Source organism: Mustela putorius, unplaced genomic scaffold (assembly GCF_011764305.1).
Source record: "Mustela putorius furo isolate JIRA1106 unplaced genomic scaffold, ASM1176430v1.1 tig00000196_pilon_pilon_pilon, whole genome shotgun sequence".
Lineage (NCBI taxonomy): Eukaryota > Metazoa > Chordata > Mammalia > Carnivora > Mustelidae > Mustela > Mustela putorius.
Window position 1 is genome coordinate 9,653,067 of NW_025421310.1, and position 270,454 is coordinate 9,923,520.

At 49.7% G+C, this 270,454-nt stretch overlaps 21 protein-coding genes, 2 long non-coding RNA genes and 3 other non-coding genes across 38 annotated transcripts; 20 read left to right on the forward strand and 6 right to left on the reverse strand.

Annotated features, from left to right (window-relative positions):
* Positions 1-540: 540 nt before the first annotated feature.
* Positions 541-11,679, reverse strand: LOC101686805 (sialic acid-binding Ig-like lectin 8). 5 transcript variants are annotated; one of them, XM_013064129.2, is made up of 7 exons: positions 11,187-11,679; positions 10,703-10,981; positions 10,428-10,475; positions 9,329-9,586; positions 8,596-8,692; positions 8,173-8,269; positions 541-2,085 (listed from the first exon to the last, which is right to left on the reverse strand). In XM_013064129.2, exons 1-7 carry the CDS (start codon positions 11,638-11,640, stop codon positions 1,909-1,911), a joined length of 1,410 nt encoding a protein of 469 aa, XP_012919583.1. In that variant the 5' UTR covers positions 11,641-11,679; the 3' UTR covers positions 541-1,908. The 5 variants fall into 5 exon arrangements, 4 of the variants coding, with proteins under 4 accessions (XP_012919583.1, XP_012919584.1, XP_012919586.1 ...); XM_013064132.2 differs by having other exon boundaries at positions 1,952-2,085; positions 8,186-8,269; XM_013064131.2 differs by lacking the exon at positions 541-2,085 and adding an exon at positions 6,559-7,906.
* An 8,538-nt stretch (positions 11,680-20,217) lies between these two features.
* On the forward strand, positions 20,218-26,321 carry CTU1 (cytosolic thiouridylase subunit 1). Its single transcript, XM_004767774.3, has 3 exons — positions 20,218-20,292; positions 23,447-23,996; positions 25,625-26,321. Exons 2-3 carry the CDS (start codon positions 23,489-23,491, stop codon positions 26,197-26,199), a joined length of 1,083 nt encoding a protein of 360 aa, XP_004767831.2. The 5' UTR covers positions 20,218-20,292; positions 23,447-23,488; the 3' UTR covers positions 26,200-26,321.
* An 11,070-nt stretch (positions 26,322-37,391) lies between these two features.
* On the forward strand, positions 37,392-42,332 carry KLK14 (kallikrein related peptidase 14). Its single transcript, XM_045077459.1, has 4 exons — positions 37,392-37,677; positions 38,538-38,709; positions 40,619-41,147; positions 41,737-42,332. The coding sequence occupies exons 1-4, from the start codon at positions 37,638-37,640 to the stop codon at positions 41,887-41,889; spliced, it is 894 nt and encodes a 297-aa protein (XP_044933394.1). The 5' UTR covers positions 37,392-37,637; the 3' UTR covers positions 41,890-42,332.
* An 8,318-nt stretch (positions 42,333-50,650) lies between these two features.
* KLK13 (kallikrein related peptidase 13) lies at positions 50,651-60,918 on the forward strand. 2 transcript variants are annotated; one of them, XM_045077435.1, is made up of 6 exons: positions 50,651-50,776; positions 51,246-51,332; positions 55,258-55,447; positions 55,649-55,917; positions 56,978-57,114; positions 58,594-60,918. In XM_045077435.1, exons 1-6 carry the CDS (start codon positions 50,734-50,736, stop codon positions 58,780-58,782), a joined length of 915 nt encoding a protein of 304 aa, XP_044933370.1. In that variant the 5' UTR covers positions 50,651-50,733; the 3' UTR covers positions 58,783-60,918. The 2 variants fall into 2 exon arrangements, with proteins under 2 accessions (XP_044933370.1, XP_004767210.1); XM_004767153.3 differs by lacking the exons at positions 50,651-50,776; positions 51,246-51,332 and having other exon boundaries at positions 53,926-55,447.
* A 10,476-nt stretch (positions 60,919-71,394) lies between these two features.
* On the forward strand, positions 71,395-75,940 carry KLK12 (kallikrein related peptidase 12). The gene is made up of 6 exons (XM_004767158.2): positions 71,395-71,565; positions 71,735-71,790; positions 72,241-72,400; positions 73,377-73,636; positions 74,543-74,676; positions 75,592-75,940. The coding sequence occupies exons 1-6, from the start codon at positions 71,537-71,539 to the stop codon at positions 75,745-75,747; spliced, it is 795 nt and encodes a 264-aa protein (XP_004767215.1). The 5' UTR covers positions 71,395-71,536; the 3' UTR covers positions 75,748-75,940.
* Positions 75,941-77,546: 1,606 nt separating this feature from the next.
* KLK11 (kallikrein related peptidase 11) lies at positions 77,547-81,597 on the forward strand. Its single transcript, XM_004767160.3, has 6 exons — positions 77,547-77,919; positions 78,725-78,799; positions 79,259-79,415; positions 79,785-80,050; positions 80,595-80,731; positions 81,145-81,597. The coding sequence occupies exons 2-6, from the start codon at positions 78,760-78,762 to the stop codon at positions 81,295-81,297; spliced, it is 753 nt and encodes a 250-aa protein (XP_004767217.1). The 5' UTR covers positions 77,547-77,919; positions 78,725-78,759; the 3' UTR covers positions 81,298-81,597.
* Positions 81,598-83,731: 2,134 nt separating this feature from the next.
* KLK10 (kallikrein related peptidase 10) lies at positions 83,732-87,634 on the forward strand. The gene is made up of 6 exons (XM_004767161.2): positions 83,732-83,799; positions 84,301-84,405; positions 85,102-85,285; positions 85,893-86,167; positions 86,321-86,454; positions 86,993-87,634. Exons 2-6 carry the CDS (start codon positions 84,315-84,317, stop codon positions 87,143-87,145), a joined length of 837 nt encoding a protein of 278 aa, XP_004767218.2. The 5' UTR covers positions 83,732-83,799; positions 84,301-84,314; the 3' UTR covers positions 87,146-87,634.
* Positions 87,635-92,106: 4,472 nt separating this feature from the next.
* KLK9 (kallikrein related peptidase 9) lies at positions 92,107-98,298 on the forward strand. Its single transcript, XM_004767163.3, has 5 exons — positions 92,107-92,213; positions 92,385-92,541; positions 95,406-95,671; positions 97,040-97,176; positions 97,611-98,298. The coding sequence occupies exons 1-5, from the start codon at positions 92,171-92,173 to the stop codon at positions 97,761-97,763; spliced, it is 756 nt and encodes a 251-aa protein (XP_004767220.1). The 5' UTR covers positions 92,107-92,170; the 3' UTR covers positions 97,764-98,298.
* A 954-nt stretch (positions 98,299-99,252) lies between these two features.
* Positions 99,253-105,192, forward strand: KLK8 (kallikrein related peptidase 8). 2 transcript variants are annotated; one of them, XM_004767165.3, is made up of 6 exons: positions 99,257-99,374; positions 99,802-99,879; positions 100,372-100,531; positions 100,688-100,947; positions 103,680-103,813; positions 104,989-105,192. In XM_004767165.3, the coding sequence occupies exons 2-6, from the start codon at positions 99,810-99,812 to the stop codon at positions 105,142-105,144; spliced, it is 780 nt and encodes a 259-aa protein (XP_004767222.1). In that variant the 5' UTR covers positions 99,257-99,374; positions 99,802-99,809; the 3' UTR covers positions 105,145-105,192. The 2 variants fall into 2 exon arrangements, with proteins under 2 accessions (XP_044933374.1, XP_004767222.1); XM_045077439.1 differs by lacking the exons at positions 100,372-100,531; positions 100,688-100,947 and having other exon boundaries at positions 99,253-99,374.
* An 8,310-nt stretch (positions 105,193-113,502) lies between these two features.
* KLK7 (kallikrein related peptidase 7) lies at positions 113,503-117,696 on the forward strand. The gene is made up of 6 exons (XM_004767166.3): positions 113,503-113,565; positions 113,923-114,056; positions 114,500-114,653; positions 114,769-115,016; positions 115,211-115,347; positions 116,908-117,696. The coding sequence occupies exons 2-6, from the start codon at positions 113,984-113,986 to the stop codon at positions 117,061-117,063; spliced, it is 768 nt and encodes a 255-aa protein (XP_004767223.1). The 5' UTR covers positions 113,503-113,565; positions 113,923-113,983; the 3' UTR covers positions 117,064-117,696.
* Positions 117,697-121,789: 4,093 nt separating this feature from the next.
* Positions 121,790-130,621, forward strand: KLK6 (kallikrein related peptidase 6). Of its 2 annotated transcripts, XM_004767168.2 has the most exons (7): positions 121,790-121,888; positions 122,650-122,700; positions 123,076-123,123; positions 123,445-123,601; positions 126,711-126,958; positions 128,104-128,240; positions 129,943-130,621. In XM_004767168.2, exons 3-7 carry the CDS (start codon positions 123,078-123,080, stop codon positions 130,093-130,095), a joined length of 741 nt encoding a protein of 246 aa, XP_004767225.1. In that variant the 5' UTR covers positions 121,790-121,888; positions 122,650-122,700; positions 123,076-123,077; the 3' UTR covers positions 130,096-130,621. The 2 variants fall into 2 exon arrangements, with proteins under 2 accessions (XP_004767225.1, XP_004767224.1); XM_004767167.2 differs by lacking the exon at positions 122,650-122,700 and having other exon boundaries at positions 121,800-121,888.
* A 4,978-nt stretch (positions 130,622-135,599) lies between these two features.
* Positions 135,600-142,909, forward strand: KLK5 (kallikrein related peptidase 5). The gene is made up of 6 exons (XM_004767169.3): positions 135,600-135,731; positions 135,985-136,068; positions 138,206-138,470; positions 139,269-139,525; positions 139,655-139,788; positions 142,305-142,909. The coding sequence occupies exons 2-6, from the start codon at positions 135,996-135,998 to the stop codon at positions 142,458-142,460; spliced, it is 885 nt and encodes a 294-aa protein (XP_004767226.1). The 5' UTR covers positions 135,600-135,731; positions 135,985-135,995; the 3' UTR covers positions 142,461-142,909.
* Positions 142,910-175,870: 32,961 nt separating this feature from the next.
* On the forward strand, positions 175,871-180,739 carry KLK4 (kallikrein related peptidase 4). The gene is made up of 6 exons (XM_045077283.1): positions 175,871-175,877; positions 175,992-176,042; positions 178,417-178,696; positions 179,312-179,562; positions 179,649-179,785; positions 180,309-180,739. Exons 1-6 carry the CDS (start codon positions 175,871-175,873, stop codon positions 180,459-180,461), a joined length of 879 nt encoding a protein of 292 aa, XP_044933218.1. The 3' UTR covers positions 180,462-180,739.
* Positions 180,740-185,167: 4,428 nt separating this feature from the next.
* On the reverse strand, positions 185,168-197,750 carry LOC101690899 (kallikrein-1-like). Of its 2 annotated transcripts, XM_004767174.3 has the most exons (6): positions 197,692-197,750; positions 190,342-190,456; positions 188,511-188,667; positions 186,717-186,997; positions 186,425-186,561; positions 185,168-185,371 (listed from the first exon to the last, which is right to left on the reverse strand). In XM_004767174.3, exons 3-6 carry the CDS (start codon positions 188,639-188,641, stop codon positions 185,216-185,218), a joined length of 705 nt encoding a protein of 234 aa, XP_004767231.1. In that variant the 5' UTR covers positions 188,642-188,667; positions 190,342-190,456; positions 197,692-197,750; the 3' UTR covers positions 185,168-185,215. The 2 variants fall into 2 exon arrangements, with proteins under 2 accessions (XP_004767231.1, XP_004767228.1); XM_004767171.3 differs by lacking the exons at positions 190,342-190,456; positions 197,692-197,750 and adding an exon at positions 190,113-190,174.
* A 5,805-nt stretch (positions 197,751-203,555) lies between these two features.
* KLK15 (kallikrein related peptidase 15) lies at positions 203,556-208,773 on the forward strand. Its single transcript, XM_004767175.2, is given in 7 exon segments — positions 203,556-203,618; positions 206,619-206,752; positions 207,065-207,248; positions 207,250-207,355; positions 207,451-207,581; positions 207,583-207,606; positions 208,621-208,773. Coding segments are annotated over 7 exon segments (795 nt in total).
* Positions 208,774-211,096: 2,323 nt separating this feature from the next.
* Positions 211,097-215,369, forward strand: KLK1 (kallikrein 1). Its single transcript, XM_004767177.3, has 5 exons — positions 211,097-211,202; positions 212,920-213,079; positions 214,254-214,540; positions 214,658-214,794; positions 215,167-215,369. The coding sequence occupies exons 1-5, from the start codon at positions 211,157-211,159 to the stop codon at positions 215,320-215,322; spliced, it is 786 nt and encodes a 261-aa protein (XP_004767234.1). The 5' UTR covers positions 211,097-211,156; the 3' UTR covers positions 215,323-215,369.
* Positions 215,370-215,489: 120 nt separating this feature from the next.
* LOC101692010 lies at positions 215,490-226,005 on the reverse strand. The gene is made up of 5 exons (XM_004767176.3): positions 225,970-226,005; positions 223,593-223,793; positions 217,105-217,251; positions 216,529-216,621; positions 215,490-216,311 (listed from the first exon to the last, which is right to left on the reverse strand). Exons 1-5 carry the CDS (start codon positions 225,989-225,991, stop codon positions 216,088-216,090), a joined length of 687 nt encoding a protein of 228 aa, XP_004767233.1. The 5' UTR covers positions 225,992-226,005; the 3' UTR covers positions 215,490-216,087.
* A 43-nt stretch (positions 226,006-226,048) lies between these two features.
* LOC101692581 (outer dense fiber protein 4-like) lies at positions 226,049-231,318 on the forward strand. 2 transcript variants are annotated; one of them, XM_004767178.3, is made up of 5 exons: positions 226,049-227,030; positions 227,485-227,762; positions 228,329-228,475; positions 230,225-230,356; positions 230,671-231,318. In XM_004767178.3, exons 1-5 carry the CDS (start codon positions 226,279-226,281, stop codon positions 230,736-230,738), a joined length of 1,377 nt encoding a protein of 458 aa, XP_004767235.2. In that variant the 5' UTR covers positions 226,049-226,278; the 3' UTR covers positions 230,739-231,318. The 2 variants fall into 2 exon arrangements, with proteins under 2 accessions (XP_004767235.2, XP_004767238.1); XM_004767181.2 differs by having other exon boundaries at positions 226,049-226,437.
* Positions 231,319-232,877: 1,559 nt separating this feature from the next.
* Positions 232,878-238,832, forward strand: LOC101693422 (Friend virus susceptibility protein 1). Of its 2 annotated transcripts, none has more exons than XM_004767183.3 (4): positions 232,878-233,266; positions 235,013-235,056; positions 236,689-236,732; positions 237,103-238,832. In XM_004767183.3, the coding sequence occupies exon 4, from the start codon at positions 237,162-237,164 to the stop codon at positions 238,035-238,037; it is 876 nt and encodes a 291-aa protein (XP_004767240.1). In that variant the 5' UTR covers positions 232,878-233,266; positions 235,013-235,056; positions 236,689-236,732; positions 237,103-237,161; the 3' UTR covers positions 238,038-238,832. The 2 variants fall into 2 exon arrangements, with proteins under 2 accessions (XP_004767240.1, XP_004767241.1); XM_004767184.3 differs by lacking the exon at positions 232,878-233,266 and adding an exon at positions 233,283-234,572.
* On the forward strand, positions 234,840-234,930 carry LOC123391305. Its single transcript, XR_006605928.1, has one exon. It is a non-coding gene; the product is annotated as a small nucleolar RNA SNORD88 (small nucleolar RNA).
* LOC123391304 lies at positions 236,507-236,600 on the forward strand. Its single transcript, XR_006605927.1, has one exon. It is a non-coding gene; the product is annotated as a small nucleolar RNA SNORD88 (small nucleolar RNA).
* LOC123391303 lies at positions 236,947-237,037 on the forward strand. Its single transcript, XR_006605926.1, has one exon. It is a non-coding gene; the product is annotated as a small nucleolar RNA SNORD88 (small nucleolar RNA).
* Positions 238,833-240,511: 1,679 nt separating the features above from the next.
* ACP4 (acid phosphatase 4) lies at positions 240,512-246,315 on the reverse strand. The gene is made up of 12 exons (XM_013064124.2): positions 246,258-246,315; positions 245,469-245,537; positions 244,547-244,651; positions 244,388-244,474; positions 243,399-243,545; positions 242,990-243,088; positions 242,800-242,895; positions 241,911-242,043; positions 241,749-241,831; positions 241,158-241,282; positions 240,773-240,951; positions 240,512-240,694 (listed from the first exon to the last, which is right to left on the reverse strand). The coding sequence occupies exons 2-12, from the start codon at positions 245,484-245,486 to the stop codon at positions 240,579-240,581; spliced, it is 1,188 nt and encodes a 395-aa protein (XP_012919578.1). The 5' UTR covers positions 245,487-245,537; positions 246,258-246,315; the 3' UTR covers positions 240,512-240,578.
* Positions 246,316-246,372: 57 nt separating this feature from the next.
* LOC101670392 lies at positions 246,373-246,878 on the forward strand. Its single transcript, XR_200571.3, has 3 exons — positions 246,373-246,484; positions 246,568-246,627; positions 246,781-246,878. It is a non-coding gene; the product is annotated as an uncharacterized LOC101670392 (long non-coding RNA).
* Positions 246,879-249,376: 2,498 nt separating this feature from the next.
* LOC106007324 lies at positions 249,377-264,762 on the reverse strand. Of its 3 annotated transcripts, none has more exons than XR_006605901.1 (4): positions 263,857-264,762; positions 263,198-263,298; positions 262,444-262,816; positions 249,377-252,184 (listed from the first exon to the last, which is right to left on the reverse strand). It is a non-coding gene; the product is annotated as an uncharacterized LOC106007324 (long non-coding RNA). The 3 variants fall into 3 exon arrangements; XR_006605899.1 differs by having other exon boundaries at positions 263,198-263,379; XR_006605900.1 differs by lacking the exon at positions 263,198-263,298.
* A 114-nt stretch (positions 264,763-264,876) lies between these two features.
* CLEC11A (C-type lectin domain containing 11A) lies at positions 264,877-267,293 on the reverse strand. Its single transcript, XM_004767195.3, has 4 exons — positions 266,896-267,293; positions 266,483-266,669; positions 265,994-266,185; positions 264,877-265,566 (listed from the first exon to the last, which is right to left on the reverse strand). The coding sequence occupies exons 1-4, from the start codon at positions 267,040-267,042 to the stop codon at positions 265,121-265,123; spliced, it is 972 nt and encodes a 323-aa protein (XP_004767252.1). The 5' UTR covers positions 267,043-267,293; the 3' UTR covers positions 264,877-265,120.
* Positions 267,294-270,454: the final 3,161 nt, after the last annotated feature.

A 270,454-nucleotide genomic window follows, 5' to 3' on the forward strand; every position in this document is an offset into this window, starting at 1 on the left:
AGAGTTTCAATTCCTCTACACCCTCTCCAACATTTGGTGTGCTCAGGCTTTTTGATTTCAGCCATTCTGACAGATGTGATAGGGCATCTCATTGTGGTGAATTTCATTTCCTTGATGTCCAGCAGTGTTGACCACCTTTCATTTACCTACTGGCCATTTGAATCTCTTCTTTTGTGAAATATATGATTAAGTCATTTTCCTCATTTAAAAAATTAGGTTATTGTGTTATTAACTGGTAATAATTCTTTTTATAGTCTAAGTTCAAGCCCCGTTTCAGGGATATATATATTTATATATATTTCTTCCAGTTTATGACTTGCCTGTTTATTTTCTTAATCATGTCTTTTGATGAACAAGAGTTTTTAATGAAAAAAAAACATATGATGCTTACTGTTGTGGATGTTCTGTGAGAAATCTTTGTATACCCACAGATATTCTCCTAAATTCTCTCCTAGAGCAATTCTGCCTGATAGAAAAATAATGCAAGCCAAATATGTAATTTCAAAAATCTAGGAGCTATAATAAAAAAAGTAAAAAGAATCTGGTGAAATTACTTTTAATAACAGTATAGTTAAACTAGTATATCTAAAATATTATCATTCCAGCAGGTAATCCATATTAAAAATTATTAATGACATCTTTTATCCCTTTTTTGTACTGTAAATGTAGCACATATTTTTTTAAAAAAGAATTACTTATCTATTTGAGAGAGAGAATGCAAGCAGGAGAGTGGGAAGGAATAGAGGAAAAGGAGCAAGCAGACTCCCCATGGAGCAAGCCAGATGCAGGGCTCTATCCTGGACCCTGAGATCACAGCACTAGCTGAAATCAAGAGTCAGATGTTCTAAATGACTGAGCCACCCAGGCGCCCCTAGTATAGCATGTTTTAAATGCCATGCGTGGCCAGTGGCTACCACTGGGCAGCACAATTATAAAACCTCTATAGTTTCACTTCTACGTTTATGATTCACCTCAGACTAATGTTTTGCATGTGACATGAGAAAGGGGTCAAGGTTCATTGTTCCCAAACCTTGATCCACTTGTTCTATGGCCATTTGTTAAAAAGTCCCTCCTTCCCCAACTGAATAGACTTGGACCTGTTCGATTAGCTATATATATACACACTCTAATTAGACTGTGTTCTCTTCCACACCACAGTGTCTTGGTTTCTCTAGCTCTGTAGTAGTCTTATTTCTCCAACTGTGTTCTTCTTTCACCAGACTGTTTTTGCTATTCTAGATCCTTCACATTTCTATGTAAATTTTGGAACCAATTTGCCAATTTATGCATGTATACATATGTATGTACTGACTCGTTTGGGAACCTTCCTCATAGGTTTGGTTTGTCTCCACAGGGAGATATCATGTCCCACTGCTTGACTCCCTTCTGAACCCAGAAGTCTACCTCTTGAGCTTGGCTTTCAAGGGCAGAGGAAGACCTAGTGGGAAGGATGTTCCAGGAGGAGGCATGTCAGCAGGCGAGAGTGAGGGCTGCTGCTGGAACCCTCCAGAGTCAGGAAAATTCTCAGGAAGACTTTTCTGCTCAGAGCACAGGGATCCAGCATGTGGTCAACATACACTTTGTGCCAGGAGCTCTGACTGGATTTTCCTACTGTAATTCCCACCAAGAACTTGCAGCTAGGAGTTCTCATCACTCTGTTTCACAGAGCGGGAAACTGAGACACTGAAAAGTAGGGATTGATCTGTCACTTGCTTAGTAAAGGGGTGGCGTGTGGTTTTGAACTTGAAACTGTTCCTAAAGCCTGTGTTCTTTTAGCCTGTGTTCTAAAGCTGTGTACTTACAGCTCATCGCCTGCAGGCCTTTTAATTCCACAGGAATCAGACTGACTTTTTCTTTGCCCCTCAGGGGCCAAGATCCCCCAAGCCAGGGCTGGGTCTCAGCAGGCTCTCATTTGTGAATCTTGATCTCGGAGTATTCAATACCAGTTGGCACCTGTTCCCGCCGGCCCCAAGTGTCTGTCCCATGAAAGCTGAGGGATGCATAATGGAGCTCTTCTTCCTCCCCCAAGGAGAGGGTAGCCGCATCTGGGGGAAGGCTGCCTACCCAGGATTCAATCAGGGGACCCTGAGTGGAGGGAGAGAAAAAGGAGTCAGAGCAGAATGATGGGGACAGGATAAGACAGAGAGTACCCAGGAGGGAGACCCATGAATTCTTTCATCCATTCATTCCATGTACATTCTCGCATTGGTGGTATAGTGGTGAGCATAGCTGCCTTTCATGTACATTCTCGTGGAATCTCCTCCAGGCATACTTTCCTCAAATATTTAATACATAGCACTTTATTTGGTGCTTGTGAATCTCATTAACTTCCCATAACAACCCCATATAGAAGGTATTATTGTCCTTATTTTATCACTATGAAAATAGAGGGTAAACCAAGGAAGTAGCTTGTTCAAAATCCCTGGTGAAGCCAGGATCCAGTCCAAGATCTTCCTGACCCCAAAGCCTGGTGTCCTACTGAGGCCCCCCTGTGCATGCAGCCCTGAGCTGGACACTTTAATGCATATACCAGACATAGGCCCTGACCTCTTGCAACTTACTCTTTTTTTCCCCTTGCAGCTTACTTTTTAACCTAGGGAGGAGGCAAGAAGCGAGATAAATAAATAAATATATAACTGTGAACAGGAACTGGGTAAGGGAGAGAGAGTTACAAAGCCTTGATTTGGGTATAGCACCTGTCCTTAGGAAGCTCACAGTTTGGTGGAATGTCAGTCAGTGAAAGAAATCATGTCCCTGTGAAATAGGCAGAAAAACAGCCCCTCCAAAATGCCCACATCTTAATCCCTTGGAATCTATGAATATGTTATCTTATATGGCAAAAGGGACTTTGGGGATGGAATTAAATTAAGCATATTGAGATGGAGAGATTGCCCTGGATTATCTGGATGTGGTCAGTGTAATCACAAGGGTCTTTCTCTTTACAAGTGAAAGAAGGCAGAGGCAGATTTGAAGATCCTTCTGGCCTTGAAGACGAGACCAGGGCCATCCAGTCGCCTCCAGAAGCTGGAAAAGGCAAGAAAATGCATTCTCCCCTGGAGCTTCCAGAAGGAACTCAGGCCTTCTTGCCAACACCTTGACTTTAACCCAGTGAAACCCATTTTGGACTTGGGACCTCTGGAATGGTAAGATGATAAAATTATGCTGTTGGAGGCCACTAAATGTATAGCCGTTCATTACTGCAGAGTGACAGGTGCTGACCGGGGTTGGGAGGCACCCATCTCTGCTGCCCCCTCTAGATGAGAACGCTTTAGGGGCACCTGAGTGGCTCAGTGGGTTAAAGCCTCTGCCTTCAGCTCAGGTCATGGTCCCAAGGTCCTGGGATGGAGCCCTGTGATCCCAGGATCCTGGGATCAAGCTCTGCAACAGGCTCTCTGGTCAGGAGGGAGCCTGCTTCCTCCCTCTCTCTCTGCCTGCCTCTCTGCCTGCTTGTGATCTCTGTCTGTCAAACAAATAGATAAAATCTTTTTTAAAAAATCTTTTTATTTAAATTAACACACACACACACTTCCTGACACTCCTGTTATCAAGACCTCTGCTTAGTGAAATCTAAATGTTCCCTTTTCAGTTCCTGCCTCTCTGGACTTTGCAACAGCAGGTGACCCCATTGCATGTCTTCCCTAAATAAAAGCCTTTCTTTTCTTAATCACAAGGTATTCATCAACTGACCTGCCAGACACTTTGCTGGTTGCCCTCCATTTCCCTGAACTCTAAGTAGGAGAGGGGCCCCAGACTCTTTCCTTCTTCAGCTTCACCTTGTGACCTCATCTACTCAGTTGTCTTCATGTAGTAGTCTTATTTCTTATAGGCTAATGGCTCCCAAAGCCTTACCACCAGTCCATTCCCTCTCTTGAACTGTGGCCTTTGATCTGATGGTGTAGTTAAAATCCCGTTTCCCTTGTCCAAAACACATATATTCCAACTGAACTCTTTCTCCCCCAAATCTCTTCCTCCTACAATTTTCTCAAGCACAATGATTGATGCCTCCACTCTTCTAGCTACTCAGTGAAAAAATCTAGGAGTCATCCTGGACCCCTTTCAGTCAGTCATATCCCACCCCTAATCCATTAGCAATTCCCATTGGTTTTAATTTCAGACTTCATCAGGATGCAATCATCCCATCTCTCGTGCCATCCTGGTTCTGGTCACCATAATCATCTCATACCTGAATGCTTCTCCAGCCTCCTTTCTAACTCCCCTGCTATGACAGTCTCTTACACATGGTAAGCAGGGGGATCTGTGAAAATGAAAGTCATGTCCTTCTTTTTTTTTTTTTTTTCAAACATCTCCAGATGCCCACAGCAGACTAGGTGTGCAGACATGATTTACACATACCCTGACTTCTCCAAATTCATTTCCTGCCTGTTGGTACTTGCCTCCCTCTGTCTAATTGCACAGACTTCCTGCTGGTCCTCCACTCACTGGTCTGTATCTTGTTTCTGAGCATTTGCACCTGCTATTTCTTCTGCCCAGAGTGCTCTTTGTGCACAATAGATTGCAAAGTCTTAAGGGTCCTTCATGTCTTTGCTTAATCATCACTAACGAAAACCACAAAACAACCTACATAATGGCACAGAATGTTTGCAAATCATGTATCTGAAAAGATGTTAATATCCAGAATACATGAAGAACTTCCATGACTCAACAACAACAACAAAAAAAACAACCCAGTTATTTAAATGGGTAAAAAAAAAAAACCTTGAATTAGACATTTTGCCAAAGAAGACATAGAAATGGCTAATAAGCCTACGCAAGACATTCACGAGTAATCATTAGAAAAATGCAAATCAAAACTACAAGAGATATCCTCTCACACCCATGAGGATGCCCACTATAAAAAGACAAAAATAGGGACACCTGGGTAGCTCAGTCAGTTAAGCATCTGTCTTTGGCTCAGGTCATGATCTCAGAGTCTTGGGATCAAGCCCCAAGTCAGGCTCAGCTCTCAACAAGGAGTCTACTTCTCTCTCTCTTTCCCTCTGCCCCTCCCCTTCCACTTGTGCTTTCTCTTACTCTCTTTCTCTAATAAATAAATAAAATATTTTTTAAGAGGCAAAAAATAAAAAACAATAAGTGTTGGTAAGGATGTGAAAAAAATGAACTCTGTGTACTGTTGGTGGGAAAGGAAAATGGTGCAGCCAAGAGGCAAGGGAGTATGGTGGTTTCTCAAAAAAGTTAAAATAAAAACTCCCATGATCCAGCAATTCCACTTATGAGTATTTATCCAAAAAAAAAATGGAAAGCAGAATCTCAAAAAGATATTTACATTGCCTTGTTCATTGCACATTATTTACAGTAGCTAGAGGTGGAATGATCCTAGTATCCATCAGCAGATGATGGATAAAGAAAATGATAAAGAAAAATGTGATATGTGATATGTGAAATGTGATAAAGAAAATGTGCTATATATATACAACAGGATATTATTCAGTCTTTAGAAAGAAGGACACCTTGCGGCACTTGGGTGGCTCAGTCGGTTGAGTGTCTGACTCTTGATTTCAGCTCAGGTCATGATTTCAGGGTTGTGGGGCTGAACCCCACATTGGGCTCCTTGCTCAGTGGGGAGTCTGCTTAAGATTCTCTTTCTTTCCCTCTCTGTCCCTCCCCCTCACCTCACACTTCTCTCACTCTCTCTCTCTCTCAAATAAAAAATAAATAAACCTTTAGAAAAAAGACATCTTGTCACAGGCTACAGCATGGGTAGACTTAGAGGATAATATGCTAAGTGAAATAAGCCAGTGGAAAAAGACAAAAGCTGCATGGTTCCACTTACGTGAGGTATGTAAAGTCATCAAACTTACAGAAACAGAAAATAGAATGGTGGTTTCAGGGCTGGAGCGGCAGGGGAAGTGGGTTGTTGTTGTTCAATGGGTACAACATTTTGTAAGTTTGTTTTGCAAGATGAAAATGTTCTGGAAATCGGTTGCACAACTGTACATTTAAAGATGGCTAGGTGGTAAGTTTATCAAAATAAAATAAAGAATAACAACAACAATAAAACATAAGCCATCTCCCCATCATTCCCAGTTTCTGTGCCCTGCATTGTCCCCAAAGTACAGGTCTGTCCTTTCCATTGTAGTCACTTATTTGTGGTTTGGTTGTTTGATTGATTGGTTATATCCCTATGTCTAGACTAAAACTTACTGAGCCTGAGATGGAATTTTTTTCTTTTCTTTTTAAAAAAAAAAATACTTTGGGGCGCCTGGGTGGCTCAGTGGGTTAAGCCGCTGCCTTCAGCTCAGGTCATGATCCCAGGGTCCTGGGATCGAGTCCCGCATCGGGCTCTCTGCTCAGCGGGGAGCCTGCTTCCTCCTCTGTCTCTCTCTGCCTGCCTCTCTGCCTACTTGTAATCTCTCTCTGTCAAATAAATAAATAAAATCTTTAAAAAAAAATACTTTATTTATTTGACAGAGAGATAGAGCCAGAGCACAAGTGGGGGGAATGGCAAAGGGAGAGGGAGAGGGAGAAGCAGGGAGCCTGATGTGGGACTCGATCCCTACCCTGGAATCATGACCTGAGCCAATACTTAACTGTCTGAGTCACCCAGGTGCCCCCCGCCCCAGATTTTTTTCATAGATGAATCTTTGGCAGATGAAATGCCTGTCAGTTGGCACATGCTCAGTAACATTTCCTGAATGAATTAATGAATGGATGCCTACATGGCACTTTGCTCAAAATCCTGCAAAGGCTTCCAGTCAGGCTCTGAATATAAATGGATGAAAAGTGTGATATTTACATTGGAGCCTGAAGGCTGAGCAGGAATGAAGAAGTGGAAATGAGAGGGTAAAGCATCTGAGGAGAAAGGAACAGCCCATGCAAAGATCCAGGGGCACAAATAAATCTTGTTCAGAGAAGTCGATGGAGTAGAAAGTAAGAGTGACTTTCTGAACCATTTGGAGCTTGAGACCAAAGAAGACATGTGTGCCCCTGAAAAATGTTTTTGTATATTTTTAATGGTTATTTTTTCACATTAAAATAATTGAAATATTATTGCAAACTTGAAGATTGTGTGTAATAAAACATTACTTTCGGTTTAAAGATTTTATTTATAACCAAATCAGCATTTTTGATAATTTTGCTTTTCTGGTTTTACTGAAAGCAAATGTAGAGAGGACATTTTTACAATCAACTTCTCCCTTCTCTAGTTTTCATTTGAGAATGCTGCCATGTTTGACAATTTCTCTAAACTCAATTATGATCTTATGTAATTTTTAACTAACTTTAGTCTACTGATCCTGTCATTCTTTAGAGTTTTTTGGTATTTTCCTTATCGTGGTTTTTTTGCCTTAATTTGGCTTTTTTAAAAAATAGTAAATTAAGACATTATTCTGGATTACTGATATTTTTCAGCACTACGTTAAGTTTTGCATCTGCAGCAAGTTCTTCCCTCACTTCACCCTAATCCTAGTCCTTCTGGAGACGTGTTTGAGAGGTCGGAATATCCCGGGCTGCAGGGTAAGGATTTTGGACTCTATTCTCTGGGTGAGGGGTCCACAAACTATAGCCAGCCCATAGATCAAATACAGCCCACTGCCTGTGTCTGTAAATAAAGTTTTATTGGAACACATCTGTGCTCATTCATTTACATATGGTCTATGGCTGCTTTTACTTGACAACAGCAGAGTTGAATGCTTACAATTGAAGGTAAAGTCTGCAAACCCCAAAATACCTATATGGCCCTAGATTAGGAAAAAGTTGCCAGCCTCTGGTCTAGACAGTGGAGACAAGCAGTTCAAACGCAGAGGAACTGAGTAGTGATGGTTTTTAGATGACTGCTTGGTGTAGAACAAGGATGGTGAGAGGCAAGGAGATGAGGGGGTCCAGGGAAAAGATTCTGAAGCCTTGGCAATGAAGGGAGTCAAGATAGGAGGTACTGATGTTAGCTGTCCTTAAGAGGAAAAATAGACAAGACATGGTGAATTTAGGGTTTTAGGAGAAGAAAGGGAGGACAAAGAGAAGGTGACTCCTCCATGCCTGGCCTGAAAGAAAGAGGAGGGGGTGGTTGTGCTGTCACAAAGAAGGGGAATCCTTAAGGAGAAAGAGGAGGAGATAAGGAGAGCAACTTTGGACCATGCTGCGCAACAATCCTGGGGGCCATCCTAGGGGGAGGTGTCCAGGATGGATGCTCAATGGCAAGTCGCCCAGGTCACTCACCTGAGAGACTGACCTTGTGACAGTGTTTACACCTTCCATGCCCATGTTCCTGATGCTCATTGCTGACCTTGTGGCTTTCTTCCTGCAGAACCTCACTCTGAGAGAAGAGACCGGAGAGCCTTTCAGTCTGGTCAGTTCAGCATGCTATAAGCAAACTGACTCCCTCCTCTGTTCTCTCTCAAGGGCTGGAGGGTAATGGAGGTAGGAGAGTGGTGGTCCCTTTCTGGAGACCCCAGTGTTGAGAATGTAGGCTTCCCCATCCGCGACAGTGGGGCCAGAGTTCTGTGACAGACTCACCCAGGTGCCATCGACCTCCTTCCTGCCCTTGCTTCAGGGTCTTGAGCCATCCAAGTCCCTCTATTCTGGGCCCACCTGCCCTTTCCACCCCGGGGCTATCCCTCCACCCCCAGGGTCAATGCTCACGCTATGACGATGATGCAGAGACACAGGAAGAATAAAGCCATAACACCTGCTCCCCCAGCAGCCCCCAGCAGCCTCTCAGAAAAAGGCCATGCTTTTCCTGCAGACAGATTGGATTATTGGTGATTCCTCTCCAAGAACTCGGTACAATCTCCCACTCCCTGTAGGACCCCAGATTCCCATTTTCTAGCCCCTCTGCCAGACTCCAAACAGGGGCACCCGGATCTTGGGGAGGGGATTAGGGCCAGGTGAGAGAAGCAAACAGATGCTGGAGTGCAGCCTGTCTGTATTTAAAATGTGGATATTGGGTTCATGGTAATATTTATTTTGCATTCATTTATATTTTTAAAAACACTGCAATGCAGTATCACTTCTCATTACTGAGGTTTCGGAGGCTTCTCCTTGAATTTTGTGCTCTGGTGAGTGCTTCACTTGCCTCACCTTCCTCCCTGTCCCACAAATCAAGGATCTGTGTCCCTGGACACACCTGTGCAGGCCCCAGCCCCTCTCTTTCAAGACCCACTTCCTTCCCCTCCCAGGCTTCACCCTACCCTACAGCCCTGGTCTGGCAGGAAGAGGACAATGAAACTATAGGTGGCAGGGAAAATCTTGGCCTCACAGGGGAGCACAGACCAGAGTTGAGCTTCCCTGTAAGGCTCAGAGGCTGCTGGAGGTCCTGGGGGCAGTGCGATTGTTCTCCCCCAGCACCCCCTTACACACACACAGGTGCACTCACTCTGCAGGGAGAGCCTCAGGAAGACATGCTGAGAGCCCAGCAGGTTTTGAGCTCGGCAGGTGAATTCCCCTTCATCTTTCTCCTGCACTCGAGGCAGCTCCAGCACCCCAGGGTTCAAGGGATTTGAAGAACACAGGGTCAGGCTCCCCCGGGCCCAGTACAGCCTGGCAGGGGGGTTGCTATTGACAACACAGACCAGGTGCAGGGACTGGCCCTCCAGGACTGAAAAAGACGAGCCGTTTTCCAGGGCTGTGGGTGCTGGAGAAAAAGAGACAGAGAGTCAGAGAGACAAAAAGAGAGAGCGAAAGCAGGATTTGAAAACAGACTGGATGAGGGGACAGAGAAACAGAAGTAGGTTGAGGTGCAGGAAAAGGCATGTTTTTTTCCCCTTGTTGGTGGGAATGCACCCTTGTCAATCCTCCATTCAGGACAACTGGCCACATACCTCAACGTGGAAAGAACATAAAAGCTACATTTTGCTTTTAGGGACTTATCCCCCAGACATACATATACAGAGTTGTGAAAGGAGATTACTCATTGCAGATTACTCATTGCAGCCTTTCAGCTAATAGAATAAAATGGATGCCATGATCTCCCATCGGAAGACTCAGACAGAATCAGAATCCATCCACGGGAAGGAATACCGCACAGTCTCGGAGGAGATCGAGGACAGTCTGTACTACTGATATCAGAGGACCCCTGAGATCGTCCAGGCAAACACAGCAAGACTCAGAGCAGCCTATGGACACTGGTCACTTCCCAGGAGGAGACTGGGCATCTGAGGACAGACTCTGTTGTGCATTTTGAATATTTGTCTGTGTGACTGCTTTACCTGTTCAGAAGTACTTAAATAAACAGTTGCTAGGGAGGATAAAAGATGAAGCAGGAGTCAGGAGATGCATGATAAAGGGCAGATGTGCTGTGTGCACGTTGCCCTGTTCTCCTCTTCTGATAACAGAGCTGGGGTGGGGGGCGGTGCAGAAGTGGGGGAGGAGGCAGCTGAAGGGGACAGTTGCTCACAGCAACACGGAGGCTAGGAAAGGGGATGACCCTGGCCCTGCCCTTGCTCCCCACACCCCAAGAGGAAGCTCTATCCTACCTGTGCCATTTCCCTGGGAGACAGTTACTGTCAAGTTCTGCGGGGAGTCTGGGACAGAAAGACATGGAGGATTCATGTCAATGGGGAGGACTGGTAGACATTGGCCCTCTGTCCCCAACAGCTGCATAAGTGGAGAAAGAATGGAGACAGGTGTCCTCCTGACCCTCTTCCAGTCCAGATTTTGGGAACAGCACCCAACGCCCCAGGCCCTGACCCCCCACCCGCTGCCCTCATGACCCCATCAGGGACCCAGGGATTCCTGGCCTGGCTCTCACAGGACACATTGAGGTGGATGGTCTTCACTGTGGTCACTCTGGCCCCAGGCAAGGTCACCTGACAGGTGAGGGGCATGCCATGGTCCTGGGGCCGTGGGGTGAGAGTGAGCACGGAGGAGAGGAGAGTCCTGGGGCCCAAGGAGGTGAGGGCAGCTGACGTCCAGGAGAAGATGGGCGGCGTGCTCCTCTCACGGGCCCAGGGCACAGAGCAGGTCAGGTTCCTGGGGTGTCCAGACTCCAGGGTCCCCGGGATGAGGATGTCAGGTGTGTGGCTCAGAGCTGTGAGGAGATGGGGAGACATGGGAATCAGGAGGAGGGTCCGAGGTGAGACCCTGAGAGAAGCCTCAGGCTTTGGTCCAGCTCCTGCTTCTGAACCTTGACATGTGTTACCTCTAACCCCTCCCAGGAAGGGGGAGTCCCATCCCAGCTCTGACCGAGGAACCCCGTCCTTCCCGGGTGGCCTTTCCTGGGGTCTCCTTCTTACCTGTCACTTGCACGGAAAGCACTTTCTGTTTATAACTGCAGCTCGCAGAAGACTGTCTCTCCACCCTGAAGAAGTATGTCCCCGAGTCCCTTCTCTGTGCATCTCTGATGTCCAGGGAGCAGTTGTAGGCCCGGGGGTCCCCAAGGAGGCGGAATCGGCCCTGGGTGTCCTCCCGCACTTTACGATCTGGGTTGTTTGTCGCCACTGGAGCATCGTGGTGTACAACAGCCCCTTCCTGGAACCAGTAGCCGAGAGCTGAGGTTAAGTCAGACCTGCAGTTCTCAGGGTTCCAGAAGTTGCAGGGCACAAACACACACAGGCCCTCTTGCACAGTCACCAAGCCATTCACTTGCAGACTGTAAATTTTCTGGACCCCCTTCTCAGGCCACCTCTGGCCATCAGCCCCCTCCCTCCTCCAGAGCAGGGCCAATAGCAGCAGAAGCATGTCCGGCATTGGCAGTGCCAGGGTCCCCAGAGTGTCTGTTTCTTGGGGTTGGTCTCTCAGGAACTAAAAGTTGCAAGAATCAGAGGAAGCCCCAGGAGGAAGATGCAGGTGATGTCAGAACAGTGACCCTCGTCAGAGGAGGAACTTCACACCTAGACACTGTCAGGTCCAGGACAACCGTTGGGAATCAGTCATCCGCCACCACATGTCCACTCCTGGGGACCCTGGGCCAGGAGGCCAAAGAGGGTGAGAGCCCTCAGGGAGCCAAATTCACCCCCTGTGCAGGGCTCAAACCCCATCTCCCGTCTCCCTGCTGATACCCTCTGGGGTTGTTTTCCACAAAGTGAAAATGGGTCCCTTCTGGCCAGATCCCCTGAATCTCAGGCTGTACATATCTGTGGAAGTCAGCCCTGCTGGGGGCAGGACACAGGGACTCAACAGGTGGGGGAGACCAGGCCTGGGGGCGTGAGGAAGCCAACTGTCCTCCCGCCCTTGGCATCCACGCAGGGGGCATCCCCTCCCAGCTCATGAAGTCAAAGACTAGCCCCAACCGCTGCTCTGAGAGTCACTGTCCAATGGGGAGATGATAAGTGTCCGGCACCTAGAGCCCCCTGTCACAGGGGCCAGAGGCAGAGTGAGAGGCTACTGTCCCCCCACATGGGAGGTTGTGTCACAGGAAGCTTGGGCAGAAGGGACACTCGGGCAGTGGAGGTGAAGACTCCAAGAATGTTGAGGGGCGCCTGACTCAAAGGAGGAAGGGGAACCTGAGGCTGTGGTTGTAAGCAGGGTTGCTGTGGGGAGAAGTGCAGAAGAGAAGGGGAGGATTTTGAAAGGGATAGAAAGTTCCCCTTTCCCCCTTCCTCGTGGCTGTCTGGTGCGAGGACAATTTCTTCACCACTGGTACTTCACGGGGCCATGCTCCTCTTCATTGCTCCACAGCCTACAGGTTCTTCTCCCAGGAGTCGGAAGTGCAAGGGACACGGGGGCGGGGAGGAGGCCAGCTAGGTGCCATCCACCCTCAAGATGGTGAGGACTGCGTGAGAGAAGAGATGTGCACTTGAATTCACAGACGGTTAGCTTTGTGTGGCTGGGGACTGGGAGAAGGTGCTGGTAGCCCTAGTAAGTGGCACTCCCTCCCACTGATGTTGGTTTTCTTGATACATTTGGTGGGGAGGGGGGGAATATAAGATACACACAAAGAAGGATGCCCACCGGGCACCTGGGTGGCTCAGTGGGTTAATGCCTCTGCCTTTGTCTCAGGTCATGATCCCAGGGTCCTGGGATCAAGCCCCACATCGGGCTCTCTGCTCAGCGGGGAGCCTGCTTCCCTTCCTCTCTCTCTGTCTACTTGTGATCTCTGTCTGTCAAATAAATAAATAAAATCTTTAAAAAAAAAAAAAAAGGAAGGATGCCCACAAAAACAACTCAGTGATTCATCACAAGATAGAAATAGAGCATTGCAGGCACCTTGGACCATCCCCTTGGGTGCCCATCCCTATCGCACACCCCACTCCCACTTTTTAAAAAAAAGATGTATTTATTTATTTGACTGACAGAGATCGCAAGTAGGCAGAGAGGCAGGTAGAGAAAGAGGAGGAAGCAGGCTCCCCGCTGAGTGGAGAGCCCAACGTGGGGCTCGATCCCAGGACCCCAGGACCATGACCCGAGCCGAAGGCAGAGGCTTTAACCCACTGAGCCACCCAGGCGCCCTGCTGAGAGTCACTTTAATGCTAATTGTTCCCTGGTTTTTCTTCACAGCTTTATCACCCAAGCATGCTGCCTTTAATACTATGGCCTTACACATGTTTTTCTTAAGACTTTGTATGCAAAGAAAAAATTACAGTCTCTTTTCTTCCATTTAACCTTATGAATCTGCCCATCCCATGTTACACCTTCCCAGAACCAATACCCATAACTAGGGGTATAGTCAGTGCTGGCGTCACTGAGAAGGGAAGGGGCAGGATTTGAGCATGCATATATACTCCCACACCACCAACAATTCCTGCATTTGTAGCTGTGTCTCCCACTGTTGCCCCATCCCTCCACCCTGGCTCCCTGCCCTGGACAACCCATTCTCTCCCAGCAGGACCAATTGGAGCATCTCTGGGGTCAGAAGGGCTGGGCCATCCCCAGTCTGTTTCCATGGTCCCCAGTTCGCAAAGAAAAACAGAAGGCTGAGGAGGAGAGATACAGGGGAACCACAGAGAATCTAGCTGTATTCAAAAGAGAAACTTAAAAGCCACAGGCCATCAGAGCTGGGAGGCCTTCAAGCCCCACTTCTCTGACTTTCAGAAGACACTGAGGTCCAGAGTGGGCAAATGAATTGCCCAGATCATACCAGTGCCCTGTCTTATGCACCACTGTCTACACAGGGACGCCCCCCCCCAACCCCGACTTCATCAATCATTGTCAGCCCAGGACCCAGTGAGCTGGGAGATGGTTAGCTTATGTTAATCTGATAGGGAAGAATGATCAACTCTTCCCATGAGATGAGAGAGGAAATTTCATTCATTCGTTCAACAACCATCTACATTGTGTCTTCGGGTTTCCAGTAAGCGGGTGAGTATGAGAGATCTAGCCCTTGTCTTTGAGAGGAGCAACATCCCACTGAGAGACCTGATCTGACAATTCCAGTGCCATAGGGTAGATGACTGGGAGGAGAGAGGCACAGACTGGGGATGCATGGGACTCCTGCTTTTCTGAATTCTGCAAGGTGAGTTCTCAGGGACAAGTAGACATGGTAGGAAGTTTGAGGCAATCTCAAGGGATTTGAATTCCACAGATAATCTTAGAACCCTGAGAATTTCTGGACTCCCAGGTATTGTGTTCTCAATCCACTCCAGTTTTTCACTGTGCTGGAAATCCTCCAGCTACCAAGTTTGTGCTGTTTGTGACCAACATCACCTCTGCTCCAATAGAGAGGTGGGGCCACCACTCATAGAGCACGCTTTCTCAGCACAGGACTCATCCGGTTCCCCGGGGGAGGGAGGGGCGGCGCTCTGAATTTGGGGGGTGGTGCTGTCCGTGGTGCTGATTTAGAGGGCTGTGCTGATGTCGGGCATATCCACAGCTCTGTGGAGGGGCCCGATCACACAGAACAGGGATCCTAGGTCTGGAGTCAAGACAGTTAGCATGTTTGATGTGCTGGAGAGGGCTCAGGTCCTCCTGGGAGGAAAAAGTCAAGGGAAGGGAAGACCTGAGTCTCTTCTATGTGTCCTCCTCCACCGGTTCAAGTGCAAGGAAAATGAAGGTTCTGTGTTGTCCTTTTACATACTTGGTTCCATTTCATCCCTGACAGACAGGGGTAATCCCCCTAGAGCAGACATCCAGCACTCAAGACAGATGAGTAGTTGTAGGAACTAGCATCCAAGAGCAGCTCCAAACAACCTCACCCCTCCTTTATACAAACATAGAGCTCCTCTCATTATGAGATAAAAATTGTTATTATCTCCTCTTCTTGAATCAAGGTTGGGCCCACAACCCAACAGATCGAAGGCTTTGATCGACAGAATGTGGAGGACAAGGTGCTCCAAGATTTGTACATTAAGAAAGCCTGGTAGTTTCCACTCCTGCCTTGCAGATTCCTGGACATCTGTGTAAGCAATCTGGGAACACTGATAGAGAGAGAGGCTACATAGAGGAACCTTGGGGGTCAGACACCCAGCCCCAAATCCCAGCCACCATCTCAACCTCAATATGACTGCCTAAAGAGCTAAAAGAAAGCTAGGAGTGCAACTGCCCAGGTGGGCTCTGGCCGATTTATAGCACTGGCACCATGAAACAGAAAGTTCAGGCTACCAGGTTGTAGAGTGGTTTGATATGCAGCAATAGATAACCAAAATAGTAGCCGGCACAACTCATTGCTAATAGGGAAAAGGTAACGGGCCTTATGAGTTTTTCTACATACTGCATTTCAAGGATGGCTCTTAAATGTTTATCTGAGGCCTTCATTTGATCTGAGGACACATTTCCAAGAAATCCCCTTCCCTGTTTAGTTCCAGGTTTTTTCTTTTTTCTTTTTCTTTTTTTTCTAGTTTGACAATGATTTTGTTGCTTGAGTACAGAGTCCAATTTCTGCAACCAGGCCAGGGGCTGTGGGTAATTCAGATTTCCAACTGGGAGGGGAGGACTTGTTTGGTCTCATAATATCAAGCCAACCAGTAAATACAGCTTTCAATCAGAATCATCTCTGATTCTGAAAGGATGATTCTCATCCTCTCTGTTCCTCTCAAGATGCTTTTGAACAGTAACAGCTTTCCTAATCAAATGGTAGAGATCCTTGAGAAGATCAGGAGCAAGTCCTATGGACTTGAGAATTCTCAAGATTGTATTGCCCATGGCAAAGCATACTTGTGCAAACCATGGGCATCACTCAGGATGACACTGATTCATAAGGGAGTCAGGCCCTTCTCAGCAAGTCTGTAGGCTTGCTCCTTCATGTCGTCAGACGTCAACTTCAGCCAGGCAAAGATGCTGCAGAGGGTGGCAAGACAGAGCCAACTGGGACAGGTCCTTCCTGGGAGCCTGCGTGTGACCCAGGATGGTGGTGGTCAGGCAATGAAAAACAGAGTGAGGGTAGTTACCTCCAGGTGAAATCTGGCCAGAAGAGAAGGGTAAAATGGAAGCAGCAGGCAGGAGGCTCCAGAGGTCAGTGGAGAGGCAGGTCTTGTTGCAGCTCTCACACCCTCTGGCTGCTCTGATGGCTCACCTTGTCAGCAAGACATAACAGTGCACAATTGCTAGGAGGCAAAGAGGATATTGGGGAAACCTGGCTGAATTTCTGGGGGCAAGGACCATTGAGCCCTGGTCCATGAATGAGTGACCCAGGTGGACACAGGTGGTCCAAAGAGAAGTTTACAGTGACATGCAAAGGATCCAGGAAAACAGTGTCTCTAGCATTTCTTGCCTACTAAGATGTTGTCCCAGGATCTCTTTGACCTGACAATTAGGGCCATTTGCCTATTTGCAGGACTCTGTCTTCCCTGAGCAAAGGAGAGGATGTGGCCCACCATCTCAGTTCTCAGAATGACCAATGCCCAGCTGTGTGTGTGTCTGTCTGTCATTCTGTCTGCATGTATATTCTAAACATTGGTTCCTAGGCCAGTGTGGTGATTAATTTTGTGTCATATTTACTGGGCCATGGGATGCCCAGATTAAACATTACCTCTGGGTGTGTCTGTGAGAGTATTTCCACTTGAGATTAGCATTTGGATCAGTGGACTCAGTAAAATAGATAACCCTCCCAAGGCAACGGGCATCGTCTAATCCATTGAAGGCCTGAAAAGAGCAAAAGGCAGAGGAAGAGCAAACTCATTCCCTTCCTGCCTGCCCGTGAGCTGCGACATTGGTCTCCTGCCCTTGGACTGGGAAATACAGCATCAGCTCCCCTGATTTTCAGGCCTTGGGACTCAGACTGGAGTCATACCCCTGGCTTTCCTAGTCCCCAGCTTTCAGGTGGCAGATTGTGGGACCTCTCAGCCTCCATAATTGAGCTAGTTCTTCATAGTAAATCTCTGTTTGGTTCTGTTTCTCTGGAGAACTCACCTAATACAGTCAAAAGGGGGACAGACAGACTACGTCAGATCTAATGGGCCATATTTCCTACTTTCTCATTACTTTCATGAGAAATCGAAGCCACTAACGGTGTAAAGCTAGAGTCAGGGAGTGAAATAGAGAGATTTGGGTTCCCAGATGTTCTCTCTGGCTACCCTGGGGAGGGTAGGTTGGAGGGGCAGCTGGAGTGGAGCTGACAGTTTGAGGCCACTGATCATCTACTCCCGCTGTTGATATGAATTCCTTTCACAAAATGCAGGCCCTCAATCACAGGAGCCTTTGCCTGTGGGTGGCTTTGCCCACAGTGGGTGATAAATAAATGCTTGTGGAATGCAGACCATTAAAAGTACAAATTTAGGGGGGGGGGGGAAGGCAACAAGTCTGGTATAATATAGGAACCATATTTTTAGTTTAAAACTGTATAGTGTATAGGGAACTCTTGAATGGTGGGAAGACAAGGCCCCAAAGGCTAGCCCCTCCATCAGAGGACTGACACTGGGACATGAAAAGGATAGTAATTGTATGCAATAGTGCAACTTCAGACCCACAGTTGCCAGAGATGGAGAGCTTCTTGGAGACCAGCCTACTTTCCTGCTCTGCAGGACTCGATGAAGCCTGGAGAAAGCAAAAGACTTCTAAAAGCCATACTGGCTGATGTGTCTTTCCTATTGGAAAGATTTATGAAAAACTGCTATTATTTCTGCCTTGCACATTCAGAACCTGCCAGTGAATTTCTCCCCCCTGGAAAAAGATGTTTCCTACTGAATCAATTCCTTTATGGATACATGGCTATTCGGGGTTTTCATTTCTTCTTGAGACCATTTCAGTAAATTATATTTTTCTTATAATTTTTATATGTCATCTGAATTTTTAAATTAATTTGCATATATTTGAGTGAAATATCCACTTACATTGTTACTAAAAATAACAAAAAATAAAAATTTTTATTAAAAAATATTGATTTATTTTTAGAGAGAGGATGAGAATCTTTCAAGAAGACTCCCTGCTGAGCACAGAGGCCAACATGGTGGGCCTCCATCCCACAGACCCATGGGATCATGACCTGAGCTGAAACCAAGAGTCCCATGCTTAACCCACTGAGCCGTCCAGGCACCCCTTCCCTTATGTTGTTCTTTTTTTTTTTTTAATATAAGGATTTTATTTATTTATTTGACATACAGAGATCACAAGTAGGCAGAGAGGCAGAGAAAGAGAGGGGGGAAGCAGGCTCCCTGCTGAGCAAAGAGCCCGATTCGGGGCTCGATCCCAGGACCCCGAGATCATGACCTGAGCCAAAGGCAGAGGCTTTAACCCACTGATCCACCCAGACACCCCTTCCCTTATGTTGTTCTTGAAGCAAAAGACATTGAAGAGAAACATACATAGAGAAAACCATTCAGATTATAAAGATAAGGTTGATCAATTTTCATATGATGATGACATTCTTGGAACAACCACCTAGATAAAGAAGCCCCACCAACACCCATTCCTAGACACTGCCCCCACCCTAGAAAAGTAACCACTATAATGACTATCATTACTGATTAGTTTTCTCTGTTTTTTATTTTTATGCAGTTGGGCTCTTCCAGTGTCTGGCTTCTTGTGCTTAGCATTTATTGTAAGAGTCACTCACACACACAACAGCAATTCATTTATTTTCACTGGTGAAAGAATTTCATTGTGTGCATATGCCATACACTACAGGAACCTCCTACATTAGACGGTATTTGGGTTATTTCCAGTCTGGAAATATTATAAAGAGTGCGGCTACAAACATGTCTTTGATATGAATATGCACTTTTGTTGGGTATAATCTTTAGTGGAATTTCTCAATAGTCACAGTCTAGAGGGTCTAGGTCTCCAGGCCCCTGCGTTAATAGAACTCTTGAGTCTCCATGACTGGCCCTAGGTACTACTGGGTTTCTGGGGTCTGAGCCTTTGAATCCCTCAGTCTCGGAAGTCAGAGTCTCTTGGGTCTCCTGGTCTGGCCAAGTTCTTTCTTATCTGCTCTCCACCCTCAGCTCCACCTCCTCGTGAAAAGAAGTGTGTACTACCCGGTCCACTGGGGGGAATCTGCTCTGTGGATCTCAATTTCACCCACTTTCCAAAGACAGGAACCAAGTCCAGAGACAACCCTCCCCGCCCCAGACACACACATGCACCACTACCACCACCAAATCACTAACACGTTAAGCATGCACACAGACCTCGGCTCACACACACTGCTCCCTCTCCCCATTCGACATGCTTATGCGCACCATTACCACCTGCACAGGGCAAGCAGAGACCCACTGCGAGCCCCCAACCTCGGACTCTGCTCTGCGCATGCGCTACCTCCTCCTTTCACTCTGGTGAGCAGCTACTGAGCTCCCACCTTCAATTCCCTCCTGCAATGCCACCTCAGAGGGTAGAAATCAATGCTCTACAATACCTTTTAAAGCCTATGATTGATTAAATAAATAAACCCCATAGTAAGGGGCGCCTGGGTGGTTCATGCGGTTAAACATCTGCCTTTGGCTCAAGTCATGATCCCCGGGGTCCTGCGATCCACTCGAGCTCTGACTCCTTGCTCAGCAGGGAGCCTGTTTCTCCCTCTCCCTCTTCCTCTCCCTGCCACTGCCCCTGCTTGTGGTCTCTCTCCCTGACAAATAAATCTTTCTAAAAATTTTAATAGAGCCTATAATAATCCCACAAAAGCAGGTAATCCGCAAACCGCTGCTTCGTATTGCGAGTGCCCTGCACGGTGTCAGTAACAGCGCGCTGCTACAGGAAAAAAAAAAAAAAAATCCCACAACCAACAGCAACCAGAAAAACCCAAAACCAAAAAACCTCGCAGCGTTGCGGAGTCCCAAGCCCTACGCACGAACATAAAGGAAACCGGGCGGTACTCGCTAGCAAGCGGTAGAAGAGGCCGCAAGAGTTGCTGGGAGTGGTAGGCCCAGCTAGCCCAGTAGCCTCAGGTACGTAGGAGTTGCCGCATGGGGTTCTGGGAGCAGTAGGCAAGACAGCCCCCAAAGCCTTCTGGGAGTCGTAGTCTCCGGAGCCACTTCCGTGAGAGACTTCCGCGTGTGGGGCCGTTTGGACGTCCTGGTACCGCGTTGAGTCCAGGTAAGTTGTTCCTCCTACAGCGGATGGGCCCATGGGCCCCTGCTCTAAACTGCGATGGCATGTGAAGTTGTGAGGCTCGGGGAGTGGTGACAGTAGCCCCCGTGATTCCCTAACTCCTGTGTCCGTCCCAGAGGCCTTCTGGCCAGGATCCCCATGTTGGACATGGTGGTCCATCCGGTCTCTTATCCACACATCCCTTCCCGCAGGTGGGGTTTCCACCATCTCCCTGCCCATCTCCACAGCATCGGGTACAACCAGGAGGCCCCTAGTGTGTCCTCGAACGTCTGTTCTGGTAGAAAGATGCCACACACTATGATCCGTCTGACAAAGCTGCAGTCCAGAAGCATCCCTGGGGTCCGCGTGTCTTCTTCTGGGGGCATTTATAATCCCATATTCTACATTTATTTATCGAGCGCGGCACTGTGCCAAGCCCAATGTGAGCGAGGGGTTGGGGGAGGACAGAGACGGTGGTGGATGAGGCAGACCTAATCCCTCCCTTCAGTGCCCCAAAGGGTCAGGTCTGCCACAGACAGGTAGAGTCGCGGTCGGGAGGGGATGGAGGCATACTACGGGCTCTCTGAGCCTGGAGGGGGCGCCTGACCCAGGCTGGATCCATAAAATCTTCCACAGGAAGATGCTTAATGGGCATTTCAAACCTGATACTGCCCGGTTGGAATTCCTGGTGGCCCTCCTGACAAAATGGCCCCATCATCCTCCTGAGGGTTCTGACCAAAACCTCCACATCGTCTCCATTCATCTTTTCTCATCAGCTGAGCCTCCACCATAATCCAGGTCTTGAGCAAGTCCTATGGACTCTACCTTCAAAACAGGTCTGGAGTCCCACCCTTCCTTCCCACTCCCACTGCCACCATGCCCACCGGGCCACCTGTGACTCGCATTGGCTATTACCATAGCCTCCTCCCTGGCCTCCCTGCCTCTGCTCTCGCCCCCTCAAGTATGTTCCCCACACAGCAGTCAATGGCATTCTTCAAAAACTTAGGTCAGATCATATCCCTTTTCTGCTCAAAACCCTCTGTGAATAAAATTCAGATTCCATATCATGGCCTATGAGGCTCTGACAAGCTCCACAGACTCAACACCTGCCATGAGACAGACTCCCAGAACTGGGTAACTGTAGATTTAGTGCAAGAGGAGGGATGAATCCAAGGTGATGTGATGTTCTGTCCTGTGGAGGAGCTGGGTGGGAGGTGATGGTGCTGTCAGGAGCCGGGCAACGGCTGGGCAAGAACAGATTTCTGCCTTGGGGTGGGGGGTATTGGAGTCTGGCCAATGTGGGTACTTGGGATCTGAGAGATAGCCTAACCGGGATCCTCAGTGGGGCATTTGGAGGACCAGACAGATGGACATCAGAAATCAGAGTCACCTACAGGGAGACTGGGCTGGGAAGGACCTGAGGACCGTGAAGGGGACTCTCCAAAAGAGACTGGAGACTCTGCAGAGAGCAGAGGGAGGATCCAGTCAAAAGTCAAAAGGGAAAAAAAATTGCAAGGGGCTGTTGCTCAGCTGGGACAGAGGCACCTGATGGGCACGGCTGGTGGCTCCTGAGGGCTACTTGCTGGCTCAGAGACAGGGAAAAGTACTCCGAGCAGAGGGAAGAGCCAGTGCGAAGACCTTGTGGGAGGTTGTGTCCTGGAGCATTTGAGAATACAGACCAGCGTGAGCGAGGAGGGGGAGATGAGGTCCGAGAAGAAGAGAGCCAGATCCCAGAGAGCCTCAGAGGCCACTGGCTTTTCCCAAAGTGAGAAGAGACAGTGGCTCAGGCTAGGGTGGCCGCCACACAGATGACAAGAAGTGTTGGCTTCTGGATCTGTGCGGAAGCTATAGTCAGACGGGATTTACTTGTCTTCCATGTGGGCATTTGGGGTTTGGGGTCTGAGGATGTCTCTGGGGCATCGGTGGGACGTGTGGAGGAACAGCTGTGACTCGACATTGCAATTTGGAGTCACCCACGGGGAAAGTGAGAAGAGTAGTGGAAGAAGAGCAGGCCGGGGTCCCGGATCCGGAGGCTTCTGGCCTGAGCAGGTGAAAGGCTCGGCTGCTCTTTACTGCAGGAGAAGCAAGTGTGGGAGGAAGAATCAGGAATCTGGGTTTTGAGATGCCTATTAGACATCTGAATGGCATGGGCCCTGCCTCAGGAAGTCACAGACAGTAAACAAAGTGTCACATAAGGTCACTCCACATATTGTGGCAAATCCTTGAAGCAGGGGGACCTGCTCGGAGGCTCCTGTACCAGGCCAGGCTGAAGGCAGTGGTGGCTTGGGGAGGGGGTACTGAGCCTGGTGGATATTTATGGGTTTACCAGGCATGTGGCACCAAGGAGGGTGTGGCTGGAGGATCGGAGTTTCTGCTGGGGAGGGATGAGGTAGGAGGAGGGGGACAGAAGGGGGCCAAGGATGGGCCAGTTCCTGTTTGTAAGTCCACAGAAACTTGTGGGAGATTCTGACACTGGAGCAAAATTGAGTCCAATCCTGGAGGCCCATTCACCCTGCCTAGGAAACAGAATCAGCCCCAGTTGGTGCCCGTGGAGATGTGATCGATGCTGCCTCTGTGTCTCCCTGGAGTTGGTGATCACCCTGCCCTGCATAGGATGCTATGGGGGCTCACTCCTGGAGACAGTATCCCCCCGCCCAAAGTGAAATCCAGTTGGTCTTTCCCATTTCTCCCTTGTCCCCCAAAACAGAGCTGCAATCCCCCAACCCTCCTGTATCCTCAGAGTTGCTAACCTCTTCCAGGCTCTCTAAAAAGACCTGGGGGTCCAGGTCAAAGGTCTCCACCCTGTCCCTCTGATTCCTGCTCTAACAGGGATGGCCTCCCTGGAGACTGACACTGCTGCTTAATATGCAGACCCCATCCGCCCCAACAGGTCACAACCTAATTCTGAGTGTAACTTGCTTGTCTTCCCCTATCCATCAACCCCCCCACCACCACCATTGCCGACCCCATACCAGCTCTTTAAGGCTCCTTCTCCACTTGGTGCACAATGGGGTGCATTAGAAGCCTCCTGAAGCCAGACCCGCACATACCTGGCCCTGGATCAATTTGGGCAGGAGAGCTAGCTGGCAGCCTCCCTGGAGGCAACGACCCTGCAAGCCAGCATCCACATGTAACCCACCTCCCCTGTCTCCCTGACCAGGAGAAGCCAGCTCCTCCCCGCCCACCCGGAACCCGCCCCGCGATGCCCGCCCCGCAGTGCTTCTCTTGCCACGCGGCCCGCGCAGCCCTCCGCCGCCCGCGCTCCGGCCAAGCGCTGTGCGGGCCCTGCTTCTGCACCGCCTTCGAGGCCGAGGTGCTGCACACGGTGCTGGCGGGCAGCCTGCTGCCACCTGGCGCCGTGGTGGCCGTGGGCGCCTCCGGCGGCAAGGACTCCACGGTGCTAGCGCACGTGCTGCGCGAACTAGCGCCGCGCCTGGGCGTCTCGCTGCGCCTGGTGGCGGTGGATGAGGGCATCGGCGGCTACCGGGACGCGGCGCTGGCTGCCGTGCGGCGCCAGGCCGCGCGCTGGGACCTCCCGCTCACCGTCGTGGCCTATGCAGACCTCTTCGAGGGCTGGACGATGGACGCTGTGGCCCGCAGCATGGCCGGCACCGGCCGCAGCCGCGCCTGCTGCACCTTCTGCGGGGTGCTGCGGCGCCGCGCGCTGGAGGAAGGGGCGCGCCTTGTGGGAGCCACACACATCGTCACAGGTGAGCGCAGGCACGGCAGCGGAGGGGCGAGGGCCGGCACCTAAAGGGGGCTGTGCACGGGCCCGAGATCTGGTGGGGAGATGCTGTGGGTGCCCCCCGGGTGGAGGATGTCCACAAGGAGAAGCGGATATGCGTGCTCGCTGAAGGCACACGGGCATAGCTCGCGGGCCGGGATATTGTCACGGCAAGCTTTTGAGTTACTGCCGTCACACTGGCAGCTAGAGGGGCGGAGGGGTACTCCCGTGGGCTGTGGTACCCTGCCTTTTAAAAAATGACACTCTTTGTGTCCGCTTTCACAAAAGGAGGCCAGTGAAGTGGTACCGCCCATCAGAAACCAACTGTATTCTGAAGCGCCCCAGTCCTTGAACTGCTTTTCTCTGTCGGCCTCTCCTCTTTGATAACCCTTACCCTCTCCCCGTCATTACTTCCACATGTGATTCTTGACCATTTATTGTGTACCAGGTACACAATAGGCTACAAAGCCAGGTAGCCCAGAGCAATACCTAGCCTCAGTTACCTCCTCTGTAAAATGGGGTTATTAATAATATCCAGGTCCCAGGGTTGTTGGGCATTAGATGACTTACGTGTGAGGCGCTTAGACCAGAGACTGGAAAATAGTAGACCTTACGCAAATGTCACACAAGACAGTCTCTGTGCCTGCTCTTCTCTCACATGCATATTTAAAACCTGAGAAGCTCTACTAAGGAAAATCGCACAGACTTTGCCAGTTTATAGCAGGAACACCCTGTGGAAGGAGAAAAGTAGGGGTTAGAAAGCATTTCCAGAGTGAGGCAAGACCTGAAGGCCATTCAAGTAAGCAGTGGAGGGTGGACAGAGGGGTTGGGTTCTGAGCAGAGGAAACAGCTTATGCAAAGGCCCTGAGGAGGGTTAGTATGGCCTATTGGAAAAGCCCTGAGAAGACCAGTGTTTTACTATCTGTGTTATACAGACTCACATTTAAGATAACAAGATGCAAATTAGTAGAGATTTAGCTTGTGTTTTTTATGGCGATTGTTGTGTAAATCTTCCCTTACCTCCTTCCTGGTCTTTCTAAATGCAGTAATCTGCATTCCCAGAGGCTCAAGACTCACTTGAGAATCTCTGCTGTTTAATGTCATTTTGACTTCTGTGCAATGGGAAACACACTTCTGAGACTGAAATAATATTTGTAGCACAAAGCACTTTTACTACCTTCGTGAAAAGGCAGCTAGCACAGGGCCTGGTTGGTAATAAGAGGGTGGCTAATGGCACCCCAAGTTGCCCCCTGGGAGCCCGTGTGTGTTCCCCTCTTGTTTCTCACAGTGACCACCTCCAGCCTCCACCTGGCTGGCCCATGGAGCCCAGGGGCCTCCGTGGCCCTGTCTGGCCCTTCCCTGCTGCTCCCCACACCCCTTCTGCATCTCTCTGGGTCCTGGCTGCCGCATAGTGTCTTGGGTGTGAGGTCTCCATGGCCCGGTCACCCACTCTGCCACTTTCCACATCACCGTCTCTCTCTGGGTCCTTGGGATGGGGTCTCCATGGCCCGATCGCACACGCCGCGCAGCTCTCCAGGCCCCTCCCCGTCTGGCTGGGTCACCGCTGCCCCACGGTGGCGCCTCCGCCTCACCTGCTCCCCCTCTCTCCCCCAGGCCACAACGCCGACGACATGGCCGAGACCGTGCTCATGAACTTCCTGCGGGGCGACGCGGGGCGGCTGGCCCGGGGCGGGGGCCTGGGCTCACGCGGCGAGGGGGGCGCCCTGCCGCGCTGCCGCCCCCTGCAGCTGGCCTCGCAGAAGGAGGTGGTGCTGTATGCGCACTTCCGCCGCCTCGACTACTTCTCCGAGGAGTGCGTCTACGCGCCCGAGGCCTTCCGCGGCCACGCGCGCGACCTGCTGAAGCTCCTGGAGGCGGCGCGGCCGTCGGTGGCGCTGGACCTGGTGCACTCGGCCGAGCGCCTGGCCCTGGCCCCGGCCGCGCGGCCCCCGCCGCCCGGCGCCTGCTCCCGCTGCGGGGCGCTGGCCAGCCGCTCGCTCTGCCAGGCCTGCGCCCTCCTGGACGGCCTGCAGCGCGGCCGGCCCCGCCTGGCCATCGGCAAGGGCCGCGGGGGGCGCGACGAGGAGGGACCGCCAGGGCCGCCGCCCCCGCCGCCCAGCGACCCCCGGTCTGCGCCGGGCCCCGCCGCCGGGGAGTGCGGGGCAGCCTGTAAGGAGCGCTGCGAATAAACCCTCTCCGCCTGGGCCCTGCCACCGGTGACCCTGCAGAAGGGAGGAGAGGCTAGAGGCCTGGACTCCTGGGTCTGAGGGAGGAGGGCCTGGGGGGCTGGGGGCCAGGACTCGGAGGTCTGAGGGAGGAGCGCTGGGGGGGGGGGGGGGGGCTGGAGAAGGTGGAACTGAGGCAAGAACTCTAGGGTCTGAGGGAGGAGGGGCTGGAGACCAGGAGAGAATTCAACAACTTTCCTTTCTGGAGCCAATAGGAATAGGGGGATTGCTTGCCTAGTACTCTGCCCGGTTCTGGGCATGCTCAGGAGAGTCCTAACCCTTCTTCAAAACCTACTATGTGACATATTTGCCGGTATCGGGATAAGCAAAACCGCTTCTCTCCATGGGCTCTCTCCTGCCTGGAAATCAGGATGCTTCTCTGAGCGCTCTACACACTGCGGGCGCTGCCCCGTCTGATTTCATCCGCACCACAGTCTCGGGGACTGCAGCCTGGGGCTGGGTGACTGGCCTGAGGTCGCCGCGCTGGAGTTTGTCCCTCCACACCAGGTGGTCGGTGGGTGTTTAGATTTTGCCTGTGGTTCAGCACTACGCTACAGAAATATAATGTGCGTCAAATGTTAACTTTAAGTTTTCTAAGAGCCATATTTTTTAAAGGGCAGGGGAACAGGTGATCTTTTAATAATATATTTTACTTGACCCAAATAAACATATTTGACCTAAATACCCCAGATATTACAGTTTTATCTTGTTATTTTAAAACTGTGATATTTTACAGTATTTTTTTTTTTGTACTAAGCCTTTGAAATACAGTGTGTGTGTTACACTTAAGCCGGTCTCCATTCAGATTCAACCACTGTTCAGACCTCACTTGAGACCTGGGGCCCCACATAGGAGCTGGGAAGATGCTATCCTAGGCTTTGGCCACAAGAGGTCACTGTACCCACACCTGTACATCAGGTGGCCATTGTTGGCAAAGGTCTCTCTCCGCTGTCCAGGTGGGAGCTCTGCTCTCCGCCGCCACCGACTCCCTGGTCTCCCTGGTCTGAACCAGGGGCCAAGGGCGAGAGGTACGATCTAGCAGAAATATTAAGGCCCCACTGGAAACCGTCCTTGACCTCAAGACCTATGCGTTCATGCATTTCTTCACTCCGGAAATATTTATTGAGCACTTTAGCCGTGACCGCAGTGAACAATCACCTGCCCAAATGGGAGAGGCCAAAAAAGCGAGGAGAAAAATAAGTTGAATACACAGTATGTCAGATGGTAATAAATCAGGGGATGGAAACAGGCCAACCTTTAAGTAGGTGTAGTGTAAGCCCTGACGGTTGGGTTTTCTCTTTTTTGTAATGCAAGTGCTTGACATAGGTTTTGCTTGCCAAGGCATCCACTTCAAAGATGGCTATCTCAGCAAACAGACTGCCAGCCACACGACTAGATAAAGAGCCAGGCCGCCTTCCCCGTCCCCCAGGCTTCTTTGTTTTAGAGATCTTAGTTGATTCCTATAAATCAAAATCACCCTGCAGCTTGTTTTTACTCTTCCCACGCTTTAAATTCCCCACTCATGTTTTAAATTCATGAAGAGTAATCCTGTGAAACCCTAGGTAACCCCCCAGACCCCAATAAAAGCAGAACCCCAGAGACTCGTGCACCCACCCTCCATTGTGACGTTGCTGTATGGCCTCCAGTTTAAAAAAAAAGAAAAAAACTTTTTTTTTTTTTCAACTTTCCTGATGGTTATTGTTGAGGGCATCTTGCAAACCTGAGAACTGCAAGGGCTGGTCCAGACACAGCATCGGTAATCGATAGGCTGAGAGGCACAAAGCTGAGGGCTGGATAGGAAGGCCTTGAGGAGAAGGTGATAACTGAGCAAAGACCTATTCAAGGTGAGGCAGCGAGCTCTGCAGATTTGTGGGAAGAGCCTTGCTCGCTGAGGAACGGGAGAGTGGTGGAGGGGGAATGGAGGAGAGAGCTAAAAGGGACCAGATGGTTTAGGCTCAGCTTCGGTTTTGAGACAGAAGCCAGAGTTTTGAGCAGAGGAGTGATAATGATCATCCCTTTATTCACACAGCAAACATTTTGCAGGTGCCTCCCAGAGGCCAGGCCCTGCGTGGAGCAGTGGGGAAACAGCTGAGTCAGCTCCAGTCCCTGCCCTCAATGGGCTCCCCATCTGGTGGGGAAGGCAAGCATGGACACAGAGGGATACATGCCACACTAGGGAGTTAGCAAGGACACAGGGAAGCCCAGAGGTGGGGTGCCCAGCTCAGCATGCGGCGTCATAGAATGCCTTCTGAAGGACATAGTGTTTCAACCGGGCCCCAGAAGGTGAGTAAGAATGAGCACAAGGTGGGGCACCTGGAGGGCTCAGTGGGTTAAGTGTCTGCCTTTGACTCAAGTCATGATCCCAGAGTCTCGGGATCAACTGAGGTCATGATCCCGGAGTCCTGGGATGGAGCCCCACACTGGGCTCCCTGCCTCAGCAGGGAGTCTGCTCCTCCCTCTGCTCTTTCTCTTTCTTACTCTCTCAAATAAATAAAATCTTAAGGGGGGAGGGGGGGGGAGAGCACCAGAAAGCAATGAGAGGGAGACAAGGCTGAGAGAACAGCAGGTACAGAGGTCTGCAGGTAAGGAAGCACCTAGAACCTGTGTGGAATGGCTGCTCCCAGGGTAAGATGGCTGGTGGGGAGCTAGCCCAGGAGTCTGGGCCCCTGAGAAGAGTGAAAAGCTGCTGCACACTGAGGGCTGTCTGCTGGGGCTAACACCAGCCCTAGGAAGGGTTCGGAGCAGACAGGACTAGCTCTGAGTACCAGAAAACTCCTTCTGGGGCCATGTCCAGGAAGACTGCAGGGAGAAGCCAAAACAGAGCAGCAGCAAGGGAGTGGGATGGTGGGAATGGATATGAGGGCTATTTAGGAAGCACTCACCAAGGGCTGGGAATCCTACTAAACTCTAGGCTGTGTTTTGTAAGCGTAAGAGCTCCCACATGAACCCCAGTACAAGAGAAGTCCGTCCTAAACAGACTGAACAGAAATAAAGATGTTTGCCACTCAGGCAGATGGCCATAGTAAACACGGGACAGTCTTTTGCTGAGGGAGAAAGCCATAGTAAGCACGGAGGGTGGAGTAGGGATGTTGCTGAGACGGGAGCCCTAGTCATCATCATGGAGTGGGACTTTCGCTGTGGTCTTCGGCCTTGCAAACTGCAGCCCCCACATAAACACAAGGGATCCTTCAGTCTTGTTGCATATGGCTGTGGATCTGGTGAAAGGATCAAGGCTGATGATGCGGAAACCTCATCCCCCAGAGTTGGAAGCTTTCTTTCCCTTAGGGATTCAAAGCCCAGTCTCAGAAAGATGGGCTTTCCCATTTCCCCCTGTGTGTGCTCTCCCAAGCCTGGGTAATTGGAGTCTAGGGTCAGGTCTGAAGAGGTAGAAGCATTGGGTACAGAGATTCTGGAAGGAAGCAGATATCTGGAGGGAGTCGGGAATTCTGGAGGCAAGTGGATTTTTTGGTAGAAGCAGAGATCCTGGAGAAGAGGAGGCTTTGAGATAATCTCACTCCTTGGGCCTGTTTATAGAGCACCTCACTGCATGTCAGGTAGCAGACTCGTCTCAGGGGATTCAGCAGTGAACCTGCAAGACAAGGTTCCAGCCCTCATGAAGCCTCAGTTTCAAGTGAGAGAGATGTTACTTCATTCCACAAATGTTTACTGTGTACCTGCTTTGTGCCAGGGCACAGATCAGATAAGGAAGCCAAAACCCCCTGCCCTGTCAGAGATGACACTCAAGTTATGGAAGACAGAATCCAAAAGAAAGCAAGTAAATAAGATGTGAGGGACATCTGATGGTAATAAATGCCATAGAGAGAGAAAACAAAAAAGACAATAAACAAGGAAGCAAACACATAAAGCAATTATAGATTGAAATAAAGCATACAAAGGAAACCAAGAAGGGGCTGAGGTAGAAACTAGAGGGTAATGTCTGTTCCAGACAAGGTGATCATAGGCACAGTGGCAGGAAGGGTGTCTCAGGCAAAGGAAACAGCAAAGACAAAGACCCTATTTTGGGAAAACGACTACCATGCGGAGAAAATCAAGGACGTCCAAGGGAGCTGAGGCATGGTGCATGATGGAGTGATGAGCTTGGAGAGATGGACAAGCCAGACAGAATGCCTTGGAGGCATTTGGGTTTTATTCCATTTGCAGTAGGGAATCATAGATGGGTTTTAAGCAGGTTGTAACATGATGCTGTTTTATACTTTAGGAACATGTTGGCTGCTTGGACTTGGACTTGGCAGGGTGGGGGGAAAGTGGGAACAGGGGTCAAATGTGGAAGCAGTGAGACTAGTTAGGCTGCTGTACTTGTCCGGGTGAGAGATAAATGTGGCTTGGTAAGACAGGAGGGAAGAGGGTGGATTCCACGACTATTTTGGCGCTAAGGTGACAGGAATTGCCAAAGTGGGAGGTGGGAGTGAGGGAGGGATCCAGGACCACTCCCGGCTTTTGACCTGAGCAAAGGGAAAAGGATAGTGTCATTTACCAACAAGGGGAAGACCAGGGGGATGGTGGGGGTGGACCCATCTTCTCCCACTTTTTAAACAGAAATAAGTGGGAGATAATAAAGATGGAGGGAGGTGGGGCAGAAATGTTTGCTGCCTGTTGACCTGGCATCAAGGGTGCCCAGGTGTGCATACAGAGGCTGCCTGGCACGTAGCAGATACAGGTGCTGAGTCAGAGACATCTGAGAGATTACCCAGAAAGTTTGGGTAATCAGACATGTGAGATCAGCAGCAGAGGGGCATCGAGTCAGACTGGCTGAGGTTTGAATCCCAGCTGCGCCCCTTGCTCACCATGCAAAGTTGGGCAACTAACCTCATTTCTCTGGGTTTTCTCCATCTATAGAATGGGAGCGATTATGTGTGCACTACACAAGGCCAATGGGGGGATGAAGAGAGATGTGGCACATGGAGGTACTAGAAAAATTGCCAAGAGCTGGTCAGGGGCCCAACAAGGCGGAGGTGAGGGTCTGTGTGCTCATTCCACAAGCATTCATTGTATGCTGGGCTGTCCCAGGGGCTGGGGATCCAGCAGAGGACTTCCTGCCCTCAATGGCACACAACCAGATCTGAAGGCAGAGCAGCATGGCGTTTAACAGTTGGATGAGCCAGGTCCCAAGCCTCGCTATGCCATTGCACGAGTGACTTTTGTCTGAGATCCCACTTCCTCCCCTGTAACACGGTGCTAGTAAGAGTATCTAAGCTTCATAAAGCTGCTGTGGGGATTAAACATGATGATGTTTACGTGGTCTTTGGCAACCTGCCTGATGTTTATTTTTAGTGAAGACGGAGACGGGCATTCCCTGACAACAAGGTCAGGAGTGTTGAAGAGAACCCCCTGGTTTTGCAGCAACCGCACCCCACCCCCAGCCTAAATGTGGTCTGGGACAACTTCCCCCATCACCCATTCCCAGGGCAGCACCCTGGCCCCTATCTCCATCCAGAAAGTCTCCACCTCTGAAGCCACAAAACCCACATCCCACTCCCTGACCACAGCCTCCCGTGCTCCCAGAGCTGTGGGTGGCTCTGCTGTACCTGTTCTTCCGGCTCAAAGGCACCCTGACCCCCTCATGCAGCCTCTGCCAAGCCCCTCTGTCTGCACTTCCTACACCCCACAGTCCACCCCTTCCCCAACCTAGAGTCCTCAACTCCCTTGTCTTAGCATTCCTCCCATCATCACTCAGTCCTACACGTGCCTCTTTGCTGGAGAAAAACAACAAAATCGTCCAACTGCTCAAATGATGCCCCTTTAAATTCTTGACTGCCAGCTTCACCCGGGCACCTTCTCCGCCGCCCTCACCACCCCAACCCCACCCGCCCAGATGCCCCTTGAGGTGAGCTGGCATCAATCTTCCCGGAGGAAACAGAAGCCAACCCAAGGGCCCTCCCTCCTCTTCCTGCCACAGGACCCACACCCCACCTGAAACCTCACCCGCCCTTTCCTCCTTCCTTCCTGGAACAATGGAAGAGGCGTCTTTCCTCCTGTCTGGAGCTAATCCCACCACTCTGGCAGTTGCACCATCTGCCCCTTTGTTCTTGGGCATCTCATTCCCTGTGGTTTTTAAGAGCTCTCCGCCTGGGTTCAAATCATAGAATCACAGGGCCACCACTCAGCGTTGTGTAAACTTGGGCGGGCAACTTCTCTTCCTCATCTGTACATTGATGATAATAAGAGCGTCCTTCTCACGAAACCATGGGAAGGGTTTGGTGAGTTAATTTATGAAAAATGTGCTAAAACTATGTTGGATACCCAAATCCGTGTATAAATGGAATTGACTCTCAAATCACCTTGGAAGACAATAGAAGATTCTGGTAGTGGATTGGAGATTCCTATAGTCCTGGAGTTTGCATACTTCCTCTTACACTGACCAGCTGGCTGACCCTGGACCAGCCACCTCCTCTCTGCCTCAGTTTCTCCATCTGTAAAATGGGGACAAGATAGCACCTATCCCATAGGGTCCACAATTTCCATGACACACTCTGCTCCAGCCATGCTGACCTCCTCACTGGTCCCCAGACACACCTCAGGACCTTTGCACTGTTGCTCCTTCTGTCTGGAATAGTCTTCCCCTGGAGATCCCCAAGTACCTTTTTATCTTTGCCCAAAGTGCACCTCAGTTGGGCCTTCCTTGACCCTACTCCACTCCCTACTTTCTTACTATTTTTCATAGCACTGATAAATTGAAATATTATGTGTCGTACTTATTTAACTTTCTCTTGGTTGCCCCCACTTCCAGGATGTAAGCTTCAGCAGGGCAGGGATTTCTGTCTGGTTCAAGGTTATATCCTCAGGGCTCGGAACTGTGACTCCTGCACAGTAGGTACTCTGTGTTGTTGAATGGAAGAAAGGAGAGTTAAGGAAGGCAGGAGGGAGAGGGAGACAGGGAGGGAGGAAGAAGGAAAGACGTGAACCCCCACGAGAGCATTCTTGGTAAAACAAAATGTTCAATGAAAGATGATTCCATCTTAGAAAGGAAGGAAATTCTAACACACGCGACAACATGAACTTTGAGGACGTTGTGCTCAGGGAAATAAACCAGTCACAGAGTGATTCCACTTCCGTAAGGGAATGCCAGTGGTCACATCCATGGAGGTGGAAAGCAGATGGAGGTGGGGGCGTGGAGGGCAGGGCTGGGTGAGGGGATGGGGCTGGGGTGAGGGGATGGGGAGGAAGTGCTGAACAGAGACAGAGCTCTGGCTGGGGAAGACAGAAGCTTTCAGAGATGGATGTGGTCTCAGGCCACTGAACTGTCCACTTAGAAATTATTTAAGTGGTGAATTTTATGTTATGTATATTTTACCACAATAAAAAAGAAAATCAAATTTTTTAAAATTTTTGTATTTCTTTTAAAAGTGTATTTATTTGAGAGAGAGAGCGAGCAGGGGAGGGACAGAGAGAGAGGGAGAGACAGAATCCTCAAGCAGACTCCCTGCTGAGCACAGAGCCGGGTCCGTGGGGCTCATCCCAGGACCCTGAGATCATGACCTGAGCTGAAATCAAGAGCCAGCTGCTTAACGGACTGAGCCACCCAGGCAGCCCTCAATTTTTTTTTTATTTTTAAAGATTTTATTTTTAATTTAATCTCTACACCCAACATGGGGCTCAAAACTCACTACCCAGAGATCAAGAGTCGCATACTCCACCAACTGAGCTAGACAGGCATCCCGCAAATCAATTTTTTAAAAGCTCTGAGCATTAAAGGACAAAAACAAAAGAACATAGCACAGCGCTTGGCTGTGCCAAGTCCTCAGTAAATGGGAGCTATTTATGTCCTTCCCCTCTCCTCACCAACCTGGGATGGTTACACACCTCTTGCACCTGCCCCATCTAAGGGCTGTCTTCACTCACCACCTCCTCCCCAACCCCCCAACCCCCCTTCCAGTCCCACCAGCCATGAAAACCTTCCAGTCTCCCCGATGACCAACTGGGTCCCACTCCCAAGTCTCTTCCTTCCTGGAAAACTATCTCAACGTTCCCAACACCACCCTTTCCTGGCCTTCTTTCTAGCTCTCCCCTTGCTCCTTCTCAGCACCCTGCCCCCTAAACCGGGGTCTTCCTTAGGGTCCTGGGCAGATGTCCCTGGTCCTCTCGCTCGATACAGTCTCCCTACATGGGCTGCAGGCACTCTGGCTTCCATTGCCACTTGAGCTAATAACGCCCCGCCGCTGTCTCTAACCAAACAGCCTTCCTGAGCTCCAGAAATAGGTCTCCACCAAGGATCCTAAGGGTTCTTCTCTCCCCTGCTCAGAATCGCCCTTGAGCTTCTGCTTCTCCTGGCCACTTTTCCCTCCAACCCTCTGAGCTCTGTCACCATCCTCCTGCCGGGAGGTCTTTACTCAAGCCCTTCCCCTCTCCCCCGCCCCACCACTACCCTACACTCCCTCCAACCCCCTGGCGAACTCCTACTCATCCACCACAGGCCCCAGCTGAGACAGCCCGCCCTTCGGGAACCCTTCCCCACTCCTGGGGTTTCATCAGGCCCTTCCATATTCCTTTTCACGGGCACATCACCCTGGACCAAGTTTCCTATTGCTCCATTGGCCTTTCCCACCAGACCATGAGCAACTTGAAGGCAAGGACTCCGGACATCTGTTTGTTCATTCGTTCATTCACTCATTGAATATCTTTTGCACACCCATGTCAGAGCCAACAACACTGCTAAGGTGGTGGGTGGAGTGGTGAGCAGGCGGCCCAGGTTTTGGATTCTGGCAGGAGGGTGCTGAGTAACCTGGTGGAGCATGCAAGGACGGGGGCTGGGCTGGGGAGTGAGAAGGAGGGGAGCATACTTGGGGTGCATGGGCCAGCCTTTCGCTAGGGCTCTCTTGGGTTCACTAAAGGCTTCTGCTTAAGCAGAGCCTTCTTTTTATTCTACTTAAAAATTTTTAAAGATTTTATTTATTATTTGAGAGAGAGAGAGAGAGAGAGAGAGATCCTGAACAGGCAGAGGGGCAAAGGGAGTGTCAAGAGACACCTGGGGTGTCAGTAGATGGAGAGCACAAACAGGAGAGGGTTTGCAAACTGCAGACCACACCGAGAACGGAGCCCGACCCAGGGCTCCATCCCAGGACCCCCAGGATCATGACCTGAGCTGAAGACAGGTGCGCAGCCGACCGAGCCACCCAGGTGCCCCTCAGAGCCTTCTTTTTAGGCAGAGGGAGACCTCATGCTTACCAGAGCCTCTCAATTCAGCAGAGGATCCCCCTGAGTCCATCAAATCAAAGTTTATGCTCAGATGGAGGGGGTGAGCTCCCTTTACCCGGAAATTCTGTTTTGTTGATGTTTATTTTGAAATAAATTATGGAGAGAAAAATAAAAAGAAATACTTACAGACTGTAAGAAATTGTTCAAATGATAGAATCCCATGGACTCCTCTCAGCTTCCCCCAGTGGCGATGTTGTCATAGATAAATTCCTGCAGGCTGTATCAGTCCCAGGAAATCCCCGAGGGCCAGTAGCCAGACTCTTAAGGTCTAGTTCCAGGTCTCTGTGCATAAGTTTGCCTATGTGCATGTGTGCATGGGTCTTTCTTTTTTTCTTTCTTTTTTTTTTTTTTTTTTAAGGATTTTTGTTTATTTATTTGATAGAGAGAGAGAGTACAAGCAGGGCAAGCAGCAGGCAGGGAGAGGGAGAAGCAGGCTCCCTGTGGTCCTGGGGTCATGATCTGAGCCCTGAGCCAAAGGCAGTTGAACCGAGCCACCCAGGTGCCCCTGCATGGTGTTTCCATGGAAGGTTATGTCATGCGTACATCCGTGTCACCATGAGGGTCCCCAGGTGCAGACAGCCCCTCCCAGGCCCCCTGTGCCCTAGGGGGTGTCTTCCCTTCTGTTCAGCATCCTACCCTTCTGGTTTGCCAGAGCCAGAACTGACAGCTTCAGTTCCTCAGAACCAGATCACAGGAAACAGAAATGCACACAGGGAGGTGGGCGTGTGGGTTCAAATGCTCGGAGTGAGTCCCCAGGGACAGAGACAGGGGCTAAGCAGCAGACCAGGCAGAGAGGGAGGAAAGTGGTTTGGGAGCCAGTCTGGGTGGGGGATGGGGGGGTGGTGCTGGGGTGTCAGGAGAGGGAGAGTGCAGAGGTTGCCTCCTGAGTCACCGTGCCCTGCTCAGGCCCAGGGACAAACTGCAGTCATTAAGGAATTTAAGAGGCTGGGAGGTGCTGAGGGGAGTGGGCCTTGCCCCAAGTTAGGAGGGGTCCCTGGAACTCAGAGCCCCTCCTTGGCCACCTGGAGCCCCTTCCACCTCACCATTGTCTCTCTTCCTCTCTCTGGGTCTCCTTCTCTGTCTCTGTCCCCCAATCTGCCCCTGCCCCTCTGCAGAGCTTCAGCTGGAGGACCCCAGTTCTGTACTGAACCCCTCCTCCCTGCTGGGTCCCCTGCTCCCCAAACTCCCAAGACTGTGAGAACCACAAAAGCCTAGGGGAACAAGGCAGTCCCAGGTGCCTCCTGCCCGTCCTGTCTCCTGCCAGTTCCCAGCCCCACCTCTCCCTCCCTCCTCATGGCAACTGTCACCTTCCATGTTTGCCTGTCTCCTCTGTCTGTGTCCCCATCACCTGTGTTACCTTTCATTCCCTGTCTCCCCCTCCTCTGCCTTGTCCTTCATCTTCCTCTTCCTCCTCTACAGTGTATCAGCACTTGTCTGCACCATTCCTGTCATCCTCCCGCCCCCCACCCCCCAGCCTCTTTCCTCTGTTCCCCCCCCCACCCCAACTACCCTCTGCTTTCCCACTCTGCCCTCTCCATGAACCTGTTTCTGGGCTTCCCCTGTTCCCTTGTCTTTCCCCGAATCTGCCTCCTCTGTCCCTGTTTCTACATTCATCTTCCTTCCCCTTCCCCATCTTTCCCTAGTCTCTCTCCCTCTGACTCCTCTCTCTGGCCTGTGTTTCTCTGACCCTATCTCTGGGTCATATGTGACTTCTCTTTCATTTCCCAGACTTCTCTGTGTCTCTGTCCCCCACCCCTCCCAGCACCTTCCCGTGAGACCCCCATCCTGTCCACCTTGCCCTGGGGTCCCCCCTCCTGAGGTTCCTCCCAGATTAAACACCATCACTGGGCGGGTTCTCATTAATGTTGTGGCTGCTTCTCTGGCCAGAGAGGGGAGGGAGGAGATAGGACAGGGAGCCCTGGAATAGGAACCGGGCTATAAAAAAAAATGTCAGGAGAAGGGCAGGAGGCAGGGCCAGTTGCCCAGACCAGGATAAAAGGCCTCCACGGAGTGACAGGGAGGCAAGACACCACCGCCACGTCCTCCACACACAGAGGTACATCCATGTCTCCAAAGGTCTTGGTCTCTTTGTAAGGTCCTCTCTGTCCCTCAAACTCTGGCTTTCTTGCAGCCTGCTTCTTTCTCACTTCTTCTCTGCATTTGCCAGAACCCAACCCCCAGCCCCCAGAATGTTCTTCCTGCTGACAGCATTCCAGATCGTGGCTCTAGGTAAGACAGCGGTGGGGTCTGAGGTAAGGACAGTCTCCTGGAGATGTTGAGAAGAGATGGGGAGGGTTCTCAGGGACCCAGTGTACTCAGGGGTGACCTGGTGAGAAGGTATGGGTGTGGTTTTGGGGGTCTTGACTGAGGAGCCTTTAGGAGGGGGTCTGGGTTCTGAGTTGTGGAGATATCAGGAGATATGAGGGTACCGGAGTTGAAGGAGATGGGAAGAAATAAATGAGGACTGCTGGAGAACTGTTCAGTCCTGTCTGGGTTTTATTTAAAAGGAGGCTGCAATAAATAAATAAATAAATAAATAAATATAAAAGGAGGCTGCAAAACTAACGGAAAGATGGCATGTTGTTGGTGGTGATGGGAGTAAGGGTGATGGTAGGGGGTTGGAGGGTGGGGCGGGGTGAGGATTGGCAGATGGAGTGGGTGTGGGGCAAGACAGTGGGAAGACGGTGGGTCCTGGGAGGGCCATATAGAGTGTGAAGGCTGGAAAAAGGACAGGGAGCTCCTTGAGTGTGTTCAAGAAAGGTTAATGGGGGGAACTGTGACACGTTATGAGAAGTGATGATATAAACTACTTATGGGAGAATAAAATCATAGTAGATATGTCAGAGCCCTGGATGAGGTGGCCATGGGATCAAGGGCTGTACTGTGGAGATGAAGGGGGGAGGTGTTGGCCGATAACGGCCGACATTTGGCATATCTCACAGATCTCATACTGCGTGGGCAGATAGAGATGGGTGGTTTAGGGTGTAGGTTGTAAAAAGGGATTTGTGGGTCCCAGACGTCCTAGAGAGTTGGGAGGTGAAGAGCATTTGGTCATCTGCTTTCCCCACCCCACCCCTGCCTGTTCCTAGCCATGGCACAGAGCCAAAGGGATGAGAACAAGATAATTGGTGGTTACACATGCGTCCAGAACTCCCAGCCATGGCAGGCAGCACTACTGGCAGGTCCCTTTCGTCGTTTCCTCTGTGGAGGGGCCCTCCTATCAGGCAAGTGGGCCATCACTGCTGCTCACTGTGCACGCCCGTGAGTAATCCCCTCTCCCACTCTTGTGCCAAGTGAATTCCAGAGTCTAGAGCCCCAGAGCTCAGCTAAGAAACCCAAGCATTGTGTTGCACCTAATGTAGTAGCTGGGGCCTGGTTTGGGTCTGGATAAGAGCCTAGAATTACCAACACAGCTCAGAATATGGAATCCAGCCATAAATCTTGAACTCGGTTTAGATTCTTTTTTTCTTTTTTAAGATTTTATTTGTTTATTTATTTATTTAGAGAGAGAGAGAGAGCAAGCAGGGGGAAAGGCAGAGGGAGAGACAGAATCTCTAGCAGACTCTAAACTGAGAGCAGGACTGAAGGCGGAGCTCAATCCCACCACCCTGAGGTCACAATCCCAGCCAAACCACAAGTCTGACACTCAACTGAATGAGACACCCAGGTGCCCCTCGGTTTAGATTCTGAAAGCAGATTGACAGTTTAGAACCCAAAGGCCAGTGTAGAGTCCCACACAGAAAGTAGTACTTAATATAATCTGGAGATCTATCTAGAGGCCAAGCTCTACGTAGAGACTAAGATTAGGAGCCCATTCCAGATTGGTGGTTCAGTCTAGGGCATGGTCTACATTTAGTAACTCAGGACACCTCTCAAAACTTAGAATTCAAAGTCTAGTCCAGACCTGCAGTCTAGCCATAAATCCAGAACCTTGTTTACAGCTAGAACATTAGCTCAGAATGTAGAACAGACAGACCCAGAACCTATTCTAGAGGCAATTTTTAATTCAGAATCTAGTCTACAGCTTCTTTTTTAGCAGCTGGAACCCAAACTTCAACCTAGTGTTCAACTGAAGACCATAATCTGAAGCCCCATACAGAACTCAGAGCCCTTCCAAGAGTCTAGACCTAAACATAGAACCCAGATCCAAGAAAGAGCCCACCCAGTGCCTATAAACCAGATCTAATGCCATAAACTAAAGTCTGATGTAGAACCCAGAGCCCCAAACCTAGTGCAGAATCTAGAATGCAAAGCTCAGAATGCAAGGCAACATCTAGAAACTTGGATCCAAAGTTTCTGGAGCTCCATCTAGAAGCCAGAGCTCAACCTGAGGTCAAGGGCTCGGACTAGAGTCTAGAAGCGAGAGTCCAGACCATAACTGTAATTCCATCTGAAACAAAGCCTAGCCAAGAATCAAGAACTCAGACTGATGTTTAGGACCCTAAGCTCAAACACAGAGCTCAAGCCATTGCCTAAAACCCAGGTCAAAAACCAAAACTTAAGCAGGAACCCAGAACTCAACCTAGCAACTTAGAAACTGAAGCTTGTATCCATGTCCAGAATCCATTGCTAAATCTAGAATTGAGACTACCTAAGACTAAGAGCTCAAATCAACATTCTAGAACCCAGACTCAAACCATAATGCAGAGCTCAAAATAGAACCCACAGCCTATCCTAACACCAGAAGCTCACACCCATATCTAGGAAGTATGCCATGATCCATTAGCAATCTAGAAAGCCCAGATCCTAGCTTAGACTCAAACGTTCAAAATACCTAGAACCCAGGGGCCAGGCTGGGACCAGGATGGAGCCTCCCTGGAGCCTAGTCCAGCATTTCAATCCTGATTTAGAGCCTAGAGCCATAGCCCAGACTCTCACTTGGAATTCAGAGCCTAGAACCCAACACTGAGCCAAGAACTCACAATTATCACCTTATACCCAAGCCAGAAAGCAGAGCATAGCTCAAAAGAGGAAAAGGTGTATGGTAGGATTGGCCCAAGAGAGAATGCACAGTTTGTGGGAAAGAAGAGCACAGCAGTCCATCAAATGCTCCATAAGCAGTTCAGACTTGTGGAAAATTCATCACCAGGGAAGAGTATGGGGCCAGAGGATGGGGAGGGGTCTCCAGGTCAGATCCTGAGCAGTGCAACTTTTGGGGTTTATGGACTAGGATCCTTCACGTAGCCCTGGGCAAGCATAACCTGAAGAACTGGGAGGCCACCCAGCAGGTGCTACGTGTGGTTCGTCAGGTGCCACACCCCCAATACAACTCCCGGACTCACAATAACGACCTGATGCTGCTGCAGCTGGAGCGGCCCGTTCGGCTGGGGAGGGCAGTGAGGCCCATCACCATAACCAGCTCCTGCGCAAGCCCAGGAACCCCCTGCCATGTGTCAGGCTGGGGCACCACATCTAGCCCCATTGGTGAGTACTCCCACATCCTGGGAAGGAAGGACTGGGGGGCCTGGACTCCTTGGTCTGAGGGAGGAGGAGGTCAGTCCCCAGACTCCTGGTCCTGCTGGAAGGTAGAACACTCACTTGTAACCTTTCTGTGCCCCCCAGTCAGTTACCCCAACTCCCTGCAGTGTGTGAACATCAACATCTCCTCGGATCAGGAGTGTCGGCGGGCTTATTCCCAAGCCATCACTGCTGGCATGGTCTGTGCAGGTGTCCCCCAAGGTGGGAAGGACTCCTGTCAGGTGAGGCCCAGGAGGAGAGCTGGGGGAGGGGGATTGTTTGGGGCTGGGACTTGGGTTTCAAAGGATCTCGGGAGCATGAAAATCAGCAGGGGCCTCCCATAGACTGAGAGAGATAGTAACAGCTGGGCTGCCTGATAGTTTTACACCCTTGGATAATAGACCTAATCCCCTGTGCCTGAGTTTACTAATCTGTCAGGTGGGGGTAGCACCTCTTAGGGGAGATGGTGGAATGAGGTGGTAGTGCATGGAAAGCAGTGGTGCTCTCATTGTTGTTATTTCATGTGGGCACTGGGAAATCTGTGCTCAGGGACTCTAGAGACCTTAGCCCATCCCTGAGAGGTGGCTCCAGAGACGGGGAGATAAAGAAGCATACAGTTTTCTAGAGCAGCATAGTGAGCCCCAAGAGGCAGAGACAGCAGGAACCAGGGAAGAGGGAAGGCAGTGACCCCAACGCTTCCGGCTGATATCTCCTGAGCCCTGCCAGGGCTCTCAGCCCACCTCCTTCCTCACCTTTGCCTCTTGGGTTTTCCACACCCATGCCTCTGACCATCTGTCCATGGGTGTCTCCATTTCGGCCTCTCCCCTTTAGGGTGATTCGGGGGGACCCCTGGTGTGCAAAGGACAGCTCCAGGGCCTTGTGTCCTGGGGGATGGAACGTTGCGCCCTTCCCGGCTATCCTGGAGTCTACACCAACCTGTGCAAGTACCAAACTTGGATCCGGAAAACCATACGGGGCAAATGATTGCTGGTGTAACTGAACACCAGCGCATCTGCTTCCCCAGATATTGCTCTCTCTACGCCAAGACCCCGGGGTCCCAGCCCCCAGCCCCCTCCTCCCTCAGACCCAGAGTCCCAGCCCCCTTCTCTCAGACCCAGGGTCCTAGTCCCCAGCCCCTCCTCCCTCAGACCCAAGAGTCCTGACCCCCAGTCCCCTCCTCCCTCAGACCCAGGAGTCCTGGCCTCCAGCCTCTTGATCTGGACTCCTGACCCAGAACTCTCCTTTCCAGAGACGTTCCTTCAGGATTTCTCTCCACACCCCCACAATATCATCATTCAAGGACCCTTAGGTACAGATATAGGAACATGAAAGCACAAAACTTGCACCATACCCCAAAGAACACACTTTTCAAAACTCTTAGTGTATCTAAAAACCAGATAAACAGGGGCGCCTGGGTGGCTCAGTTGGTTAGGCATCTGCCTTTGGCTCAGGTCACATCCCAGGGTCCTGGGACAGGGCCCCACATCAGGCTCCTCTGCCACTCCCCCTGCTTGTCCTCTCTCTCTCACTCTCTCTCTGTCAATAGATAAATAAAATCTATAAAAAGAAATAAATAAATTAAATAAAAATAAAACCAGATAACTAATAATAAAAACTGAAGAATCCTAAATTTCATTCATTGGTTCATTTACTTCATCCTATGAATATGCCTACAGTGGCTTCATGGTGCCCAGCCAGGAACTGTGTTCCTGACGAAGGCTGAGTGGGGTGCATGTTGCTCTCTGAGGGCATTCCCCAGCCACAGTGTCTGGTGTGGTAGAAGGAAACACCCAGTCTTGCAGCCTGACCCTGAGCAAGACTGCCCTCCCTGAGCCTCAGCTCTGGGTCCTGTGAGCAGGGACTGCTGATGTCCATGGTAGGGAGGGCAAAGATTCACTCCATTTCTTGGAAAACCCTATGCATATAAAAAGGTTCTCTTTTTTCCAATCAGATCTCAGGTGAAGAGAGTTGAGTTAATCACCCTCTGGAGTTCAAGTCCTGGCAGAGACCTGCTCTCATTTTATTTCTTTATTTCATCTGTCATCCCTGACTCCAGTACCCTCCCTCCCCACAGGCACCAACACAAATGGCCCTGAATACCATGCATCATTGCAAAACATGCCTCATCACAAGCTATTGCTTCTAATTTACATGAAGCCATTGTGTTAGGGATCTCATTCTCTTTCTTATATTCACCAAAGATGATTTTTTGGGCCCCTACAGTACACCAGCCATTGTTCTAAGTTCTGGAATTTGAGTTCTGAACAAGCCAGATGAATATAAATGCTTCCCCTCACTGAGCTTAGACTCCAGCAGGAGGTGACAGACAAGAAACAACAAACATAATTTAAGAGTAAAGTACAGGGGCACCTGGCTGGCTCAGTCTATGGAGCATACAACTCTTGATCTGGGGGTTGTAGGTTCAAGCCCCCATGCTGGGTGTAGAGATTACTTAAAAAAAATAAAACCTTTAAAAAATAAAATAAAAGTAAAGTAAAGAAGAGAGTGCCAGGACCAGCTCATACCAGCCCCCATAAGAGCCAATTGGCCAATCTTTAGGAATTTTGAGAGCCAGGTGGTAAACACAACCATTATTAAAAATTAAATTATATGAACTTACAGTTAAATATGAATATTAAAAAGAAGGTCCATAAATACTCAACATTCATCAATTCCTAATTATTTTCACTAATATTTATTCTTTGAAGTTATATTTGTCTATTGTATTACACCTGTAACAGTGAGCTCTTCACATCTCTTTCCAATGCTGTGCCTAGTGACATTGCACTGGTAGGTTGGTATCAGCCCAAGGATGAGTATTTACACCACATAAAATGGTAAAAACTTTTTTGGTTAAATCCTTACCAGCACAGCACAGGACAGGTCTGCCTAGGAATGACCCAATGATCCTAGCATCTGTTTCCTCATGGTTCTGCGCTGGGATACTGCAGAGCTCAGCTGGAGTAGAAGCCAGTGTGGTCTTACCAGTGTTCACTTGTTCTCTTGTGGGGGGCAGCACAGGACCCGAGAGTTCTCAGGTGATGGATCTGGGACCCACGTGGTTACAGCAGCTCCAACAATTGTTGGGACATGGAGGCTGTACCTTCTGTCCCAGGGATGCAGACACACCTTGGCTCTCATATGTAGCAGGCATACAAGCTCTGTGGTGGAAACGGGACAAGAGCAGCTGTGTCCTGGGATAGATGTGGGCCCTAGTGAGGTGAAGACACAGCCTATGCTGTGATTCTTAGCTTACATCCAAAAAGCTAAATAAGAATAGTTTCAATCAAAGATTACTTTAACCTGATTTCCCAACTGTCCCCCCCAATGTGATGGTTGAGTACCACACTTTATTGCTTCTCATATGCACGCTGCTTCACATTTTTCACAGTTCTGAAATCAGGAGGCATCTTAGTATCTTAGCTTTATATCATAATTTAATTGACAGCTTCTTTCTCTGTCTCAGAGGTATGCAAAATAATAGTGCAAATACAATCACCAATGTCTTAAGTTTGATTATATGGGGTACATGGAAGGCAGGTGTCAGTGAGGAGTCAGGTTGAGGTATTTCTTTTTAAGTTGTCTCTATGCCCAACATGGGGCTCAAACTCACAACCTTGAGATCAAGAGTCACATGCTCTACTGACTAAGCCAGCCAGGTGCCCCAAGGTTGAGGTATAAAATATAAGATCTTATTCCACCAAACACTGTGTTAACAACCTCTCCATGTTGCCATTTGCTCATTTAATTTATTGCTTTTCATTGCTAGAGTGTTCTCCATCTGCACTGCCCAATATGGTAGCCACTGGCCACACACGCTCCTTTAATTTTTAAATTAAAATTGGCTAAATTTAATATATGTTAAGATTCCATTCCTTAGCTGTTCTTGCCACATTCCCAGTGCTCAGTAACTGTATGTGGCTAGTGGCTGCCATTTTGGACAGTATCGATAAATGGAGCATTTCCACCATCACACAAACTTCCATTGGTGAGCACTACTCTAGTTTATACCATTGCTTTTCAAAGTAGGGTCTAGGGAACATCAGCACCAGAATTACCTGGAGCATGTAGAGGTCAGAGTCTTGGGCCCCACCCCAGTCCAAATGAACCAGAACCTGCATTTTAATAGGATCCTCAGGGACACAAAGCATATTAAAGTTTGAGAAGGACCAACTCACTATAGACGTCTACCACATTTAACTACCCAGTTCTTTAAGGATGGACACTTGGGTTCCCTTCACTACCCAAGCCATAGTGCAATGACTATTTGGGGATATGCCCCTTACGTCCCTATAGAAGACTTCTCTGGAATATACACAGAAGTGGGATCATTGGACCAGAAGGCCCACTCTTGATTAATTGCACCAAAAACTGGCAGGTTTTTGTCTAGATTAGAAGGATTCTTGTCTGCCCACACCCTCAGCAATGCTTTCAATTCATTCTGCAAATGTAAGTCACATCCGCATGTAACATACATGAATATTCATTGAATTTTATTGACTATTTGGCTTTGTTCAATATTTTTTGAATATTCACCCAGCAAATAGTCATTGCATTTTATGACAGATAAGCAAAACAGATAAGCACTTCTGCCCCAAGGAAACTCACTTTGAAAGGAGAGGCGCACAGGAAATACATAAATGAATAAGTAAAAAACGAAGTATTATAGATGGGAGTGCCTTGGATAAAAGTCAAGCAGAATAAGGGGGATAGAGAATGTCAAAGGAGGAATTTTAAGTAGGTGGTTGTGAGTTAACTCGGCAGGCCTGGGTTGTCCAAAAGCTGTACAGAAAGAAAGGTTTGGCCCTTGCCAGTTCTTCTGCCCGTAACAGTGTCTTTGTTGACCCGCCTTCCTCATGCCTGATTGTCTCTCCTAATAAAAATAACATGGTAGAAGCCTTGGGGCATGTTGTATCTGTTTGGCCTCTGGAGGCGCTAGAGAATAACGTCAGCCATGCAAGGGGACAGCCATGTGCCTGACCCCCAGTGAAAACCCCGAACACAAAGGCTCAGGGGATCTTCCCCCGTTGGCGGTACCCTGCATGTGTTAGCACACATCGCTGCTGGGAAAAGAAGCAATGCGGGAGTGAGTTATTCCGAATCTCATGGCTGGGCTCTCCCACACTCTGCCCTGTGCACCATTTTCCTCTGCTTCTTTGATGCTGTATTTGTACGTGTAATAAACTGAAACCACCAGTATAGCAGCTTCTCTGGGTTCTGTGAGTCCTTCTAGTGATCCGCTGAACCTGTCTAGGGAATTCCCAGCTACAGTGGTCATGAAACTCTTCAGAGAGAGGAGGACAAGAAGGGAAGAAACTATGCAGACATGTGGCTTGGACGAGGCTCTGAGAGGGTGCTTGGCATGAGAAGGGCTGGCAGGAAGAGACGGTGGATGATGTCTAGAGACTTGTAGCCACCATCAGGAAATGGGACATTCACTCCGAGCAATGTGGGAGGTAGGATTTTGAGAAGAGGACTGACCTGCCCTGACACACATTCTCTTAAAAGGTCACTCTGGCTGCTGTGTCAAAAATAGGGTGTAGGTGGACAGGCCAGAAACATGGAGCCCAGATAGGAAATTTGCAAAAATCCAGGGTGGGAGATGACGGTGGCTGGGAGGGCCCAGGTGGCAAAGGTGGAGGGTGAGTTGAAAAATGGTTTGATTTGGGATCTATTTTGAAGGCAGAGCTGACGAGGTTCAATAATAAGATGGATGTGTGAGAAAAGGAATCCAAAGGAGAGACGAAGGTTTTCACTTCTGAGGACTGGAACAATGGAGAGACCACCGATGGAGAAGATCAAGACTGCTAGAGGAGCCTGCTTGGGTTTGGACCTGCAGATGTGAAGCAGACAGTTGTATGTCAAGTTGAGAGTTCAGGAGCAAGGTCTGGCTGGAGACTTAAATTTGGGAGTCGTCAGCATGTAGATGGTATTTAAAACCACCAGGCCTGATGAGATCACCGAGGGAGTGAGTGTAGACAGAGGAGAGAAGAGGACCAAGTGCCGTGCCCTGCGATACTCCGCCATGTAGAGACAGGACAGGAGAAAGCAGCACCAGACGCGGGTGAAGAACAGCCACTGAGCTATGAGGAAGACCAGGAGGAGGGTGAAGTGTCCCAGAAGCCGAGAAAAAATCTCTCTGAAGGAACAGGGAGTGATCCACTTGTTAAACGCTGCTGATAACTCAAGTAAGATGGGTTCAGCAACACCAAAGTTACTGGCACCCTTGACATGGGTCTGGCTGGTGGAGTCGTGGGGGAGAAAGCCTGCATGGAGTGGGCTCAAGAGAGAGCAGGAGGACAGGAGTTGCAGACAGTGAGTGTAGCCAACTTTTTAGAAAAGAATTGTATTCATGGGGAAAACAAAATGCAGCCCAAAAAAAAAAAAAAAAAAATGCTGAAGGAGAGCCTGAAGGTTGAGAGGTTTCCTTTCTTGTTCTTAATTCCTTTCATGAAACATGGGAGCAATTGCAGCATGTTCCTATGTTAATGAGACTGCTGGCTGGGGAAGAACAAAAGGGATGCAGACAAGGGAGCTCAGAAGAGCTGGCTGGAACAGTGTTCCCAGGAAGGTGAGAGGGATGGGAGATCAGGCACAAGTGGACAAGTAGAGGGCTCTGTCTATAGGAGAGGAGGCAGAGGATGTGGGCACAGACACAGGTAGGTGGCAAGACTGACCTTTCTAGTTTTTGCTATTCTGATGGGTGAAAAGTGGTTTGCTGTTGCTACACAGGAAAGATGGTGACTAGGGTGACATCCTTCCCAGCATGAACCCAGCTCTAGAGAAGAATTCATAGGTTTCCACTCCGTGTGCACCTTTCGCTCCAAGAGCGCAACTCCAGTTTCTCGCTAGACTTCTCCATCTTCATGCCTCTCTCTCCCTCTGCATTCCCTCTGCCCTCTCCCACCCACCCTTTCTTTCTGTCTCTCTGTTTTTATCCCTTAGTGTCTTTCTCTGTCTCCCCCTCCCTTCAGGTTTGCATCGGGGCCTCTCCTCTGAGCCTGGGTGTGGGACCAACTTTCTCATCCCAGCCAGCACTTCCAACCAGAACTTCCAGTCCTTGCTTGACAAAGAACCCCATTTTGAAGCCAAGCAAGGGTGGGGCCTCCAGAAACCTCAGGCTACCTCCATTTCCAGCTTTACTTAACAAGCACATTTGTGGCCCTTGGTCTGTGTCAGGCTCTCATCTAAGCACCTTCAAATATTAACTCATTTAACCCTCCTCATGAGGCATGGAGATCCTATGCTGTTGATAGCGCCATTTTGCAAATGGGGACACTGAGGCACAGAGTGGCCATGTCACTTTAATTCATGCCACTTAAACAGTCTTGCTCCAGTCTCAGTTCTGAACCACTAGGGACATTGCCTCTTTTTCTAGTCCTTTCTCCAGCTCTGCCCTCTGTTGGGGGAAAGACCCTGATCTATGAGCCAGTACACCTGCATTTGGTCTAGTTGTGTGATTTGGGCAGCTCATTGCCCTCTGTGGACTCCAGCTGCCTTACTGATCCAGTGAGGGGGTGGAATGCAGCCAACTCTTGGTGGACCAATGACTTCACTTCAATGTGAGTCAGCCAACCTAAGTCCAGGCCTAATGTCATCACTGACCTCATACTCATCCCAAAGCAAACGCCAAAGCCAGCCACCCCCACTCCAGGTTTCCAGCCCTTCCCAGCACGGAAGGCTTTTCTGAAGTGTGGACACAGGCCACAAGAGGGCCTAAGTACCCTAACTTCCCACACAAGCTTGTCAGTCACCTCACTTAACCCACATCCTCTCCTCCTGCATCTTCCCTCCACCCAACCTGAACTCAACACTACTCAAAAAGAGTGAATTCAGTGCCCACTCTGGGGCCAACCTTGTGAGGTGGGGGGAATTTCAAGGTGGGGAAAGACAATGCTCTTTCTGTCACCTTGAAAGGAACTCATAGCTATGAACCAGCCCACTCCCACCAAAACCCACAGACACTCAACCTCACATCTAGTCCTCATTATTACCATCTCCCCCCTCCACAGTTCAGTCAAATTTCAACACTTCCCTTCCACATCCTCATTCTTGGCTCCATCTCTAACCCCAACCCAATAGGACTCCATCAACATTTTTATCCTCAGATCCTTCCCATCCAGAACTCCTATCCTCAAAACCAACTCCTTACCCCATCCTCTCCCTGTGCCTCTTCTCCCCAAGCCCACCTGCATTCCAAATGCTACCATCAGACCCATCCTAAACCTGTCCATAAACTTTTGTTCCTAATGTAGGGAAAAACATGAAAGACTTTGAGATGGACCCAACAGATGTCTCTGATGGAAAATTAAATGGGTTATCTGATTTTATGGGGTCTCTGCTTCTATTATTGTCTTTGAGTTACTTTACAACTCCATAAATCATAGACAGCTGATAGCAATGCAAATCATGCTTGTCCATACTGTGCAAATGAGTTTTGGCAGGTGGAAGTATAATCAATTTCCCTCCCCCCACCGATGTAGAATAAACGAGTTTTGTATCTATTTATAAATTCATTTCGGCATTCCTTATTGCCTCTACCTATGTGGTTCTTTGTAATATCTTAACAGCTCCATTGTTTATTAATAAATCAAAATATTTGATGTTTATCATATATATATATGCATATGAGAATCATGGTTAGATGCTTTTTAAAAGTTTATCTTAAAACAAAACAAAACAAAACAAAACAAAAACAAAAACTTACTTTTGACACTAGATTTGGTCCCTAAATCCAAACTTAAATTCCTCCAGTATGGACTATACCAATTTTGATATGAACCCTCTCTCTGCCCATCTTAATCCCTTATCCTTATGACACCACAGCTCTCTCTCCAAACTTCATCTGATCCCCATCCCTGGCTTTCTTCCAAATTCTGACCCCACCTCTGCCCTCCTTAATCTTTAATCCTGCCCCCTCCACCCCCTAGGATTAATTCATGGCCCCACCCAGTCACAGTTCCAGGAGGCACCTACTCATTCCCAAAGCGCCACCTCTTCCTCCTTCCTCTTTCCCATCATCCTGACCCCTACAGCTTTCCGATTCCTGCTTCCTGTCCACCTACATCCCCATGGACTCCCTCACCCCAACTGGCCTGTTCCTAAAAGACCATTCACCCAAAATATTGCTTTCCCCAGGCCCCATCTAGGTCCAAGTACAGTTGACGTTCTAACCACATATCTGAAAGATTCCCTTCTTGCCCCTGATGGTCCCTAGTAGGGGAAGGGGAATAGTGGGAGTAAATTGAGGCATCCCTGAGTTTTTTCAGAAGGGCTGCAACATGGCTTTGGTGCTGGAGATGAATCTGGGAACTGCAATTTGGATGTGTTGGATTTGATGTCTGGATAAACTTGAGATAAGTCTATTGATGGTCTTGAGTTTGGGGAACAGGTTGACCGCAGGGAGTATGGTTAAAATGAGGGAGATAGGAATAAGGTGGAAAACGGCCATCTGGGAGCTGATGGGTATAAGGACACGCACAGGGGTTGGATAGAAAGTGGGATGAAAAAACTGATGTTAGGGAGAGTCATGGGAATTTCGGGTGGGTTTGAAGAAGGAAATAGCTTTTCCCTTTCCTCTGGGTGGGTTCTACTGCCCCGAAGTTCACAGTGGGTTCAACTGGGGCCTGGGCGGGGCCAGATCTGGGTCCTAGCTCGTCCTGGAAGCTCCGCCCCAAGCGGAAGGGCCAAGCCCAGGCTTGGGGGGTGTCTGGCAGCAGCCTGCTGAGCCATTGGGGGTGGAGAGGGGGAGGCCAGCAACAGGGAAATGCTGAGGGCGCTGGGGGAGGGAATTCAGGGGTTAAAAGCCATGGGTCCGGGTGAAGTTGGATGCAGCTGGCGGCGAAGCTCCGCACCCGGGCCTCTTACCGAGGTAGGGTCCGCCTGGGGCAGGGGCGGGAGCGTCAAAGGGGAGGAGTGGGGAGAGGAAGGAGAGGTGAGGAGGGAAAGGAGAAGAGGGAGAACAGCTGAGTCAGAGATGGGGAGAGGGAAGCCAAAGGTTCAGTTACAGAAATCTGCAGAGCTGGCGAGGGTGAACAGCGCTGAAAGATAAGCTGTTTGAGGCCAGGTGCGCGGGACGACCCTAAGAGGGTAGCGAGGGGGCGGAAAGCTGCGGGAGAGGGTACTGAGGCACCCGCTCGCTGGAGGGCACCGGTGAACGCGGGCGCACGCTGCGCCAGCCCCTCCTACCTCCCTACTGGGGCTCCCCACGGAGGATGGAAATTAGAGAAGGGGTGCAGATTCCAGGGCCAAGGTTCTTAGTGAAGGAGAGATTACAGGAGCAGAGGTGGGGCAGAGATGGGGGTTCAGCCAGCCCTTAACCACCCCCCCCAACTTCTCAGGCCCCGCCCGCCCTGCTCCCCACCCCGGAGCTGCCATGTGGCCCCTGGCCGCGGTGATCGCCTTCTTGATGGTGGCCTTGTCAGGCGGTAAGAATGCGCGGGGGTGGAGGCGGGGTGGCCGCCGGAACAATGGTAGGAGGGGTCTGGCCAGATGGAGGGGGCGTGGGAGCCCGGAGCTCCGCCTACCGCCCACTCGGGGCCGGGTCCTGTGGGGACAGCCCCCGAGAGCTTCCTGCTTGTCCCTGCATGACCTGGTTTTCCCGCCGGGGTGAGCCCACCATCCCTGGCTCCTTCCTGGGGCGTCCCAGCTCTGCAGGGGGGGGGGGGGCTGCTCTATGTTTAAGTCTCCTGGATCTTCCCTACCAGCCCCTTTCCTGATTGCCCGCCTCTGCACTGGGAAGCCCACTCCCACCCGCATCCCTTGGTCCCTCAGCAGCCTCCCTCACATTCAAGGCCTTCCTGAGAGCATGAAAAGAGTGAGATTCAGGTACAAATTAGCAATGAGCAAGTAAGTTAGCTTCTCTGTTTATTTCATCTGTGAAATGAGAACATAGACGTCCCTACTACAAAAGGTTGTAGTGAATATGAAAATAAGCTAGTGCACAGCAGATAGAAGGGGCTGGCAAGTTAGCCTTGTTACTTTATTAGAAGTACTCACTCTTTCATTTTCAGCCCCTTCCAGAACCTTCCAGTTTGTCCTTCCTTTAAACATCCATGTGACCCCATACCTGATTCTACCCTAAGTCAGTCCCAAAGATTTCTCCTGCCTTTTTGCAGGTATATTCTCTGGAAACCCCATTCAGGCATCATCAACCGTCCATCCATCCAACCAACCAACCAGCCACTTAACCAACAGCTGTTGAACTAGGCACTGTGCTGGGTGTTATACAAGCACACACAGTTCCTGCTCTTAATACCCAGAGCCTAGCGGGGAAGGATGCACACATTATTCAAACAATTACCCAAATAATTAGTTAATAATTAGTTACAACTGTGACAGGAGGTGATGGCTTCAAGGAGCCAAGCCAGGAGCCTAGAGATACAATAAGCTCCTGGTCTGAAAGGCCCCAGCCCAAAGAACTAGACCCCTGAACTGAGACCTGAAGGAGGGAGGAGTCCCCGGGCATCTGGCACTGGGCACGGGGCACCACCCTTGGCCTGAAGGTGGGGTGGTTTCTCTCCTTTGGCACCACTCCCAGGACTTGTGCCCAGTGTCCCAAGCCCCTCCTGGGTACCACGCCCTGGGCTAGGAGCTCCACATGCATCTTCTGGAGCCCTCAACAGCCTTATGAGGTAGGAGTACTATAATTAACTTCAGTTTCACACCTAAAAACCTGGGACTCTGAGACACCAAGTCCTGCCCCAAAGACACTGGTGACGCCTGAGTCAGGATGGGCTCCATATTGCCTGCCCTGTCTCCAGCATCCTAGACCAGGTTCTGGCAACCGTCTTCATTATTTTAGATCTAATGGTCTGTTTAGAATCAACTTTTTTTTTTAACTTACAGTATATTTAAGATTTTATTTATTTATTTATTTATTTGAGAGAGCAAGAACAAGCAGTAGGGAGAGGCAGAGAGAAAGAGAGAGAGAGAGAGAAGCAGACTCCCTGCTGAGCAAAGAACCCTATGTGGGCTCAATCCTAGGACCTGGAGATCATGACCTGAGCTAAAGACAGATGCTTAACCGACTGAGCCACCTAGGTGCCCCACATAACTTACAGTATACTGTAAGTAAAAATTTTATCATGGAGAAGAACCTCCTTTGCTATAAGTAAAAGGTAAGAGGAAAAAATGCATGCTGCACAATTTAACAAAAACCATGTTTCTTGGGTTGGACCATCTGACATTTCCAGTCGTCAGTAGTGTCCCCTTTGGGACCTCCCCCAAAACAGTGACTATAGATGGTTCAACTTAATAAATTTTAGGTTGCTGGGTAAAGGCTTCTGCTTCCTGGTTTTAGAGAGTTCAGGGGACGCCTGGGTGGCTCAGTCAGTTAAGCCTCCGCCTTCAGCTCAACTTATGATCCAGGGTCCTGGGATTGAGTTCCACATTGGGCTCCTTGCTTGGCAGGGAACCTGCATCTCTCTCTGCCTCTGCCTGCCACTCTGCCTGCTTGGGCGCATACTCTCACTCTCTCTCTCTCCAACAAATAAATGAATGAATGAAATCTTAAAAAAAAAAAAAAAAAAAAAAAAAGAAAAGAAAAGAAAGAAGGAAAGAAAGTGAGCTCAGCAAGGATTAGAGAGGTGGTAAAAGCAGAGTAGCCCCATCATGAGACTTTCTCAACAGACTCATACTGGAGGAGAACTGGACAGTGACTCTTATTCCCAAGGCTGCAATTTGATGTCACTCAGCCTCATCTCTCTACCCCCTAAAATGACCTCGTGCCCACCAATGACTCTTGTCCCCAGTTGTGAGAACCACTGAGCTAATCCTTATGCAGGTGGGGCAGCTGGCCCAGAGAGGAGGAGAACCTGCTAGTCACTGAGCTGGGGACCTCCTGTTGTAGCTAATAATTAATAACAGTCCCTGCTTACTGAGTGTTTGCTTTATGCCAGGTACTGTGCCCAATAAGAGATGTTTTCTTTTCCTTTTTTTTTTTTTTTTTTAATTTTATTTATTTATTTATTTAAGAGAGATCACAAGCAGAGGGAAAGGGAGAAGTAGGCTCCCCGCTGAGCAGGAAGCCCAATGTAGGGCTCAATCCCAGGACCCTGGGATCATGACCTGAGCCCAAGGCAGACATTTAACCAACCGTGCCAACCAGGTGCTCTGAGAGATGTTTTCCTATTTTACAGCTGAGGAAGCTAAGGCTGGTGGTTTGTACAGGAGCACCCAGCCAGAAAATGGTACCTTTAGGATTGGGCTTTCTCTCTGGTTGTCAACTTCTGTGTCTCCTCCAATGCCAGACACTGTGCTTGGTCCTGGGGATATAGCTCTGAATAAAGCAGATAAGGTGCCTGTTGCTGATGGAGCTTACAGTCAAGCTGGGGAGATTTTTAAAAAAGTAAAGAGCCACATGAATTGTAAACAAATATAAAGAGAAATGAAATGGATAGTGACCATGGCTCTGATGAAAATCAGCTTGGGGGGATATAACAGGGAGTGACTAGTGGGCTGGGGAGGCCAATATTAGACCAGGTGGCCAGGAATCTGGGATGGCTTCTGTCTGAGCTGAGCTGAGCTCTCAGAGTCAAGAGGGACACAGACATGTAACCTGTCGATTCTGAGTGCCATCAAGTAGAATATTTCCTGTGTATGATGTCTTATGTCTACCCTGTCCAATATGGTAGCTTCTGGCCACATGGGACTCTGCTGAGCATGTCCAGTGTAACCGGTGTGGTTGAAGAACTGAATTTATTTCATTTGCATTAATTTAAATTTAAATATCCACATGGAGCTAGTGGCTGTCATATTGAGCAGCACAGAACTAGATGAAGAACTGTGTCTGGAGAATGGGTCCATGAATCTGGAACACGGTGTGTGAAGGGGAGAGGTTGGAGATGGGGGCAAGGGGGCTCTTAAGGGTCAGATGATAAGAGTCCTGCAAAGTTTGAATTTGAGCAGTTAGGTTATGGGTTGTGTTTAAAGCCATAGAGCTACCCAGTAAATACATACTGAAAGGATGGATGGATGGATGGAAGGATGGATACATACTTAGTGCCTACGTAGATGTGTAGGTCAGCCTCATTCTTATCTCCTGAAATCCATACCCATGGTGGGATGAAGAAATGCAGGTGAGGAGAAAGTCAGGCTTCTGCTTACCCATCAGAAGCTTCCTTGTTCAGGGAACTCTGAACCCCCAAAGGAGTTAGCACCTACCTGGAAAAGGAAATCATCACCTCTCTGCCCTGACTCATCTCCATTACATGGAAGACAGCAACTTCCAGAGGCCGACAAATGAATCATCAGTTCCTGGTCATCCAGAGCAAAATTCTGACCCTCTCCCCAAGCCCAGCTCCTCCTTTCCCTCTGGATCCCAATTCCCTAACATTTTCTCTTCTTTACTAGGCATCTCACAGGAATATCCCAAGATTCTCAACGGCTCCAATGGGACCAGCGGGTTTCTCCCGGGTGGCTACACCTGCCGTCCCCACTCTCAGCCCTGGCAGGCAGCCCTGCTAGTGCAGGGGCGCCTGTTCTGTGGGGGAGTCCTGGTCCACCCCAAATGGGTTCTCACTGCCGCACACTGTCTGAAGGAGTATGTGGGGGTCAAGGCAGCATGAGGGTTGGGGCGAGAACGGGACTGGGGTGGTGGGGGAGTGGATCTGGATAGAGGATGAGGTCAGAGTTAATGCTGGTTGGGAATGGGATTGGAGTTGAGGTGTGGAAGATGTCTGGAGAGGAGAAAGGTGGTGGAGATGGGCTTATCCTCTCTAATCACCCCTTCCTGCACCCACAGAGGGTACAGAGTTTACCTGGGCAAGCATGCCCTGGGGCGTGTGGAGGCCGGAGAGCAGGTGAGGGAGGTAGTCCGCTCTATCCCCCACCCTCAATACCAGATCAGCCCCACCCACCTGAACCATGACCACGACATCATGCTTCTGGAGCTGCAGTCCCCGGTCCAGCTCACGAGCCACATCCGTGTCCTGCCTCTCTCCCACAATGACTGTCTCCCCGCTGGTACCTGCTGTCGGGTGTCTGGCTGGGGCACCACCACCAGCCCCCAGGGTAGGCAGCCTTACAGGTGGCCTGAGGGGTCAGTGGGACAGAAATGGGAGGGAAGGCTGGAGGAGGATTCCTTTATAAATATAAATAACAACAGATAGTTATATGTTATATATCACATATATGTGTTATCTATCTCCATATAAATATAAATTTATAAATATAGTTATGTTACATATATCCTTTTAACAAATGTCTATAAAGTTATATGTATAGATTACATAGTTCTATATCCTTTGTAAATATGTATAAAGTTACATTATATATCCCTTATATAAATGTACATAGAGTTGTAAAGTCATAGATTATATATGTCATAGATCAACTATCATATAAACCTATATATCCTTTATCTAAATATATAAATTAATAAAAACAAATATGGCAATATATGCCATATTTTACATGTATATATAAATATATATCACTATGCATTTGTATATACAGATTATACAGATTTTCTAAATCATAAATTCTATTATTTGTGTATTTATTTAAATATGTTTGCATATAAATTTTGTATTATATAAATTATACATAAATATATTTAAATAAATATGTGACTTGCAAATTTGAAATCTCGGCAGGTATTGATCTGTTAAATGTAAGGAAATGTAGGTTTATCCTTTGTGTAAAAAGGACACATGCATGAATAGAAGGTTGATCCTTATAGCAACAAGGGCCCTTTGCATCTCCTTCTTTGTGCACAGGCTTCCTCCTGTCTCATTCCCTCTTCCTCCCTGACTTGTCATCTTTCTCCCCTGTTCTTCCCATCCCCGGCCCTCTGTCTCACCATCTCCCACCGTCCCTCTCCTCGGCTCCCGACTTTCTATGGCTTTTCCTTCCCAGTCTGCATGCATTCTTTCCATCTTCCCTTCCACTTCCCTCCTGTTTCTCTCCATACCTGCCTCCTCCATCACTTTACCCAGACACATGCTCCATCTCTCTACCTCTTCAACACCATCCCCTTTGCATCCGTTTTCTACAGACTCTCCTGTTTAACTCCCACCTCATAGTCTGTCCTAGACAGACACCCTTAGACCCTCCTCTCTCTCCTCCCCAGTGACTTACCCCCAAACCTTACAATGTGCCAACATCCAGCTACGCTCAGATGAGGAGTGTTGTCAAGTCTACCCAGGGAAGATCACACCCAACATGCTGTGTGCCGGCTCAAAGGAGGGCGGCAAGGACTCCTGCGAGGTGAGAACAAGGGGGTAGTGGGTTGCCGTGGGCCAGGAGGATGGAGGTGGGGACAGATGCTGAGGGGAAAGGACTTGCTTCTAGCCTTAGGGGAAGCAATCTTTTTATTATTTTAATTTTTTTAAGATTCTATTTATTTATTTGACAGAGAGACAGCAAGAGAGGGAACACAAGCAGGGAAAGTGGGAGAGGGAGAAGCAGGCTTCCCACTGAGCAGAGATCCCAGTGTGGGGCTCAGTCCTAGGACCCTGGGATCATGACCTGAGCCAAAGGCAGACACTTAATGACTGAGCCACCCAGATGCCCAGGCAGCAATCTTTTAAAATGGCATTTCCTCTAGTACTGAGGGTCAAGATAAAAAGAGAGTACCTGTGGCGGGAGAATATAATTCACTGTAAGCCTCAGCTTTTGGTGGACAGTGGCTGTCCAGATTCCTGTGTTGAGATTCATAAAGGTTGGCATTCTTTCAGTTACAAGTGACAGAAACCCATCCAACTAGCTTAAGCAAGACACGCTGGCTTTTGTAACGGAAAACTCCAGGTGTGTCTTGTTTCAGGTACAGATGGATCCAGGTGCACAAATAATGTGTTTAGGACTCTGTCTCTTTTCAACTCTGCTCTTCTCTCTTGTTTTTGTCTTCATTCTCAAATAAGCTTTTCCCATACAATAGCAAGATGGCCCCAGCAGCTTTGGGCTTACATCCCACCCTCCTACGCTACTTGACTAAAAAGAATTTTCCAATGGTTTACATGAGCATTTTGAGTATGAGTCTCACTAGTCTGACTCAGGTCATGTGTCCTGAACCGTCACTCTAACCAGGACTGTGCGATTCTCTGATGGACCAAGTCTGTCATGGGACTATGTGGGTCAGGAAGGGGCAGGGACAAACAAGTATTGAGGTAAAGGGAGGGGCCTTTCCCCAAAACAGAAAATCAGGAGGCAGTTCCCAAAATAAGGGGAAATGATACTATATGGCTGAAAACCTCCACAAACACAAGAAACAAAACCTATGTCCAATAGAGGAGGCTCCTGAGATTGATTTTTCGGTCAGTAGGAAAGAATGATGAATGAATTAATGATGTGTGCCTTGACTAATCGATGATGTCTGTCTTGGGTCCAGGGCAGAGAAGTGGAAGTACAGGAAGTACATATGTCACATACAGACCTGGATGAGTTTACTCAGTAGTAAGATGGCGCCAGGGAACCATAAAGCCACAGCAGGGTGGGGGTGGGGTGGGGTAGGAGTGCCAGAGAGCCAGGAGTGGGTATTAAAGTGACGTGTCACCACTCTAACAGACTGAGGAGCAGAGAAAAACATGGAGAGAGAAGCCTCTTAATCTTGGTCTCCATGCACATCCAGCTCCATTTTTCTTTGTTTCTCTTTCGGTGTTAATCCGTTCCTCCGTGTTTGTCGTCTTGTCTTCCCTGTTTCTCTCTCACTCCACCAAGGACCCCACCTCTCTCTCTTCCCCCACTCAGGGCGACTCCGGGGGCCCCCTGATCTGTAACGGAACACTCCATGGCATCATCTCCTGGGGAGACTTCCCATGCGGGCAGCCCAACCGGCCTGGTGTCTACACTCGAGTCTCTCAGTATGTTCTATGGATCCGAGACACAATTCGAAAACATAGAACTCAGGAGCAGAAATGGACGAAGAGCCCACAATAAAAGCCAGGTTGGCTCACCTGTCTCCTTCCTCCCTGCGTGCCTTCCTCACTCCTTTGCCCCATTAGCCCAGCCCTTCTCGGCCCCTCCCAAAGTTTCACTTAACCAGTGATCCGTGTTCTCAATGTGTCCGATCCCAGTGGATGTTTCGTGTTTCAGAAGCATCCAGTCACTCCTGGTATCATGGTGTCCCAGGTACTGCATCCGGAAACGCCTCGGTGTCCTCAACATTCCAACCTGGACAGTGTTCCACGACTCCTGCTGTCAGCATAACCCCAGATGGCCATCTGAATGTTCTGTCTGTGGGACACCCTTAATGCATGCATTGGCCCATTTCAACCATATTTCATGTCCTGTGAATGGAACGTCCTTGACAACATTCTACACCCCTTCAAATATTCATTTATTGCCAACATTCTAGACACTTCTCTGTTTGGTGCTCAAGAAGGTTCTAAACTTCCGTGATAGTTCATACTGAAAATATTCTCTTGTGTCCAGAATCTGCCCCAACAATATTCTAGGTGCATCTGAATGATTAATCACATCACAGCTAATATTAAATCCTCATAGAAGTTCATTCTCACATAGTTTGGGGTCTTCCACGTGTCCTATCCCCCACTTTGCCAGTATTCCCTGTCCCTGAATCCCTATGCCTACAAAAAATAGTACACAAGATTGGTGTTTTAGGGTTCAGTACCCAGGGGGCCTCCATGTCTAGACCCTATTAGCTGCCAAGTACCCTGTCCTTTTCTCTCCCCCACCAAGCACCTTTGTTCAGTGACCCCAAATGCAGTGACTAAATGCTCAAGTCACCAAGTCCCTGCTTTGAACAAAACAGAACTCAGCGCCCCTCTATATTTTTTCATCTGTAAAAGGAGCACATCATTTCTCCTCACAGCACTGTTATGATGAATGTCAAGCATTTCCACCCTTATTATTACTTGCATGGTTCTCTATAGAATATCACCTTAGGGTGTCAACAACAACCCCTCAAATTTTCAGTGTCTAAAAAAGTGTTACCTTTGGGGTGCCTGGGTGGCGCAGCTGGTAGAGCATATGACTCTTGATCTCAGGGTCCTGAGTTCAAACCCCATGCTGGGCACAGAACTTACTTAAAACAACAACAACAACAAAAGTTACTTTTTTCAGCATTTGTTCTGTGGTGACCATCTGTAGGCACCCTCCTGGGTGTTGGTAATACTTTATTTGTTGTATTGGTGCTGGTAAATACTTTATTTACCAAATACCAGCACTTATCACCAGGCACTGTTGCAGACACAGCTGCTAAACAGTTAATTAGATAAAACTTCTGCCTCATAGAGCTCATGTTCTTTGAAAGGAAACACAATTAAAACAAAAAACAAGGAGATAGACTGAAGTGGCAATGTAAACCATGGCAAAAAAAGCAGAGATAAAGGATAAGGAATGTTGGGTTGGGAGAGTGAGTGGAGTTATTTTATTTTTTATTTAAGTTCCATGCCCACATGATGCTTGCAATCACAAACCTGAGATCAAGTCACATGCTCTACCAACTGAGTCAGCCAGATGCCCCAGAATTGCTATTTTAAATAGGTTGGTCTGGGGAAGAGACCTTAGGTGGTAACATTAAAAAGCAAAAAATAAAACAAACAAAAACACGGAAGGATGAAGGGAGAGAGGCAAGTGCACATCTGGGAAGCAGTACCCCATGCAGAGAACACCCATGCAAAGGCCCTGAGGCAGGAGCCAGCCTGGCACATCTGATTTGGGAAAATGGTGAAAAGGTTGGTGTGGAGGTGACTGCGCTTCAGGAGCTCAGGCAGGAGGTGAAGTTTCTTGGACCAGGTGATGTTCTAAGAGAAGTTAAGGGGGGGGCAGATTCTGGATCTGCTTGAAGAGATTGTTGGACAGTGCTGACATCAGATGAGGAATGTGAGAGAAAAGACAGCCAAGGAAACCTCAATGCTTCAGCCTGAGCAACCGCATACTAAACGAAGCTGCTGTTTACTAAAACTGGGGAAATTTTGTTAGGAAGAGATGCAGAGAAATACTGGGAGTTTTTGTTTTGAACTGTTTATCAGTCAAGTGACAATAAACTCTGCCCTCGAGGCACCTGGGTGGCTCAGTCCTTAAACGGCTGCCATCGGTTCAGGTCATGATCCTGGGGTCCTGGGATGGAGCCCCACAAAGGGCTGCCTGCTCCCGGGAAGCCTGCTTCTCCCTCTCCCACTCCCCCTGCTTGTGTTCCCTCTCTTGCTGTGCCTGTCTCTGTCAAATAAATAAATAAAATCTTATAAATAAATAAATAAGCAAACAAACAAACTCTGCCCTCAGGGGATTTACAGAAAATCAACAACTAAACTAAATAACTGAATTGTGAGTATTTCTATGTGATAATAAATGTTATCCATGAAGGATCTAAAGGGGTTTCGAGTTAGACAATTAAGAGGGTAGGCTGTTTCCCACAGGCAGTCAGCAAGGGCTTCTCGGAGGAGGGGGCATTTGGCTGAAGACCTAAAAAGTCAGAGGGACCCACTTGTGCAAAGAACAAGTAATCTCTCCAAAGGAGGAAGCCATCATCCTTTGGTGTCCCAAGAGCAGAAGGTACACATTAATTAAGGGTATGTAACGAAGGATACAGTCCACAGACTGTAGTTTAGTGTTTAAAAGCACACACACAGGCTGGGGACTCCTGGCTGGCTCAGTTGGTTGAGCGTAAGATTCTTGATGTTGGGGTTGTGAGTTCAAGGCCCACACTGGATATAGAGATTACTTAAAAATAAATAAATAAAAGCACAGAGAGTGGAGTCTGAAGGATCTGGTTTTGGATGGGAAGAAACTAGCTTTTGGGGAGTCTCTGTTTCCTTCTCTGGTACTAACAGGACCTACTGCTCTGGGTTGTTAGGAGAATGATTGGCATTTAAAGCCTGCCCACATCAACTTCTCATTCTGTGGGAAAGCAGCATGAAGTAGCAGCTGAGAACAGAGTTTCTGAGGCCAGGCTGCCTGGATGTGAACTCCAGCTCTGCCACTTACTTAACCCTATAACTTACTTTCTCCGTGCCTCAGTTTTCCCATCACTCAAATGGGTATAACACTGGTACTTAACACCACATTGCATAAAGACCCAAAAGCTAAGGGTCAAACCATAAAGCTAATGGAAGATAATGGAAGAGAACATTTCTGTGCCTCAGGGGTGAATAAAGACTTTAAAACTTCAGATGGACTAATCATAAGGCAAAAATGGTTTAATTTGATGAAGGATTTTCTGTTCAACAAAAGACAACAAGGACAAAGTAAATCAATGGATGGAGATACTTGCAAAGTGTAATACTGACCTGGCATTGGCATCTAAAATGTGCAAGGACAGTGCCTGGGTAGCTCAGTTGGTTAAGCGACTGTCTTCAGCACAGGTCATAATACTGGAGTTCCAGGATCCAGTCCTGCATCAGGCTCCCTGCTCAGTGGGGAGTCTGATGCTCCCTCTGACCCTCCCTCCTATCATGCTCTTTCTATCTCTCTCATTCTCTCTCTCAAATAAATAAATAAAATCTTTAAATAAAATAAAAAGTACAAGGAAATCCTGCACATAAACAAGAAGGACACTCAAGGCTGTGAATAGATTTGCAGAGGAAACAAACAGGAAGGTAAGATGAAAGGTGTACGTACTCATTAGTCATCTAAGAAACACAAAAGCAAGTAACAATCCCTTTATGTTTATTAGATGGATTAGAAATCTTTAAAGTGAAGTAACTCATGTATTGGCAGGGATGCAGAAACAATACTTGAGCGCACAGCTGGTATGAACAGACACTGTCCAGTTATCTTGGAAGGTAATTTGGCACTCCTTGGCTGAATTAAGTCTATGTACACCCTCAGACCCAGAAGTGCCACTCCTGAGGTCTATCCTAGGACAATGATCATGCAGATCACAAAGAGGCAAACATGAAGTGTCTGTCACTCATCTCTTTGTTGTGCTGGGAATTAGAGGAAAACTAAGCACCCACTCATGGTGGGGCAGGGAGGGGGGTAGATGTCAGAAGGTGGAGAGCCCTATGGATGGCCACATGTGATCGTAATCTTAAAGGTACAGTGCTTGATACCAATCAATGGTGAAAATTAAAAAGACTGACAATATTAAGAGTTGACAAAGATATGCGGCACTGGAAGGCTTAAACACTGCTGGTGGCAATGCACAGTGGGTTAACCACTTCCGAAAACATTGGGCAATTTCTTATAGAGTTAAACATACACATCGTATGAATCCTGCAGTGCCACTCCTAGGTGTCTGGCTAAGAGAAATGAAAACATATGCCCACACAATGATGTGTGCATGCATGTTTACATCAACATTATTTGGAATAACCCGGAAACTGGAAGCAACCCAGATATCCAACAACTGGTGAATGGATGTGGGCTGTTGTACATCAGCACCGTGGGATACTGCACAGCAGTAAAAAGCAATGAACTCTTGTCAGGAAAATGCAAAAACACGGGTGATTCTGATATGCATTATATTAGTGAGAGAAGCCAAACATTTATGTGATGGTCTAAAAAAGGCAAAACCACAGTGGCAGAATGTAGATCAGTGGGAGCCTGGGGATAGAGGAGGGAGGGAGAGCTTTTGCAGAAGGAGTGCAGGGTAGCCTAAGGATGGGCAGGAAGGTGAGAGGTACTGTTCTATGTTTTGATTATAGTGGAGGTTGCTTGATAGTGTCCAGTTTTTGAAATTCATCAAATGGAATGCCTGATATGAATGGATTTTAATTTAGGTAAATAATGCCTTCTTTAAAAATGAAAACAAAAGCATAGTTCTGAACTTAAAAATGAAAACCTGTATACCACAATACTGCTGAAATAAATTCAAACTACACAGAACTCTACATAGCATTTTTCACATAAAATATACTTGGTAAGAATGCATGCTAATAGAAAAAATATACAACACCATGAATGTATTAAGTGCTACTAAACTATGCACCTTAAATTGTGAACTTTACTTGCGTGTATTTAACTTTACCTTTTTAATTTTTAAAAATGTAACATTTTATGTGACTCACATCATAGTGTTTAAAAAGTTGTGCAGTACGGGCGCCTGGGTGGCTCAGTGGGTTAAGGCCTCTGCTTTCGGCTCAGGTCATGGTCCCAGAGTCCTGGGATTGAGCCCCGCATAGGGCTCTCTGCTCAGCAGGGAGCCTGCTTCCCCCTATCTCTCTGCCTGCCTCTGTGCCTACTTGTGATCTCTGTGTGTCAGATAAATAAATAAAATCTTAAGAAAAATAAAAAAGCTGTGCAGTAAAAAACCCAAGAGCAGAAGGTACACATTAATTAAGGGTATGTAACGAAGGATACATAGTATGTATACTATATATACTATGTATCCTTAACAAAGGATATACACAAAGAATGTATACCATACATACTATGTATCCTTTGTTACATTACTATGTAATACACAGTATGTGTAGTATACATACTATGTATCAAAGGATACATAGCAACAATGATAAGAGCAAAGATACAGTAACAAGAAACAATAGCAAAGGATAGTAACAAAGACAACAGCAGTGATGTAGTTTTAGAATACAGGTGAGGTTCAGTGGCGTGGAGTCTGGAACCGAACACCAGGAAAGAATTCTTGAGACATCCTTGGTGCAAAATGGTGGTTTATTAAAGCATGGGACAGGACCCGTGGGCAAAGAGCTGCTGCGCTGGGGTTGTGAGGGGTGGCAGGTTATGTACAGTGGGGTTGGGGGAGGTAAGGAAAAAGGGAGGTTTCAAAAGAACTTTCATTGCTAAAGGGGACCTACAAGATACCGAGAGACCTTGAGTCCCTGTCATTGTCAAGGTCTTTCCCTCTAGCAAGGTATTAATTAACATTTAGTTGGAAGATTCCTAAAGAAGGTCACATATGTCCCACCCAGGAGTGGGGGTGGGGGAAGGTAGCCGGGTTTCAGTTTGTGCTTTGTCCTAAGACAGCCTCCTGTTCCCTCATTGGCAGGAACACACAGTACCAAAGAAACAGCAAAGACGCACAATGGTGAGGACAATAGCAGAAGGGGAAGGCGACAAAGGGAATAGGGGAATAAGGAAAACAAAGAAGGACTTGCACGTATCACTCACAGCGATGTGCCACCAGCGAATTCCTCTCTCCACACCCGAGGCTTTAGATCTAAATATATTCTTTTTTTAAATAGCACCTACACAGTGAGAGGGGTTTCGGGAGGACTAATTGCATTAATATGTGATAAGCACACAGAGCACCTGGCACTGAGCGAGTGATTACTGAGCGGTGCTCCCATTAGTGCAGTCATTGTTCTCACGGACAAAATAGTTATGATGATTTGTCTCCAAGGCCCCCGAGCCAGAGCTGCCAGCCTTGGATGACTTGGGAGCAGCCAGCTGGGGATTTGGGAAAATGGGAGGAGGCCGCCCAAATCTTTCCTGCGGAACAAAAAATAATGACATACCTGAGTTGGAGATTCTGCCTGCCAACAACACCTTCCTTAATCCAGGAAGGCTAGCCAGGTGGCCAGGCTTCTCACGCGCCCCTCCGCCTCCCTCCCTCTCCCGGGATTTTGCAGCCACTTGCCCTCCTCTTCCTGTTTTTGCTCAGGGGAATTTTAATAACAATGGGATCCCGCACGGGAGGGATTAGGAAAACCTGTGGTTGTTGAGGGAGGAGCTGGAAAAGTCTTTTGGAAAAGACTGGAGAAGGGACTGAAATCCCGGGGAGTGTGTCAGAGGCATAACCATGCTTACCAGCATTGGCCTGGCGGGCCAAGCCCCTGGTTTGGTTTTGTTTTGTTTTCCTCCCAAGGTGCCAGGTGGGGAAATGTCAGCTCCTAGACTAGACGTAGGCTAAGAAGTTCTTCCCCTCTTGTCTGAAGGGTCCAGGCCAAGCTCAGCCAGCCACTTTCCCTACTGGGATTCCTTTTATGAGGGGCTGGGCTGGACTTTTGAGCCTAATAGAGATATTGGTTTCATACCTAATCCCAGTGTGTGGGGGTGGGGTTCTCCAACACCATCAAGCAGTTGTCCCACAATTCATAGTAACTACACTATCTACCAGGAGGTAGTGTCAGATTGCACGTGTAGATGACGGGCTCAGTCAGGCAAGACTGCCCACACCCCTTGCCTTCAGATGCCAGTCTCAAATCCAAGTTCTTTACCTGTCCTGGCCAAGTGCTATACAGACTGGAGGGTTCCATGACCTCCTCCTTGAGTTTAATTAATTTGTCAGAGCACCTCACAGAACTCAGAGAAATATTTTACTGACTTGATTATTGGTTTCTGTAGAAGGATAAAACTCAGAGCAGCCAGGTGAAAAGAGATGCGTAGAGCAAGATCTGTCAAGGAGCTTCCTTGACCTGTCTGGTGTGCCATTCTCTCCGCACCTTCAACCACCTGAAAACTCTCTGCAGCCCCCTCCTTTTGGGTGTTTGTGGGGGCATCCCTGCATAGGCACAATTAATTAACTCATTGTCTATTGGTGATTGAGTCCACCTGCAGCCCCCATCTCCTCCCATTCTTAGGTGCATTCACATGACAAAAGACACTTTTTTTTTCTTTCTTAGGAAATTCCAAGAGCTTTAGACTTTGCCGGGAATGAGGACTTAGACCAAAAACAAACTTTAAAAAAAAAAAGATTTTATTTATCTATTTGACGCAGAGAGAGAGAGACCACAAGCAGGCAGAGAGGCAGACAGAGAGAGGGGGGAAGCAGGTTCCCCACTAAGCAGAGAGCTCAGTGCGGGACTCTCAGAGTCCTGGGAATCTCTGAGTCTCTCAATCCCAGGAACCTGAGATCATGACCTGAGCCACCCATGCGCCCCCAAAAACATACTTCTTATCCTGAATCACATTATCACGGGGGCAATGAGCATACAAACCCAAAGTCAATGACAAGACAAAAGAAGCAGACAGACTGTGGGTGGGTAGACAGGGAGGGAGGCCCAGATCAGGATTTTTGGAGAAGAGATAGTGAAGGATAATGTTGTTGTCCATCCACAGAAAGAGGATGGACTCCTCCATCTGAAGTTTGGCCCACATGTCAAGACTGACATGCTCCACACACACCACCAACCTGTTCTCAGACCCTACTCACTCCATCTTGTATCCTCACCACTCATCTGGTCCTCTGCTCTGGGTCCCTCCTGACTCTGTGAGGTGACCACAGTTGGCACTGTGAACAGGCATCGAGATGACCACCACAGGGTCTTTCTCATCATGCTGTCCTGCTCACTGGCCCTGTTGTCTGCTGGCAAACATGCATTTGGAGTCATGCTGCTTGGCACTATATTTGCTGAGATCTGCGTCTGCTGTAGACATAACTGACCCAAGTCAGAAGCTTCCATAGTTGGCCTTCAAGAACAGAGGTATGAGGCTGGGGGCTTCCATCAGGTGGCCCTGGGTAGCATGTCTACACCCAGACCCATCTGTGTGTCTCTTCCCAGCTCAGGAGTTCTGAGCTGAGGGTTGGGAGGTGCGGGGAGGGACCTGAAAATTACAACCGTCTAATCACACTGTTGGTTCTCTTGGCAACTAGACTGCTTTTTTCTCCACGAGTGACCAAAGCAGCATAAATTCTGGTAGGGTTAAAAGAGGATTTCGACTCAGGTCACGATCTCAGGGTCTTGAGATGGAGCCCTGGCAGGCTCTGGGCTCAGCGTGGAGTCTGCTAATGTCTTTCCCTCCCCTTGCCATGCAAGACACCAATGGCTGCAGAGGGCCAGACCTCTGGATGCAGATTTGGGGGCCAGGAGCCAGGGAGCAGTTAGTGGCGGTGGCAGTGTTGGGATGGGATGTCTCAGAAGAAGGAAGGGACACTGAATCCTAGGGAGAATCAGTATCCCAAGGATCCAGAGCAGAGGACCAGATGAGTGGTGAGGATACAAGATGGAGTGAGTAGGGTCTGAGAACAGGTTGGTGGGACAGTTGGGGAGCTGTTGGATGCACAGACCTGAAGCCGGGAGAGACTAAGAACCACCCCATCCCAGGTGACATGTGAAACTGTCCTATGTATGCAGTCAGTGCCAAGAAGAAGGCTTAGGACAGGCCCCGGGGAACGCCCTTGTTTGTAAAGTCACTAGGGGAGGAAAAAAGGCCTATTCATAACTGAGAGGCAAAAAGTGGGAGGGAAACCAGAAATGCATGAAGGAGGAAGGAGCAGGCCACGTGGAAGGCTGCCTGAAGGCTGAGTAAGGTGAAGACCAGGAGACCACGGGATTGCCCAACATGGAAGTCTCCAGAGACCCAAAAGACCACAAGCCATGGGGGCAAACGGTGAGTATATTTCCATGGATAAGTTTGGCTGGAAAGGATGGAAGAGAAAGGAGGGCAGGCTCTGAGAGGGGTGGGGGCCACTGGTTTTTATGTGACTCTGTGGTCCCAGTGTCACCCAGTAGAAAGGCACCCAGGGCATCTCGAAACGTTTGTTGAGTGAATGCATGAGTGAATGAATGGGACAGAGAAATAGGAGAGAGAGAGGTATAGAGATAGAGACAGAAGACAAAGTACAGCACCAAGCCATAACTGAGAAAAAAAGTTCTTCACAGCTGAGAACAAAAGATTTTGTCATCTAAGTCAGCTTTGAAAATTCCTTCTTCAGAAAGAAAATGGGAAAGGTAATTTTGAGACTATCTCCAGTTAATGTACCTGATATCCTCACCCATGTCTTGTTGCCTTGTTTGATAAGCCCAAGAGGAAGTGGTGTGTGGACAGGGAGCTTCCTCCCAGCCCCATCTTTCAGATGAACAAACTGACATCGAGCCAAAGCCTGATGGTCCCCCAGTGAACCATGGCATGAACTGAAGTTTCAGCCCAGTCTGTAGGATTCCAAAAGCTATCCTAATTTGGAAACTGTAGGAACATTCCTATATTCCTCTCTTCACCCCTGTACTTAGTCAGTTAGCCATTCATCTGTCCATCCACATCTTTGAACAATGATTAATGATATAGGCTCTGGAGACAGCCTGTTTGAGTTCAAACTCTGGCTCTAGCACTTACCCGCTGCGTAACTGTGGGCAAGTGATTTTAATCTAGTCCTGCCTCAGTTTCCACCTGGTGATGGTCTCCATGCTGTGGGCCCTTGCCCCAGGTGTCAGCATAGCTGAGTTCTCTCTTGGGAACAGGCTGCATGTCAAGCTTACAATGATGTCCAGGAGTCAAGTACAGAGCTCAGCACTTGAGAGCTCTGGGGGGGCTTCCCAGGGAAGGTGGCGAAGGTGCTCGGGGCTTGCCCTGAGTACGGGAGGTGTGAGCGTGAGGCTGTGAGCTAGTCCATGACCTCTTGAAGCCTCCAGCTACAAAAGAAGGGATTGGCTTTTTCCAGAAGCCACAAGCTGCAACTGTGTGTCAAAAGAGAACCACTAAGTAGCCACTCCCCACTCCCTAGAGCCCCGACACCACCAACCTGCCTTTTATACCATGAATGTGCCTGTTCTGGACATCTCACATCCAGGGGTTAATACGAGATGTGGCCTTTGTGACTGACCTCTTTCACTGGGTGCGCGGTTTTCAAAGTTCATCCACATTGTGGCAGCTACCAGTGCTTCACTCCTTTTTCCAGCTGAATAATATCCCATGGTCTGGAAAGACCACATTTTTTTTTAAGATTTTTTATTTGACAGACAGAGATCATAAGTGGCAGAGGCAGGCAGAGAGAGAGAGAGAGAGAGAAGCAGGTTCCCTGCTGAGCAGAGAGCCTGATGCGGGGCTCAATCCCAGGACCCTGGGATCATGACCTGAGCCAAAGGCAGAGGCTTTAACCCACTGAGCCACCCAAGCACCCCAGGAAAGAACACATTTTGTTTACCATTCATTATGGGATAGACATCAGCCTAATGGGTATGGAGTCTCTTCTCGGGGGTGGGGGAAGAAAATGTCCTGGAATTAGATTGTGGTGATGTTGGCACAGTGTGTCGAATGCACTGGAATTCACTGAGCTGTGAACTTGAAAATGGTTCAAGGGGCGCCTGGGTGGCTCAGTGGGTTAAAGCCTCTGCCTTCGGCTCATGTCATGATCCCAGGGTCCTGGGATCGAGCCCCACATCGGGCTCTCTGCTTGGCAAGAAGCCTGCTTCCCCCTCTCTCTCTGCCTACCTCTCTGCCTACTTGGGATCTCTGTGTGTGAAATAAATAAATTAAATCTTAAAAAAAAAAAAAGAAAGAAAGAAAAGAAAATGGTTCAAGTGCTAAGTCTTATGTTATGTGAGTTTTACTTTAAAAAAGTAGAGGCTCGGGGTGCCTGGGTGGCTCAGGGGGTTAAGCCTCTGTCTTCCACCCAGGTCATGATCTCAGGGTCCTGGGATCAAGCCCTGCAACGGGTTCCTTGCTCAGCGGGGAGCCTGCTTCTCCCTCTCCCACTCCCCCTACTTGTGTTCCCTCTCCCACTGAGTCTTTCAAATAAATAATCTAGTCAAATAAATAAAATCTTAAAAAAAAAAAAAAGTAGAGGCAGAAATAGTAGATGAGAAAGTGGGGGAGAGAGAGAATGAGAGGTAGAGATCTGTATGAGAGCCATAGGTTTGGGGTTTTTTGCCAATATTTTATTTTAGAGATTTCTTATTATTTGTAAGTAATTTCTATACCCAATGTGGGGTTTGCACTTCAAACCCTAAGATCAAGAGTTGGCATGCTCTACTGACTGAGCCAGTTAGGTGCCCCTGCCAGTATTTTAGAATCAGGAAATGTCTTACCATAAATTTGTATTTCCAGCTTCTCTTGAAACCTGGCAGTGCTGGTGTGTGTCCAGAGGGTAGCTCCGGACTGGAGCTGAGGGTGAATTTTATTACATGTAAATTGCTTCTTAGTAAACACACAGAGCTCCAGACATCCAGAAGTAGAGAGGGTTTGAGTTAGACGGTGTCTCAAAGCAAATCAAAAGCAGAAGACAGCACAGATTGTCTTGTCCCTGGTTCTCCCTTGGTCCCCTGTCCCTTTCTTTCTCAGTGGAAGCCTTTATGCAGGGAAAAAAACAAACAAACAAACAAACCAGAAACTTTCATGGAATGAGATAAATCGACCCCACACGGATAGTGGGATTCTCTGTAGGCAACAGGGTGGACGGACTGTGTGTTGAGAAAATTCAATTAGAATCAACCCCAGTTTGGAAACCTCTTCAGTCTCTTCCTGATCTCCGATTTCGAAATCTCTTCCTTCTCTTCCCTATCTGGGCTCTCTCTGTTCTTGCTCTCCCTGTCTCTCCCTTTCAGGGTTCTGAGCTCTTAGCCACTCACCCTCCTGCATATTCCCTGCACCAGGTGGGGAGGGGCCTGGGTGTTGGCACCCCACCCTCCCTGAGCCTTCCTCACCGGGAATGGGGATTTCTGAACCCAGCTTCCAGATCACCTTGAGTCATGGGTCTCTGGTGCTGGCTTGGACAGGAGGGTAGAAGAAGTGCGGTTGGGTCTCCCCCCTACACACACAACCATCCTGGGCCCTTACCCTGCTCTCCCCCATTTAGTTTTAAAGCTCAATTAGGTGCCATTAACTGAGAAGAGTTTCTATAGGATTAGAGGGTGCCCCACCCCATGTCTTCCTGGTCCCCTTCCCTCAACCCGGAAATTGCATGGGCTGGGACAAAGAGAGTTAAAAGCTGTGTCAGCTGCCGGTCTGGGACAGACAGAAGGAGGGGGACAGGTGGGGCAGCATGACAGCTGGCTGAGAAGCCAGGTAGACAGTGGGAGAGTTGACTGGCAGTGTGGCAGGTGGATGACAGGACAGGCAGGTAGTGGACAGACAGCAGAGACAGACAGGCTGAAACTGTGACAGCTACATGGAAGACTCAGCATGCAGAGGGACAAGGTGAGGAGGGGGCAGGTGGTCACCAACGGGGTGACACCCAAGACAGACAGAGAGGGAGACAGGCAGGCATCCTGTCCTCTTGGCAGTTTGCTGGTGGGAGGGGTGGGCAAAACATGGGGTGGGTTGACAGGGACAGGGCCATCTCTGAGTTTCCGCCCACATTTCCCAGGACCTGGAGGCAGGCCATCCTGGGTTCCAGCATCCTACTGCTCCTTTCTGTTACTGGTGAGTTCCCCAGTGGGACAGGGGCCCCAGCTCCCCTTCCAGGTCTGGTTCCCCCAACCCCCCCGCCTGGCACAGAGGAGGGCAGGGGGTTACCTCTGTGCCTCCTATCACCTCCAGTTTTCCAGGTCCTGTCACCACTATCTTTTGATCTGTCTCTCCTGTGTCTTCCTGTCACAATGCTTCTGTCCTTTTTCTGTGTATCTCTGTCTCTGTCTTCCTCTTAACTTTAAGTAACTCTCTTTTTCTCTTTCTCTTCCTTTCTGTGTGTCTGGGCATTGCTGGGTCTTTTCATATTTGTCACTGGGTCTGTGTCTCCCTGTTCCTAACTCCCTCAGGGGCTCTCTTTCTCTCGCCTCTCTGTGTCTTCATCTCTGCATCTCTCTTCTTATCTCTGATTCCCAGTCTCTAGATCTCTGACCCCATCTCTCTGGTCCACACCCCTGTCCTCAGGGCTCAGTCAACCAGCCAAAGAGAAGATTACCGAAGGCAAGGAGTGTGTCCGTCACTCGCAGCCTTGGCAGGTGGGGCTGTTTGAGGGCACCAACCTGCGCTGTGGGGGGGTCCTCATTGATCGCAGGTGGGTCCTCACAGCAGCTCACTGCAGTGGAAGGTAAGCCCCTGTCTGGGTGGTCCCTTCCAGGGGTAGGCAAAGGAAGGATGGTGGGAAGGGGAGCCCTCAAGGTTGGGATCAGGAGAAGGCAGAGCCAAGGAGTAAGGAGATGGTCCTGCAACAAGAAGGTCTGAGGTCAAAGAGTAGGACTTCCTCAACAATGGGCCTGGGGTAGGGCTAGGCAGGGAGGGTGGGTGGAGGGCAAGAAGTGTCCTGGAGCCTACCCACCCCACATGCTCCCATACCCTTGTGTTCCCTTTCCTTTCCAGATAACCTCTGTCACCATCTCAGCCATGCCCAGTCTGGGCAACCTCTCTGGGTCTCAGTGGTCCCATCTGTAAATGAGGGGATTGGGCTTTCTAGGTCCGAAACTCTGAGGTTTTTTCTTTTTTCTTTTTTTTTTTTTTTTTAAGAATTTATTTATTTGTTTGACAAAGAGAGAGATCACAAGTAAGCAGAGAGGCAGGCAGAGAGAGAGGAGGAAGCAGGCTCCCTGCTGAGCAGAGAGTCCAATGTGGGACTCGATCTCAGGACCCTGAGATCATGAGCCAAAGGCAGAGGCTTAACCCACTGAGCCACCCAGGTGCCCCTGAGGTTTTTTCAAAAAGGGAAGTCTCAGACATGAAGAGATGGATTGATTCGGGGACAGAACAGAGAGAGTCCCCTCGTTACGCATTCACTCCTTCCGCTGAAGTTGCTGACAGCCCAGGCAGCCTCTAGGTGGTGGGAACAGAGCAGTGAGCATGACAGTTGGATATCTCTGCCTCAGCTAAGAGAATCAAGAAGGGACAGAGAGGCATGGGCTCAGGGAGCACAAGTAGGCAAATGGGAAATGGAAAGATGGTGATAGAGGTGGGAGATAGAGCAAGCTTGTGAGAGAGTAAGGACAGATACTGAGGGGCAGAGCAGTGGAGAGAGGTTGGAGGGCCTGGGTGCCAAGGCCAGCCCACCCTCACTGAGCCATCTTGACCCCCAGCAGGTACTGGGTGCGCCTGGGGGAGCACAGCCTCAGCAGGCTGGACTGGACGGAGCAGATACGGCGAAGCGGCTTCTCTGTGACCCACCCTGGCTACCACAGAGCCCAGCATAACCATGACAATGACCTCCGGCTCCTGCGACTGGGCACCCCCGTCCGCTTGACTCGCAGTGTTCAGCCACTGCCCCTGCCCAACACCTGTGCAGCAGCTGGCACCAAGTGCCAGATCTCAGGCTGGGGCATCACCAATCAACCATGGAGTAAGGGGGCATCAGGGTCAGGGCTCAGGATGGGCAAAGTCTGGGGTGTAGGGCCTCATGCCATTTCAGCAGAAGGATGCATGAGAGTCAAACATGAGGACTGTGGTTTGGGATCAGAGATCATGGTGCACCAGGGATCCTGGGAGTCAAAATGGTTAAGGGGTTGGGTATAGAGTCAGAAGTCATGGGTCGGGATGTGGCTGGAGGCCAGAGTGATGGCAGGGGTCATCAGACTGGAGCAAAAGACATTTATAAATAAGATCTTGGGGTCATGGGTCATGGACTCTAGTGTTAGAGGTCACTGTAGAGTTGAGGACTTGGGATCCAGATGTTGCACAAGCTGGCCATAATCTGAGGGTGGAAACTGGGATTCAATTGGGGATCATTGGCCTGGGATTGGAAGCCCTAGAGGTTAGGGGTCATGAGGTGTAGGGTCAAATAAACAGGGATAATAAGTCACTTTGGAGTTGGGACCAATGGCTTACTGCTTGAGTCTGAAAGTTTAAGAGAAGACAAGGAATGTGGGGTCTGGACACAGAGAGGGAACATGAGGTTAAGTTCGGATCTAAGGATAACAAGATTGAAGGTAAAAGGTCACAGCATCTGTAATTTAAGGAGAAAAGTGGGTCTGGATTCGTTGCTTCTGAAGTTGGAGGGACAAAGGGTGTCTTGAGTTAAAGCACTCAGAGTCATAGGTTGGGAGACTGGGTCAATGAACTAGGGCAAGGGTCACTATTAAATGAAGTCATAAATCTGAAATTTAGACGTTTGCAGATTGTAGTGGGGGGGGCGGGTCACAGGAAAAGGGCAGGGTATAGACTCATATTTGGCTTCCTTGAGTAGAGGGAGGTGGCCCCCAAGTGGGGAACTTTGGGAAACCCTATGGGTTCTATCTTCCACTCCCAGACCCATTCCCGGACCTGCTCCAATGCCTCAATGTCTCCATCGTCTCCAGTGCGACCTGCCGGACTGTGTTCCCCGGGAGAATCACGGACAACATGGTGTGTGCCATAGGCACGGAAGGGGCGGACGCCTGCCAGGTGAGTGAATGTAGGCAATCCGTGGTCACTCGAGGGAGGACATTTGGGACAGCGCAGGGAGGATGGGGGGCAGACAGAGGTGGTCAGAAAGGGGAGGCGCAGGATAAGGCAGGGAGAGCAAGGAGATGGAGGTCAGAGAGGAGGGGTGGGTGGTGGAAAACGGAGGGAGGGAACAGAGAAGGAAAGATGGGAGGGGCACCAGGAGAGGGAGAGGAAGAGAAGACCCGGGAAGGCCGAGGGTGGCAGGGACTTGGAACTGAGGTGTGTAACCAGTTGTCTCTCCCCATACCGTCCTCTAACTAATGTCGGCCCAGGCGAAAGTGAGAGGATCTAGGATGGAGGCCGGAAAGGAGGCTGGTGGACTCTTCTGCGCTCGAGTTCTGCTACTTTTCTCCCTGGGGTCCTCCAGGCTGGAGGCTGGTTGGAGGCTGCCCCACCCCACTGGCTAAGGCTCCAGCCTTTGTGCCTGAGAGAACATTTATAGCTCCCGATTTGCTGGGATTGGTCACTGATGGCAGTACTCTTTCCCTCATTGGTCAGGACACCAGCCAGTCGTCTTCTACAGAACTCCTGTTCCTCACCTCCTTTGCTGGGATTGGTCACTGAAAATAGTGTCTTCACTCATTGGCCAGAGCTCTAGGCATTGTCCTTGAGAGACCCCCCACCCCCACCTTCCTTGGAGTCCTGCTTTCCCTGGGTTTGGCCGCCTGGGGATGGTGTGCAGTGCGTTCTTCCCTGTTGCTCAGTCATTGTTGTGGAGAAAAGACGGGGAGCACAGCAGTGCTCTTCTCTGCTAACCAGCCTTGGAACCTCTGTCTTCAAGGCCTGGGAATGGGTGTGGGGGTTGGGGAAAGGACAATGGGCACAGGATTTCTCCCTTACTCATTGGGTGTTTCTTCTCTTTCTGCATTCCAGGGCGACTCTGGGGGCCCCCTGGTGTGCGGGGGAGTCCTTCAGGGTCTGGTGTCCTGGGGGACTGTGGAGCCTTGTGGGCAAAAAGGCATCCCAGGGGTCTACACCAATATTTGCAAATATGTGGACTGGATCCGGATGGTCCTGAGGAACAACTAACCTCCCTCCATCTCCACCGCTCAGCTTGGGGGCCACACTAACTGATCCTCAGAGCACCAATGCCACCTCTGTTATCATGCCTGGCTCCCACTCTTCTTGGGCTGTGGATCTTCTTCCAAGAACTCCAACTCCAGCCAGCCCTTCTAAGTCCCATGGTTGGGGGAGGAAGGAATTAAATTCTTCCTGGAATAAATGTAACTATAGCTCTGTCTTGTCTCTTCGGTATCCCCCTGCTGGTGGACGCAGGAGGGAGGCTCATGGGTTCCCCTGCCCACAGGTGTAGGAATAGAGACCACAGGTCGAGAGTTTTCCCTTAGGGGTCACACAGGAAGTGAAGTAGAAAAAGTTACTTATAACAAAAATAGGTCCCATTTTTTTCTCCAACCAGCAGTTTGGGAACAGTGTCCATGAAGGTCCCAAGGGGGGAAATTATTGGCCCCAAAATACCAAATAAAAATTGCAAAATAAAAATTCACGACCATTTAATTAAATGTCTATAAAATGTAACATTCTGGGCGCCTGGGTGGCTCAGTGGGTTAAGCCGCTGCCTTCGGCTCAGGTCATGATCTCAGGGTCCTGGGATCGAGTCCCGCATCGGGCTCTCTGCTCAGCAGGGAGCCTGCTTCCTACTCTCTCTCTCTCTGCCTGCCTCTCTGCCTACTTGTGATCTCTCTGTCAAATAAATAAATAAAATCTTTAAATAAATAAATAAATAAATAAAATGTAACATTCTTCCACCTTCCCAATTTCAACTTGGCTTTGCTGGAGTTATTGAGCACACATTATATTTAATGTGGGATGTGGGTTTGTTTTAATATGTCTGTGATGATGGAAGGCGAGGTGTAGCCTTGGAAAGCAAGAGCACCCAGCCTAGGTCTTAAAATAGTCCTGCCCACCCCTTGGGTTCTCTGTCTTCACCGCCATCCAGAAGATGCCAAGGGAGCTTCTCCCCAGTGAATGGAAGGGAAATTTGGGATGGGAGAGTGATAGATGATGGTGACAGCGTGGGAATTCTTGGGTGCCTGCTGTGCTGGGCTCTCCTGGAGTCTTCATCCCAAACACCTGAAGGCAGGGCTGTCCCCCACCATCTCGCAGATGAAGAAACTGAGCCTCATGGGGTGGAGTTCCTCGGCTCACGTCACTGTGGTAGGAAGAGCCAGAGCCGGGGTTTGAGGCCAGGGTGGCTGCCTGAGGAACCCATACCTGGTCGTCTTGCCCCACTTCTGGTTAGGGGAGAGAGGAGGGCCAGACAGAGAGGCAGGAAATCTCTCTGATAACAAGCAGGCCTGGAGATAGAGGGATCGGCAGACAGGAAATTGAGGTGGCTCTCAGATTTGGAAGTCATCGGACCTGAGTCTCACAGCGAGTAAGTGCCACAGCTGGGTTTGGGGGGCCCCAGGGTTCCCCAGGGAGGCAGAGGCAGGAGAAGGGAGTGGAAGGAAGGGGGACAGAAGCGAAGCCCCAGAGGAGCACAAGGGGTTGGGGCCTTGCTGAGGGCTGACTCCCTTTCCCGGGCCTTGACTCCCACAGGCCCCGACCTGCCTCCCCCACCCTCTGGTCCTGCCCCTTCGGCTGGCAGCAGCCCCACCTCTGTGACGCCCCAGTTTCCCCCCTCCTTGGAATGGAGAAGGGAGGGCCCAGAGGAAGCCAGGGGCCCACCTGGGCTTGGGCTGTGAGGAGGGAGGAGGAGGGACAGGAGGAGAGACACAGAGCCTGGAGAACACGGCGGAGGGAGAGAGAGAGAGAAGGAGGTGGAGGGAGGCAGAGACAGAGACACAAAGATAAAGAATTAAAAGAGTCCTTCAGAGAGAGACGGAGAGAGACACAGATAGAAAGACAGAAAGGCATAAGCACAGAGAGGCAAGGAGAAATATGGCCACAGAGTTACAGAAAGGAAGCAACCGCCAAAGATGAAGAGAGACAGACCCAGAAGGATGCAGGCGAGAGGAGAAGCAGAGAGAAGAGGGGCTTGGAGAGGTGACAGAGGCAGGCGGGCAGGCGCACACACCCCACCCCCAGGGCAGTAAGGCAGGGCGAGGAGGCCCAGTCATCCGGGCCACCCGCACCTGCCTTCCGCCTGATGCTCTGACCCAATCTGCCTCTGACCCAAACCGCCGCAGCTGCCGCCGCCACCACCACCAGCCGGCACCCAGAGCCCCAGTCCCAGAGCCTGTGAGTCGGGGAGGGAAGGGAAGACCCTCCTGCAGGGGCCTGCGCTCCCAGAGCCGGCCAGGCCTCCTCTGCCTCTACGCCATTTCTTCCTCTGCGCTGTCCTTCCTGGCTTGGGCGGGTGCTCTCTGCTTCTCTGTCTCTCCTACTGGCTGCCCTGCCCCCAACTTCAGTGACCTCCGATCCCTGCTTTGATAGCTGACTCCAGCCCTCCACCCCACCCCCTGCAGGCCAGGGCAGCTGAGGGCACTGGCTCTTCCCTGGACCAGCCCCACCCAGTTCCATCTGTCTGTCCTTCATAGGGGCATAGGGTTTCAGAAGGACAGGGCCCGAGCACTGTCCTTAGTAGGCTGAGCCCCCTACTGCACACCCTGGCAGCTCTTAAAGGGCCTATAGCACCCTGGGGTGGATGCGGAATGGCGCTGGGGGGTGCTGGCTAGGTCTCAGGTGGGCAAGAAGGAAAACATTCTCCCAGATGCATCTCACAGGTACTATGACTGGCTTAAAACAGGGCCAGCCAAACCCTTGCCCCAGCTAAAGACCCTCCCAGCATCAGCCACATCCTCCCTGGCTATTGCTACAGAGAAGCTTTTAGCTGAGATCGGCCCCTCCAAGGCCACCTTGATACCAGATTTTTTTTTAAAGCTTTGGAGGCTGGGACGTGGTGAGACCTTGGGCGTTCCTCCAACCCTGTTTTTTCTCCCTGGGGAGAGCCAGAGTAGGCAGGGGAGGGAGGAGAGGGCATGAACCAGTCCCTCCCCAGTCTCCCCATAAAGTGATTGTGTCCCTTGTCCCTTCTTGTTCCCAGAAGAACCTGGGGCCTGCCCTTCCCCTCTCCAGGCCATGATGATTCTTCAGTTAATCATGCTTGCTCTGGTGACAGGTATGATGGGAGATGCGGGAGGGCAAAGGTCTCCCTCTCTGGTCTCTAGGGTCCCTCAACCCTCTATGTCTGGATGGTGACCGAGCCAATGCTGAAGATACAGAATAACCCACAGGGCATCCAAATGGATATAGGAGCCATGATAAGGTCCTGAATGCCCCTCGCTGGGCCAAGCATAATCCCTTTAGATGCTAGAATGGAGAGAGGTCAAGGAGGGTCCCAAGGGAGGGGCTGGGGCAACTGTTGTGCGGCAGAATACAGACAGCACTGAACGGTCGCTACTGACCAACCAGCAGCGAAGGATTTCAGTCATTTAATACCTGGTCCAGCCAGATGATGTATTTCAGCGGGACACCAGGCTGGGGCCCAGGCCACCCACCCCTTCTCTGTTCTCCCTACCCCCACTTCTGGGAGTTGTCTCATGCCTGAGCCCCCTCTTTTGCCCTCACTCCCCTCCAGGGCATGTAGGGGGAGAGACCAGGATCATCAAGGGGTACCAGTGCTCTCCTCATTCCCAGCCCTGGCAGGTGGCTCTGTTCCAGAAGACACGGCTGCTCTGTGGGGCAACCCTCATCGCTCCCAAATGGCTCCTGACAGCAGCTCACTGCCGCAAGCCGTGGGTGCGGGGGCTGGGGCGGGCCAGCAGGGGGCTGGAGATGGAGAGATGGATGGAGAGGGGTTTGGGGATGGGGAGGACGTGGTGGGGTCCAACATGGACATGGATGATGGACACTGAGCCGGGATGGAAGGATGGAAGGCGTCGGACCTGGGATGGCTCTGGGAAGGGGGTCGGGTGCTGGGATGGGGATACGGTTGGGAAGGAGGCTTCTGTGGGAAGTGGGAATGAGTGAGGTCAGAAGTGAAGCTATGTTGCTTTGTTCTCTTAGGTGCTCTCATCCCTTCCCCTGCCCCATGTCTCGCCCCTCCTCCCCTCTCCTGCCTCTCCCCTGCCTTCCATCTCTGACCGCCATCTCTCCCACCTCAGCCGATATGTAGTTCATCTGGGGGAACACAACCTCCAGCGGCGGGATGGCTGTGAGCAGACCAGAACGGCCACCGAGTCCTTCCCCCACCCAGACTTCAACAACAGCCTCCCCAACAAAGACCACCGCAATGACATCATGCTGGTGAAGATGGCAACCGCAGCCTTCATCACTAGGGCCGTGCGACCACTCACCCTGTCATCGCGCTGTGTCACTGCGGGCACCCGCTGCCTCATTTCTGGCTGGGGCACCACGTCCAGCCCCCAGTGTAGGGGCTCCAGATGGGGGACATGGAGGGCAGGGGTGGGTGATCCCGATTGTGGAAGGACAGAGGGAACCAGAGGAGACTTCAGAGGGGAGATTCCCAGAGTACAAGAGTACAAGAGGGGGTTCCCTGGGGGTGTCAGTGCTGGGATAAGTCAAAAAGAAGAGGGAAATCGTAAGAGCCATGTAGGGTAGAGACTAAAGTCTTAGCCTGGGGGTCAGACAGACATGATGTGCCAGGCATGTGCTCATTGCAGGACCTCAGGCACGTGGCTTTGCATCTCTGAACCCTGGTTTTTTTCTCTGTAAAATCAGGATGATCTCACCCACCTACCAGGGCTGGATCAGAGATAGTGTATATAGAATGACTGCCATAATACATTTACTCACTAGCATTACCCGTGCTGTTTCTAGGAGCACAGAGATGAGTTGGGTGCAAGCAAGACGGACGGGGACTGGCTGTAGTGTGTGGGCAGAGCAGGCACTGCAGCATGGGGAACGGGGCCAGGGTCCCTCGTTTTCCACATCCCTTCATGCCGTTTCCACAGTGCACCTGCCGCATACGTTAAGATGCGCCAACATCACCATCATTAAGCACGAGGAGTGTGAGAAGGCCTACCCCGGCAACATCACAGACACCATGGTGTGTGCCAGTGTTCGGGAAGAGGGCAAGGACTCCTGCCAGGTCAGGGGACAGGGCCTGGGTCTCCAGCCGCTTCCCCGTTCCCGTCTCCTACCTCAACCATCTCTTCATCTGCAGCCACAACCTCATTCCCAACCCTGACCCTGTCTCACCCTGCCACCCCAACTCCGTGTCCACCCCTAGTTCCCATTCCTAACCTCCATGGGATCCCCAGCTCCATCCCCATTCCCACCCCTATTTCCAGCCCCAACATCCCCTAATCAACCCTAACCCCATCTTTATTGCCACCATAGCTTCAGCCTCATCCCCTAGCATCTCGCAAACCCCATCCTCAATCTCCACCCCACTCCTAACACCACCCCAGCACCACCTCCTCCCTAACACAATGCCCAACCCTGACCCCCTCCCATGACCAAGCCACTTTTCTGACTGGTTTTCTCTCTCTCCATACCTAGGGTGACTCTGGGGGCCCTCTGGTGTGTGATGGGTCTCTTCAAGGCATTATCTCCTGGGGCCAGGATCCATGTGCTGTCACCAGAAAGCCTGGTGTCTATACAAAGGTCTGCAAATATGTAGACTGGATCCAGAAGACTATGGATAATAACTAGCCAGGACCAGCCCAACACCCCTGATCTCTACTTGGCGATGTGGTTCTTACTCATTCTGTTAATAGTCAAGCCTGAACGAGGACACTTTTATGTATTTTCTTTTCAGCTTCCTGAACTATGAGAGAGGCTGTGGCTTAATAATCTGCTTGGGGTTTGGAATCAGTGAGGCCCGGGTTCAAATCTTGTCTTGTATTAATTTGTGATCTGGAAGAGATAATAGTTGTTTCATTCACTGTTGTGTCCTTGAGCCCCAAAGACAACTTCTGGCATGCACTAAGGTTTCAATAAATACTTAGTCAACAAAGGAATCTTTGGAGTGCTTTATATGCCAGACCCTGATCTAAGGGCTTTTAAACATATCAACTAACTTAATCTTCACAAAGATTCAGTGCCATTATTATGCCCATTTTGCAGATGAGGAAACTGAGCACAGAGAAACTAGCTACTTGCTCATAGTCACACAGCCAGTAAGGAGAAAAGCAAGGAATCTAAAGCAACGTCTCCTCTTTTCATTCTTTTCTTTTCTTTCTTTCTTCCTTTTCTTTTTTCTTTTATTCTTTTTTTTTTTTTGAAGATTTTATTTGTTTATTTGACAGACAGAGATCACAAGTAGGCAGAGAGGCAGGCAGAAAGAGAGAGGGAAGCAGGCTCCCTGTTGTGCAGAGAGCCAGATGTGGGGCTCGACCCCAGGACCCTGGGATCATGACCTGAGCCAAAGGCAGAGACTTAACCCACTGAGCCACCCAGGTGCCTGGACTTTTTTCTTTTTTTAAAGCGAAGTGATTTCTTAACTACCAAGCGAAACTGCCTTGACTGAGGCTCAGTTTTCTTATTTGTAAAATTGTGCACTTAAAGGAATGATAGCACAGTAGGTAAGTCAGCCTGCCCATAATTAAGAAAAGAAGCTCCCAACTGTTTTTCTTTCCAACCTTCAGGCGAGGTAGTTTCCCCAGACTTGTGCTGGTCTGTAGGACAGCCACTGTTAACCACGTGGGGCCTTCTAAATTAAAATGACCTAAAATCAAAAAAAAAAAATCCCAAAAAACCTAAAATCAGAAAAGGAATTCTTTGGTCACGCTTGCCACATATCAGATGCTCTATAGCCATCTGGCTGCTGTACTGAATAGCACAAAGAGGGTACTTCCCCTGTCGTAGAGAGTTCACCTGGATAGCACAGAGCTGGACAACCTCTGCAGTGAACTCAGTTCCCACTGGAGAAGATGCCCCACTAGTCCAGAACTCAGGATCTTTTGTTGACGACCTGCGCGCCTTTCAGGGGAGGTTGCTGCCATGAGGAGTAGGAGCCTGAAGCTGGAACTGGGGCCTCCTGGTTGTTAGGTAGACTTGCTGTGTGACCTTCTGTGAGTCACTGCCTTCTCTGAGCCTCAATTCCTCACCTGAAAGGAGGGAGTTGGTCCAGGTGATACTGACGCTCCTCTATGGCCTTGGCCTCCTGTGATTCACGGCCCGTGTGTCATATGAAGGCACACCGATGGCAGGAAGGATCTGATGGGACCACATTTGGGTGTGATCCACTGCCCTCCCCCCCCCCAACCCGCCCCCTGCAGAAGGAAGAGGGGCGCTAGTCACTGGGACCCACAGTGAGCCCACTGCTCAGGGCTCAGCACAGAGCTCCACACTGGCTCTGGGGCTCCACCTCCCTCTCTGCTCCCCTTCCATCTCTGTGATTTCTTCCTCTCCTCCTCCTCCTCCTTCTTCTTCTTTTTAAAGATTTTATTTATTTATTTGACAGACAGAGATCACAAGTAGGCAGAGAGGCAGGCAGAGAGAGGGGAGGACGCAGGCTCCCCGCTGAGCAGAGAGCTTGATGTGGGGCTCCATCCCAGTGGGACTTGATCCCAGAACCCTGGGATCATGACCTGAGCCAAAGGCAGAGGTTTTAACCCACTGAGCTGCCCAGGTACCCCTCTGTGATTTCTTCTTTTCCTTGTCTCTGTGTGTCTCAGTCTTTAAGTCTTCTACCCTTTCCCTCCATCTCTCTTATCTCTGGGCTCCCTCTTTCCTGGCGGGCATTCTGCTTTTCTCAGTCATTAGGTAGGCATTTCCTTGTTTATTTTCCTCTCTCTTGGTGGTAATCACCTCTCTCCAATACTATCTCTGAGACTCTGAGGCTACCCAGGGACAAGGCATCCTCTCTCCCCACCTGAGAAGGCATTTTGGAACCGGAGACCTGGGGAATCCCCACGCAGTCTAGCTCCAAAAAGGGTGTTTGCGGCTCTAGAAGAAGCCTGTATTCCCGGGGCCCCTCCCAGAGCAGGAATCTGGGGCCCAGGTTGGGTGCCAGTCCCACCCACGGTATAATTAGGGAGAGGGAAAGGAGGGAGTGAATCCCTCGGGGGGAGGGTGGGGAAATTTCCGGGCTCTTTGAGGTTAAAAGGGAAGGCCAGGCCAGGGGTCCCAGGCCACAGGATTTCAGCAGCCCACTGGGCAGGGCAGAGCCACTTCTGGGTCTCCTCCTTTATTCCCAGCATCGACTCCCAGGTGAGGTGGGCTGGGTCTCCTCCTTTCTTCCCAGCATCGACTCCCAGGTGAGGTGGGATGCACCTCACCTTAGTAGGGGAGTGTTATGAGAGTATGGGTGGGGACCTTCGGGTCGCGGGCAGCCCTGGTTGAGCCTCAGTTTCCCTATCTATGGCATGCGCCTCTGAACCTCGTACCCCCGTCCACCTGTGAAGGAGGGCGGACCCCAAAGGCTGCTGGGCAGACAGTCCGGGAAAGCTCGACCTCGCTCCCCCTTCGGGCGTAGGGAGGTCAGGAGGACGCCACAAGAGGCGTCATTAGGGTAATTGTGCCTGTATTGGGTGTTCCGGGCCCCAATCGCCTGTCTGTCGGTCCGCCCCTGAGGTTGTGGGCCGAAGTTTTCAGCGGGTCCGCGAGGGCTGGCTTGGCCCAGGTCGGGCAGATGGGCGAGGTGGGGTGGGTGTGGGGGTGTCTCTGACGAGGCATCTGTTTTAATTCGTCCTACCCCCCCCCCACCCCCAGTCTCAGTCCTGGCCATGGGACTCCCGCACCGCCACCTGTGCACCGCCTCTAGCGCCCGGGCCCTGTCGAGGCTGCTGTTGCCGCTGCTCGTGACGCAACTGTGGGGTGAGGCGGGGAACAGGGCTTGGCGGGAGGTCCCCGGGAGAGTGCGCTCTCATCACCAGCCCTCGCGCACTGCGCCTCCTCTGGGGACCCCAGCGCCCACCAGCGGATCCAGAGGAGGCTCGGGCCTAATTCCGCCCTGCCCCTCTCCGAGCTCCTCGCCAGGGGATCCCGACCCCAGCCCTCAGCCTGGATCCCGACTCCTTTCTCCCCGCGGCTTACTTTCCCGGCCCCTTACTAACCCCGGCCCCTCTCTCAGTCCCATTCTGTCCCCACCCCTTCTTATTCCTCCCGTTTCTCCCCAGTCTTGCCCGACTGCTCTGCCCTCGCCCCTCTCTCCACCTGCTGCGCACCTCCCGCCCCTGCTCCGCAAGCTCCGTCGCGTTCTGTCGTCGCCCCCTGGTGGCCCCGTCGCGTTCCATTCCCGCTCTGCTCCGGGCGCTGCCCTCTGTCCCTTTCCCTGTCCCTCTCCCTCCAGACCCACCCAGTTCGCTCTCCTAACCCTAGTCCGCTCTGAAGGGGAAGGTCCTCTTTCCCCTTTCCCGCTGTTCTTCTCCTGCCACTTCCATTCGGCCCCTGCAGGACCCCCAATTTGCACGCCCCCAGCTTCCCTGGTTTTGGCTGCGGGCCCCCCAGCTCCGGCCCTAAACCCAGCCCTTGTCCTGCCTGCTCTGATCTCCACCCATTTTCTTTCTCCAGCCGCGGAGGCGGTGCTGCTCCCCAGAAACGACACTGGCGTGGACCTTGTGGCCTCCCGCGCTCCTTGCGCACGCGGTTCGCAGCCTTGGCAGGTCTCCCTCTTCAGTGGTCTCTCGTTCCACTGCGCGGGCGTCCTGGTGGACAAGAGTTGGGTGCTCACAGCCGCGCACTGCCGGAACAACAAGTAAGGGGAGATCCTCGGGGCAGCTACGGAAGGGCTGTGGAGGCAGGTCCCTGGGAGGGGGCGGGAAGGGCTGGGGCACTTGAGTCCCTGTGCGAGTCAGTGCTGGAGGACTTCCCGTAGGAGGAGAGGTGGGGTTGTGCTGTGGCCGCCAGGGGGCGGTGTGGTCCTTCTGAGCGCTTCTGGGCCTTCGGCCACCCCTGTCTTCCTGAAAACTCCTTGGGTTCTGTTGAAGTGTAGATAGTTGTACGCCACAGACAGAAGTCAGGATCTGGTGTGGTTAGTAATTTCTAACTAAGGAAATTGTTCACCTCATGAGCTGCCACTGAGGGAAGAAGGAAGAGAGGCTTACCCCAGCACTCAATTCTTGCAGCGTTCAGAGACCCAAATGCCTAATCATTCTTCTCTGTTTCCCGAGAACTCAAGCCTCCAGCTCCACCCCCACCCCCCTCCTCCCTCAGACCCAGAGTCCTCACCCTCAAACCCCTCCTCCCTCAGACCCCAGAGTCTAGACTCCTACCCTGCTACTAGTACCCTCCTTCCCAGGGACTCAGAGTCTGGTCCCAATTCCTAACAAGGCTTTGTCCCTATATATCTCTTCCCTCCCTAGTCCTCTATGGGCTCGCGTTGGGGACGACCACCTGCTCCTCCTCCAGGGCGAGCAGCTCCGCCGGACCACTCGCCATGTCATCCACCCCAAGTACCACCAGGGCTCAGGCCCCATCCTGCCAAGGCGGACAGATGAGCATGACCTCATGCTGCTGAAGCTGGCCAGGCCCGCTGTGCTGGGACCTCGCATCCAGACCCTGCGCCTGCCCTACCGCTGTGCTCAGCCCGGAGACGAGTGCCAGGTCGCTGGCTGGGGTACCACGGCTACCCGAAGAGGCAAGAGCGGGGTTCCCTGAGGCCTGTATCCCGGGGAATACCCTGAAGGCCAGTACGATGGGTCTGAGGGAGGAGGGGGTTGGGGGCGTGAACTCCTGGGTCCTGGAGGATTAAGGGCTGGCCGCTGGTTTACCTACTGTTTCCTCCCATCAGTGAAGTACAACAAGGGCCTGAGTTGCTCCAGGGTCACTGTCCTGAGCCCTAAAGAGTGCGAGGTCTTCTACCCTGGTGTCGTCACCAACAACATGATGTGTGCAGGACTGGACCAGGGTCAGGACCCCTGCCAGGTAGGGACTGGCTGGGGCGGGTCTCTGACACATGGGAGCTAGGATAGGGAAGTTATGAGAAATCAGAAGGCCCCATCGCTGTCCCCAACCCCAGCACAGAGTCATCCCCGTGTCCAACACTATCCCTTCCCACCCCAACTTCATTCCCGTCTCTGACTCTATCTGCTCTGCTCACCTGTTTGTGCCTGGCCCTACCTACTTCCCACCCCATCCTCAACTGCATTTCCACCTTCTGGCTATTCCTAAACCCCGACCCCATCCCTACCTCTCCATCTGTCTTCATCCCCTCACTTGTCACAAGCTGTAATCCCAGCGGCATCACACTTCCATTCTCATCCCCCATCCGATAGCCACAGCCACCAGTCCAGCCCCATTCCAACCCAGCTCATACTTAATTCCAACCCCACCCCAAGCTCATCTTTACCCAAACATAACTCCAACCCTGCTCAAACCCCTTCCTTCCCTATCACTATCCCAGACCCCCAAGTAACAGCCCTTGGATCCCTGTATTTAATGGATCTCTCCCCCCACCCCCCAGAGTGACTCCGGTGGCCCTCTGGTCTGTGACAAGACCCTGCAGGGCATCCTTTCATGGGGCGTTTACCCCTGCGGCTCAGCTCAGCATCCAGCTGTCTACACCCAGATCTGCAAATACAGCTCCTGGATAGAGAAAACCATACGCTCCAACTGACCCAGAGGCCCTGCCACTCCACCAGCTGCCGTCTTGCTCCTTCCTTCACAGTTGTGGGGGCTGAATTCTCCCCCTGTTCTGTTCGAACCTCTGCTGCCCAACACCTGCTAACATCTCTCCTCATCTCCCCCTGCCTACTGCTGCTCTTTCTGCACTTTGAAGCCAAAGTGTCAATAGAGGTGGTCAAGTTTAATTCAAGAAAAGCAAGGAAGCTGGTGGTCACCCAGCATCTGAGAGAAGTCGTCACTCACTCAGCCTTCCTCCCTCTGCTACTCCCTGCCGTGTGACCTTGGGCAAGCAGAGTAACCTGTCTGGGCCTCTGTTTCTTTGTCTGGAAGATGGGGACAATGGAGTGCCTGCCTCAGAGGCATTGTGAAGAGACGATCATACACACGATCATATAGCACGAGTGCATAGATTGCTATGGTAACTGTCAGTAAAGCATTAACATAGGGGGTGGCGAGCCCTGACTGAATATTCCCTGTTGTCATGATCTGTGAGCAGGTCCTGGTGAGGATGAACGTATGTAACTTCGTGTCCTGGGGAGAGAAGCACAGGAGTAGCACCCCCAGCCTAAGCCCCCGAGCCCCATCCTCTGCATCCCCATCCCTCAGGGCTGATGGAAAATCACACTCCCCACCCTCCCCTCAAGGTCCATGAAGCACCCCTTAACCACTTCCTTCCTCCCTCCCACTGTTACCCACGTCTGGTCCACCCAGCACCAGTTCCTCCTGTCCCAGCAGGAGCTGGGCCACTTCTGAGTCATCTGGTCCCTTCTCTGCCTTCCTGGGGCCACTAGAACCCAAGGGACCTCACCACAGATCCACCTCAGCCTCCAAGACCAGAGGAACCCTCCCTGCCTTAGTTGCTAAGTTCAAGGAAAAAAGTCCTCTGAGATTTAGGAGAATGGAGATCCCTCTCCATTCTCTCACCAACCACAAGCCCCAGTCCCAGCTCCACCATATCCCAAGTCTCCTCTGATCCAACACTCACAACCCCCAGTCCACTGCCATCCCCACCCTATCCCAAATTGGCTTGGAAATTTCGCCCTGGAAATATGGAAGGAGAAGGGTTCTTTACCTTTCTTGGAAAGTGTCGCCATGTAAATATTCCTACGCTGGGGTGTATTCTACACAGAATCCAGGCAGAGCTAACCGATGTTTGGGTACCTCCATTTAGCCTGGACTCTGGAGATGTAACATCAGCTGAACATATGCACAACAGAGATGTTCCACTTCCGAGCACCTGTTATACGGCAGGCAGGATGCTGGGCACTGAGAACATAGTGGTGACCACCACCACGAGGTCTTTGCCCCTACAGAGCCCATGGAAGACTGGGACATAGTCTCCAGCTCCCATCCTCTGCCCCCATTAGCACACCCAGGAAACGCCAATCAGACATATCAGCTAAGTTTGTCATGCAACACTCGAAGAGGTGGGAACTTGATTCGTTTTTAAAGGCACATCACCCGTCCTTTTAGTCATCATACTACAAGTGTTTACTGAGCTGTGTCCTACTCTAGGTCCTGGAGATGAATCAACTGGAGTTCTACCCTCAAGGAGCTGCTAGTCAGGTCAGGGAGACAGGCAAGACCTCCATTCTTGTCATTCAGGTTTCTATGCAAATGTCACCTCCTCAGGCCTTCCAGGATTGCCATGGCTAAAGGGGTCCCCTGTGTCACCAGGAAAACAGTCCACTGCTGGGCTTATTTCTTTTGCAGCACTTGTTAGAGCTGGAATGACCTCATTTGTTTGTTTACTGGATAATGGCCTGTCACCTGTCTCTCCCGACTCAGTCCATGAAAGCAGGGACTCTGATTTATTCACTAGTGATTTTTCTTTTTTAAAAAAAATTATTTAAATTATTTACTTGTCAGAGAGAGAGAGAGACAGCACAAGCAGGGGGAGCGGCAGATAGAGGAAGAAGCAGGCTCTGCCAAGCAAGGACCCGGACATGGGGCTCAATCCCAGGACCCTGAGATCACAACCCGAGCTGAAGGAAGAAGCTTAACTGACAGAGCCACCCAGGTGCCGCACTAGTGATTGTTCTTTAAATACCTGGTACAGAGCCTGGCACACAGAAGCCACTCAATGCATCAATGGATTAACAACACAAATTGATCAGTGCTGTACCAGGAGGAGGCATGGGGTGCCCTAAGGAGAGGCCATGGACTCTTTCTGAAGGACTCAGGGAAGGCTTCTCAGATCAGGAGACATTTGCATGGGGTTTAAAAGGATAAGTAGGAGTGTACTGGGTAGAGAAGGAAATGTATTTCTGTCACTTTGTGACTTTGAGAAAATTACTGGAATGTTCTCTTGATCTCAGTTTTCCCCTCTGTGGAGTAGGGTTGAAGAGTGAGAATTAAATGAGATAGTATATATGAAACCTGCCAGGCATAGAGTATGGTCAATAAATGTAGCTATCGGGGCACCTGGGTGGCTCAATGGGTTAAGCCTCTGCCTTCCGCCCAGGTCATGATCTCAGGGTCCTGGGATCAAGCCCTGCATCGGGATCTCTGCTCAGCAGGGAGCCTGCTTCCCCTCTCTCTCTGCCTGCCTCTCTGCCTACTTGTGATCTTTCTTTCTGTCAATTAAATAAACAAAATTTTTTTTAAAGATTTTATTCATCCATTTGACAGACAGAGATCACAAGTAGGCAGAGAGGCAGGCAGAGAGAGAGGAGGAAGCAGGCTCCCTGCTGAGCAGAGAGCCCAACGAGGGGCTCTATCCCAGGACCCTGAGATCACGACCCAAGCCAAAGGCAGAGACTTAACCCACTGAGCCACCCACTCAACTCAGGTCTTGCTCTCAGAGTCCTGAGTTTGAGCCTGGCATTGATATGGAGCCTACTTTAAAAAATAAATAATTTTTTAAAGAAAGGTAGCTATGGAGATGTCATCAGAAGCAGTTAGTATGACACATAGTGTCTCTTCAGTTTCAGTCTCTACTCTTTCATCCCTGTCCGGAGAGAGAACAAGACGCTGTATAACCACGAGTGATATATATTGTAATTGAGGCAGTGCAGGGCTCTAGAGGAGAGGGATAGACCTAACACATGTGTTGAATTCTGGCTATGTGCTGGACGCTGTTGTAAGTACTTCATGTGGGTTATTTAACTCAATCACCGCCCCCCCACCCCAGCCTGGATTACTATTACTTCTTTTTTTTTTTTTTTTTTTATTTATTTGACAGAGAGAGATCACAAGCAGGCAGAGAGGCAGAGAGAAGGAAGCGGGCTCCCCGCTGAGCACAGAGCCTGATGCGGGACTCTATCCCAGGACCCTGAGATCATGACCTGAGCCGAAGGCAGAGGCTTAACCCACTGAGCCACCCAGGCGCCCCTATTACTTCTTAATATATAGGTCAACTGAGAGAGGTCCAGTGACTTGCCCAAAGTCACACACTTCATAATTGCCAGCACTGAGATCTGGACCCACGTGGTCCAGTTTCAGAGTCCATGCTCTAAACCAAGTGACACATTCCAGGGGAGCCCAGACCCAGAGTGATAATCAGGTTTACATCAATAGAAAGTGGAGGATCCTGTGAGTGTCCAGGGCAGTAAAAGATGCATTCTTCCTCAAGAAATCAGAGGACACCTCCTGGAGGAGGGCGCATTTAGGTTGAATCTTGAAGGACGAGTAGGAGTGTACCAGGAAAAGAATATGGAGAAAGACATTCACTCATTTAATTAACATCTCCTGAGGCTTCCTGAGAGCTCAGCTCCAAATGGGTGATCTGGGGACATAGAGTTGAATCATATCTAGGCTTGGCCCTGCAGGGCTGCCTACCTGATGAGGAGGAGGGATGGGGAGAGAGGCAGGGGGGATGGACTGATGGAGAGGACCGTGGAGGCGAGGAGATGAAAAAACAGGGCAATATTCTCAGAACTTGGCCCAGATCTCGTGGTGTTAAGAAAAAAGGAAAGTGCTTAGTTCCACGCAGGCTGAGCAGTGGGTCTTGGGTGATACGGATATGAAGAAAGGCGTAGGGTGGTTCATGAGAAGAGTGAGTCAATCCGGTTTGAACCATATTTCCTCAACCTTCTAGGAGAGGCCTTTGTCCTTGCAGGAAGGGGCCCAAATGCCCAGAACAGGGAGGGCTCTGTAGGGGGTGCACACGTGCGTGGTTTCTTGTGGTCTCTGGCTTGCTCAGTCTGTGTCTCTCCCTCTTTCTCCTTCCCTCACCCTGAATCCTTCTGTACCTCTGTCCTTTTCTCTTTTCTTAATTTGCTCTCTTTCCTCTCTTTCCCTGTCTTGCCCAATCAGGCCTGCCTTCCTACTGAGTCTCTGTTCTTTCTCCCAATCCTCACCTGCTTTTGTGGGGGTGGGGGTGGGGGTGGGTCCTCCTACGTATCCCCAGGCACAGATCCTAGCTCACCACAGCTTCATTCAAGATAAATCTGCTTCCGTTTCAGGACCCAGCCTTAGGGATCACCTTTCTCTCCCTTTTCTTTCCTTCCTTCTTTTTTTTTTTTTTTTTTTAAGATTTCATTCATTTATTTGGCGGACAGAGATCACAAGTAGGCAGAGAGGTAGGCAGAGAGAGAGGGGGAAGCAAGCTCCCTGTTGAGCAGAGAGCCCGACGAGGACCCTGAGATCATGACCTGAGCCAAAGACAGAGGCTTAACCCACTGAGCCACCCAGGCACCCTCTCTCCCTCTTCCTCCTCCAGACCCCAGAATATCCTGCATCCAGGTCCTGCATCCTGACGTCATGGGAATGAGGTTTCCCCTCTCTGGAGATCTCAGGAAGACTCCACATCCCAGGACTCCTCCCTCATTCAGCTCATCCCTGGCCCAGCAGGCCACCAGCTCATCCAACTGGTGGGGAGGGTTCCCCTGCATTGCCTCCATTTCCAAGGCCCCCAGTCAAGGCCCCAGGGCTTCCCCCTCCCCCTGGGACGTTTCCCAACCCAGATTAATCACTGGGGCGGCCCCAGAGAGGAGGAAGGAGATGGCATGGCTTACCTTCAAGAAGCACGGCCAGCAGCCTGAACACATGCTCAAGACCCAGGCGCCCCAAGGTGATGAGGCTGGGATTCGTCTGTGCTCTGTTTTCTCTCCTGGCAGGTGAGGCTCCAGCCATCCATCCTGCTGCCTCTCCACGATCCCTGTGCCCCCGCCAGCCAGCTTGCCCTTGACCCGCCAGACTTCAGGTCCTTCCTGGTGGGCATCTAGCAGGTCTCCCCCAGCCCTCCTACCATGCTTTTCATTGACCCCTTTGCCTCCACCCCACCCCAGGGCATGGCTGGGCAGACACCCGAGCCATCGGGGCTGAGGAATGCCGCCCCAACTCGCAGCCCTGGCAGGCCGGGCTCTTCTACCTCACCCACCTCTTCTGCGGGGCTTCCCTCATCAGTGACCGCTGGCTGCTCACAGCTGCCCACTGCCACAAGCCGTGAGTGACCTGGGCACCACTGGGGTGAGGGAGAGGGACAGTGCTGAAGGTAAGGGAGGGGTGGGGGGGGCAAGGGGCCTTCAGTAGAGGAGGGAGGGAGCTGTGGTTGGGAAGGATTTGGCCTTCATTTCTGTTCCCAAAAGTTCAACTCTTAGAATTAGAGTTGACCCTCCAAATTCCAGAGTCCCAAATAATCTGATTATTAGAATCTAAAATTCAAAATTCTTAGAAACCTAGGCTCAGACCCAGAAAAATCCAGAGTCACAAACTCCTAAAATCTCAGATCTGTGAGATTTGACATCAGTTTCAGTGAATTCTAGAATTGAGACTCAAACTGGTAGAATCTTAGGAGTCTAGAGCAGGGCAGCTCCGTGGGTATATATCTCCAGCCACATAGTTAAGTTTAAATTTTCTTTTTTTTTTCTAAGATTTTATTTATTTATTTGAGGGAGCAGAGTAATGGGGAGAGAGAGAGTGTGTGTGTGTGCAAGAGTGGGGGAAGGGCAGAGGTAGAAGCAGACACCTAACCCAAGCAGAGAACCCTGGGCAATCCCAGGACCCTGGGATCATGACCTGAGCCAAAGGCAGACGCTTAACCCAGTGAGCCACCCAGACGCCCCAAGTTTAAATTTTCTAATAGACATACTACAATAGTTTAAAAAAAGAATTAACATTAATTTTAATAATAGATTTAATTTGACATGCTCAAACCATTATTTTACTTTATTTTAATTTTTTCAAATTTTAATTCAATTAGCCAACATATAGTACATCATTCGTTTTTGATGTAATGTTCAGTGATTCATTGGTTGCGTATAACACCCAGTGCTCATCAGCTCATGTGCCCTCCTCAATGCCCATCACCCAGTTACCCCATCCCCCAACTCCCTCCCTCGTTTCCATAACCCTCAGTCTGTTTCCCAGAGTCAAGAGTCTGTCATGGTCAAACCATTATTTTAGTATGCAATCCATTTTTAAATACTTATTAATGATATAGATCAGTCTTTTTGTTTAATACTACACTTCTGAAATCAGATGTGCATTTTACACATATTGCATGTCTCAATGTCAAATGCTCAATAGTTGTATGGGAGAGCACAATCCTAGAATCTTGAGCTCAGTATCCTAGCTAGGTCCGTTGAATATAGAAGCTCATGGTCCTAGAATTTTTGATTCACAGTATCCTAGAATACTGTCACTTGCAGAATTCTAGAATCTTGAATCAATAGAATTCTAGAAGTTTATATGCATAAATGTCTTGAATCTGGTGAATTAAACAAATCTTAGAATCTTAAATCTTAGAAAGCTATCATTTCAGATTCTTAAAATCCCTAAAATTTACATTGAGAGAATTCTAGAGTCTCAAACTATTTGAACCTAGATTCTTAAATTTCCAAAATCATAGAATTACAGAATTTTAGGGATAGTTGGGTGCCTCAGCTGATTGAGCATCTGCCTTTGGCTCAGGTCATGATTCTGGGGTCCCGGGATAGAGTCCCGTGTCAGGGTCCTTGCTAGGCAGGGAGCCTGCTTCTCCCTCTGCCTGTCACTCTCCCTCTCTCTCTCTCTGACAAATAAATGAGTAAATAAAATCTTTAATAAAAATTTTTTAAAAAGAACTATAGAATTCTAGATTGATGAAATACATTTTATAGTCTCAGATTACTAGAATTCCAGGCTCTTTAGGTCCTTGATTTCATTCAGATAATTTTAAAACTCTAGGCTTTTGACCTAGAGAAATCTAGAATGTTAGAATGTTGGATTTATACCTGCCTCCTTAGTGCAGTAGGCAGCGCATCAGTCTCATAGAATATTGGATTCATAACATTCTAGGACGTAGAATTCTAGAATCGTGGATTCCTAGGGTGTTAGAATCTTAGAATCTACCTGATGCAGAAATCCTGAATTTCTATATTACCTCTGGAAAGGGGTAGCCCATCTTGCTGTGATGTTTTTCCCTCCAGGAATGAAGCCCAGAATGCTGTGTGGGAATTTCCCATCATGCATTGCTCCATGACAGGACCTCTTTCAGCTCAGGTCTGTACAGAAGGCTAGAATACTCAGATTTCAGCTCCAAAGACTAAGGAGAGAAGCAGAGATATAGAGGTAGAAAAGATTCGGGCTTGAGAACAAGTTGGGGAAGACTGTTTTCCAGATATGGAGCCCAGGCAATGAGGAGACAGAGATAGAAATAATGTCTCATACTCTTCAAGTCCCGAATTCTTAGTCGTAAGTTGGGTTTCTAATGTCAGAGGTCAGAAGCTAAGGAATGGACATGCACATCCCCAGAGAGCCCCCAGCTGTCCAGGGCAGAGACCCAGAGCAGAACAAGTGGACTGAGAGCTTGAGTCGGAAGACATGCATTGAGGGTGAGGGATATGGCTGACAAGAAAAGCCTGAGGCCATGGATGACCCCAAACTTGGGGATTTTCCATTTCTCATCCCCCTCCATGCACACACAAACATGGACACACACACAGAGCCACTCCCCACAGAAGCCACCAGACCTGTAGGGGTGGGGGGGTGGGGCTGTTCTTGTGTGGTAGGTGGAGCCCCCATGTGCTTGCATCGTTCCAGGGGACCCAGGTCACCATCAAGGCTCCAGGTGGAGCAGGAAGGAAGGTGGTTTACTTAGTATGGGACTAGGAAGAGGTGTGAGCCTTTAGGGGAAAGCTACAAAGGTAGAGGCACACAAAGTGTTGGAGTGAGAAGCTGAAGCCCAGAGAGGGTGTGTGCCTTGCTTAAAATCACACAGCACTCTGGGTCATACAGAAATGACAGGGCCCCAGAGAGAACATGTGGCTTGTGGAGCACCTATCATCCTGGTGGACACCCAGCTTGACCTCTGAGGCCTGTCCCAACAGGTATCTGTGGGTCCGCCTTGGGGAGCACCACCTCTGGCAATGGGAGGGTCCAGAGCAACTGTTCCGGGCCACGGACTTCTTTCCCCACCCTGGGTTCAACAAGGACCTCAGGGCTCACGACCACAGTGATGACATCATGCTGATCCGTCTGCCCAGGAAGGCACACCTGGGACCTGCTGTGCAACCCCTCAACCTCAGCCAGACCTGCGTCTCCCCAGGCACCCAGTGCCTCATCTCAGGCTGGGGGGCTGTGTCCAGTCCTAAGGGTACAACCTTGCCCAGAACTCAATCCCTTGTGGCTCATGCTGAGGGTCTGAATCCCCCCTATTTCTCTGTCTCTGTCTTTTCATTAGATAGATAGATAGATAGATAGATAGATAGATAGATAGATAGATAAGGAAAAAATCCAAGATGCTGTAAGTTACAAGATGCATTATTTACAACCACTAAGAATAGGGGATACAGTTCCTGTGAATCCTTGTATGACACCTTTTGCTGGAAGACACGCCCTCATTTCAGAGATGTTTAAATATGAAAATATAGACTTCATAGAATTGAAATGAGGCCTGAGTCTCTCAGAGTCACAAATCAGCCACTCATTAGCCACACTGAGCCTCCCACATCAGTCCTGGCTTTCAAAATGCCTTGAAAAAATAGTTTGAGCTTGAGAGATTTTACATAAAAGCCAAATTTCTGCAGTTACTGAGAAAATCCAAAGAGCTGACAATGCAGGACCCACATTCCCCAAACACCGACCATCAGGCAGAATCAGTGGTGGTTGCCGCCTCCAGACCAGATGTGGGTTTTCTGGGCCGCTACAGTGCCCCCTACTGGCTGCTGTGTCTGTCTGGTCCCCTTCACCCACTTTTTTTTTTTTTTTTAAGATTTTATTTATTTATTTGACAGACTGAGAGATGGAGTGAGCTCAAGCATGGGGAGCAGCAGGCAGAGGCAAAGGGAGAAGCAGGCTCCCCGCAGAGCAGGGAGCCCGATGTGGGACTCCATCCTAGGACCCCGGGATCATGACCTGAGTCTAAGGGAGCATTTAACTGACTGAGCCACCTAGGTTCCCCCTCTCCACCCATTTCTATTTGCCGGTCAAGCCCACCTGAATCTGTGCCCCTGGATTATACACATGGGTCTATGCCTATCTATGTCCATATATATTTTCTACATGTTGCTTCTCCCTATCTGTTTCTCTTATCTCTTAAGTCTTTATCTTTATCTCTGTCAATGACCATGAATGTCTCCTGTCTTTCTCACTGCCTTCTCCCTTGGCATCTCGGGGCCTATTTCTTTCTCTTTTCTCTTTCTTCATGTTTCCTCTGAGAATCTCTTTCCCCTTAAGAGGTCTATCTGCTGCCATGGTCTCTATTTCTCTCTGTACGTCATGTATGTATCTCTTCTTGGCTCTTGGCTCTCTGCATCTGTTTCCCTGTTTCTCTCTTTGGCTCTCCCCATCTCCTCAACCATCTGTTTCTCTTTCACAGTATGATTCTCTCTGTCGCTGTGTCTTGTTTCTATCTTTGAGAGTCTTTTGCTGTGACTCTGTGGGTCCGAGGGTCTGGGTGGAGGGACTCTGAGTGTGATGGTCACAACTGTTGATACTATGGGTGGATCTCTTTTGCTAACAGTGCAGTACCCATTGACGCTACAGTGTGCCAACATCAGCATCCTGGATCACAACCTCTGCCGTTGGGCATATCCGGGCCACATCTCGGACAGTATGCTCTGTGCCGGCCTCTGGGAGGGGGGCCGGGGTTCCTGCCAGGTGAGAGCTACTCTTGGAAGGAGCAGAATGGATATCCTGCCGGATTCCTGGGTCCTAGGGAATTAGGGAGTTGGGGTCCCCTAGAATTCATGGATGAAAGCACGGAGGGACCCAGGACACCTGGGTTCTGGGAGAGGATGGGACTGGGGCCAGGATTCCTGGAGGCCCAGACTCCAGAATCTAAAGGAGAGGACTGGGAATACAGACTTTAAGTTCTTGGGGGAACAGAGGGGACTAGGATCCCAGAGTGCTAAGTGCAGGGGTGAGGTGAGGGCTATGAGCTCATACTCCTGGGTATGAGGGAGGAGGGACTAGCCCTAGATGTCTAGAGGCCAAGGTGTCAGGAGAGGAGGACACGGGGCCTCCTGAGAGGAAGTGGCCAGTGTAATATGAACACCTGCTTAACAGTTTCTTTCCTCTTCTGCCGCTCACAGGGTGACTCTGGGGGCCCCCTGGTTTGCGACGGGACCCTGGCGGGTGTGGTATCTGGGGGTGCCGAGCCCTGCTCCAGACCCTGGCGCCCCGCGGTGTACACCAGCGTGTGCCACTACGTGGACTGGATCCGCAAAACCATGGAGGACAACTGAGCCCTCATGCCTTGGGCGACCAAGAGAGGAGGGTGGGCTCAGGGTAGCGGGAAACAACCGGACTCCAGCCGCAGAAGTCTCAGCGGCCCCGAGACGCCTCGGATCTTGAGGCTCCGCGCCCTCAGGGCCCACCCCGTCGGAAAGCAGCGGGGAGACACTTCCGGCCCTGTAGCCCCGCCTCTGTGATGTCACCGGAGCGGGCAACAACCCGGCGGAGCAGCTTCACCTGTGGCTCCGCGCCAGGAGCACCTCCAGCAGACTGCTCCTCCCCTCGGAACTTTGCCCAATGAGACTTCCCCTCTGGGCCCCATCTCTTGTAACCCCGCCTCCTCCGTGGGAGAGCCCGCCCCCCTGACGTCAGGGGCGCTGTAGCGTCGGGTACAAGGCTCCGAGGCTTGGTCGGGCTCCGCCCCTTGTGCCCGCGCCCCTGGGCGTTTGAATCCTGGCGGGGACCCGACTGAGAGAAATTGAGGGAGGGTCTCAATTCATCCAGAGTCAATGGATGATTTTACAATAAACGCGCGGAGCCGCGCCTTCCGTCTGCCTATGTTGTGGGATGAAGGAAGAACGGGTGGGCGGCGGTGGTAGACAGGGAACCGCCACCGTACAGCAAATCCCCCTTTACCCCTTGTAGGTCCTGCCTAAAGTCTGTCTCCATCAGCTTCTATTGCAGCAAGGCCGCTGGGTTCTGCTTGGGCTGGTCCCGTCGCCCCCAGGGGAAGGGGAAACCAGGTCACGGTGCCTCCCAAACCTGCCTTCCCAGATCCCGAACCTCTCAGGGGGCAGCGGGCGGGGCCCGATCCTCCCTCAGAAGACTCACCTTGTTTCCACTTCCAGTTAGTGGCAGCAATCCCCTACTCCCACAAAAACCCAGGCTCCAAGTCACTCCTAAAAAGACTTAAGAATTTAGTCCCTAGCCTCCTTCTTCCTCAGACCAAAAATTCAGGCCTATTCTCTCTCCACCCCAGACGCAAATGTTCAGGTCCCAACCCCATCCACCGTCGGACTCAGGAGCCCAGAACCCCATTCCTTCCCGTCCCAGGTCCAGAAGTCCAGACTTAACCTCCCTTCCCTCAATTCAGGGCTCTGGGCCCCCAGTTTCTCTTCCCCCAGCCCCCTCCTCCAGACCCAGAGTGCAGGTCCCCAGCCCCCCTCCTCTCTCAGCCCCAGGATTCCGGGTTCCAGCTCCCTACTCCCTCAGACCCAGGAGTTCAGACCCCCCAACCCCTACCTCCCCTGGACCCTGAATTCAGGTCCCCAGGCCCCTCTTCCCTTGGATCCAGCTGTCCGGGTCCCTGGCCCTTTCTGTTTCAGGCCCAGAAGTCACAGCACTGATGTCCTTCTTTCCCAAGCCTGAGGAGTTCCAGATCCTAGCCACCACTCCCCACCTCAGTGTTTCCTTTTCAGCCCCTCAGCCCCTCCTCACTCTTACACAGGGTTCCAGTGCCCTGATGCTCTGTCGGCTCCAGAGCGGGAGGAGGCGGAGCAGGAGGCGGGGATTCCCAGTTAAAAGCCTCCAGAACCTAGTACCAGGCAGACAGAGCTGAAGTATTGGGGCCTCTTCCTTTGGGTCTGAATCAGTCGGTGACCCCGCCCCCTGGATTCTGCAAGGTGAGATGCCAAAGTTCCTAGACACAGGCATCAGGCCCCGGGACCCCTGCTCCTCCAGGGCTCAGGACCCCCAATCTCAGACCCCTTCCTTCCTCAAGGTTTAGGAATCTAGCCCCTGGCCCCCTCCTCCCCAAGGCTTAGGAATCTTAACTCCAAGTTCCTTCTTCCTTCAGATCCAGGGGTCTGGGACTCTTTACTCTCCCATTCCTGGGAATATAGGAATCCATCCCCCACCACCTTTCCTCAGATTCAGAAACCTGGGGTCTGTCCCTTTTCCCTCAGACCTAAGAAGCTGGGTCCTCAGTCCCCTCCACCTGCAGGACACAGAAGAACGGCTCCAGATGCTCTGCTCCCTTACTTCAAGTTTCTCCTAGGATTTAGGGCTCCTCCCTCCTCATTTCTCAGCCCTGACTTCTCCCTCTGCCAGATCCCACCATGGGACATCCCTCACCTGCTGCGGTCTGGACCTGGATGTTCCTGCTCTTGCTGTTGGAAGCCTGGGCAGGTGAGGGGGCCTGGCGGGAGCCTGTAGGAATGCCGTGGTAGGTGCTGGTGATGGCATGCGGGGAGATGTGAAACATGCTATCATATGTGGGAACTCCTTTGGGCTTTCCTGGGTGGATGGAGGCATGCACACATGGCAGTGGGCAGGAGTGTGTCAGGTTATGCTGCATATTGCAGGAGCACACCAAGCTGGCAGGGCTGCTTGCTGAGGGGTGCAGATATGCACAGTATTCAGGGCGTGCAGACGCATGTGGGAACATGTGGAAGCGTGCTCGGGTGTGTGACTCGGTGTGACTCATGGGCATCAATGAGTGGACATGTGCCTCTGTGTGTGACAGCCTGTGCAACCTGGGGGCCTCACAGTCCCGGTGTGGACATGTGAGGAGGCAGGTGGAGAACTTGCTCAATGTCCTTTGGAACCCACAGTGGGTTTTCCTGGCCTCTGCCCTGTCCCAGGGGGGTGACGATCCAAACCCTCTCCCTCCTGCTGCAGGACACTTGAGGGCACAGGAATCCAAGGTGCTGGGCGGCCAGGAGTGTAAGCCCCATTCGCAGCCTTGGCAGACAGCCTTGTTCCAGGGTATCCGGCTGCTATGCGGGGGTGTCCTCATCGATGACAACTGGGTCCTTACAGCAGCCCACTGTAAAAAACAGTGAGTGGATGCCTGGGGCAGAGGTGGGCTGGGACCTGGGGATAGGGGGAGAGAAAAGAGCTGGAGACTGCGCCTCTGAATGCAGAGGGCCAAGGGAGGAGGGGACTGGGGTCCCAGACTCCTGCCTGGGTCCCAAATTACTCTCCACCATTACAGGAAGTACACAGTACGCCTGGGGGATCACAGCCTGAAGAATAAGGACAGATCAGAGCAAGAAATGGCTGTGGCTCAGTCCATCCAACACCCCTGCTACAACGGCAGCAATGAGGACCACAGCCATGATCTCATGCTCATCCGACTACGTGGTCGGGCATCATTGGGGCCCACAGTGAAGCCCATCAGCCTGACGGATCACTGCCCTGAAGTTGGCCAGAAGTGCACCATCTCAGGCTGGGGCACTGTCACCAGCCCCCGAGGTAGTAGGAGGGAGCAGAGGAGCTGGCCGGCCCAGTGGACCTCAAGCCATTGGCAAAGCTTTGCCTCCAGAAGGAGATAGAGAAGGGACAGTGATTGTGTGGTTGAGATGCACAAGTGGCCTGTGTTGGAAACCTGGAAGGCCAGAATATTAACAGGAGTGGTGGGAGAAAGGAAGCAAAATAGCAGATCGTTAAACCAGGTTCCCCCCAAAATGGATGCGTGAATGAGTGGGTAAAGGATGCATGCCTCCTTGGGATGCCTGCATGGCTCCATTGGTTCAGTGTCTGACTCTTGATCTCAGTTCAGGTCGATCTCAACAGCCTGACTTCAGGCCTCAACTTGGGCTCCACACCCAGCTTAAAAAAGAAAAAAAAAAAAAAGAATGCATGCCTCCTTCATGGTGGAGACTACCATGTTCTTTTTCTTTCTTTCTTTCTTTTTTTTAAAGATTTTATTTATTTATTTGATATAGAGAGAGAGATCACAAGTAGGCAGAGAGGCAGGCAGAGAGAGGGGGAAGCAGGGTCACTGCTGAGCAGAGAGCCCGATGTGGGGCTTGATCCCAGAACCCTGAGATCATGACCTGAGCCGAAGGCAGAGCCTTAACCCACTGAGCCACCCAGGCACCCCCTTTTTCTTTTTTCTTTTTTTTTAAAGATTTTATTTATTTGAGAGACAACAAGAGAGAGAGTATGAGATCAGGGGGGAGAAGCAGAGGAAGAGAGAGAAGGAGACTCCTCACTGAGCAGGGATTCCCAACTCAGGGCTCAGTTCCAGAACCCTGGGATCATGGCCTGAGCCGAAAGAAGATGCTTAACCAATTGAGCCACCCAAGCATCCCATGGAGAGAACCATGTTATGAAATCTTTCCTTGCACAGGATTTTCTATAATCTTCTTAACAGACTTAGGATATGTGGGCTCCTCAGTGGCCCAAGAAAACAAGCTCCTAAGCATCTTCTCCCTTTTGAACCTATGATTCCTGGTGCCAGAGACTCTCTTCCTTCACAACCAAAAATTCAGTCCCTTCCCCTCCCAAGACCCAGAGTCTAGGTCTCCAGCCCCCTCCTCACTCTGGACCCAAAGTCTTGACCTCCGTTGAGGTCCTCCTTTTGGGGCTTCGGAGTCCAGAAAACCCTCACCCTCCTTCACAGCGAGAACTGAGGCTCAGCTCAGAGAGGCATGTGATTCACCAGGAAATCCAGGATTTTCCAAGCAAAGACAGGATTCAGATCCCTAGCTGTCAGAACATACTTCTAAGGGGACAATGGAATGCTGTGGAAACCCAGCTGCTCATAAATCAGTCAGGTCAGTTCAAACCCTTTCCTCTGGGCAAGCCCCTTCCCATCTCTTGTCCCATTTGCCTCATCTGCAAAATGATAGATTTTTAAGGTTAGATCATAGATTTTATGTAATAGATAGATCATAGATTTTTAAGCTCCAAAAGGGCTCTTAAATCTATTTTCTTCGTTGTATGTTCCTAGTGCTCAGGATGGTTCCTGGTACATAGTAGGTGCTTTATAAATATTTTTTGAATGAATGCATGGATGAATGAATGATGGAGCAAATGAACATACCCCTCTTTCTAAAAAAAAAAAAATTCTCAATTTATTTGAGAAAGAGAGCAGGGGGAGGGGCAGCAAGAGAGGGAGAAAGAGAATCTCAAGCAGGATCCCACTCAGCTCAGAGCCCAATGTGGGGTTCGATCCTATGACCCTGAGGCCATGACCTGAGCCAAAACCAACAGTCAGATGCTTAACCAACTGAGCCACCCAGGTGTCTCTGCATCCCTCTTTCAAAAAGCTATTGTGAGTTCAGTCTTCTCACAATCAATGAGATTGTGAGTATACAGCTTCTGGAACATAGATAGAAGTTTTCCCCCCTCAAGTCTATTGCTCAAAGTTTAATAAGAAAGATTAATTCCATTTTCTTTCTTTTTTTAATTGAAGTATAGTTGCCACAACATTCTATTAGTTTTGTGTGTAAATATAATCATTGGACATTTGTAGACACTGCAAACTAATCACCACAATAAGTCTAGTTCCCATCTGTCACCATACAAAGTTGTAACAATATTATTGATTATATTCCCTGTGGTGTATCTTACGTGATTAATTCCACGTTTAGTCATCAATTCAACATTTATTTGTGAGCATCTGGTATGCCCCAGCTGCTTTACAGTTTGAAGTCTCTATCTTATGGAGTTGCATGCTAGGTGGGAAAATAAACAATAAACAAACATGTATAAAATGAATTATTAGGTAGAGTTAAGTGCTATAATGAAATATCATGGAGAGTAAGAGGATAGGCAGTGATGGAGGGATGGTGTCTTCATTAGAGTGGTCATGGAAGGCTTCTATGATGAGGTGAATTTGGAAGAAGGCTTTAGCTGAAATTGGGGACCTGGTGGTCTGGGTTTGGGAAGATTGGAGAGACAAGGTCAGAACTGTCGTAAGGGGGCACCTCCATGTCTCCCAATCACCTGATACTTAATTTGAAAATGACAGGACAAGAAATAGAAGGTAGGGTCCAACAGCCTTTCTTTAGATGTTGGAAAGAAAACAGCAGGGTCCATGGCTTTGTTTAATGTGGTGAGAAGTGATGTGTCCTGTGAAATGTGTCAGAAAACTCTCCTGGGCAGCCATGGATATACAGAAGGGAGATTATATCCAGACAGGGATTGAGGGGGAAATGGTTGCCCTCTCTGGGAACTTACAACCTCTACCCCCTCAGAGAATTTTCCTGACACCCTCAACTGCGCAGAAGTAGAAATCTTTCCCCAGAAGAAGTGTAAGGATGTCTACCCCGGGGAAGTCACAGATGCTATGATTTGTGCAGGCGACAGCAATGGGGCCGACTCATGCCAGGTGAGTGACTTCTGAAACCCCCTTCTTCCCTTGTCCCTCACCCCCACAGTAGAAGCTCAAGGTTTGGCAGCAGGGTGACCTCAAATAGTTAGTACCCAGAGAGGTTACTCCTATTTCTAGAGTGGGGAGCAAGTTCAGAGAAGGCCACACTCTCTCTGCAGGGTGTGCAGCACAGGATTCAGGAACGTTGAATTGTTGCTATCATTTTCCTGGGAACCCTTGCCTTCAGGATTGGGGGAAGAAAGGGGAGGAAATAAGGGGGTAAGATGAGTTATCCATGAGGGAAAGACTCTGAGGCTAGAGGGTATGCAAGCTCCCCTGCTTCCTTCCTCAGCCCTTTGTACAAATTCTACCACTGACTAGGTAGTCCGCCACTTTTCTTTAGGACCTGACTGGGTTCCCTAGCATGGCTGCCTTGATTGGTCCCTTGGGGAGCAATGTTCTCTTGCCAGCTGGCTAGGGAATGGGGCCATTGACTTTAATGGTCCCTCGAAGAGCTCCCCATACCCAAGATAACAAATCTTGGGATTTGCCATAGATATAACACTCTTGTTCATATTGACTGCAGTTTGGGTCCACAGGGCTCCCCCAGGTTTGCCCTCTGCCCCATGGAAGCCCCACCCCTTTGCTAATGATTGGTTTCTGAAGACAATGCTTTGGTGCTTTCTTCCCATTGACCAGGAATGAAGTCATTTCCATCAGTGTCCTTCCATGAAATCTAATCTTTCAGGATGGTTTCGGTTCCATAGAGACAATGATCTCTTCTCAAAAGACTCCTGCTTTTGTCCCTTGCGTGCACATGCGTGCATCCACAAGAATTCTGCTCCTTCCTTCCTCCTATGTTTCCTAACTGGATGCAAAGATCTTTTCACCATTGACTAGCAATGGAGATATCAGCTCAGTTCCTTCCATGTAATCATCACTATCTTCTTTCTGGATTGGATCTTTGAAACACCATTCTGTTCCCTCCTTGGTCAGGATGTTCCCCATTGCCCTAGGACATCCGGTCCATGTCCCTGTACATGAAGCCCCACCCCTCTCTCTCACAACTAGGCCCAGGGCACAATGCTCTCATCCCTATTGGCTAGAGGGAACCAATCATGCTACAGAACTAGTACTAACTGCTGGGTTCAACAAGGCATCTTAGGTAAAAGTATTCTACTCTCCCCATCCAGGGAGATTCCGGGGGTCCGCTGGTGTGTGGTGGTGTTCTCCAGGGCATCACATCCTGGGGATCAGACCCCTGTGGGCGGCCCGAGAGACCTGGTGTCTACACCAACATTTGCCGCTACTTGGACTGGATCAAGAAGACTATAGGCAGAAGGGGTTGATTCTAGGACAAACTTTGGACCCTCTTCAATAAAACACAACCCACTCTGGCTCCTTGCCTGTCTGTGCTTTGGCCCTGCGGGGAGGAATGGGAGGACGGGGGTCTGCGCCTTGCTGGGAGGTCTATATAGACCAGAGCCCCTATGGCCACTCTGGCTATCACCACTGCCTGCAGTGATCCCCTTTTTCTAGAAGGGCTTGGAGGAATGGGAGGTTAATTTCAGGGGAGAAGACACAAAAGGATTTCCAAGTGTCCAAATGGGCTGGCCTGCAAAAGACAGATTTGAAAGAACTTCTGTTTCATTTTTCTGAGCAGCCGAAGTGCATCTGAGTCTTGAGGGGGAGTTCCCCTCCCCCGTTATGAAATATGCAGAGTGTAGGGGGGCAGGAAATACATGAGCAGCCTAAATATACACCCGTGGAACCACCACCCAGATGAAGAAATGGAACATTGGCTGCCCGCAAAACTCTTAGCGACAGAAATCTTTCTCACAGCTCAGAGCTTTTCTGGTCTAGTGGAAGGAAATGAGTCACTGTCCAAACTGAAGTGTGGAGAAAAAAAGGTTTGGGAGCATTTTCAACAGAACAGAGGCTTGAAGTCTGGGGGAAGATGCGTTTGGAGGGGGCAGTTATTGTAAGGATATTAATGAATCACAACAGGATGGATCCTGGCTCCCCTCTATCTGTCTCTTTTCTTTCCACCTATGTTTCAATCCTTTCTTGCTACCAAACTTCTAACTCATTTATTTGACCCTTTGACGCCCTTCTCTCCTCCATGCTTCTGCATTTTCGAGGTGTTGGCTCCCTCTTGCACTATTCCAGTCTCTCTCCTTACTTCACCACCTCCTAACTTCACCTTCAACTACCACCAACTACGTCACTGTCCCAGGATTTCCCAGATTATATTGTCATGCAAGAGAACCCAATTGGTCCAGGTCAATGCTTCTCCTTCAGCCGACCACACAATAGGTTATTGAATGGCCAGTGGTTTGACTGCATTCTGGTCAGGTGACCAGTCCCATCCAATCAGTAGGTAGTTAGAGTCACCTGACAGGAGACCTCTCTCAGTCCTGGGCTGTGGGCGGTGGCAGTTCTCCACCAGCTGTGTGGGTATGCAAGAGGCGTCTCATGCGTCAGTCTCTGTCCTCAGTGAAAGTCCCTGAATACTAGAAATCCTAAGGAAGTCTTTCATGTCTGAAAGTAAACTCCTGGAACTTTGGAAGCATTTCTGGAGATATACTCAAGGGTCATCTCACTCTAAAGAATTGTTCTAGAATTTTTACTACAAACAATTTCAACATAGGTTAAATAGTATGGGAACCCTCCTATACCACCATCCAACTCAATCAAAACCAATCCTTTCACCTATACTACACACTTCCCTAATGTCAGAATATTTTGAAAAAGATGTTGACCATTCTATTGTTCCTAAATATTTTGTTTTATGTGTCTAAAACAGGGTATGTCAAATTAAAGCCAAGGGGCCAACTCCCAAGAGCTAAAAATAGATTTTACTACTTGATTTGATGATAGGGAGCATAAATCTTGAACTCTAATTAAGCAAGATGTTATCCCTCAAAAATAATTCCATTCTGTCATTAATAGACCTGTAGGACAAAAATTGGTAACAAACAATTATTACTGTATTTTAGGTTTCATCAATTAAAATTGGAAATTTATTTTCCAGTTTTTCTCTGTGTTGTAAGTACATAATATCCTCAATTTTATCTCATGGGCTGCAAAGCCTAAAGTATATGCTACTTGGCTCTTTATTTCCTGATTTTTAAATTTTTTTCAATTATTTTATTTTTAAGTAATCTTTACATCCAACATGGGGCTTGAACCCACAACTCTGAGATCAAGAGTTCCTTGCTCCACCTATTGAGCCAACCAGGCACCCGTGAATTATTTGATTTTTCTTTTTCTTTTTTTCTTTTTTAAAATTTCTTTTCAGTGTTCCAGAATTCATTGTTTATGCACCACACCCAGTGCTCCATGCAATATGTGCCCTCCTATTTGGCTCTTCTTTGAGAAAATTTTGCCAACTCCAGTTCTAAAATATAGGTTATTTTAAGACATAAACACCTTACATTATCAACACCTTACAGAGTTAGCAATAATTCCTTAATATCATTCAATATCCAGGTGATATTTAAATGTCCCCAATTGGGAAAAAAAAAAACAAAACAGAGAACACTTGAAGATTGAGTTATAGTATTAAGGATGGATGTGGCTGAGGTCAAGGTGGGGGAAGAGACTGGTCCAAAGTCAACCAGAAATTCAGGGATAGGATTGTTGTCTGTGGAATCTGGGAGGAAATCACAACACCGGGCATGGACAAAAGCTGGAAGAATCTACTTAGGGAACTTTTGGATAGCAATGTCAGAGCCCCAGTTAGAGCTGGCTTATATGCAAGAGGGGATGGCTGGCTTAGGTGCCTAGGAAGGTTATGGGGATGGTTCCTGATGTCAGGATATGACACAGGTACCAGAGTCTCAAGTACTTGAAATGGTGACTTAAGCCAATCAGCTCTCACACATGCTCTTGCTCTCTCTCTGCTGACACTTTCTGTCACTCTGCCTACTTCTCTCTGCCTCTGTTTTTCTTTTTGATGTGTGTGAGTTGTTTCTCATTTTGCTTGTTTCTTTCCCTCTTCTATGGATCTCATTCTAGCCTCTGTAAACAGACTTTTTCAGATGGAAGGAACATAGCAGCTACTGACACACCCAATTAAACAAACACAGCAGAAACAAAGATCTCCATTCTCCTGGCATCTTGATATTACTCCCAGAGAAGAACTGTGATTGGTTCAGTGTGAACTGAGCCCCGCCCCCTGCTTGGTTCAATCTTTGTTGTCAAGGAGGAAGCAATGCTTTTGTTGGCTTGGCCTGGGTCAGTCCCAATGGTTGGGTGTCCAGGTGGGAGGGACTGGAGAAGTATGATTGACATTTTCACCAGAACTACGCAAAATGAAAGAGCAGCTTCCCAGAAGTGGAGAGCTGTTCTTGAAAGAAGAGGGAAGGGAATCCAGGAAGTTAGAAACAATGGGCCTTCAGAACCCAAGGGGCAGAGTCAGGAGGTTCCAGGGTCAGAGTGTCCAGGATCCCTCAGGGCAAGGCACAGCTGGCAGGATAAGCAGATGCCAGGTCTCAGGTGTGATCATGAGGTGGAGGATGAGTCATCAGGCAATGGTTCAGGACACAGGTTTGAGGGCGAGGGAGTTATGAGGCTGGGTATCTGTGTGGGACTTCAGAACAGGTGCTGGTGCTAAACTCAAAGGGCACAGGACGGCTGGTGTTTGGCAGTCTCACCAATAAGGGGGTATGCATCATTAATAGGCCCAGAGGGTTCCAAATCCATTCTGAGCCATATGAGACTTCAAGGATGTGTGGCAGTGTCCCTGGGAAATTTTCTTCTCAGGGTGTGAATCTGTAAAACCATGATAACAAGGGCAATCCTCAGCATTTGAATTCTGCCTCTTCTGATTCCTTAGCTATATGACTTTGCTCAAGTGATTGCACCTCTTTTAAAACTCCATTTTCTTATCTATATAATGGGGAAGACAGTCCTTACTTGGACCCATATGAGGAAAAGAGATGAGTTCTGAGAAGTGCCTTACACATCACACAGCAGCCATACAAGAAATGGAAGCTGCTTCATTCTGGATGATGGGGTAAGGGGAACTAATATTAATTCAGGGTATGCTATGTGTACATTCACTTTATTTTCATAATTTTATTTTATCTCCCATTTACCTTCAGGAGTAAATTTTTCTCTCCCCTACTTTATTTTTTTAAAGATTTTATTTATTAGAGGGAGAGAGAGAAAGAGAGCACGCACACAAGTTGGGGGAAGTGGCAGAGGGCGAGGAAGAAGCAGATTCCCCCCCAAGCAGGAATATCAATGTGGTGTCTGCTCCCAGAACCTCAAGATCATGACCTGAGCCAAAGGCAGACACCCAACCAACTGAGCCACCAAGATGCCCCATTACTCACTTTAAAGAGGGGCAAAATGAAGCTCAGAAAAATGAAGTCACTTAACCTGAAATCACAGGGTGAGCAATTAGGATTCACACTTGGGTTGGTCTGACTTGTGAGACCAAGTTCTTTTGCTCACACCCCATGGCTGATTGGTGCAGAGATCAAGGAAAGACCGAGTCTAAGGTTGCCAAATCTGTGGATGACAGTGGTTTGCAAACTAGTATTTATTTAAGTACCTCCTATGTTCCCTGGTCTGGGCTGGGTGTTAAAGAAAACACCAATGAACACCAGACTCGTTCCTTCTGCTCATAAAGAAGTGTTTAGCAACAAAATCAGATTAAATAATTAAGAACACAGAGAGATAGATATGCAGAACACAGCAGAGGAGAAGTTCTGGGTTTGTTAGAATGAACAACAAGGCTCCCGAGGAGTGTAGCTCCCTTCCTCTTTCTGATAGAAGGCTGATGAGGCAGGGGGCTGAAGAGGGAGTCCAGGGATAGAGATTCAGGCAGAAGATAACAAACTGGAAGTCTTGATAAAATTCCTCTCTTTAGGAAGCTGAGAGGGAAAGATACAGATTACTGACTTGTGGGGCTATGAAGTCAGGTAAACTGGGGTCTACCTCTACTTCATTTGGGAGCCCAAGTCAGGAAGATTGACACCCCTCAAGGCCAGGGACTTCCTGTGGAATTGGTGCAGTCAGGAGCCTGAGTTCTGGGGTCTCATTTTGGATTTAATGAGAGTAAATTTTGGAAACTTAGCTTGGATTTAGTCAGTATGCGGTCAATGTTAGTATGGTGTCATTTGGTAGAATTTATTTTAGAGTTTGTGTGAAGTGAAGGGTCAAGGTGGGGTGTGGAGTTGGGAAAATGAAGATGGGATGGGGAAAGAGTAGGACCTAGAAGTGAATATGAAATTTCAGGTAGAAATTGTGTTGGAGATGAGATAGAGCTGGAACTGGAGTCAGAATGTTAGGATTGGGGTGAGTTGTGGAGAACTCATAGGGAGGATGTCAGTGTGGGCTTCCTGGAATATTATTATAGTTTGTGATGGACATATGGTTTGAGTTGTGCATAGGTCAAGTTTGGGACTGAGGCTATGGTGACATTCACTTTTGGGTCAAGAATGAGTTTGATTTATATTTAGGGATTCAGAGTTTGGGTCAAGGTTTAATGTTGGTTGAGGTGTGAGTTATAGCTCGTGCTGACATTTGGAGTCAAAGACTTAGTCAAGAAATAGGTTCCAAGCTGAGGTATAAATTAGACTTGGGCAAGGATAAAGCAGAGTTAAGAGTTAGGTTTGGGTATGAATTGAGGTTTCAGGTTAAGACTTGGACTTGTGTCAAGACTGGTGTTGAGAACTGTGTCACAGTAAGGACTAGAGTTAGAATTATGCTTGAAGCCAGAGACTGAGGTCTTTCTCACCCCTCACAAGCACTTGATCATATCTGAACAGGTCTTCTCAATGAATGGCACCACCATGGCACCACCATCCTCAACAGACCTTGAAGTCTTTTAACATCTGACTCCCTTACCACATCCTACATTTAATCCATCCCAAGGCCTGTTGATTCTCTTTCCTAAGCACATACTGAATCCATCCACTTACTGCTATCTCCACATCCTAAATGGCCTTATCTAAGTGACCTAGCAATGGTCTCCTTATGGGTCCAAAACCCCTTAAAATCTACCCTTCATATAGCATGTAGTGTGACATTTTGCAGATACAAATCTTGTTATGTCACTCTTCTGACTAGAGTCCAAGTGGTTCACCATCATCCACAGGATAAAGTCAAACTCACATAGATCTTCATTGTCTGGTTCTAGTCAACCCTCAGTCTCTGAGCTCTATCCATAAGCCCCATTTCAGGACTTTTGTACATGCTATTTCTTCTAAAAGATATACTCTCCAGTCTCCTCCCATTTTATTCTAGTTAATATTTACTGCTCTTTCAACTCTTATCCTGTTGTCAACTCCTGGGTCCAACTCTCCGGGAAGTGCTTTCATAATACCCTGTGCCTATCCTTACAGCACACATTATATTGTAATTTTACATTTGCTTATGAATTATTTACCTATCTTTTGCCCTGCCCTGTCAGCGCCCTGAGAGAAGGGATTCTGTCCAGGTTTGTGTACCATTGTATCCTCAGCATCTAGCCCAGCCTGGAATATAGCTGGTGCTCAATATGTATTTCTTAAGTATATAAAGGATTGGATCTGAAAGACGGTGTGGGAGGGAGTCTGGGGAGAGTAGTTCTCTAGTTGGATTGGAGTGGTTTGTTGATTACTGTGGTTTCAAGATACAGATTCAAGTTAGAATTGGTTTGGATTCATGGTTTAGGATCAGATTTGAATTTAACTATTGAGGTCTTAGTAAGGAAGATTTTGGCTCTAGGAACCAAATACTCTGAATCAGATAGGAAACCCAAAGAAGTCTTGAGATGAATAGGCATCTATAGTTGGTTAATTCGCTAGCTCAGAGACCTCACCAAAGACCCCAATTACCTCCATGTCTCTGGCCACCTTCACTGTTTTGGCTTCGTCTGCCAGCCACTTTGCTCCATGGTTCCTGGAGGGTTGCCACAGCTCCATAATTTACATCGGGGACATCATCGGACAGAAGAAAAAAGAATTCTTCAGGTGTCTCCCCAGTGATCTTCCTCTCACTCCTTATTGTCCCTCATGTCCATTTCTAAACCAATCACTGGCAAGAAGAATATGGGTTTCCTGTTTGGGGCAATAAAATTTATCATCAAGATAAGGACAAAAGATCATCCAAGCAAAACCAGGGTGTTCATAGAAAGGCAGAAGGAGTGAATGCCTGGGCAAGCAACAATAATGCCTAGTATGGGTCAGATTATGGAACAAAGGTAGAACTGGGTTTGGGTCAGCCTTGAGATAAGATTTGGGCTGATAGCTGAGGAACCTATTACATTTTGGAGATCTGATTTAGAAGTGGGGGTCAATTCCACTTTTAGGAATTTGCCTCCAAATAATAATCAGACAATGTCCCATCTTACTAAAAGCTGAAGGCCTACATTGATCTTCAAGACTCTTTGTTCTTGGAGTCCTGTTATGTCTCTGATCTCATGGCCCGCCTTTGTTTCCCTTGCTCATTCATCTCCACTCAAATTTCCTCCCTGTTAGAACATTCTAGTCACACCCCTTGCCTAATTTACCTGCCGTTTGCTTTGCCTGGAACTCACGACCCAGATAATTACATGGATCCATTTGCCACCTCCTTCAAGATTTTGCTCAAATGTTACCTTCATGTGGAATCCTTCCAGTCATCATTCCAAATATTATAACCTCAGGGATCTCTGAGAGTCGAAGGACCCAATAACTCCCTATCTCTATTCCCGCTTTTATTTTTCTCCATAGCACTTCCCACCACCTAACAAACAATATATTTTATGTACTTATTTTTGTATTTCATGGCCTCCACCCAGTAGGAGAGCCTCTGTGAAGGAATTTTTGTCTGCTTTATTGACTGCTTGCTGTGTCCCCAGGAGTAGAACAGTTTCTGGCAGAGTAAATGCTCAGTGAATACTTGAAAAAAGCAGAGGAACAAAGAGGAATGTACAAAGACGTTCATTCCAGCTTTATTACAATGAAAACTATCCAAAATACACCAGTTTGAAACACAGTACACAAAGTATGGTTCAACCATAGAATGGAATACTATGTAATCCTTGGGAAGGAAGGGGAAATTTTCTAAAGATACTAGGAGGAAAATTTGTCAAAGGTATTTTACAGAGAAAAAAAGTTCTGTTACATAATGCTTAAGTAGAGAGTTCTTTGTTATAAACATAACATGGTAAAAATCTGTGTATAATATGAGAATGCAGACTAAATTGATAATAGTGAGCGTTTGGTACAGTGGGATTAGGGAAAGCGCTCTCTTTTTAATTCATATCCCTATATTAGGTCTGGGAGTGGGTTCAGGCCCAAAGACACTGTGGGGATCCAGCCTGGACAAATTCCCACAAGCCGGTCTGAATTAGGGTATAGGGTGTAGGCCACCCCTGAGAGGGAATGAGGACAAGAAAATGGCCCCAGACGAGGCCATTCCCTGAGCTCTGCAGTTCCTTGACTCTTGCTCCCACGGCCCCCCTAGGAGCCAACACCTGGTTTCATCTGCAGCAGCCACCAGACTTAGGGCCAGAATGGGCGGAGCGAACTAGCTGGGTACCGCCCGACCCCGGCCTAGAGAGGAAGGGTGGAGCAAGAATTGAGTGCGGCCAATTGCTTTCGCTGCCTCAGGGCTTCGAGATAACTGCGAGTGCAGGTTGGGGGCGTCTCAGAGCCGGCTCCTCCCGCACCCGAGGGCGCTGGGGGCGGGCGTGGGGGCGGGGGTTGTATAAGAGGGCCGCCCTCCACAGGGCTGGACACGCTTGGCTCCCAATTGAGAGTGGAGCCGAGATCACATCAGACCCTCCGGAGGTGAGAAGGGGCCTTATTCGGTGGGGGATGAAGCTTGCTCCTGCTTCTGAAAGGAGAGAGAGGCGTTGGAATCCTGGTTGTGAGAGATGAGGGACTGGAGGTCAGGAATTTGAGGTCTGTTAGGGAGAAAGGAACTGAGAATCTAGACTTGTGGATGAGGAGAGATGGGAACCCACATTTCTGAGTCCCAAGGGAAAAGGAGGTCTGGAGGCCTGGCCTCCTGGGTCTAAGTTGGGGAGGAACTGAGCATTTGGACTTTTAGGTCTGCTGGTCTGGGCTGGGGCCCAGACCCTTGGGTCTGGTGGAGGAGGGATGGGGGCTTGGACTCCTGCTTCCTGAACTCTTTGTCCTTACCAGCCCACGCAGGAGAGACCCTTGCTCTGCCTGGCAGCCCCAGGAGAGGCTCAGAGAGGTCACCATGGCAGGATCCCTTCTCTTGTCCCTGCAGTTCCTGCTACTAACCTTAGTCCTGCGATCTGCTGGCCAAGAAGGTGAGGGCTGGACTGGGAGGTTTGACTTCACCTCTGGGGCCTCCCACTGTCCACACTGACCCTTGCCAGGGCCCCCTCTCTCCAAGGACTTCCTGGGTCAGGACCCTCCTCCTGCAGCAGCTTCCTCCTGCCCCCTTTCTTCCTGCTTCCTTCTGACTCCCGGGGTCATCTGGCCTCCAGACTATCTCCTGCACTCATTGTCATTCCTATCAGCTTCTGGAGTTGCCTTCAAGCACGATATTCCTCCTGGTTTATGACCAGGCTCCCTCTGTCTCTCTCCATCTCCATGTCCCACTTTCTCTGCACTGTTCCTCGCTTCTGCCTCTGCATTTCTCATGCCTCTCTGTCTCTTTCCATCTTAGTCACCAAATCCATTGGCTGCTTCTTCAGCCCACTTGATGCTTGCTACCCATGTTTTCTTCCTTATCTCTATCCAACCCAAGGTGACAAGAGTGGGGAGAAGATTATTGATGGAGTCCCATGTACAAGAGGCTCTCACCCCTGGCAGGTGGCCCTGCTCAAGGGCGATCAGCTCCACTGTGGAGGTGTGCTGGTCAATGAACAGTGGGTGCTCACTGCCGCCCACTGCCTGATGAGGTATGTGGCAGGGACACTAGAGTCCTCTCTCTGGGTCTCTGTCCTCCTCCCTCGAGGTCCCTGTCCCTTCTCCCAATCATAGTGTTTCTCTCTAAATGTCACTCTGTTCTTCCAGTGAATACAACGTGCACATAGGCAGTGATCAGCTGGGTGACAATAGATCCCAGAAGATCCGTGCCACAAAGTCATTCCGCCACCCCGGCTACTCCACTCAGACTCATGTTAATGACCTCATGCTTGTGAAGCTAAGTAGACGAGCCAGGCTATCATCGAATGTGAGGAAAGTCAACCTGCCCTCTCGCTGTGAACCCCCTGGGACCACATGCACTGTTTCTGGCTGGGGCACCACCACCAGCCCTGATGGTGAGGCTGCCTCTGGGACCCTGGCTCCCAGCTCCCCCCCCTCAGACCCTGGAGACCAGGAGTCAGACCCCATATCATGACTTGAGTGTTGAGCCTCCAGTCCCCTCTCACTTTGGGGTCCAAGGCTCTTCCTCTGTCCATCAGCACTCAAGGGGCTGCTGGCCCAGGCCTCTGACTGACCTCCCCCCCCCCAGTGACCTTTCCATCAAAGCTCATGTGCACGGATGTCAAGCTCATCTCCTCCCAGGATTGCAAGAAGGTTTACAAGGACCTACTGGGAAAATCCATGCTGTGTGCTGGCATCCCCAACTCCAAGACCAACACCTGCAACGTGAGACTCCACCCATCCCTAGCCCCAGATCCCCTGCCTTTCCCTCCATCAACAATCTGGGCCCCTGACCTTGGTGCTGAGCAATTCTTTTGTACCCCCATTGCATCCCAAGGCCAGTTTTCCTAACTCTCTCTACTCTGCTCTCTTTCTGGGGCAGTAGTGGGAGCCCAGGAGGCTGGCATGACCCTGGGGATGGGGCAGAATGGTGGCAGAAAAGATGGGGTTAGGACAGGCAGAAGGTGAGTGAGGTACTGGCTTCAAGCCCAAACTTCAAGTAGATCCAAGATAAATCACATTCTACTAATGAAACATTAAAAAAAAATTAAATCCATGTGAAAAGTCCATGATGAACAAAATGCCAGAATTTTCGATGAAGAGCCATCAGTCTTACTGAATTGTTCATTTACCTCAGGCTACAGTAATGGTGCAGCACAGCACTGGCCTGACACTGTCTTTATCTGAAGTTGAGATACCGTGCTCATCATGGACTTTCTCATACTAAATCCGAGTTTTCTCAATCATTGCATTAAAATATTATTTACTGCAATTATTGAATCTTTGTGCCTGGAACTAATGTCTCCTCCACTTCATCCCAGTCCTGGTTTTAGGGAAGGAACTATCTCTCCCCCTTCTCTTTGTTCCCCCTTTCCTCATCTTTTTAACCTCCTCTCTGTATCTGAACGACATTGTCTTCCTCTCTTTGTGTGGGATCGATCTCTCTCTCTCTCTCTCTCTCTCTCTGCCCGGTCTCCGCCTGTGTCCAACTCTGCTCCTTCTTCGCCCCCTGCATTTCTGCTTCTCTCTCGCCCTCTTCCTTTTGCCTTCTCCTCTCCACCCTTCTTTCAGTATCCCACTCTCTTTGCTCACATGTACCCCTCCAGCCTTCAGGGGAGGTGGGACGGTGTGTGTGAGATATTGGGGCGGAATGGGACAGGGATGTCCTTTCTAGAGAATGGGCGGTGCGGCTCCCCTTTTTTCCCTGGTGAGGGCCTGCTTCATGAATATGCAAGCTGCGCAGTGGCATAGGACTTCACACTCCGGGAGTCCCACACAAAGGAGTTAGCGCACTTCTGTTGCTGTCTTGAATCTCTTAATAATTTTTTGAACACAGTGGCCGCATATTCATTTTGCATTGTGGTTTTTGAATTATATCACCTGTCCTGCCCTGCTTTCCAGGGCCAGTCTTTCCCCACCTTTCATGTGCAAAGGTCATGTACCCAGTCTCTGGAGATAACACTCCTTCTCCCTCTGGCTTGGCGCCAAGTCCTTAAAGGTGAAAAGTAAATGGGGCTCTGACCCCCCAGAAGCTCCACCTCCTTCCCAGTGATTGGTCCCATTGACCCAGGCTCAAGCCCAACTCTTCAGAGAGCAGGTTTGTTCTCTCCATGACAACACTAACTCCTGTTCTCCCATTGGCCCCCAGAGACCATGAATCTTTCCCATTGGCCAGGGTGGAAGTCCATGGTCTGCCCACAAAGACGTGATTAACTTCCGACAGTAGACAGGTCTGTCTGTGGTGTTTGCTCTGAAACTGAAACTAATTTGCTCTTTTTTCTCCAGGGTGACTCAGGAGGACCACTGATGTGCAAAGGTACCCTGCAAGGCTTGGTGTCCTGGGGAACTTTTCCTTGTGGCCAACCCAATGACCCAGGTGTCTATACCCAAGTCTGCAAGTATGTCAAATGGATAAAGGAGACCATGAGAAAGCATCGCTGATCTCTGCATGCCTCCCACCTCTCCATCCATACACCCTCAACCAGAAATTCACAGAAATAAGGACGTGATGAACTGTAGTCATATTTGACTTTACCTTTCCTCAAGGACAAATTTAAACCTCAGCAATACGACACGTGTGTAAACCAATCAAGTTAGCAAAGACTTAAAACCAGCATGAAACACAAAAACCTCAGTGCTGGTAGAGATGCAGTGAAACCAGCACTCTCAACTAATGGAACTGTAAATCGTGCCATTTTTGCGGAAGGCCGTTTTGCAAGGTGGATTGAGACACTTGTTGATCCTGTGACTCTAGTTGAGGAAGATACTACTCAAAAAAAGAGGGGAAAAAAAATCCAAAGTGTAGAGCAAGGTTTGAATTCATCACATTATTTATCATAGCAAAACAGTGGAAACACTCAACATGTCCCAGATTAGTGGATTGTTTATGTAAACAATAGGCCTGTTTGGGGCGGGATATTAGGAAGCTGTTAAGGATAATAACTTTGCAGAATTGTTAGTGCTATGCAAGAATGTTTGTTCTATCATGGAACATGAAAAAAGAAAGATACAAATGTGTGTGTAACTCTTGCTGTGCAAAATGAAATGTTTACAGAATAAAATCTGAAATACTAACACATATGAACTGCATTTGGTGGTAGTTGGGGGTGCCTCCTTCCTTTCATTTATGTTTCTGTAGATGTGTACTTTTGTAACTTGAAAACAAAAGTGGAAAATCTCTGAAGATCTAAGGCTGGGGAGGAGGAATCTCCTGCCTAGTGACCTGTTTCTATCCATTTCCCAGATTTCAGTTTTCTTCATCTGTAAAATGGGTTGGAGAGTGGAAGAGCAGGTCAAAAGGGAAGAAGGAAGAGTGAGGGAGGAGAAAATAAGTCTGTTTCATTGGGGTGGAAAGGGATACGAAAGTGTTCTGAGATTTTCACAGGTGGCAAACCAGGAGAGAGGGATATTTTAAGGAAGGATAGGACTGGCAGGTGGATGGGACACCAGGGTCCCACAGGAGCCCATCCAGAATGAGAAAACAGCATCCTGGGTGCTAGGGGAAGATGGGGGTGGAAATCTGGGTCGGTGGGCTCCTATTCTCAAAGAAGGCAGGGAAGGGGACTTCTGGAAGGGAGGAAGGAGGAGTCCCCTGTGACTCAGAGCCTGGCCATGTTCTTGGCTTCCTGCCATCAAAGGCTCCCTGGGCAGTCACACCTCAGACGCTGCTGACAGAGGGATCCTCTCCAGCCCAGGGATCACCCTCCTGCCTGTCTTTCCAGTTTCTCCCTCAGAATTCTCAGCCAGTGTCCTCCAGATCCTTCCACTCCTCATCTCATCTCCCTGAGAAGTCTCTCCTAGTTCTCCATTCCTCCATCCCTTCACATATTGCAGAAACCCTGCAGCCACGAACTCCCTGCACACAGGAGGCTAAGCCCCTTCCTGGCACAAAACATAGGAATCTACACCCTAGACCCTCCTCCGTCATACCTAACTTTCCTGCCTCCAGCACCTCCCCCCTCAGACTCATGGGTCCAGACCCTTGACTCTTCTTGCCTCTAGATCAGTGTCAAGGAATGTCAAGGGTTTTTAGTCATCTGTCCCCGTGAAGATCCATCAACTTCCCCTTCCCCCAGCAAACAACCTCAAATCAATATTCATCTAAAGTTCAAAAAAGTAATCAAATTACTTTTAGTACAATGCAATTGTACTAAATCAGCCTGGAGACACCTGGCCCTTCCTCTTGGCAGCTACTGCATACAAGTCTGGAGGTGGGTTGGTTTGCAATGACTTGGGATAGCACTTCTGTTGGATTTTTAAAAATAACTTCCTTTCTTTTGGGGCAGACAGTACAACATAGTAGTCAAAGACACTGACTACAGAACTAGGCTTCTTGGATTCCAGCACCACTTCGGGTACCTGTCAGCTACTTGCACATCACTTCCCCTTTCCCTTTCCTTCATCCTTGAAGTGAGAGAAGTAGCACCTATTTCCCAGGTCTGTTATGAAGGTTAAATAAATTTAATATTCAGAGAGTACTAGAACATTGCCTGACATAGAATAAGCTTTCAGTGAGTATTGGTTCTTTTCGTCTGTGATTTCCAGCACTATTTCCTGCTTACACTCTCATAAAGTTTTCTTATAACACATTTTTTTTTATTGAAGTCTTTTGTGGAGCATGTCAGTTTGGGGGAAAATCCCTGTAAATAATAATGTGTGGTACATGGCAGGAGCAAAACCTAAAAGGACACTGACAAAAGCCTGCAGTTGGGCACTTTATTCTCTCTTAAGAGGCTCTTAGAGGTGGAGTTCCTCGCCATCTATCACCTCCCTCCTTTCCCACGAGGCTCTCAACAACTCCTCCCAAACCCTCCCATCCTCTATTATGCTAAGGGACATCCAGCTGCAGTGCCAAAAGATGGGCCATGTCCATCTCCATGCTGGAAGCTGGGTTCCAATCCAAAAGATCCCACCATTTCCTGGTGTTGGACATTGAGCAATTAACTTCCTTCTCTGAATCTCAGTGTTCTTTTTTTGTAAAATGGGAGTGGGTGTAATGAAGACATTTTAGTCATTTGGCCAACATTTCCTAAGGCTTCCTCTGGGCCAGGTCCCGTGAGGGCACCTGGGACACAGGAGGGTGAGTCAGCTTCAGTGCCTATCCTCAAGGAGCTCACCACCCAGTGGGAGAGATAGATATGAATCCACATGCTCACGGTCCAGGGTGACTTGAGGGTTGCACCTGCTGTGGGAACTTGGGTGAGAGAGTGACTAACCCAACTGCAGGGGGTGGGAGTTGGGTGGTGTTCAAGGGAAGGTTTCCAGAAGGAGATGATGTCTAAGCAAAGACTTGAAGGACAAGTTGTGGTCAGGAGAAGGTGAGAAGTGCATTTGGAGAGGGGGAATAGCATGGATGAGGCCCAGAGGTGAGAAAGCAATCTTCGCAGCTGGAACACGAGACCCGTGGGCAGAGCTGGGCTGTGCACTGCGGCAGCTGCTCACCTTGGTGGCTCCTAACTTGTGGAATGTGGCAAGTTCCAACTGACACGTGCTGTGAGGGGAAGGCATATCAGATTCCAAACATTCACTGCACACAAAATAAGAAGACAAACTATCTTTAATATGTTCTTATTTTGGTTTCACATTGCAATTTTGGATGTATTGGACTAAATTAAATACTAAGATGAACTTCTGTCTCTGTTTTTACTATTTTCTTCTTATTTTTTAAGTAGGGTTAGGGTTAGCTCAACATGGGATTTGAACTCACGACCCTGAGATCAAGAGTCGTGAGATCAAGAGTTAGACGCTTAACCAACTGAGCCACCCAGGCATCCCATCCTTTTACTATTTAAAAAAATGGCTACTAGAAAATTTTTAAGTGCATTTGTATTTGGCAATATATTTCTATGTTGTGGATGCTGAAGGTCTTCCAACAGCCAGCTGAGGGGATGGGACTTTGTCGCAGGGGTAATGGGGGAGCCAGGGCAGTGTTACGAGCAGGAGAGGGGCACAGTCAGCTCTGGGTGCAGGAAGGGCCCTCTGGGGTCAGGTGAAGGATACAGAGAAAGGGGAAGAGCCCAAGGTGATGGTCCAGGTGGGAGAGGAGCAGGTCTGGGCTGGCGCTAGGGTCATGGCGATGGAGAGGAAGGGCTGGGCCAGGCTGTAAGGGATCCAGCTAGGTGTCCAGGAGGATGGTGGGCTCTGAGAAGATGCCCAGTTCAATGGGAACATGGGTATGAAGGACCTGGGGGAAGTTGGGGACAGAGGAACAACCGGAGAGTATGTCGAATGCCAAATATTGATTTTCATCCCCCAGTGCCAGGCCTGAGCTGGTGCTGAGATGGACATTACTGATATCAGTTGTCCTTATCTTCAGTGACTTCCTCACATTTTCCTCCTCATGCCCCATGCTCATCACATCCATCCTCCTCTCCCTCCCCACGGCTGCCACATGCCAGGCTTTCTTGCCCCACTTCTCCTCACCAACGCCCAACACTGGGCACAGCTTTCAAGGTCCAACTTCACAAGCACCTCCTCAAATCCTCCTGGGTCCCTCCACAGCTGCTGGGGCCGGGGCCCCCATCTCACACTCCCACATCACTCTCAAGTGTTCTTGTATTCCTGCTTATTTCCAAGCCTCTCCCTAGGTGTTGAATCTCATTGGAAACCCTCCTGTGTCCCACTGGCTTCCCCACTGCTATCTTGCTTCTGGGCAGAGGCACAGGCTTCTGATGGAAATGCAGGGGAAGCCAGGGGAGGATAAGCAAACCAAGATGTAGAGAATGTCAAGAGACTCAGAGAACTGGAAGAAAAGCAGAGAGAGATACAGAGAAAAAGCTGGGGAAAGAGGGACAGAGACACAAATAGAACCTGAGATGAACACAGGAAAACAGGAGGGGCCGTGGGAGGAGACATGGAGACAGCTCCACCACGGCCAGGGAGAGAGGTGGACAGTGAGATCTCACAGGTGGGCAGGCTAGGAGCAGGGGAACCAGGAGGGTCAAATGTCCTGATATCTGGCAGAAGTGGGTGGACAATGAAAGGACAGCAACAGGACTGTCAGACGGGGACAAAGGGAAGCTATTGACATAGCCGCCTGCCTGCCCGGAAGAGAAGTTGAGAAACGGAGCTGCTGGGAGCATGGCACTGGGTCCTGGGGGCGGACAAAGCCCGATTGTCTGAGGCCCCTTTCCCCATAGCGCTGGGCCTGCGCCCCAGCCCAGGGCAGGGGCGGGAGCCAGCTTGGTGACACATGCTTTCTCACTGGCTTGCTGTCTACAGTGGGGACACGGAGGTCGTCAGCAATCACAGAGGGACTTACGGGCAGGTGCGTGAATCACCCCAACCCCACTGACCCGTGCTGCCTGGTTTTCAGTGTCTGAAGGCAGCACATCCAGGAGTGAGAGTCTGCAGGCCTAAAGTGCTCACAGACAGAGGTGGGGGGGATTCCTGCATGCCAGAGGGCACTGGTCACTTGCCTGGGTATTGGTCTTCAGACACCTTGCTCAAGGACGTAGAAGTCTAGGGACTGAGAACAAGCCCCCATCTTTTCTTTAGACTCAAAAGTGCAGGTGCCCAGGTCCTTCTCCTGAAGATCTAGAATTCTAGACTCCTCCTTCAGACCCTGGATTCTGGACCCCTAGCCTCGCCTCTCTTCAGGCCCGGGAGTCCAGATCCCCAGTGCACTCAGGGACTAGTGCTCCCCTCCCTGGAAGCCCAGTCAGGGGTCACCAAGAGTAAAACCATGGGGAGATGGGGAAGTAAGGAATGTGTGTGGGAGGTCTGGGTGAGGAGGAAAGGGTGGGGCAGCCTCCTGCCTCAGGGACCTGGGGAGATAGGGGTTAAAAGGAAGAACCAGGAGTGTCTGTGGACGGAGAGCAGCCTCTTCCAGGGAGGCCAGGAAGCCCAGGTGTCTGCCTGGGCCCCACAGCCCATACATCTTCTGCTGTCTGTCTCTGTGGCTCTGGCTCCTGGGCATCCTCTCTGCTTTCAGTTTCTGGTCTCTCCCCACAACTCCCTGCCTTTCTGATTCTCTTTGCTCCTTTGTCTCTCTGCCTGTGACACGTGCTATCCCTATCCCAACCCAAGAGCCCCTCGGCCAGGAGTCCTCTGGACCCTCAGGCAGCTGGCCCCCAGCAGGTAAGATCATGCTGCACCCCAGAACCTCCAGATGTGGGGAAAGCAACACAGTGAGCACAGAAGAAAAATCCCATGGGGAGAGAAGAAGGTCAGGACTCTTCCTGGGCCATCCCCTCTTGTTGGCAGGCGGGCATGCTGGAGCCCAGAGAAATAAGAGACGCATAATGTGAGCCACAGAGCACCACGAGTGGTTCTGGGTTCTTACTTAACCTGCCTTCATGGGACCCCAGAATGGAAGATGTGGTTAGAGTGACAGGAGGCCAGGGGAAGGATGGAGGTCAAGGGTCAGGAAAGCATGCAGGTGGGGAGAGGGGGGAAATGAAGGAGGTGGGGACTTGAGAGGGGGACTGAGGAGCATTTGGTTTCCCTTCTCAGGAATGGGCATGAAGACGCTGATTGTGGCACTGGTCCTGATGGCTGCAGGTGGGAAGACAGGGGATGGGATGGAATGGGGTGGTTGGGTGGGGGGCGGGTAGGGGCTGCTGATGGGAAACTTTGGACCTTGGGGTAGGGATTCACACAGGTATGGAGGCAGGGTGGGCTTGGAGTGAGGGGGAAGCAGGAGGCTAGTTTAGGGATGGGGGTGCGGACAGAAAGGAGGTGTGAGGGAGTCTAGAAGGTGGGGAAAAAATTGAGGATGGGGTGGAGTGGAGATGACCTGGAACACTGGGATGGCATTGGGGTTCACCTTGGGGGATTCGCCTGGTGTCTCCTTCTCCCTGACTCAGACCCTTCCTCTCTCAGCCTGGGCCGAGGAGCAGAATAAGGTGTTGCATGGTGGACCCTGTGAGCAGACGTCTCACCCCTACCAAGCTGCCCTCTACATGTCAGGCCACTTGCTCTGCGGAGGGGTCCTCATTCACCCGCTATGGGTCCTCACCGCTGCCCACTGCAAAAAACCGTGAGTCTCCACTCCATGAATGAGGCCTGATTGCAATGAGACCCTGGGGGTGTCTTACAGATTTCAGGCACGAAGAGACACCTACATCCCTCTGTCCCAAACCAAGGCCATCTGATAACGAGGTTCACCTGGCCAGTACTTAACTGAGCATTACCTATCTGCCAGGCCCTGTTTGAGACCCTGCAGATACAGCAGTGAAGAAAACAAGCACAATTTCTGCTTTTATGGACTGACCTTGTAACTGGGGAATCAGATGGGGCAGGACCCTATAGACAGCAATGGAGTGATGGATTTCAATCTAAGTGAGGTAGGGAGCCAGTGGAAAATTTCAGTCAGGGAAGCAGCAGGATCTGACTTACATTTTTAAAAAGATTTTATTTATTTATTTATTTGTCAGAGAGAGAGAGAGAGGGAGAGAGAGATAAAGACAGAGACAGAGACAGAAACAGAACACAAGCAGGGGGAGTGGGAGGCAGAGAGAGAAGCAGGCTTCTCGTTGAGCATGGAACCTGATGTGGGACACGATCCCAAGACCCTGGGATCATGGCCTGAGCTGAAGGCAGATGCTTAATGACTGAGCCACCCAGTCTTTAAGAGCATCTTGACCACCACGTGGAAAGTGGGCTGGGCAAGGGGAGATGAAGGAAGGGATGCACGAAGAATGACCTAGGATGATGGTTTGGACCAGGAGATGGAGGATAGTTGAAAACCTTGGGAGATATTTTGAGACCAGCGGGATTCAGTGATGTGGGATGGAAGAAGCAGAGCTGACCAACCTCTGGGTATTTGACTCAAACAAATGGATGTTCTGTTGTGTCTTTCTGATCCAAAGGAAAGGGAAATAGAACCAGTATGGACATGGGCGGAGGAGGGTCAGACATTTTGTTCTAGCCAAGGTGAGTCTGAGATACCAGGGAGATGTCAATGAAGCATGAGAGTAAGCTCCTGGTGCTCAGAGGAGAAGTCAGACCTGGAGGGAAACATTAAGGGGTCATCCACAAATAAGTGGTATTTAAACACAGGACGGGATGAGATCATCTAAAAAGCAAGCATAGGTTGAAAAGCATAGAGGGACTAGGACTAATCCTCAGAGAACTAATGATCACTAGTTAGGTTAACAGTTTCTATTTTGTTCAGTGCTAACTACCAGCCAGGTGCTGAGTTAAGCAGTTAATATACATTTCCTGGAAACTTCACAACAAGGGAATCCTGGTCCCATTTTGCAGATGAGGATACTGAGGCTCAGGGAAGCAGTAAGTGGCAATTGAAGTGTTTGGAAACCAACAGGTGCCACTTCCTACTGTGGGAGGAGGGGTTAATCCTGCAAGGGTATGGACTCAAGGACCCCAGGATGGTCTCCCCCACACTTGACATCACTCCCGACATTCTCTCATTCGTCCATCTGGTGCACATTGATCAAAGCATCTGCTCAGTGCCAGATTTGAGGTGGGCAGTGGGGATTCTGTAGTAGGTGAGAGAAATACACAGAGCCTCTGACCTTAGGAGCACAGAAGCAAAAAGGCACAGAATGATAATTCTTTAACAAACAAGCCCTCGAAAAATCATATAATTACGAATTACCCCAAGTCCAGTGAAGGAAAAGAATAGGGATGGCTCCCTGAGAGAAAAGAACAGAGATACCTACTTTGAATGGAGGAGGGTGTCAGGAGGGACCTTCTGATGAGATGAAGTCCAAGCTGAAGCATGGAAAATGAGAAAGGGTAGACAAATGAAGAAGGGGGACAAACATTCACAGCAGAAGAAATGCAAAGACAAAGTCCCTGAGGATGAAACTGTCTGGAGTGTTCTAAGAAAGTTACCTGTTGACAATGAGACAGGGGATGGTGGAACGAGTTTTATTCCAAGGGCAACGGGGAGCCATGGGAGAATTTTGAGCAAGGGACTGACTCTTTGATCCATTTCACAAATATTTGTTGGACATTTATTGTAAATATGATAGACATAGATGAGACACTGAGGATGCTGTATCTGAACAAAACAAAAATCCCACCTTGATATTCTAGAGCTGTGCCACCTAATATGATAGACAAAAATGGCCAATTAAATTTACATTAAGGAAAATACAATGAGATGACAAATCCAGGAGCCAAAGGACAAGTGCTCAGTAGCAGTAGTGTCTAGTGTCCACTGTATCAAACAGCTGCATGACTGAGGAAGTTCTATTGGACAGTGTTGCTATGGTAGGAAGAGAGATAATAAAATCAGTAAATATTTAACAATACATAGATAGTATATCTGATGGTGATGGTAGATTCTTGGATGACAAAAAAAAAAAAAAACCAACAACAACAGGAAGAAAGGACTTGCCTGTTAGGGTAGGTATTTGCATTTTAATTTGATCATCAGAGAAGGCCTCACAGAGAAGGTGACATCTTGAAGGAGGTAGGGGAGGAAGTCATGCAGATATGTGGGAGAAAGAGTTGCTGGCAGAAGGAAGAGCCAGAGCAAAGGCCCTGAGATGAGAGGATGACTGTTGTTTCAAGGAAAGGCAGGGTAGCCAGTGTGCCTGGAGCAGAAGGAGAGAAGGAGAGAGTGGGAGAAGGTAATATTTGAGAGGTGATGGGGGTAGGATGTGCAGGACCTTGTGGGCCAGAGTGAAAACTTCAACTTTTACTCTGAGTAAGATGGGAGTCATTGGAGGGTTCTGAGCCGAGGAGAGACAGGAGGAGGTGGGATATTTTATGTTGTTAAAATTTCTCTGGTTGTTTTGTGGAGGGTAAATTGTGGAGGGGCAAACACAGAAAAAGGAGTCTGGTGGGGTGCCTACTGCCATAATCCCAGTAAGAGATGATGGCTCCAGACCAAAATGGTAGCAGTGAGGGAGGTGAGAAGTGATCACATCCTGGATATACCTTGGAGAGCCAAAAAAGACTTCTGCGCAGCTTGAAACAAAGAGAGTCAAGAATAGTCTCCAAAGTTATTCTGCAAGGATGGAGTTGTCCTTTCCTGAGCTGGGAAGACTGTGAGAGGAACAGACCAGATAGCTTGTGGTACCACCAGGCTACCCCCATCTCCCATCACAGTCCTTTCCCGAGTCTCAGTGGCAGCCCAAGGACTCCAGGTAAGACCCAGCTCTCTTCTTTCCCAGGAATCTTCAGGTTTACCTGGGAAAGCACAATCTTCAGCAAAGGGAGAGTTTCCAAGAGCAGAGCTCTGTTGTCCGGGCTGTGGTCCACCCTGGCTACAATGCTGCCACTCATGACCAGGACATCATGCTGTTGCGCCTGGCTAGACCCGCCAGATTCTCTGAACGCATCCAGCCCCTCCCCCTGGAGGAAGATTGCTGGGCCAACCATGCCAGCTGCCACATCCTAGGCTGGGGCAAGACAGCAGACGGTCAGTAGGGGGAGGGTGATGGGGAAGCAGGCCGAAGCTTAGCCCATTAGGTGGGCTAATGGTGAGGGCCAGTGGGGCAGTGTGTCAGTGGGGAGGGTTGGCAAATATGGGAGTTGAGTGAAGGAGTGAACAGCCAGTGGAGAAAGTAGCCCCACAGGTGAATGGTATGGAGAGATATGCCGTAAGATGAAGGATCAGTGAAGAGGGAGTGTCAGTGGGGAGATGCTAATCAAGAAGGAGGCCAAAAAAAGCGGGGGTGGGGGGAGGCCAGTGATGGAAGCGGACCAATCAGTATGCACAGACAACTAAAAAGCAATAATGGAGAAGGGACTAATGGAAGAAGAGAAATCAATAAAACAGGGCAGCCAGCTGAAAGATACAAATTGTGAGTACAAGTGGAGTGGAGTGAGATAATGGGGAGGAACCAATTGAGGAAAGATCAGTGATCAACAGGAGTCAGTAGAAGAAGGACTGGTGTAAGAACAAGTCTAGAAGGTCAGTAGGAACCCCGGAAGATAGGTCGGTGAGTGAAGGGCCAAAAAAGGAAGATGGACTATTGAATGAAGGGCCAATAGGAAGGGAGAATGTATAGTGGAGGGTGGGTTCATTTAGGATAGGACCAATGAGGGGAAGGTGGACCTTTGGATTAAGGACCAATAAGAAGGGAGGGCCAATGGGGGATAATGCCACCGGTTAGAAAAGAACCAATGGTCAAGTGTTGACCTATCAGGATGAACCAACAGAAAAGAAGGGTCCAATGCAGAATGAAAGGGTGGAGGAGGGACTAATTGAAGAGAGACTAGAGGTGAGCTGCGACTACTGAAGAAGGTGGGACTAGTGAAAAAGACAAGTAGAGGCAGGACCTAATAGAAAGGGCAAACCAATAAGAAACGAGGCCTAGTGGAGAAGGGACAATTAATGAGAAAGGCAGGCCAATGGGAGGAAAGGATAATGTAAAGAGGGACCAATCAGGAGCCAGGGCCAATGGAAATGGGTTTTTATGAATGAAAGACAAATAAGAAGAAGGAAACCAGTGGGGAATAGAGACCAGTAGGGGAGAGAGGACTTAACGAGATTGGAAGATCGCTGGGGAGGACCTGGGAAGGACAGACTGTGAAGTGAGCCTGGCCCTTCTCTCTCTGTAGGTGGTTTCCCTAACACCATCCAATGTGCATACATCCATCTGGTGTCCCGTGAGGAGTGTGAGCGTGCCTACCCCAACCAGATCACCCAGAACATGGTGTGTGCCGGGGATGAGAAGTACGGGAAGGATTCCTGCCAGGTGAGGCCACCAGGACCTTCGGGCTACATAGCTGAGGTCAGAGACGGGGAGAGAGAAACTCACAGACCAAAACAGAGCTTTGCAGAGACATGCTGGGAGAGAATCCCAGGGAGAGAGTCTCAGCTGGCCACTCGGAGACACAGCAAGGAACAGGCAGAGATATAAAGACAACCAGCAGAGACAGGACATGCAGAGACAAGGAGGGTGATACAGAGATCAAGAACCAGAGAGACACTGTAAGGAGGCAGACAGTGTGAGGGGACCATCCTTCCTCAAACAGGGGCTGTCCTGTTTAGACCTGACCAAGTTTTGGAGGTAGGGGGACCACAGCTGGGGAGAGACAGGGCTCCATCCCCACTCCCAAATGCCTCCTTTATCTTGGTTTTTTTTTGTTTTTGTTTTTGTTTTTTTGTTTCCACTTCATCCACTGGGTGTCTCCTATTTATGCCCAAATTTACTCCAGTCCACTGAGGGACATGAAGAGACCAGTCAAGAGGGAGAACAGAGCTCAAGACGGAGCCCAGAACAGTGTTACAGAGCAACTTGGACACAGAGAAAAGACTAGCAGACAAGTCCCATTTCTGAAGCTATCTTTTCTCTCCCCAGTTTTGTGGAGATACAGTCAGCACACATACATCAGTGTAGAAGTTTCAGGTATAGAGCAGGATGTAATTCCGTAGGTGTGGAATGATCACCATAGTCAGCCCAGTTAGCACCCAACATCACCTGTGGATTCAATAAGAAGGGGAAGCAAAGCAAAGAAACTGAAAAGAAAAATTTTGCTTCCTTGTGATGAGAGCTCTTAGGATGCACTATCTTAACAAGCTTCCTAGACATCACACAGCAGTGTCGACGATAGTCACTATGCTGTGCATTACACCCCTGGCACTTACCCATCTTGCAACTGGAGTGCCATTCTCTCTTTAGATGCCTTTCTCTCTACTCTTGCCTCTTTATATGTATATTTACATATATAAACATAACTATTATATGAATAGATTTATAGAAATAATGCATAAGTAATGAAATGTAAAACCATGCACACAATATATTTTATTGTATGTATGTATGTATGTATATATAGATATTATGTGTATAATATACATATATATTTCTCTCTGTCTCCTCTTCACTCTGCACTTCCACCTCTCTCCATAACTCTCAGTCTGCCTCCTCCTCTTCCTCCTCCTTCTTCTTCTTTTAAAGATTTTATCAATTTATTTGACAGAGAGAAAGCACAAGCAGTGGGAGCAGCAGAAGGAGAGGGAGAGGCAGGGTCCCCACCAAGCAGGGTGACCAAGACAGAGCTCTCAGTCTCTGTTCCTAATCTCTATTCTTTTTCTCTTCTTTTCTCCCCGCCTTTCTGGATCTTGATGTTCTCTCTATTTCTCCACATTTCTGAGTCTCCCTCACACTCTCCATTTCCGTCTGTGACTGTGTGTGTGTCTATCTGCCTCTTTGTCCCCAAGGCTATCCATCTCTGAGTTTCTCTCCCTCTCCTTCTCTACATGTCTCTGTGTGTCCTTCTGTTTCCCTGTGTTTCTTTCTTTCTCAAAGATTTTATTTTTAAGTAATCTCTACACCCTACAACCCCAAGATCAAGGTCACATGCTCTACAGAGTGAGCCGGCTAGGCGGCCCTGTCATTCTGTCTTTTTCTCTCTGTGTATTTCTGTATCTGATTCTCTCCCTGTTTCCCACAGGGTGATTCCGGGGGTCCGCTGGTGTGTGGAGACCGTCTCCGAGGCCTTGTGTCATGGGGTAATGTTCCTTGTGGATCCAAGGAGAAGCCAGGGGTCTACACCGACGTCTGCAGATATGGCCGCTGGATCCGAAAAACCATTCAGGGCAACTAATCCTGACATGTGACATCCAACTCTTGACCTGTGGCCCCCACTTGCTGGCTCCACAATATCCCTGACCAAGACTTTGCCTTCCCCCCACCTGCCTAGACCCAACCCTTAATGCTTAATAAAAGCAGTGACATGACAGTACAAATTCACCCTGGTTTTACCCCAGCCCCATCCTTGCATCACTGGGGACAAGTGAGGATGTGGGCTAAAGTCTTACCCCACCGGTAGGAGAATACAGGAATACCCCTTCCAAGCATCTCTCCCTCCTTGATTATTCAGTGGGTTCGACTTCTTCCTACAGAGGAGTGGTCACGAGTCAGGCAAAACCTGAGTTGGAATCCCAGCTCTGCCCTCTGCTAGTTGTGTACCCTTGGGAAGGGCCTCCCTTCACTGTGCAGATCTCATCTGTAAAGTAAGGATAATAAGAGTATATTCCTTACAGGGCAGTGGTTGTTTTGGGGAGGATTCAAGATTTCCGAAACGTGAAACACATACAACGGTGCCTGGCACACTTGCTTAAGCAATAAAGAGTGGATTTTATTCTTAGAAGTGCTTTTTTGCTTTTATCCCACTTCAGCCTCTCTCAAGTCTAGACGTTCTTTGTTCCCTTTTATAGCCCAATTTCATTTCTCCTCCCCTCCAGGAAGACATCTGTGAGTACTCCACCTTGGACTAGACTTCCTGGTGGCTCTTTCCCCCAAACTCCTTTTGTAGCAGTGAAAGAAGTGAGGGGAGAAGGCTGGGAGACCACTGTATGTGGGTAGGGGGTGGGAGAGAAGGTGGGAGAGCAGAGCTGGGGCCAGATCCCAAAGGACCACAGACCCCAGACTGAGAGAATAAAACTTTCTCCTGAGGTCAGTGGGGAGCCATGGAAGGCTTGTGAACAAGAGCAGCACTGAGACCTTGTAGGGGATGGACCAGAGGAGAGAGACCGGAGGCCAGAGAGGAGGTCAAAGTGATGGTGCAGGAAAAGAAGAGGGATGAGCTGGGGCCAGGCAGTCTGGAGAAGGAGGCTGCATTGGAGGTCACTGTATGGAGAGGGTTGGGTGGATGATGTTCATTGTCATAAAAGGGACAACCTATAGAAAGTCATGGGGGTGTGAGAACACCTGGTGTGCCCCAGAGATGGTGAATCATCCAGAATGGTGAAGCTGGAGTTTGAGGTGGGAGAAGTGGGTGGCATGGCTGGAAGCGTAGGTTACTGGAAGATCATGTTGACTTTGAGTGCCAGGAAGAAACATGTGGCCTAGAAAGAGCTACAGGCTCAGATCTGCACACTAGAAAGATCTTGCTGCAGCCCATTTGAGGGGGACAGCAATGGGTAGGAAAGAGGAGAGATGGGATGTCCCCAGAGAAATGTGGGTTAGGCTTCTGCATGCTCTCTGGGCTGCTTCCACAGATGAGCACCACGCATGATCCCTAACTGATGTACATGCCTCTATCTCAAGTCCCAGGACTGTCCCTGTCCTCAGAGAAGCCTTTTTCTCTACAACCTTTCCTGCATCTTCTGTGAGGAAGGCAAAATAACCTCTAAGCCAGGGGTCCTCCCAGCAAAGCAAGTGGGACAGTTAGGAGCTCCCAGAAAGAGAGAAAGAGAGAGAGAGAGAGAGGGAAAAGATGGCCCTACATGGAGGTTGGATTTAAGAACAGAGAAATATTCAGGAAAAGAGGGAGAATCAGAAACAACAATTCATTTGTTTTGATATTTATTGCAACCTTATTTTGCCCAGCACAGCTTAGAATGAAATCGGACTTCATTAAACAGAGAAACAGCTAGATGTTCAAAGTCAATGGTGTGTCATTCTGTGATGGGAGAGTTATGTGGTCTGAAGACAGAAGGAGCATTTTACTATTCTTTTTTATTTTTTAAAGATTTTATTTATTTATCGGGGGGGGGGGAGAGCGAGCACAGGCAGACAGAGTGGCAGGCAGAGGCAGAGGGAGAAGCAGGCTCCCTGCTGAGCAAGGAGCCCGATGTGGGACTCGATCCCAGGATGCTGGGATCATGACCTGAGCCGAAGGCAGCTGCTCAACCAACTGAGCCACCCAGGCGTCCCCAGAGGGAGCATTTTAAAAGAACAAAGTCCCTCGGTTGCAAAGATCTTCAGATTTGGAGAAAAAGCACATGTCTTAAGAACCAAAGCAAGGTGAAAGTTAATCAAGACACATGATGGGAGGGAGTGGCGGATCTTTATGTGTATGTGGAAATACTCAGTCATGTGAATGGCCCGCCTTGACCAATCCCTTCTAAAGATTTTGAATGATAAATAGGGCCATGAAATGCACCAGAGTCACCAGGAGGAACCAGTCAATGAATGTCCAGAGCAAAATCAACTTCAATTCATTAAGAGAGAATTATCTTCTTCAATGGATACAATGAGTAACACTTACTTAGTACATGACAGGCACTGGTCTAAGGGTTTTATCTATTAACTCATTTAATCTCATAGGTGCTAAGGGTTTTATCTATTAACTCATTTAATCTCATAGCACACCTGTGAACTAAGTACCATTATTGTTCTGATGTTAGGGATGGGGAAACCAAGACACAGAGAGGCTCCATGGTTTGCCCAAAGTTTCACAGAGATCAGATGGCCAAGCTGGAGGTTGAATGTTAGGGGATTGGTGCCAGAGTCTCAGTTCCTGACTGCTTGGCTATAGGGTAGCTTTAGTTCAATTCTGGTACCTTCCCAAGTTGAGCATAAACATGTTTAAAGGCTTAACATGAATCTTTCTTTTTTTTTACAGATTTTTTATTTTTTAAATTTTTTATTTTTTGAAGAATTATTTATTTATTCATTTGACAGACAGAGATCACAAGTAAGCAGAGAGGCAGGCAGAGAGAGGGGACGGGAAGCAGGCTCCCTGCTGAGCAGAGAGCCCGATGCGGGGCTCAATCCCAGGACTCTGGGATCATGACCTGAGCCAAAGGCAGACGCCTAAAGACTGAGCCACCCAGGTACCCCAAATCTTTTTTTTTTTTTTAAGCAGACTGTCTGCATGTTAAGGTGCTTGTATGTCTAAGAGAATTTTATGCATTACAGAAACCATCTCCTGACTTCAGCTTGAAATGCTGAAGGTTGTTTTTTTTTTTAAGATTTTATTTATTTATTTGACAGTCAGAGATCACAAGTAGGCAGAGAGGCAGGCAGAGAGAGAGGAGGAAGCAGGCTCCCTGCTGAGCAGAGAGCCCGATGCGGGGCTCGATCCCAGGACCCTGGGATCATGACCTGAGCCGAAGGCAGAGGCTTTAACCTGCTGAGCCACCCAGGCGCCCCTGCTGGAGGTTTTTAAGTTGACATCATACCAAATTTATAGTCCATGTTGAGGTACTTAAAAGAATATCATGTTGATCATATTTACAAATGTAGTATGTCTAGATGCATAAATTTACCTAAATGTTCTGGGAGGTCTGTCTAAAAACTGAAGGGCTTCCAGAAGAGAATGAATGTGTCAGGGGCAACTGGGTGGCTCAGCTGGTTAAGCATCTGCCTTTGACTCGGGTCATCTTCCCAGGGTTCTGAGGTTGAGCCCCATGTTGAGCTCCCTACTTAGCAGTGAATCTCCTTTTCCCTCTGCCCCTACTCCTCCTTGTGCGATCTCTTGCTCTCTCTCTCAAATAAATAAATAAAATCCTTTAAGAAATAGAAATGTAGATTGAAAATGTTTGAAGAGACTTAATTAATCTAGTTTGTAAAAGGGACCAAACACTACAGTAAAGACCTATCTGGAGTAAAGAGGCATATCTAGAATTAAAAGGGTTGTAAGCCAACCTTGAAAGATTGCAGAAGAAGTGCGTTGCCATATATATCACATCCATGTGTGCAATACAAAAAGCAAATAATCAAAATAAGCCTCAGAACGCTGTTTTCCCCCTGTACCCTGAAACCAGCCTAAGGGCTCCAAAACCTCTGGTTCGTTAGGTGCCAGGTTACAGAAGTGAGCAATTCAGCTCAGTTCTGCCCTCAAGGAATATGAGTTCTATGAGGACTGCAGCATTGCCAGGAGTCCTTGTCCGTTTTGTTCATGGGTGGACCTAAGTCTGGCATGCAGGGGCTGCTCAGGAGACAGGGGCTGAGTGAGTATTTGGCTCAATGTCCCAGAGGGTTAGAAACTTGAAGACACGGGTAGAAATGAACTCAGAGAGTCGAAGCCAGACAGAAAGAACTCAAATGGAGAAGAGGTTGGGAGAGGCAGCTCCAGATGGCCCAGGGCTGGTGAGACGGAAGCCCTTTTGGGATCCCCACCCAGTGCCCCATTTCCCAAAGGGCCAGGAGCCACCCACCCCCTATCCTGGCCTCTTGGCCTCTTTCCCCATCAACAGGTGGCCTGCCCAACCCTCTCACCCACGCCTGACTGCATCAGCCCAGCCAAGTCCTTGGCAGGGGGCCCCCAGACTGGATCCCTACCCCTTTATGCTCTGTGGCCCCAGTCCCAGGGTGAAGGGCAGGAGGGATGATGATGGGATCCCTTTGGCAAAGTGGCCTGAATCTCCTCTACCCGCAATGCAAGACAAGGGAGACAGAGAGACACAATGATGCAGAGATGCAGATACTTGGAGCCTGTGATGGGGGTGGGAGGAGGGACAGAGGGACAGAATGGTACAGATGCAGATACAGAAACAGAGGGAGACTGGGAAGGACAGAGTCACAGGGGAAAGAGAGGTAACAGAGGAGGAAAGATACAAGAGATTCTCTGAGGCATAGAGACAGAGATCGAGAATCACAGACACGTAAAGGGAGTGATGGGTATGCTTCCTATCGGTGGTGATGTGTGTCAGAACTCATCAAATCCTACACATTAAATGTGCACAGTTTATTGTACCCCAATTCCACCTCAAAGCTGTAAAAAAAAAAAAAAAGGCAGAGGAGAAGTAAAAGAAAATAAGACCAGAATCCTAAGGTATATTTGATATATGCACCATTCAGAACCATTAAAAAGAAAGAGAATCAGAAGACACAGATAAAGGGCAAGGGCTAGAGACACAGAAAAACAGAGAGGGAGGGGCAGAGAGACAGGCATTGAGACGCAGGGAGAGTGACATGACAAAGGTGGGGAGAGAGACCCAAAGCAAGATACTTGGTGGGCATGTCTCATGTTGAGAGAGACTTAGAAAGATTCCAAGGGAAGCAAACACAGAGAAAGAAGGCTGTAAGAGTTTGAGAAAACAGACAAAGATAGGAAGATGATAAAGTGGGACGGAGAGATGCAGAAGGAATGAAGAACACAGAAAATAAGGAAAAATCCAGGTATCAAGAAGACCGCCCAGAGCTGGTGAGAAGCATGAGCTCAACGCTGAGGGGAATGGGGTTCAGGGCTGGGTAGGCCAGCCCTGCAGAGACCCCTTCCTAACTCACCCCCCCCAGTCCCCCTCCCCGCCAGGGAAGTAGGGAGTGGCCTTCAGGACTGGGTGGGGGGTGCTCTGGGGGCGGAGGTCGGGGGAAGCAGGAGGAGTGATTGTTGAGGCCTGGCAGGGCGCCTCACTCCCTGGGAATGTGCCCCGGGGATCAGTGGGTGGTTATAACTCAGGCTGAGTGCCCAGAGCCGAGGAGGAGGTGGCTGCAGGACGGCACAGACCTGAGAAGTCTGTGGCTGAGCTGGGAGCCCGTTCCCCACCCCCTACCTGGGGGACTCGGCAGGTGAGGCCTGGGGAAGACCACAGGGACAGGGGTCTGCATCTTGGATGCACCCCTACTCTCTCTTTATCCTCCCTCATTGCGTGACTGGAGGGGGCTGGATGTCTGCTCCTCTGAAGTCTATAGTCTCTGGCTTGGGGGGCAATCCCCTTGTGGTTCCTTTCTGCCCTAGGAAATGGGGCAAGGAAGAAAAGGAGGTGGGGTAAGGGCTTCCCAGAATCATCCCGGCCTCCCTGCCCTCTGTCCTCCCCACAAGGTGCAGTGGCCATGGCTCCAGCAGGACACCCCTGGATGTGGATGGCCGGTGCCCTGATCACAGCCCTGATGATGGGAGTGACAGGTAACCAGAAGCCCTGTTGTGTGCCTGTAGACTAACTGGGTGGGCTATGGGTGACTCTCTGAGGGACACTGGAGTGTTAGTCCCAAGGGGACTCTGTGTGATGGGGTATGGCTCTAGGACTGGGTGACTTGTGAGTCGGTGTCCTTATTCATGTTCAGATGATTGTGTGTGGCTGTGTGCCTGTCACTGTGTGTGTGTGTGTGGGTGGGGTGCCTTTCCCCATATCAAGTGACTGCCTGCAACAGGTGCACTAGCTTGGAGGCTGTGTGTCTGATTGTGTGACTGGGCATGTGTGCTTTTAGGATCATGTGTGGCTCAATGTCTGTGCAGGTAATTGTATGAACATTATGTGTGTGGCTCTGTGTGGCTGAAGGTATCTGGAGTCCTTGTCCCTGTGTCACCGGATTGTGTGTCACAAAAGTGCTTTTTACGGTGAAAATGCATGGCCAGGTGCGTGCAGGTAACGGTTTGGGGCTGTGAGATTGCGGCTGAGTGTGGGATTATGTATGCCTCAACTCGGGCTGTGAGACCGCTTGAGGTTCTGTGTCCAGGTGTTGGTGACTGCGTGTTTATAGGGGACTGTCTGTGAGATGGGGCGGCTGCGTGGGTGGGGTTTTCATCCCTCCCCTAAGGGCTGAAGTGTCTATCACTTCGAGATGGTGACTGTGTGAGGTTGGATGATACCAGGTCACTTATTGCTGGGCTTTTGGAGTGTAGTGTTATCACCATGCCAACGTGTCTGTGTGCAGGAGAGTCTGTGCTGGTCTCTACAGGGATGCATACACGTGCCTGAGACACTGCATGGGTGCGCAAAACCTTGTAAGGCTGCCGCCCAGTGCAGGTGCTTGGGAAGTGTGTGCACCATAAGACCCAACCGTGCCTGTAGCTACTCCGGTGCAGATGATGTGCATCTCTCATGCAACTCTGTGCGTGCTTATCTGTAACAACAGTTGTGTGCGTGTTTCCTGGATGTGCACGCCAGGGCTTGGCATCTGTGGGTCATCAGCAAGAGTATGAGGTAGTGGACTGACTATGGGGGACTGGCGATGGAGTGGGGTATCTGTGTCTGTCTGAGGGTATTGCCAGGAGGATTCAGGAGGCAAGTCCTTGTTGGAGAATTCAAAATCGGTCCTACTTTCTGCCGCCACCAGGTCCCTCTAGCTGAGCACTTCCCTGGTTTTGTTCCCCCAAATCTCCCTCCGCCCAGGGGCTCTGACTCTGACCCCCTTTCGTCCTCCACATGCGAGTCCAGACTTTATCCAAAGACAGGGTCCCCTTGGGCATGCACCCCCCCACCCTGCAAGCCAGGCCCCACCTAGATGGCTCTTCAGGTTTGGGGCCACGGCCCCTTCCAATCCTGTCTGCAGCTCCTAAAACTGAGCCCCTACCTCCTTGCCCAAAGTCAGGGATCTTTCTAGACTCCATCTCTCCACATGACCCTGGCCTCTCAAACTGCCCCTTCCAGCCCTGACCTCATTCTCTGAGGACTGACCACACTTCTTGAACCAAGGGCCCACCACGAAAGCTCTGCTCACCGGTCCATTCTCAGGCTCCGCCCCCTGAACTTTGGCTTTGTCTCTGGGATTGTCCAACTTTACCTTCTTGGCCCCACCCACTGAGCTCTAGCCTCTCCCAGGAACCTTGAGGTACAGTCAGAGACCAGTAAACCACCTCATCCTGGACTCTGTCCTTGAGTTCGTTCTTTCTTTCTTTCTTTCTTTCTTTCTTTTTCTTTCTTTCTTTTTAATATTTTATTTATTTGACAGACAGAGATCACAAGTAGGCAGAGAGGCAGGCAGAGACAGAGGAGGAAGCAGGCTCCCCGCTGAGCAGAGAGCCTGATGTGGGGCTTGATCCCAGGACCCTGAGATCGCGGCCTGAGCTGAAGGCAGAGGCTTTAACCCACCGAGCCACCCAGTTGCCCTGTTCTTGAGTTCTAAGCCTTGCCCTTCTTCATAGGTTTCAACCTTAGATTCCAGACCCCGCCCCTAAAGTCCTGGGCTGACCCCCTCCTCAATATAAGAGTGTTTCAGGGGGTAAGACGAGCTCTGGCTGGTCCCACCTCTTGGATCTAAGACCCAACAGCTGAGCCCAAGCTCCGCCCTGAGCCCAAGCCCCGCGCGTTTTCTGCCCCCAGAACCTCTTCTTGCAAATGATGCTACCTCCTGCGACAACCCCTCTGACACCGGGCCCTCTGGAAGCACTCGGGACATTGGAGGTGGGGCCAAGGAGGACACCAGGGCAGACGAAGGCAGCAGCAGCCGCATCGTGAATGGGTCCGACTGCGAGATGCACGCCCAGCCGTGGCAGGGTGCGCTGTTGCTGCAGCCCAACCAGCTCTACTGTGGGGCCGTGCTGGTGAATCCGCAGTGGCTGCTCACAGCAGCCCACTGCCGGAAGCCGTGAGTGGGGCTCCAGGAACAGGGCTGGACAGGGCAGGGGCGGGGGGAGGGCCATGGAGGTGAGTGTCGGGCGCGGGTGAGAAAGGGGTACAGCTGAGACGGGATCAAAGATGGAGTTTGGGTGGAGAATGGGGTTAGGCTGGGGAGAGAATTGTGGTAGGGGGTGGGAGTTAGAGATGAGGTGGATTTGGGCGTGAGGAGTGCATATGTTGAGTGGTTTGGAATGGAGATGAGATTCAGAGTGACTTTAGAGTTTGGGATGGGGTAGGGTGGAGATGGAAATGGTATTGGGATTGGAAATAGCTCTGGGGTTGAAGATGGGGTTGGGGTTAGCTTTATGAATGGCACTGGAGATGGCTAGATTTGGAGTCGGGAATGCATGTATTGATGGTTTGAGTGTGGGTGAAGAATTAGGGCTAGGATCGGGGATGGGAATGGGTTGGATCTGGAGCTGGGCACGCGTCTGCCGACGGTCTGGAATGGAGATACCATTAGGAGAATTGGAGATGGGTGGAGATACATGGGGATGGGTTAGGGCTGAGGGCGGGGATGGATGTAGGATTGAGGATGGGGTTGAGATTAGAGTTATGGGAGGTTGGAGGGGGTTGGATTTGAGGTTGGGGTGGTTAGATCAAGGTTGGGAATGCAGCTGTGGTGGTTTCTATGTGGAGAAAGGATTTGGGGTGGGGATGGGATGGGATGGGGTGAAGTCACGGTTGGGACTGGATTGGGGTGTACTCGGCACTGAATATGGGCATAGGAATCGGGGTTGCTAATAATCTGCACTACCTTCTTTAGATTTTACAGAATTCGCCTTGGCCACCATTCCCTGTCACCCGTTTATGAAACTGGACAGCAGTTGTTCAAAGGGATCAAATCCATCCCCCATCCTGGCTATTCCCATCCTGGCCACTCCAATGACCTCATGCTCATCAAACTGAACAGAAAAATTCGTGAGACTCAGGCTGTTAAACCCATCAACATCTCCCCTCACTGTCCCACTGCTGGGACCAGCTGCTTGGTTTCTGGCTGGGGAACAACCAGCAGCCCCCACGGTGAGCGTCCAGGTCCCTCTTGATGCACACACCCTTGTCTGCCTTCTCCCCCTCTCTGCCTCTGAGCACTGCCCCTCCCCCATCTTTCTCCGTTGCTCACAGTGGCCTTGCTCTGTGTGTTTCTGACAGTTAAATTCCCCAAGGTCCTCCAGTGCTTGAACATCACTGTGCTAAGTGCTGACAGGTGCAGGAAGGCCTATCCAGGACAGATAGATTCCACGATGTTCTGCGCTGGCGATGAGGCGGGAAGAGACTCCTGCCAGGTAAGGCTCAAGACTCAGGCATTCATGCGGCAGATATACACCAGTGCCAGCTGTGTAACTTGAAACCTTGCTTAGTGCTGGGAACACAGCCCTGTCCAGTAGAAATATAATGTGAGTCATACATGTCATTTTAAATTTTCTAGGTGCTACATTTTATTTGATTATTTTAAAGATTTTATTTATTTACGAGAGAGAGCGCTTGTGCACAGGGCCCCTATAAGCCGGGAGAGGGGAGGAAGGAGAATCAGACTCCCTGCTGAGCAGAAAGCCCTATGCAGGGCTCAATCCCAGAACCCTGGCTAGGATCATGACCTGAGCGGAAGGCAGATGCTTAACCAACTGAGCCACCCAGGCGTCCCTAGTAGCTACATTTTAAAAAGTGAAAAAGAGGGACGTCTGGGTGGCTCAGTTAGAAGGACGTGTGATTCATGATCCCAGGGTTGTGAACTCAAGCCCCATGCTGGGTATAGAGATTATTTAAAATGAAATACAAACTAAAATTATTTTAAAAACCCCAATGGTCAAGAAAATGAATAAATAAGGCAATTTCAGAGAATGATTAAAAACTATGCAGAAAATAAAATATAGTTTTATGATAGGGAGTGATGAGGGACAATATTCAAAAAGGTGGTTGGAAGGGCCTCCTCCAAGAGGTGGGTAGACACTGAATGACATAAAGGAGCCAGCCTTGCAAAGGTTAAAGGAAAGAAAACACTTGCAAAGGTCCTGCAGCAGGGAGGAGTTTGGTGGCTCAAAGAAGAGAAAAAGCCAGAGTGTTTGGGAGACTGGGTAGGGGGAGTGGACGCAGCAAGAGTTGGGCCTGGGAAGATGGGTGGGGTCCATGTTCAACAAATATTCCTTGATCCCCAAGACAGAGCTTCTCTATGTCCTCATGGAATCTCTATCTGTTGAGGATGACAGAAGTTAAAATTAAACTCTTGCAGGGATCAGGACCCTCCCCTGTATTCAGGTCCTGAAGGGTTCTAGAAGGATGTAAATTAAGGTGTTCTCTGCTGGCAGGACAAACACTTCAGTAATATTGGCAGTTAAGAAGTAAGCTCTGGCCTCAGACAGCACTCCTATCCCACTCTGATGGCTGGGAAAGGGCCCATCCCCCCAAATTTTACAAACCTGAGGATTATAGCAACTTCCCAACGTCATTTCTGTCCCCACTCAATATGGAAACACACACATCTGGACAGAGGAGTGGGCGGAGGGATTTTTATCAGAAGAAAGCACACCTGACTCAAATGTCAGCACTTTTTAAAAAGATTTATGTTTAAGTGATTTCAACCCTCCACGTGGGGCTTGAACTCAACCTCAAGATCAAGAGGCAGGCGGTCCACTGACTGGGCCAGGCAGGTGCCCCTCAAATGTCAGCATTTAAAACCATTTCACTTTCCTGAAGCCAAGCTTTGCATCTTGTTTTTCAGTTTGCAGACCCCAGTTAGCTTTTCATACCAGCATGTGGCCAGGGTTTGGCCACTGAGAGCAAAAAGTAATAACAACACTAATACAATAATAGTAATAACACGGGACCCTGCTTTATGTGGTTCACATATATCAGCTCATTGACTCACCATTATTATTAGCTCTTTCTTGCCGACGAGGAGCCAAACTCAGGGCAGTTAATGAACTGCCTCTCAAAGGAAACTCTGCAGGGATATTAAACAAAATATAATGAGAAAAATTAAACTCCAAGAAAACTGAAATTCAGAGGTGCAGGCAGTCAGGCTCTTTTGCCTTGAAGTAGTGCCTGCTAACAGGGAAAGAAGTCAGGCTCTGGATTTCTTTATAACTGATACTAGTATCTTGCATAAACATACATAAGAAGTGACAGTAAAGAGTGGTGAGTGTTATTATAGGTAGCTGCAGGAGTTTGGGGAGCCATGGATGGGCAACCCAAAGAAGCAATCCTCAACTTGCCTCCTGCCACCCAGGGGAGATATGACAATGCCTGGTGAGCTGTGCCTGGAGGAGGAAGGCAGTGACTGGCATATAATGCATAGGGGTCAAGGATGCTGCTGAACATCTTCCGATGTGTACGACGGCCGCCACAGCAAAGAATGATCTGGCCCTCCCTGTGTCAGTGGTGCCCAGGATGAGAAAGCCCCATCTTTTAGGGGCCAAGAGCTGCCTCTCTGCAAAGGGGAGGTGTAAATCATGTGTGCTCAGTAGGAGAAATGCAGTGTTCAAAGGTTGGACTAGAGAAAGACAAATAGGGACAGGGAGACACAGTGAGGGAGACACACATAAGAGGTAACATTGGGTGGAGAGGGCAAACGGAACTTCTAAAGGTGAGACTTACATGGAAATGTTAACATTTCCTCTCTCTCTCACTCTCTCTTTCTCTGTCTTGCCTGCTTCTCCCTCTCTGTCTTTGTGTCTCTTCATCTCTCTACTTTTCCCATCTCTATGTCTCTATCTCTTGCCACCCTGGCCCTTCTTCACCTGTGTGTCTCCCTCCTTCCACCTCCCCACAACTCCGCCTCTCTGAACTCCTTTCTCCTCCACAGGGTGATTCCGGGGGACCTGTGGTCTGCAATGGCTCCCTACAGGGCCTTGTGTCCTGGGGAGACTTTCCCTGTGCCCAACCAAACAGACCTGGTGTCTACACCAACCTCTGCCAATTCACTAAGTGGATCAAGGACACCATTCAGTCGAACTCATGAGGCATCCCAGGACCCAGCATTCTGGTGTGCCCCACCCACTGCCGTCATCACTCCTGCAGGGACCATGACACTCCCTCCATACCCCTGTTCCTTCTTGAGGATGTTGGGGTTGTTAATCTCTCCAGTCCCTCCCCAAGTCTCCTGGAATCTGGGTCCCCCTTCCCTAGCCCTGGGCTGACCCTGTCTTTCCAGTCAGGTCCTAGAGAGAATTTCCCAGAAAGACCAAGGTGAGGGCTGCACCTCAGTCTCCCCCATGCTTCCTTCCTCAGGCCCAGGGGCTATCCTTGTTCATCAGCTATGACCAAAATTTGGTCCCAGAAATAAAGCATCTGAGGAGAAGTGAGCTCTGTATGTGGTGTCCCCACTCACTGAATGACCAGGCAGCGAGGAACAAGTCACTTCTTCCCTCTACAAAACTGTGTTTGCTCTTTGGGGGTATTTCACTTGCAAGAAACAGAGATCCACTCAAGCTGCTTTGCATTTTCTTCACAAATATATTTTTTAAAGATTTGATTTATTTATTTGACAGACAGAGATCACAAGTAGACAGAAAGGCAGGAGGGGGAGGGGGAAGCAGGGTCCCCACTGAGCGGAGAGCCCAATGCAGAGCTCCATCCCAGGACCCTAGGATCGTGACCTGAGCTGAAGACAGAAGTCTTAACCCACTGAGCCACCCAGGCACCCCATTTTCTTCACAAATTTGATTATTTTGTGCCAGGAAGTTTTTAGATGCTGGGACACTACAACAGGCAAAACAGAACAATTTCCTGCCTCACAGACCTCCTGTTATCCTAGGGGAAGGCAGACAGTAAAGAGGTGGATGAATACATTACATACAATATGTATAAAATGAGCACAGAGCAGGAGGAAAGAGGACTGTTGGCGGGGGAGGGGGGAACAGGCCTATTTATATAGGATGGTCAAGAAGGGTGTGGGAGGGCAGTATGACTCCTCACCTGTGCCCCCAAGATGTCCACAGCCTAATCCCTGGAACCTAGGAATATGTAGCTTTATACAGCAATGAGACTTCACAGGTGTGATTTTAGGATACTGAGATGGAGAGATGATCCTGGATTTTCTGGGTGAAACCATTATAACCCAAAGGGTCCTTATAAGAAGGAGTTGGGGTGGAGGGCACTTATGTGGCTCAGTTGGTTAAGCATCTGCCTTTGGCTCAGGTCATGATTCCAGAGTCCTGGGATTGAGCCCGGCATTGCACTCCCTGCTCAATGGGGAGTTTCCCTCCCCCTCTCCTTCCTGCTGTGCTCTCTGTTGCTATCCCCACCACTCAAATAAATGAATAAAATCTTTAAAAAAAAAAAAAAAAGAAAGAGTTGGGGGGTGGGTAGTGGAAATGAGATTGAGATCGGAAGATGCTGCTAAACTTGTTCTGAAGATGAAGGAAGGGGCCATGAACCCAGGAATGTAGGTGGTCTCCAGGAGCTAGAAAAGGCACAAGAATGGATTCTCCCTCTTAGCCTCCAGAATAATTCACCCCTGCCTGTGTATGTCTTTATTTTAGCCCAGTTTGGCAACACTTGGAACTTCCGTCCTCCAGAACAATAAGAGAGTAAATTAATGTTATTTTAAGACACCAAGTGTGATAATCTGTTTCAGCAGAAACTAACATCAAGGGCCTCTGGGAGGAGGTGACATTTGAGCTGAGTCCTACAGAATAACAAGTGGCTAGCCCAGTGAATTTCTGGGGTCTCAGTGTTCCAGACAGAAGGACAAAGCAAAGGCTCTGATATGGGACCAGCTGGGCATTTCCCAGGAATGGAAAGACCAATGTACCTCAAAACTCTTGGTTTTCCCTAAGAGACTGGGAATTTCTGTGTAAGAAGATCATTTGCCTGCTGGTGAAGGACACAGCAGAGCTGCTTTTTGGACAGAGGAGAAAAGGGAGGTCGGTTATCAACAGAATATCCAAAACTTGGGACAGGCAGATGTCAGCCCAGAAGCAGCTGGGCTGCCTGTGGGATCTCTCTTGCTCGCTTTCCTGCAGTGTTCTTTCTTTCACACCTCCCTCTTCTCATTTTCTCCAAGGGGCATCTTCTATTTCCTCCTCAGATTTGGGGGTATGTGGCCTACAATAGCGCTCCCCATAACTAGCTCCAATTACTGGCATTTCTTCAGTCCTGATTGGCTGCCTGTGAGTCAGGTGTGTTGACTCTGGGTCCAATCAGCTGTAGCCAAGGAGGGTGGGGCCACATTGTACACCCTGAATCCCTCTCACCTCCCTTTCACCAGCTGCAGTGGGCTGGCAGTGCCCCTAATAAGGCTGTGGGGATGGAAGTCAATGAAACAGGACTGAGTGACCTCTTAACCAGTCGTCCTCTTTCTGGACCTCAGTTTTTCCATCCATAAAATGAGAAGATTGCAATGTAAAGATCTTCACACGTGGACTCAGTCCCAGAGATACCTACTCCTGGTGGTCAGGAGTAGACACAGAAAAGTCACTCCAGGGAATATGTTGGAAATAGAGCATTTTATTAATTTTTTTTTTTTTAGGTAAGCTCTAGGAGCAACGTGGTGTTTGAAATAACAACTTTGAGATCAAGAGTCACATGGCTCTACTGACTGAGCCAGCCAGGTGCCCCAGAAATGGAACATTCTAGGAAAGGAATTACATTAGGGAATTTTATCAGTAACAAAACACCAAATTAAAAGTGACTTACATAATAAGGACCTTTAGTATTTCACATAACAAGAAACTCAAAGCAAGAACAGTTACACGGTCAGTGTGATGTCTTAAATGTCATGATGTCACTAGGAGTCTAGGCTCTTTCTATCTATCTTCTGTAATATTCTCTGCATTCTTTCATGCACTTAATAATATACTATGTCAGGTAATATTCTAGTCACTTGGTATAGAGTAATTAACAAAACAGATTTTTTAAAAATCTCTGCCTTCCTTCAGCTTACATTTTAGAAAGGGGAAGAAAATATGTCTTGTTTTTTTCTTCAGGCTTGTAACCTCTTGGGTATAAAAATGACTGCCACTGTTCCAGCCATCAAGTCTGTCACAACCATGACAAAAGGCAGGAAGGAGAGCTTTTCCTAGCAGAGCTGTCTTCATAAGGAAAGAAAGTCCTTCTCTAGAGTCCCTCTCTAACTTCCCCATCTCTCCCTCTCTCTCTCTCTTTCTCTCTCCCTCTCTCTCTCTCTCACATACACACACACACACCTGCTTCTGCAGACTTCTCTTTGGGTCTCAATGGAAGAGAGATGCCCACTGCTGCAAGAGAAACTGGAAAAATTGTTCTCTGGCATTTTCAGTCTCTATTGTGTCTATTGTCTTTGTCCAGAAAGAGGAGAGGGTGAGAACTGGCCTTTGGGTAGACAGTCAATGGTGTGAAGGAAGAAGATACTAATTATTGATATAATGATACTCATCATAATTATCTCTCTTTAGCTCAACTCCTCACAACAATTTGGGGGGCACATTCTACAAGGGTTGGGATGCTAGGGTTGGGGCCATTGACCTTGCCAAAGATTCATGTCTTCTTCTTGGTGGTCTAAGATAAATCTTAAGATTAATATCCAGTGTGCAGTGACCGATGTGCACTTAGCTCAGCTTCAACTGCTCTCTGTAAGCAAGCACAAGATGGGTGGTGGGACAAAGAATACTGACGTAATGGCAGGTGACACAGATAGTTCAAAGTTAGAATATTAAATAATTAAAAGAATATTAAAAGTCTAGACTATGGAAAGTCTAGAGTAGAGCAGAATGCTATCTGAGGGGCAATCTTGAGTACATTCTCCAAAATGATGCTGTTAGTCAATCTGCTTTTGGCAACAAGAGAAAATTCATACTGTCTTAAATGGGTTTTGACCTTGCGTGCCAAGAAATACAGGTAAGGACAATTCTAGGCAAGAGAATGTCGTGTCTCCAGTTCCAATTCCCTCTGCTTCTCTTGGTTCTCCTTCATGTGGGTTCATCATCCTCAAGATCAACGACTGTAGTGAACATGTCCTAGAGAAGGATGACACTTTCCCAGAAACGGCTCCAGCAGAATTCCCTTCTTTCTTATTAGTCAGAATTGGGTCACATGTTCTTTCCTAAACCAATTACAGGCCAGGAGAAATGGATTGACATGATTGATTTGCACCAGTCAGGGTTATTTTCTGAGACTGAGCTCAGAAAGTCTCCTGAGTACTGTAGGCATGAGGAAAGGGGCTGCTCCCTGAGTAAAAGGAAGATTCAAGAAGAAGAGAAAAATGGATGGTGGGTAAATAGCGAAGGGTGTCTGTGGGTAGGCATCCTCTTAGAAATATTTAAAATGAAATTTTCAGTGAAGTATAATGTACAAACAGAAATGTGCCCTTATCATAAATATTACAAACTCGATAAAGACACTCTTGTAACCAGCACCCAGATGTGGCCACACGATCTGACAAGCTCCCCAGAAGATCTTCTAGGGGGTCCCCCTGCAGTCACTACCCCCCGCCAAGTGTAGTGACTTTCCAGACTTTTATTACCATTCTTTGGTTTTGCCCATTTATTAACTTTGTATGAATAAATGTAAATTTATTTATATATATTTATGTAAACATGATAAATGTGTATAAATAAAATCACACAATCACCTTGTGTTTGGCTCGTTTTGCTCTGTATTGTATTTGTGTGCTTCATTCAGATTTTGTCTGTAGTTGTAAATGTCTCCTTCTCATTACAGCACCATATATTTTTCTGTGAAGGTACTCCAAGTTACTGACCCATTTTTACCATAAATGGGCATCTGGGAGTTTCTAGTTCCTTCAACAACTTTAAAGGCAGTATGCTGATCTAACAGCTCCCAAAGCTATGGCAAAAATTCAGGAGCATTGTGCTTGACACAGCCTTTCGAAACTGCCCCCTCCCCTTCTTCTTCCTCCTGTTGGCAGAACCTGGAAGAATCCTGGGTCAGGTTTTGGCTCAAGGGTGGACAGGAGATCAGAAGGTAGGTGTGTGGACCAGGGGCAGAGATAGATGTGTTGACATGTTGTGATCTTGTTTGACTCAGCACAGGGCATTTTGGGCAAAATTGAGATGTACCTGTTGATTACCTCACAAACCCAACTATTGCTCAGGGTGGCATGCAACCTGGATAAAGATGTTTATCCTCTTTGTGGGTGGCCATGGGATCCAGTTCTAACCATACATTATAAGCTGAAACCTAGTGGCTGGGTTTCCCTGAAAGTTTCAGTTTTGCTGATAAAAGGGTGGGCGTTATGTTTTACCTTACTCTCTTGTCTGGAAGTGGACCAGCCACTTTGCACTATAAGGATAGAAGCCACAGGATAAATATGGGACTGCAAGAAGCGAACGGAAGCCCACACTCTTCGTGACTTGCTGAAGCCCCTGCTCCAGGCACACACTATCAACATCGAGACATGAGAAAGAGAGAACAAAACCTCCAGTATCTGGGCCACTGTGGTTGGTTTTAAGTATGCTTATGAGGAGAAATGAAGTTTCTAGGAACAAAAACTGAGCTAAGATACTGTGCAGATTTTACTGGGCAGGTTCAGCTTTCTCTTCCTGGATGAGGATGTGCTTTTTCAGTATGAAGGCTTGCTCCAGAACCAGAAGGAAACATGTCAGCAAATGGTTCCTGTCAAGGGTGGAGAGGACCAGTGTACTTCCTGCATGGTGATGTAAGTGGTGAGGAGATGGTGCTGATGCAAGAAATAAGCTTCTTGCCCTACCAGATATTAAGAGAGGCTGCAACACAAAATAATGTATTTTTTAAAAGTGTGTTATTAGCACAAGAACAGAAGAATGGTTCAGCGAGACGGAAGAGAGAGTGCAGAACTCCATATGATATGCTATATGGGGAGTTATAAAATACAGTAAAATAAAAAACATGGTAAAATAGCAACCCAAATTAATGGGAGGAAGATGGGAAGCAGTAAACGGCTCCCTGTGTGGACAAAAATATACCTAGATTTCTATCTAACACCGCACACAAAGGTGGGCTCCAGATGTGAAAGATACTCTTATAAAGCAAACAGAAAGAAATCACAGAAATTATCTTCACATCTCTGTGACAGAGAACAGCTTCTTAAGACTTCAAAAGCACAGATCCTAGAACAGAACACTCATGAGTTTGGTTATGTCAAAATTGAAAGGAGAGTAAAATGGATCATTAAGACATTTATCAGAATGGGAGAAGTTATTTGTGATACTCATAATGTGGAGGGGACTAATACCTATAATATGCAAGAAACACCTGTAAATTAATAGGAAAAAAGATGGGCACCCTTAGAGGAGAATAGGGAAAGGGTAGGAACAGGTAATTTGCAGAAGCAGAATCCAAGAACTGACATGCATATGAGGGGATGTTCAAATTCATTCATTGTCAGAGAAATGTAAATTTCAACAACAATGAGATACCACTTTACACTAATTAGGCTGGAGAAAATGAGAAGGATGGGTAATGTCTAGTGTTGTCAGGGATGTACCAGCATCCCTGAATGTTCAAGTGCTGTTGGGGTTAGTGTGGGGCCTCCAGTTCTGAGGAAGGATCTGGCACTGTTTCATTAAATTAAATATATATACTCCCTAGGACCCAGCAATTTCTCTAGTGGCTATACATCCCAAAGAATTTCTTCCACACACACAGGGGGGGGAACATGCACATGGATGTGACTTGCAGTGTTCTCAGTGGTGTTCTCAGTTGGCAGCCACCATGTGTCCACCCCTAGGGGGATTGTTGACTAAATGTGTGGACGCCCATCGTGGAGTTTGATGCAATGGGGCCGTGTGACCACAGCAATGTGGTTGGGTCTTCAAAACAGTGCTGTTTGAAAAGCGAATTAGAATAGAATGAGATATATAATCCAACCCCAATTGCATAAATTAAAATTACAGGCCATAAGAACCACACTATGCATTTTGTAAGACTGAGGGAGGGTGGGAAGGGGGAAGAGAAGGAAGAAAGGAAGGGAGGGAGGAGAGAGAAAAGAAAGATTCTGTACAAACCTGTGATGATAATGATGCATTTAGCATTGAACCTCTGCACCTAAGGTCTGAAGGGAGTAAAAAATTAAGTTTGTTAAATTGCATGGACGGTGTCTAGAAGCTGAGCCCCTCTGTGGGGCTAGGAAAGCTGTGTGCATTTTGCATGTCTTGGCTCACCGTGGCCACCTTCTGATACTATTCTATATCCCTGAATTGTTAAATCGGACGCTTCATGTAACCCATTAAGTGGTGCCTACTTGATTCCACACTCCCCTGCAATGCGCAGAATTGGCTCAGGACCTCAGAGAGGGTACGACTCAGGTACAAAACTGTCATCAGGTGTGGCTTGGAAAGTTGGTGTGTCCTCCACCCGGTGCCCTCGCTCTTGGGGTGGTTGGTCCTGGCTAAAAACCGAGGTCAGGGAGTGGCCCCAATTTTGTCAGTGGGAGGATCTTCCCCATGCATTCCACACACCAGATAAGCATCTAATTGTTGGCTACAGAGAGGCTGGCTGTGGTTTACCTTTTATTAGTAATCATAATGATGATGATGATGATGACAACAGCAACCAGTTATTGAGTGCCTGACACCTCACTGCATTTACTGCATGCCTCGTCTCTCCCAGCTATGACAGCAACCTCAGGAGGGAGGCCCTCAACAAATCAGGAAGCTGAGGGGCAGCCAAGTTGGGTGAATTTGGCTCAATTTCTGTAGCTGTTACATGTGGGAGCCGGGATATGAATCAAGGGAGTAGGAGGCCTGAGCCTATGCCCGAAACCACACTGTGCTCAGCCAACAGAAGCAAACACAGGGGCACTGGGCCAAAGCCAGGGTGTCTTGAGTATGACAGTGGTAAGAGAGGGAGCGGCTGAGGAGACAAAAGAAAAGAGTGGGTGGGGAAGGGGAGGGGGAGAGACTGAGCTTTACAGAAAGAGAGCAAAAGAGATTTAAAGACAAGTTCAGATGTGAAGTGACTCAGAAACAAAGGGAGCTTTGGGGAGCTTTGGAAGGAGGGGCCCTGAAAGAGAGCCATAGAGAAAGGTTCTGAAGAAGGACCTAGGGGAGATGGAGAGAGGGACTCAGTAAGATAGATAGGAAGATGGGAACAGAGAGACAGAAAGAAAGGAAGGAAGGATCCCTGCACTGACAGTTTTAAGGGGATGGTTGGGAAATCCCAGGTTCCCTTATTGACCCTTAATTTCACTCTCCCCCAACTTTTAGACGCCTAAGTGCCCCCACCCCACCCATAGGCTTTGCAGCTAGACCTCGAGAACCCTCAGGCCCTTTCCCTCAGGCCTTGGTCTGAGCTTCCCCACAACCACCCCAACCTTCCCCAGAGAATGTCCCTCCTGTGCCAAAGAGCAGACAGGCTGGCTTCAAATCTGTGTCTGTTTCCAATTCTGAGCATTAAAGGAGTGAATGCACATAAAGGCCAGGGCACAGAGCCTGCCATTGAAAGGGCGTGTAAAATAGTAGTTTCTGTGATTATTATGACATTATTACTATTGTCCTGGAGTTCCTTGAGCAGCCCGCACAGGTGCAAAGAGAGCCGTTGTGCCACATCCGCAGCTTGTTTAGTGTAAATTCTTGTCCCCACCCCACCCCCAGACCAACCGAATCAACAGTTGCATCTTAACAAGATCTACTGGTGATTCGTATGCACTTTTGCGTTTGAGATGCGCCCCTAAGCACCTAGGAAGAAGGAATTTTAAACCCGTGGTGTGAGAATCCACCACCTGCTCTAGGGCGTCACCTTGAGGCCTGTTGAAGACACGACTCCGGAAAGTCGTGGACGTGGAATACCACAGCCCTGGGTGCCGGTTCCCAGGCTGCTTAACTTTGGAACTTTGGACAAGTTACTTGATCTCTCTGAGCCATGGCTAAGTGACACTTTTTACCTGTAATACTGAGATCCCAACAGCACGTCATGCACGGTGACTGCTGCAGAGTTGGTGCTGAAAAAAATGTCTTATCGCTTTCAGAATGCACCACGGTTTCTGAGAAGAAGCCTGGGCATCATTTAGAGGGCAGACCACTGAATCCATAGTGTTTTGGGCTAAATTGTATTCCCCAAAAAGGTATGCTGAGGTTCTCATCCCTGGGACTTCAGAGTGTAACCTTATTTGGAAATAAGGTCATTGCAGATATAATTAGTTAACATGAGGTCATACTGGCATAGGGTGAACTCTTAAAACAATATGACTGGTGTCTTTATAAGAAGAGGGAAGACATACACACAGGGGAGAAGGTCATGTGAAGACAGAGGCAGAGATCAGGGTGATGCTGCTGCAAGCCAAGAAATGCCAAGGATTGACAGCCATTGACAGAAGCTGGAAGAAGCAAGGAAAGATTCTACCCAGAGTCCCAGAAGGAGCACAGCTCTGCTGACACCTTGATCTTGGACTTCTGGCCTCCAGAACTGTAAGAGAATACATTTCTGTTGTTTTAAGCCCACAGTCTATGGAACATTGTTACAGCAGCCCTAGGAAACTACTACACATGGGAAAGTTGATCTTCTGTGTAAGTCAGATAAGGATATTAGAACATCTCAAGAACCCTTTCCATGAGAGGAAGAAATTAAACACAGATCTACTTTACAACCAAAGATATACAAATGGCCAACAAACACACAAAAAGATGCTCAGCGTCTTTGGTCACAAGAGAAATGCAACTTAAAACTGCAATGAGACAGGTGTACACACCCATCAGACTGGAAAAAAGAATTTTTTAAATCCTCCCCCCAAACTCCCAAATGTAGCAGATGATATGTAGAGCGACTCGAACTCCCACACATTGTTGCTGGTGGTGTAAATTGGTATAACCACTTTGGAAAAAGCTCCGGCAGCTTCTTACAATGCATTATCTACTCTACCAAGCAGTCCCCCAGTAGGTATTCCTCCAGGAGAAAAGAAAGCACATGTCCATACAAAGACTTTAACACAAATGTTCATAGAAGCTTTATGTGTAATAGCCCCAAACTGGAAGCAACCCAGGTGTCCATCAACAGGAGAAAGGGTAAACCAATCATAGTGTATGCAAACAATGGGATATGCCTCAGCAATCACTAGGGGGAAATTGCTGCTATTTGAGGGAACTCAAGATGAAAGGAGTCTTACACAAAGAGTACACACTTACTTCTCCATCTACAGGAAGTTCCAGAACAAGCAAAGCTCTCTCTATGATGGAGAGAAATCAGAATGCTGCTTGCCTCTTGGGGTGGAGGATGGACAGAACTGATGTGAAGAAACTTGCTTGGTAATGGTGGATGTTCTGTGCTCTGCAAGGGGTTTGGTGTGTGTGTGTTGGTCAAAACTCACTGAAAGGTAACTCTTATATTTTGCGCATTTCATTGTATGTGAATTTTACCTTAAAAAAGAAACATGAAGTTTGAGTTGTAGTACATGACACATGTGTTTGAGAGTTTAAGATGAGGCATACTGAAGTCTGTGACCTACTCTGAAATGCATCAGATGTAAAATGGATAGATGGATGGGCAGACGGATGGATGGTTGGATGGATGGATGGATAGATGGATGGACAGACGGACGGATGGACAAATGGATGGATGGATGGATGGATGGATGGATGGATGGATAAGTGGATGGACAGACAGATGGATGGATGGATGGATGGATAGATGGATGGACAGATGGACGGATGGATGGATGGATGGATGGATGGTTGGATGGAAGATCAACAGACATGTGATAAAGCAAGTATAGCAAATTGTGAGTGGTGGAATGTAGGTATCAGGTATATGGGTATGCTGCAAAGTCTTGTGATTTTGCTGTGTGTTTAAAAATGTTCCTAATATAAGTGTTGAGGGGGAAACCAGACATGTGTCTAGCTGAATTGCAGTAACTGATTTCTTCTCCATCTTAATTGTCATCACCTTAGCTGGAGCTGTTCTTCTTTCTCCCCTAGACATTCATTTATCCATTCAACAAACACTTACTGAGCACCTACTATTTTCAAGCACTATTCTAGGTTTCCAGATCATGGCACAGAATAAGCCAGAGAAAGTCTGTTTTTGTGTAGCTGATTTTTTTTTTTCCCTATAGGAGGAGAAGGACAAACATGAATAATTATGTAATATTGGGAACATTAGATACTATGAAGATGAATAAGGCAAGCTGGGTAAGAAGATAGAGGGTGCTGGCTGTAGGGGTGGGGGTGTTATTTCCCACTGGCTGGTCAGGAGAGGCTTCTTTAGGAAGTGACTAAGACCACAGACCAGAAGCAGCGAGGGAGGGAGTCATGGGGGTGATTGGGGATCCTCCAGGATGTGTGGCTGACACAGGTACACTGGACTGTTGCAAACAGTCTCTCCACTTCCCTGCACTGGTTTCTGCATTTATTTGCCCTGCTCTGCCCCTCGTCTGTTCTCCCACAGAAAACAGAGGAGGGTTAGATTGTTTACAGGGAAGGAGGCTCCTTCTGTTCTGTAGGTTGGGATGGGGACTGTGAGGCTGAGTAGGGCTTGTGGTGGAGTTTGATGGTGGATGGAAGATGGAAGATGGAAGAAGCTGGATCATTTATTTGGCTTCATAGTGAGAAGAACTGAGGGTCCCTGGGTGGGTGTCTAGCAGGTAAATGTGGAGGAGGAGAGTTGTGACAAGGAAGAGTAAAGAGGAGCGAGCAGTGCAGCTAGAAGAGGGATGGGAGATCTGGAGGGTCTTTCAGGAACCAGCATGCTGAAAGCTCAAGGCTGAAGTCCTCACTTGGAAGATGACCCTTTTTGGCAAACCCTACCACCTATAAGCTTCCTAAACTTGGGACTGCCTGGGCCAGGCTTCTGTGTGGAAATCCAAAATTGTGTCCCTTCTGGTGACAGCTGGATTCTGAGATACTGTAGATGATGGGGCTGAAACTACTCATGGGAACCAGGGGAGAACTTGGCTGAAGTCCCTTTTCCCCTCAAACACCAATGATGACTTCCCACTACTTTTAGGATATAGCCCAAACTTGTCACCAGAGCCTATGAAGGCTGACATGGTCTGGCCCTTGTTAGTGTCCCACTTTCCAATCTTGTCAGGCAGCACTCCTCTGCCCCATGCCCCAGCTGAGACCTGAGTTGGGAATCCCTTGGAGAACTGAAAATGAAGAGTGTTTGCTTTTAAAAAAAAAAATAAATTATTTATAATTGCTTTTGGTTTCACTTGCAAAGGATGAGGAGAAGAGGGGGGAGAAAGAAAAAATTTGCAAAAATGAAAAATCCTAATAAAGAACACTTCCTAGACACACACATTGAGTAAATCAAGTGGATCCATAAATTCCTGAGTCAGATTCTCTCGGATTCCAGAGCAAACTCCATATTCTCTATTAAGTATGGTTTATTATTTGCTTTTACTTTAGACCAAAGGTAAAAGAGGTTGTGTTCATCATATGGCACCTTTGCTGACACCTTATTATCAAGGCTTCTTTCTTGTTTTATTATATTATCTTATTTTATTATATAATTTCTCCAATCTATTCCCCCCCACACACATCCCCTGTTCTTATTCCCTTCCTCCTCTGGACCAAAACTAGAGGCAAATGAGGTATTTTGCCTCAGAAGCAACATTTAGGGAGTAGCCCAAAACCTCAGAAATCAAGACAAACAATATTTTTAAAAGTCAAAATGAACACAGACAAGTCCACACAGGGATCTGGCTCTGCAAGGCACGCCCTAATCCCAGGCCCGCTGGATGTGGTCTTTATTTTAAATCTTGGTGTTCAGTTCATCCTAGATTGTTGCATTAATTTTGAGTTTTTAAAACACTGCATTAGCATAGTACTTATCCTTGGTTACTGAGGCTTTTGGTGCATGCTTACGTTTATGCCCAAGACCCTCTTTCCCCCCAACTCCTGGTCTTGGGAGCTTTCCTGAAGGTAACCACCCTCTTACGCTTCATTCGTATCTTTGTGTTTTTCGTGTTTCTATTTCTGTGAGTGTGCCAAGCTACTGGATCTGCGGACAGTTCTTCACAAGACTGCCCTTGTCTCAGACACCAGCTGCAATTTGGGGTATCCACAGGGTCACCACCACCCCCCGCCGAGAGCCCAACTAGCTACAAACTTGGAGTCCCCACGGATGCCCTCAGGTTTCACAGATCACAGCCACAGGACTCAGGAAAGCACCATACTTACAAGTGCAGTTTTTTTAAAAAAAATTTATTTATTTTGACAGAGAGAGATCACACGTAGGCAGAGAGGCAGGCAGAGAGAGAGGAGAGGAAGCAGGATCCCTGCCGAGCAGAGAGCCCGATGTGGGGCTCGATCCCAGGACCCCAAGACCATGACCTGAGCCAAAGGCAGAGGCTTAATCCACTGAGTCACCCAGGCTCCCCAAGTGCAGTTTTATTACAGCGAAAAGACAGAAAGTAGAAGACACGCATAGAGGGAAGGAGGGGATTGTTCCAAGTGTGAGGCCTTCCTCAACCTCAGGGATGTGTTAGCTTCCCAGCATCAGAGAGGTGACAGTTTCCAAAGAGTATTGCCAACCAGGGACGCTCCCTCAAGCTCTGGAGTGCAGAGTTTTTACTGGGGTTTCATTACAGACATGTGGTTGATCGAATCATGGGCCATGCGATTGAATTCAGTCCAGCCTTCTTTCCTCCCTAGGCTGATACCAAGTGGCCCAAAGCCCCAGCCTTCTAAACACTTGGTTGGTCTTTGAAGTGAGGCCCTGGGGGCCTGCCATATGTAATAAAGACACTTCTATCACTCCAAAGGTTCAGAGCTTCCTTCCCAAGAACAGGAGACAGACGCCAGCCCAATGCTATTTATTACACATTTACAAAATGTGTAAGGATGTTGGAGTTGTGCATATGTTGTTTTTTTTTTTTTAAGATTTTATTTTTAAGTAATCTCTACACACAGTGTGGGGCTTGAACTCACAGCCCCAAGATCAGGAGTCAGATGCTCCATCAACTTGGGCATGTGTTTTGGTTTGTTTGTTTGTTTGTTTTTAAATTTTTATCATTGTCATCATTTTTTAAAAGATTTTATTTATTTATTTGACAGACAGAGATAACAAATGGGCAGAGAGGCAGGCAGAGAGAGAGGAAGGGAAGCAGGCTCCCTGCTGAGCAGAGAGCCCAGTGTAGGGCTCGGTCCCAGGATCCTGAGACCATGACCTGAGTGGAAGGCAGAGGCTTTAACCCACTGAGCCACTCAGGCGTCCCTGTTTGTTTGTTTTTTAAGATTTTATTTATTGGGGTGCCTGGGTGGCTCAGTGGGTTAAACCTCTGCCTTCCACTCAGGTCATGATCCCAGGGTCCTGGGACCAAGCCCCGCATCGGGCTCTCCGCTCAGCAGGGATCCTGCTTCCCCCTCTCTCTCTGCCTGCCTCTCTGCCTACTTGTGATCTCTCTCTCTCTCTGTCAAATAAATAAATGAACTATTTTTAAAAATCTTTTTAAAAAGAGATGTTATTTATTTATTTGACAGAGAGAGAGAAAGCACAAGCAGGGGGAGCTGCAGAAGGAGAGGGAGAAGCAGGCTCCCCACTGAGCAGGGATTTTGATCTGGGGCTTGATTCCTGGCCCCTGGGATCATGATAAGAGCCGAAGGCAGACACTTAACCGACTGAGCCATCCTGGTGTCCCTCCTGTGCATGTTTTTAATGCATATACATATTGGTTATAGGCCCCAAATCACACCTTAATTTTTTTTCCACTCAAGACGGAGCCCTTAAAATCTGTCCATGATTGATATGTATACACCTAATCTCGTGTTTTTAACCGGTGCTCAGTTCCCCATGGAATGGGGGGGGGCACCCATCACATCCTACCCTCCACTACCCCAGGGATGGATACAGAAGTTACCTCCTACTCCTCACTTCCATGAGCAGTGCTTTTTATGTCTCCTTAGAATCTGTGTGAGAATTTCTTTGGGATCTGTGGAGATTCAAAATATATCCACAACTTCTCGACACTCTTCTCTTCAAAAGTTGGAACTGAATTCCCCTTTCTTTGAGTGTAGGTTGGACTTACTGACTCACTTCTCATGAACAGAATGTGGCAGAAGTGATATTGTATGTTAGTAAAAGGCACTGCCTCTCTCCCTCCTCTTTCTCTCACCCTCTCCTCTCCTCCTGCCCTCCCGCCCTTTCTCTCTCTCACCCTCTCTTGCCCTCCTGCCCTCCCTCCTTCTCTCTGTCTCCCTTCCCCTCTCAGCTCACTTGCTCTGGGGGATGCTAACCGCCATGTTTTGAGGACACTCCTCAGCCCACATGGTGAAGAACCAAGGCCTCCAGCCAACAGCCCCTGGAGTGACCCATCCAGGAAGTAGACCATCCAGCACCAGTGGAACCTTCAGGTGACTACAGCCCTGGTTGACATCTTGACTAAAATCTAGTGGGAGACCCTAAGCTACAACCACCCAGGTAGCTGCTCCTAGATTCCTGATCCTCAGAAACCGTGTGAGATTTTTTTTTTCTTAAGTTTGTTGTATTAAGCTGATACATTTGGGATGAATTGCTACCTAGCAATGGGTGCTATCCAGCATCTAGACCCAGGAGTGGATCTACTGGGTGATAGCGTGGGCCTACAGTAATCTGAGCAAGAAGGGCCAGGTCACTCTCTTGAGTGGCTTTGTCCTCCGCATTCCATGGGCAGAACCCGAGGATCCCTGGAGTTCAGGTCACTGCTGCTTCTGGACATGACCCAGCTTCCCCAGCTTCCCCAGCAATCTAACCGGTGTGAAATAATACCCTGCGTTGCGTCTTAGACTTGCATGTCTCGAACTGTTGATGATTCTGAGCCTCTCTTCACTTGTCCGCTATCTGGAAACATAGCTCTTAACTTTCAGAAAACACGAAATATTCTAAAACAGTCACTCTAACAGCTACAACTTATCTAGAACAAACACGTCAACAAAGTTTGCATAACGTCGTCTTCTCTAATGGTTCCCATTTTGTAGATGATCATAAGAAACCTGTGGTCACCAGGGAAGTTCAAGCAAATAAACCATCCAGGGGTTAGCTCTACAAGGATGAGCTATTGCCCTCAATATACTCAGCTCAAGCCAGGAACACATCTCACTGCCCCACCAGGTAAAACTGTTATTATTCTGCTGCTGCTGCTGCTGCTGCTGCTGCTGCTATTTTTTCTCCAAACCTTCAGAGCTGACCAGAATATATATATATATTTTTTTTAATTTTTTCATTAAGTAAACTCCGCCCCGACTTGGGGCTCGAACTCACGACCTTGAGATCAAGAATAGCATGCTCCACGACTGAGCCAGCCAGGCACCCCAGACTATATTTTTCTACTGTTAACTTCATCTTTTCTACAAAGAAGAATGCCCACACCAGCGCTCTGTGTTCTCAAAGGCACTCGCGCACCTTTTTTCTCCTACATGTTCTCATTACGTGCACATCAGCACATGGCTTTAGGTTTTCTCTCTTTGCTGCTTAACCTGGATTAGATCCTTTGGAGCTTATCATGTTTTATTCTGTTGGGAGCAAAAGGAAAGAGAACATTCCGGGCAGGAGCCGTTCCAGACACATCTGGAAATGGTCCAGAAGGAAGGGGCAGGTTCCCTCCGACCTTGGCCCTGAGACCTGTGCATCTCCCTGTGCGGGGCTTATGCAAGTGCGAGAGACTGACCGGTTACCCTGAGGAACACTGAGGTGTACAAAGGAAGTGTATGAACTGTATGAAGGAAGGCTCATGAAGGAAACAAAACCATCCTGTGATCTCACCAGCCAGAGAAAACCAGTGTTGACAGTTTCCTCCATGAGGCAGGATAGCAGGATGGTAAACACAGATCCTTGCAGGAGCCAAATTGCTTGACCTAAACATAGCTCTACTGTGCACTGAATGTGTGTGAAATGGCAATAAAACAAATAACAAAAAACAACAACAACAAACCCCCCCCCCAAAAAAAACACCCACCACCACCACAACAAAAAAAAAAAACAAAACAAAACAAAAAAACCACCCATACACACACAAAAAAACAGTACAATATCAAGGGGTCATTTCAAGGATAACTGAACATAATACCCAACAAAGCTGTGAGTGTGGGCTTGGGTTTCAAAAAAAAAATTGTCGGGAAATCCCTCAACCCAACACTCCTCTGGGCCATAGACAAAGAAGAGTGAAACTGTTCATCTCCACAATTAGGAGTCTGTGGTGAGTTTTAATAGGTTTTTAAAACAATGTGCTTTAAGAAATAAGCCAGGGAGCTGCAGGGCTATATCATTTACCTCCGCTGATAACAATTAAGAGAGTCATTACTAATTTTCACACTTAGTCATTGTTTTATAACTTATGCAATTGACTAAATGGTGTGTCACAAACTTTATAACCAACTCATGCATTAGGGGAGTCTTTTGTTAAGATTTTATTTTTAACTGTGGTAGAGAACATGGAACATGAAATTTACCATCTTATCCATTTTCCCCCCATCTTATCCATTTTTAAAAAGATTTTATTTATTTATTTGACATAGAGAGAGAAAGGGAGAGAGAGCGAGAGAAGGAATAGAAGCAGGCAGAGGGAGAGGGAGAAGCAGGCTTCCTGCTGATCGGGGAGATCAATGGAAGGCTGGATCCCAGGATCCTGGGACCATGACCCAAACCAAAGGCAGACACTTAATAACTGAGCCCCTCAGGCTCCCTCATCTTATCCTTTTTTAAGAGTACAGTTCAGTAGTGTTAAGTCCATTCGTATTTTTGTACATTCACATTGTCTCCAGAAATTTTTCATCTTGCAAAACTGAAACTCTGTACCCATTGCACATTATAATTTCCCCATCCCCCCTCCTTGCTCCTCCCCAGAAGCCACTGTTCTATTTTGTCTGAATTTTAACTATTTTAGACACCTCCTCTTAAGAAGTGTCATGCAAGAACTTGTCTTTTTGTGACTGGCTTATCTCATTTCACATAATGTACTTTAAGGTTCATCCATACATAGCATGTGAGAGGATATCCTTTTTTAAGGCTGAATAATGTTCCATTTTATGCATACATCATATTTCGTTTATCCATTCATCCATCAATAGGTTATTTTCACCTTCTGGCTGTTGTCCATATGCTGCTATGAACAGGAAATGTGCAAATATATTTCTCAGATCCTGCTCTCAGTTCTTTCGAATATGTATAACCGTAAGTCCACAAGTGGGATTAGGGGGTCTTTGATTATATAAAAAAGGAAAAGGAGGTATCAAGTTTCATTAGTTCTAAGTGTGTGAGGGGTGTTTTGTTTTGTTTCTATGAGTGTCCCTGGAGTTAGGATGCCTGGGTTCAAATCTCAGCCCTACCTCTTACCTGCTATGTGCCCCTCGACAAGTTACTTCACTTCTCTGCCTTCAGTTTTTCCATCTGCGAATAGGAATATTGACTAGAAACTACAACCTTCAGGCTTTTGTGAAGGTAAGTGATTAGATATGCACAAAATATTTTTTAAATGCTTATAAAAGGAACAGATGATTGATACACGTAACAACCTGGATGGATCTCCAGGGCATTACGATGAGTAGGGAAAACCCCAATTTCAGAGTGGTACCTATTATATGATCCCATTTATATAACATTCTCAAAGTCACAGTGGTTGTCGGGGCCAGAGGGTGGGGGAAGGGTGTGGTCCCTAAGGGAGAGCACGTGACACTTTTCTTCCTGATGATGCAACAGCTGTGTATCCTGAGGGTGGTGGTGAGAGAGTCAGAGAGAGATGTTAAAAATGACGGAATTCAAGTAAGATCTGTCCCCCACTTTCTATTGTTGTAGCAAAGTCAGCATGCTGGCTCTGACAAAGGACTATGGTTGAGAGAGGTGTGATTGAGGGAAACTGGCTGCGGGTTCTGTGAGAATTCTCTGTACTTCTCCTGAACAACTTCAAAATAAAATGTTATACTAAAAACCGTGTCTGGCACACTGGAAGAGGTCAATGAGCGTTAGTCATTATGGTCCTAGATCTCCCTATGTACACCTTTCATCCGGTCTTATTTGCTTTCTTTTCTTTCTTTTCTGGCAACCTCTAAGCTGGACAAAATGAATAGCAAGTTCCCTTGGGGAGGGGAAAAAAATGTTGCCTCCCACTAAATTCTCCCAGACTGAAAGACTTCCCAACCTAAAGTTTTATAGTCACAGATATAATTATGATTCATCTGTAAATTTCACACCAGTCATTGTTTTACAACTTATGTAATTATCTAAACAGTATTTCACAAACCTTGAAACTACCCAGGCATGGCAGGTCTTCCATGCTTATAACAGGAAAAAGAATTAACCAAGTGTTCAGAACACCAGGAGACGCCTTACTTTGCTGGGAGCCCAGCCCAAAGGCTAAAGACAAGGGAAAAAGAAGAACCCAACTTTGCACTTGCCGGTTTATGTGCAACGAAACTTTTGAAAGTGACCCAAGTAATATATTCTAGCTGAAGAAGCGGTGAAGACAGAACAGAAGGGGGATATGGTCATGATTTATCACTCTATACTTTTTTTTAAAAAATATTTTATTTATTTATTTGATGGAGAGAGACAACCAGGGAGGGAACACAAACAGGGGAGTGGGAGAGGGAGAAGCAGGCTTCCTGCCAAGCAGAGACCCTGACATGGGACTCCATCCCAGGACTCCGGGATCATGACCTGAGCCAAAGGCAGAAGCTTAATGGTTGAGCCACCCAAGTGCCCCTATAGTTTTTAAATAAACATATTTCATTTTTGTAACATGTGAGAATAGTACCTATTCAAAAAATTAAGTAGAAATGATGTTTTGCATACACACACATAGATTCTCATCCAAGTCTCTCTGGTTTTAAAGCTGGCTATTTCTGGAGCACCTGGGTGGCTCAGTGGGTTAAAGCCTCTGCCTTCAGTTCGGGTCATGATCCCAGGGTCCTGGGATTGAACCCCACGTCGGGCTCTCTACTCCGCAGAGAGTCTGCTTCCTCCTCTCTCTCTCCCTGCCTGCCTCTCTGACTACCTGTGATCTCTGTCTGTCAAATAAATAAATAAAATCTTAAAAAAATAAAAACAACAACAAACACTGGCTATTTCTTTTTCTTTTCAGAGAAAGAGAGGGAGGGGAGAGACAAAGGGAGAGGGAGAGTCCTAATAAGCAGTCTCCATGGCCAGTGCAGAGGCTGATGGTGGTGTGTGTGGGGGGGGGGGTACTCAATCTCATGACCTTGAGATCATGACCTGAGCTGAAATCAAGAGTCTGACGCTTAATGCCTGAGCCACCCAGATGCCCCCAAACCCAGTTATTTCTTATTCTGTGACCTTGGAAAATAATTTTAATGTCACTTGGCCTCAGTTTTTCCTGCTTATAATGAGGATAGCAATAGCAGCAAGGTTTATGGGAATATAAAAAAGTTAATCTGGGGGTGCCTGAGTGGTTCAGTTGACTGAGTGCCCGACTCTTGATTTTGGCTCAGGTCATGATCTCAGGGTGGTGACATTGAGTCCCAGCCCAGGCTTCATGCTCAACGAAGGGTGTGCTTAAAATTCTTGTTCTCCCTCTCCCTCCCCCCCTCCCCACTCATGTGCGCCAGCGTTTGCTCTCTCTCTTTCTCTACCTCAAATAAATAAATCTTTTTAAAAAGTCTTAAGGGCACCTGGGTGGCTCAGTGGGTTAAAGCCTCTGCCTGCAGCTCAGGTCATGATCTCAGGGTCCTGGGATCGAGTCCCGCATCAGGCTCTCTACTTGGCAGGAAGTCTGCTTCCTCCTCTCTCTCTCTCTGCCTGTCTCTCTGCCTACTTGTGATCTCTGTCTGTCAAATAAATAAATAAAATCTTTAAAAAAAAAAAAGTCTTAAAAAATAAAAAATGCTAATCCATGCAAAGCCCTTAAAACAATTTTACAGAGCATTTGCTCAGCAGACGTTGGTCCATCGTCTTAACATTTCCCCCTGAATAAGTAAAAACAAAAAAGTACTTTCTTTTCACCTTCCACTGCCATCTTAACGAACCTGGCCAGTGAAGATTCTACTGAGAAAAAAAAATTATTACTATTTATAATGAGAAAGTCATATTTCTTCAACCCACTGAGCCACCCAGGCACCCCTCATATTTCTTTATCTCTCTGGGTTTTTTTTTTTTTTTAAAGACAGTTTCATGATTTAATCCCAGGAGATTAAGTACAACAACACAAGTAAAACAATGACTGTGATTGCTTGATGTATATGAGCTGTTTATTATATTATTACTATTATTCTTTTTTAAATTTTTTAAAATTTTTTAATTAACTTGTAATGTATGATTAGCCCCAAGGGTACAGGTCTGTGAATCGCCAGACTTATACATTTCACAGCACTCACCATACCACATACCTTCCCCAATGTCCATAACCCCACCACCCTCTCCATACCTCCCTCCCCATGGCAACCCTCAGTTTGTTTCATGAGATTAAGAGTCTCTTATGGTTTGTCTCCCTTCCAATCCCATCTTGTTTCATTTATTCTTTTCCTACCCCCCCCCCATATTGCATCTCCACTTCCTCATATCAGGGAGGTCTTATGATAGTTCTCTTTCTCCAATTGACTTACTTTGCTCAGCATACTACCTTCTAGTTCCATCCACGTGGTCGCAAATGGCAAGATTTCATTTCTTTTGATGGCTGCATAGTATTCCGTTGTAGATATATACCACATCTTCTTTATCCATTCATCTATTGATGGACATCTAGGTTCTTTCCATAGTTTGGCTATTGTGGACATTGCTGCTATAAACATTCCAGTGCACGTGCCCCTTTGGATCACTACATTTGTATCTTTAGGGTAAATACACAGTAGTGCCATTACTGGGTTGTAGGGTAGCTCTATTTTCAACTTTTTGAGGAACCTCCATGCTATTTTCCAGAGTGGTTGCACCAACTTGCATTCCACCAACAGTGTAGGAGGGTTCCCCTTTCTCCACATGCTCGCCAGCATCTGTCATTTCCTGACTTGTTAATTTTAGCCATTCTGACTGGTGTAAGGTCGTATATCATTGTGGTTTTGATTTGTATCTACATGATGCTGAGTGATGTGGAGCACTTTTTCATGTGTCTGTTGGCCATCTGGATGTCTTGTTTGCAGAAATGTCTATTCATGTCTTCTGCCCACTTCTTGATTGGATTATTTGTTCTTTGGGTGTTGAGTTTGATAAGCTCTTTATAGATTTTGGATACTAGCCCTTTATCTGATATGTCATTTGCAAATATCTTCTTCCATTCTGTCAGTTGTCTTTTGTTTTTGTTAACTGTTTCCTTTGCTGTGCAAAAGCCTTTTATTTTGATGAAGTCCCAATGGCTGCCCTTGCTTCCCCTGTCTTTGGCGATGTTCCTAGGAAGTTGCTGCGGCTGAGGTCAAAGAGGTTGTTGCATGTGTTTTCCTCAAGGATTTTGTTGGATTCCTTTCTCACACTGAGGTCCTTCATCCATTTTGAGTCTATTTTTGTGTGTGATGTAAGGAAATGGTCCAGTTTCATTTTTCTACATGTGGCTGTCCAATTTTCCCAACACCATTTGTTGAAGAGACTGTCTTTTTTTCCATTGGACATTCTTTCCTGCTGTGTCGAAGATTAGTTGATCATAGAGTTGAGGGTCTGTTTCTGGGATCTCTATTCTGTTCCATTGATCTATTTGTCTATTTTTGTGCCAGTACCATACTGTCTTGATGATAACAGCTTTGTAATAGAGCTTGAAGTCTGGAATTGTGATGCCACCAACTTTGGCTTTCTTTTTCAACGTTCCTCTGACTATTCGAGGTGTTTTTCTGGTTCCATATAAATTTTAGGATTATTTGTTCCATTTCTTTGAAAAAAATGGATGGGATTTTGATAGGGATTGCATTAAATGTATAGATTGCTTTAGGTAGCATAGACATTTTCACAATATTTGTTCTTCCAATTCATAAACATGGAACGTTTTTCCATTTCTTTGCGTCTTCCTCAATTTCTTTCATGAGTAATAGTTTTCTGAGTATAGATTTTGCCTCTTTGGTTAGGTTTATTCCTAGGTATTTTATGGTTTTGGGTACATTTGTAAATGGGATTGACTCCTTATTATTACTATTAGTCTTATCAAGATCATTATTTGGGTATCCGGGTGCACAGAGGAGATGGTTCTAGAAGACAACCAAGATCACCATGACCCAAGAATAAACAAATGATAGTGATGTCTCCAACTTATTTTTTTAAAGATTTATTTATTTATTTATTTATTTAAGAGAGAGAGAGAGGTCTCTCACACTGAGGTCCTTTAAGGGGAAGGACTGGGGGTAGGGAGGTATGGAGAGCGTGGAGCCCACCTCACAGCTCAAGCTCATAACCCTGAGGTCATGACTTGAGTGGAAATCAAGAGTCTGATGCTTAGCCAAGGGAGCCCGATTTCTCCAACTTATTAAATCATTACATTGTTGGCCATCCTTGGAGGTTCCAGTGGCTGAGCTCTGAGGCAGGAATACTCAGTCTCTCACCCAGGGTCTGACCCCAGAGGCCATACTCTTGGCTCTTCCCTTTAAAACCTTAGAGACTCAAGGTCAGGACAGGAGCTCACAAGGGGCAAAGCTCAGGTGGCCACCTCCTTCTGTCGCTACCTGGATTACACCTGCCACTCTGTCCCCTATCTAGCACCAGAACTGGGTGCTGAGGCCCACAGTGACCACTCCGGGGAGCTTGGGGCCCCTTCTCTGTTCCTTACTTCCACAACGGGACTGTCTCCCTGTGTGTGTCTTCGGCTCCACCAGGGGTCAGTGTTGCCCAGTGGTTGGGAGCACACAGTGGGGATGGTGTGGGGACCAGGGCTCAGATCCCAGCTCTGCCACTTACCAACTTGGTCCACAAATGCCTCTCAGCTTCTCTGTGCTTCGCTTTTTTCATCTGTAACAGTTCCTATTTCAGAGGATGTTGAGATTACGCCAGTTAACATTTGTGAGGAAGGAAGCAAGGTGAGAACTATCTGTACAACCTATAGGGAGGTTTATATGTAGGTTCTCCATAACCATAATGTCAGTGTATAACCATTACTGGTTTTTGTGGCTTGTTTTTCTCTGATCGCTTTGTGTCTTGAGTCTTTCTGCGTCCACGTGTCCTTTTTTCCTTCACTGGGGTCATGAACTCTGCTGCCTCCTAGGGCCAGGCGAGTAATGTAGATGCGGGAAGCTTCTGGGTGTGGGTCAGGAAACCCTGCAGCCTGCCCTCAGGGGGCTGGCCACTCAGAGCCGGCTGCTGATGGATAATGTCCATGGGAATGCAGACACAATGTTGATTTTCAGGAGAAGCTTGAAATCTCCTGGTCCATCAATGCTGGTGGCCAATTAAAAAAAAAAAAATGGGGATGCCTGGGTGGCTCAGTCAGTTAAGCCGCTGCCTTGGGCTCAGGTCATTATCCCAGGGTCCTGGGATCAAGTCCCGCATCAGGCTCCTTGCTCTGTGGGTAGCCTGCTTCTCTCTCTGTCTCTGACCTCTCTCTCCCTCTCTCTGATAAATAAATAAAATATTTTTTTAAAAAAATGCCCAGGGGTGATTGGGTGGTTCAGTGGGTTAAGTGTCTGCCTTTGGCTCAGGTCATGATCTCAGGGTCCTGGGATAGAGTCCTACATCGGGCTCCCTACCCACGCGGGAGCCTGCTTCCCCGTCTGGCTCTGCCCTTCACTCCCCTGCTCCAGCTATCTCTTTTATTTATTTATTTATTTATTTATTTGATAGAGAGAGATCACAAGTAGGCAGAGAGACAGGCAGAGAGAGAGAGAGGAGGAAGCAGACTTCCTGCCAAGTAGAGAGCCTGATGCGGGACTCGATCCCAGGACCCTGAGATCATGACCTGAGCCAAAGGCAGCGGCTTAACCCACTGAGCCACCCAGGCGCCCCCAGCTATCTCTTTCTCAAATAAGTAAATAAAATCTTTTTTTTAAAAAATGCCCAGAATCCAGAGCCCAGAATAAACTCACCCATATGTGGTCCACTAATCTTAGACACGGTGCCAAGAATAGACAAGGAGGAAAGGACAGCCTTTCTAACCAATGGTGTGGGGGAAATTGGATATCCACATGCAAAGGAATGAAACTGGATCCCTATCTTACATGCCACACAAAAATAAATTCAAAATGGATTAAAGAGAGCCAACTGGGTGGCTCAGGTGGTCAAGCGTCTGCCTTTGGCTCGGGTCATGATCTCAGGACACTGGGACCAAGTCTGGAGTTGAGCTCCCTGCTCAGAGGGGAGTCTGCTTCTCCCTCTCCCTCTGATCCTCCTCTCTGCTTGTCTCTCTCTCTCTCTGTCTCAAATAAATAAATAAAATCTTTTAAAAATGGGTTAAAGATTTAAACAGAAGACCTGAAACTGTCCAACTCCTGGAAGAAAAAAGGGTGGAAAGAATCTTCATGATATTGATCTTGGTAATGATTTCTTGAATATGATACCAAAACACAGGCAACACAAGCCAAAAATAGACAGGTGGAATCATATCAAACTGAAACATTTCTGCCCAGCAAAGGGAATATCCCCAGTGACAGGTAACCTATGGAGTTTGAGCAAACACTGGCAGACCATACAACTGATAAGGGGTTAATACCCAAACTATATGAGAAACTCCTACAATTCAATAACAAAAAAAAACATACAAAAAGCAAAAACAAAACAAGACAAAACAGAATAAAAACCCCAAATAACCTAATTTTTAAATGGGCAAAGGTAGGGGTACCTGGATGGCTCAGTTGGTTAAGGGTCTGCCTGCGGCTCCGGTCATGATCCTGGGGTCCTGGGATCTAGTCCTGCATCGGGTTCCCTGTTCAGCAAAGAGTCTTCTTCTCTCTCTCTCTACAGGTCTCCTTGCTTATGTTCTCTCTCTCTCTCTCTCTGTTAAATAAGTATATAAATAAAATATTTTTAAAAAGGACACGAGAACATTATACAAGATGATTATTGTAAAAATGCTCTGAAAAACAAAATGCCCTTAAAATTCTCCAGCAAAAATGGGCAAAGGACAGGAATAGACATTTCTCCAAAGGAGACATAGAAATGACAACCAGGTATATGAAACAATGATCAACATCACTAATCATCAGGGAAATGGAGATCAAAACCACAGGGAGGGGGCACCTGGATCGCTCAGAGGGTTAAGCCTCTGCCTTTGGCTCAGGTCATGATCCCAGCATCCTGGGATCAAGCCCTGCATGGGGCTCTCTGCTCTCTCTCTCTCTGCCCGCCTCTCTGTCTACTTGTGATCTCTTTCTCTGTCAGATAAATAAATAAAATCTTTAAAAACACACACACACAGGGAGATATCACTTCACAATTGTTAGGATGGAAGTTATTAAAGCAAAGACAACAAAAACAGAGATGAGAAGGGTTGGTGAGGATGTGGAGATATTGGAACACCTGTTCACTCTTGATGGGAACACGAATGGTGTTACTGCTGCGGGATACAGTGTGGTGGTTTCTCAAAAAATTAAAAATAGAATTGTACTGTATAGCCGTATGATCAGCAATCTCACTCTGGTTATTTATTCAAGGGAAGTGAAATCAGAGTCTCCAAGAGACATTTATTTGTGTGTGGAAACAACCCAAGTGTCCACCAACAGATGAATGGATTAGAAAAATAGAGCACATCCACACAACAGAATATTATTCTGCTTTAAAAAAGGAAATCCTGACATATGTCACAACATGGATGGACCTAAGGGATGTTGTACTAAGTGAAATAAGCCAGCCCCAGAAATACTGCACAATTGCACTTATATGGGATAGCTAACCACCAACACACACTTGAACAAGACTTTTTGTTTAAGAATGGATTTCGTATGTTTCTAATAGGAAATAAATTGGCAGCTGAGTTCCCTAAGCTAGGGTGTGAAGTCAAGATTCAGTTTTTGATTGAGTTCTATGTACTGTATTTTCTCACTTGGTGAGTTTCTGATGACCAAGATGAGTGCCATAAGGGTCCTCCAAGATGTTAGTGAGGTTTTTTTTTTTTTAAGACTTTATTTATTTGAGAGAAAGAGAGTGAGCAAGAGAGAGAGAGCTCTTGCAAGCATGGGGGGGGGGCAGAAGAAGTGGGAGAAGCAGTTTCCCTGCAGATCAGGGAGTCTTACACAGAACCCAGCATGCTGGGATCAGGACTTGAGCACAAGGCAGATGCTTAACCAACTGAGCCACCCAGGCACCCCCCGAAATTGTTTGTCTCCATTTTGATCTACACAGAAACCTCCTATCTTTGGGTTAGCATCACATTTTGTGAAACACTGTTTCAGATATTTGCAAAGTAATATTAATATTAACAAGAGTGAATACTTACGAAGTACTTCCCATGTGTGCCAGGCTCAGGACTATCTGCTTTATAGGTATGAACTGAATGAAGTTTCTCAGTATTCTGTGAGATAAGTAATATGTTTGTCCCCATTTCACAGATAAAAAAGAGAGGCTCAGAGAGACTTGGTAATGTCCCCAAGGCTATTCGGCTAGTGAATGCAGAGCCAGGATTTGAACCCTGACAGCCTGGGCTCCAGAGTCTGTCTCTTAATCAGTGTAAAATCAGTTTGGAAGTTGTTTCTGTTACTGTAAATCAGTTGTTAGTAAGGGCATTAATTCTTCCCTCCCAGAGGGCATTTGTTCACTCAGTGAATATTTATTGACTACCTACCATGTTCCAGGCATTCATTTCTCTTGGCCCTGGCCATACAATAGCAAACTTGGCTGGGAAGTTTTGTTCTCATGGAGGAGCTTATGTTCCAGTGGAGGAGACAGACACCAGGAACAAATGAATCACTAAAGCGTCATGTGATTTTATGGTGGATAAAATAATGCCCACCAGCAAAGATGTCTTGTGAATATATGAGCTTACTTGGGGACTTTGCAGATGTAATTAAAGATCTTGAGATGGGGTGATTAACCCAGATTACACAAAGGCTCTTCTTTTTTTTTTTTTTTTAAGATTTTATTTGTTTGACAGACAGAGGTCACCAGTAGGCAGAGAGGCAGGCAGAGAGAGAGGAGGAAGCAGGCTCCCTGCCGAGCAGAGAGCCCGATGCGGGGCTCAATCCCAGGACCCTGGGATCATGACCTGAGCCGAAGGCAGAGGCTTTAACCCACTGAGCCAACCAGGCACCGGGGCTCGATCCCAGGACCCTGGGATCATGACCTGAGCCGAAGGCAGAGGCTTTAACCCACTGAGCCAACCAGGCACCCCCACAAAGGCTCTTCTAAGAGACAGGCAAGGGCATCAGAGTTAGACAAGGCAATGTGACAGTGGAAGCAGAGGTCAGAGTGATGCATTGCTAGCTCTGAGTATGGAGGAAGGGACCACCAGCCAAGGAATGCAGGTGCCTCTAGAAGCTACAAAAAGCAAGGAAGTGGGTTCTCCCCTAGAGCCTCCAGAAGAAATCAGTCCAATGAGATTGCCTTATGACTTCTGGCCTTCTGAAATATAAGAGATTAAATCTGGATTGTGTTGAGCCACTAAATTTGTGATATTTTCTTACAGCAGCAATATGAAATTGATATAGATTTATAAAACCAAAAATAAGTTTTATACTGATAATTAGGGTATATATACTGATAGTAAGGGTAGAAGAATGGAGCCACTAGAGTGGAGCTAGACAGGGAGCCATCAGGGAAGGATCCTCTGGGGAGGGGACATTTAAGAAGAAACCTGAATAACGACAGAGACAAGTAGATATGTGGGCAAAGAGCATTCTGGGTAGAAACAGCAGCAAGTGCAAAGATCCTGAGGTGGGAACATGCTTTACATATTTAAGACACAGCAAGGAGGCAGGTACTGCTGGAGTGAGCAAGGTGGAGAAGGAGGAAGATGAAGTCAAAGCAGGAATAAGAAGGGAGAGATCATGAGTGGGCCTTTGGGTCAAGGTGAAAATTCTAGCTTCTACTTTGAGTGTGATCACAAGATTTTAGGACCATGTTAAATAATTTTCTCATATAGCTAAGGGTCATTGTAGATCAGCCCAGCCAAGGATCTGTTTCTAGAGCGCTTTTTTTTCTGCTCCCACTCCCCCATCTCCACAACCAGTTTACAAAGTGCTTTGACAAGGACTCCTGGGTGGCTCAGTCATTAAGCATCTGCCCTCCTCTCAGGTCATGAGCCCAGGGTCCTGGGATCGAGTCCCACATTGGGCTCCTCGCTTGGCGGGGAGCCTGCTTCCCCCCTCTCTCTGCCTGCACACTCCCCCTGCTTGTGCTCTCTCTGTCTCTGACAAATAAATAAAATCTTAAAAAAAAAAAAGTTCTCCTGGCAGTTTCCACTTAAGATCACTTGAGCACTTAAGCTTTGATCCCATTTGATTTGATTCCTATTTTCTCCAAATCAGCCCTAACCAGTGAAAATCTAACATGAGGCAAATACGTAATTTAAAATTTTCTAGTAGCCACACTAAAGAAGAGTGGGAAGCAAGTAAAAATTTAATTTTAGAGATATTTTATTTTATCCCAACATATCCAAATAATGATCACTCCAACATGTAATCAGTATACATTAATAATAAGATAGCTTACATTCCCTTTATACCAAGTCTTCAAAATCTAGCAAATATTTTACACCTACAGCGGTATCCCCACCCAAACACTAAATCTTCATCAGACATAACTGATCTCTATGCAGCCTATGAAACTTCAACTTGGAAAAGCAGATTCATGTACCCAGATTGTCCCAAATGTACTTAAAACCTTTCCAGTAACTGAAGGGAGATCCAGTATTTACATTTAAATTAGTTAAAATTGAATAGAAGTTAAAAGCTGGTTCCTCAACCACACTTGCCCTGTTTCAAGGGCTCGGGAACCACCCGTGGCTGGTGGCTGTTGTATTGGGTGAAGCAGATCTGAGTCCACCAGGCAGGAAATGTCTCAGTCACTTCTGGGGTTCCCTATCCTGCTCTGCAAAGTGGTGACAGAGAACTCAGCTTGGCTGGTGCTAGAAACATGGAGGAAAGTCCAGGCCTTTGGTCCAGGGGGGCGCCATCTTAATTTCTGCCCCTTGGATGTTTGCTGAGGTCCTTCCCAAACCCTGTTGCTGCAGAAGGGACAGGAGGGCCAGGAGGTGCCTCCCATGGTGGTCCCTGCCATCCTCCCATCGTACATATGGTCAGGATACATTTTCTGTCGCTCCCCAGGCTAGGGTAAGCTACAACTCTCTCTCTCTCCAGTAAAACCCTCTCCCTCCATTCTCCTCCGGTCCATGCAGACCCTAGGACTGGCCCGGTCAGTTCTGGCCTCTCCCTTGCCTGGGACAGGAACAGGCAAGGGAGATGCTCCCATGAGCCTTTGTGAGGTTTTCCCTACTAAATCCCCCATTGCTTCTCATTTTGGTTTTTGTTTTGTTTTGTTTTTAAGATTTTATTTATTTACTTGACAGAGAGAGAGAGTGGGAGAGCACAAGTTGGGGGAGCGGCAGGCAGAGAGAGAGAGAGAGGGAGAAGCAGACACACACACACATACACACACACCTCCCCCACTGAGCAAGGATGCATGGCTTTGGATCCTAGGATCAAGACCTGAGCCAAAGGCAGACACTTAACCAATGGAGCCACCCAGGTACTCCTCCCTGTGTGCTCTTTTTTTTTTTTAATTAATTTATCTGACAGACAGAGATCACAAGTAGGCAGAGAGGCAGGCAGAGAGAGAGGAGGAAGCAGGCTCCCCTCTGAGCAGAGAGCCCAATGTGGGGCTCAATCCCAGGACCCTGGGATTGATGACCTGAGCCGAAGGCAGAGGCTTTAACCCACTGAGCCACTCAGGTGCCCCTTCTTGTGCTCTTAATAAAGGAGGAAAACACTTCACTTCTCTTCAGGTAATATAATATGCCCCAATGTAGATTTAGTTATTAATTGAGACAGGGCTTGGGGCCACGTCCCTCTGGGAATAGACAGAAGCAGGCACGAGTAGGAGTGAAGAGGGTCTGGAGAGGGAGAGGGGAGGCGAAGCAGTTGACCTGCTAGACCTGAATTATGTTTCTGAGAAGGTGCTGCCTGGGGGGCCTGCAGGTGAGCAGAGAACCAGAGGGGACTCGTGAATGGGGTGCCGCTTATGCAGAATGGGTTCTGGGCCTAGGATGGATCACGCTGGGGGAAATTCACACTCCCTTTTGTCTACTTTTTTTTTTAAGGTTTAATTAATTAATTAATTAATTAGTCAGAGAGAGAGAGAGCATAAGCAGGTAGCGTGGCAGGCAGAGGCAGAGAGAGCAGCAGGCTCCCCGCTAAGCAGAGAGTCCCATGCAGAGCTCAATCCTAGGACCCTGGGATCATGACCTGAGCTGAAGGCAGACGCTTAACCGACTGAGTCACCCAGGTATCCCTTGTCTACATTTTTAAAATGACTTCCAGGGGTGCCTGGGTGGCTCAGTGGGTTAAACCTCTGCCTTCAGCTCCAGTCATGATCCCAGAGTCCTGGAATCGAGCCCCACATGGGGCTCTCTGCTCAGCAGGAAGCCTGCTTCCCCCCACCCTCTGCCTGCCTCTCTGCCTACTTGTGATCTCTGTCTGTCAAATAAATAAAATATTAAAAAAAAAAATGACTTCCAGAATGCGAGATAATTTCTCTGTGTCCCAATCTGTCTGTCTGTCTCATTTTCGGTCTCCGGCTCTCTTGTCTCTGTCCCTCTCTGCCTTTATCTCTTCGCCCTGATCTCTCTCCTTGTCTCTGTTCCTCTCTCTCTCATCAGCTCTGTGACCATTTCTCTCTCTGTTCATCTCTGTCTCCCCTTGTCTCTATGTCCACCCTCCCCCAACTCCAGCCTGAGTTCTGAGCCAGGGAGCCCGGTTCCCTGGCCCACACTCCAAACCATTCCCACCTGCCAGGCCAGAAGCATCTCCACGGCGTAACTCTCCCACAGCTCTGTCCTGGACCCATAACCTAATAAGAGGATCACTTCTGTTTTACCTCGGACAGTACAGGGCATAGGAGAGACAATGAAACAGGGACAGAGAGGCGTGACGTCTACTTTCTTCTCTTTTCTTTCAGCTGCCCAGCCCTGGGCCCCAGCACTGGCCCCAACCTGCCTCCTGCCGCTGTCCAGACTTAGTCACGTCTGGGCGGCTGGGAGACCTGAACCCACCCTGAACCCCCGCCCCTCCTCCATGCCTCATCTGTCCTTGTGATTAGAGCTGCTGGTCCCAGGACCAGGGCAGGGTTGGGGGGCGGGTGTCCATGTGTCACCAGGAGACTGAACGCAGGCAGATAAACGGAGACAGAGCTAGAGAACCAGACAGCCACTAAGAGCTACAAAGAGAGACAGGGTCAGAAAGAGACGAGGCCAGAGAGAGGCAGAGAGAAGCACAGACATTCATGCTTCATCATCACAGTCATCTGTCGCCCAACCCCTCATCAAGCCATCCACACCTGCTCCTTAGGTGATCTCACCCAACCCCATGGCTCTAAACACCACCTCTCCTCTATGACTCCCCACCACTTCTCAGCAGCACTGACCTCTGTCTGCACCTCTGCTTGCCCATGCGTCCAACCACTTGGCTCCCGACAGGCATCCCCAACTCAGCCCTTGCCCCCACATCTCCTTGCCTGCCTCCACAAAGGGTGCCACAAATGGTCAGGCCAAGCCTTGCCTCCCCCCCTCCCACTTGCCACCCCTTGGTGAGTATGTTGGCTCTTCTCCCTGGACCACAGCATCGTCTACCTGGGCTGCTCTCCCTCCCACCTCTGTGTTAGTCTCTGCTCCCTTCTCCCCCTCCAGTCATTCTCCACACAAGATTCTCTTCAAAGTAAATAAGATCATATTACTCCCTCTACCCCTATGCTTAAAATCTATTGCACTTAAATAAACCCAAACTTCTTCCCCAGCACAAAACCCTGCACAGTCTGTCTTGTTCCTTCTCCTTATTCTGCCTTGCACTCACCAAGTTCTCGCTTTTTCCTGCAAGGCTCATGGGGCATGGTGGCTGTCAGCCTAAATGTCTCCTCCTCTGATTCCCCAGCCACCACCTTGTCTGCAGAAACCCCACTGTTCCAGTCAATCTACCATCACCTGTGTTCTCTTCACACAGGTGACTATCAGATATTTCCTTTCAGTTTTTCTTTTTTTTAATATGTTATTTGACAGAGGCAGTGACATCACAAGTAGGCAGAGAGGCAGGCAGGGCGGGGTGGGGGGCAGGAAGCAGGCTCCCCGCTGAGCAGAGAGCCCCGTGCTATGAAGGGCTCCATCCCTGGACTCTGAGATCATGACCTGAGCACAAGGCAGAGGCTTAACCCTCTGAGCCACCCAGGCACCCCCTTTCAGTTTTTTTTTTTTTTTTTAAAGATTTTATTTATTTATTTGACAGAGAGAGATCACAAGTAGGCAGAGGCAGGCAGAGAGAGAGGAAGGGAAGCAGGCTCTCTGCAGAGGAGAGAGCCCGATGTGGGACTCGATCCCAGGACCCTGAGATCATGACCTGAGCCGAAGGCAGCGGCTTAACCCACTGAGCCACCCAGGCGCCCCCCCCTTTCAGTTTTTCTGTTTGTCTGTCTCCCCTACTGGGATGTGAGCTCCATGAGCCCTGGAATTTGCTGGTTTCTTCCTGCATCTCAAGTGCAGACAGCAGAGCTCGGAGCATGGCAGGTGCGTACTTGCTTTTTTCTGAGCAAGGGTTTCATCGTGCTCCCACTTACTGGGCTCCTACTACATGCCTGACACTGCGCCAAGGCTCTTTCCCTGCATTCTCTTTTTGGATAGGTATTTTTGGAGTGAGGAACAATAGTTCCCTGGTTTTACGGATGGGAAAAGGTAGGCTCAGAGAGAGGCAGTCACCCCAAGTTTCCAAAGGTAGGAAACTTGAGAGAGCAGGTACCCCAAAGGTACCCCACTAGGGTAGACCCCTAGTCTCTCTGTTTCTCTGAACGTCTCTGTCCATGACTCTGGCTTTCAGTTTGTCTCTGAACCCAGGAAGGTTTGCTGGGGAAGCATAGTAGGGAGACAGAGGGCAAGAGGGAGAATGAGAAAGATTTAATAGAGAGAAAATAAGAGAACACAAGAGAGAGAAAATGAAAGACAACAAGAGAGAATAAGAACACAAGATGATGAGAGAGGGAGAACCAAAAAACAAGGGGGACCCTGAGTCCAGGATGTCCCCGCTGGGTCACTGCTCCCAGCACCTCTGCGCGCACCACCCCCCCCCACCGCCAGCTAGTAGCCTGGCACTAGGGCTGAGCTGGAACTGTGCAGCACCTGACCCCAGGAATGTGTCCCCGGGGGTAGGCCGGCCCAGCTGCGAATGCTTATAAGTCCCACAGGGGCCCCTGCAGGAAGCATCCAGTAGGAGTGCAGCCCAGCGCAGGATCCCGGAGCCCAGAGGCAGCCAGGTGAGCATCCCTGTGGTCTCCGCACCCCTCCCACCCCCCCCCCTAAGAGCACAGTCTCCCCACAACTCCATACCACTGTGAATTTCAGCCTCAGGACCCTGTGCCTCCCAGTCTCCTCTCCAAGAGGTCTCTATTTAGTTAGGAGTTTCTACCTTTCTCTCTCTGGCTCCCCTGGTCTCTCTGTTTCTCTGAACGTCTCTGTCCATGACTCTGGCTCTCAGTCTGTCTCTGATTATCTCTTGAAAGTGCTGTCTCTGTCCTTTCCATGCTCCTAGAAACAGAAAGACACTTCCTCCTTCCCTTCCTCTCCACCTAATTCTCTCTCCTTCTACTTCTCTCTCCCTCTCCGTTTATCTCTCACTCTCTAAGTCTCTCTAGGTTCTGGGGCTCTGAGCCAAGATCTCAGACCTACCATGTGTGTGTTGGGAGGCAGGGGTGGTGTAGGGGTCCTAGTCTGACCATAATATTCTAGGGGGCAGAAAAAGAGGGAGACAGAGACAGAGGGAGAGATTTGAGCTGTAGGTCTCCCCAGACTCATCAGAAACTGACCGTCTTGTGCAGGTGCTGAGGTCATGACCACAGCAGGAAACCCCTGGGGCTGTTTCCTGGGGTACCTCATCCTTGGTGTCACAGGTATCTGAGTGTGTATGTGTGTGTCTGTCAGTGCCTAGGGGCACAGGGTTTGTCCCTGTGCAGGTATGACTCAGTGTCCTCCTCTGTGTGACTAAAGCTGCCTGTGTGACTGCCGCGTGACCATGCTCTCTGGTTAAACACGTGTGATTCCTTGTATCATAGGAAGTTTGTGTGTGTGCTGCTGGTGCACTGTGTGTGTGTGGCTTTGCACACCTCTTTGTGCGACACAGAGTGCTGAGCTCTGTGGTCGAACCAGTGAAAGGCGGTGCATTAGGGACGGAGGATTCGGAATGTCTGTGCCTGAGAAGATCCCGTGGAGTGACAAAGGCGGCAGACGATGCCGTGAGGACAGGGGAAGCCCAGGGGGCCGCGAACAGGGAGGTTGTGCTTCTGGATGTGTCACCCATTGCGGGGAATCCGTGCCTACTTTTTTGAGCCTCTGTTCCAGGGATCCCCGGGGACCCACGTCAAGGACGGCGTGATGGGGTTTCTTTGGGAACTGGCTTGTTGCTGGTGCGACTGCGGGGTGGGATTCAGGGTCACAGAGAGCGACACTGCTTGCTTGAGCGTCTGGCTGCGTCACCCTTGTCTCTGCACCCTGTTTGAGGGTTTGAGTCCCCTGTTCTGGGGGACCGTGGCCCGGGTAGTGCACGAGCCTGGCGTGTTTCGTTGGGGGGGGGGGGTGGCGCGCGCGCGGGAAGGGAGGGAGAGAAAGACGGACAAAGGTAGCAAATGGGTCTCGGAGGTGGGCGTGACTCGCTCAAAGCTGCAACACCCCTCTCGACGAGAGACCTCTCTCCTCTGCTCTGATGTCTTCCGGACTCCCAGCCCACCACAAGAAACGTCATCTGGTCCATAAAAGCCCTGCGCCAGGACCCCACCCCCAGGAGGCCTGGTCCCACCTCCTGCTCTTACCCTAGCATTCCTGACTCCGCCCCTAGGAGCCAGACTCTGCCCTCAGGGTCCCTGACTGCACTCAAGAGACCCTGATCACGCCTTGGCACCATAGCAGCCCCCGAAGTACCGGTCACGCCCCCTCACCGAGACCTCCCCCACCCCCGCCCTCAGGACCCTAGTCCTGTTTTTTGAGCCTGTCCCCCCCTCCCCAACCTGGCCCACGCCCCTGCAGCGATCCCTGCCCTTAGGAGCCCTGGTTCCATCCTGAGACCTTCCCCAGTCCTGCCCACACCCTGGAAGCCCTAACCACGTCCCTAGCCCATGGTCACGCCCCCAGGAGCCTTGGTCCCACCCTGAGCCCGCCCCTAGCCCTCGTCCGCCCTCAGGATCCTTGGCCTCGGGTGGCGGCGGCCACATCATCAACGGCGAAGACTGCAGCCCACACTCGCAGCCCTGGCAGGCGGCACTGTTCACGGAAGACGAATTCTTCTGCGGGGGTGTTCTGGTGCATCCGCAATGGGTGCTGTCGGCGGCACACTGTTTCCAGGAGTGAGTGCGGGGCGGGGTGGGGGTGAGGGGCGGACCGGACCGGGCAGTACTGTCGCTGAGGGGAGGGTCCTAATATCAGGCTCGGCCTCCGTGCTAAGAGCCGAAACGTCTGCGAAGCGAGGCTCTGCTCGGGAAGTGGGGGAAAGAGTCAACCCAGGGTCGAAATCCCATCTCAGCTGCTGAGTCACTAGTGAATTAAGACAAGTTCTTTTTTTTTTTTTTTTAAAGATTTTATTTATTTATTTGACAGAGAGAGATCACAAGTAGATGGAGAGAGAGGCAGGCAGAGAGAGAGAAAGAGAGAGGGAAGCAGGCTCCCTGCTGAGCAGAAAGCCTGATGTGGGACTCGATCCCAGGACCCTGAGATCATGACCTGAGCCGAAGGCAGCGGCTTAACCCACTGAGCCCCCCAGGCGCCCTAAGACAAGTTCTTATGGCTGGATTATTGATTGTATGAATGAAGGTTTGAGATCATGTCTGGCTATCTCTTAGCATCGTGCTTAACAAGGAAGATGAGGTTGGGGTCGGTGGGTGGAGATCGGGCTGTGCTTGAGCGTGGCCATGGAGATAACGGTGTAGTTGCCACAAAACTAACCGGTCGCCCGTGTCCCTCAGCTCCTACACAATCGGGCTGGGACTGCACAGTCTCGAGGCCAACGAAGAGCCAGGCAGCCGGATGGTGGAGGCCAACTTCTCCATACAGCACCCAGAGTACAACAAACCCTTTATCGCCAACGACCTCATGCTCATCAAGTTGAAAGAGTCGGTGTCCGGGTCTGACACCATCCAGAACATCAGCATCGCCTCCCAGTGCCCGACTGCTGGGGATTCTTGCCTCGTTTCTGGCTGGGGTCAGCTGGTGAATGGTGAGCTCCTGAGCGTGTGTTTGCCGCCCTCCCTGAAGGGTTCTTGTCCCAGCCAGAGGGGGCTAACCCAGAGCTCTGCATCGCAGGCAGGCAGCCCCAAGTGCTCCAGTGCGTGAATATCTCGGTGGTGCCCGAGGAGATCTGCAGTGCCTTCTACGCCCCCGTCTACCACCATAGCATGTTCTGCGCTGGCGGAGGACAGGACCGAAAGGACTCCTGCAACGTGAGAGATGGGGGAGGGGAGGAGAGGGAAGGGGGCAATGGAGAAGGGAGGGAGGGGCACGCAGGGAGAAACCCACCCCGGGAGACAGAGGGATGGAGAACAGAGTAATAGACATGAGCTCAGGCGCACACAGAGCTACACTTCAGGGAGAAACAGAGATAGACTCAGAAATGAAACGCAAAGAGAAGTAGGGGGAGGGAAACAGAGTATACCAGAGATGCAGAGAGGCACAGAGACTTTGGGAGTCAGAGACCGAGAAACAAGCCATAGGGGGAGATAAAACAAACAAACAAAAAAGAGTGAGAGACAGAATAACAACAAATGCAGGAGAATCAAGCAGCCGTTGAACCTCAGGGAGCAGAATTCCATGTAGTCAGGGCACTGGAAGGGGCCTTGAAGATGTACATCACTGTCTTTTATTTCCCTCTTTGTCTCTTGGTGTCTTTGGGTTCCTTTCTGGTTTCAATCTGTCTCCACGTCTCTGTGTTTTGGATTCTCTCTTTCTTCCTCTCTCCAAAACCAGGGTGACTCTGGGGGCCCCTTGGTCTGCAACGGGTCCCTGCAGGGCCTCGTGTCCTTTGGACAAGCCCAGTGTGGCCTACCCTACGTGCCAGGCGTCTACACCAACCTCTGCAAGTTCACTGACTGGATACAGAAAACCATCCAGGACAGTTAACTCCTGGGACTTGGACCCAAGAAACCGAGCCCCCAGTATATGTTGCAGAAGGGATTCAGAACCCTGGGTGTCCAGTGCTTTCCTGCCTGAGACCCAGGAGTCTACACTCCCAACTCCCTACTCCCTTAGCCCCAAGAATCCGGTCCCACCAAGAATCTTTTCCTGTACACAGTGCCCCCTAGTGGCACAATGTTGACCCAGCCTTACCAGTGGCAGAGGGGGTTGGTTTTTCATCTTTTTTGTCCTCTTCTCTTAAGCCCAGAAATAAAAATTTAAAAGAATCTCAGGCTCTGTTTGAACTGTACTCCTTGCTTCCAATCCTATTCAAAGGATTCCAACAAATAACTTTTCCTTCTTGGGAACCAGGAGAGCCACTGGATTCCCAAGGGAGGAGATATGCTTGAGAGGTTAAGAGATTCTGTGGATGTCCAATTTCAAAAAAGCCAAGTCAGCAAATGGCCAGTTAATGAGATTTTCTTGCTTAGTTGTTGTTGTTGTTTTTAACTTTGGTTAATCTGTTTTGTTTTTGTCTTCTTAAACGCATTCGAAGAACTTTTCATTTGAATCTGCCTCAGAATCCTCCTGCTGTAACTGGGGCATGATGGGAAGGATCACCGAGAGATATAGAAACTGAGGGCAGAGATGGTGGGAGACTGAGGGCCCAGGAATATTTGGAATTAAAAAAAAAAAAAGAATATTTGGAATTGTTATCATACTCTTCGTTGATATATTATATCCATAAGAATACACTGCTAAGAATGTCTATTAAAGAACGAGTTAATAAATATATTATTTGGGAATCTATTCATCTGGAGATATTCCTCAAAATACATAAAGTAAGGAGTGAAATAACTAAAAGTGAAGTAAACAAATTCCCACTCGTAAAAGAGGATTTAAAGATGGCTCTTAGAAAATAATAGAAGAGGAGCCCCTGGCTGGTGCAGTTGGTAGAACATGTGACTCTTGATCTCAGGGTTGTAAGTTCGAGCCCTGAGTTGGGCATGGAGCCTACAAGGAAGAAAGAAAGAAACAAAGAAACAAAGAAAGAAAGAAACAAAGAAAGAAAGAAAGAAAGAAAGGGAATGAAAAAGATAAAGATGTGTAAGGACATAGATGATCAATAGGATTAATAAACTCTATTTAGGGGCACCTGGGTGGCTCAGTGGGTTAAGCCTCTGCCTTCAGCTCAGGTCATGATCTCAGTGTCCTGGGATTGAGACCCATATCGGCTCCCTGCTTGTGGGGAGCCTGCTCCCCCAACCCTCTCTCTCTGCCTGCCTGCTTGTGATCTCTCTCTCTGTCAACTAAATAAATAAAATCTTTTTAAAAAACCCTCTATTTAATGGCTAAACAAGATGGAATCAGGAGGGAGACAATCCATAAGAGAATCTTAATCTCGGGATGACAGATGCTGGTGAAGATGCGGAGAAAGGGGAACCCTCCTACACTGTTGGTGGGAATGCAAGCTGGTGCAACCACTCTGGAAAACAGCATGGAGGTTCCTCAAAATGTTGAAAATAGAACTGCCCTATGACCCAGCAATTGCACTACTGGGTATTTGCCCTAAAGATAACAAATGTAGTGATTCAAAGGGGCACATGCACCTGAATGTTTATAGCAGCAATGTCCACAATAGCCAAACTATGGAAAGAACCTAGATGTCCATCAACAGATGAATGGATCAAGAAGATGTGGTATATAAACACAATGGAATACTATGCAGCCATCAAAAGAAATGAAATCTTGCCATTTGCGACAACATGGATGGAACTAGAGCGTATCATGCTTAGCGAAATAAGTCAAGCAGAGAAAGACAACTATCATATGATCTCCCTGATATGAGGAAGTGGTGATGCAACATGGGAGCTTAAGTGGGTAGAAGAATCAATGAAACAAGATGGGATTGGGAGGGAGACAAACTATAAGTGACTCTTAATCTCACAAAACAAATTGAGGGTTGCTGGGGGGAGGGGGGTTGGGAGAAGGGGGGTGGGGTTATGGGGAGGATATGTGCTTCAGTGAGTGCTGTGAAGTGTGTAAACCTGGCGATTCACAGACCTGTATCCCTGCGGATAAAAATATATGTTTATAAAAAATAAAAAATTTTTTTAAAAATCTGGGGAGAAAAAAAAAAGAGAATCTTAATCTCAGGAAACAAGCTGGGGGGGGAGGGGGGAGGGACAGGATGGCTGGGTTATGGACACTGGGGAGGGTATGGGCTATGGTGAGTGCTGTGAACTGTGTAAGACTGATGATTCACAGACCTGAGCCCCTGAAGCAAATAATATGTTATATGTTAATTTTAAAAACCTCTATTTAATGGTTATATATAGAACCTATACCCAGTATCTGAAGAATATACCATCCTTCCAAAAGATACATCTACCAGAATGTCTGGAATTAAAAAAGAATCACAACACCAAGTGTTGGTTAACATGTAGAGCGGCTGTAACTCTCATACTTCGCTGAGGGGGCATAAATGGTACAACTGCTTTGGAAAACTGTTTGGCCATGTCTGAAAAAGATGAGCATACCTATACCCCATGACCAGCAGGTTGGCTTCTAGGTATTTATGTAAGAGCAATGAAAAAATAAAACAATAGACTAGTCAAGAATGCTCAGAGAAACATCAAGTTCCTCATAGAAGAATAGAAGTTCCTCATAATAGCCAAATTGGAAACAACCCAAATGTCCATAAAAGGCTGAACGGACAAACTAGGACATAGTCATTCAATGGTATGCTACTCTGTAATGAAAAGAAATGAACTGTTGATAGACCCACCAATGGAGGTGCAGCTCAAAACTCATTATGCTGAGTGAAAGAAGCCAGACACAAAATATGACATCCTGTATGGTTCCTTTTATATATTAAATTCTAGAACAGACAAAACTAATCATGGGGTGGAAAGGAGTAGGTGTAGAAACAATGGGAAGTGATGCAAGAGAACTTTTCTGAAGTGACAGAAATTTTCTAGCCCAGAGATCTCCTGGAAAACAGTGAAAGAATGGGGGGGGGGTGGACAGGCCTGAGCTAAAGGCCCCGCACTCACCTGAAGACTCGGTGGAGCCTGAGACTCCCCCGTGACTCTTGTATGGTCAGAGAGGACCCGTGTTGCCGAGGGAAAGGGATTGAATGTGAGATGCCATGTGCACCCAGGCAGGTTTTGCAACTGTTGTGTCTGAGGGTGGGGATAGGCGAGGAGTGGGGGGAGAGAGGTGCAGAAGAGGTGTCCTAACGTATGGCTTTCTTGACTGGTGACTGTGTCCAGGCCTCACCTTCCTGAACCTTCCTTGGTCCTGACCCCGCCCGCTGAGCTCTGGCCCCGCCCTGAACCCTGACTCCCACACTTTGTGCTCTGACCCAGCCTCTAGGCGTCCAGGCCAGGGCCCGGCCAAAGCCCCATCACTAACAGCAGGGGCTGCAGACCACACCCAAACATGGCCATGTTGCAAGGAGAGGGACTCCACTGCCCGCCCCGTGTGCGCTCTTGAAGCGGAACGTAGACTTTGGGGGCGGGGCCTGAGTTGGGGGCGGGGCTTCATCTATGGGGTGGTGCCTGAGAAGGGGAGTGCCTTTCTCCGTAAAGGTTTCCGACGGAAGTTGAAGAGGGGGTGAGACTGGATGGATTTGCCGTGGAAATGAGATGCGGCTGACATTCGGGTGGGAGCTCAGATGAGGGGAGCCTTCCGCCGCATGGGCGTACTGAGGCAGGGAGAGATGTGCTCATCTGTGGCAACTCCAACATCCAGCTGGGGACCGAGATTCTCATAGCCAGGACCTCACGCTCACCAAACCGAACTCAGCAACCACGGAGCCGGACTGGGTCGGCACCAGCAGCATCACCACTGGTGTCTGGCTGGCACTTACATCCCACAGTGAGCTCTTCAGTCACTGTTGCTGCCCTTGCGCCCGTGGGGGTGGGGGTCTCTCCCTAACAGCTCTGTCCCTAGTCCACATCTCCGAGTGTGGATCCTGTCCCTAGGCGACGGCCCAAGCTTCCTGCAGTGGTGTCTGAGAAGGATGGCCATGGAGTTCCCTCTTGATTCACTCTCTTTTGAGGGCCTCATGGGCAGGAGGCGGAGGTAACTGTATTCCTTGGCTCATGCACCGTTGATCCAGCATCCATGACCCATCCTCCCACTGTGTTTATATTCAACTCATTGACTCAGACTCTCAACTATTAACTAATGATTCCTTCTCATCCCCATAACCCACTCCCCTTCCCACAGGCACCCCTTCTGGTGTCTTCCCCTGGCGTCATGACTTGACTGTGCTCTACAGAATGAGTACTGTGGGCGCATAGTGTAATTTACGTAAGGCTGTTAGGCTCCCTGACTTATTGTATGTTCACACGTTTTCACTCATGGCTGTGCTTTCATCCCTGGCATGCATGCATCAGCTTTGTACTTCGGACTCTGCTCAGTGCCGTGTGGCAAGCACCTACCACATGTCACTGTCCACCTGCCCAGGGTGGACACCCATCCCTCCTACAAGAGCCTGGCCACCCCCACCTTCAGTGTGTCTGTACAACCTGGGTGAGAAAGTGTTTCCAGACACTGCCTAATGTCTCCTGGAGGTTGGGGGGTCGCCCCCATTTGAAAGACACTGGTCTTCCCCGTCTCTACCCCTGACTCCACACTTTTTTAAGACACAGGCCAGGTGGGTCCCTGACTTCCACATCTAGAAAGGACAAACGATGCCAGAATTTGCTGCGTATTCTATTTGACTAAGGGGAGGGGAAGGTCAGAGGCATTCAGCTGTTGTCCAACATGGTCTCTTTGATCCATTGCAGATAGGGCATTACTTTGATATAGACGGAGGGCATACTGGGGCTGTCACATGGGACATGGCCCCCGGCTGGGATTCCCTGAAGCATACCATCGCAGATCAGGGGGCCCTCCAAGTCACCCTGCAGCACAAAGGGGAGAGGAAAAGGAACATTAACAAGGTCTTCAGTTCTGCATGCAGAGTACCAGCTCCTGGGCCCACAGAGCACAGACAGTGACACCCCAGCTCCGGGGGAAATCAGAGTTGTCTCCAGAGTCCACTGCCAGAGGGCTGGTGGGATTCCAACAGAGAGGACAATAGCTTGAGTCCTGGCCAATGGGGAGAAGACTTCAGGGTCTAGTTTCTGCACAGTGGGGAGGGTCCAGGAGAATAGTCCCAGCAGACAGATCAACGGCAAAAAGAAGTGGGATCCATCTACTGGGCCCTCCGACCTGAGGGCCCATCTCTGATGTCACCTCTCCCCTATAGCTTCCCCAGGTCCCTCAGAGGAGTGGCAGTCACCTCCCTGAGGCCCCAGGTGTGGTCCCACAGGAGGGACCCCTTCCCTCTGGTGTCACCTCCCACCCTCTCCCCTTGCTCACTGGGCTCCATCCACACTGGCCTCGCTGACACCCTCACATACACCAGGCCCACTTGCCCTAGGACCTCTGCACCTGCTCTACCCCCCCCCTGTTCCACTGGGCTCACCCTCACCTGCTACAGGTGTCCACTCAATCCCACCACCTCCTTGCCTTCCCTTCAGCTCACTGGCCATCTCCCCCGGCTCCATGATGTCTCCTTCTACCCCATGGCACCAGCATCTCCTGACATGAAAGCAGTGCCTCTCATGAAGCCCCCCACCACCACGTGAGGGACACAGACAGAAACAGTGAACGCGACATAGACAGCAGTGACTGCTGTCTTCCCATGGGCTAGGTTGGTGTCGGGCACGCAGTAGATGCTCAGTAAGTACGTGCTGCCTGGAGGAAGGGATGGACTGTGATGTAGAAGACTGAGGTGCGGGGGTGGTGCCTAGAAGGGGGTGTGGGATAGGGCAGGGGGCATGCAGGCACTGGGGGCGGGGCTACAGCTGGACAGCAGTGGGACCGATGCCTGATTAACCCTTGCACCCCGGTCCTGAATCTGGGCCTCGTGTCCGAGCCCAGGTGGTCGAGGGGGGGAGAGGCTGGCTCACCGGGCAGGTGTCACTGTTGCCCTCCAAAGGGCCAGCGCACAACATGTGATCTGTCACCTTCTGGATATGGGCCTTGGCACACACATCATTGGGCAGGAGTTTGAGGTCCATACACTGGAGATCGCCAGTGTCTGAGACTAGGACCAAGAGAAAAAAGAGCTGTGGCCAGACCCCAAGTGGCTCCTCAGTCCTCCTCCTCCCTCAGATCTTGAGTCCAGGCCCCAGAACCCTCCTCCCTACACCCAGGTGTCTGGGCTCCAGGCTGCATGGTCCGGCTCTGGTGTACACTTACCTGGTTCAATGCTGCCCCAGCCAGAGGTGTAGCAGGTGCTCCCCGGTTTGGGTTCCTGGGTGGGCAGGTCCAGGACCCTCACTGCATCTGTAATCTGGGCGGGCTCTGCCAGGCGGAGCAGCATGAGGTCATGGCTGTAGTCCTCTCCAGGGAGGCAGGTGTGTTTCTTCAAGAGACTCAGGTTGAATTTAGGGTGTGGGAAGTTTCTAATATCCTCGAATAATTGGGCTGTGTCTTCATGCTGGAACAGGCTGTGGCGACCCAGCCAGAGCTGGTAATTTCTGGGGAGAAAGGGAGCCCCAGGGAATGAGAAGAGAGAAGGGGGAGGGGAGGTGGGGCCAGGGAGGGTCCTGCAGACAGAGAGAAACAAGAGGCAACCATGGAGAAAGAGAGAGAGCCTGCGGTAAAGAATTAGTCACGGAAAAATAGAGACCTGAGGAAAACAAAAGAGGGTGACAGCATGAAAGGCAGATCCAGAGATAAAGAGAAGCAGTGAAAGAGAGAGCTTGAAACTGGAGAAGGAACGAGGCAGAGGGTAGAACAGGGAGCCCGTAGGAGCACAAAGGCAACAGGAGAGGAAGCAAAAAGGTGGCGACCCTGAGGAAGGGTCCCTGGAAAGAAGCAAGACTGAAAGAACAGACAGGAAGGGGCAGCAGGTCCAGTGCAACAGGGACAGGAGCAAGAGGAGAGAGGGAGGAACGCAAGCAGGTGGCGGGTACAACCTGAGAGAGAGCAGGGAGACAGGGAGGCAGAACAGGAGGGGCTGGAAGGGGGCCTGGGACTGGCTCAGCTGCAGCAGGGGCTGGGGGCTGGCTCCCCAGCAGCGGGTGGCCTGGCCCCCAGCCCAAGGTCGGCAGCCGCCTCCCTCCCAGGACCTCCTCCATCTTCTACCTCTACATCCCTCCATCACCCCCTCCCACCTGGGACTATCTCCGCTTCTCCTCCCCCCCAACCAGCTCCCCTCACTAACCTTCCTCCCCCTCTTCTTCTCCACCCTCTCCCCCTCTTTGGCCTCCTCTTTCTCCTCCTTCTCCTCCTTCTTCCAGGGCCCCCACCAGACTCCAGCTGAAACCAGCCCTTCCCTGTGTCCCCTGGAGTGCATCATTGTCCTGGAGGGAGGGGCTGGGCACATGAGAAGCCCCCCCAACACACACACACACACATCAGGAGAATCCCTTCCTTTTCTCTGGATGTCTCCCTCAGTCCCATCCTGGGGGTGCTCAGCAGCAATCGGGGGAAGGGAGTGAGGCAGAGACCCAGAGAGACAGATGGGGCAGAGGCATGGAGGGTGAGACCTATAGTGACAGGGATGTAGCTGAGGGACCCAGAGGTGGACAGACACAGGGGGACACACAGAGACCCTGAGACAGGAGAGAGAGGGAGACGGATAAATCATAGACAGACAGACACACGACAGAGCAAGTGACTGAGAGACAGAGACACAGGACAGGGAGACAGGAAGATAGTTACAGGGAGAGACAGAGAGACACGGGCTGCCATGGGAGGGCTTCCCTGGGGTGGTCCCTGCCACTCTCCATGAGCCCCAGACCAGTACCATCTTTGTTTCCCTCAGCCCCCCAGCCTCTCCCACCCCAAGAGAGATTTCACAACCAAAGCCCATTGGACCCTCAAATACGTGCACTATGTCCTTGAAGCTCTCTGATATCCCCCTGAGCTAAGATGCCTGTCCCCCAACTTCCCACATCCCTGTGGGGTGAACCCAAGGTCTGTGCCCCATTGCTTATTCCTGTGGGAGTACAGACACCCCCTCCCAGACCCCATGCTCAGACTCACTTGTACATGCACTGGGCAGCTGTGAGCACCCACTGTGGGTGCACCAGAACACCCCCGCACCTGACACTGCTGAAATTGTACACAAGCGACAGCCAGGGTTGGAAATTATTACACTCCGAGCCTCCGCTCATCTGGGACTGGATGGGAGCCACAGCACCTGCAGAAGGATGCTGAGTCAGGGCAGGTGGGAGGAGATGATGGGGCTGGGAGGGTCTAGGTTAGGAGAGGGACACAGCCACAGAAGAGCAGAGCTGAGGTTCTGGTAAGTGGTGCGGTAAGGGTCTGTGATTTTCCTGCAGTCCCTAAATTGGGTGGGTGACAGATCCTGCCTGAGAAGACATTCTGCTGAGACAGACTGCACCCCAGGAATCAGAAGAAAACAGGAAGCATCTGGAGCAACTTGTGGTGTGCAGGCCAGCTGTTTTGTAGTGATCTGGAGTTCCTGGACTGGGGGACAGCTGGCGTTGGTGGAGGTGTTGGCTCAGAGAAGAGGAAGGGGATTTAGAAGCCAGTGTTAAGCAGGCACCTGGGTGGCTCAGTGGGTTAAAGCCTCTGCCTTTGGCTCAGGTCATGATCCCAGGGTCCTGGGATGGAGGCCTGTGTGAGCTCTCTGCTCAGCAGGGAGCCTGCTACCCTTCCTCTCTCTCTGCCTGCCTCTCTGCCTTCTTGTGATCTCTGTCTGTCAAATAAATAAATAAATAAAATCTTTTAAAAAAAGAAAGAAAAAGAAAATCAGTGTTAAGGACTCCAAAGGAGAGGGTCATGGATCATGGACTGGGAGAGAAGAATTTGAGTGGTGCTGGGGCGCCTGGGTGGCTCAGTGGGTTAAGCCGCTGCCTTCGGCTCAGGTCATGATCTCAGGGTCCTGGGATCGAGTCCCGCATCGGGCTCTCTGCTCAGCAGGGAGCCTGCTTCCTCCTCTCTCTCTGCCTGCCTCTCTGCCTACTTGTGATCTCTCTCTGTCAAATAAATAAATAAATAAAATCTTAAAAAAAAAAAAAGAAGAAGAAGAAGATCGGGAGCCTAAGCCAGTCTGCTTCTATAAAAAAAAAAAAAAAAGAATTTGAGTGGTGCTAAGGGGTCTCAGTCTTAAATATCTTGTATGCCTGTGGTGGGAATTTTGGGTTCTGAGAAGGTTTCAATATTTAGGGGATGAGGACTGAGAGGAAAGGTCACCTGGGGGCTCAGGAGCCAGAGCACCGGACCTTGGAGAACTAGGAAGTAGGACAGGAGGATCAGGGTCCCTGGGTCCAATGAGGAGGAGGTGCTGCTTGGAAGAGTTGGGGAGCACTGAAGAGAAGAGACAGAGATGGCTCCAGACTGCACGTGTCCGGAAGCTGTCTGGGGGTCACTGGGAGGAAGCAGGCACCCAGTGTGGCAGTGAGGACTGTGAAGAAGATGGCTGGCAGGGTGGAGAGCTAAGGAAGGTTCTGGGGTGGGGGTGGGAGAGGCAGGAAGAGACTGGTACCCAGCCTGGGCTGGACTGTGGGTGGGAGAAACAGGCTGCGCGGATGGGGAGAGTGCTGGCCTTGTGGGGGTGGCAGGGTGAGAGCACCATGAGAGTCAGGGCCCCTCTCCCTCTTTCAGATCCATTCTACTCACCAGTCCACCCCAGGGACATTGCCAGGCACAGGACCAGGAGCCACATGGTGACAGAGTGTCCAGGAGCTGGCAGACGGTGAGCTAGGAGCTGGGGAGGCTTTAAAGTCTACAACCCCATGGCCACACCCCTGATCTGCTGCCACCAAGAAGCTGGCCAAAGCCTGGCCCTGCTTCTGGGTGTGGACAGCCCCCACCCCCAGGGCTATGGGAGGGATGAAAGAGCAAGCACCTGTTGTTCTTAGGTCCTTAATCACGCTGGATATATGCCGGGCTCTGAGTCCAAATGGGCCAGGGCCTACAGCCCTGTTGCCTTGCTCTTTTCGACACAGGCAGTGAGAGGAAGCCTGAGAAAACAGAATCAGCAGCACTGGAGAATCAGGATTTCTATTACAAAGCCTCCAATGGCTACACTCCAAGAGAGATTTCACAACCCAAAGCCCATTGGACCCTCAAATACATGCACTATGTCCCTGAAGCTCTCTGATATCCCCCTGAGCCAAGATGCCTGTCCCCCAACTTCCCACATTCCTGAAATACGAGCTCGGCTTTCAGAACCCCTGTACTTCCAGATGCAGGAATGAGTTGCCCGACTAAAATGTTCCCCACAAAATCAATTCTTGGAATGCCAGAGATCCACAATTCCAACACTACTGGACCCAGAAATATGAAATTCCAAAGGTATCCTGGAGCGAATCTCCTAGCATCCCAAAATCCAATGTTCCCGAACAATTCAGAGGTACCAACATAGACCCCCTCCCAACTCCTCATTCCTTAACCTGGACATCTGATGACCCAGGACACCCGGATGAGTTGCATATTCAGGTCAAGAGAACCCTCGAAGAATCCAGTGGCGCTGCTCCAGTGAACATTTAGATTAGAGGGGCCTCGTTAATGCACCTCAGGATGAAGTGGCATTGAACATCGCATTTTGGAGTCTCAGAAGAGACTCAAGAACTAGAGCCTTTCGGGCCTCCAGTGTTATCCTACGTGCTATGGACAGAATGTCTGCATTCCTCCCAAATTCTTACATTGAACTGCTACTCCCCAGTGTGATGGTTTGAGGATATGGGGCCTTTGGGAAGTGATTATGTCACAAAGGTGAAGTCCTCATGAATGGAATGAATACACTTAAAAGGGATCCCTTTCCCCTTCTGCCATGCCAAGACACAGAGAGAAGAAAGTCATCTGTGAGCCAGGAAGGGGGCTCTCACCTACGGAAGACAGGCGGATCCAGCCCCTCCCATGTCAAGCACTTGATCCAATCTTTCCCCCTCTGCTCTGAGCCGCATGAGAAGCTCCCAAGACAGGAAGTGAGAGAAGTGGTCAACGACAGTCACAAGTAAAGACCATAAAGACTGGGGTACAGGAACACATTCAGTCCATGATCTGACCTCCCCCACACACAGATCAGTGTCACCCTGTGGGAGAAATGGAGACAGTGCCCAATCCCCATCCTAATCCCCATACATGACCTCAACCAAAACCCAGTACAACCCAACGCAACCAACCCCAATCCCACATGTGTCCAACCCAAGGCAAATGAACCCACCCAACTCAACCCAACAGAACACAGCCACCACCTTCTCCACATTCAAAATCAAACCAAACCCATACCATCCTTCCATCCAACACAACCAATCTTAACCCCCAGGTCTTCTACATCCACAAATATATTGCCCACCATCCCCCTAGAGCCCCCACATCATTCCCATCCAAATCAAACCAAAACCATTCCAAATCCCAACTTTACCCATGCCTTCCTTTCAATTTCTCCAGGTGCTCCTGATGTGTTTTTTCAACATTGTCCCCCTTCTAGCTTTTCAAACTACGGTCTCTTTCCTCTGGAACTCCATTCCTTTTGTCCCCCCCCCCCTCTCATTTGCTAGTACCTGAAGGAGGGAGGAGAGGAAAAGGACAGGAGGGCAGGGGTTTCCATGGTTTAGGATGGAGGCAAAGCCAGTGGACACAGATTCAGACATGTGGTCACTTGGACTGAGTCACTCAATGTCACCCATGTACCATACCGCTTAAGTGGATGTAGCCACTGAGAATGGATGACAAAAAGATGTCTCTGTATCACAGATGACTCCAACATCTCAGCCAAACTCAGTGTCACACAAGGTTATGAATGTGGTCATCCTATTTCATGGATGTACACACATGCAAATCACACTTTCAAACTTGGGCACTAAGTGGACAGCACCTCATGCTGAAACTCACTTGACATATGCACATTATTCAAGAACCACAGTAGATGTTCATATGTGCATATGGATGTAGGCAGATGAGTCATGAGTGCCTGTACACACACACACACACACACACACACACTGACACCAAGCTTTGGATGTACCAACTCAGACCTAAATTCACAGTGTCCAATGGAGGTCTGAACACATCCAATATCAGAGATGCACACACTTGTACACGGGGTCTAGACATAGAAGCCAGGTCCTGAATAAGGATACACAGGGGAGACACGTCAGTATGGACTCAGGCCCCTGAAGACATGTTCAGAAACATAGCTCTATAAAATGGTATTATAGCCAGCATTTGACCTCTGTGTGTTTCCATTTCCTCATCTGTTAAATGGAGGTTGTTTTAAGGTTAAAGAGGGGTCTGTGTGTGAGAGAATGCCTCGGACAAGTTGCTGCTTAATAACAGTTATTTTCATCAAGGGCTAAATGTGGATATTAAATGTTGTGGACACAGATATGGTCATGCTCACAGATGCACATAGATGCATGCTCACATAGATGCAGACCCAGGTAAGATAGTCAAGGTCAAAACTGGATTATTCCACAAGCCACTTAGTGGCGGTGATTCAAAGTGGCAGGCACAAACCCAGAGGCTGAGCATTCAGGTGTGGACCCAGTGGATCCGACCCCAGTGCAACACCTAGACACAGGCTGGACATTGAAGATGACAGAGACAGCTGGAGATACAGGCTTCAGGACAGGACACATCGCTACATCAGCCCCCAAGTCAGATGCTTGATGTTCAAGATCTCTCACCGTGTTTCATGTATGATGACAAAGTTCACAAGAGGAAGCAAGTAGGAGACAGGTAAGGCCTTGCACACTTGTCCCCCCACACACACACAGCTGCGCTGTGCACAAGTACCAGACAGGCAGTTTACGAGCTCAAAGGACTATGAACCTCTATGAACTCCTTGTCTACGATAGAACTCTCTATCTAAGGGAAACATAGAGACATCCCCTCAAGATCAAAGCCACACACACACACACACACACAGGCACAGAAACAGAAGCCAACACTAGGGCAGGACTGGACATCAATCCCACAGATCAAATGACCACACTCTTCCCCCTGCTGTTGGAAACTAGGGCTGGAACTCTGGTGAGCAGAGGCCATGTAGATGTGGTGGAGAAAGAGCATGAGGAAAGCAGAGTGATACTACCTTCCCCTTCCTTGGAGGAAAGGGAAGGGGTGAGACTGGACTCATGTTCTCAGAAATTCTCCATGGACATGTCACATCTTCATAACAAAGGAATCAATATGTATTTTACTCTGGACTGTCTTCCAAGATTGTTTGTCTATCATGCAGCCTTTCAAGATGGTATCTCCCTCAGAGAAGGTTTGTTTACTGTCCACTATTTAATAAAAGATAATGTCTGTTTATGGCCAAGGACAATAAAAATTATATGTCCCTCCAGAGAAATTTTATTTGCAATCCAGAATTATAAAGATAATATCTCAACCACATTCTGACTTTGGAAAGTTTGCCAGCAGCCCCCTTATAAGATTAAGGATTCCCAAACTCAAATCCTCAGCTATGACACAAATCACTGTGTGCACAGAATCCACCTATGTTCCTTGATCACCCCCATGGGCGTTGGAGAGCCAGGTGAATGGGTGAAAATATAAAGCCCATGCTGCCTCCTGGGCCATGAGTCGTAAAATCCTGCCTCTGACCCAGGATCTGCTGTGTTCTGCCAGTACTCACAAAACTGGCCAGCTAACATTTGCTTGCAAGGCAGTAAAATCTTGGACTTTTCAGAATTCGTGACAAACAGCTAGGCCCTGAGGCAGCAACTGGCCAGATGGAGGTAGAGGTAGGCAGGGGACCTGCTGGGCAGCCACATGGTGGAGGACAGACCAGGACTGAGCTGAACTTTGGGGGAGAGGTGTAAGCAGTGGAGATGCTGGACTCGCCTGCCCCAAGGATGCATCCAAACACAAAGTCATCCCACCAGATTTTTCAGAAACTTCCTTTCATCACTAATGTCCCTCCCCCTGCCCAACACGCTCGTCCTCTTGGCTCTCCCTCTGGGGAAAGTACACTGTTCCCTCAGGCACCAGGACAGACCCCAGGTGCCTCACAGACCTTCAGACACGAACACTCGCTCCCTGGATCTTCTCTATCCCCTACACCCTGGCTGAAACACATCTCTATTTGGACCCTACCCACAGTGTCCTCCCTTTCATCAGGATCTTCCCATATATCTCCTTTTGAACTTCTGAATGTTCTTCTTTCCCATCATGCCTTCATTTGAACAGAAGATACCGGGATGGCTGGCAACTCATTTTACATTGTAATTCAGCCACTCAGAGGGTAAGACTCCAGGTTTGGATTTCAGAAACCTCAGCTCTGCAGCAATAAAAAAATAAATGGTTCTTTCCGGGCAGACATAGAATGGTGAAGACCACCAGAAGCAGTTTGCTTGCAGTTCCTAAAGCCTGAACTACACCATACACCAGAAATACATCTTATCTCAGGGATATATCAACTCTCCACTTAAAAAAAATTTTTTTTCTTAGAGAGAGAGAGAGTACACATAAGCAGCGGGGCTTAGAGGGCTTGGGCTAAGAGTTGGAACTGTGCTGTGGAGGTGGAGGGACATGGGGACAGGAACACTGCTCAGGGTCCGGATAGAGAGACAAGGGGAGTGGGAAGGGTGGGAAGGTTCTGAAATTCTGGAGCCATTCCTGGGGTTGTGGGTTGGTGGCAGGGCCTGGGTGGGGAGACTATAGTGAGTGTAGAGCCAACTACAAGAATCAAGCAGGAGACAGAGGGCAGCATCTAGAGTAGCATGTGGTGTGGGGGTCTGGTGATTTGAGGAATCACATGGCAGGGGGCGGGGGGAAATGGTTGTGTGGTCTGGGATATTAAGAGTTTCCAGAAACTCCACATAAGGGTCCCAGAGGGGCAGAGGCTGAGAGAGGAAAGTTTTAGTGAGTTCCATGCTGAAAAAACTTTTGAGGCCTGTGGTGAGCTTTTGAGGTTGTAAAACATCACTGATTTAGGTGTTAGTTCTGGTGGGTTGAGAAAAGCATCTTGGATGGATTTAGGGTGTTTGAGAATGGGGGTTCCCAGAACTGTGGCTGGAGGCTTTCAGCTGGGCTGAGAGTTGAGAGAATTGGGTATCTCCCTATCACAGGGTGACTGAAAGGGTGAGGGTCAATGCTAGGAGCTGTTGGCATTCTAAGAGGGAGTGGGAGGTTCAGGAACAATGCTGTGGTCATGGTGGGAATGCAGTCAGGAGGAGAGGGGTGAGTGATAGTCATCCTGGGAGGGGGTGAGAGGTGGCCCTTTCTGTCTGAAGGACATGGAAATCATGGTCTCAGGTACCAAAGGGACTTGGGTTTCTCCTAGCAGTGGTCTCAGAACCAGAATGGAAAAGTAGCAAAGCACTTGATAGCCTAGGGATCCTGGTTCATCTGACAACCCAAGTCAAGAGTATCCTCATGCAAAATCCAGTACTTTGTGCAATGGACTATGTAGTTCTCAGGAGCTAGATTCATGCACCTCAAGGTTCATCTTTGGGGGTCTCAAAGGAGAGACAGAATGGTTTACTAGGCTTCCACCATTTTGATTTCCAAGGCTCTTTGGAAAAATCAGAGCTACTCTTGATGGGTCAGCCTAAGGTATGTGTTTAAAACTTGATAGAAAATCCCCCTCCTCTCCTATTTAAGTACACAAATAAGCGCTTGGGGGCATTGAGGGGCACATGGCTGGGACAGTTGGTAGAGCACTGAACTCTTGATCTCAAGGAGATGGGGTAAGTGAGTTCAAGCCCCAAATTGGGGATAGAGTTTACTTTTTAAAAGTAATGAAATATCCTCCTTTCAAAAATAAAATAAATAAGTGGCCATTGTATAAACTGAAACTAAAATAACACAGCATGCTAACTATACTGGATTTTTTTTTTTTTTTAATGGGCAGACACAAACCCATTTTAAGATCATAAGAACTGGAGTAGAGGAATATAGTCAATTCAGGGGCCAGAGAACCCACATGCAGATCGGGGTCCCCCGAGTCACCCTGTGGAGAGACCTTATGGGTCCAGCACCCTATCTCCATCCTGACCCTCATCTACAACCCCAACCAAAATAGCACCTGACACACCTAACTGAATCCTGACCCAACCCCATACAACCCCAACTCACTCATTTCAAACCAAACCAATTTCTGGACAATGGCCATTCCACAATGCAGCCTTGGAGCCTATGATTCCTGGAGAGATGATGTCCAGCCTTGATCATCCATCTTCCCAACATGACTCCCTGTGTGGTCTTGGGCTCCTTGTCAGACACGAGGGCTCAGCCAGTTGCCATGCAGGCTCTGGACACAAGGGGGCAGGTGTGGGCAGCACTCTGGGCAGTGCAAGTGATAGGAGTCACACTGGTTGGGCTAGTTTCAACAACTTGACCTCATGGTGATGACCTTGTGTCTCACAGCACTGCTGGATGAAGCCTGAAACAGCCCACGGTTGCCCTTGAGCATTGCGTTTATGCAAACTGTACGCACCACGAACACCCACGTGCAACTGTGTAGGCAGATGGCTATGCACAGGTTGAGTGTGGGGCAGACAAAAGACCAAAGTGTAAGCAACCTGGGCTCTCTCAACCCTATGGGACATTGGAGTTCCACTCACCTGCTCTTAACATCTTAGAGCCACAGTCTTGCCCTGCCTCTCAGATTCCTTGCAGTCCGGAGGCACACGCACATGCACTCCAGCCCCATGACTCCAGTACCTCTTCCACATAGTATGCGAGCTGAGAAATGCCCCTTCGTGGGAGGCATATTTATTTTCTAAAGAGCAAATAAATCTTTATGAGAGCAGGATGTTGTCTTTATTCGCTAGGATAAGACACGGACTTTTTCTGGAGAGAAATCTCTGTTGTCCCGGACTGTAAACCAACTGCTCGGACCGGAATAACCGTCTTGCAAGACGGCTTGGTAGACCAAACTCCAAAAACACGCAGAAACATGGGAGTCCATGGAGAATTCTATCCCAACCACCTTTGTCTTTTGTCCTGCTCTGTCTCTCTCCTCCTCTTCTCCGAGTCACCCTCTCTTTCCTCACCCCACCGGCTTTGATGTTCTGCCTGACTTGGATCTTGCTCCCTTTCCCTCTGTCCCGGAAGCGCGGCGGGAGCCCTCTGGTCTGAGGTGGACGGATACTTGCAGACTTTGTGTCCACGGGAGCACAGGGCTGCGGAAAACCCCAACACCAACCTAATTCCTGCACAAACCTGTGCCCGTTCGCCGAATGGACCCAAGAATTCCTGCAGAACAGCTAAGAACAAATTCCAGGACGAGTCTCCAACCTACCCTCTCGGCCGCCGCCGAGATCCACCTCCTTCAGCGTTCCCGAATTCTGCGTGATTCCCCCAAACCCTCCTCCCTCAAACCCGGGAGCAAACCTCCGTGGACAAGCACACTTGGCGCCACCTAGCGGCGGGAGCCTGCCAGGCCAAGAAGAAAAGACGCCATGTTTTCAGTCTCGGTCCCCCACCCCCAGCCCCGCCCGCGGCTCCTCCCAGCACAGAAAGTGAGACAAAATCTCAGAGATAAACTAGAAATCCTAGTCCGTACCGGAGTACTTCTCCCTGCTGGAGAGAACACTCTCACGCTGGGGCCCCAAACATCTGTTTCTTACCCCCTTGGGACTCAGTGTTCCCGTGTGTAAAACGGGAGTCTCTATAAAGGAATTTCAGAGAAAGGTGCCATATCTGAGAGGTGGACAGTCGGATTTCGGATTCTTCAAGTCCTGGAACTGCCGCTGCCCAACTGTGTTATCTAAGACAGACCATACGACCACTCCTCCCCAGGATAAACAGGACTAATCATCATCTGGGATTACTAGGCCCTAAATGCCAGGCATGGCAGCATTTATGGCCCTAAATGCCAAGCAAGCACTCTTGCCTCAAAACATTCCTATGAGGCAGAAGCAATTATTTGCATCTTACAGATGCGGAAACTGAGGCATAGGGAGGCCAAGTGACTTGCCCAAGGTGCACAGTATTATGGGCTGCAGGCAAGATGCCAACCCAGGCCCCTGGCTCTAGAGTTCACATCTGAATCACATCCTGTGTTAACCGGTCTTTTAAGTGCGAACCTAATGTTATGATTTACACACCTGCTCCATGCATATTACCTCATCCAACCAGAGACCATCCCCACCCTTTTTCCACTCCTATCCCACAACGAGACCCTGATAACCAAAGAAGTGATGCTTTGCACCCAAGGATCCCTTGGATCATTCTCTTGCCTCCTCCCCTCTGCAGCCTAGATGACCTTGAACAACTGGGGCCTTCCCCTCCCCACTGTTTGTTAGTGTGTGAAATGGAGTGAAATTAATAGTGCCCTTAGCTCCTTATAGGTAGTGGCTCTTAGACACTCCTTGGTAAACTCTACAAGGAGACCCTCTGTTTATCTGATTCTAAAGATGAGAATCAGAAGCAGAGAAAGGAAGACACACCAGAATCTCCCAAACTAGCAAGCAGTGAGGTGGAGCTCTCTGACTCCAGAGCCCGTACTCTGAAACACCACCTTCCACTGTCCCACACTGAAGGTGGAGGGGAGGGGTGAAGGGAAGCCTCAGGCACCAGGAGTCCAGTCCCATTCCAGGGCGGGAGGGACACAATGATTGTCTCCATGGGGAAGGGGGTTCAAGATGAGACTCGTTCAGACAAGGGGATCCCAGCCTCAAATGACTCACTGAAGGCAAGTACCTTGTCCAGGGGTGATGCAGTCACCACTGAAGGGCTATGAGAAGGGGAGGAAAGGGGTCAACTCTGAGTGTAGAGAGACCTTCTGAGATCACCTGGTAATGGGTGGGAGGAGACAAAATAGAGGACGGGAGGCTGGAGGTGAGGGTCTAGGAGTAGAGGAGGATGCCTGACTTGCAGCCAGGCCAAGGGAATGGAGAGAAGGGATGGGGCTGGAGACCATTGAGCTGTAGGGGATAAGGAAAAGGAAGGTGTGGGGACAGTGCCTGCGGGACAGGCCGTAGGACAGGGTGAACAGTGGAGCTGTCCCTGAGATGGAAAACATGGGAAAACGAGTTTGGTGAGAGAGAGAAATGATTTAGGACACTGTGAGTGAGAAGGGCCTGAGGACATTGCGGGTGGGAGGATGCCCAGAAGCAGGTGGCTGCCAGAGGCTGGAGTTCGAGGTCAGATGAAGGAGACCTGTGTGGTTGGTGCTTGAACCACATGAGTTGAGACAAGAGAGGTTCAGGCTTCAGGGAGTGTTCTCAGGAGGAGGAGGAGGAGCAAGGCAGACGGCAGGACTCAGGCCGCCTGTGGAGGTGAAGGACAACTGGAAAGAGGCCCAGAAGGACATGGATCGATAGCCCAGGTCTGTCTAGGTCAAAGTGGGTGGGAGGAGGGGCGCTGACGTCACCGTGTCAGGGCGGGGCGGGATGCCCTCCCCATGAGCCTGTGAGCCTGGGTTGAGCTAGGTCTGAGATCTGTCCGTGTCCCCATCTGTGTCATGGGGATGCTTACAACACCTGCCTGAGTGAAAGGAACACATGCAATCATGATGGAAAGTGCTTAGCCTGACACCAGGGAAGTTCTCATGGTGATTACCCCAGGGGTTCACCTCATTCCCCTCTTCACCACCCAGATCCAACAGAGGGAGGTGGCTCCTGGGATTGAGGCAATGGGCCAACCAGGTGTTCGAAGAGTCAGAATGCTGGATTCCTCTGCATCCTCTGCATGACCATTGCCTATGACACCCCTCTCTGAGCTTCAGTTTTCTCCACATTAAGAAGGAAGCCATGATAACCACCCCCACAGGGCTGTCAGGAGGATAAATGAGATAAGGTACACAGGAACTGCCTAACGGAAGCTGTAGCCCACTGAGTCCTAGAGATCGTCAGCAAGAATTTTTTTGCCAGATGAAGGGACAAAGGAGTTCTAGAATAGCTTCTCAACTGGGAATCCAGAATGTCTAATGTCTGGGGGGATTCCAGAACATCTGAAGATCTAGGGTTCTAGAATATGTGGAGGTTTGTGGTTCTAGACTATTTTAACCTCAGGTTCTAAAGTGTTCGAGGTCCTAGACTTCTAGCTATCTTTAGTTCTAGATACTAGATTCTAGAATCTGGAGATGTAGTAGGCTAGAAATTTTGAGGGTCAATCATTCTAGAATAACTGAGACCCTAAGATTCTGGAATAACTGGGGGTCAGTGGTTCAGGAATATCCCAAAGACATCTGGTGGCTTAGATGCCATCATTCTCACATATTATCTGTAGGAAAATCAAGGGCCAAGGACCCGGAGGCATTGGCCACTGATCCCCTAAACAGTCAGCCCTGTTCATACAGCCTCTTCCCATATAGGTAATGGCTTTCCAGACACTAAGAGGGACCATGTTTGTAGTAGGTCCCATCCTTCACTGGGTGATCTGTGGTCAGACCCTCCTGCTCTCCGTGCCTTCTCATTAGTTATACAAGCCAGCACAGACTCTAGAAAATTGCTAAGGGCCCTCCTATGGTCCTGAGACATTAGAAGACAACTTGGAATTCCCAAAGCTTTGAGTCATTTTAATAATGATCGCCAGAAAGCAGAATCCAGATTTCAAAATGCAGAATCTCTTGATCCAAATTAAAGGATCCAAATTAAAGACTCCAATCTACCAGTGTCTAAATTCATATTACAGAGAAGATTCTAGGAACTCAGGCCCATATCTCCCAGTTCAGCCCTTTAAATGAACGGTGTAGATTTGAAACTCCAGAATTTACATTCCAAAACTAATCCATGAAATCTTAAAGGTCTAGATCCAGACTCTAGAATCCAGGCCTTAAAACTCAAAATTTAAAATCTACCATTCATGCCCCAGGCTTCACACAGCAGATGTGAGGGATCCTAGGACCTCAAGTCCTAGGTGCTAAACACCAAATTCCAGACTCCTAGTCTGGATTCTAGATTCAAAGGCCCTGGATCTAGAATCCAAGACTAAGACCTATCACTCAAAGACCAGACTGTAGGATCCAGATTCCAGACCCAAACTCCAGAATACAGACTCCAAAATCCATACTCTATACTTCAGATCATAAATGCCTGACTCTAGACCACCAAATTCGGAGTCCAGAGTTGGAGATCCACAACAAAACGTACAAAACCCAAGATCCAGAATACAATGCCCAGGATCCAGAGTTAGGAACCAAAGGCACCCAGATCCAGAATCAGAGATCTGAATCCAAAACCCCAAATCAGGAAGTGGGGATCCAGATCCAAACTCCACTGTTCAAAATCAGAGATCCAAGGTTCAGAATCCCAGAATTGAGGGGTCCAGATCCAGGTCCAGAATCTGAGATTCAGAACCTTACCCCAGGCATAAGAAACATGGCGCTAGAATACAGTTTCTATACTCCAGACCTCAATTCCAGGTTCCAGGTTCCAGATTGCTGGTCCTATCTGTTGATTTCTTCTGATTTGGGGCTCTTGCCCTCCTGCCTCCTCTCCCTTTAGGAACTGTCCCTGGCAGGGAATTCTTCCTTATAGACTCAGACAAAAGCTTCAACCTAATAAATGCTCATTAAGCCTTGTCCCCCACCCCACTAGCCACCTAGGTGTCCCCACCTGTAAACCTGACTCTCAGCCACCTTCCACCCCACCCCACCCCACCCCCTAGAGACTCTAGGTGGGGCCAGAGCCTACAAATTCAGGTATTCAGGTGCCTGCTCCCCTTCTTCTGGCATCCAAGCTGCCCCAGATGAAGCTGGAGGATCTTTGGGGTGAGATCTTTGAGACAAGAGCTAGGGATGGGGGGAATGGGAGATAGCCAGGAAGACACAGGTCTGCCCTGGTCTAGGGGAGACACTGGATGCCCTGGTCCCAGGAAGCAGACATACACTGCCCTGAGGGACTTGAATTTCAAGGGTACCTGTTTAGGTCCATGTGCCCTTTACTGAAGCCTCAAGTTGGACCTGAACAAAGAAACTGTCCTGGAGATGCAAGAAGGAGCTGCAGAGGGGCCAGGGAGGAGGGGGATAGAGTGAATCAGGAGGATGTCCCCCAAAGCTCTTGTATCAGAGCTAAGAAAAGGTCAGGAGTTATCAAGGGTTCAGGTCAGCTCAGCTCAATCTCCCCAGGTGCCAGGCCCCAGGCTGGGGACACTGAGATGACCTTATATGAGCATTCCTGGGGATTTGTGGTGTGATAGAGGTACACCAGGGGCTGTAAGGCCCAGAAAAGACATCTGCTAGGTCTCAGGGCTTCCTGGAAGAGGTGGGAGCTGAGCCTTGGAGGGAAAATATGAAGTTGGAAGATAAGGGGAAGGCTTTAATTCATTCCCAAAGCTTGTTAGGGCCTCCCATGGACTGGACCCTTCACCAGGAATCCAGTGTTCAGTCAGGTCAGGCCTGCCTACAGCAAGTTCTCAGTCTGATGGAGGAGGCAGACACCACTCATTAGAGATGGTCAGAAAATCCCTCAAAGTCAAGTGGATCCTGAAAGGAATGGCATACCTGGGAGGAAGAGGCATGGAGGCATGACATCAAGGAAGGAAAATGGGAGAATCAGCTGCATCTAGAAGGGCAAGCTTATGAGAGACCCCCTCAGAGGGCCTGGTAGAAAGAGAGAAACCACTCATATCCTCGAAAGTAAGGCTGGGGAGCTAGGACTTTTTACTGGGTGTGCTGACAATATCCTGAGGGCTATCAGCAGGAGTGCAACATGGTCAGCTCTGGGTCTAGAAAGACCCTGCAAGGCCATGTAGGCTGGGGAGTGTGAACTTGATTGGAGAGACAGACAGGAGGGGTGGGGGGCAATGGGCACCCAGGAGGCCAGGTAGGAGGCTGGGTTAGGGTCTGGGAGGAGAACGTATTCTGAACCAGAGCCTTAAGCATGGAGAGAGATCCAGGAGCAAGTGGGATGGTGCTGGGGCCTGATAGGCTCTGGGGGCACCTGAGAGTCTGTTTTGGTGCCTGGAGGAACAACACAACCCTCAGAGATGGAGAACCGGGCTAGGCTGGGGTGGGTAGGAACCTGGGAAGGCCGGGGCGGGGGGGAGAGCAGTCTGGGGTGAGGGGGTGGGCAAAGATGGTAGAAGAAGTTTATCAAGCAGCAGGTGGGATGAGTTTGTGTCTGGAGGGATCCAGGTGAGGGCCCAAGTGTCCAGCCTCAACCGGGTTTACTCTCTCCTCTCCGCAGACTTCAACAGAACCCTTGTCCCTGCTCCACAATGTGGCTTCTCCTCACCTTCTCCTTCCTGCTGATATCTGCAGATGAGGTGGGCCCAGGTCAGGTCTGGGTCTATGGGAATGTCGTCCCCCTCCCCAACATCAAGAACAAATCCAGGCCCTACAGTCGTCTACTTTCCCCCTCCCCCCCTCCCAGAGTCCTCACCCTACCTTAAGACTGTCAGAGGCCTGGGGCTGCCCTGGAGTCCCCATGTCAACTGAGGCCTCTTGGGCTTCTGACAACAAGAACAGTCCTTGGGGTGACACAGACCTGAATTCAAGTTCTGGGGCTGCCCTTTCCTTGCTGTGTCACCTTGAGGAAATTACCTCTCTCTACCTAGAGTGCCTTCTCTAGAAGACAGCAGCTACCTATGACAGTAATGGTGAGGTTTCAGTAGCATAATGTAGATAAAGCTCACCATAAGCCAAAAAAAAAAAAAAAAAAGCTCACCATAAGACTTAAACAAGTGTTAAGAGGCCACGAACACAGACTTCTGGGCTGGAATTTCAACTCACTGTGTTCTGGTAACTTAACATCTCTGTGATATGGAGATAACAGCAGACGCCCCCAGAGTTGTAAGGGTTAAATCTGGTCCTGTGGGTGAGGCATGAGAAGATACTTAGTCCAGGGTAGTGTCCTGTAAGTGGGCTGAGTGCTGGGTAGATGCCAGGCAGCCACAAGGATAATATGCCAGAGCTCCCCTAATTCTCAAAACATCTCTGTGGGGTGGTCTCTACTAGCCTCATTTGACAGGGAAAGGGGCTGAGGCTGGGGAGGGGTGACCACTATGTCAAGGTGACCCTGGGTGGCAGGAAAACTCCAGCCCATGTTCAACTACCACCCATGGAGAATTTAACTGTAACCTGATGCCTTTACTCTGGAGAAGTGGAGGGTGGACTTTCACATGACCCTCGCCTCTGGGCTCCCCTTGAAGCTCCCCCCTGCTGCCAGCCTCCCCTCAGGCTTTCTCTGTGCTTTCTCCTCCCTGCCTCCTGCCTGCCTGCTGCACCCAGCTGGGGCCTGCACCCCCCTCCGGCTTGTACTGGCCAGGAGCAGCCTTGACACCCGGCGGTTCAGCCTGCACCCTCTGTCCTTCCTCACAGGACAACAACCCCGCCCTTCCCTTGTTAAGCCCCCTGTCCACCACATCCGCATTCCCCCAACCTTGCCAGGGCCCTTGGCCCAGTTCCTGACCCTGGCAGGCAGAGGATGGGTTTTTGGTCTGGCTCTGCAAATTCCTGCCCCAGGATGGGTGTCTGCGTGAACTTCAGAGGTCATATCCCCATTGCCCAGCAGCAGATTATAATCTTGTAACCTTGATATATCCCTGTTTATGTCCTTGTGCATGGTGTAGTGTGTGTGTGGGGGGGGGGGGTTCAAAGCTCTGTGTTTCCACACCCTACCCACATGTGTGAACCAGTTTCCCTATGTAAAAACCAGTGACCTTGAACACCAGTGACTGAGTGGGGGGCTCATCTGGAGATGGTAAATTATGTCCTGCCCTGTGTCTCCGGCTACGTCTTTGACCTTAGATATCTAGCCCTGTGTGCACTGTTTCCCTGGGGTCTGATCTAATGGGTCCACATCTGAGTATTGGCCCTCTGGATTCATGTCTCTTACTCTGAATCCCCACACTTGAAGAAGAATCACAATTTTGACCTGACTTTTCATCTGAGCCTGGTCATATGTCTGACTTACTTTGGCTAAATTTCTGTCCAGAACCTAATTATCCACATGTACACCTACATAAGTAAATCTATGTCATTTATTTAAAATAACTAGTCTTTATTAAGCAACTATAATAAGCCAGACATCATAGACACACACATATTTAATCCTTACAATAATCCCATTTTACAGAGGAGGAAACATAGGCCCAGAGAGGTCAAATAATTTGCTCAGAGGCTCACAGATAACACGTTTGGATCTAGGGCTTTTATTCTAACATTCTAGATTTAACCCCTATACGTAGACTCATGTCTGTGAACAAGTCTTTGAGGGTCTGAGTTCATATGTATGTCTCTCCCCATGTACCCTTATTAAGAACCCCACCGTGTTGTCCAGTCCCTGTGCACTAGTGTGCAAGTCTGTGACTGGTATATTCAGATCCACACTGGAAACGGTAAATTTATTTTTTTAAAGATTTCATTTATTTATTTGTCAGAGAGAGAGAGAATGCCCAAGCCCAGGGGGAGCAGCAAGTAGAGGGAGAGGAAGAAGCAGGTTCCTCGCTGACCAATGAGCCCGATGCCGGGCTTGATCCCAGGACCCTGGGATCACAACCCACACTGAAGGCAGACGCTTAACCAATGAGCCACCCAGCCACCCCTAGAGACTGTAAATTTAGGTGTGAACTTCTACGTGCAAATCAGGGTCTGTGGTGTGTGGGTGTGTGTGCCCACACACGCACATGCACACACGCCACTGCTGTAGCTGTTCATATTCAGCTATGTCTATTAATATGCTGTGATTCTTAAAACTTCAACCCATGTATATGCAAGTGAATTTAAGCTTAAAATGCTCTCTTCCTCAGTTCCTAAGTTTGGGAGACTGGTTGTTCCCAAGTTTGCCCATGACCTTGTGTGGCCATATCTGCATTTGGCTGAGATGTTCAGACTCTGAAGCCAAGACTGCGTGTCATACGTATTGAGTGGCCACATCCATTTGATGTCTGTGACAGCTTGGTGACCTTGAGTGGCTGGTTCCAAGTGGTCATCTTTTGGAACCTGTATCCAATGTTGCTGTCTCTACTAATCTCAGAGGACTTCTTGACTTTTAGTCCTTTCCCACCTCCCTGCTCTCCCAGAATCCTGTAGTAAACAGGTGAGGGCCAAGGGCAGGGGGACAGTTCTGGAGAAAACAAGCAGCAGTGGTAAAAGCCAGAGAGAAGGCAGTGCTGAAAATTCAAGGACAGGGACACCTTAAGAGATTGGGGGAAAGCACAAATGAAAAATGCATGGTATGAATAGGGTCCAGGCAAGGTGTAGGACCCAAAGAAAAGGACTCTGTCCTCAGGGACCCTCCTCTGCCCCCTCTCCCAGCAGCCCAGGATGACACTGACTAGATACTGGGAAGTGAGGAGTGTGAGCCCCACTCCCAGCCATGCCAAGTGGCCCTCTCTGAGCGTGGGCATTTCAGCTGTGGCGCTTCCCTCGTTTCCGCACTCTGGGCGTGGTCTACAAACCACTACCAAACCTGGTACGAAGGCAGAGCTCCAAGTCCTGAGGGGCATGCAGCAAGGGTCTAGGGATCTGAGCATCTTGGATTCTGCGGAGGAAGGAGCTGAAACCTGGGTTGAGTTCCGGGGCGGGAGCAGGGGAGGGGGGGGGGTGCATCTCCTTGGTCTCTGAGTGGCGGGGCCTAAAACTATTGGCTGCAGTGCCTTGGACAGTGTATGGCGTCTCCAGATTCTCGGAAGGTGGGGGGACCCCAGCTCGCTCGCTCTTTGATCTTTCTGTGCACTCCTCACTCCTCTTGCGGGTAATCACCTGCCCTCACCCGCCCTCACAGCCTCATGAGAGTGCACTTGGGCAAACACAATCTGCGCAAGCGCGGTGGTCCCAAGCGGCTGTGCACTGTGGCCTGAGTCATCCCACACCCACACTACGAAGCCCGCAGCCATCGCTGTGACATGTTGCTGTTGCTATGTCTGACACGGCCCGCGTCCCTCTCCCTGCACGTATGCCCCGTGGCGCTCGCTGCCCACACGTTGCCCCCAACGGGGTGAGGCCTGCCTGGTGTCCGGCAAGGGCCTGTTGTCTGATGACAAGCCTGGGACCAAAGGGAGCACAGAGTCACAAGGTGAGTGAAAGGATGGCCTGAGCCTCCAGGGATCCTATTCTCCAGGGCTCTTGGGTGAAGGAGACTAGGGCCTGAAAATACGGATTCACTCCAAGTCCACTGTCTCCCCCATGACGGATACCCAGATACCCTGCATTGTGCCAACATCAGTGTTACTCCAGCCACATCTTGTAACAAGGACTACCCAGGGCGCCTGATGGCCTCTATGGTGTGGGGGGGGGGGAGTAGGCGGAGGCCCGGACTCTTGTGAGGTCAGAGCCATGGGGTAGAGGGACAGGTTTGGGAGTTGGGATGGGGTCAGGTTGTGCTTGCTTTGGGCCAGAGAAGATGCCAGGGAGAGGTTTGGGGATGGAGAAGGAAGAGCAGAATGGGGGTGAGGTTGGAGATGGATTAGGTTGTGTTTGGGGTGGATGATGTGGTGATTGGTTTGGAGTGGCCTGGGTTTGAGTTAAGAATAGGAATGGGTTTGGGACACCTGGGTGGCTCAGCCGGTTAAGCGTGGCTCAGGTCATGATCTCAGGGTCCTGGGATGGAGCCCCGCATCCAGCTCCCTTTTCAGCGGGAAGTCTGCTTCTCCTCCCTCTGCCCCTCTGCTCATGCTCTGTCTAAAAGACAAATAAAATCTTTAAAAAAGGAATATGAATGGGCTTGATTTTATTTTTTTTTTTCAGAAATATTTATTTATTTTAGGGAGTGAGAGAGAGCACAAGGTAGGGAGGGGCCAGAGGGACAATCTCAAGCAGAATCCCTACTGAGCATGGAGACTGCAGCCTGGAGCCCTATGCTGGGCTCCATCTCAGGACCCTGAGCTGAAAGCAAGAGTAAGATGCTTAACCGACCAAGCCACCCCAGTGCCCCTGGTTTGATTTAGATGGAAAATATTTAAGGTTGAACTGGGGGATAGGGAAAACTTTGTCTAGGATGTGAAAGACATGATGATGACTAGGATTGGTTGTGTTGGCAAAGAGGATGGGCGTAGGTCTGGTTTGATTCTGAATGGGGAAGATGTAGGGGTTTAATTGGGTTGGGTGGGGTTACATGAAAAGGATAGAACATGGGTTGGCTGAGTTGTATTGACTTGTGTTAGGCTGCAGTTGGGTTGGACTGGTTTGGGCTAAATTGGGTTATATTGAGTTGAGGTGGGGTGGGATTGCATGGGGTGGGGTTGGATTAGATTTTGATTGAGATTGTGAAGGGTGATTGGGATAGGAATGGGGGCCCTGGATCCAGAAGTTTCCCATTCACACTTTCCCTTATCCCCACAGGGTGACTCTGGGGGACCCCTGGTCTGTGGCAGAGTCTTGCAGGGCATTGTGTCCTGGGGTGATGTCCCCTGTGACACTACTACCAAGCCTGGTGTCTATTCCAAAGTCTGTAGCTACTTGGAGTGGATTAAGGAAAACATGAAGAGGAACTGACAGTTTTGGTCTCCTATCTCGTGTCTCTGAGAAGAAGCTCCCAGAGCTGACCAGCAGCCCCATCCTGACTGGGGACAGAACTGAGCCAACCCTCAAGACCTCATTTGTCCAAGGGACAGATGTTATCCAAGGACTTGTCCCTTGCCAGGGCCGGTGCTCAAGTTTACCCATTTTTTTTTAAGATTTTATTTATTTATTTGACAGAGAGAGATCACAAATAGGCAGAGAGGCAGGCAGAGAGAGAGAGAGGAGGAAGCAGGCTCCCTGCTGAGCAGAGAGCCCGACGCGGGACTCGATCCCAGGACCCTGAGATCATGACCTGAGCCGAAGGCAGCGGCTTAACCCACTGAGCCACCCAGGCGTCCAAGTTCACCCATTTTAAACACTGAGATAACAAGAGTGCTGATGCAAGTTTCTGTGACTTTTTCCTGGGGATGAAAGGAAGTGGGAGCCAGAGACTGTAAGGAGACCCAGAGCCCTGTGCACTGTTCCTTTTCACCCACACCCCAATGCCTAGGTGAAGAGAAACTGCATGAGGTAGGGCTCTCTTCATTTCCATACACATAGGATCACCTGTGTATTCTTTTTTTTTTTAAGATTTTATTTATTTACTTGACAGCCAGAGATCACAAGTAGGTAGAGAGGCAGGCAAAGAGAGAGAGGAAGAGAAGCAGGCTTCCCTGCTGAGCAGAGAGCCCAATGAAGGACTCGATCCCAGGACCCTGGGATCGTGACCTGAGCCGAAGGCAGAGGCTTTAACCCACTGAGCCACCCAGGCACCCCCACCTGTGTAATCTTGAGGTAAAGACCCAGTGCCCCTCAGCTTCGGTTTTCCCATCTGTAAAACAGAACTTACTGTATTGCTTCCCTCACAGGGCTGTAAGGATTAGATGAGGAAGCTCATATGAACTGATTCAAATAGTGCCTGGCACTGGGCAAATATATCTCCGGACCCCAGTGAGAGGACCCAGCACACTAGATGATCAAGAATGACCTCATTTTCTTCGAGACTTCATTGTGGACTTCTTGGTAGCCAGGCAAAATGGCAAACGCTCTCCTTTCCTTGGGCGGGCTTCCTGACACATAGTGGAGACTGGGTTACCCTGCGATGTACTTTGATTTTACTGAAGAGCCAAGGGAAGGTGTCAGGGGCCTATGAATTTAACACTGAGGCTGCAGGAATCTGGTTCCCAGTTCTCAACAGAGATCCCCCCGAAGTGTGATCTTCAAGGTCACCCAATGTTGAACTACATGAACCTGGCTCCTGAGACCTAAATATTTTACTGGGGGAAGGGGGGTTAGAATTTGTGAAGATGCACTTGACTGTGGAAGGCAGAGAGTTTGGAATTTGCGGGACTTTGGGGGACATAACCTTGAGCATCCAGGGGAACAAGGAGTAGGGGTGAGGTGTAATGGGATCCCAACATTGTTGAAGGGCAGGGGGACACTGGGTTTTGAAATGCTAGGGAACATAATCGGGGAGACCACTGAAACTTCATACTTCTCGATCTGGGGGTACTAGGGTGATGGTGGTAGATACCACCTTGGTGGTAGATCCAAGACTTTATTTGGAGAGAAACAGTAGGGTAGGGCCTAGATCCTGAGTCGGGGAGTGTAAGAATCAGGGTGTTCTTTTTTTTTTTTTAAGATTTTATTTATTTATTTGACAGATAGAGCTCACAAGTAGGCAGAGGGGCACGCAGAGAGAGAGGGGGAAGCAGGCTCCCCGCTGAGCAGAGAGCCCCATGCGGGGCTCCATCCCAGAACCCTGGGATCATGACCTGGGCCAAAGGCGGAGGCTTAACCCACTGAGCCACCCAGGCGCCCCAGAATCAGGGTGTTCTGAAAGCCAAAGCTTACGTTTCAGAGACAGCTGAAGCTGAGAAACTGGCATCTTGGCTTCAGGTGGTGCAGGAAGAAGGGAATCAGAGCCCCACCGCTGGTGTTTGAGGTTACACTGGTTCTTCAGGTGTGTGACTTTCCTTGGGGTTCCAATGTATGGGGCTTTGTATTGGTGGTCACTGATTCCTCCACTCTCCTCTTTCTTGTCCCAGTCACCCCCCACACCTCTCCTCACCGGCTCTTGTCTCCAAAAGCAGGGGCCCAGGAGCTCCAAGCCCTGCCCTCTCTGACCTCAGGCCCCAGGAACCGTTCTAGCACAATCAGAGCCAGCGTGTAACAGGTGCTCGGTCTCCCGCCCCTTCCACAGCTCTGGGGTGGAAGGAGGTGTCCAGCCCCCAGGCAGCAGGGGCAGGGCCTTGGCCAGTATCTGTTGCCAGCAGGGCAGGGGTGGGGCTAGGGTGGGAGGGGGGACGAGGGCTTTAAAACACTCCTGGGGAGGCTTCCAAGCTCCAAGCTCACCACCAGCCTGCCCGTGGTCACCATGTGGTTCCTGGTTCTCTGCCTTGCCCTGTCCATGGTGGGGACTGGTGAGACAGCGGGGAAGATGTGGGGTGGGGGAGTGGGTCCGACTTTCATGCTGCCCTCACCCCCCATAACTTCTTTCTCTCCCACACTCCACCCCAGACCCAGGCCCCTAAAGTTCCAGCCCCTCTTCCTGGTTGCAGTCCTCATTCTTGCAATAGGTCCCTGCCCCCTCCCAGGACCCCCAGAACTTTCTCCTCTTCCCGCTTAGACTCCTGCCCCTTACCAAAGGGGCAGAGCCTGGGCCATCTCTGTCTCTTTCTTTGGGGGACTCCAACTCTTCCAAGGAGGGCCCCCAATCCCAGCAGGCCCTGGGATCCTAATCACCCCCACCCACCCCCTAGTTCTCTATGGCTTTGGCTCCTGAGTCCCCAAATTCTTCTATACGCTGGTGATTTTTCCCATCTGGCTGTCCGCTCTCAACTACGTCCTCCTGTCCCTGGCATCTGGCTCCCTTTAAATCTTCCCAGGACCCTCAAATTCCATCAGACACCTATATTTCTCCCCAAACAGACTTTCTGGCTCGTGACTCTGGGGGGGGCCCATCATGGTATAAGAATTCTACAAATATCTCCTCCTTCCCCAACTCCTTGTCTGTGAACCCTGCTCCAGCACCACCCCCTCTTCTCCCTGAGGAAGAACACCCAGAACCCCCAGCTACAGGCTCCTTCCTTTCTGGAATGTCCTTCCTCCCCATGCTCCAGCCCTCCCCAAGTGAATCCCTCCTGTATGGCTCTGGTTTTCCCGACTTCCCTCCAGGATCCCCAAATACCTTCACAGGCCAGCTATCCTGCCCTACCACCCACCAAGTACTCCAGCTTATATTTCTAAAACGCCACATCGAGTGGGTCCTCCCTGCATTCCCATAGCTGTTTGGCCCTAGTAAGTCTCCATCTTCATTCCTATCTGGTACCACCCCCGAGAGACCCCCAGATCCCTCCTGTACCTGCAGACGATGAACCCCATCTCCATGAGAATCACCCAATCCCAGAGGAAATCTCATGGAGCTCTGTATCCCCTAAGCCCCCTCCCAGTCCTGACCCCAACCCCAGTTCCACGGCTTCACCCCTTTTACAAAACCATTTACAAAAACATTAGACGCCCAGGGGACCCTCTCCCAGGCCCAATCAAGGGACCTCAAATCACACCAAGACTCCTCAGCCCAGGTGCTATATACTTGGCCTCTCAGACCTAGTTTCCCTGAAAGTTCCCCTGAATCTTTCCAGACCCCCAAAAGCCCAACCTGGGCCCTAACCAATTGCTCAGCCTGGGATCTCTGTAACCCCCCAAATCCTTCCTCCCCAGCTTTTGAACCACACTCTTGGGGCATATATCCTCTATTTCTAGAATCTTTTTTTTTTTCCCCTCTCGGAACTTACAATTTTCTGTTCCCCAGGCCAAGATCCCAAATCACCCACATATCACCCGGTCCCCACACATGCTACTCTACACACTGCCTTCTTATCTCCTGCCTGATCCCTGTGGTTGGCTCTGTTCTCAGCATAGTCTCTCCACACAGGACCCGTCACCAATCCATAATCCCAGGGATGGCTCTAGAATTCCAGAAATCCCCCACACCCCTTGCTCATCTCCCCAGGCCTCCAGCCCTGCTCCTCTGCCTTCATGTCCCTCCAACCCCACATCACAGCTCCCTCTCCTAGCCCAGTATCCCCAGCCCGAGGGCCACCTCCCACCTGCCCTGACCCAGCACCCCTTCCACAGGTGCCGCGCCCCCAGTCCAGTCCCGGATCATAGGAGGCTGGGACTGTGAGCTGAACTCCCAACCCTGGCAGGCAGCTCTGTACCATTTCAGCAAGTTCCAGTGCGGGGGTGTCCTGGTGCACCCACAGTGGGTGCTCACAGCTGCCCACTGCATAAACGAGTGAGTGGAGACAGGGCATGTGGGGAGGGTGGATGTCTGTGCTCCCACAGGAATAAGCAACTGGGCACAGACCCCGGGTTCACCTAAGGGGAAGCTGGGGGGCTAAGGGAAACAAAGATGGTACTGGTCTGGGGCCCATGGAGAGTGGCAGGGACCACCCAGGAAGCCCTCCCATGGCAGCCTATGTCTCTGTGCTCTCCCTATAACTGTCTTCCTGTGTTTCCCTGCCCTGTGTCTTTGTGTCTCTTAGTAACTGGCTTTGTCCTGTGTCTGTCTGTCTGTGTCTCCCTGCATCTGTCCACCTCTGGGTCCCTCTGCTGCAGACCTCACTCCCTCTCCTGCATCGCTGCTGAGCACCCCCAGAATGGGAATGAGGGGGATCCCCAGAGAAAAGGAAGGGATTCTCTTGACGTGTGCATGGGGTTGGGGGTGGGGGGGAGCGCTTCTCATGTACCCAGACCCTCCCTCCAGGACAGTGATGTCCTCCAGGGGACACAGGGAAGGGCTGGTTTCAGCTGGAGCCCGGTGGGGGCCCTGTAAGGTTGGAGGAGGAGAAAAAAAGAGGAGGAGAAAGGGGGAGAAAGTCTGGGGAGGGAGGTGGAGCAGACCTTGGGCTGGCGGCCAGCCCACCCGCTGCTGGGGAGCCAGCCCCACAGTCCCTGCTGCAGCTGAGCCTGTCCCAGGCCCCCTCCCTGCCCCTCCTGTTCTGCCTCCCTGACCTCCCTCCCTGTCTCTCTCAGCCTGCCCTCCACCCCCACCACCTGTGTTCCTCACTCTCTCCCTTTGCTTCCTGTCCCTGTGGCACTGAGCCTGCTGCTCCTTCTCCTCCCTGTGTGGTCCTTCACCCCTGCTCCTTCCCTCCTGCTCCTTCCCTCCTTCTACTGTCTCTGCCTCCTTTGTGCTCTGTCTCTCACTGTTCCCCCTCTGCCTCTCATCCCCTCTCTCCCTTTGTGCTCTCTCTTTTTCTCTCTTCCTGTCTTTGTCTCTGGCTTTGACCTTGTCACATCCTTCTGTCTCTCACTCACTGTCTTTTCTTCATAGCCCTTTATCTTCCCAACTGTCTCTCTCTCTCTCCAAGGTTACTCCTTGTTTCTCTGTCTTCAGGACCTTCCCTGGCCCCATCTCCCTCTCTCCCTCCTCTCTCCTCATTCCCTGGGGCCCCCTCTCTCCCCAGCAATTACCAGCTCTGGCTGGGTCGCCACAATCTGTTTGAGCATGAAGACACAGCCCAGTTTGTCCAGGTCAGTGAGAGCTTTCCACACCCTGAATTCAACCTGAGTCTCCTCAAGAACCACACCCGCCTCCCGGGAGAGGACTACAGCCATGACCTCATGCTGCTCCGCCTGGCAGCGCCTGTCCAGATTACAGACGCCGTGAGGGTCCTGGACCTGCCCACTCAGGAACCCAAACTGGGGAGCACCTGCTATGCCTCTGGCTGGGGTAGCACTGAACCAGATGAGTGTACGCTAGAGCCGGGCCAGGCACTTGGGTGTAGGGAGGAGGGAGCTGGGGACTAGACTCAGGGTCTGAGGAGCCACCTGGGGTCTGGTCACAGCCCTTTTTCTGTCTGGTCTGTAGTCACATACCCAGACTATCTCCAGTGTGTGGACCTCAAACTCCTGTCCAATGATGTATGTGCCAAGGCCCACACCCAGAAGGTGACAGAGTTCATGCTGTGCGCTGGACAGCTGGAGGGCGGCAAGGACACCTGTGCGGTGAGTCAGCCTGCCCCACCCCCTGCCCCCAGGCCTCTTGGTGCTGGGGGAGGGGACTCAGGTTCTGGACTTGAGAGCTAATCAGGCATCAACTCCAGCTTCCCCAACCAGCCTCTGTGCCCTCCCCACTGCCCCCCTTCCTTCCCACACCCTCATCCTGGTGTCCCATGGATCTCCCTCCTCCATATCAGAGTTCACCTCTGTTAGCATCCCACCGGCCCTCTGGCAGTGGACTCTGGAGAGAACTGGGTCTTTCCCGGAGCTGGGGAGTCGCTGTCTGCACTCTGTGAGCCCGGGTGTTAGAACTGGTGGTTCACACACAGACCCCGGGGCCTTGCTGACCTTCCTCTTCCTCTCCGCCTTGTGCTGCAGGGTGACTCAGGGGGCCCACTGATCTGCGATGGTGTGCTTCAAGGTATCACATCCTGGGGCCACGTTCCATGTGGCAGCCCCAGTATGCCCGCCATCTACACCAAAGTGATCTCGTACCTGGACTGGATCAAGGAGACCATGACAGCCAATTCCTGAATGCCCCCATATGTTCTCTACCCCAGTAAAATCGCATAAGCATCAAATTCGCATCACGTTTGCTGTCCTCTGGCCTCCCAGACGCTGGGAACCTGGAAATTGGGGATCCCAGCAGCCCAGTCTCAAGCCCTCCCAGGCTCTCGGCAGGAGGTGTGCACGAATGAGCCAAGACAGGTGTAGACAAACCCGCAGAGAGAGGCTCAGACCCCAAAGGGCAAGCAAGGGCAAGGGACTCGATACAGGTTCACACACGTTGAACCCTGGACCCTGCCCTGGGGGAGAGAACGCAATAGAGGGTCGGACTTAAAGGTTATGAGGCTCCCACGTTTTATCGTGTCGGAAAAGTCAGTAAGGGGGGGGGGGGCGGTGTAGGAAGTGTTATCACAAGCCATGCCGTTCTGGGGGAGAAGCTGGTTCCCCAGAAGGGTGCAGCTACATCAAATGGGGGGCAGTGTAGTGTTCCCACTGGGAACGTGACTCGCCCTGGAAGGGGAGGAGTTCCCACGTTGTAGTGCAGCTTCGGGGCGTGGCCTGAGGGGGCTTGTCACCCAGGGGCCGGCCCTAGCTAGATTGGGGGTGGGGGGCACACCTGGAAGTTGCGCAGAAGACAATTTAGGAATCGAAGGGGGCCGTGTCGCATTGTAGGGGTAGGAGCAGAGATTCAGTGGGCGGGAAAAGAGCTGGAAAGGGTAGCTCAAGGAATGGGGGCACATTCTTCGGGCACGTGGCCACGATTAAGGGGATGGGCCCGGTATCTGACCGTGGTCATCGGTCAGTATCCTGAGAAGCTCCGTGCGACTGATTTGGGAGGCTTGAGGGGGTGAGTGCCTCGGGCAGGTCCACGGTGTGCTTGTGGTCCGAGTCAGGCTGCTGTTGGGACACGCTTCTCAGGGTGTTCTTCAAAGCCCACCGACGATAACTCACCTGCGGCTCCTTAGAGGACGTCCTTTTGCTCCACATGCCCACATGGTTTAAGTAGCTCAGAGTTCCTGCGGGCCGGGGAAGGGGGTGGGGGAGGAGCGGTGCGGGGAGGCCGAGTGAGCGGTTGCACTCCGCGTCCCGCCCTAGGGCCTGTCCAATGCCTCATGGCCGTCTCCCCTCGGGTCCACCCCTATCCAGCCCCGGGCCCTGCCTCCAGTTCTCCCCCGGGCTCCGGCCCCTGCCCTCCCGAGGCACCGCCCCTTCCTCCCGAGGCACCGCCCTCACCGGCCCACAGCATCAAGGCGCCTGCAGTCCAGCACAGGTAAGTGGTTACCAGGTAGGAAATCTGTGGCCTCGGGTGCAACGTCTCGCAGCTGACTACAAAGAGTGTCAGACTGAGAACAATCAGGAACCCTGCACTGGGGTGAGGCCAGAGATGGACACATAGCTGGGCAGGGACCCCAGGACCCCCCCCAGAAAGAGAAAAGAGACAGCCTCTCCTCTCCCCCGCCACTTTGTGACCAGCCATTGTGCGTACACGCGCACGCACGCGCGCACACATATGCACACACACTCCCGCGACAGACAGAAAGATACCCAGACAGAAGTGGAAAGAAAGAGGGGAAATAGGAAGGGGAGAGAGACATAACCCCCAACACTCACCCCAACTGCAAAAGGTAAAGTGGAACTGAGATGCACACAGAAAGAGTGTGGCAGAGAACCCTAAATGACATTCAAAGACAGACCCAGAAGGTAGCAGGACAGAACTTTAGAGGTACACCTTCCCAAAGCCAAAAAGAGAGTTGTGGGGAGAAATACTGGTGGTGGGAAAGGCACCTCTTTCCCCAAGCCGACACTTACCAATGCTGAAGCTGAGAAAACTGAAGACAAGGTCGACCTTAGTAAGGCGTCGGAACACTGGCCGGAAGGAGAGGCCCATGGTGGGGAGGAGGATGAGGCACAGGGTCAGGGCCAGCATCATGAAGCCCATGCTCATATGGATGAGAACTAGAGAGAGAAGAGGAAATGCTCCAGAGTCATCCCCAGACACTCTTCAAGGTCACCTTCCAATCTCATCCCACTGCCATCCCCAGCAGCGGCCCAATGAACACCCCCAAAATTTGGCAACAGACCTCCTCAGCTTTACCCACAATCCCATCACCTATGTACCTTCCTAGAAACCCCAAAATGACTCTCATAAAGTCACCCTAGGCACCTGTGTAGTCAAAATCAGCCCCAATTACACCCTCAAAATTGTCACAAATCACCCCCCACCAACCCCAAAGTCAACCCCAGAACCTTCATAATCAACTCCACCAATACTTCCAAGGTGACCCCACAGATGACTCCTAAGTCACTCCCACTCACAGCCTCAAAGTCACCCCACAGAATCATCTCAGTCATTTCTAGAGTCATCCCCACAGACACCCCCAAAGGCATCCCACAGCAACTCACATTAATACCCTCAGTATTGTACCCTGACATCCCCAGTAGCACCCTCAAAATTATTCAAAACACTTTAGTCATCCCTAGTCTCCAAAGTCCCCCTACTACTGCTATAGTCTCTCCCACTTACATCCCCTAGGGATCCTACTACTGCTATAGTCTCTCCCACTTACATCCCCTAGGGATCCCATTTACACTCCCAGAACCTCCCAAATATTATCCCCATTCACATCCCAGAGTCCCCCACAGATATTCTCCAAATCACCTACCTTGACCATTAGAGCATACACAGATATGTACACACAAGAAAAACTTCCAAATACCCTAAAACATAATCTCACTCAGTTTAAGTTGCTATTTATCCAATATACGTTTCAGAACAAAAATTTTGCCCCTTCTGAGAATTGCATCTCCTTTTCACTCTTCCCTACTTTGCCTACTTATGAACAGTGCAAGACTCTTACAGCCAAATAAGCTAAGACTCCATCTGCTTTGCTTCTGGCAAACTGAATATCACATAACCAGAAACCTAACCAGAAAGTAAAAGCTTGGTCATATATACAGAATAGCAAGAGTGCTCTGGGGGTCAATCACAAAATCCTGGTTGAGGACTTCTCATGACATACCTTGCCTTCCCCAGGCCACAGAGATACTCATGACCCTGGCCGAGCCAATCACAGTGCCCTATACCTCAGGCCATGGTGATTGGCCTAAAGATGGGCACATGACCAAAGCCAACCAACCAAGCTCTGCTCTGGGTTTTTTTTTTCTTTGTTTTTTTTAAAGATCTTGTTTATTTATTTGAGAAAGAGAGAGAGAAAGAGCACAACCAGGGGGAATGGCAGGCAGAGGGAGAAGCAGACTCCCCACTGAGCAAGGAGCTCAATGCTGGGCTTGATCCCAGGACCTTAGGATCATGACCTGAGCCAAAGGCAGACCCTTAACCGACTGAGCCACACAGTTATCCCCTGGCACTTTTTCTAATTGAAGCTGTCAAAAACTCTTTCTTTTAGTCAAGAGGATTATAAGCCTGGGGCTGCCTGAGCCTTAGACCCAGTCTCCTGGGTGCTTGAGATATGATAGAGTAAAACTAAGAAAGGGAACCAGACAGGAGGACAGGAGAAAGAGAGTTGAGATGACATTCAAGTCCCTGGCTCTTGTCATCCCAGAGAATGGAGCACCTGTGTTTTGGTCAGAAGTAGACGTTTGTGGTGTAAGCTTCAAGGTCCATTCACCACTGTCAGCCCCACTTATAAGCTGATCAATGCATTGCATTGCTCTGGCTGCTGTATTTGATTTGGGGTGCTCATGTGACCCATCACACAAGACTTTTGCAGAAACTTTTTGTGGTTTTTTTTTTTTTTCCTGCCAGACTTGAGGCCACATTGTTAGTAGTTCTGCCAGTTTGTCTGTCTGCTCTCAGATCCGCTCCCCACCCTTCCCTGTTCTTTACTGCAAGGAGTGCATTTCTGAGCTTCCTTTGCTCACTGGCTTAGTAGGTTTGGCTAATGCGCAGCACAGTGGAAGACTGGCTCTGGAAGAAGAGGACAGGCCAGTGTATTTATTTCCCTCTCCCCACCCCACCCCCTCAGCTGGTGTCTTTAGCAGTAACTGCATTTTCCCCCCTATGATTCTAGTCACCTCTAAGCAAATCCTACCATGAGTCTATGCCTTCCATATGGCTCCAGCTTCCAGGCTCTGGTAATACTACCACCTCCCTTTCTTCTGTCTCTATATTAACTACCCTCTGAAGCATCTAGAATTATCTATTTTTCTAACTAGATCCTGACTTACCACCATGTGGAGCCTTGAGAGTGAAGCCAATTCAAGTAGCCAAGGAACAGACAGGTAGTAATGTCTAATGCTATCACTTGGACACTTGAATTCAGCCATGCCCAAAAGCATTCCTACTCCCACTCTTTTTCATTTAAATGAGACCATAAATTCCTTCACTCAAGCTATTTCAAGTTAGAGTTTCTGTTACTTATGATCTCAAAGACTCCTGACTAATTCAGATTATTTCCATAGGATGGCAAGGAGCACAGGATTCAATTCTCTCTGCAAACCCCATATTAAAATCACAGACACACACACACACACACACAACCACTATTGAATTTTCGCCAAAAATCTAGAGGGAGAAGAACTCCCCAAAGCTGAGAAGTAATTGGTAAAATCTCAGAGGCAAAGGTAGGGAAATTAAAACATAAAAATTCTGAGTTTCTGGAGTGCCTGGGTGGCTCAGTGGGTTAAAGCCTCTGCCTTTGGGTCATGCAACTGCCCCTCAGAACAATGTATTACTTAAAATATAACCCATGGGAAATTTTACTAGTTACCAAGCACATTTAGATATAGCCTTAAGAAAAACACATACTGGCAACAGGCCTCTGGGGGAGAGGACGATATACGGCCTTGAAGCTGAGCGGCTGGGGATGCCCTGGCTCGCTCAGGGTGGAACGCCACCTGCTTCATTTTTCCGTTATCTCCCCTTTCCTCCCGGAGAGCACCTGTGGCTACTTAGATAAGTCCTTTGAATGTGCTTGTTCAACTATAAACTTTATACTGCTTGTACAAACCTATTTTGCCCTCCTTCTTGTTTATCTACAAGGCATATGACTAACGTTTGGCCTTCTTCGGCCCTTCTGTTGGTTACTGTTTCTATCTAATAAAAGCGAGACTGAGGAATTGTTCGGGGCAACAGTCTTTTCTACTGTTGCCCCCTGCTCCCTTTCTCTTGCAGCTGACTTGTTTGTGCCTCATTCTTCCATTCGCCAACAGGAAGCGACAGGGTCAGGTCATGATCCAAGCGTTCTGGAATCAAGCCCCACATCAGGTTCTCTGCTCAGCAGGGAGCCTGCTTCCTCCTCTCTCTCTCTGCCTGCCTGTCTACCTACTTGTGATCTCTCTCTCTCTGTCAAATAAATAAATAATCTTTTAAAAAATTCCAAGTTTCTATACCTTTAAAAAGGCCCTCAGGGCGCCTAGGTGGCTCAGTGGGTTAAGCCGCTGCCTTCAGCTCAGGTCATGATCTCAGGGTCCTGGGATCAAGCCCTGCATCAGGCTCTCCGCTCTATGGAGAGCCTGCTTCCTCCTCTCTCTGCCTGCTTCCCTGCCTGCTTGTGATTTCTCTCTCTGTCAAATAAACAATAAAATCTTAAAAAAAAAAAAGGCCCTCATAACCTATATGTTATGTCTTTATACCAACCATAAAGGATTATACATTCTTAGCATTCAATAAATGATGATTTACTTTTAAAAAGAGATCTGTAGAGGCACCTGGTTGGCTCAGTGGGGTAAAGCTTCTGCCTTAGGCTCAGGTCATGATCCCAGGGTCCTGGGATTGAGCCCCACATTGGGCTCTGTGCTCAGCAGGGAGCTCGCTTCCCCCTGCACCCGCCTCCTCTGCCTGCCTCTCTGCCTACTTGTGATCTCTATCTGATAAATAAATAAAATCTTTTTAAATTTTTTTTAAAAAATAAAAAGAGATCTGTAATACCACCTTGTGTGTTTTTAAGTGATAAATATATGCAATATATAGAGAGACATAGGTGTGGGTGTTTATGTGTGTACATGTAGATGTTTGTTTATACATACTGTATATAAACATAACTATATTCTCATGTGTGCAGAAAACAAGACTAGAAGAACACACAGGATCTTAAAAATGGCTTAGTAGCACAGGTTGCCCCCAGGAAGGGGAATGGGTGGAATGGGGGACAGAAATGTGAGGGAGACTCTTGAACTTGTTAAAATGTTAATCTATGTAAATATATTGCCTGTTCAAATAAAAGTAACTTAAATTTTAGGGAATGTGTATCAAAGTCTTACAAAGTCTTCTCAGCCCTTCTGAAGGACTGCTATTCCGCTCTTGGGAATTTACCCCCAAGGTAATTAAGTTCCAATAAAGTATTATTAATATGGGAGAAATTTGTGAACCTTTTTTTTTTTTTTTTTTTTTTTTTTTTTTTTGCTTGACCAGCATCCATTCCTATTCTTCTGGCAACAGCAACTTGACTTTGTTTTAAGGAACTCTCTGTCCACCTTTGGCCCTTGTGCCTCTGACAGAAATGGCCCCTCTATTGACTCATAAGAAAAGCATCTGATCTAGACCCAGCCATTCACAGCATGACTTCTTCCTGACCACAGCAACTGGTGCAGAGAGGAGTGAGAAATCCCAGAGAAGTAAATATGATCCCCTCAGTGCTAATCCTGAGATCTTTGCTTGAGGGATATGGAAGATAACTTATTCTCTTTCCCCCATGGTTGTTCACAGAAAGGAGAGAATCTGGGTGCTATTCATGGTCCCCACTGCCACTGTCCAGGCAGTGCTTGCCTGAGGCCCAACACAGAGGAAGCCTTCACAGAGGGGTGGCAAGAGACGGATTCCCTAATGACACCCGTTAAGCGCCTGGATCCAGCAGTACCTGAACCTGGGATAGATCTAGGCCTCTGTACTTTTCTATAACTTGAAACCATGTTTGTCTTACTTACACCAACTTGAGTTTGGGAGGTATACAAAAAAATAGATATCCAAAATAAATAAGATTAATATCGCACAATGTTCTGGAAGTTTCATAAACTTATTTGAGACCTGAAATGAAGGTAGGTGCATTGGCTGAAAAAAAAATCCCTTATAATAAAAATAGCTAATGCTGGTGTAGCACTTAATAAGTACCAGGCACTGTTTTAACTTCCTAATTCTTCTAACAATGCATTAATAGGGACTACTACCACTACCATTTTAGAAATGAGGAAACTGAGCCACAGAGAGGCCAAAGAAGTTGCCGAAGATCACCCAGCCAACAAATGGTTGAGCCAGGATCCAAACCCAGGCACTCTGGCTCCAGGTTCTGGGCTGCCTCCTGTTGCAGTGCTCATAAGTGCCGGAAACACACAGAGACCTACAAGGAAGCAAGATGTTTCTGAAGGAGCTGGAAATCATCTTTCTTTAACCATATTTTTTTTTAAGATTTTATTTATTTATTTGACAGACAGAGATCACAAGCAGGCAGAGAGAGAGGAAGGGAAGTAGGCTCCCTACTGAGCAGAGAGCCTGATGTGGGGCTCGATCCCAGGTTCCCGGGATCACGACCTGAGCCAAAGGCAGAGGCTTTAACCCACTGAGTCACCCAGGCACCCCTCTTTAACCATCTTTTTAAAAAAACACTATTTTAGGGGCACCTGGGGGGCTCAGTGGGTTAAGCCGCTGCCTTCGGCTCAGGTCATGATCTCAGGGTCCTGGGATCGAGTCCCGCATTGGTCTCTCTGCTCTGCAGGGAGCCTGCTTCCTCCTCTCCCTCTCTCTGCCTGCCTGTCTGCCTGCTTGTGATCTCTGTCTGTCAAATAAATAAATAAAATCTTTTTAAAAAATAATAAATAAATAAATAAAAATTAAAAAACACTATTTTAAAAAATGAGGGAAGGGGGTAGCTATTGAACATCTGACTCTCGGTTTTGGCTCAGGTCAGTATCTCCAGGTCCTGAGATCAAGCCCTACCACAGGCTCAATGCAGAGTCTGCTTGGGACTCTCTCTCCTTCCCCATCTCCCTCTGCCCCTACCCCCTGCACTCTCTCTCTCTCAAATAAATAATTTTTTTTTTAAGTGAGGGAGAAAATGATGGTGTCTTTAGCCATCTAATCATGAGACAGATTGATTTTCTGTCAATTGTGATGCTCTTCCTATCCACTAGGACAGTCTTGTTTCCCTGTTTCCTCAAAAGTCATATACAACTCCAGAAGACTCCTTCACAATGCCTTTAGGGAATCTCCGGAGACCCTCCCAAGAATTCTAAACATTCCCAAGAACATCCAAAGAGATTCCTCAGAGATTCCTGCCCCAAAATAACGTCCTGATACACCCCCTCCCTCAAATATCCCATAGCCTGCCCAGGCGCCTACTGACCGGTGACTTGGCCCAGGTTGGCACACTTGTACCTCCTGCAGTCTGTCCAGATGCCCAGGTAGCCTGTAAAAGAGCCCTGCAAGTAGACCAGACGTCCATCCGCCACACTGAGCACCATCAGGGTTGCAAGGACACTGAAGACAAGAGACCAGCCCCGCAGGATGAATTTGCGGTCCTTGTCCCAGGAAGAGACCACGTCGGCTGGGAAAGAAGAGAGTTCTGGGGGCTAGGATCCACCTGCAAACCACTGCTGCATGCTAGTCTCCATTTCTGACCATGGCCACATCTCCACCCCCACCCAGACCTTGCCTTTTACCTCATTATCAATCCCCTTCCTCCCACAGCCATCTCCCCACCCCCACCCAAACCCCAATTCCCACCTCAGCCCGGTCTCTGATTCTAAATGCATCCTCATTCTCATCTCTAACCCTAATACCCAACTTGGCCCCCATCCACAACCCTGTTTGAAGCCCAAACATACTTGTTTTGTCTCTAACCCCCTCCTCCAGTTCCTGTTCCCCAAACCCCAGCTCCATCTCTGCTCTCAACCTCATCCCCTTATCTAGACCCTGTCACAGATCTCAATCCAGGACACACACAGCTACAACACAGGCTCCAAAGCATGTTCACAAGGCCGAGATCCATGGTGTCATCTATACCCTACATCCACCAAGCCCCTGTGATCCTGTCAACCTTCCCGACTGGCAGGGACTCCTGCCCCACCTCTCTTGCTCACTTATGTCCAGCCACACTAGATTTCACAGGGTCCCTTTCACACTGAGAGCTTCCCTACCTCAGCACCTCCACACACAGTTCAGGCTGCTCCTTCTGCCTGTTGTACTCTACTTCCACCTGTGCCCAAAATGCCCTAACCATGCCACTCCTTCCGCATCTCCTTTCCTGAGCTGTCCAGCCTAGCCAAGCCTCAATTCTTGGACAAAGCCACACACCAAATGCTCCCACCGTGCAACATGCAACTTTTCTTCACTGCTGTCACAGACTTGTGATTCCCCTTATCCCACTACTTTTTTTCCCTACCAGTCTTCTCCAGTGGACCTCATTGAGGGTCAACAACAAAGATCTTCTGTTTCCCACTGACCCCTCATCAGCTGGTATAGACCCTTTGCTATTTGTTTAATGAAAAAGGTAATGATGGAATGTGAGAATAAATGAGCTCGTGGGGACATTCATGGTATCTAGTTCTAGTAATTCCTTCCTGTCCTTCTGTGGCACCTCTCAGTGTGGATTTCAGAGGAAGTTGGGTATACGGGTCTAGGACTTGGGAAGGAGCTTGGGGAATGGAGAACATAACTTGGTGAGTCGAAATCAGTATTTGCGAAGTGTAAAAAATCCAACAGGTTTTTATTATGATTGGTTCTAGGCACTTTTACATGTTCTTAATCCACTTCATCCTTTTCTTTTTAAAAATATTTTATTTATTTATGACAGAGAGATAGTGAGAGAGGGAACACAAGCATGGGGAAGCTGGAGAAGGAGAAGCAGGCTCCCTGGGGAGCCTAATATGGGGTTCAATCATCAGGACCTCAGTAGAAGGCAGACGCTTAACGACTGAGCCACCCAGGCGCCCCAACCCATTTTATCCTTAAGACAACTCTCTGAAATACCATTATCTCCTTGGACAAATGAGGAAAACAAGACACAGAGGAGTTTGATATTCATGTAATTAAAGACATAAAAGTCTGTGCATTTTTTTTTCCTTCCTTCCTTCCTCTTTCTTTTTTCCAAAAGGCTACCACAAAAGCCTAAAGGAAGGATAAGGGAAACGGAAGTTTGCAATATCACCACTCCTGACTGGAAAGGTTGCACATACTTGGAGTTCCTACATTTCCACTGTCCACTTTTGAGCCCTTCTCAAGCTGTGGCTGTTCTGCCTCCCCTCCCAAGCCTGGGCTGCAGGTCTCTGAGGGCAGGGAATGGGTCCAACCTTCTCTTGGTCCCCAAGGCCTCAGGAAAAGATGAAGAGAGACAGAGACAGAAGAGAAAGAGAGCTAGGAGGGACACTGAACTGGAAAAGGGAATACAAGGAGGAAATTGGTTCAGACCCCCTGGGAGTGGGGTGGAGTAGGGGCAGATAGGAAGGGGCTTACAAATTCAGATCTCACACCCTCCAGAAACTTAAGAACTGACCTCAGGGGCACCAGGGCTGGCTCAGCCCTGCCCAGCCCTAACCCTACTCTGGCCCCTCTCTGATTCTGCTCTGACTGGTCGCTCCCTCCCCACTGCCACTCCACCCCTGCCCAGTCCTGACATCTCTCAAACTCAGGCATGACCTCTTCTCGACCCAACCCTGACTCTGCCCATACCCCACATGGACCCCACCCTGACCCAGCCCCAGTCCAGTCCCCCTGTCACTCACACAGGTTAGAGTGTGAATCCATGGCCAACGTCCTAACTTCCTGGAATCTCTCCAACTGTCATGGAACCTCCCCCTCCCCCCAGCTGTAGGCCAGACTGAAGGCCTGAGGCCTAACCCCTAAATAGCAGGAGAGACCAGAGAACACAGAAGGAGGGTCAGAGAGATCCAAACCACAAAGGACAGAGCCTGAATCTAGAAAAGAGACCAAGAGACTCCTAGGTGGACATGAAGGTGCCTGGAAGGAGGGGCTGAAGCAGTTGGCAGGCTGTTTAATTCACCTGGGGGACTGGCTTTGCCTTCCATTTCCACATGTCCCAGAGGCCCCAACCTCACGACAAGAGCACGCATCCAGATGTCCTTCCAGCAGCTCCCAGCAATACCCAAAAGGAGACCCCAACCTCTCCATCCATTCTCCACAGTCGCCAGGCCAACACACAAGACTCTCGGCCCATTCCCTACAGGCATCAGGTCAGCATCCAAGAACCCTTGCCCATTATCCACAATCGCCGGGTCAGCACCCAAGAACCTCCATTAGTCAACAGTCTCTGGGCCGGTACCCAAGACACACCATCTGTCACCCACAGTCATCGTGTCAGTACTGAGGACACACCAGCCACTCTTAGCAGTCACCGGGTCAGTGTCCAAGATGCACCATCAGTTAGCTACAGTCATCACTTCAGCACCCAAGATGTTCCACCCAATTTCCAAACTCACTACTTCAATGTTCAAAATTCTCTGTTAATGACTAACAACTCCCTGACTAATATAGAGTCAGATACCCACAGCAGAAGTCAAGCTAGTAGCAATAGCCACTGGCCAAGACACTGGAGTTCTCACTCAAGTATTCAAGGCCTCACACCGCCAGTTAGGGCTAAAGTCGATGTCCCCCCTTCAATTACTCACAGCCCCACAGTCAGTATCAAAAGCATTGAATCAGTCATCTGGCCCTCCCAGGAGAGTTTCAAAGGCTCTGTGGACAATACCCAATCCAACCAGAGTACTCTAGAAAATAATATCCAGAGCACACAGGCAAGCAGATCCAAAGAGATCAATGCTGACAGGTGAGAGGCAGTGGTCCAGGCAGGGGGCCAGGTTCTGGACTAGAATTCTGGGGAAGGGACAGCATGCAAAGGAGAGGAAGCAGAACTAAAACTAGTATACTGGAGGCTGGAGCATGGACCCAGGTGTGGCAGGAGGCTGAATCAGAAGGTTGGCTGTGGGTGGGGCTTGGCATAAAGGCTGGACCTGTGATTGATTCAACCTAGGAATGGAGTGTGGGGGTGGCACGGTTTGGAAGCTAGATCTGGAGGTAAGGAAGCCCAGAGGCTGAACGTGGGTGAGCAGGTTCTAAAGGCAGGACCTGGGGGATACAGGGCATGGAGGATGGACATAGAGAAAAGAAAGTCTGAAGGGTAGACTGGTTGGGACGGGGTCTGGCAGCTGGACCTGGGGTGGCTGGGCTGGGCTGGGTGGCTGGACTCAGTGCTGACACTGGTGGTGGGCAATCTGCTACAGGTTTCAGAACAGGGGTAGACACAGCCATTCACAGCTGCCCATGGGCTGGCGGCTGCTGCACGGAGCCAAGAAGATCAGCCGTCAACTGAGTCTGGCACTAAGCCTGGTTGGCATGATGATCATCGGTCTCATCTCTCTGGGCCAGCCCTGGATCCACTTCCAGGTGCCACTCAGACCTCCTGAGCACCCTGATGGCTTCTTGACCATCCCCATCAACACTGTCCTCTTTGTGCAGTGCCCTGACATCTCCTGCCTACATGAGTACGACCAGAATGCTTGTAAGGCCTGTTCTATACTCACCATTCTTGGGACTTATCTCTCCTCTTTGTCCCAGGGATCCTTCTCTGCCTTCCCTGGGATGGTCCTCACTGCCCTGGGTTAGTCTTCCCTTCTCTTAATAGTTCTCATTACCCCTTGGATAGTCATCCCTTCTCCTCCCCCAATGGTCCCCACTGCCTCAGGACCATCCCCATTGCCCTGTGCTCATCTTCACCTCCATGATGCCCAACCTCACAGTCCTTATAACCCTAGGATCTTACACATTATCCTGAGGCTTTGCACCCCATGGAATCTGCCCTCATCACAGAGCTGGTTCCTCAATGTTCATCTCCCCTCTCCCTGCCCAAGAACCTATTCTCATTGACCCAGAGGTGTGCCCTCTGTGCTACAGGCATCTGCCTTAGTATCTTTTCTCTAGAGACCAATTTCAATTTTGTTAAAATGAAGATGAAGAATCTGCAAGGGAGAGGGTTCATGAATATTCCCAACTTCACTGGGGACCCTCTGCACCATGCTCAGGGACCGAGTGCCTCTTTCAGTGTTCCTGGTTTTCTTCCTTCCCCAGATTTGCTGGACTTTGCCTGGGCCTTTCTCCTCCTCGCCAGCATCGCCAGCTTCTGCCTCTGCATTTTACTCATAAACATCATCTTCTTCACCAGCTCCAACTTGCCCGTGCTGGACTTCTCCAACGTCATCATCAGCCTCCTGGCAGGCATGGCACTAAGATTTTTCCCTCAGGAACCAAGGCGAGAAGTACCTTGTCTGGTGCCCATCATGATATCCAATCCCCTCCCCACCACATTTCAATCCCATCCCCATCTTCCCTTTCATCACCAATCCCAGTCCTATGTGCCTCCAAATCTCCAATCCATGCCCATAAAAAAATATGAACTTCCAATACAACCCCATCTCTAGCCCCAATACCAGCTTCCACTTTGCCTCCCATCTCTATCACCAACAAATCTCAAACTCACCCATTTCCCCCTTGGGGGTACCGATCCCCATCCCAAACTGCATTCCAATCCTATCTACTTTTCAATCTCTAAACCATCCCCATTCCCATCCCCAATCCCTTTCCAAATCTCAACACCCAACTCAACCCCATACCTAACCCTCCTCGACACTCATTCCAAATTCAACCCAACCCTATCACCTGTGACCCTCACTTTCAAACTCAACCACAACCCATCCCCAACCTCATCCTCCATCCTTATCACGCAAACGTCAACCTCTACCCAATTAGCCATTTATAGTTCCAACTCGCATCCCAAATCCTATCTCCCCACCACCGCCTGCTCTGTAATTGTGTTCAAGCTACTTAATCTTTCTGAGCCACAATTTTCTCATCTGTAGGATGGGGATAAAATTTCCCACCACATGGAGGTATACTGAGGACTGAATTAGAATATGTTGCTACTTGATGGTAGATATTTAACTTTGCCCAAGTCCTTAACCATGACAATCCTCCCACCTGACACAAATAACTCAAAATTGATACTCTGATTAGAATAGTCTAGTTTAAAAAGAAGATAAAAGGAGGAGAAGGGTCTAGTTTCCCACTTGCATGCCAAATACACTTTTTAAAAGGAGGTGGGGCGGCACTTCAATTTGGAAATGAAGGATATTACGTTCCTGTTATTTGTAGTAATTGACCACAACTTTTATTTGTATCAGGAAAACATTCTTGGAGAGTGATAGCAAAGTCAAGAATAAGCAACACTCGAACTTCCTGTTGCCTTGTGTGCAAGAAGTATTTATCCAATTTGTTCAGCAGCTCTTCCCAATTGTTGAAATATAAGGTACAAAGGGTATAAAACACCTTAGTTTTGTGTCATTTATAGAAGACATTTTTCTACAAAAAAAATTCTGCCCATTCCTTTTAATTAAATGGAAAACACCTCCTATATTATCTTTCAATAACATAAAGGAAAAAATTACCCAAGCCTTCACTACCCAAATTTTAAAAGTTGAAATATTCAGAATGAATGGGTTTCTTGTCCCCTCCTTCAGAAGCCCAAAATTAAAGACACAATACAATGATAATAATTGAGCTCAATTCTGGGCTCACTGTGTATCAGGAAATGTGCCAATCTCAACAACTCATGATAGTCCAAGGAGATGAGTCCTATGATTATGCCTGCTTTACAGAGGAGGGAAATGAGGCTCAGAGAGATGAAGTGTTGGGAGAGATGAGGTGGGAGGGAGACGCAGGGCAAGAGCTCTGGTCTGTTGGCTCCAAAGTCTGTGGTTTTAGACACCACCATGGCCTGGTTGAAGACTTGCGCTTCCAATGTTCTCTACCATGACAAGGTCAGGAGCCTGGTTTCCCACCTGTGCACAGAGGTACAGGGAGGCAGCAGAAAGTGGGACAATACTGATCAAGTGCTAGGCAGCTGCACAACTATGGGCAGGGTTCTGCACACACCTGATGCCCAGCTTCCTAACACCTCTACTCATGCAGGGACCAGCATCATCTTGGGTGTCCTGTTCTACCTGCTGCAGGCCAGGGAATACTTGCAGGAAGGCATGACTTACAAGCTGGGGCTCAGCTTCTACCTGGCATGGATCGGCGTCTTTGTCTTCCTGATGACTGGTCTGGGTTCCAGTGGGGTTGGGTTTGGGCATGGGTTTTCAGGAAGACAGACAGGGGCTGAGTGGGATAGAGCTTGGGGTGAGGATGGATTGTGGATAGGGCTAGATAAGATGGGACTGTGGTGGGAGACAGGATTGGAGATATGAGGGTGGGAATGTGTGGGCATAGGGCTGGATGTGGGGATGGGGTTGGGTTTGGATTTGGGAATGGATTTGGGACAGGGTAGGGGTATGACTGGGCTTGGGGAGGGAGTTGGGGTCAGGGGTGGGCTGTGAACTCTGCTTCTCACCCTCTCTGCTCTCTTCCTTCTCCAGGCTTCTTTTCCTATCTCAACTACATGAATTTCTGGTCCATCCTGGCGCTCCAGGCCATCTGGACTTAGGACGTGGGAATGACTCCACCTCTCCAGGCCTGTCTCCATGGCTCTCTGCCAAGTACCTGACAACCGGCTCTCAAGCCCTCCACCCCTCTGAGAGTTTTTGCCCTTTTCAGTCCTCTCTGAATCCCCCCACTCAGATTAATAATTAGTATATCTAAATAATCTGTATTCTTGCCCAGAATATTCTCCTAGCTCAGGAGAATATTGTTAAGTGTCCTGTAGAAATGCCCCTCTCCTTGGGCCCTCTGGGGTAGAGGGACAGGTAAGGGAAGGAACTCAGGAGAAAGAGATGCAAGGCACAAGGTCAACAAAGAGACTGAGCCAACAGTTCCTGGCATACATACAGATGATGCCGATCAATATTTGTTGGATAGCTGAGTCTCTACAGGCTCTCAAGGCTTTATCTTTTACTTTCATGAACGCCAGTAATGTGCCCCTTCTGAAGCCAATTCTCTCTGCACCCACACTTTGTCTCCTGCTTTTCCCAGCATCCCCCATTGCGACCTCCTCTTCTTCCTTAATCGTCCCCCAACACAGAGCTGTTTTTAAAAAAAAAAAATTGTCTATTTACCTGTATACCTATCTTTAAGGTTGTTCGATGCGACATATTTTTGCTCTCAGAGTCATTTGCTGAGCAGGGGCAGGGTTGAAACTCAAGTACAGATTTTATTTCATTGCCTGGGTCCCTCTGCAGGGTCTCAACCAGGGGGACCCCTCTACTTCCCTTTCACACAGTGGTTAAGCTAGAAGGGTTGAGGGTAGGCTCTGCCACTTATTAGCTCTGTGACCTGTGCCCAGGTATTGAACCATCTGGGTCTGTTTCCTCATCTGTAAAATGGGGGTAATGATAGTACTTCAACTTAGATAGAATTTAACATAACACCTAGTCCATAGTTTGTGTTCTTTAAGGGTTACTAAAATAATCCTGCCACTTCTCTCCCACAAAAGGTTCTCAAATTATCTTCATCTTTAATGTAAATTGAGCTTCAACTATGTGGCAGACACTGGATCGATAGCAGTGATCAAACTAGCCACAAATCCTTATTTTTATGGCTTGACATTTTGGCAGAGAGGCAAAAATATATGCCCACAAAGAGATATGTTAGGGATAAGTGTTATGAGGAAAAATAAAAGAGGGGAAGAGAGACAGGTCTGGGAAGGGGTGGGGTCTCCTTGCCAAGGTGACATCTGAACAGACACATGACTGAAGAGAGGGGAGCCATAGGGATAGACTGAGGGAAATGATTCCCGACAGAGGGAACAACAAGTGCAAAGGTCCTGAGGTACAAATGTCCATCCTTGGCAGGCTCCAAGAAGACTAGGGAAGCCCTGAGCAAGGTAGGGGGGGGGGCAGGGACAGAGGGGGAACAGGAGACAGTTCACTCTGGCCTTTGTGAGCCACAGTGAGGGCTTTGCTCTATTCTGAGTGAAGCAAAATCCAGTGAAGGGAATGTCTCATTTTCTTAACAGGAGGGTGTAAGTCTCTTTTACTTCAGACCATAAACTTCATGGGAAAAAAACAATCCAAATGACAAGGGAGACAATGTGTGTTCCACTCCAGAAGGGAATACTTTGCCTCTGTTTAAGGAATGAGGTCACTCTATATGTACTGATGGGCAGGAGGACTATTTATGGGACAGAGTGGAGGAGGGGCGGGAAACATCATTACCCCACAATACTTGTATGCGTGTGTACAGCCATAATGTTAAAAGTCTACACCACATCGACAGTGGCGACTCTAGTGAGTGGGTTGGGTTTGAAGCGGAAAGTTTCATTTTTTATCTTTGAAAAGAAAATGTTTACAATCATTGTCAGTTGAAAGACACTCCCTAGAGCTCCAACCCTACGAAGAATCCAAGCCCCCAGGTCTTAGATCATCTAGACTGGGGGTGGGGGGTTGAGGGCAGGGAATCCGGACCTCAGCCCAGGATTCCAGGCCCCCAGCATCCTCCTCCCTTTGATCCAGACGTCCAGGCTTCCAGCCGGGCGTCCAGAGACCAACCCCTCCTTTCGCAGCTCAGGACCAGCCTCTCATTCTGCGCCACGCGAGCACCGCCCCAGAACGTCCTTGTCAATCTCCGCGCTGGCCCCGCCCCGGCCCTGCGCACGGACTTCGTCGGGGTAGGCCCCGCCCCTTGCGCCCAGGGCTGGCGCCGGTGCCCCGCTGGCAATTCCAGTTGCCTCGCGGTCCTTCTCCGGCCGCATTCGGGGTCCTGCCCCTTTTCAGCCCGCCTTTGTTACTGTCTTCAGAATTGCCTGACTCTCCTGACAGGATAACGGGGCCCGATATCCCACTGCTCCTTTTCTCCGACTCCAGGGACAACATTCTGTTGTCTGTTCAGGAAGATTTTGCGAGAATAGGCATTATTCGCTTTCCCAAGCGCCAAAGTTGGTTTTCCGACACCGGTGCATGTGCTGGACGCCTCGGGGCGGAGCCCGGGCTGGCGCGCGCGGTGGACCCGGCGAGCGGCGCGCACTATAAAGCGGGACGCGAGGCCACCGGCGCACGTTTTGGAGAGGCTGAGGGACGGGTAAGATGTTCTTGTTCTTATGGCTTCATTCCGTTCGCGCGTTTGGGCTTTGGGATCTGGGTAGCTTCTGTCAGGAGGTGCCCCAGGGCTGCGGCGAGGCGGCCAGGTCGTCGCGTGAAAGGGGTCTGGGCCCTTGTGAGACCCCGGCGCGCATTCCGAGGCGAGCCTAGGGTTCTTTGCGGGGGGTGCACCTTTGCCAAGGGCGGTCAGGGTGGGGAGGACTCTTGCCGCCGGAGCGAATGAAGACTCCCGGAGCTAGCGTGCCTTTGTACCGCAGTCTGGCTGCGCCATCTCTGTTTCCCACGTTGCAGGGCTCCGCCATCTTAACCACTAATCTTGGGAGGGCTGGGGAGCGCGTGTGACTCTAGAGTTTCTCTTAGGTTTTCCACCCCTGTGTTAGCTACATTTGTTTTCCTTAGGCAGTCGCTGTTTTTTCGACTGCACATGGCTGGCATTTTGTACAGCCTACCACAAAGTTTATTGGGGGAGGATTTCTAAGGAATGAGGCGGAGCAGAGTCTCGAAATGAATTACTGGGTTGTTTCTGAGAACCATGTAGGTGTGGTTTTAGGAGTAAGCAAGTGGGGCCTTTGTTTACCCTCACGAATCATTCTGACACGGCCCGTCCAGGTATCAGGAGTTTTGTGTTCACTCCAAGCATCATTCTCGTGAGACGTAACTTTTAGGCTCATTGGTCCTTGGGGTCTTGGACATCCATTGGTTTCCTGATTCCGGAGAAGACCCAGCCCCGTGGCAGGTGGCTGATCATCTGTCTCCCCACCAGGACCCACCAAAAATCCTCTGAGTTTTTTCTCCCTTTGGGCAACCACCTGGAAAATCATTGACTTGATCCTAACAGTGGCCGCCCCACAAGTGAAAGGATTTTTCTCCTCACTCACTGGTGCGCCCTCTGTCGCTGTTGTCCGATGTATTTCTGCTTCACTTTTTATCATTAAAATCCTCAGGCTGGTGGGAATGCCACCAAAGTTTAAGTTGTAACGTTTTGCCATGTTTGCTTTCCTTGGGTTTTGAAGGCACGTTTTTAATTTTATCGAAAATAGTTAACACTTTATATTGTATTTGTGGTTTCAAAGTCGTCTCCAAAATGTCTTCCTCAGCGGATTTATTCCAGAATGGTTGCAGTAAAGGGTCTCTGGTTATTGCATATGCTGCTTATATCTTAGGGGTTTTTGGGTTTTTTTGTTTTTTGTTTTTTGTGTTTTTTTCCTAGAATAGCTCCCTCCTTTATCTCCCAATAGGTTCTTCCAAGGGATGGATGTGTACCCTAGCAGCTTTCATTGCTTCAGGTACTAGCAAGTAGAGCCAATGCTGAAAATCTGTAGAATGGGGCAAGGGCTGATAGACACTGGGGTTTCTCCATGTAGTGGGTTTGAGAACAGTCCCCTGTGGACCTATGACACTGGGGAAGTGGGGTATGGCGTGTCTCCATAGGGAGAGTTGAGGGCTTTCAAACCTTCCTGATGGGTTTTGTGTTTCCAGTCTCTTGAGTGCAATTAATCTGGCCTCTGTTCCTGAAGGTGAGTGGCCTTGGGATGTGGTTGCCTTGGGGACCAGGGCTCCCATGATGTCCAGCACTGGGCTCCTATCACCCGTGAGGATGCAGTGCCCCCCAGGACCTTTGACACCTGGGGATCTGAGAGGCCCTGGTTCGGATGTCTCTGGACCACCACCCCTGCCCCAAGACTGTTTCTTCCTCCACCCTCCCTATGTCCTTTCTGTGTTACAGGTGTATCTTCAAGCTGAAGGACCACCCACTACGACCTCATCTTGGTGAGAACCTTTGCTTCCACTCCCTGGCCCTCCTGCTCCCCCCCAACCCCAAATCTAAAATACCTTCATTTGGAGTGACTTCACTTCACATCTCTCTGGTGTGTGGACATGTATTTATGGGCCAGCGTTTGTGCTGGGGATGCAAATCCCTGTTCATTTATAGCCGTGGAAGTGTAGCCAGAATGGGCCTGGGTTCAAATCCCAGCTCTGCTGTTCATGAGCTTGGAGAGCTAGACAAGTGATTGGTCTCCTGAGCCTCAGTTTCTAAGTCTGTCAAGTAGGCACCACACTTGAGGAATATATGGGCTTGAGTCCTCTGTGCAGTTGGGGAGAGGGCAGGGGGAGAGGGTAGCAGTGATGTTTCCCATCTTCAAAGGTAGGGGTTGAATTAGATGGAGAATACATGGATTATGGAAGAAAACATAAACCTATATATGGGTTTCAAAGAAAGGGGCTAACCAGAAATCTAATTTGCAAAGTCAGCAGAAAAAAAGAAACAAGCTGGCAACATTTATCACTGTTAATACTGAGGGTTTTGTAGATTGAATACCTGGTACTTTGAAGCAGAGCTTAGCTTCCCCAGAATCCTTTACCTATAAGCTGCTACAGTTATTAAAGTTACCCTTGATTTACACAGTAACCATTGTCTAAAGGGACCCTTTATCTGGAGAATGTTGCTCAAGTGTTTCAAGAAGCTAAATCCTAAAATGGGTGTAGAGACCTGTTATCAGAAAAGAAACAAGTGTTCTTGGCTCTAGGACGCTCTTTTCTGTTGGGAACAGAACTGCAAGTATGTTCTGGTGTCCTTGGAGGTTTCCACTCTTCTGACAGCACTTCAGGGAGAAGAAGCTACTTTTTGTGATAAGTGAGCTCAGATTTCAGATCACGAGTATCTGAGGACCAGGGCTCTTCGCCTAGGGTGTCCTTCTGCAGAGCATTCATTGCCGCGGAGAGGGAATTTCTGAGAAAGTGGAGTAGGGAGTTTCCATTTGTTCAGCAAGGACAGGTGAGGGGAGATGAGAGCAGAACTGGAGGCTTTGGAAGAGGTGCAGGGCAGGGTGGGAGGAACGTGAGGTACAGACAGAGCAGACATGGGGTGTTTCCAGTAGGGGCTCCTTGGAGTTGAACACAGGAGGGAGGCCCCCATCCCCCCATGGGTCTGTCAGGCAAATCTCTGTTTTCCAGGAGGAGAAGCATCCCTGGGTGGGGTGGGGTGGGGTGGGGCGGGGGTGGGGGCATGCTGTAGTCAGTTGCATTGGTGATTGGTGTGGGGGGAAATATGGCATCAAAAGGCATGTGATGGGGGCTTGCTCCTTGGTGCCTCAATGGCCACGTATCAGTCATTTGTCCCACCTGGATGAGCTCTTGTCTGTCATCCCCCCTCCCCCCAACCTTAGGACTGGAGGGAGGTGGCTCTGCGACCTGAGTGAGGAGGTGACAAAGGGTACCAGGGCCCCCATGATGCCCAGCACTGGGCTCTGACCTCCCCTGAGGACAAGGTGCCCCCCTGGGACCTTTGACACCCGGCGGGATCTGAGGGGCCCCCACTCTGGAGAGGGAGGGATGGAGGCCCATGGCTGTCCTGTGCCCCAGTGACCCGCTCTTCCTTCCCTGACCCCTTCCCGTCTGCAGGTGGTTCCTCCAGGAATCAAACAGCCACACCATCCCTGTGCTTGGTAAGAACAGAAGAGGGTCTCTCTTATTATTAATACCAGGATAACTTATTGTTGTAAGATCTGTAGATGATGCTCATCCTGCAAAAGCAAATGCTGAGTTCTGGAGTCACTTGATCCTCACAGTGTGCCGATGGGGGGAGGTGGCAGGAGGAGGTGGGTACAGGAGAGGTTGCAGTGATGCTGACTGCCAGGGCTTTTTGCAGGGACTGTGCTTGGACCCCCATGATGTTCAGCACTGGGCTCTGACCTCCCCTGAGGACACAGTGCCCCCCGGGACCTTTGACACCTGGGGATCTGAGGGGTCCCACTCCAGGGAGGTGCTGGAGGGTGTGACTAATTTCCCATTGATGACCTCTGTCCTTCCATAAAGGTCCTGCGGCGGCACCCCTCCGGGCTTCCTGCTGTTACCTGCAGGGGACAGCTGTGACCATGGCTGAGAGAGCACTGGCACTCACCCAGATAAGGCGGGGGGACCGTTACTACACGTACACCGAGCTCCTGGCCATCTCACGGCGCTTCAAGCAGAACCCTAATGAGCTCATGATCACCTGGATCCTGCGTGTGTATGACCAGGGGGGCCCAGCCCTGTCCCTGAATTCTGGAGAGCTGGCCCTGCTGGGCGACCTGACCAGCGATGCCATCTTCAACTATCGCTGTAAGACCCTGCGGGGTGGCTGCAAGTCACTGCTCACCTGGCTGCTGCTGGCCTGGCGCCAGCGCTGGGAATCCTTCTTGCACTTCGAGGCTACCGAGCTGCCCTTTCGACCCTGGACCACCATGGAGGAGGGCATCCAGCTGGTACGTGAGCTGGGCATGCTGGACTGGATCTACCGCGAGCCATCCTCGCCTCCCGCAGGCGAGCAGGGGCTAAGGCCCGCACCTGAGGACGTGCCCTTCACGCAGGGCCTCCAGCGGCGCCTGCTAACGGCCGCACCGTCGGAGCTGCGGCTCTCGCTCGTCAGCCTGCTGGTCAAGGGCATGACGGTGCTGGAAGCGGTGATGGAGATCCAGACCATCGCCGACGTGGGCCTGCTCTGGCGTCAGAGCCAGCCAGGCCGTGCCAAGCTCATGTTGGGGCCCAACCCGACACGCAAAGACCTCATGGGCTGGCTGCTGAGCCATGGCGTGCCCAAGGAGAGGGTGGACAAGCAGCCCACCAAGGTGCTCCTGGAGCTGTACATCAAAGAGGCCAAGCGTAGCCGCAGCCACCCAGCCTATATGCTGGGGGACGAGCAGCCCCCACCTCCCCCCTACTCAGACCAGGCCTGTGGGGAGGAGCCGCCTGTGCCTGTGCACCATGACTAGGCCTCCCGGCCAGGTTTTCAATGGGACTCCGTGGCAGAGGGAGGCTGGATTCCAGGGGAAACACACTCTGGCTCCACCTACCCACCACAAGCCCCCCCCCCCCCGCCCCCAACGTCATAGACTGAGGGATGGCCCGTCTGCCTGTTCTCCAGCTTCCCCACAGCAGGCCGCACTGTTACTGTATTTGAGGTTCCCAGAAGAGGGGACTGTCCTTGCCCCCAGCCACCCCACAGGTGTCACCAGCCAGAGCAGTGGAGGCAGGTGAGCCAGCCAGTGGCCCTAGGTGCCTCGTTCCCCTGGGGCATGACCTGTTCCTTTTTATCCGTTACATTTCAGCCCGATTGGCACAGTGGGTGGGCAGGCACCCACCCCTTGGCCACATGGGCCCCCTAAGCACTACAGGCCAAGTGGGGAGACCCCACGGCCCATTGATGTGAAAGCACCTTGAAGTTTGTACCTTTTTTAAGGTATTTTTAAATGCAGTGTTTTTACCTAATGATTTAAAGCATGTACATTTTGATTTTAGGGATGCTCCTTTCTCTTGGAATGTTTTTTCCCCTTAAGACTTTTTTATTACTGTTTTGCAATTCCTTTCCCATTTAAAGTGGACCTCTGCTGTTTGCTCACCTGGAGAAGCAGCTGCCAGTCCCATTAGGCAGATGTATGACCTCTGGCCAGTGTTGGTCACATCTGGATTAAAGATGTTGGGGCCAAGAATCACAGCTTTGTGACGACAGCCAGCCACCCTGGCAGGCCACACTGGGCACATGGGACTCATTAAATAGCGTGAGCATTGCTGTGTGTGGACCTTGGTGTCTGAGCAGGGTTGTGGCATGGTCCTGGTGGGAATCTAGAACTCTCCTGGGGGAGGGTAAGGTCTTGCACTGTGGCCCTAGGAAAGCCCCCCCCCCATCTCCTTGGGCCATCCCAGTATGCTGAGAAGTCTGGGCCCCTACTGGAGTCACTTAGAACAGGGTAGGGGAACCTGCTAGAACTTTGGGTCCAAATCTCTAAGCAAGAAGATGCTTCTCGCCGCCATCACCACCAGCTCTCCCCACAGAAGCTCATGAAGACACTCTGCAGCCCTGTGATGGCTCCATACCTCCAGGGCCAGTGATGGGCAGGGAGGTATGGACATCAGTAGAGCTGAGCCCACACCCAGGGATGGGTGTGAAAGAAGATCCCAAGCTTTCCTAAATTGTACAGACTCCAGGGCTGCTGGCCCCAGTCTGAGGGCCCTGGGCCTTATTCCCCCCCAGGTAGAAGTTTGGGGTCCTCATGGCTAGAAGTAGCTTCTGTCTGTAGGCACCCCATCTCTGACCACCTCTAGCTACCCTAACCGATGGGCACCTGTGCACTGGGCTCTCCACGGACAACTCAGGCGTGACCATTGGTGCCACATGCTAGGGGTATGGCTGGGGGGACTGGTGCTGCACATTTGGGGCACTTGGCACGTGGTGGGAGTGTGCACCTCCCCTTGCAGGTTGAGCGGTTAGGTGTGGGAACACGTGAACGAGCCTGCTGTTCACTAGCAGGTGTGCAGGGCAGCTTGAGTCTTAATGCCGTCACAAGCTGTGCTTACAATGAGGGGAGCCCTACCTACTCTGACCAGCCAGGCCTGGCCAGAGACCCCAAGCTGCAGCCAATGCAGCCGGGGCTGGAACGTTACACTTTATTTCATTTAGCCACGTGGCAGCCAATGGATACTGCTGCAGACCCCCACTCCACACCCCCTGCCCCCCACCATTGCGCAGCAGCCCTGAGTGATGTTCCCAGCCCCACCTGCTGTGCTGGTTCCCAGGAGGTTAATGGCCAGGGTTGTGGGGTCTGATGAATTGGGGTTCTGGGCTCTGCCAAGTGAGGAGGGAGCAGAGGCTGGTCACTCAGCTTGCCTCAAGCTTGCCCACGGCTCTGGACCTGGCACTGCCAGAAGGCTCTCCTGCTACACTGCAGGCCTGACCCACCCCGCCCAGAAGTTGGGGGAAAAGGTGACACCAGTCCCTACTGCCCCAAGAGCCTGCAAGGGTCACCAGAGCCAGATTGGGTCCCAGGAGCCCTATCTCCACAAGGTGTGTGACCTGTGCAGGGGTGCCCAGAGCAGGTGCACACCTACAAACCTGTAGCCCCACGTGTACTGATGTAGCATATACTCCCCAGCTTGTATGGAGACAACAGGAACACACCCATACACAGCAGCCCCACATGCACCAGCACACACGTGTATGCATAGAAATGTGTCACAGGGACACATGCACATAGGCACCAATGTGAGTCTCTGCTCCTGTGTAGAAGTGCAGAAGCACACGTGAATGTGTAGACACAGGAGCCAAACACGTACACAAACCACCCCGGGCACACATCCATGACACATGCAGGATCACACGCACAACTGCCTGCAGCTTCCTGGCCAGAGAGCCCCGCCGCCCCCATCTCCTGCAGGAACAGGTGCGCACAGTAAGTCACGGAAGCCAAAGCAGTGGGTGAGCAGACATGTTGGGGTGCAATGCCAGCTGTGGAGGAGGGGGTGCCCGGGTTCCCAGCTCACACAGGGCGCCCCCAGGCCCGCAGGCAGCTGGGTCTCCAGGCCAGCAGGCCCAGCCCCACGCTGAGCGCCGCCAGCACTGCCACAGCCCCGGCCAGCAGGGGCACCACAGTGGCTGTGGGGAGAACATGGGAGTGTGAGTCTCGGGACCTGGGCCCCCCCACACTCCCGCCCCAACGCCAGTGGCCATCACCTGCAGGGGTGGCAGGCTCATGGGAGCCGTGACAGGGGACCCCGTGAGCTGGAGGCCGGGCCGGAGCAGTGAGCTGACGGAAGCGGGCTAGCGGGCAGGCGCCAGGGCACCCGGGGAGGCTAAGGGTCAGGGGCAGTCCAGTGGAGTCGTTGCGGTAGAAGAGGGAGATGGTGACATTCCTGGAGGAAGACAGGAGGTGATAGCACCCAGATCCCTCCTTACTTCCCCCGTCACTGACTTAAATCTGGAGTGGAGACACTGGACTCCTGATTCCTACGTATCAACCTCCTTGAGCCATCCCACACAAATCCCCCTCTGCCTGGGACCCCATCTCTTCTTGAGACAGTCCTGTCCCGCCCATTCCCGGGCACTGCCCTCTCCTTACCCTGCATCTTCATCCGGGTCCCCGAGGCGCCTCCGGAATTCAAAGCCGAGGCAGGCAGCATACGGTGGGGTGTGCCCATCATAGAGACCCAGGGCTCCCTGGAGGGCCAGCAGGGTGCTGTCGTGCTGCAGGTGGATCCCAGGGCTGAGACACGCTCCTCTTTTGATGTCTCCCCTCTCCTGAACTCTAGACTTATGCATCCGGCTTCCTCCCAGATGCCCCCCAGATCTCTTGGAACCAACCCTGCCCCCCCAAATCAGCTCACCCTGGAGGCAGTCCCACCAGATACAGGAAATCATTTAATGAAAATTGGTCAAAAAGATGCAAAAATATGATTGGGCAGCTCAGTTAAACAGCTTGTCTTTGCAGAAGAGCCAGATTCTCTTATAACACCAACACCTCCCTCCTTCTAGACTGTATACCTCTAGTGATACAGTCTGAGAATACGGTTTGAAGATATGAGTTACCCAAGGCAGTGGGCTGAAGTTCCATTGAGACCACCCCACCAGCTCTTCCTGACCATCCACATTGCCATCTGACATCCCCCATCCCTGTGCCCACGTGGCACTGCCTCCCTCCCCAAAGACTCACAGCTGAGTACATAACCATCTTGAGGGGCAGCCCGAGGTGCTGGGCCCGAGAGAAGTTGGCAAGGATGGCATCCAGCAGGATCCCTGTGAGGACAAGAACAGTGCTAAGAATCCCCCAAAGGAAGGCGCTTAGGCCTCCCAGCCTCCCAGCCCCACACCTCACCCCCTGTCAGCTGGGCCTTCTCCGCTGCCCGGGGTGGACCCACATGGGCCCCAATATCCAAAGCCGAGATCTGGGCTAGGGTCCGTAGGACTTTCGGGGAGGCCCAGGATGGGAGGGGAAGACCATGGGCTTGCTGGAGAGAGACATGGAGAGAAGACAAAGTGACTGGGACATTCTGAGCTTGTTATGCTCTCCTCAGGCCCTTCGAGTACTTGTGCTGTCCCCCTGAGCTGCAGTCCTCTCTCCCACCCCTCCGCCAAACCCCTCATGGGCTGGCTGGTCAGGAAATCATGGCCAATAGCCATCATTAATTAACAATAATAATGACCATCACCCCACAGCCCAGGAGCCCCCACGCAAGGAGCCAGGGGTGTTTCAAACATCAGACGTTTTGGAATCTAGAAGGTTCCCATGGTGGCAATACCATCTCCCTCAGAATACATCCAGTGGGGGCTAGGCAGCCCTCTTAATCACACACGTTGTTACTCCCACTGTGCAACTAGGGTAATTCTTACGGAATGGGCTAAGCAAAGACTATCTATCTAAAGAGCATCACACCGGTGCCAGTCGATCCCTGCTGCCCAAGTTCTGGGTTTGGGAGCCTTTCCCACAAGAGATCTAACAGAGGAGGAACAGCAAACATGTAGCCTCAACCATTCCTGCAGGCCTGCATGCCAGGCATTGTTCTAAGCATATTGCGTGGATTAACCCGTTTTGATCTTCCCAGAAACCCCAAGTGCTGTTGGTATCCCCACTGTGCAGAAGGGCAAACTGAGGCACCAAGAATTAAGTGACTTGCCTGAGGGAACGCAGATAGTGAGCAGCAAAACTGGGATTTGAATCCAGGTGCCCTTAATCACTCAGCTGGTTGGGTGGGGCAGGGGCTCACCTGGCATATCAGTGTGTCTAGAACCTTCCATGCCCTGCGGAGCGGCTCTCCAACCAACAACAGCCCGGTGACGTTCTCCAGGTGAGTCAGGAAGTCCTGGGTGCACGGAACCTGGGTGAGTCCAACCGGCCGCTCCCGGCCCCGCCCCCGCCCCACACCCTTCCCAGCGCGCCCCGCCAGCCCAGCTCACTGTCCAGCCCTCCAGGGCAGTCTGGTACTCCGCCGCCTCTGTGGCCTCTCTTAGCAGCTCATGGTATCGGGGACAGCTGCGCATGGGGAACCTCAGCAGCTGGGGGAAACTGAGGCTCAGAGAGGACAGCGTGACTGGGACCCCACAGTCGCAGTGCGGGATCTGGGGCTGTGGAGCCCTCGTCCAAATCTCTCTTTTCAAAATATGCGGTCTCTCCCAAATCTGGTCGCACATCATGGGGATGGCGGCTCACGACATCCATGAGCCACCTAGACAGCTCTGTCGCAGGGCGGGTCTCACTGCTCCCAGCCAGCACAGGCTGCCTCTCCCAATCACTGGCTCCCCCCACCTAGGGGTCGAGGTCTCACTCCATCCCTCCCACCCCCCTGCACCTGTCCAGCCCCCTGACCTTGTCCTCGGTGATGGGCACTGTGTGCACCGGGATGGGCCTCCAGGCAGCCTCTGGGCGACCTGGGGCAGCCTCAGGGAACAGCCCTGCGAGGTTGGCCTGAGCACTCTCCAGTGTGCGGTCAAAGTCAGTGCTGCGGACATACACCTGCGGTGGCGGGGAGAAGGCAGGCAAGGGGCTCAATGTCGGGTCAGAGGTTGGCTGCAGCATCAAACTAAAAGCTTCAGATTAAGTTCAGGGTCGAAGGTCAGGTGTTGGAAGTCAAAGCTGAGGGTGAGCGGGAGTGTCTGGTCTTCCATGTTGGAAGATGGGACCAACAGTCAGAGGTCAAGGTCAGGAGCAGTGGGGTTGGAGGTCAGAAGTTGGGCGAACATGTGGGATTAAAGGAGTCAGTTGCATCAGTGAAAGAAAGGAAGATCACAATTGCTGATGGCTGGAAGTTGGAGTTCAAGGTTTAAAGGGGAGGTGGAAGGACATGGGACCAGAATTCAGGACATGTCTCTCAGGGATCAGAGGTCAGAGGTCAGAAGGAATGATCCTAATTGAGAGATATCAAAAGACAGAGGAGGACATAGGAAAGACAAATCAGATTTGACGAAGGGCAAAGATCAAACACTGAACTCTTGAGGGCACATTGAACCACTGAGGGTCAAAGTCAGAATCAGTCAAGTTTTGGAATCAGAAACCAGAGGTCAGAAGGTCTGGTTAGAGTTGGTGGGTGTCTGAAGACAGAGGGGAAGGCCAGGAAATAAAGTCAGTTGATGGAGCCCAGAGATCAGAGGTGAAGCATGGGACACGTGTCGAGATGGGGTCAGAGGTCAGAGGTCAATGCAAGTTAGCTGATGGATTGGAGGTCAGGGATCAGATATGGGGTGCAGGTCAGGTTATTGGGGGTCAAAGGCCAGAGGTGGAGGCCCAACTTTTGGAGTCAGTGGAGGTCAGAGGTGAGAGATCAGAAGGCCAAGCAAGGGTCATCTCATTGGCAGTACCTCCTCCCGCCGGTACTCCGGGCTCAGAAAGGCCTCATAGCGGCTCCTCAGGAACCGTCCCAACTCCAGCTGCTGGCGGACCCCCTCCTGAGGACAGAGGAAGCCTCAGCAGACCCCTCCCTACCCCACCCACTCCTCCCCCGCACCCCGGCTTCTCACCCCTGTCAGCTGTCCCAGGCCTCTTGGCCACACAGCTGCAATTGCCTCCTTGTGTGGGTCCGTGGGGTAGGAGGCCAGCGGGGCCCGGTCACCATGGCGGAACACCTGGGGACGGGACCAGGTCAGGGCTGGCTGAGGAGAGGGGAGAGGTCAGGCCAGGGCAGGGGACAACCTCACCACAGCCACAAACACCAGGGGTCCTTCGGTCAGGGGCTGGGGCTGCAGCAGCGGCAGGAGCAGGAGAAGTCCAGCGGGGAGGCCCCAAAACCCTGTCCCAGCCATCTCCGCACAGCCCAGACGCTGAGCTCAGCCCACCGTCTGCGCCGCAGCCCCACCTGCTCATTACCCCTGCCTCAGCACCCCCCCGAAAGCAGGTCCTGGCATGCCTCCCCCAGGAGCCGAGGTGGCCTCCTGGGATCTGGCTCCCCTGGGGCCTTTGCCAGCCTTGGATTTGCCAGTGGATCAACCTGTTTAATCTTCACTGCAGCTCTGGCAGGGGCTGATTCTGTTCTCACCATCCCCATTGTGCAGGTGGGGAAACCGAGGCACAGCAGGGTCAGTAATTTGCCTGAGGAACACAGGCAGTGTGTGGCAAAACTGGGATTTGAACCAGAGACCCTAAACCTGGGTGCGAAAGGAGACAGAGAGACCCCCCCCCCAACCCAGCTCCGCATTCTAGACACATTCTCTGCCTTCTCCTCCCTCCTCACAACCTCAGTCTGTCTTTTCCTATTCTCACCCCTTCAATGTTGGCACCCTTTGAAGCTCTCTTGGGCTTCTTGGAGATGTTACCTTCTTCCGGTGCCACCCACAGCTGGCCACAGCCAGCACAGCCCAGTGGTTGAACACCCAGACCCCAGCTTTGGCTTGGCTGCATTCAAACCCCCTTTACAAGCTGTGCAACTGTGGGCAAGTTACGTACCTCTCTGTGCCTCCTCATTCATCAAATCCATACAATGGGAATGAGTGCCATCTGTGCCTCACAGGGCTGCTTTGAGGATGAATGAATTCAAAGGGCAGAGTGTCACCTCGTTGGGACCATGTGTGTACCTGGGACCATATATGTATCCAGCAACTCAAAATTTTGGCCGTTCTGCCCATGTCCACTAATGACCACGAGAAGGCAAAGGGCATGGCATTTTGGGATTACAGAGAATTTAGCGAGGAGAATTCACAGAGATGGGACCTGTGGGTGATGACCTTTGACTGTACTTTTTTCTTTAGCCTCCATATTTCTGGTAACGGGGAAGTTAGTTCTAAGGTGTAACAAACAAAAAGAGTTGGACACCTATAATGCCAGCGGGAAGGTTGGTGGGGTGAAAGTCAGGGAACCCGGGGTTGGGGGGGACACAGTTGGAGTCTCTGGCGCTGTCCCTGTGCCTGTGGTCCACAGGTGGGCAAGTTGCCACCCTGTACCCCCCAGCACTAGTGACAAGACTCATGGGAATGCTCAGTTCAGCTGCTGCTCCTCACAACCTCGGGTCTGGCAGACTGCGGGAGAAAATTTTCCCAGGGGCCACCTCCCAGCTTCCAGCCTCTTCCTTGTTCCTAAGACACTGACAGTCAGAGCTGACTCAGTGCCTCCCCTGTTCACAGCCTCCCATGGCTCCCAGCACTCTAGGGTTGGGGGGCGAGGGGGACAGATTTCTCAGTGTAGTGTTGAAGATCTGGATTCTCTGATTTCAAACGTCCCCATCCCAAATTCACATACTGCATGTAACATTCTGCCTCCAAGTCCCCTCTCCCTCCAGTATCTGTCCCATGTCCCCTCTACCCAGAATGCCCTTCTCTCGTCACCACGGCCACCATTCTGGTCTCCCAGGCAACCCCTCTTACGTTCTAGTGGCTGATCTGTCCTCTCTGCCTCAGAGTCCAGGAAAGGAAGAGGAAGGTCAAGCAAGCACGGAGTTCAAGACCATGGCCATGAACTTTCAGGAAGTGAGGAGGGGTCTCGCAGGGGGAGGGAGGTCAGAGGGAGGGAAGGAAGGGAATAAGCCCTGACCTCTGACTGCTCCCCCCAGAACGTAACCCTGGCTATGGCTGTATTCACCATCCTTGCCTCCATCTACTTCTTCAACAAGGTGAGTGGGAAGAGGGTAAGGGTGGTGAGCTGAATCTCTGTCTCTTTGGCCCCAATTTTTTTTTTAATTTTTTTTTCTTTGGCCCCAATTTTAACCACTTAGCCTCTTCTCCTCTCCCATGCCTCTGTGATTTTCTGTGTCTTCCTCCCTTAGGCTCAGCAATGAGAAGACACAGGATGCCTAATCCAAGAGCATTCGGCCCTGGATCATGACTCTGGCCTCTGAGACCAAATAAATGGACTGAATCAGCACAACCTGTTTCATCCTGGCTGGTCACAGCCTCCCCGGCTCTGTTGGAGGGGCAGGAGGAGGGGGGCCAGGAGGGGGGCCAGTCTCCTGGGCCTGATAAAGGAGGGGCTAGAGGCCCGGAGTCTCTGGTTTGAGACAGGGAACCCAAAATTTGAGCTGAGTTTTGAGAGATGAGTAGGAGTCTTTCGGGAGCAGTTAGGAGGAAGGACATTTGTACTCTGGGTGCAAAGGCACAGAGGGAAGGGGCACCTGGGTGGCTCAGTTAAGTGTCTGCCTTTGGCTCAGGTCATGATCCCAAGGTATTGGGATCAAATCCCACAATGGGCTGCCTGCTCAGCAGGGGAGTCTGCTTCTCCCTCTCCCTGTCCCCCTCCCCTCTGCTCATGCTCTCTCTCTCTCTCAAATAAAATCTTAAAAAAAAAAATAGAAGGCACAGAGAGGAGAGAGAGCAGGACTGACTCACCTGGCATCAACACGAACTGCTGCGTACTTCAGCTACATTCCTTCTCTCTGAACCCTGGTTTTCTTCTCAGTCAGACAAAGGTGAAAATTTTTGTTCAGTGGGCTCTGAAGGCCACAGCCAGAAAAACTTGAGACCAAAGACACAAACTGAGTTTGTCAGGTATCATCTTCATTGTTATATTTTGCAACACATCTTTCTCTTTTCTTAGAAAACTTCTACTCAACCTTCAATACCCACTATTAATGCCCCTTCCTATAGAAGTGTCTAGACCTCCAGACAGTCTGTTACTAGCTCCCTCACTAACCACCTCCTCCCCACTGCCTGCCTTCATCCCCAGCAGATGGAATGCCCTGGGGGACACCCCAGCCTTTGGCTGAGCTTCCTCCACTTTCTTATATGATGAACAATTTTATTTTGACTCAATATCTAAAAGGGCAGCTCCTGAAGAGGGTGACCAAACATCCCGACTTTCGCAGGAAAGGCCTAGCAAATTTCGATTAGGAATGGACTTATAGCCTCACTACAATTTTGCCTCGCGGATTGCAGACACCTTGGGCCAGTTGTTGCAACGTCATTGGTTAATAGCGTCCTCTTTATTTCTTTTTTTTTTTTAAGATTTTATTTCTTTTTTTTAAAGATTTTATTTATTTATTTGACAGAGAGAGATCACAAGTAGGCAGAGAGGCAGGCAGAGAGAAAGAGGAGGAAGCAGGCTCCTGCCGAGCAGAGAGCCTGATACGGGACTTGAACCCAGGACCCTGAGATCATGACCTGAGCTGAAGGCAGCGGCTTAACCCACCGAGCCACCCAGGTGCCCCCGTCCTCCTTATTTTTCAAAAACGTCCTCCTTATTTTTCAAAAACGTCCTCCTTATTTTTCAAAAACGTTCCCGTAAGTTTTACTTACGGGAAACCCTGGCTGCAAAACTAGGAGCCACCACACGAGGGAGGTGTTGGACCATTTTCCCAGCCAGAAGGTAGTCCGCCCGGCTCCGGGAGGGAACTTGGCTTGGGCAAACCGGAATTCAGAGACCTTCCTGGCGGGCTCCCACCAGGGTTTCTCTCTCCCCGGACCTTCGCCTTACTTCCTGTCTCTAACCTCTAGCTTTCACAGAGGTCCTTTACATCCAGAGCTGACTCTGTCCCTCCCTGCTAGCAGCCTTCCCATGTCCCCCACCTCAGATGGCCCCCCTCCCCCAAGAGTCCCAGCCCTTCAGCTTGGCCTTGGAGTTGTGTAGGACCTGACGTCCCTCTAGTCTTTTTTCTTTTCTTTTCCTTTCCATCTCACCTACACCCTTCGCACAGCTCCCCTGCACCCCGCCCCAGTATATCCTTAACCACATATAACAGAGATAGTAAAAAATGTTATTCCCTTGTGTCTTTGCACATACAAGCTGTGCTTCCCGCCTGGAGTGCCCCTTCCCACCTCTGCTCTGCATCTGCTTCCTCTAGAAGGCTTCCTAAAACCCCTCCTGCTCCCAGTGTGGCTGCTTGCTCTCCCCTCCCATCCTTGGTGGCCGTGACCAGGGAGCTTGAAAGTGGGGTGCACAGAATAGGATCTGACTCCTAAGGGACCCCCAGCTTGGGTCTTGGCTGTTAATGCTTGTAGAACAACCAAATACAGACAGAGCAGTTGATCTGTGCATGCCCCCCCTCCCCGCCCCTAGGGTTTTCAACCACTTAGTGCTGGGGTTCTGGGTCCCCTGGGAGCTATTAAGGTTGCATTTCTACAACCACAAGCACTTCAGAGGGATGGGGCTCAGCCCACTGCCCGTGGGGAGCTTTTGAAAGTCCCAGAGACCAGCTCTACCCTGGACCACTTAAACCACAACGCCTGGGGATGGGGCCTGGACATCGATTGGATTTTAAAAGCTCCCCCTGGAGATTGTGATGTGCAGCCAGGGTCAGAGGCGTCTCTGTAATGCATTTTCCCAAGACAAGAAGAGAGGAATTTCCCCGCCCGCCTTAGAGCTCAGTCCACGGCAGCTCCGTGGATACATCAAAAGACTCAGAACGTGAAGCAAAATTTAACCTTTAGTTTAGCAACATTTGGGAGTTTGAAAACAAGAGAAAGACAAAGTAGTTTGTTCCCAGAGCAGGGCACCGGAAGGGCGATGGGGAGGCCCATTTCCCAGGGCAGTGGGAGAAGACAGGGATGATGATAACCAACGCAGTGCTGAGCCAGAGAAGCCGGTGGCCCAGGGCTGTCCCAGTGTTGCTCTGTTCCATCTGGGGGACCAAGGCGTCCTGGGCTGCATCGAACTTTCCAGTTTGAGCTCCCAGAGCCCTGGATCACAGGAAGCGCTCAGTCCTGGGATAATCAGGCTTGTGGGGGGTCACACTCATTCTAAATTCCTCAGCCATGTCCACAGTCCTGCCTTTACATGCAAGCCCACAGCCCGTGGTCTGTCTCCCTGTCCGTCTGTCTCCCCCGAGCGCTCTTCTTCAGGTTGAGGCTGGTGCTATTTCAGTCTTTCGCTGGAGCTCTTCGTGTTCCTGTCTCTCACTGGGTCTTTGTCTCCATATCTTTTTCTGTCTCCTCTTCCACTTGATCCCTCCTGGCAGCCTGACCTGCCTCTCACCTCCCCTCCCTACTTTGGCTGCCATCTGACGCCCATGTCTACGCAGTCTCATCACGTTTGCACCTGCACGCATCCCCTCCCCTCCACCTCTTCCATTTCACCTCATTTCTCAGGGCTTCTGCATCATCTCCGCCCCCCACCAGCGTCTCTATCCCTCTCTCAGGGTCTCTGTCCCACTTTCTCAGGGTCTTCTGTGTCTCCCTCCACCCCGTCTCTGTCTCCCTCCTCCCTGTCCTCTCTGCATCTCTGTCCCTCTCTCTCCTCCTCTCTCTCTGCCTCCCCATTCTCCTATATCCATCTCTTGCTGAACCTGCACACCCCATATTTTCCAGGCTTGGAGGAGATAGGACCTCCCCCACCCTCTGCCTTCCCCCATACTGTCTCCAACCCCCAGGAATTTCCCTTCAAGTCCTCCCAGGATGACTGGACCTCTCACCCATGTCCTCCTCAGACACTCTCCCTCCGTTCTGCCAAGGGTCTGGCATAGCCTGGAGGCCTGGTCCCCAGGTGTGTAACGCATAGGGTTGAAGCACCCACTACTCACCCTCCCCTCCCCCACCCAGGGTGAGCTCCAGTGGTCTGAGCAGCACCCACACTTCCACCATGTCTGGCCTGGGATCCCCTATCCCCACCAACCCCAGCAGAAGCAGCAGGGTAGTAAAGACACAGATGAAATTAAGCCTATTTGTCAAAATGGGGAGAGGATCCTGGATTATCTTGGGGGGGCATATAGTCACTAGGAAGTAGGAGAGGGAGGCAGAAGAGCGAGGGACCCAGAGACCAATCCTGCTGGTTCTGAAGATGGACCAAGGTCCACGAGCCACAAAACAGGGCAATTTCAGAAACTAGAGAAGGAAAGGAAATGGACTCTCCTCTTGAACCCAGTGACCCACCCCAATTTAGGGCCCCCAGAACTGCAGGATAGATTCATGTGGTTTTAAGCCTTTAAGTTTATAGATATTGGTTACAGCAGCCATTAGAAATGAATACACCCATTTCATAGACCAGCAAATGGAGGTGCTCTGAAGGTCACACAGTTTGAAAGTCAGTAAGTTTGCCTCTGAGGACAGGAGTACGGAGTTGAGGGCAGGCTGCCAGAAGAGGGGGTCTGGACCCAGGATGGTGGCAGGGGAGGCCTGGAGGGTGTGGCAGGCTGTGGGAAATGGAGAGGTTAGTCTCCCATGCTCTGCCAGACCGGAAGGAGATGAGGCGAGGGAGGGTGTCCTGGATTAGAGCCCACTACTAGCCCCTCCCTCCTTCATACTCTCTTCTCCATCTCTATGGCCTGGCCCCCACTCAGGCCTTCTCCTCTTCCCCAGGACCCTCATGCTCACTTTCTCCTGGCCTCTTTCTGTCCCCCAGGAGACCCCAGAGGGACTCCTCTACATTCAGGGTTGACTCTAACCCTTCTCTGCTCACACACCTCCCATGGCTCCCCGGTGCCCCTCAGCCTGGCCTTCCAACAGACCCCATCAAAGCCTTCAACTCCATCTCTCAAGCCCACCCCCTCCACCCCTTACACCTGGTCCCTGCTTTGTCACAGCCATAACCAATTTGATAGCTCACTGACCATATCCATCTCTGTGGCCAGCCTGCAGCCTCTTTCAGATCAGAGTCCTGGGATGACTCCTCTGGGGTCCCCAGCATCACCCACCACTGGAGGAGGCACATGGGAAGTCCCCATTTTTCAAAGAAATGAATAATTCATTACACTGGGCAAGGTCTGGGTCAGCACAAGACCCAGAGGGTGGGGCGGCGCATCATTCATGATAGACCGCATCTCAGGAGCGAGGGACACAGAAGCGAATGAAACAGACAAAGGGGTAAGGCTGTCATCTTGCCCCCCTTCTTCATTTGATTCTGCAGGGACAAGAATGGGAACCAGGAGACCCATAGCACAGCTGGTCGTGTGTGTTGGGAAGGGCATGGCCTCTGGACTCCCGCCACAGTGCTGAGTTTGAACCCGGACCCTGACATCCTGACTCTGACTGGGACCCTGAGCAGTTCAGTCTCTCTACCCCAGCAGGGGTGTGTGAGGATTAGGAAGCATTCTGTGCTCAGTCAACAGGAACAGAAACTACGGCTTTGTTGCCGCCGAGGAAGGAGGGCTTCAGGTGCTGGGAAGGGAAAGGTGTCAAGTGTCAGGGGGTGAGGAGTCTCATGACAGCTATTTTCCGACGTTTGATGACAGTCTGTCTGTCTCCCACGGCTAGGAACATCTCAAACCAGGCCAGATTGGGGGCGCCGCCTTCCCTCTCTCCCTGCTGAGAGAAACAGAGGTAGTGATTAAGAGCGAGTAATTGCTTCCCTCCTGCCGGGGAGGTAAATATCTTTCTGCAGGATTTTGCTGTTCAGAACTTTCTTCCCTAGGCTGTGAGCTCTGTGAGGGCAGAGGCCCTGTTCTGGTCAGGGATTCAGAGGATAGCAGAGATTTGTGCCGTGGGCTCCGTCAATACTTGAAGGGACAGACTATTGTGAGGAGGAGGCTGTAGGCTCTGAAAGATAGGGGTTGTTGGCCCCTCCCCTTGGGACATAAGCTCCTCCCCCAGAATGTCAGCCCCTCCCCTTGGGGTATCAGTCCCTCCCCTGAGATGTCAACCCCTCCCCTGGGATGTTAGCTCTTCACCCAGAATTTCACCTCTTCCCCAGGACTGTTGACCCCTTTCCCAGAATATCAACCCCTCCTCCTGGGGTGTCAGCCCCTCCCTGTACTATGTAAACCCTCCCTCAAAATGTCAGCCCCTGGGTCGCCTGGGTGGCTCAGCGGGTTGGGCCTCTGCCTTGGGCTTGGGTCATGATCTCAGGGTCCTGGGATCCAGCCCCACATCAGGGTCTCTGCTCCGCGGGGAGCTTGCTTCCCCCTCCCTCTCTGCCTGCCTCTCTGCCTACTTGTGATCTCTCTCTGTGTCAAATAAATAAATAAAATCTTAAAAAAAAAAAAATGTCAGCCCCTCCCCCTGGGATGTTAGCTCCTTCCCCAGAATGTTAACCCCTCCCACTGGCATGTCAGCTCCTCCTGTTGGAATGTTAGCTCCTCCCCCTCAAATGTCAAGCCCTCTCCCTTGAATGTCCCTCTCCAAAGTAGGGATCCTTGTCTCCTTCACCTCTCTGTCTCTAGAGCCTAGAACCATAACGTTCAGCTCACCGGTTCTCAACAATCATGACTGAATGGATTAGTAGGGTCAGTCTTTTCAAGGCCCAACTACCACTTACTCGCTCTGTGACCATTGGTAAGTGGCTTTACCACTCTGACCCTCCAGCTTCCTCATCTGTAGACTAGTCATAATTGCATTATCACTCTGGTAGGGTTGAGATGCCAATTTTGGGTGTCTGTATGTTTATAGAGCGCTAGACAGGGCCTGGAGCACTGGTCACCATCAGTGCCGATGAACTGCCTTTATCTGGGTGAATGAAGCTGTGATCACCTTCTTGGATTCTCATAGAAATTTTATTAAAGAGAGATTTTCAGTCCCCAAAATCCAAGGCTTAGGGCATCCTCCACAAGCCTCTCCCATGGAGGCTGCCCAAGGAAATGCTATTTCCTTCCCTTGGCCATGCCAAGAAGCAGTGCTCCCTCTGGGTCTCAATCCCACCTTACCAACCATGCGGGGCTCTTCCCAACCAAAGACCACCATCTCCCGGAGGAGGATCCTCAAATGCCTCTAAAACCAGAGTCTCCTGAAAGACTACTTAACCGCATTCATTAGAAAATCAATACAAATTTAAAACTTCACAGGGATCTCACTAGTCTCCTGGGGTGTGTGGGAGGGGAAGGTGGAAGATGGTGACATCCTGGTCATTCTGCTTCCCCCCCACCCACCTGCCTCTGCCTACTTGTGATCTCTCTCTCTCTTTGTCAAATAAATAAATAAAATCTTTTAAAACAAACAAACAAACAAAACAAATAGATTAAGAACTCTTCCAAGTCAGTATCAAAAATACAAATCACACAATTTTTGAATGGGCTAGAGATCTGAATAGACATTTCCCAAAGGAGATACACAAATGGCCAAAAAGCACATGAAAATATCTGCATCATTAGTCATCAGAGAAATGCAAATAAAAATCACAAGGAGGTAGGTACCACTTCGCATCCATGAGGATGGCTAAAATTAAAAAGTCAGATAATAGCAAGTTTGGGCAAGGATGAGGAGAAACTGAAACCCTCACACACTGCTGGTGGGAGCATAAAATGGGGCAGACTGTGGGAAACAGGCTGGTAGTTCAAAAAAGTCAAACATAGAGTTACCCTGAGATCCAACAATTCCCCCTCCTAGACAGATTTCCAGGAGAAATAAAAACATACAACCACACAGAAACTGGAACATGAATATTTATAGCAGCATTAAAGGTGTTAACAGTCGCCATCAACTGACAATGACAAACAAAATGCAAGATATCCATACAATGAAATGTTATTCAGCCATAAGAAGGAATGAGGGGCTACTCCATGCCACAAACCACACTAAGCTAAAGAAGCCAATCAAAAAGACGACACATTTACACGATTCCGTTCATCTGAAATATCCATAAAGGGAAAATCTGTAAGATCAGAAAACAGATTCTTGGTTTCTTGGGACTGGGAATGGATGGAGAGATAAGATAATTGCTAAAGCTACAGGTTTGGGGCACCTGGGTGTCTCAGTGGGTTAAGCCTCTGCCTTCGGCTCAGGTCATTCTCAGGGTCCTGGGATCGAGCCCCGCATCGGGCTCTCTGCTCAGCAGGGAGCCTGCTTCTCCCTCTCTCTCTGTCTGCCTCTCTACCTACTTGTGATCTCTGTCTATCAAATAAATAAATAAATTCTTTATTTAAAAAAAAAAGCTACAGGTTTGGTGTTTGTTTGTCTGTTTGTGATGGTGAAATGCTCTCAAGTTGACCATGATGATGGTTGCTCATATCTGTATGTACCAAGAGCCGATGAATTGTCCACTTTAGTTGTATGGATTATATGGTATGTGAATCTCAATAAAAGTTTAAAATAATCCAAGTAGAAATTTGCTTACAACTATGTTAGATCTATGACTTTTTGGTGAGGTATTAACATCTGTATAATATTTAATCACACAACCAAGAGCATAGAGTGTCTTTATTTATAAAAGATTTTATTTATTTATTTGACAGAGATCACAAGTAGGCAGAGAGGCAGGCAGAGAGAGAGGAGGACGCAGGTTCCCTGCGGAGCAGAGAGCCTGATGTGGGGCTCCATCCCAGGACCCTGGGATCATGACCTGAGCCGAAAGCAGAGGCTTTAACCTGCTGAGCCACCCAGGCGCCCCTAGAGTGTCTTTATTTTTATTCCAATCATCTTTGTGTCCTTAATTAGAGTTTGTGGCACCTGAGTGGCTCAGTCAGTTAAGCATCTGCCTTCCGCTGGGGCAGGGTCCTGGGATGGAGCCCTGCTTTGGACTCCTTGCTCAGTGGGGACTCTGAACTGCCTCTCCCCCAGTTCATACTCTCTCTCACTCTCTCTCTCTTAAATAAATAAAATCTTTTAAAAAAATTAAGTTTTCTCTCCCCAAATCTTAATTTTTTTAATGTGTTATTTCCAAGATGATTTCAAGGTATTTCAGAGGGATGGTGATTTTTTTTTTTTTTAAGATTTTATTTATTTATTTGACAGAGATCACAAGCAGGCAGAGAAGCAGGCAGAGAGAGGGGGAAGCAGGCTCCCTGCTGAGCAGAAAGCCCGATGTGGGGCTTGATTCCAGGACCCTGGGATCATGACCTGAGCCAAAGGCAGACGCTTTAACCCACTAAGCCACCCAGGCGCCCCGATGAATGGTATTTTTAATTACATTTCATGGTTGTCTATTGTCGGTGTAAAGAAATGGAACTGATTTTTGTAGGTTAATCTTGGGGGGTTTTTTGTTTGACTTTTTAAAGGTTTTTTATTTTTTTTAAGTAATCTCTATACCCAATGTGAGGCTCAAACTCACAGTTCTGAGAGATCAAGAGTTTCACAATCCACAACTAAGCCAGCCAGACACCTCTCTAGGTTAATCTTGTAATTCAGGACCTTGCTGATATCTCTTAGTTGTTCCTACAGCTTTTTAAATAAACCATTAATCAGGATTTATATACAGTACTGTGTTAAGCAACAGCCATGATGAGAATATCCTAATATCATTCTTGCTCTTGGAAGGAAGCCATCCAAAATTTTTATGGTGTTTGCTGGAAGCTTTAAAAGGTTAAGAAAATATCCTTTCCCCCCCTAGTTACTGTTTTAATTTTCACTCATAAATAGATATAAAACCTTACGAAATTATTTCTCCATGTTGACTGAAATCATTACATTTTCCTCCTTGGTCTATTAGTGAATTACACTAAAAGAATTTTTTTTTAAATTTTGAACGACCCTTGCTAACTAGCGATAAAGCCTACCCCATCGTGATGAATTACGATACAGTGTTGGATTTCGTAGGCTGTTATGAGATATGTAGGATTTTTGCACCAACATTCACAAATTAAATGGACCTATAATTTTCTTTTCTTGTACATGTTCCTTATCTGGTTTTAGAATCAGCGTTGCATTAGCTTCCAAAAATGAACTAGACAGATTCTACATTTCTATTTTCTGGAATAATGTGTATAACATAAAAATTAGCCATTTCTTGAATATTTGATATCAGTCACCTAGAAGACCATCTGTGCCCCTGGAGATTTTTTGAGAGAGAGAGAGAGAGAGAATGGAAATCTTTGACTCTAACTTTGTATATTTTAGTAGTTACTGGTTTACTCAAGTTTTTGATTTTTGCATAATTTGGGGCATTTTATATTTTTCTAATGATTTAACCATTTTATCTACATTTTTAAATGCTGGCCCATAGTTGGTTATAGTACTATCTAATTACATTTTTATTTTTTATTTTTTAAAGATTTTATTTATTTATTTGACAGACAGAGATCACAAGTAGGCAGGGAGGCAGGCAGAGAGAGAGGAGGAAGCAGGTTCCCTACTGAGCAGAGAGCCCGATGCAGGGCTCAATCCCAGGACCCTGAGATCATGACCTGAGCCGAAGGCAGAGTTGAGCCACCCAGGCACCCCTCTAATTACAATTTTTAAAGTTTATTAATTTATTTTTAAGTAAACTCTACACCCACCAAGGGGCTCAAACTGATGACCCCAATACTAAGAGTTGCATGTTCCATGACTGAGCCAGCCAGGTGCCCCTAATTACTTTTTATATCTCAGTCCTAGCTATAATTATCCACTTTTATGGTTTGTATTTTATTTGGAGCCCCTCTCTCTTTTTCTTATTCAGTTTTGCCAAAAGTCAATCGATGTCAGTAACTTTTTCTAAAATCAACATCTTGTTTTGTTAGACTTTTCTCCCCTCTTTCATTCCACTGATTTCTGAGCCCCTTTTTTTGGTCACTTGTTTTGCTCTTGTTCCTGTGGATTTGCTTTATTGCTGATTTTCCCACTGTTTGCTTTAGAGTGTTTGTTCATTATAGAAAAAACTATTTATTGGATCAAGTTTTTATCAAATGCTTTTTTTCCCATCTGTGGTGATAGTCATCTGGTTTTCCTCTGTTAACCCATGAATGTGGAGAATCAATCAATTGATTAAAGCAGATAGTAGTATTTTATTTAGGACTTTTTTGATTCACAAGAGAAATAGACTGTGGTTTTCCTTGTTTATGCTGTGCTTGACCATTTTTTCAGATTCTATTTTTTTAAATAATCTCTACACTCAGCATGGGACTTGAATCCAAAACCCTGAGATCAAGAGTTGCCCACTCCGCGGACTGAGCCAGCTGGGTGCCCCGTCTTTGACTGTGTGTGTGTGTGTGTGTTAATATTGTAGTAACCTCATAAAATGAGTTGGGGAGTGTTACTTCTTTTCCTAATTGCTGGGTGGGTTTATGCAAAGTTGTAATGACTTGTTCCATGAAACATCATATGAAGCAATGGTTACTGAGACAGGATGGTCTTGGTGCTGGCTTAAACAGGTGAATCGATGTGCAGAACAGAGAGCCCCATAAAAGACCCACAAGTACTTAAATATAATGAGGCAGGAACCACAGAGAATCGGAAAAGGTTAACTATTTAACAAAGGCTGTTGAAATCATTGTTTATCCTTAGGGGGAAAGTGAAATTGGATTTCTACATCACACCTCACAAAAATCAGCTTCAGGTGGACTGAAGACTTTCGTGTGGAAGGGAAAACTTTAAGAATGCAAGAGAAAGGGCGCCTGGGTGGGTTAAAGTCTCTGCCTTCAGCTCAAGTCATGATCCCAGGGTCCTGGGATGGAGCCCCGCATCGGGCTCTATGCTCAGCAGGGAGCCTGCTTCCCTTCCTCTCTCTCTGCCTGTCTCTCTGCCTACTTGTGATCTCTGTCTGTCAAATAAATAATAAATAAAATCTTAAAAAAAAAAAAAAGAATGCAAGAGAATCTGGTTCGCCCCTCAGGGCAGGGAAGGCTTTCTTAAGGGACTGCATGATACTATAATGACGGACACATGCCATTATACGTTTGTCCACACTCACTGGAGGCACACCACTGAGAGTGACTCCTTCAGTTAAACCTCGAGGGGTACTGATGTGTAGGTTCAACCATTGTGGCAAATGTACCCATTCTAGTGGAGGATGTTGATGGGAGGAGGTTATGCATGTGTGGGGGTGGGGTATGTGGGAAATCTCCCTACCTTCCTCTCAACCTTTTAAAAAAATATTTATTTATTTATTTATTTATTTGAGAGAGAGCAAGAGAGATCACAGAGGGAGGAGAGTAGACTCCTCACCCGGGCAGGGCTCGATCCCAGGACGCTGAGATCATGACCTGAGCCCAAGGCAGAAGCTTAACCGCTTGAGCCAGCCAGGTGCACACCCCCACCCCGCCCTCACCTTCCTCTCAATTTTGTTGTCAACCTAAAACTGCTCTGAAGGAAAGTAAGACTCTTAGTTAGGGGCGCCTGGGTGGCTCAGTGGGTTAAAGCCTCTGCTTTTGGCTCAGGTCATGATCTCAGGGTCTTGGGATCAAACCCCTGCAGTCCTGGGATGGAGCCCAGCATCGAGCCCGAGCCCTGCATCGCATCTGGGTTCTCTGCTCAGGAGGGAGCCTGCTTCCCTTCCTCTCTCTGTCTGCCTCTCTGCCTACCTGTGATCTCTGTCAAATAAATAAATAAAATCTTAAAAAAAAAAAGAAAAGACTCTTATTTAAAAACAAAAACAAAAACCTTGGGGTGCCTGGCTGGCTCAGTCATGGAACATTCTACTCCTGATCTAGGGGACTGTAAGTATGAACCCCATGCTGAGCCTAGAGATTACTTAAAGAATAAAATCTTAAAGAAAAAAAAAAAGCTAGCTGCATCTATAGCTGCATATAGTAAAATATGGTAATGGGCTAGATTTTTGCCCCTCACCACAGATTCCTATGTTGAAGCCCAGCACCTTAGAATGTGACTGTATTTTGAAATAAGGTCATTAGAAAGAGAGAGCACAAGCAAGGGGAGTGGGAGAGGGAGAAGCAGGCTTCCGGCTGAGTAGGAAGCCTGATGCCAGGCTCCATCCCAGGACCCTGGGATCATGACCTGAGCCAAAGGCAGACACTTAACCCACTGAGCCAGGTCCCCCAAATTAAGGGCTTTAAAACGAAGCCCTTAGAGTCGGCCCTAATCCAAGCTAATTGGTACCCTTCATAAGAGGACATCTGGACACAGAGAGAGACACCAGAATGCACAGACAGAAGACCGAGTGAGGACACAAAGAAAAGGCAGCCACCTGCCTGCTGACACCTGCATCTTCAACTTCCAGCTTCCAGGATGGTGAGAAATACCATTGCTGTTGTTTGAGCTACCCTGTCTTTGGTACTTCGTTACAGCAGCTCTAGAACACTAATGCAGGGGCGCCTGGGTGGCTCAGTGGGTTAAGCCGCTGCCTTCGGCTCAGGTCATGATCTCAGGGTCCTGGGATCGAGTCCCACATCGGGCTCTCTGCTCAGCAGGGAGCCTGCTTCCTCCTCTCTCTCTGCCTGCCTCTCTGCCTACTTGTGATCTCTGTCTGTCAAATAAATAAATAAAATCTTAAAAAAAAAAAAAAAATTTAAAAAAAAAAAAAAAAGAACACTAATGCAGATATTGTTGCTACAAAGCTCAAAAACAGGCAAAAAGAAATCATATGCTGTTTGGGGACGCGTATATACGCGCCAAAGTAATCATGGAAATTGAGTGAAGTTTAGACGTGATTCAGGATCGTGGTTACAGGTGGGCATGAAGGAAAGAGGAGTAAATAATAATGTCCTAGTATTAAATCGAATGATAAATTAATGGGTGGTCTCCCTGTACCTCAGTCCTTACACACAGATTATTTTGCATGTACCCACCATTGCCCAAAAGATTGTTTTGAAGGCAGAGCTGGTGTTCTACTTCCCGCCACCTCTGTCCTCCAAATCCACCCCAGCTCTGGCTTCCTGCCCGGAAGGCTGCCAGGAGCTGTCACGGCTCAGGGTTAGAACCCGAAGTCCAGTTGCGTTTGGAGTAGGTGGAAATAGACTGAGAAGGGAAGGTTACTTGCCTCCTGCAAGAATTTCCAAAACCAGGCTCATGCTGCCATCTGGCCTGGCTCACACAACCACCTGTGCTTTGGAAAAAAAGCGACTTGCTGCTGGAATGACAGAGGCTGGCATTTTAAGAGGCGGTGGTAGCTTGGGGCTGGAGCAGACAAGAGGTTGTTCAAATGAATGAATAAAGAACATGGGGCTGGCATGGAAAAGCCTGTAGAAGCCAGGAGGGGGCCATGTTCAAAGTGAACCACTGAGGACAGAAACAGGACCTAAAACAAAAGCAATCATTCCATGCTCGTCATACTTCCCTCAACTGACCATAAGGAGGAAGGACATACTTCACCTCATATATTGTGGCAGAGAATGAGTACCCTGAGTCGGATCACCATGAGGAAACGTTAGGCAAACTCAAGGGAGGAACTCCTATTTAAAAAAGAAAAAAAAAAAAAAAAAGGTTGGGTTGTTCTTCCAAAATGTCGATATCATAAATATGGAAATGTTCCAGATTCAAGGAGATGTGGCAACAAAATGCAATCCCTGAGCCCAGACTAGATCCTGAACTGGAAGGGGAAAGTGCTGTGAGAGAGCATTTGAGTCAACTGATGAAACTGATAGCTCAAGACATTAGATAAAAAGAATCAGTAAATGTTATGTTTATTGAGGTTGAGGACTGTGGATAAATAAGAGAGTATCTCTGTTTTTAGGAAATACACACAGAAGTATTCGGGGGTAAAGGGCGACAGTGTATGTAACTAAAACATGCTTCAGAAAATAGATGCACATACTGAGAAACTAAAACCAGCTCGGACTGTAAACCTCTGCCTACCATTTATCTACACACACAGATAAGGTTCGGGGCAGAGTTAATGGGCAACATTTTTCCCAGGGATACGCGGCACCTGTGAAGGGTCCTACCACCTGCTTTGTGAGCAAGGACTGCTCTCTTACTCACTGAGGAAGTTTGTTCTCTAAAATCACAGGCTTTTCAAAACTTTGTTGTTTGAAAGTCTATCTGTAGGAATGGAACTTAGCCCACTTTTCCCGGAAGATCTACGTCACTTTGACACAGACAAGAAGCCTCAATTTCCAGCCCCGATGAAGAGCTTTATATAGAGTTTCTGGGCATAGCATGCCACGTTTATCTTAACTTTGTAGTTTCCAAGGAAACAGGATCCTGAGTCCACTTTGCAGTCCATAACTGTTGACTCATTTATACACATCCCTGCTTTGCTCTGAAGCTACCAAACCACAGTTTCACTCAAATTTCACCAAATTCTTCTCTTCCCCCGAATGCCGTAAGTTGATCACAGCTTCTCTTTTGGGATGTGGTCTCCTTCCCTGCAACTGGTCAGTAAACCTGATTTTAATTTGTTCCTGCTAATTGGTTTAGGACGGATGGGTGGGTGTTGGATGGATGGATGGATGGATGGATGAATAAGTAATGATAAATCAGCAATGGGGTAAGCTGTTAACAATAGATAAATCTGGGTAGAAACTATTTGTGTTTGGGCAGGTTATCTGTAAGCTTGAGATTATTTCCAAACAAAAAGTGTGTGTATGTGTGTGTGTGGTTTTTTGTTTTTTTTTTTTTTTTTTTAAGAGAAACTAAGTTTAGTTTGGACCAGTATTTAGCCATTTTTTTCGAGGCCAAGGAAGAATTTTTGTGTCGTATTTTATGTTGTAATTTAGTACATATTCAAGATACTCACATTTTGAGAAATTTTCTTCCCATTTTCTACGCATTTTCATATTTTCTATGCACTTCTGTTTTAAAAGACGCTTATTACCAATTTACAATTATCCGTGGAAATTCACCTGTATTTTTAAAAACTCTTGGAAAGGTCTGAGCACTGGTTACAATCTAAGCCTAAATGAATGTCAAGGCTTTGACTTTGGGTTTTTCCTCCCCGTTGACGCGTAACGGGACTACATTTCCCAAAATACCTTTGGGGCGAGGCCCGGCGAGGTTGGCGGGGGAAGGGTGTGAGCTGTGATTGGAGACGGTCAAGTTCCTACCTGTCACTTGGGAGGAGGGGGCGGGATTTTTCGAGAGGACTTCCATGAGGCTCCCGATGGCTGCTGGGAAACGTGGTTCTGGGAAGAATGTAAAGGCCTGCCGCTCGGACTCCTGGGACTTGTAGTCTTGGCAAACTGGTGACGACCGGGTTTTTCCTCCGCTGGGTCATCTCAGGGATTGGGCCCTTCCTCCACCACCGCCCTGGAATCTCTTCATGCATCGATCCCAGGCAGCTGCTGAGACCTTCTCTGGTCCGCGTCTCCGAGCTCTCTAACCGCAGGTGCTCCGCAGAGAGTCCGGGGGAGGGCATTGGCAAACGCTGGTCTTTAGCAGGCCTAGGAGGGCTTCTAGGAGGTGAGGGGGGCAGGGTCCCTATGAACAGAACTGAGTCAGGAATCAGTCCAAAATGCATCGTACAGGGGAGCTGATCTGATGCTTAAACAATCCTTGCAAAACGCCCTTCACCACCATCCCACGCTCCCACCTCTGTGTGGATGTAATTTTGTGTCCAGGCTTAGTATGACAATGGCCAAACAGTGACACCTAGAGTAATGGACGGTGTGATAAGGAAAGCCCCCAAGTATGTGGGAGCCCAGGGAAGGCTCCGGACTCAGCCTGGGGGAGGGCAGGGAGATAGAGAAGCAGAGATCGAACTCATCTCAAGGTCCCAAACATGGCACCATATAGGCGTCTTCCTTTCCATAAGGAGCTCCCCTATGCCTGGGGATGGTGGGGGCACAGAGTTGGTCATACCCAGCCCTGTCCAGCGAGGCTCCCTGGTCCGGCTCATCGGGGCTTACTTAGCTCTGAAGAGAACTCAGCATTTATGAACATCACAGGGGCACCATACCCTACTGGGGGAAGGGGAAGCAGGTTGTTCAGGGTGACACACTGGCCAATTCTTGAAAGAAGCTGTACATATGCAAAGGCAGCATCTGGATAGAGCATGCAGAGGGGGAGGTTAAAATTGCCATGTGAGAGTCAGATCTAGTGTTGTAAAGACCCCTCTGTGTCCAGCACTCTTATAAGAGGTAGACACTCTTACCCCCATTGTACAGATGGGGGCACTGAGGCACAGGGGTTATATCTAACTTTATGTGCCTCGTAGGTAAGTGGCCAAGATAGGATTAGAACCCGGGACGTCTGGCTCCAGAGTCCAGGCAGGTAACCACTGACCTACTCCGTATTTACCCACCCACTTTCCAGAATGTCAGGTGTGTAATGGTGGGCCCCTTCCAGGCAGTAGCAGTTACCCATGTCTACCTAATGTGCCCTCTGGTCGCCTAGAAGACAACCTGCTGCCTTCCTCGACCCCAGGAAACAAGTTCAGAGGAAGAATAATTTTGAGCTAGGTCTTCAGTCCCCCAATTGAAGCCTTCCTGACTAGAGCCCCCGCCCCCTCACCTCCTCACCATTCCCCATTCTGTTACTTCTATAGGGGCTGTGGGGCTGAGAAATGACAGGGGTGGAGATGACAGGGATGGCTCATTCCTCCCACTGGTGGATCCAGTGGTGACATTTAGGCTGGTGGTACCATGGTGAAGGAGAGGCAGGGATATAAGGACAGACAAGGTCACAATACATTTCCTGGGCTCCATGATGATGTCAGGGTCAGGCCCATGTTGCCACTATGGGGGGGGGTAGTGAGAGGGGGCTGGGTAATTCCAAAAGAAGAGCTCCTCTTCCAAAGAGTGCTGTCCTAAGTGCTGAGGCCCAGGTTGGCCCACTCCTGAGTTTTCTGACTCAGGGAACGAAGGTATGAAAAAGGTAAAGAAAGGTAGCATGTGATTCACGATCAACCATTTTCAAAATGCTCACTTTCCTGGGCTCCCCAAAACTTTCCAAGAGCTAATACAAGGCGGGATGATTATTACCATGTTCAGGTGAGGAAACTGAGGCTCACAGAGGAGGGACTGGCTTATGGCCTCAGAGGCAGGGAGTAGAGAAGGAAACACTGGGAGGGAGCCTAAATTCCCTCTGTATAGGTTAAGCTTGCTTCTCAACACATGCCCTGGGGGTAGGGACCATCTGGTGGAAAGAGTTTGAGATACACCAACTAAAGAAAATTAAAGGGGCTATTTCCTACAGGACTTGTCAGAACCTTTAGCTCCTTTGTATTTCCCAGATCTCTTTAACTAGTACCAAGGCAAAGGCCTGGACAATGACTGACAGACCCTGTGTCCCAAAAGCCGTGAGTGGGACACAACAGGAGTAGACGCGTCAGCAGCACGTGCACACGTGCACTCCGGGCATCTATGTGCAGGAGCAGATGATGTGTGTACATTTGTACATGTGTTATCCATCACTCTGATTCTGGGGTTCAAACGATACCTGTAAATGCGGAACAGGACAGGCATCCAAAGGCCAGGGTCTTGCCCTTCCAGGCTTGCCCGGAGATGGAATAAAAGACCAAAAGTGCCTCCACCGCCCGCTCAAGTCAGATTCCACAAGGCTTTATTGGCGTGTGACTTAGCCTGGTGCCCGCAGCTCCCAAGAAAGACACAGGCGAGGAAGGGCTCTCGGCTCCACAGAAGATCCCCTGGGATCGCCCAGCCAGAGGGAACACGCTTCCATCCGTGGGTAGGGAGAAAAGGAAGGAAGGGCGTACTCGCAGGATGAAACGCCCAGCCAAAGGGCGAGTGGTGGGATGGGCTGGAGACGCGAAGACAGGCCCCGCTAGAAGGGGTACTCGCAGACATAGTAGAGGCGGCGTTCGCAGTCGTGGTCCCACCAGGAGCCGTCATCCGAGGCTTGCGCCACGCAGTTCTCGAGCGTGCCGCCGTTGGGCTGGTTGGGGCTGAGAGGGTGCGGCGCGGGGCTAGGACCAGCTCCGGGCTCCGGACGGGGCGCGCGGTGCCAAGCGAAGAAGGACACGCGCTGGCCGTTCTCGAAGAGATATAGTCCCTCGGAGCGCCGGTCGTGCACGCCCAGCCACACGGGCCAGTTGTAGGGAGCGAGGGCCCCGCGCAAGTAGCGAGTCAGCGCCTCCATCTGCTGGCGGTCGGCGGGCTGTGCCAGGCTCCCGCCCCGTGCCACGCACCGCGCCTGCGCCGCCGCCTGCGCCTCGAAGTCGCGCGACAGCAGGAAGCACTTGTGGCCAAGGCGCAGCCCCTTCAAGCAACCTGGGGGCGAGGAGGGGCGGGGTCAGGGGGCCCGGGGGGGGGTGGAAGGCGGGGTCGGAGCCTCCGGGGCGGGGCTGGGAGGAGGCGGGGTCAGAGCCACCGAGAGTAAGGAGGCGGAGAGTTGGGCCCAATGGGGGTGGAGCCAGACGGCTGGAACCGGACTGTAGGGGGCGTGGCGCGGGCCGAGTCTGGTAAGCTGCACCGCGCGGTCGGAGCGGGCCTCCCCCTCGGCGGCTCTCCGCATTCACCCTCCCGGCTACTCTAAACTCTCCATAAGCCAACACCCTGCACAAGTCTAGAAAACCGCTCGCCCATAACACCCTGGGTCCTCACGTCTCTTCGGATGTTTCTGGGCCCCCTCCCCCCACCGGTCCTCCACTTGACCCGGATCGTCCCACTTTCCCTGCCCCGCGCGGCGCGGACTCACCCTCTAAGCGGCCATGCTCGCGCTCGGCGCGCCTCTGCGTCTCCTGCAGGGCTTCCACGGCGTCGCGGGTGTCGCTTGCCGCCTCCCGCAGCTGCCGCAGCCCCCGAGTCAACTCGACCACGCGGGTGTCCAACGCGTGCAGACGGACGTGCAGCTGGTGCAGGCCTGCGTCCAGGCCGGCCAGGCGGCCCACTGCGGGGAGACAAGGAGCACGTTGGACGGGACCGGGGAAGCGGAGCTGGCGGACCAAAGGGCCTGGGGGGCAGTTAGGGCTTCTGGGGGTAGAGGTGCGGTGGGCGGCATTCGGGATTTCTGGAAGGTAGGGGCTCTTGGGAGTGCAAGACCAGGCACCCGGAGCCCCCAGGGACGTGAGGGGTGGGGCGCTGGGCGGTGGGCCATTGAAAGGTCCTCAGCAGTGAAAGGACGGTTCGTTTTTTGAGAAAAGGACCACAGAGACCTGGGGGCAGGGCGGAGCTAATGATTACTCACGGATATAAGTGACGGTGTCCTCAGGGGTGGGAGAGGGGCTAGGGCTAGAGGAGGGCGTTGGCGTTGTTTCCTCCTCTTCCTCCCCCTGACCGTCCTCCTCGGTCCCCCAGGTCTCTTTGTCTTCAGGGGTTCCCTCGGGGTTTTCGTCCCCCCTCCCAGCGGGCAATCCCAGGGCCTCCTGCAAATGCTGAGGCGGGGGAGGGATGGTTAGGGCTAGCCCTGCTGCGTTCAGACGCCCCACACGCTCGAACCACCCCTTTCCAGCAGTGAGCCTTGCCTCTGAGTCCCTTGTCGGAATCCAACATCCCCATCCTTTGAGCCTGCCCCATCACTCTCCCTTGCCTATTTCCCTAACTCCGCAATACCCTCCCTCCAACACCCACAGTTCCCCATCAAAGTCCCAAGCAACTCACCTTCAGCATCAGGGCTTCCCTTTCCCGCTCCTCCTCTTGGGCGCCTCCCCAGACCCCCTCCCACTCCCTGTCCGCTCCTCGAGCCCCGTGGCTAAAGCCCAGGAGCTGAGGGACCACCAGGGCCCCAAGCAGCCAGGCTGCCTGCATCAGGCTGAGCTCTGCAGCTCCCAAGGCGGCAGATGGATGTCTCTGGGCGTTGGGAAGTGCGTGCAAATCACTAGCCCCTGGTTTCTGCCTTTCCCAGCTTCTCTCCGGTCAGCTTCCTCCCAGCTCCTGTCTCTGTCCACGGGTCTGTTCGTCCGTTGGTCTCTGCTCCTCTGTGTGTGTGTCTCTCTCCGCCTCTCTTGGCTCCCTTGAGGCCCTGCCTCTGTGGCCGGAAACCTCCAACGTTCCAAAGCCTGGATCCCGCCTTGGGTCTCCCCACATACCCCCCTCTTCCCGATTTCCAGAGCTCACTTCCGCCCTGCCCTTTCCTTCCACCATGGCCAAAAGCTCAGATGGCCCGAAGATGAAGGAGCTGGTTCTCCAAGGGATCTTGGGGACATGACCTGTGCCCAGGAGCACCCTCAGGGGGTTCTTGGGGCTTGGCCCTGCTCCCCACTCCTCCTCCTGGCCACTCTTCCGGAGCAGGGAGACTGCAGGGTCTCCATAAGGTTTTTATTACCCTGTGACCACCATTGCCCACTCACGCTGCTGGAGGAGGCTTTCCCAGGATTCACAGGCTCTAGGGCGCCTCCTGCCCCCAGATCTCCCATCCTGGCCTCAAGCCCTTGCCCCAAGATGAAAATGAATGTTTGTGCCTGTCTGTGGGGACACATATGGAGAGTATGCATGTCACTGTGCAGGCAACTCTAGAAGGTGGGGTTCTGGGATTCATTGGCTGTACTCTCCTGGAAGCCTCTGGCAGGCGCAGGCCCTGGGTGGGGCAATGCTGGGGACTCCAGCCCCCACCTACCAGCAGACAGTAGGGCTAAAGGGAGCAGGGAAGGGGGGGTGGGTGGTGATCAAGGACGCTTCCTCCAGGAGGTGGAGTAGACAGTCGCAGGGCTCACTGTGTGGAGTTCTGAGCATTCAGCCGTGGCTGCCTCGCGGTGCCTGCCTCGGTGCCTCGCCTCCAGCCTGGACCACTGCAGTCACCACCTCCTGGCTCTCTCCCTCCTTTCTCCTGAGCCCCTCCAATCCACACTGCTTGCCGCAGCCAGAGCAAAGCTTCCAAACCATAAATCAGATCACGTCACTCCCCACTCCCCTGCTCCCCCAGCTTCCCATCATATGCAGGAGGGAAGCCAAACCCTGTCCTCAGCAGGGGCCTGGATTGCCCAGTGGGAAGCTGGGAAGGATGGGTCCTTGGCACCTAGGCAAGCTCATCACCCACCCTTCACTTTGTCCCCCAGGCTCCAGCCACACCGCCTCTCCACTGTTTCCTGAATGCCAAGCTCCTTCCTACCTCAAGCTTTTGCACTAGCCTTTTGCTCCTTCTAGATCCTCTTCCAACAGCTTCTTCTCATTATGAAGGTCTCAGCTCAGTGAGGCCTTCTCGATCATATCCAAGGAAGCTGCACTTCTACAACTTAACAGCCCATTTTATCTTGTTGGTCTAATCAAGACTGGATTGTCTTGTTTGTTCATTTCCTCGTTTGTTGTCCGTCTCCTGCCAACCAAGGCAGGCATTCCTGTTCATTGCTGCATCCCCAGAGCAAGGACAAGGCCAACCTAGCACACAGTAGGTGCTCAATCAGTCTGCTCCATGAGGAAAGAAATAGCCATTCCTGGTAGGGTAACAGCTCAGCCAAAGGCTGAAGGCTGGACCACTGTGTTTAGGTGGCATCCCAAGTTCCATGGGGCATGGGCACAGGGGCACGCTGGGGAGGGGCTGGTGGTCACCAGGGTGGAGGTGGTGAGGGCAATAAGAGAGAAGCTGCAGACATAAGGGAAGCAGGAGGCCAGGCCAGGCCCACTCTCTGCCAGACCCGTGAGTCATGCAGGGCTTTCCCGGCTGAGGCCTGGCTGGTTGTGCCAGCCGCCATGGAGCTCAGCAGCCTGGGACTGCAGGGCCCACTCTTCAAGGGATGAAACTGAGGCTCAGAGAAGGGACGATGCAGCCTGCTGGAGGTCACCAGCATGGCAACAACTAGCCAAGGCTTTTAGCTCTAAGCAAGGGCAGGGCATGGGCCGTCAGCTGCTGGGAGCCCCTGGAGGGGGCTTGGAAACCCACTCCTCCAACCTTCCCTTTTCCAAGAAAGCAGAAGGCAGTGTGGCATGAGGGCAGGTTACTCACCCCCTGAGCCTTTCGGGTGCCTCTTAGGGGCCTGGGGACCCCTCGCTAGCAGCTAGAGCCCTCGAGAGAACTCACAGGCTAGGAAAGGCCTCCTAAACTGTAGAGGAACACACAGCCTCTCTCACTGCTGGTGCCAGTGTAGGCAGCTGTTCTCTCCCTGGGCCCAGATGCTCGCCACCTGGGCTGGTGTATGCATGCAGAGCGGGGCCTCCTGGGGCAGGGCTGGCTCATCCCTGGTACCCTGGAGCCCACAGCTGGAGACTTGGCCAGAGGTGTCTCTGAACTGCCCTCTGCAGGTGCCTGTGCTCCAGCTGGCTGCTCTGGAGGCGCTGGTGGAGCTGGAAGAAGGATAGGAGCTTGGGCTCTGGGGACACTCTTACCATTGCCCTATGGGACCTGCCCTGTCTCTCTGAGATGTTCCCAGCACCAGAGACCTGAGCTGTGAGGGGACCTTGGGAGCGTCTGTGTACAATGAAGGAGGACATGCCTTGATGTTGTGCCTAGCCGTGAACGGGAGCATGAACGGCAGCAGTGTAAAGACTGAGCCAGCTGCCCATCCCTGCTCCTTGGTGTCACCTCTTCAGAGCTAGGTGACCTTGGACACCAAGTTACTTAGCTTCTCTGTGCCCCAGTTTCTCCCTCTGGAAAATGGGGATGGTGAAAGTCCCCACAGTCCATAGGACTGGTGACAGTCAGTTGATAGTCAGGAGCAGAACCTGGCACATGTGAAGTGCTCAGGAAATGTCAGCTAGGGAGGGGAGCTAAGGCACAGGGCTGTGCATCTAAATGGGCACGTGCACACCTGTGTGATGGATGGTGGGGGGGTGAGATGGGACCTAATGCACACTACCCCTCACAATTGCGAGTGTCCATTTCTGGATTGCACGTGAGTGGGAGATCAGAGCATCCTGCACGCCCCTGAGGGGGTGGGGGGAGAATGCTGTGTGGCGCGTGTGCTCTGGCACCCTGGTGTGATATGTGCATGTTGTAGCTGGGTGTGTTTGTGGTGATGTACACTCAGGTATGTTAGGTCATGCATGCCCAGCAGAGTGTATGTGGGGGGAACGTGCGACCATGCAGGGCCAGCTAGTGACTCTAAGCACCTGTGCCTTGGGGGAAGGGGCGTGTGTGTGTGTGTGTGTGTGTGTTTGGGGCGACGGGATTCTATAGCTCTCACGATCCAGTTTGGAGGTTTAGAGTCTAGCGACAAATATTTATTGCGCCCTACTGTGTGCAGCCGGGTTTGGAAGCGCTGTGGGAAGGGGTGGTCCTGGGGTGTGT

Bases quoted from the DNA above. Each gene is read 5' to 3' on its own strand.
- KLK11 (XM_004767160.3), top strand. From the start codon at position 78,760: ATGATGATTCTTCAGTTAATCATGCTTGCTCTGGTGACAG. The intron at 78,800-79,258 runs GTATGATGGGAG...ACTCCCCTCCAG, and splicing joins CATGCTTGCTCTGGTGACAG to GGCATGTAGGGGGAGAGACC. The intron at 80,732-81,144 runs GTCAGGGGACAG...CTCCATACCTAG, and splicing joins AGGGCAAGGACTCCTGCCAG to GGTGACTCTGGGGGCCCTCT.
- KLK10 (XM_004767161.2), top strand. From the start codon at position 84,315: ATGGGACTCCCGCACCGCCACCTGTGCACCGCCTCTAGCGCCCGGGCC. The intron at 84,406-85,101 runs GTGAGGCGGGGA...TTCTTTCTCCAG, and splicing joins GCTCGTGACGCAACTGTGGG to CCGCGGAGGCGGTGCTGCTC. The intron at 85,286-85,892 runs GTAAGGGGAGAT...TTCCCTCCCTAG, and splicing joins GCGCACTGCCGGAACAACAA to TCCTCTATGGGCTCGCGTTG.
- KLK1 (XM_004767177.3), top strand. From the start codon at position 211,157: ATGTGGTTCCTGGTTCTCTGCCTTGCCCTGTCCATGGTGGGGACTG. The intron at 211,203-212,919 runs GTGAGACAGCGG...CCCCTTCCACAG, and splicing joins CCTGTCCATGGTGGGGACTG to GTGCCGCGCCCCCAGTCCAG. The intron at 214,795-215,166 runs GTGAGTCAGCCT...CTTGTGCTGCAG, and splicing joins GCGGCAAGGACACCTGTGCG to GGTGACTCAGGGGGCCCACT.
- KLK12 (XM_004767158.2), top strand. From the start codon at position 71,537: ATGGAAGACTCAGCATGCAGAGGGACAAG. The intron at 72,401-73,376 runs GTAAGCCCCTGT...CTTGACCCCCAG, and splicing joins GCAGCTCACTGCAGTGGAAG to CAGGTACTGGGTGCGCCTGG. The intron at 73,637-74,542 runs GTAAGGGGGCAT...TTCCACTCCCAG, and splicing joins CATCACCAATCAACCATGGA to ACCCATTCCCGGACCTGCTC.
- KLK5 (XM_004767169.3), top strand. From the start codon at position 135,996: ATGGCTCCAGCAGGACACCCCTGGATGTGGATGGCCGGTGCCCTGATC. The intron at 136,069-138,205 runs GTAACCAGAAGC...TTCTGCCCCCAG, and splicing joins CCTGATGATGGGAGTGACAG to AACCTCTTCTTGCAAATGAT. The intron at 139,789-142,304 runs GTAAGGCTCAAG...TCTCCTCCACAG, and splicing joins CGGGAAGAGACTCCTGCCAG to GGTGATTCCGGGGGACCTGT.
- KLK7 (XM_004767166.3), top strand. From the start codon at position 113,984: ATGGCAGGATCCCTTCTCTTGTCCCTGCAGTTCCTGCTACTAACCTTA. The intron at 114,654-114,768 runs GTATGTGGCAGG...CTGTTCTTCCAG, and splicing joins GCCGCCCACTGCCTGATGAG to TGAATACAACGTGCACATAG. The intron at 115,348-116,907 runs GTGAGACTCCAC...TTTTTTCTCCAG, and splicing joins CCAAGACCAACACCTGCAAC to GGTGACTCAGGAGGACCACT.
- KLK8 (XM_004767165.3), top strand. From the start codon at position 99,810: ATGGGACATCCCTCACCTGCTGCGGTCTGGACCTGGATGTTCCTGCTC. The intron at 100,948-103,679 runs GTAGTAGGAGGG...CTACCCCCTCAG, and splicing joins CACTGTCACCAGCCCCCGAG to AGAATTTTCCTGACACCCTC. The intron at 103,814-104,988 runs GTGAGTGACTTC...CTCCCCATCCAG, and splicing joins ATGGGGCCGACTCATGCCAG to GGAGATTCCGGGGGTCCGCT.
- KLK6 (XM_004767168.2), top strand. From the start codon at position 123,078: ATGGGCATGAAGACGCTGATTGTGGCACTGGTCCTGATGGCTGCAG. The intron at 123,124-123,444 runs GTGGGAAGACAG...TTCCTCTCTCAG, and splicing joins ACTGGTCCTGATGGCTGCAG to CCTGGGCCGAGGAGCAGAAT. The intron at 123,602-126,710 runs GTGAGTCTCCAC...CTTCTTTCCCAG, and splicing joins GCTGCCCACTGCAAAAAACC to GAATCTTCAGGTTTACCTGG.
- LOC101693422 (XM_004767183.3), top strand. From the start codon at position 237,162: ATGGCTGAGAGAGCACTGGCACTCACCCAGATAAGGCGGGGGGACCGT.
- LOC101692010 (XM_004767176.3), bottom strand. From the start codon at position 225,991: ATGGATTCACACTCTAACCTGT. The intron at 223,794-225,969 runs GTGAGTGACAGG...CTTCTTTCCCAG, and splicing joins GGATTCACACTCTAACCTGT to CCGACGTGGTCTCTTCCTGG. The intron at 216,622-217,104 runs GTAAGTGTCGGC...CACTCTTTGTAG, and splicing joins TTTTCTCAGCTTCAGCATTG to TCAGCTGCGAGACGTTGCAC.
- ACP4 (XM_013064124.2), bottom strand. The intron at 241,283-241,748 runs GTGAGTCTTTGG...ATCCACCTGCAG, and splicing joins AGATGGTTATGTACTCAGCT to CACGACAGCACCCTGCTGGC. The intron at 240,952-241,157 runs GTAAGGAGAGGG...GTCTTCCTCCAG, and splicing joins GACCCGGATGAAGATGCAGG to GAATGTCACCATCTCCCTCT.
- KLK4 (XM_045077283.1), top strand. The intron at 179,563-179,648 runs GTGAGCTCCTGA...TCTGCATCGCAG, and splicing joins CTGGGGTCAGCTGGTGAATG to GCAGGCAGCCCCAAGTGCTC. The intron at 179,786-180,308 runs GTGAGAGATGGG...CTCCAAAACCAG, and splicing joins ACCGAAAGGACTCCTGCAAC to GGTGACTCTGGGGGCCCCTT.
- KLK14 (XM_045077459.1), top strand. From the start codon at position 37,638: ATGTTCTTCCTGCTGACAGCATTCCAGATCGTGGCTCTAG. The intron at 37,678-38,537 runs GTAAGACAGCGG...GCCTGTTCCTAG, and splicing joins ATTCCAGATCGTGGCTCTAG to CCATGGCACAGAGCCAAAGG. The intron at 41,148-41,736 runs GTGAGGCCCAGG...TCTCCCCTTTAG, and splicing joins GTGGGAAGGACTCCTGTCAG to GGTGATTCGGGGGGACCCCT.
- LOC101690899 (XM_004767171.3), bottom strand. From the start codon at position 190,158: ATGTGGCTCCTGGTCCTGTGCCTGGCAATGTCCCTGGGGTGGACTG. The intron at 186,998-188,510 runs GTGAGTCTGAGC...CTTTCTCCCCAG, and splicing joins GCTGCCCAGTGCATGTACAA to AAATTACCAGCTCTGGCTGG. The intron at 185,372-186,424 runs GTGAGCCAGCCT...TTTGTGCTGCAG, and splicing joins GCAACAGTGACACCTGCCCG to GGTGACTTGGAGGGCCCCCT.
- LOC101692581 (XM_004767178.3), top strand. From the start codon at position 226,279: ATGTCCCAGAGGCCCCAACCTCACGACAAGAGCACGCATCCAGATGTC. The intron at 228,476-230,224 runs GCATGGCACTAA...CTACTCATGCAG, and splicing joins CATCATCAGCCTCCTGGCAG to GGACCAGCATCATCTTGGGT. The intron at 230,357-230,670 runs GTCTGGGTTCCA...TTCCTTCTCCAG, and splicing joins CTTTGTCTTCCTGATGACTG to GCTTCTTTTCCTATCTCAAC.
- CLEC11A (XM_004767195.3), bottom strand. From the start codon at position 267,042: ATGCAGGCAGCCTGGCTGCTTGGGGCCCTGGTGGTCCCTCAGCTCCTG. The intron at 266,186-266,482 runs GTGAGTAATCAT...GTCTCCCCGCAG, and splicing joins GGACACCGTCACTTATATCC to TGGGCCGCCTGGCCGGCCTG. The intron at 265,567-265,993 runs GTGAGTCCGCGC...CCTCGCCCCCAG, and splicing joins CGAGCATGGCCGCTTAGAGG to GTTGCTTGAAGGGGCTGCGC.
- KLK13 (XM_004767153.3), top strand. From the start codon at position 55,116: ATGGAAGACAGCAACTTCCAGAGGCCGACAAATGAATCATCAGTTCCT. The intron at 55,448-55,648 runs GTATGTGGGGGT...CTGCACCCACAG, and splicing joins GCCGCACACTGTCTGAAGGA to AGGGTACAGAGTTTACCTGG. The intron at 55,918-56,977 runs GTAGGCAGCCTT...TCTCCTCCCCAG, and splicing joins CACCACCACCAGCCCCCAGG to TGACTTACCCCCAAACCTTA.
- LOC101686805 (XM_013064129.2), bottom strand. From the start codon at position 11,640: ATGCCGGACATGCTTCTGCTGCTATTGGCCCTGCTCTGGAGGAGGGAG. The intron at 10,982-11,186 runs GTAAGAAGGAGA...ATCTCCTCACAG, and splicing joins GCTTTCCGTGCAAGTGACAG to CTCTGAGCCACACACCTGAC. The intron at 2,086-8,172 runs GTGAGTGACCTG...CCCTCCACTCAG, and splicing joins TCACAAGGTCAGTCTCTCAG to GGTCCCCTGATTGAATCCTG.
- CTU1 (XM_004767774.3), top strand. From the start codon at position 23,489: ATGCCCGCCCCGCAGTGCTTCTCTTGCCACGCGGCCCGCGCAGCCCTC. The intron at 23,997-25,624 runs GTGAGCGCAGGC...TCTCTCCCCCAG, and splicing joins AGCCACACACATCGTCACAG to GCCACAACGCCGACGACATG.
- KLK9 (XM_004767163.3), top strand. From the start codon at position 92,171: ATGAGGCTGGGATTCGTCTGTGCTCTGTTTTCTCTCCTGGCAG. The intron at 92,214-92,384 runs GTGAGGCTCCAG...ACCCCACCCCAG, and splicing joins TCTGTTTTCTCTCCTGGCAG to GGCATGGCTGGGCAGACACC. The intron at 97,177-97,610 runs GTGAGAGCTACT...TGCCGCTCACAG, and splicing joins GGGGCCGGGGTTCCTGCCAG to GGTGACTCTGGGGGCCCCCT.